Source organism: Sturnus vulgaris, chromosome 14 (genome assembly GCF_052056855.1).
Source record: "Sturnus vulgaris isolate bStuVul1 chromosome 14, bStuVul1.hap1, whole genome shotgun sequence".
NCBI classification, from domain to species: domain Eukaryota; kingdom Metazoa; phylum Chordata; class Aves; order Passeriformes; family Sturnidae; genus Sturnus; species Sturnus vulgaris.
In genome coordinates this window covers 9,694,480-9,920,290 of record NC_142256.1, presented here as the reverse complement: position 1 = coordinate 9,920,290, position 225,811 = coordinate 9,694,480, and the positions used below count along the sequence as shown (strand labels likewise).

Genomic DNA, 225,811 nt, shown 5'->3' with positions numbered 1-225,811 from the left:
CTGCAGCAGGAGCTGGGACAGAGCTGCTGCCACCATCCCCCAGCCTTGTGGAGCCACCACCATGGTGCCACATCCATTGACACCCTGAGAGCTGTGGTACCTGCTCCTGATTCCTGTTCCATCACCCCAGGCAGCTGGATAACCCCAAATTCCCAGGAATGACCTCACTGTGTGTGCAGAGCAGCCGTGCAGGAATCCCCAGCCAGGACCTAGAGGCTACAGCACCAAGTGAAGCCGAGAAGATTTATAGCCAAGATGGGCCAAAAAGGGGGTTGGAAATAATCCCCAAGCCCAAATGGAGCAGCACTGGGAGCTGGGAATCTGGACCCCTTCTCCAGCCCCATGGTGGCCATCACCTCACCTTCAGCACCAGCAGCACCCAGCAACCCTGGGCCCTAAGGTGGCATCTGGGGAGGGAGTTATGCCAAGAGCAGGAGGATGTGGTGCCCTTTTCCTCCTGGGAAAAATTCAGCTCCAATGGAGAATTTTTCTGGAAACACACCTGCACAGGGGGATGTGCACAGCTCAGGTCAGTGGCACAGGGCTTGGCAGGGACACAGGTGGTACCTTGGGAACATCCATGCTGTGTGTCTGTCCCCACCAACATCCACATACCATGGACAGAAGGGAAGTTTTCCTCCTTTCGAAGTGTCTGGAATGTGTCTGGAGGGGCTCAGGCCAAAGGAGAGGTACAAACCTGTGTCCACTCACCCCCCAGCTTCTTCCAGAGGTCCAGAGCCAGGGACAACTCCAGGTCCTCTCCCACCACCATGGGTTGCTGGTCCTGCACTGGTGACGTGTCTTTGTGTGCCCACAGCCCCACTGGATCATCTTCCAAGAATTGTGTAATCACTTCCTAAGCCATTATGATTCCTGGGCTCCATTTGGGCAATGAGTTACATGGTTTAATTACTCATTGTGTGAAATATGTTCGTTTTGCATCTGCCACTCTGTAATTTCATTTGGGGCCTCTTTGTTTGCTTTGTGTCCCCATACAAGAGCCACCGACCCCTATTCACTGTCCCTGTGCCGCTGCAGCAGGGAATACAAATCCCTCCTCCTTTTCCCCCCCATCTGTCAATTCTTTGCAAGACAAAAAGGGTAATTTGTTTAATTGTTGCTGATATAATGTCCTGAAAGTCTCCTTTCCCCTCCAACAGTTAATTACACTTGTTAATTATTTTAATTATTCCCAGGGTAATTCTGTAGGTATAGAGGAGCACAGGAGTAAACACAGAGCAGGGAAGTCGGGGTTTACTCCAAGATCTCTGTTGATAGCCAGTCTGTAACCACATGGGTGGTGAAACCTGGATTTAGAACTTTCTCTTGGCAGTATGGAAGGATTTATAGGAAGAGAAGGCAGATCCTGCAGGATTGCCCTCGGATGAGGCCTGGAGAGGTGACTCTGGCCTTTCTCTCCCGGCAGAGCCAGCTCAAAATGGAACCACGACGTGGGGAAGTACTTCTGGTCAGCACCTCCGTGATGGTGGATTTATAAGAAGGAAGAAACCAAACCAAGCAAATTTCCAGCCCGCTGGAAAGCTGAGGCTCAGCCTGAGGCTCAGGGACAGCCCAGCTCCAACTCCAGCCGTGTTCCGAGGGGAGCAGCAGCCCCGGATCTGTGACACAGCAAAGCTCGTTTGTGGTCCCACAGAGCAGCCTCTGCCAGCGCCCCCGGAGCCAGGGTGAAACCCGAGAGCTGCCGCAATCCAAACCTTCTCCACAGCTCCTTTTATCTTCCTGGGGGGAAAACAAACAGCGCAGAAGCCGGAGCTTTGCGGCTGGGATGTCGCACATCTGGTTTGAGCTCCAAGAAATGCACTTCCACCCCCTCCCCGAATTGTTCATGTTAAACAAACAAAACCCGGACGATTTTGTGAGATTTTGGCTCTGGGATAACTTTGGAGCGGCTTTGACAGAATTCCAGGCTTGTGCTTTGCTTGATCCGCAGTGGAAGCAGCACACCTCGCTCGCCGGGAGGGAGGCACTTCCAAAGGGGAGCAGCCGTGCCCTGGAACTCCCTTACTGGGAATGCTGCCGAGAGTGGGAGGGGGGAGTGGTCTTGACCACTGTGTTTAGGTTTCAATCCAGCATTTTTCCCTGTGTTATTTATGCTTCCTCCCCTGCCCCCTCTTTAAGAACGTCTGGGATTGTTTAAGATGTGTCCAATTGTATTAAGTTGCCTTTGAGAGCTTTATGGTGTCAATTGGATTCCCACTCTTAGGAACAGAGCTTTCAAATTTGCCGTTTTTCCCTTTGCTGTCACATCAGCACCAACTTCCTTTCAGTGCTTTCAGGTGTTACCTCAGCCTGAAGTTCATGCTAATTCCTGGACATCACTTCCATTGGACACAGTTCCAGTGATTCCCTGGTTGGTGCTGCAGAAGGAAAGGAGTGTCATTCCTCTGGGATCCTCTCCCACTGGCCCCTCCCTGTCATCTTCCAGCAGAGGTGGATAAATCAGGGGAGATCATGGAATAACAGAGGGGTTTGGGTGGGAATGGACCTTAAAGCTCATCCCACCCCCTGCCATGGGCAGGGACACCTTCCACTAGCCCAGGTTGCTCCAAGCCCAGTCCAGCCTGACCTTGGACACTTCCAGGGACAAGGCAGCCACAGCTTCTCTGGGAATAGATGAAAAGTGTGAATGAAGGGGGTGGGAGCAGTTCTGATCCTCTCCCCATCCCCTCCTTGTCTCACCCTAGCCCAATTCCAATCACACCCCTTCCAAAGGAGGGGACAATGGTCACACGAGTCACCAGTGACATCTGTCCCCTTGTCCATGCTCACTTGTGTCCACCTCCAGCTCCTCCGGGCGCTGGGACGTTCTCTGGAAGCCACGTTGACATTGTTCTTCCAAGGACAGAGGCTCCTCGAAAGCTGCCCAGCGCCAGGCCCGGGGTGTTCCCGGCTCCTGGAGCCCATCCAGGGCATCAAGTTTCAGAGCAGGGGCTCCCGGCAGCTGCTCGGGAAAGGAGCGGCACCACTGTGACAGTCAGAGGGAGGAGCCATCGTTTCCATTGCAGGGATTCAATTTTCTTTCTCCTTCATCAGATTAACACCAGTGTTACTCCATTAACTGCCAGGGAGCTGCTCTTGATCTGAGAATCAGATCTGTTGGAGTGTCACAGAATCCCACACTGGTTTGGGTTGGAAGAGACCCCAAATGTCCTCTGTTTCTGCCCCCTGCCATGGGCAGGGACCCCTTCCACTATCCCAGGTTGCTCCAAGGGCTGTCCAACCTGGCCTTGGACACTTCCAGGGATCCAAGGGCAGCCACAGCTTCTCTGGGCCCCTTCTTCCAAGGCCTCACCACCCTCATGGGGAAGAATTTCTTTCTTTCCCAATTTCCAATCTAAATCTATCCTCCTTCATCTTAAAGCTATCCCCCCTTGTCCTGTCCCTCCATCCCTTGTTCAAAGTCCCTCTCCAGCTCTCCTGGAGCCTCTTCAGGCACTGGAAGGGGCTCTGAGCTCTCCCCAGAGCTTTTGATCCCCAGCTGAACACCCCTAGCACTCCCAACCTGGCTCCAGAGCAGCGAGCAAAGGTAGGTGTGGGATGAACCTGCAAAACCCTTCCTTTTATGTGCTTGGAGGGGTTGTTTTGTTTTATTTTCCCTCATTTCCCCTTTTCTTAACATCCCAAGGGCCTCACTGTGATTTCCATCTGCTGAAGCAGCTGTGCCTTTTCCCTCTCAATCCTCCTGTGCTGCTCCAGCACGTTGCTGATGGTGGAGACCAGGATGCAATCTGGAGGTGCCTCCTCTGATTTCCCCATCCCTCCCAGGACAGTGACCAGTGTTTTCACAGTGGTTTTCAGTGGGTTTATTGTTCTGAGCAAACAAAAGCAAATGCTTGCCCAGTTCTGTTGAAGATCCTGTGTGAGGACGCTGTGTGAGGACACTGTGCTGCTCTGGGAGCCTGCACCAAAAGATGGATCATGGAATTCCAGGAGCATTTAGATTGGAAAAGCCCTCCAAGTTCATTGAGTCCAACTGTTCCCCCAGCACTGGCAAAGCCACTACTGGCCATGTCCCAAAGTGCCACATCCACAGTTAAATTCCCCCAGGGATGCGACTCCAGCCTGTACCAGGGCTGGACAACCCTTTTTTCCCTAATTTCCAACCTAAACCTCCCCTGGTGCAACCTGAGGCTGTCTCCTCTCATCCTGCCAGGCTGAGTGGACACGTCACCCTGGCAGGGTGTTGCCAACATTGCTCAAATCTCTTCCCATGACATCACCTCGGAGCCATCACTGCCTTCACACTCCTGAAACTCTTCACCTTTGCGTCTTCGAGGTCCCCAGTTGTTATGATGAATAATGATAATCAGATCCTGCAATCTGTGCATCTTTCCTAACCAGCATCAGAGCCAGTAACACCCAGAACACAGAGAACAGCCAGCCAAGGACCCTGGGGAAGGCACTTTCTCCACAAATTCCAAATTAACCTGGAAGTAGGTTGACTCAACAGTTTGAAACCTCTCCTTTTCAGACAAAATAAGCCAAGCTTGGGAGCTGCCATGGAGCTGGCCTTGGATTCAGTGTCTAGACACCAGGACAGCCGTGGAGGAGGGTTTGGCACAAACCAGACAATCCATTCAGTTGTGCAACTCTCTCAATACCCCATGGCTCCGAAAAGTTATGAATTTGAGCAAAATGTTCTTGGGCAATTTTCTGTACTTATTTGAAAGAGGAATTTGATTAGAACAATAGTTATAGAACTAAGAACAACTCCCACCCTGGCACTCAAAAAAGAAATAACCAAAACCAAACACTCAGTTGTATGTTCTGTGTAACAACCTCTGGACTCAGATGGAGAGACACAACTTGGGATGAGAGTGACCTCATTCCAAAGCCTCTTTGTACCTCGGCAGATGGATGGATCCTGTGCTAAGAAAATATCAACTCTATTCAGTGTCTGCTGCTTAAATCACAATGCCTGAGACACTCAGTGACTGGAGGCTAGAGCCAAAGGGAGATGGTCCCATGCCACCAGGGCTGGGAGAAGGGGCTTCACCTTCCTGCAGGACAGAATTCCTGTTCAAAACCCTTTTGGAGAAACCATGGGGGTAGGAAATAAAAAATATTTGCAATATGCATTTTCTCCCTGGAGCAGTACAGGCCCATTGGGATTTCTCACCGATGGCTAAACTCAGGGAATCATGGAATCCTGGAATGATTTGGGAAAGAAGGAAACTTAGGGATCATCTAATCCACTCCTGCCACGGCAGGGACACCTTCCATTGTCCCAGGCTGCTCCAAGCCCCATCCAAACCTGGCCTTGGACACTGCCAGGGATCCAGGGACAGCCACAGCTTCTCTGGGCACCCTGTGCCAGGGTTTTATCACCCTCACAGGAAGGAATTCCTTCCCAATATCCCATCTAACCCTGCTCTCTGTTTAAAACCATTTCCCTTTTCCTGTCACTATGTGCCTGTATAAAAGGTCCCTCTCCCTCCTTTTTACAGACCCCCTTAGGCACTGGAAGGGGCTCCAGGGTCTCCCAGAGCCTTCTCTTTTCCAGGCTGAACACCTCCAGCTCTTCCAGCCTGTCTTTGTAGAGTGGAAATTCAGTGAATCATTTTCAGATGCCAGTCAGGATGACATTTGAACTATTGTTGGATCATGTTCCAAATGGGATGTTCAGTCCCCCTGGTTTTATTCACATCTCAGCACACTTCCACCAGGCACAGGGAACCCAGTTACTGCTCCATCAGTTTTCACTGGAGGAGAGACCAGAGCATGCCCCAAAATCTCTGCTGGATTAAGGGAATACACTGTCAAGCAAAGGCCCCTCAGCACTGCCTCACCTTCACTGCTGAGGAAACTGGAGCCCTGTTAACCCCGAGCATTTGTACAGAACAACAGGTGGAACAGCAGGAATAAAAACCCTCAGTGCCTCAGGCCTGGAAAATGAAATCCATATTTAAACATCCTCTAGTGGCTCTGGGGGACTGATCCTGAACCCCACTGAATCCAAGACACTCTCACTGAGATGCTGTTTGGGGTTTGGACACAAAACATTCAAGCTCCTGGAACTTCCCATTGCTGGGCTGAGGAACAGTTTATTGGGAGAGAGGTTTCTGCATTGCAGACATTTTTCTTCTTATTAAATATATCCTGTAGTTGGTCATGGATGTGAAGAGACTTTCTATAAAAGCAGGTTGATAAAATTGCACAAAAAAGCTGAAACAACAGAACTGGGACTTAACCCCAGTTCACTGGTCTGGCCCAGTTCTTTTCCAGAGTAAGGGGGCCTGGATTAATGGGAAGTCACACAACTGAGGCAGAGAAGGGCTCGAGCCCCAGCCAAAAGCCCAAAGCTCTCCAGCTCCATGGGCTCTCTCTCTCTCTTCCACTGCAGCTCTCCTGGAATTTGGGAGCTTTCCAGCAGCACAAGCAACAAACCACAATCAGCTTTTGAGGAGTCTTTTTTATTAAGATAAATCCAGCAAAATTCCTAACAGTGGGTACATACAACCAACCTGCCCTTTTTGAAAAGAAATGTTTGTATTTCATTTAAAAACAGGATTACACTTTTATTTATTTATTTTTCTTTTTTTTTTTCAAAACTGACAAAATAAAATTACATTTGGGAAACAACAGATTTCCAGCTCTTAGGTTTTTTCATGAAAATAGCTCACCTTCTTTATAAAAGCAACCCACAGAACCACTGGAATGTTTCACACGGTTATTTGTTTTGAGACCTCCCCACTTTAAGAAACCATACAACACATACAAGGGAAAAATTAAAATCTGAAGTCTGTAAGCATGACTTACACAAAAAGGGACACACTGACAGAAGTCAAAAGCTACCACCACTTATTCTTTCCATGTACCATACAAACTATTACAATCACAAAATTTAAAAACAATGACTTTTTTTTTGTTGTTTTGTTTGTTAGGGATTTAATTCCCAAGTAACCGAGATGAAGATGTTCCATAATTAAATTCATGCTAAAAAAACCTGCATTTATAAAATAGTTGATAAAAATATTCCTCTCTGTTAACAATACAGCATGGAGGTACGGATACCAAATGATGGAGATATAGGGCAGGGTTAACATTACTCGGACTTGGCTTCCTTATCATCAGATGCTTCAGCAGCTGGTGCCTAGAAAAGGGATTGGGAAGAATAGAAATATTATTGGTAATGCTAATGGGATTCCAATCTAACCAGCATCATAAAGAGACCAGTTTGTTAACACAGACATGGACAAGGCTTTGTGTGGATAGACAGGCGTGCACAGAAAATATCGACACAACAATGGGCTGATAATTCTTAAAATAAAAGCACAGGAGTATTAATTAGCGAGGTAATTGTGGGATAAGTGCCTGCAGAGAGGCAGAGTTGGAATGTATTTTAATTAGGTTCAATGATAATGTTAGGGGAAGTTCAAGCCCTCATCATGGGGCAGTGGAAGAATTACACATCAACCACAATCCTGCTCTGTCTAAACTTTGGGGAATCACTTCTCACCTTTCTCTATAAAAATGTGCTTTTACTTTTCAAGTCAACACATCAGGCCTGCAAAGCTCCCTCAAAGTCCCTCTGAAGCACATTAGCCATGCAGTGCTTTAACCAAGCAGCTCCTGCTCTTGTTTTAGAAATGAAATAAAGGACCCTGGGCTGGATGGCGACACTCAACCCATGAAGAGACACCCCTGTCAGTGACAGAACACAACGGGCTGGGCTGTGCCACGGGCAGAGAGAGCCCTGAGCAAACACTGCTTCAGTATCAGCAAGGAATCTGCTGGGACAATCCAGCAGCAGAGGATGGAGCCTGCAGCTGCACCTAGCAAAAAGCAGCTGAGCTAAGGAGCTGCCACAAGGACCTGTGAGGAGAGGCTGCAGGTAAGAAACAAGACTGAGCCTACTTTGCAGATCTCCTGTTGAATTGTTCTGAGGCAAATAATTGTTTTAAAGAATTGTGTAGAACTCAAAACCAGATTTGTGGCCCAGCACCAACTCGTGCTGAGCAGCAGAGGAAGCCAGCAGTCCCGAGGGGATGTGCCAGGTCAGCCCAGGGCTGCAGGGTGATGATGTCCCTGGGCTCCACTGTTCCCCACACCTTGGGCACTGCTGTGGGTTAGCCCTGAGAGGGACCAGGGCCAGCAGACAGCACCTGTGGAAGGGCTCCAGCACAGAAGCCGTTCCTGCAGGCTCTCCCCGGGCAGGTACCACAGCTGCTGTGTCCTCATAGTGTGGCAGTGACCCCCCCCCCCAACCCTCTGGAGCCCAGCAGAGCTCCTGCAGCTGTAATTCCAGCACATCTGGCTCTGCTCCCAGCTTTAGTGGAGCTAAAGTACCTCATTAGTTTTGGTATCTCCATTTTCAGAGTGGTTTTCTTCTTTAGCATCCTCTTGTTTAGTTTCCTCTTTGCCTTTGGCTCCTTTCTTCCCTTTTGTTGCTGCCTTTTTGTCCTCCTTTTTATCATTTGCTGCTTTTTCTTTCTGTTAAGAAAACAGACAATGATATGTTAGATCCTAATTTCCACCTTGTACATCAGCATGTTCTCAACTCCAAAACTCTCTGCACAACCTCCTTCCACCCCCAAACTTCCTATTGACAAAGATGAGATCAAAGTTTCACAGGAGAAGTGTTTTCCTTCTGTTTCTCCTGAATGTGCTACAGGGAACTGCAGAATAAAAAAGAAGCCATGGCTGGGGTTAAAAGAATTCTTATTTTAAATAGGCATTCAATTAAATTAGCTAAAAAATGTTGAACTGGCCTGTACTTCTGCCCTGCTGCTGAAAGGCAGCCACAGAATAAAACCAATATGTGCAAACACCAGAATACTTCAGATGTGCTGTTAATGCCTATTTAGAAAAGTGTAACAAAGCTGTAGGCAAAGGACTTTCCCCCATGCCTGCCAGAAATATTCCTTGTGATAATAAACCACTTCCATGCCAGAAAAACTGGGGGCTCAACAACATCACTTTGCTAACCACAAGAGAGTTGCATTTATTATTTAAGTGCAGATTCTTATATGTGGCTCTGGCTAAATCAAAACAAAACCCAAAACTCAATGCTTCTGTAGTAATAACTTTCCATAGGCAAGGTCAGATCCTGACCCAAATACCTGACCCTCATTAGTTTCCTTTCCAAGGATGTTCCTCTTGCTGCCAATAAGTAACAGCACTGGCTCAGCCCCTTGCTTGATTAACCTACTTCCCACAGAGGAACCAGAAACTCTGCAAGATCTACTCACAGCTGAGTGAGGATAAATAAAAATTACTGCATATACATTCATCTACTCAGGAGATTTGTCTCAGTGACTACAAGTTACCAAAAGGTTACAAAAAGTTTACTTTCTTGCTTCAATCCCTCAGTTATTAATGCACAAAGTTAATTCACCTTAAAAATGAGCAGCGAAGGGCAAACTCAATGTTAAGGGGTAAAGTCACCTGATTCTTCAATTATTAAAAATTCACCAAAATTAACAGCAAATCCTCCAATAAGGCAGAAAATTTAAGGTGAGGTCAGGACATTCAGTGAGTGAGGGTCTCTTTCCTCTCTAACTTCTCACTCCTCAGTCTGAGGGATTTCATCCCACCTGGAAAACTCCTACAAGTGAGAGCCAAGTCTTGGGAATAGCCAGTTATCCTGGTGCTGTTTGGCACTGAGATTTAGAATTGCAATTGTAATGGCACTGCTTATCTGTTCCCTTATCCCACAAGAAAACCCCACAGCAAAGTATTAACAGCTAAAACCAATTTTCTGTGCTGGAAAAGTCCCTCTTCAGAAAACACTGGAGGAGAATCCAGGGAAACTGACTTCCATGGCTGGACTGAGTGGAGAGAAAAGGTCCCACAGGACACAACAGGTCCTCAGCTACAGCATTGTGTTCATTCTCCTCAGTAATTTTGATTCAATAATCAGGTCCTGAATTTTACAAGTGACAAAATTCCTTTGCCAGCTCCGTGTTTTTCAATATTGCAAAGTTTAACAGGTGGAATCTATTCTGACACACAGGAAACCACTCCAGGATCCTGAAGGCTGACAAGTAAAGCACTTGGGGCAGACACTAATTAAAAATGCCTCCACAATTCTTACTCCATCACCCTTTGCACAGGTGTTGATGCAGCTTGAGGAGCTCTGGAGAGCCAAAAATACAGCTGAAGTGCCCTGGCTTCAAACAGCACCTCAGGAGCAGGAGGAGCAACATTCCCAAGTCCAGTTGGGGACAATTCCCAAGGCACAGCTCCCAGGGGATCCCTGCATGATCCCAAAGGGAGACCACACCACCCAGTGATGCACTGGGGGCCCAAACAAAGCTTTGCCAGTCCCTTACAGACCTTAACTCCTGCCTCCCTGTTCCTACAACTTTTCACCTTCACTTAATGCAGCTTTAGTGTTTAAACCCCGTGATGTTCCCATAAAAATAAAAAAGAGCAAACTTGGGAAGAAGCCCAAATACAGCAGCGTGGCTCATCCACTGCTGCCCTGGCCTGTGTGCCACCAGCAGCTGGCTCTGCTCTGCCTGGGGCACCAGCCACCAGAGGGAAGTGCAGAGTGCCCAGTGCTCCATCCAGCCAGGAATGTGGTCTACAACTCCAGCTGCAGGGCCAAGAGGGAACGGGAAAACCTCGATCTGCCCAGCACTGAGATTACAGAGCTGAGCCCAAAATGACACGTGGGGCTCTCTCTCCTTTCCACAGCATCTCTGCTGCTCCACACAGAGGATGTGGAGGGAAACAGTTCCCTCACCTGGAAGTCTGCTGGGCCATAGGCAATTGCAAATTCCTTTCCAAAGGAAAAGAAAAAAGCTCCTGGTTCCCAGCCCCTCATCCCCCTCTGCAACCAAAGCATCTCTTCCCCCTGTGCTTTGCCCACCTCATCATCCCAAACCACAAGGAAAATGGAACAGGTTAAAAACAATCACTGAAGTTTTGTTGCTGGAGTTTATTGTTTTTGTTTTTTTTTAAGCTGCAAAATCCTAAATGTTTACAGAAAAATCTAACAGAAAAGAACTGCAAACTGATGGCTGGGAAAGCTGGTAAGAACGAGATGGAAAGAAATCCCTCATGGATTGCAGAACTGCCCCCTTTGAAATTTCAAACTGTTGCTCCAAACTAAAAAAGAGCTTTAAATAGTTTGTTTTTTAATTATACTGTCAGACATGCCAATGTGTTTGACATTTCCAAAAATACCCAGCTGAAGGGGTCTCTAGGACTCTGAGTGATTAAAATGTGATAAACTGATAACTAACTGCAGAGAGGGCCTCAGAATAGAAATATAGTAAAAAACTGTAATGAAAAGCACGATTTTCTATGCCTCCTCTAATTGAGTCTCTGATCTCTATTCCAAGCATCATTTTCCCAACAATGCATTATATGAAACTTCAGAATGGTCTTGTAAAACAGCAGCAAAGCCTCACCACAAGGGATTTCAAATCTGCTCAGTTTACCACATTCCTTCAGTAGAAATTGGATAAAATTATGTCATTCCCATTCTTTTAGCTCGCATAATTCCATCTTAAAGCTTTCAGGATAATTATGAATAAGCAATGTGGTTAATTGTGGGGGGTTTATCCCTGTAAATACCTCGAGAAGGAAAATATAACTTCAGTTCAAGACCCTTACCTTAGGTGCTGCCTTTTTGGGCTTTGGCTCCGGTTTGGGTGGAGCAGGTTTCTGCAAAAAACACAAGAAACAAGTCAGGTGAATACCAGAAACAAATATTTGTATTTCTATGAGCATTATGATGGTAACTTTTGAATATTTTTTGTTGCAAAACATCAACGGGCAAATTACCAAGCTAAGGAGAGAGCAAGTGATTTACAGAGCCATGAGCATTGGTATGGAGATGTCCTACAGGGAACAAATCCATCCTGACACCATGTTCCTTAACTCTGGATGCTTGTGCCCAGATAGAATGTGCACTAACACAGAGTTGTAACTCATGAGAGAAGCCTGAGATGTGGGGATGTTCAGGGAATGGAAACACGGAATGGGAATTGTAAATATTGCAATACTCTAAGTGTGCCTTTTCCAATTCTGGGGGAAAAACCCCAATAATTTATTTTTTAACTATCTCCATCCCAAGTGATAAAATATTAAAAGACAAATACTCACAGCAGATAGTCTGGCTGACCTTCTCTTTGGCTGCATAAGGAAAGACAGATATATCATTAAAATTCAGAGAGCACATAAAGCACAGCTTTCTCATAACTACCACCCAAAATAACATGGCATCATGAAACCCCATAGAAATCCTAAGATTTATGAAATTATGGGCATTACGGAGAGGGCCTTGATGATTCCCCATCCCTGGGAGTGTCCAAGGCCAGGCTGGACGGGGCTTGGAGCACTCTGGGATGGTGGAAGGTGTCCCTGCCCATGGCAGGGGTGGCACTGGATGAGTTTAGGATCCTTCCAACCCAAACCATGCTGTGATTCCATGCTCCTTGTAGGTCCAGCTCAGGGTTTTCTGTGATTTCCTAGAAGTGCACCTTTGCTCAGCAGTTCTCTGCTGCCATCACTTCACTCTGCTGGTGTGGTAAGGGATGAAGTTTCTTTACTTGCAGGGGTTGTTCCCACTAGAACCTGTCCCTCACCTTAGCCCAGGGGAGCTGCTGGACCCCCAGCACCACCTCATGGGGGTCACCTGCCACCTCAGGGGACAGTGATGGCCCCGAGCACCCCAAAACAGGCCACCCCAGGGGTTGAACACCCCTCATGAACTGCGTGGGCTTCCTAATTTCTGCAGAACCCCACAGGAATTCTTGGAGTGGGGACCACACACAACTCCTACCTCCTCCTTTGCCTCGCCTTCAGCTGGAGCCTGCAAGGAAAGCGAGACACTGAGGTGAGAAGGCAGCACCATCCCCTTTAACTACACCTGAGCCCTGAGGCGAGCCGGGAGTGGGGGGAGGCTCACAGGGCCCCCCAACACCACCCGCAGCAATGGCGGCCTCCCCCCATCCCCGCCGCCTCACGGACTACAACTCCCACAATGCACCGCGGCCGCCACCTCTACGTCATCACGTCGAGTTCGAAAAGTTCCCGCCAATTTCCCCTCACACAACAAGGTCGCCGCGGGCCCCGCAAGGACAATGAGGGACAACCGGGAACGCGGCGATCGCGCCCGCCCGAGGGGTTTCAACTCGCTCCAGGCCCCCGGTGGCCCCGTCCGGGGCCACCGGGGGCCTGGAGCGGGTCGAAACCCCTCGGGCGGGCGCCTCGGTGGTTGAGGGGCGACCGCGTCCCTGCCCCGCCCCCCCAGCCCGCGCTGTGAGGGGAGGGGGGGTGCGCCCCATATTCCCGCTGCCCCAAAGTTCTCGACTACGGTGATAAATCCCTTTTCCCCGCTTTCCTTGAAGGCCAGTTTCAAATTCTGCGCCGCCTAATGGCCCCAAATTACCATTGCACAACCATCTGGTATGACAAGAAGTGGGAGGCAAAAAAAAAAAAAAAAAAAAAAAAAAAAAAAAAAAAAAAAAAAGAGAACAAAGGCAAACGCAGGAGAAAGAGGCGACGTTTAAAAGCGAATCCAGCCGGGAATGGCGCGATGGGGATTAAAACGCTGGCGGAGGTGGGTGGGGGGGTCTGGGGGGGTCGTGGCGCAGGTTTTGGGGGGGTTTTGCTGCCCCGCGTTCTCCACAGGGGCAGCACAGCACTATGGCTGTTTGTAATCCAGCATGGAGACACTGCTGCTCCAGCCTTCTCCTCCTTCCCAAACAAAACAGCCCAAAAGTGAACTCGCCGCGCTGCCCTGCCCGCCCCGAGCCCTCTCCCTCCGCTCCCCGCTCCGCTCTAGGGCATACACCAAAAATTTAAAATGCAAAAAAAGAGAAACCAACCAAAAAACCCAAAAAACTCCACACACACACGCGCGCGCGCGCTAATTTTTTTTTTTTTTTTACAGCTAAATTTCCGCGATTGCCGCTTTAATCTCTCCCCCTTTGCTCCCAATCTGCCTTCCCTCGTTTTTTAATTATTTTTTTTTCGTACTTACCTTTCTTTTGGGCATAGTTGCACCTTAATAGTTGATTGCAAAACCTAATAGAGATAAGATATCGAAAAATAAATGGAAGCGGCGAAAAACTGTTCCGACCGTCCTGCAAAAAAAAAAAAAGAAAAAAATAGACAGGAAAAAAAACCAAAAATAAAAAAGAAGATGTTTAAGGGACCAAGAGTTAATTGCGGCAGAAACTGAACAAAAAAAAAAAAATCCCCCCCTCTTTATTGCAAACAGTAAAATACACCAACACGCAACCAAACTGCATGAATGGGGAGCGCGAGATGGGCCCGGCCGCTGAGTGACGGCCGCAACGGCCAATGGGGGCGCGGGGAGCGGCGCGGGGGCGGGGCGTGGGCGGGGCCGCCGTAGCGCGAGCGCCGCGCGCTTTCCGCGTGTGCGCGGCCCGGAGCGCGGCCCCGGCGCCGCCGCCTCCGCCCGCTCCGCCGCGGGGCCCCGCGCCGCCCGCCGCCCCCGGGCCCCTGCCCCCCGCGGGCCGCCACACAAACTTCCCACAAAAGTTCCCGCAGGCCGCAGGAACACAACATGGCCGCCTCGGCCCCGCGGCCTGCGGGAGCGCGGCCGCCGCCGCCGCCTCCCGGCCCTGCGGTACCTGTTGGAAAGGGCCGTGGCCCGCCCGTGGCCTCGGCCGGCGGAGGGAGGGGGCTGCGGCCTTTGTCCGGCCCGACCCCGCGCGGGCTCAGCGGGCGGTTTAACTCCCCGGGATTGTCGGAGCAGTTGGGGCTCGGACCGGCCTCTGGGGCTGTTGCACCTCGGCTGGCGCCGTTGAGGTTGGCCCCGGAGCGGGGCCTGCGAGCCTGAGGTTGTTCGCAAGGTGAAGTCTCAGATTTCGGCATGGATTAAGGAAAATCGGCTCTCGTTTCCATCATAGCTGCAATATCTGGCACTGTTTCCACCATCTATTTTATGTATTTCCGAAGGGAAAGCACAAGGTGTATTAATACCACCTTCAGGACCAAAGCACTTTGCACTAAGACTTGAAGCAGGAGCCGCTGCTTTGAGGTGTTCCTGCCCAAAACCAGGACAACTCTTTCTAAAACCTACAATGGAGTCTGCAATCTTCCTAGAAAGCCAGTTCCAGCACCCAACTGGCCTTAACCCCCCAAAGCTTTCCCCAGCATCTACACTGTACTTTGGTTGTGAATTTCGGCATCTTTGTGCTGTGTCCAGCAGATCCAAAAAACGATTAATGAGAATCAAATTCCAATAACATTTTGCAGACCATGTCGTTTCACGTAATATTATCATTTTCTCCCTAAAACTTCGTTTTTCTAGACTAAACAAATTCTTGGGAGGCCTCATGATCTGATAGGCCATATTTTCTAAACTTTTTGTCAATTCTCAGGCTCCTCTGGGCTCCACTTCACATTCCTGCCCAGGTCTGTACCCAGTAATCAGGTTAATTAGGTAACAGATCTGAGCGTGGCATTTGCAGAGTCAGCAGCAGCATCACCATGTTGGTTCAGACTCCTCCTGATCCCCTGTAATCCCCGGATCCCTTTCAGTGCTGCTCCCTGAACAGCTGTTCCCCCGTTCTTGACAAATTCATGGTGACTTTTTGATTTGTCACTTTTTACGTCACCTCCCTCTCCAAGGGCCGAGATGTCAATAGTTTATTATCTTCCTGCACTTTGCAGTTAAGCTGAACAATTTTCCTTCCACGGAGCCACCCTTCTCCCCCTTCCTCCAGTCAATGTTGATCCATCAATGCCATGATTATTTTGTTAAAACACACTAATTATTTAAGGATGGCTCTGACTGGCCTCCTGAATCATGGGAAAGACATTTTCCAGCCTCAGTATAACCATGTAACCAAATACAATCACACCTCCTGTGTTAATCAAGATTTTAAATAGTGTTTCCAGTAGTTTTCTCCAGCTTCTGAATTAAATATGGCCTGAAACACATTTTAAGAACTCTTGGTCTCCGAGTTCTCAATTACCATCAAGGTTTGTGCTTGACTTGCCTCAGGACGTTTTTCCTGTGTCCCTGCAGTTACTCTTTCACCCTTTCTATATTCTGGGAGAAGTCTTTGTGGAAGAGAAAGAGGAATTTATTGAAGGGTCTGCCAACATCTTCTGAACAACTTGCATGACCAACAGTTTGGATCAAAATGTGCAAGTGAAGCCCAGATTTAAAATTCACAACTGATTTTTGCATTATATTTGCTCTGCTTTCTTTTTCACCTTTACATTTTCTCAAACACTTTTATTTAAAAAAAAAATCATGAAACCATAAACTGACCTAAATAATGACTAGTGAGAAGATGATTTCCCTCTAAAGAGACAGGATAAGCTGCTGTAAGATGCTGCTATGCTACAAGTATAAATGGCTGTAACTATGCAGGAGATTACAGACCTGGTTGTAGCCAGGAGAATAAGTTTATTCTGAAGCATTAGTTTGTAACATGTGACTTTTTGGATGTTTTTGCCCAAACTGGCATTTTTTATTCAGTACAAAATCACCTAAAACTGAATTTATGCACCATCTCAAATCAAAGCAACGAATCAGAAATTAATGTTTTTGTGTGCCACTGTTTCAATGAAAAATTCCATGCTAAAATTTGAATTCTCTTTCTATAAGGAGTCGTTGACTCCAGAGGTAAAACCATCCAGTCTGCAAACAGAAACATCAAACCAAAAGTGACCAGCACAGGATGGTCAGTCTCAAAGCCCACACTGAAATTACAGAGTGGTGCTCAAATGCTGAGGAATGGTTTGAAAATTGGGAATATCCTGCAGAGGAGCAGGGCCTGCTCCTGATATCAGAGATCTGTTGCACTTCAGGAATGTTTTCCTGGACCACCTTCTTGAACTGAAGTAGACCAGGACATTCCTGAATAAAGGCAGAACAGACCTAAGTCGTTCTTGGGTGATTGACTTCTCACCTTCCTGGAACAGGCAGTCAGATACCTGTTCCTTTCTCATTCCTTTGTGCTAAAATTCATGGGGTTTGGAACGTTAGGAGAGTCCTTTCCACACATTCTGCTCTCAGCCTGGTTCATTTAACTGTGCAAGAACCCCACAGTCACAAGTTCAGAGGAAGGGAAATTAGGATTCTGTGTGTGTCATAGTCATGGCATATATGACCAGTAATACTAATACATATTTTTGTGACAAAATACCACGAAACACATTTTTGTGTTCTGTACCTGGTGTTTAAAGTGTCCCTCTGCCTTATTTTATATAACTTTTGGGATGAGCGGATTATTGATCTACAGAAGAGGTTTGTGCTTGGTTAATTTTATAGTTTGTCCTGGGTGATTCTGTGGTTTGTCCTGGGTAAAAATTGATTTATGTGTCAAATTCAGTATTGATTGCAATAAAACATTTAGAGCTTATTAATTTGGGAAGATGAGGATGAAGAATTTAAGATTCTCACTGAGTCTGTTTATCTGTGCTTCAGTAAAACCTTTGGCTTAGCTACAGCTTCTTACCTGGTCCCCAGTAGTGAAGGGGGTGACTACATGCTCCAGAATTGTATTAAACATAAAACACAGGTAAGAGGATACAAGAATGACTTCCAGGAAGCTTCAGGCATCTATCCCAAAGCAGGAGCTCACACTGGAGTTGTCTGGACTCCCTTGATAGTCAACAGAAAAGTGCTGACACCTTTGGGAGCTGGTGCACTCCATTCTAGGACAGATGTTCAGTCAGGCATTCTAAACCAGAAAATGTATTTCCTAATCTAACACAAAGGAGATTATTCACAGGTTTGGTGCATAAAAAGAAATGGAAATGTCTATTTCCACTTACAACACACTAGCACAGGGTGCCCAGAGAAGCTGTGGCTTCCCTTGGATCCCTGGAAGTGTCCAAGGCCAGGCTGGACAGCCCTTGGAGCAGCCTGGGATAGTGGAAGGTGTCCCTGCCCATGGCATGGGGTGGAACTGTAGGAGCTTGAAGGTTTCTTCCAACCCAAACCATCCTGAGATTCTCTGAGATACCAGCTTTTCAGCCCCAATAACAGGAATAGTCATTCTGTTAATGCTTTTTAAGGACACTTTGCTCCACTGGGCCTTCAAGCCTGAAAGGCAGAAGACACAACCCTGAAATCTCCAACAGCCTTGTCTGGCTCCCTCTGACCCAGGACTGGGCTGGACAGAACACGTTTTGTGTTCTGAACACTAAACCCTGCCTTTCTCAAGCCCATCCTCTGAGAAACCTGCAGTTCCCACTGGCTGTGAGCTCAGAGCCAGCTGGAAGGAAGGAAATGGGGCTGCAAATCAGCACCTGCTGCCTGCCAGAAGGTGTTGGGGGTTTTTACATACTTGGAGATGGCCCCTTGCATTCACAGTCTTGGACTTTGCAGAAGCCTCAGGGTCTCCTAGGACTGAGTCAGCTTTGGTCAAAGGGTCTGCTCACAGACTTGATCACCCCCAAATCCTCTGGGAATCTTCAAATGGCTTCTAGGGAGACTTCTAGTAAAATACATTCAAAATCAGTGCTAAAGGTAGGATGGTTTGTGAAACTGCTGAGCTTTCTCGGTCACAGCCCTCTCAGTTGCTGAGTCTCCCTGGGAATGGACTGTAAAAGCTGGGAGCACCAGCCGTGTCCTGAGGCTGTGTGTGGAAGCAGTTTTCCCCTCTCCAGGGGTGCAGGGAGGACCATCTGGCAATGGTTAGGTTGTTATTATTCGCTGTGTCCATTGCTTCTACCCCAACCTGGTGCTTTGGCGTGAGACAGATCCTCAGGCGAGCTTGTGAGTTCCTGTCTGGGAACTCCCCACCCTCCTCCACAAACACAGGCAAAAAACTCACTGGGGTTTTCTGCCCCAATTTTGTTTTTTCTGCATGTTCCTATTAGTCCTCCATGGCAGACTGGTATTAGAAATTATCTTTCAGGCCTCCTGCTCCTGCCAAGAGTGAAAAATGACTTATTGTGAGTTTGAATTTCTTTGTAAGTCGTATGTCAAACTGTTTTTTACACAATTATCTTTATGTTTCGCTTCATAGAATCACAGAATCCCAGGAAGGGACCTTAAAGCTCATCTCATTCCACCCCCTGCCACAGCAGCAACACATTCCACTATCCCAGGTTGCTCCACGTCCTGTCCAACCGGGCCTTGGACACTCCCAGGGATGGGGCAGCCACAGCTTCTCTGGGAACTGTGCCAGGGCCTCACAACCCTTACAGTTTCTTCCTAATAGCTAATCTAGATCTACTCTCCGTCTCTGTCAGTGGGAAGCTGTTACTCCTCGGATGTATGTGCAGTCTAGCAGCTCAGTATTCCTTTCCTTGGATACTCCAGGGAACTTAGAGCCCTTCAGGAGCAGGCACAGGACTTTCCAGAGCCCAGGCTGGCTGCTGGCTCAGGGCTGGGAGGATGGATGGCCAGTCTGGAGCACACGGAAAAGCAGGGATTAAACGCTATGTGAGGAGCTGTGTGTGGCCAACCCCACTCTGGATGGGGGATTGTCTTCAAAACAGGGAAGTGGTGGAGTCAGCATCCTGAAAGGGTCAAAAATTGTGTAGATGTGACACTTGGGGAGATGGGTTAGTGGTGGCTTTGGCAGTGCTGCGTGAATGGTTAGATCCATAGTCTAGGAGGGCTTTTCCGAACTAAATAATTCCAGGGTTCTTTGAAAGCACTGCTGACCCCCATCTCCCAAGGCACCAGCGCGCACGTCCCCAGGCCTCCAATGTGCCACAGAGCCCCAGGGAACTCCCTCCTCCCTTTCTTCCTCCACCTCTTCCTCCACCTCCTCCTCCTCCTCTCGGGCCGAGGGGAGCGGGCCCGGCCCTGGCCGCGGTCCCGCCGAGCGCCAGCAGGGGGCGCGCCCCGGCAGCCACCGCGGGGCCTGGGGAGGCTGAGCCAGGCCTGGAGAGGCTGAGTCGGGCCTAGGGGGGCTGAGCTGGGCCTGGGGGACTGAGCCGAGTCTGAAGGGACTGAGCCGGGTCTGGGGGAACTGAGTGGGGCCTGAGGGACTGAGTCGAGTCTGAGGGGGCTGAGCTGGATCTGGGGGAACTGAGCTGAGTCTGGGGCAACTGAGCTGGGCTTGAGGGGCTCAGCTGGGCCTGGGGGAATGAGCCGAGTCTGAGGGGGCTGAGCTGGGCTTGGGGGGCTGAGCGGGGCCTGGGGGACTGAGCCGGATCTGAGGGGGCTGAGCCAGGCCTGGGGCCTGAGCCGGCTCTAGGAGGCTGAGCCGGGACGGGCGGGTCTGGGGGTGCTGTGCTGGGACGGGCGATTTTACCAGAATTACACGTAAATCAAAGAAACCCGGCCTTACTGATTTTCCAGATGAGGAAGATCTCTTGGACTTCCCCACCTGCTCCCACGAGTGTTTGGAGAAGGGGAGCAGTTTCCACCTCCATGGGATGCAGCAGGACACGCTCCGAGTCATGGTTTCCCTTTGGCTCCAGTTACTGCCAGGCTGGGACTGGGAATGAGGCATGGATTTCTGATTTCCTGTTGAGAGCACTGAGCTGATGTCCCTTGTCCATCACACCTTCTCCATTTCACACAGATCCTGATCATCTCCTCTGGCACAGCCTCATGTTACTCACAGGTGGATTCTGGATTAATTTCTCTCAGTGGTTACAAAGCAGCTGTGGAGCATGTTCTTCTTTTAGACAAGAGGGAATTTGCAGTTGATTACTGCAGTATCTCTCATAGTGAGATTCTCTTGCAGTTCTGCTTTAGAACTCCATCCTTGCCTGTGCTCTAAGGAAAAAGCAAGAGGATCGTTGCCATCATATTTTACCATGAAATCCCAGGATGACTCTGGGATGGCCAATCCCTTGGGCTACCCTTTGGGCAGAACCTAAAATGTGGTCATTTTGCTTTAGGTTTTGGTCTACTTTGAAAAAGTAGACACAGCTTCTCAAATGTGTAACAGTGAAAACAAAAACAACACCGTGAATTTTACAGGAGTAGCATGGGAATAGAAAACATCACATGTTCCCACCAATAAAGTAGAAAATTTACTTTTATGAGTCAAGAAAGCCAAGTTGTGTCAACGATACCTGATTCGTGTACTGTTCTTAACTTAATAAATCTCATTTCATGAAGATAAAATGCCTCCTAGAGTGCACTTTGGAGAGTAATGATGATAGCAGCGTTTTTAGAAGGCAGGAGGACAAGGTGCAGCTCGCTCCAGGTGAATCTCACCTCTGAGGAGCTGATTCCAGGTCTCCAAGGAGAGGAGAGCTGGCAGCCAGCCTGGAGCATGACAGGAGAGCCCAAAGTTCAAGTGACCCTCCCTCTCCCATTCTCCACCTGCATTTTTTCCTTCTTTCTGATAAGCTGTGGTTTCTCCCTCCTGTGTTCCTTGCCATGAATCAGGTTACACGCTGGAGCCAACAGGAATTCCCGGGGTGTTTCTCAAGCAGCTGTGAAGGGGCTGCACAAAAACAACTGAAGAAACATTCCTTGAAGAATTTTAATCTCCTGGATTTAACTAGGTTTGTTTTAAACAGATTAAAAAGTACACCATTTATTTTATTAAATTTTGAAATTCCTTGAACAAGGGAATTTTTATGGCATACCATCATCCTCAATAAATTTTGGTTTATTGCTTTTTCAAACATACTTAAAACTCATGACTGCTTCAAAGATTCAGATAAGTATTATAAGTATCAAACTGAGGCATGTCCTCCTCAGAACAGTTTTCTTTCCTTTACTGTTGGCAAATTATAATAAAGCACATATATATTACTTAAATACTTTTTAATTCAATGGGTTTTTTAAAGATTTTTTTTTTGTTAGAAACACTAATAATTTGAAACAGGAAAGGTTGTTTGGAAAACTCATTTCAGAAATATCTTTTTTGCCAAGAGCAGAACAAACATCTTGCTTTCATCTTAGCTTGTAGGTGTAAAATTGCAGCTTCCTGTGCTTAACACTGTACATATTTTCCATTTGCTGCGTACCTGCTATCAGAATAGATAATATATATATATGAGGTAATAGTTGGATTACCAGAGGCAAGTGGGAGACAGGTGCTGGATATAAATTTCCTTCAATAGCATGTCACCATGACTTTTAACAATTAAAAATGTGGGGGATTTTATGTCTTTTTTTTTGTGTGTGTAAGATACTTTACAATAACCACAGGAACGCTAAGAACTCCACTGGATGCCACCTGTCCTTTGGCATGAGCTGGCACATCACTTGGGCAGTACCCTCCACGCTGGAATAGATTTTAAAAGGAAATTCCAAATTCTAAACACCATTTCCCAAAACCAGCCACCCACCCTTGACTTCTGGTGCCCCAGATGGAAGTGAGCGGCCAAGGCTCGGGGCTGGCCGTGCCGCCGCTGCCCGGCCGGGGCAGGGCCATGGCGGCTGCAGGGCAGCCGGTAACGGCGGAGCCCAGCACGGGGCCATCGCTCCTGGGGACCCGGCTGTGAGGGGAGCAGCCATGAGGGGACCCGGCCGTGAGGGGACCCGGCCGTGAAGGGAGTGGCCGTGATGGGACCCGGCTGTGAGGGGACTCGGCTATGAGGGCAGCGGCCATGAGGGGAGCTGGTACTGAGGGGAACCGGCCGCTACCATGGCGACCCCCCACGCTTGGCTCCTTTCCTCTCTCTGTCTCCCGCCCCGGTGTTCCCTCGTTCTTTCCGCCGCTCTCACCGCCGCCCTGAAGCGGCCGCCCCGCCCGAGCCCCCGCGTTCCCTCGGTGCGGCCCCGCCGCCATGGCTCCCCCGCCCCCTCCCCCGCACGTCTCGCGCGGCTCGTCGAGCTCCTCCTCTCCCCTTTCTTTCTTCTTTTTTTTAATTTTTTTCTTTTTAACATTTTTTTCCCCTTTCTTTTTTTACCATTTATTTATTTAATTAATTTTTAAAAAAAACCATTTTCCGCCCTTCCGGGCTCGGGCGGTGGCAGCTGCTGAGCGAGGCGGAGCGAGCGCTCCCGCCGCCTCCCCGCGCCCGCCCTCCCGCTTCAGCCCCAGCCCGCGCCCGAGCCGCCCTCACACACCCACAGCCCGCCCGGCTCCGCATCCCGCCGCTCCCAGCATGGTCATCAAGGTCTACATCGCTTCTTCCTCCGGCTCCACGGCGGTAAGCGGCGCCCGGGGGAAACTTGTGCCGGGCGAGGGACGCGGGGGGCGGCCGGGCAGCGTGGGGAGAGGCCGGGGCAGCCGCGGTCCCCTCACGGCGCCCGGCGCTGTGCGGGCGGTGCTGCGGCTGCCGCCGACGGAAAGCGGCATTTCCTCGATGATCTCGCACCCCTCGCTCTATGCTGGGAAGGCAGAGCCACCACTGTTTGGTTTTTTTTTTGTTGTTGTTCATGAAGTTCAATTCTAAATGTATCGTCCGTCATTTGGTTTTGATGAGTTTATTCCTCGTTGAGTGTGGCGGGCGTGTGTGTGGCCGCTGTCCCAGTAGCCTCTGGTTCTTGCCCTGTTGGGAATACTGGATTTCGCTTTTCCTGGCCCCAATGTGTTGTAGGCAGAGCCTGGACTGTGTTTTTCAAAGGGAAAACTAAGAGATACACAGAAATAGCGGGATTTGTGCCTAGGTTCAGGTGTCACTCTGTATCCTCAGGATCATCTGGTTTCTGTTTGATCCATGTGGGAGATGCTCCGAGCCTGAAATCCGGGGGATTTCGTTGCACTTGGTATGGATGTGTTAGAACTACAAAATGCCAGGGACTCAGAAAATGCCAGCTACTGCAGTTAATGATCAGTGACTTTTACTGTGAGCAGATAAAGAGTCTGAGCTGTGGCTGTCTGATGACCTTTTCCTGACACTGTTCGTGCTTCAGGTCCCCAAACTTTGGGAGGACAGTGATGTACAGAAGATAAAAACAATCCCTCGATGCATTCTCCTTCTTTGCTTGAGTGCAGCTACTGGTCTATGGGCTTCAGCAGATCAAATACCAGTCGGTAAGCTCGGGGTGATGGGCTGCAGATGGCACAGCAGCCTGTGCCTCAGGTGTCCCTGCTGTCCCTCCCTTCCCGGGTCATTTTTGTTAAACTTGATGCCAGCGCTAACAGTGGTGGTGCTGGTGGTGAAAAGCAGAGCATTATTTCATGCTGATCTGGGGAAGGTCTTGAAACCCTGAGTAGTTCATTCATAAAATGGATCCAGAGGGATTTCTCTGGGTTCGCACAGAATGATCATCTGGAAGGAAAGCAGCAGATTGGAAAAGTAACCCTTTCTTTCTAATGCAGCTGTTAATAGGTTTCAAGTTGACTGCTTCAGTTGCTATAGATTTTTATCAGCGCCCTCTTCATGGCACCTATTGATTCTGTCTGTCTGGTGATACTGAGCTCTAGGGGTGCAAGCACAGATCACAATCCCAACTGTGTTTTTTTGGTTTTAAATTAAGTTTTTAATTATTAGCTGAGCGGTTTTTTTCCAGTGCTGCCTGGTCCTTGTGTGGGTTGTACATGTTACAAAGCTCCAGTCTGACTAACTGCTGCCTTTCAGGCTCCTTTGTGCATCCCTGCCTGTGGAATTTGAATGTAGCGTTGGTGTAGTCTGTTTTTTGGGGAATTCGAGCGTAATGTGCACATAATTGCCAGTTTTATGACGTGTATATTTATATACACTCATACACTCATGCCTGTGTCTAAAGCTGGAGCAGCTCAAAGGATCTTGTGGTAATGAGCAAGACTTGCACATTCTTAGATTCCTGCATACAGTGAGGGTGTTTCTGTTGGCAGGACCAGCCCAGCACCTCACTGGGTGATGTTTTCTTTTCAGTATAAGAATTTTAATCGATGTTTCAACCTAAAGTAAGACAGAGAGGCACCTCTTTGCAGGGAATGGGAATGAGTTGTTTCTATGGCTCTTAAAACCATGAGTTGGTGAGACAGGCTTTGCTTGGAGGACCAGAGAAGCCTTTCTGGATGCTGAATTTGAAATAACCCACTCCAGGAATGGAAAATCCACATCAGAGAAGATTGCTACAGAGAGATGGAACAGAGACAAGGCTGTTTGCAGCAAAGTGACTGAACTGGGTAACATCAGCCTGGGAAGGGCTCTCACTCCTGCTAAGTCATCTTTTTACTGTAGTGATACCCAGCACTGTGTTATTTTGGGTTTTAAAAGGCTAATTTGCCTGAGTAGAAGCAAACCAGAAATAAATATCAAATCTCCTCCTTCCTGCCCCATTTCTGTAAGCTGAAGAAGCTTTTGTGAGACTGGAAAGTGTCTCCCACTGAAGGGAAAAGGGTTGAGGTTGCTTCACACCTCACACCCTGGGGCTGTGAGTCTTGGAGGCTGCCCAAATTTTGTGGTCTATTATTGGCAAAGTCCTGCTTTGTTATATGGTATAATTTGCCACATCACAGTGTATAAAATGTTTCCCCAAGGCACTTTTCTGTATAATGTTTATATTCAGTATGATGTATCTGTTAGGAAAAAACGCTGTGTGAAGCTCATGTCTAAGCAAAGACGTTTTATGAGTGTGTTTCAAGGGATTTCTGGAAAGTATGATGTTGACATCTTGTCTGGCCTTCTCTTTGAATTTCACTCCATAATGTGATAGTTCCAGCACCAGTTTCCTGCTGTGTTTGAAAGTCTTGCTTGGGAAGTGGCCCCTTGTCTTTAATCTTCCTCACTGTGGATGCTGTGCTGGCGAGTTGTGGGCTGGGCAGGGATGCACGGGGCTTGTGATTACAAAGATGAGGTGAGGACATGGGAATGTGCACATGGAGCTGCTGTCCAGGAGCCTTCCTGCATGGCAGACAGTCCAAGTGAGCAGTGTTCCTCAGCCTGGAACAGAAATGAGACACAAATGCCACATTTGGAAGTGTGAGAGCTTTGCAGGAGCAGGGACTGTGCTGGCTGTGAGAGGAGTTTCACTGCACCCTCCCATTCAAAACCTTCAGGAGGTGAACAGAAGAGAGGCCTCGCAGTCATGAGACTCTTGCTCCTGGTAGAAAAGGATACAAGGAGGGAAGAAGCTGAATGGCACAAATCCAGTGTGTTATTTTCTCCACAGGATTTTGGTGTTTTGTTGATTTTGGGGCAAGAGGTTGTCCAGCACCAGAATCCCTTTCTTCCTGAAGGCAGCTGGATTGCCCATTTTACTGATCTCTTGTGGAAGGGAACCAGCTGCTTAAATTCTTCTTGGTCTTACAAGTGTGCATTTGTTGCCAGCAACTGCACAGACTTTGAGAGAATTGTATTGGTTCGTCCAACACCCCCCTGCAGTTCCAGGGGTATGGCTGAAACTGGAGGCTGTGGCTGTGGAACTGAAGTGCCAGCACTGGATGTGGATGTGGGCTGAGCTCTGCCCTGTGCCACTGCCAGTGCTGTGGGCTGTGGCAACTGCCACACCAAGTGTCTGGTGTCCAGATGCTCCCTGGAGCCAAGTGCTCCATTTTTGTGATCTGCATCCACATTTCCATCTCTCCCAGCTCTGCTCTCCTCCCTTGTTTTGATGGCTGCATGAGTGGTTTTCTTTCCTTGCCTCCTACTGCGCCTGCAGACACGGCAGAAAGAGGAGATGATCTCTCAGAGTCCTGTGTTACAAAGACCTGCTGCTGTTTAGGGATGGTTTTAGAGAGGAAAAGAAATTTTATTTCATTTTTCATTCATGAAATTAAAGATGTGAGGGGCTCATATTTTTTTTAATTGTCCTCTTGCTTGGGGAAGAATCTAGATCTTCTCCTCCCAACCTCACAGGAAATGAAGAGGAAAGGAACCTATGGTCTGGAGAATGAGCATTTGCTTACAACTACTCTTCTTTCTTCCGACTAAGGCACCAGAGAATTTGCTGGTGCTACTGGAGATATATAAGCAGTGGAAAATGCTTCCTGGAGCATTCCAGGGAAGGAGAGTTCTGGAGAAGAGCTGGGAGTGATAAGAGCCTGTGTAACCACCAGCTCTTGTCCCTGTTCAACAGCTGAGGGCTGGCGAGGCTGCTTCATCCTTCTGAAGATTGAATCCCAGGGAAGTAATACATGGAGAGATAGAGACTGTATAAAAAATTTGTGGTTTGCATTTAAATCCCCCAAAGGCCTTTTTTCTCAGATGGTCACAGTAAATGCAAATAATGTCACCCTTACAGAGAATGAGCAGAGTCTGTGTGCTTTGTGTTTGTGTTGTTTGGCTGCTGTGAGGTTTCATGGAATCAGAGAATCGTTCAGGTTGGAAAAGTCGTCAAAGCTTATGGAGTCCGACGGCTTTGCCGTGACAGGAGGTGGCTCTGGGGGGACATGCAGCCACAGCAGGGTGGCTCTGTGCATGCAGTCCTTATCAGTGTGCATCACAAGTGTCCCTTGTTGTGCTGCCACGTTCAGGGTTCGCAGCGTGCTGTCCCAGCCCGGATGTCTGTGGTCGCGTTTGTTGCTGCGGAAGCCCCGAGCAGCAGCAGCAGCCTGGCAGGAGCAGCTCGTGAACTTCCCTGGGCTGCCTGGCAGGGCAGTTTGTGTGGAAAGAACACACTGATACGAGTCTTTGGTAAGAAGTCTTGTACTGTGGTGCAAGTTTAAGTAAATGCACATATTATGAGGAAATAAGCTGCATCTGTAGTTAAAAAACAATCTCTTGGTGTATGTGTGTTTTTGTGATACTCAGCTCGTGCAGTTTATACACCATGGGGGAAAACCGACTTGTTAAGCTAGGTACTGATTTTTAAACCCCTCTCTTGTGGAAACATAATACATATGAAGGACTTTTTTGGTTACCCAGTGCTCACCAAACAGAGTTTCTCTCAATAAAATAAAATGGTAGGAGTTCTGAGTTAGAGCTTTTGGGATGAAAGACAAATCCGTAATGTGGCTCAAGTTCAGATGTGTTCCATCTGCCTCCTGGGTTGTTTTTTGTAAAGTCATTCTTCCAAACTCGAGATAAGTCAAATATTTTTCTTAAAATACTGCATTCAAAATCTTAATGGAGACAGAGATTAAGTTGGCTGCAGTTGTTACAATAGTTTTAATATATCAAAATAAAAAACATTCTACTGTGCTTAACTATAACCAGTTTCTGACAGCAGGAGAAAGATGGAAAATTCTACTTACAGTTAAGGGCAGGAAAGGCTTTTTGCTGAGAATTTTTCTAGGTTGTATATGAGGTAGGACAGTGTTTATTCCGAGGTGGTGCATCAGGATTATGTCTGTGCTTGGGGAGAAGAGGCAGATTTTGGGGAGAGGCTGGATTCTGTCAGCTTGTGCTGGCTTTGCCTTGAACCCTGAACTACAGCACGCTCTAAGACAGGATGCACACAGCGTCATGTCAGGGCTAAGCACTTGTGGGTTTTAAATAAATGTTTATAGAGTTGAGCACAGAACTTTCCTTGTCCTGGGGCGTTAAAGTTACACTCACAAAATTCCTATAGAAGTCAGCGAATTGGCATCTGCGTTAACGAGCAGAGGGTGCCAAGACTTGAGTCTCTGCAAGGTTATTCTTACTCCTTCCAGGAAAGGAGGAATTGGGGAGAGGGAGACAAAGGGGACTACACCAACATTGACATAATTCAGCTGTTCAAGGGCAAAACAGAATTGAAGTATTCCCCCTCTATGACAAAAACAAGAGCTACGGATGCATCGTTGCCATAGCCGAAGGGAGGTGAGCTCTGCCTGTTCCTTGTGCTCCCCAGCCTTGGAAACACCAGTCTCACTTCCTGGCACTGACTGGAGAGCTGGAAACCTGAACCAAATGTACATTTTATATCAATATTCTGCTATTCAGGAAGGTTGTGCTCAAATGTGAAAATTCAGTGCTAATGCCATTTGTTTAATCCTGGCTGTACACAGGGGAGACTTTCAGTTTATGATTAAATGTAAATGCTTTTGTTGGTCAGATATTTAATCGAGCCTAAAAGAACTTTAATTATAATGCCTATCTACTGTTGTTTGTCCCAGAAAAAAAAAGCCTCCATCCAGGAGCACGTCCTTCCTGGGACAGCAATTCCAGGTCAATGTTAAGGCCATATTCTAACACTGAAAGGCAGCTGAGTGAGACTGAGCTTTAAAGCACCAGAAAAAAATGTGAAGGGTCAGCATCCAACTGGCCTGACTGAGGTTCGTGCTCTCAGGATACAGCTGAAGTTGTTTTCACATCCTGACTTACAGCTCCTTCCTGGACTTGGTTTCCCCTGTGAGACGTGGATGTGGTGATTTATTTCTTTAATTAATGATCTGAAGTTCAGTTTTTCTGGGGCTGTTTCCACGCATGAATCAGCCTCTCTAGAAATTCTAAAGGCGCTCAAGTGTAAAATTTTAACTACTACCTGTTGTTTGATTGCTGGAGTGTTGCAGTGAAGAGAGGAGCCAAAGGCAGCTGTGGGTTGGAAAAGGATCCCAGGGAAATCAGGAGCTGTGAGCCATCTTCCGGTGCTGCACAAATGGATTTTATTCTTCACTGGGCTCTGTCCCAGCAAATGCATGCACAGAGACACAGGGAGGAGAATCAGTGCAGTGTCAGAGCAGAAAGCTGTGCCTCACACCTGAGCTACCTGGAGCATTGGAGGGAGGGTGATCCATAATATTGAATCCCTGCACTTCTGGAAAGTTTTGGACAAGCATTAGCTAGGTTAAAAATCTTTTTTTTTTTTCAGAAAGAAGCTAAGCTGCTGTGGGATAAGAGAAAAGGATTATTTATTTTCTTTTTGGCTTATGTAGTTGATTGCACATCAGTTACGGAAAGCAGATAGCAATCAAGATTTGGAAATACACAGGCAGCTTTTACAATCTGCAGAAATGGCCAGGAGTTTCCCACAGAGATCTGTGCTGCACTCTAAGCAAACAGTGCAAGAACAACCTGCTGTTGCTGTCCCGGCTGGAAAACTGGGAAGAAACAATGGTTGTCCTGTGCAAGAATGGGGTTTAAACTCTGCTAAAATACTGTTTAGCAGAGAAGTCTTGGAGCCATACTAGGTAATTCAACAAAAATACCATATTCATGGCCATGGAAAGCAAACTGAATGTCAGGGAGGTTAAGGATGGGACAGGGCAGAAGATAACAGCCCACTGTATAAATGTGTGGTGAGTCTGTCTTTAGTAGACTGGATTTGTTGTCTTTAAATGATATAAGGAAGTGAGAAAAGGAAGAAAGTAGGGTGAGGTGATCACTGTAGGAGGAACAACCAAATAAGGCAGAATTTGTGGATAATAAGGTGGAAGCTGTGGCTGCCCCATCCCTGGAAGTCTCCAAGGTCAAGTTTGACGGGGCTTGGAGCAACCTGGAGTAGTGGAAGGTGTCCCTGCCCATGGCTGGGGGTGGGACTTGCAATGTTCCTTCCAACCCAAACCATTCCATGATTCTGTGGATTCTGCAGTTGAGAAAGAAAGAGCTGGAAAAGTCTGAAATGTGATAACATCACGTCAGGCATTGGAGAACAAACTGGAAGGGATTATTAATAACTTTTCTTAATGGAATGACAGGGGAGAGCAAGTGAAAGTGGCAGGTTCAGAGCAATGAAATGCTTTGTTTGACAACACAGATTTCAGGGAGGAACTCCCTGCCAGAGGACGTGGTGTACAGCAGAAAATACATAGGCTCAGGAAGCAGTGAGACAAATTAAGGGGAAAAGTCTATTAAGAGCTGTTAAACATTACTACTACACCTCTGACTCAAAACTGTGAATTACTGCAGCCTGGGAAGAAAGCTGGATGTGGTGTAGCTCTTTGTGCTCGGTCTGTTGGTGTGATCTTCACTGGGATCTGTGACCAGTGGAGACAGGAGACTGGGCTAGACAAGTGTTGGACCCAACCCAGTAAAGCTTTCTTCTCTTCTTGAATGAAATTGGCTCTGCTCCCAAAATTATGTTAACAGTTTGCATTAAAAAAAAAATTAAGACCATGTTGTCCTGGAAAATGTTTGGTGGAAAATAATGTATATGTGTGTGTTTGGGATATGTTGGGTTGGTGTCTCAGCATTTCTTACATACGAAACAAGTATGTGGTGATTCAAGACCAGCATCATTGTGTAGATGCTGACACTCTGCATGTTTGGTCCATGTTTAGGGTAGGTGATCAGACACCTCTCCTGCCTTAGGCACAGCTCAAAGTCAACTGGAAAAGCCTGATGGAAACAGCAAACACAAAGCCTCTGGGAAAAATAATGACAGTTTTCACATAAACCCATGTTTTTGTGGGAATACTCATTGCCAGGCAGGTTTAAACAGCACATCTGTATTCACCTCATGGGATCAACCTCTGGCTGTGCTTATATCACTGGGAATTCTGCCATGGACTACAGCAGGACAAGATTTGATTCCTTAGGAAACACTTAATGCTGCTTATCCAAGACATTCCTGTGCACATGTTGCAAATGTATTTGGCCAGAGCAGCAGCTGCAGAACAACTGGCAGAGCAGGAAAGGAGCAGAATAACTCCGTGAATGAATGAAAATATATCCCAAAACATTTTCACTGCATATGGTTAGAAATGAAGTTCAAGTGAAGCTGATTTATGGCTAGTAGATGTTTGGTGTCTTTTTTTTTCCCTAGGCAGGAAATACAGTATATGTGAATAGAAATATAAAGGAGAAGGTTTGCAAATTTCCTTGCTAGTGCCCCGGTAATCCTGATTAAGAACTGGAAATTCCACCCTGTAATGCAGATAAACAAGTCTCTTGGTTCTGGTAGCTCAGTCCATGGAACCTTTGTGACTGAGCAATCTTCTTCCAAATTTCTGTTCCCTTCCATCATATTAAAATGTACCAGGAGGTCCCTGTGAGAGCCTCCCTTCACCTGCAGAGGTCTGGGGTTTGTTGTGCATGCTGTGGAAAGATCAAAGTAAATCCATTACATAAACTTGGGAAATGTTCCCCTCAGAACCTGACACCTGGATGAACTGAGGAGCAGCTGGACAGACAGCTCCATCTTCCATGGAACGATTTGGGACCCAAGCTGGCAGCTTGGAAGGTTGGGAGAGCCATCACCTCCCCCTGCCAGCCATCAGCATTAGGCTGAGGCTGAGGAACAGCAGGGGAATGAAGCCATTTTGGCTGCTTGCCCAGGCCTGGAGAACTCCATCCTACAGCAAATAAACAGCTGGGGACTTAAACTTTGAAAAAATAAAATGCAGTGTGTATTTATCTTAGTTTCTGATTGGGGTAAGCAGATGCTGGCTTGCACTGAGGCAGAAGGAAGCTTGTGGTTTAGAGAAAAAAAAAGGCAGATACCATGATGACAAGAGGGATCTATAAAACTTTAAAAAGACAGTGGGGAGTTGTAAAGTGATTCCAGGTTGTGGCTCCAAGGCATGGGCAGAATCCAAATTAGTGCTCCTGCCCTGGGGTGAAGGTGGCACTTCCCTGTGGGCTGTGGGGATGCAGTGGGTGAGAGCAGCCTGGTGATGGGAAATGCTCCATTTTGTTAATTCCTCCAAGAATCACTTCAGGATGTCTCCTGAGCAGTCCTGAGAGCAAACCCCAGGCATTGGCCTTCCTGCCTATGGCAGAGCTTGGCCAACTCCTGTATTGTTTCAGCTGCACAAAGTGTTAGAAACTGCAGTGTGGCCAGATCTTGTGAGAACAATTTATCTCTCCCACTTACAGACACAGTTTTTAGACAATATTTTGTCCAAGCAACATAGAGAAGGATCTGGGGCCTTCAGGATGATTCACACTTGAAATGTTACCCAGGGCAATTAATTACTGGGTCAGAAAACGGCTCCCCATACGGGCTGTGCTCTGCTGAATCTTTCCTCTCCAGGAAGCTTTTGGGATGCTGTTCTGTACCGAGACAGCCTGGCTCTACTTGGAAAGAGGAAGAAAATTTTTATTTAATCCATGGCTTTTTCTCTTCTTCTGTTGAAGAAGAAAGCTTTGTTCTCTTCAAAAAATTACTTGGTTTAGTTTTAGAACAGCAGTCAGCAAAGTCTCTTTGTTAACTAAGATCTGTGGTATATGAATTCTTCAAAGATAAATAGTAATACACATCTGAAGCACCTGGATCCCTGAGGCCACGTTATATTTCTTCTGAAAGTAGTCTTTTATTTAAAGAATAAATGCCTGGCAATATAAAGGCAGTGAAACAGCAATTAATGCTGTAAACTTTTACTCCTGTTGGTTAATTTAGCCTCTGTGTGCTAAACCATACAGGAAATAAACTTTGCTTTTATTGCAAACCACAGGGGCCTCGTGCAGAGCTGTCTGTGCTTTTAACTCCTTTCCTAACCACAGTTCAGCTTGTCACACAAGCACAACCAAACCTGTTTTCCCTCTGCTGTGCAGGGCTCCTCATCACCAGCAGAAATCCACAGCTTCTGAAAAATAATTACAGCAGCAGCTGTTTCAATAAAGCCCCCAAACTGCAGCCCTGTGTGTGTTGTTATCTCAGGCTGCTGCCCTGGAAATGTTATTGGAGTGCTGGGCTGGTGTGGAGGGTGAAGTGTCAGGGGCACTGAGGTGGGACCTGGCTGTGTCAGCTCTTACAGGGTGGAGTTGCTGCCAGCACTGCTCAGACCCATCCTGGGATCTCTGTGAGGCTGAAGATAAAGGAGAAATAATTCTTCTGCCTTTCAGAAGGAGGCTGGCTGAAAAAAAACAGATTCAGAATCTGACAATGGAGGTGAGGTCCAGACTATCAGGACTTTTCAAAGCTTCCAGAGCAAGCAGTCAGGTGATGAGCAGCACCTTCAGGCCCTTACCCTGCTTTTCTCAGCCACATGGTAAATGTTTGAGTGTTTAGGAATATATCATGTGTCAGAGAGTTGTCTGTATCTTGTGATACTGAGCTTCACTGTCTTGTTGGAGATCAGTTTTCTGTGTGGTAAATTGCTTTACAGTCCATGTGCAAAGCCTGTCTGTGGGGCTGGGCTGTGGTGTATTGATACCGTTTGTAGAATCAGCCACAAATGATCCCTGAAAGTAAAGAAGCAGTGATTTGAAAAAATAGTTATTCCTGATGACTGAGAGCTCAGGAAAGGGAGCTCTGAGAGATGAAAATAGTTCAAAGAGTCTCTGACAGAGGTAGCTTGGACTTAAGGACTTTTTTTTTCTTCCACATAGCAGAAGTTCCCCTTTTGTGACTCGAGTAAGAGAGTCCAGTGAGCTGCTGAGGCTGTGGAGAGCCCAGGAATACACAGAAGAGCTGCCTGAGGGGTGGGAATGCTCCCAGGCCCTGCCACTCAGCCCTGTGCTGTTCAGGAGTTGTTGTTTTGGTGCTGGGCTTTGGGAGGAGTGGATCTGTTTGTTTTTATTTAACCCAGCCCTGAGTTTGGATGCTGTGACAAGGCACATGGAGACTTCCAGGGAAACTCAGCCTGCCAAGCTCCATGTCTGCTGCAGAAAACAACTGTGTGTAATAAATGAAGAGTTCATATTCTGCTGCTGCTTATGCTTTGTCAGTGCATAACTGAGATAATGGAGTCTGTATTCTGCAGTAGGAAGCTTGCTCTCTGTTGGTTTTGGACCAGACAAGCAGTTTTCAGGCTTATAAAAGTCAAATGCCACAAGACTGACTTAGAAAATTGCCAAGGGTCAATTTATTTAGTATTGTAATGGTGGTGTTTTCCTTTGGATGATGACAATTCCAGATGCTGCAGTGTCAGTGGTGGTTAAACCTGTGGTTTGCCACACATCAGTGGTCACCTATCCTCACCTAAAGGAAAGTAAGAGGAAGCTTAGGTCTGGAAGCTTGATTTTGCAAGATATGTTTATTCTGGATAACTTCAGTAGTCATTAAAAAAAGTCCAAAAAATCATCCTGATATGTGAATATTTGTAAGTCCTTCCTGCTGCTGAGTGAAGCAAAAGCTTGTAGCAGGAATGGCCTGAGGGCATGGTTTGATTCCTGCTTTCAGTCCTTACTGCTGCTGGGACAGGAGTCCTGCCTGCCCTGGCTCATTTCTTTCCTTTGCTTGTGATGGGACAAGAATCCCCACGGAGCTGTGGGCTGGGCTGGGCCCCGGAGCAGCAGTGCTGTGTGACTGGGGGAGATTCCCGGCTCAGAGCTCCATGGAGCCCTGCCAAGGCATAGCCTGGCACCGACCTCTGCCCTCTGACCAGGGACAGCACCCCAGGGAACGGCTGGAGCTGTGTCACGGACGGTTCAGACTGGATGTTACAAAAAGATTCCTCATCCAGAGGGTGGTCAGGCTCTAGAACAGTGCCCCAGGGAATGGTCATGGACCCAGAGCTCCAGGACTGCTTGGACAGAGCTCTCAGGCACAGCATGGGATTGCTGGGGTTCCTTTGCAGGGCCAGGAGCTGGACTCTCGATGGTCCCTGAGGGTCTCTTCCAGCTCAGGATATTCTGTGAGTCTGTGATTCTGAGAAGTGGTGGATCCATGCTCAGGGCAGGCCGTTGGAGTTGGTGAAGGCCTCTTTCCATAGCCCTGGTTTATGCATGTTGAGTGTCCAGGGAAGGAGCTGTGCTTCCCTGAGCATCTCTCCCGGATAATCCCAGACCTGGCTGGGTGAGGTGAGTTTTGGGAGCAGCCTGTGCACAGCCCCTGCATGAGGATGGGCAGGCATTGGGTGTTGGAGGGGTCAGGCTGTAGGAGTTTGGAGTTGCTGCCAGGCAGTGCCCAGAGACTTCCCTGACACTCAGGCTGCTTCCCGTGCAAAGTTCATCCCTAATCAAACAGCTCCTGCTGGGGTTGTTTGCAGAGATCACGTGAAGGGAGGGGAGACTCCAGCTGCTGTCCCTGGAGCCCGGAATGAGCAGAGTGGAGTCACCACCCTCCATGTCTCCAATCAAACCTTCCTTGTGTGAGGGGACAAGTGTCAGTCTGACACCTCTCCAGATCTGGGACACCTCCCAGTGTTCAGCAATTGGAAGCTTCAGTTGCATTCACCGTTTTTCTGTGTTCAGGCTCTTGGGTTGTCTACCAAAAGTAGGCAGAGAGGTTTGGTGCCTTTGCTAGCACAAGCTCCAGTGCTGCCAGAACTTCTGGAACTTTAGGTTTTAACTTCTCCCTTGCCCAGCTGCTGGGCATCTTGTGTTCCATGTGCAAGGAAGTACAGTGTAAAAAGGCTTGCTGCCATCCCATGAGCAAACATCTCTGGTTTTTTGGCTGCTGATGGAATGAGATTTTAAATGTTAAAATCTTGCATTAAAATCCCTGCAAAAGGAAGTTTTGGCTGTGTGGGGTTTGTTTGCTTTTGAAATCCAGGCAAATAATCCCATTGGGCATTGCTGTCACTTTTCACAGAACTTTAAAAAAAGGAGAAAAGGAAGGAAAAATCCCAGAGAAACAGCAAGTCAGTGTCTGGATGCACACAGTGTCTGTGTTTGGGGAGGCAGTCTTTGAGCAGGCCATGATTGCTGTGGGGAAGAGCTTTGGCATATCCTGACTTGTGAATGACTTTGACTTGGCAGGAGTGACCCTCTGTGAACCTTTTACAGAATGAACAGAAGCATCTACGCAGAGAATAGAGGGATGTGTCATTTCTGGCTGTGGTGAGGACACAGATACCCTGACTAAAGGAGGGTGCATCTGATCCCCCAGAACACTCCCAGGAGTTTGTGCATCTCTAGTAGACTGAGCTGGGCTCTTGGGTAGAGCAATTGGATGCTGCCAGTGCAGTCAGGAGCCTGGACAGGCCAGGAAATGCTGAATGAGCAACTGAAAATGTGTTGGGGAGCAGCCAGGAAGGAGAAGAGTTGAAGGAGAATGCACTGTCACCCTTCTTTTCATGGAATCATGGAATATCCTGGGTTGGGAGGGACCCACAAGGATCAAGTCCAACTCCTGGCCTTGCACAGACACCCCAACAATCCCACCCTGTGCCTTGGAATGTTGTCCTAACACTCGTGGAGCTCTGGCAGCCTCGGGGCTGTGATCATTCCCTGGAGAGCCCTTTCAGTGCCCCACCATCTTTTCCTTGCAGTCAAAAAAAGACAAAGATTTACTACTGAATTCAGTGCTTCAGTAGGAAAAGAGGTGGGGTTTCAGCTGACAGAACCATTTTCATGTACTGGAACAAAAAGTGAAGTTTATTAAATGGTACTTTTAAACATAGGCTTCAGGTGTTGTTGATAAGATGTTCTGTGTTAGAATCCTGGTAACAGCACAATAGTCCTTGACAGGCAGGTGCTAAAGGATGAATGGATTCACCCCCACACTTCCCCAGTGCTTGGGTATCATTTGTTAGGAGCAGAATTTGCCTTAAGCTGTGATAATAACATTGATCCTTAAGGTGCCTTCATGGAAAGTAAACCTAAAACACATTAAAAAGTCATCAGGGCTTCGTTAGGCAGTGCTGCTGCTGCTGTGTGCCAGAAGCTGGGGAGATATAAATAAGGAAATGTTACTTGTCCTCCTACTTGACTAATGGGTAAAGGAATCTGCTTTTGGCCACTGCAGGAGGAAAGTAGCTAAACAGACGCTGGATGTTGCAGCAAGACAGTTCTGACCTATTTGTGGCCTTTTAGTATCTTGTTAGAATTTGACTGTAGTCGAGGTGTGGTGGGTTTGGCTGTACTGTGTGTCTGACACCAAATTAGTGACACTGAAAAGCTCTGCTGGAACACTGAACTCAAACCCTCCTTGCTGCAGCAAGAGAGAAAAGGTTTCTTATTTTTTCTCAATTAATTCCTTGAACTCCAGCAGCAAGTTGGCCGTGTGGCACTTAGGAACCTGCTCAGCTGTGCTGGGTTGTGCCAACCAGAGGGGCCAGGCCAGTGTTGCTGGCTGAACTTCCCACAGCAGCCCAAGGGAACTAAATGCCAAATCCCCCTGGAATTTTATTCTCTTTGCAGTCAGAGTAAATAAAAGTGAGTGGGAGTTGGGTCTCTAAGCACCCTTGGCTCCCTTGACAATCCTGATTCCCCAGGACTTTAGTACACGGAGGTGACATTCACTTTCTGTTTGGTTCTTCTGGTAGGAAAAAACTTGTTGTGTGCACAAAGATCTTTGGACTTGGGTGTTGTTGGTGTGGGATTTAACAAGTTTTTAGGCCTTGGATTGTTGAATGAATGCAGTTACAATGGCATTATAATCCATGAGAGAAGCTTTTATTTTTGTTCTCATGAATCAGCTTTTTCATTTATGTAACTTTCTATGGTTTCTGGAGCAAGTTGTGGTCTTGTTTTGGGAAATGCAGACTTTGTCCTTTGTTCCAGCTATATTTTTGGCTTGTGTTCCAAAATCTGGTCTGTGGGGTGGTACCTTATGCCAGGCTAAAGCCCTGTTGCAGACAGCCCATGTGTGCTGCCAGACGTGATGTAACCTCCAGGTTAAATTGCAAAACCCTTTTGTTAGCCTGGATTTCCCCCAGCTTCGCTCTTGAGTGGTGGTCCCTTTGCATCCTTTCACCTTTTCTTGCTTTTAAAAGGTGTCTTCCAAACCCACACATGAGCAGCAGGAATAATGTGGTTGTTGCTCTCAGTGGGAGCTGGATCCTGTTCCCTCCTGCCCCAGGTCTTGGGCTGGTGATGCTGACACAGCCCAGGGTCAGTGGGTACCTGGTGGTAAAAACCATTTCCAAATAAATCAATTTTAAGCTGTTGGGGTCTAACCACATCAAACCAGCGCTGCTGTGCAGGATTCATGTGGATATTGCCATGGGCTTTCTCAAAAAACCCTGCAGGGAGAGAGTCAGTACATATGGAGTCCATCTGGACACTGCTGAATTTCTGGAAAATGAAAAAAAGAACAGCACAAATCCAGTGTGAACTTTTCCAGTCTCCTGTGTTTGATTTGGGTCCTGTAAGTTCATGGTGGTTTTGCTGTGTTTGTCCTCAATCTCATTCCCTTCTGACCAGAATCCATCGGGAGAGACAACGATGGCACTACTCGTGTAATGCTCTGCTTAAAATAACCAGAACAAAGAAGTGCTTTGAGTTCTGGGATGATAATTACCCAGACCTAAAAATAAGCAGACGTTCTACCAGGCAGGGAGAAATAAAGAGTGAGACAGGAATTGCTGGGAGACACCTGGCAAAGCTCTGATCAAGCCAGGTCATTGCTGGAGTTGCCTGCAGGTTTCCCACCCTCTGACCACATTTACAGTGGCACCACCACAACTGGCACATTGGATTTTAAGCTAATACAGGGGGAAAAAAATTGGCTTATTCATACGAATAAAACCAATAAAACCACTCTAGACAAAAAAAACCCAGTTTCTGGAATATCAGAGTAAAAGCAAGGAAAACTGTGATGGAGGGCAGGACTGAGGCTGCTTGGAAGGGAGCCCTGCTGCCTGTGCTGGGGTGGGGAATGAGCTTAGGGGGCTGTCAGGAATGTGTGACATTTAAATCCATGGCTGAGCTGCTGGGCTGTTTAACTCCTACAAATTAGGCTGTAGTGGGAGGAGAAATTCTAATCATTTTGCAGCTCATTTGAAAGGATGAGTTTCTGTATTAGGGACTCCAGTGAGGAAGGCAAGGTAATTTGAGAAATTAGGTGAGACAGATAAAAACCAAACCAAAACACCCAATAGTTTGTACTCTAATTCCAAAAAGTGGCAGTGGATTGTGGCAGTGTGGCCACAGCTCAGTCCACAGGACACCCTGTGACAAGTCAATTTGTCTTGGCAGCACTTGGCATTCCTCATGCTGCCCATTCCTCCCAGGAAAATCACTTCCTGGGGGTTTCCACTTCGCTGCTGCTGGCTGCCAGTGGAGTTTGCTGAACATTTCTTGCACTGCACTTTTCCCATTCACTGCTTACATTTCAGCTTATCCATCATCTTCAGGAGACTCTGAAGCTTCTGGAGAACTGATGGCTACAAGTTTGGCCACAACCAAGTAGCATCACCTGGAGTTTGGAATTCACCTTCCTGCACAAAGCAGCTGCTCCTGGCATTTAAAGATTTGCTCCCACTAAGGATGAAGCAGTGTCTTTAAAACCATCATAGGCATACAGTACAACTGCTTTAAAGCTGTAGTTGCTTTTGCTTAGCTGGAACCCAGAAGGCTGGAATTGGAAATGGAAAAAAAATCCCCTTTTGAATGTGGTGGTGTCTTGAAACTGAATTGAGAAATGTGTAAGGTCAAATGTGTAAGATCTGCTCTAAGGTGTTGCTTCTCTGTTGTCCTGGTGGTGGATCCCAGCTGTGAGGTTGGGAGAGGCAGCTCAGGGCACACCAGGGGCTGGGGAGAATCACAGAACCGTGGAATTGTTCTGGTTGAAAAGACCTTTGAGATCATCGAGTCCCACCAACAACCCAGCCCCAGCCCCTTTAGTGTTCATCATTAAATCATGTCCTCAAGTGCCACATCCACACATTTTTCAAACACTTCAGGGAATGGTGAATCCACCACTTCTCTGGGGAGCCTGTTACTATATTTCATAACCATTTCCATGAAAAACTTTTTCCTAATTCCTAATCTAAATCTTACCTGGTACAACTTGAGGCCATTTCCTTTGTCCTAATGCTATAACCGATGATATAACAATGGCTGGGAACATCATAAGAAATATCTTTATAATTCTTTTAAATCCTCACAATAAAGCATGAGCCATTTAATCCATCGTTGGGAATGAAATTAATAGAATCTATGTTTTTCCCCTGTGTGGAGGCTGGGACACAGGAGGCACAGAAATGGTGGAGGAGCCCCGTGCCAAGGGCCAGGATGGCAGAGCCACAGTCAGCAAGTTTGTTGTTGGATCAAAACAGCAGCACTCAGACTGTAAACCTAATTTGAGTTCCAGTGGTCCATAAATAGATTTCCAAAACATGTCTATTGTCCAACAGGGGATTTATTTATAAACTGAAAAAATAACAAGACTGGAAAAAACCAACCCAAACCCCTTCTTGGCCAGCAGTGTGGACTGGACTGTGCTGTGTGTATGCCTGTGTACACCAAATGAGATAGAACTTCTGTGAAGTTCAGATCCAAAAAGTGTTTAAAATTAGTATTTCCCTGCAGTGGGGTGGTGCTGGGAGAAGTTGGCTCTTGAACAGTCAGCACAGTCCAGGGCTGGAGCTGAGGCTGGAATGCTGCCTGCTGACTGGACCCAGGTCCTGCAGCATCATCCCTGCCTTCTTTCTGCTTATTATCTTTTAGCTGAGGGGTTTTTTTGTTTGTTTGTTTGTTTGTTTTGTTTTTTGGGTTTTTTTAAATTTTTTTTTCCAGTGAGTAAAGATTTGGAAGAGAATTTAAAACGTTGCAGCATTTTCTGGAAAGTTTATTCCCACTTTGGGGTTAAAATTTTATTTTTGATGGATTGATTTGTTGGCAAACATCACCTATTTGTACTCTGGCAGCTTTGATGTGGTTTCTCTTGTGTTACTGACATCACTGATGGGAGTTAGATCTAAAAACAGTAAATTGAATTTCTGATGTGTACTCAAGTGAGGGACAATACTTGTTGCTAGTTCTACACTCATTTTTATAATGTTATTTGTGCTCATGCTCTGTTGAAAGCTTAATGTTTCATGATTGGGTTATAACTGTAAAAGAAGGGAATCTTGATATCCAGTGGATTTTGTTTTGCAAGATCACAGTGTGTGGTCAGATTTTGTTTAACCACCAATAACTTGCCATAAAGCTGTTTCTGTCATGGGACCAGACCCTGAAAGCCAGAACAAAGAGAAAATAGATTTATTTCATTAAATGTTCCTTTCAGTATTATCTTGGGAACACCAGCAAGAAATAAAATATCTCCACTCACCTTAGGAATTGTTTTTTCCCAAGTGTGTGTTGAGGCAGAGAACCCAGGATGTGTTTCTGTTTCTGGGGTTGGGGTGAAGACACCTGTGAGCTGGATGGGCTCTGAAAGGGCATCTTTGTTCCCAGGCAGGGCAGTGGGGAGCTCCAGAGGATGCAGCCCTTCCTCCTGGCAGTCCTGTCTTCACCTGCTCCCATCCTTCTGTCTCCATCCCAGCAGGATTTTCCCCTGATCTCTATCCATCCATTTTGCTCATTCCCTCCACTCCCACCCCCAGCCTCTTCCCTTCCTTACAGCTCTCTGTCCATCCCTATCTTTATTTCTCTGTTCTTGTGCTTTTGTGTCTCCATAAATCTCCTGCCCACCCGTGCTGGTCCCGAGGCTCAGGGCCCTGCTGGGCTCCCCAGCTCCTGCTCTGGCTCCAGGCACATTCCTGGCTCTCCGCTGCTGCTCTGGGCCCTGCACAGTGTGTCAGGAGCACTCGGAATAAACAGGGATTTTCGTGTTTGCCAACTGCAGTGAGCTGCCCTTCACGGGCCAGGATGGCCTCAGACATGACAGTTGTTTACATGGGCTGAGGTGCAGGGTCTGGGAAGGTGCTGGCTGCTGTCCCTGCCTGCCCAGGCAGCTGGGAGAGGTTTTCTGGGAAGCGGCTGCAGCGTTGACGGGCGCATCCTGAAGAAAAGCTCCTCGCTCCTTCCCAAACATGGGCAGCAGGAACCATCTCCAGGCTCTGTCCCGAGGAGAACGTGTGCCCTTTCAAGTAAGACAAAACACTCTGAAGCAGCAGCAGACGTCTCTTGCTCTATTTTTGGCCTTTCCCTCCCAGCACTATTCCACTGCCTGAGATTAATGGAAGTTTTCTAAATAAAATCCCATAAAATAACAGGGTCTGGCAGCTCGATGTCCCTGCTGCCCAGTGGTTGGTGCCGTGTTTCTCTGGAGCATTTACTGCTCTTGTGTAGGTGCTCATCACCGTGGCTGAGGAGCTGGGAGAAAACGTTGCTGCTTAATCTTCCAACTTTTTTTTGTCTGGCCAGAAAACAAGGGTTCCAGACTAATATTCCTCATGCATCAACACCTCCTTGCTTTTCTGTAGAGTTCTCTAGAGAATTACCTCCCTTGACTACAGACAGCCTGAGAGCAATAGAAACCAAACTTCATGCTTGCCTTACAATGGTGCCTTTTATAGCAGAAAAAAAATACATTTCCAGCTTTGCCAGCTCTTCAAAAACAAGCAGAGAGGGTTGTGATCACCCTTTGGAGCCACAGTCATCAGTTTGGGATGTGGTTGTACCTCCTGGTGCTGAAAAAACAACCCAGAGACTGTCCCACTGTGAGATGCTGGGAGGGTGTGAGGATGTGTGTATGGCTAAGACAATCTAATAGTCAAAATGATTAAAAAAAAAATAAAGTGACTTCTCAGGGGATCAAAATGTTAATTCCTGTCCAACTCCAAGCTCTTCTTTTACGTGGCAGATTGTACAGGTTAATGGTAGAGTGGGTAAACCTTGGTTTTCTCTAATTCCTTAATAATTCTGGGGCATCTCAAAGTGTGTTCTCACTAAGCAGTGGATTTTCTACAAGTTAAGGACTTGAGAGTAATAAAAATTACATGGATCTGAAATTTAGAGATTGTAGGAAATTTACATTTAGTACCAGGTCTTACTGACAGAAGAGTTTACAATTCCAAAGACCTTTCCCTTATTTTAGCCCTACAGAACAGTTTATGAAGGAAGTTCTCCCTTCCCAACAGAGAAAAGCTTCCCCTCCTTCTCCGGTGCTGTTAGAGGCAGGCAAAGAAACCTCTTACCCAGAGCTTTGAGTCTGCTGAGAATGTTTTTATACAGCCTCTACACTAATTATTTCCTCGGGGCGGTATTAACTCCTCCAGTTTGATTTATTTTTAGCCACAATGAAAATTAGCAATATCCTTCTGCTTCAGGATGCTCTCAGAGCGAGTCCAGCGGCTCCTGTGCTGACGTGGTCGGAGGAATGACATTGGCTTCTCAGCAGGCAGCTGGAGCTGGGAGCACATTTCCCTCTGCCGGGAGAGCGGGATCGGTCCCTTTGTGCTGCTCTGAGCTGGATGCGCCTCTCCCGAGCTCTGCTTGAGCCTTCCATGGATAGAGCAGCTCCAGACCGAGCCAGGGAGGGCTCGAACATTCCCTTTTGGATTTGCCGGGCTCTGTTCCCCAGCCCACCTCCTTTAGGGCAGCGCTCTCCTCATACTCCCTGCTGCTCCTGGCGCTCCCGGCGCTGCTGGATGCCCGTGCCTGCGGGGTTGGGTGCGGGGCTGTGCGAGCCGGGGCCCGGCTGGGTGCCCGTGGATGCGGGGCTGGGTGCCCGTGGGTGCGGGGCTGGGTGAGCCGGGGCCCGGCTGGGTGCCCGTGGATGTGGGGCTGGGTGAGCCGGGGCCCGGCTGGGTGCCCGTGGGTGCGGGGCTGTGCGAGCCGGGGCCCGGCTCCATATTTGGCTCCGGGCTGGCTGTCCCTGACCCCGGCAGGCCCGGGTTTGCCTGTGGCCGTATATGGAGCGGCTGCTCCGGGAGCTGCGGCTGACCTGAGTTAGCACCGGCAACATCTGTGTGAAACGCTGCTCCTGCGGCACTCAGCTCATTAGGGTAAAGCCAGACCTTTGCAGTGAAGGGGGTAATTTGAAGAAAACAAATTTCCTATTAAATTCCACTTTTTTATTGTTTGCTAGGACGTGCATGGTTATAATCTCCTTTGTGGTGGTAAAGTCACATAGAGGGAGAGCAGAGCATAAGCAGAACATCGCTGTGTCAAGAAGTCAGTAATTCATAATGACAGTAATAAAAACCTCCTTCCCTGTGCAGAGCCAGCACTGTGCTTGCCACACAGATCCCACTTTTCCCTTGGATGTTGTGTGAGTGCACAAGGACTGGTGGCATCAGGTGTGGGACCTCACTCAGCTTCCCTGGCATGAATTAGGATGGGGATGTGGGGTCACAGTTTTCCAGGGACTGTACCTGCCCTGCTGACACGCAGGACACAGCGGGAGAGGGGTTTTTGTGCAAAGAAGTGTGAAGCAAAAATGCTTGGTGAGGTCTCTTTTGTCACTGAGGTGGATAAATGCCTGGACTCTGAGAAGGAACAGGGGGTTCAGCCTGTGCTTCCAAGGGCTCAAGGGAGCAGTTTGTACCTCAAACGTTCCTCCAAGCAACTCCACTGAAAAAAAAAACACGTTCCCGTGAGTTAACTGTAAAATCTGACCAGCACAAGGGCCCTGCTCATGCCTCTGCTTTTGGGTTGGCACCTTTAAGGTACACAGTACACATTTGTGGAGGGACAGCATCTTTATACTTCAGCCTGTTCAGTTTTGTAGGAGCCAAGTCAAGGCTCAGCTCTGACTCTTCAGAAGATACTTTTTGATTCTAAGAATTTTCTTACCACTCCTGTTTTCAACCTGGTTTGCACCCCCTGGTTTCTGCATCGAATCCCAGAGTGGCATCAAAAATTATTTCACTGATTTTGTTTGCCTTATTCCCTTCCTCCCTCTTTTGTGACAGATTAAAAAGCAGCAGCAAGATGTGTTAGGCTTCTTGGAAGCCAACAAAATTGAGTTTGAGGAGAAGGACATCGCAGCTAACGAGGAGAACCGGAAATGGATGCGGGAGAACGTCCCTGAGGACAGCCGGCCAGCGAGCGGGAACCCCCTGCCCCCCCGGCTCTTCAACGACAGCCGCTACCTCGGGGTAAGGGCTGCTGCAGATCCCCGTGCTCATTCTCCTCAGCTCCAACTCCCCGTGCTCATCCTCCTCAGCTCCAACTCCCCTGTGCTCATCCCCCTCACCTCCAGCTCCCCGTGCTCATCCTCCTCACCTCCAGCTCCCTGTGCTCATCCCCTCAGCTCCAGCTCCCTGTGCTCATCCCCCTCACCTCCAGCTCCCCGTGCTCATCCTCCCTCAGCTCCAGCTCCCCGTGCTCATCCTCCTCACCTCCAGCTCCCTGTGCTCATCCTCCTCACCTCCAGCTCCCCTGTGCTCATCCTCCTCACCTCCAGCTCCCTGTGCTCATCCCCCTCATCCCAGCTCCCCTGTGCTCATCCCCTCAGCTCCAGCTCCCCGTGCTCATCCCCCTCACCTCCAGCTCCCTGTGCTCATCCCCCTCATCCCAGCTCCCTGTGCTCATCCCCCTCATCCCAGCTCCCCTGTGCTCATCCCCTTCAGCTCCAGCTCCCTGTGCTCATCCCCCCTCAGCTCCAGCTCCCTGTGCTCATCCCCCCTCAGCTCCAGCTCCCTGTGCTCATCCCCTCAGCTCCAGCTCTGTGCTCATCCCTCTCCCCTTCCTCTCTGCCATTGCCTGTGCTTCACTGTGGTGAGCAGCAAGGCAGGGCTTGCCCAGCTGCAGTTGCCCAAACTGGGAAGGCTGTAGGAGGTGTTAGACATTCCCCCTCATCTTGGGATCTTAGTAGTAATTGATTCTTGAATATTCCAGTCACACCATAGGAGAGATTAAAATATAGAACTCTTGATTTGGATCCTACCTTGCAGTACATACATAATTTTCTTTTCCTGTGGGTTTTTTTCCATTTTATGGCTCTGAAAGTTCCCAGGTTTTTTTAATCCTCATTTTCCCCATGATTGTGAACTAACACCTCACAGAAATCTGGCCCTTTTACACCAACTTTATGTTCTATAGCAAGTTCAGAGATCTGTTCTGCTCATGTGGGGTTTGTCAGTAGGTGTGTATCCCAGATCATAAGAATTGATGTCTGCCATGCTCGTAAATCAGTTTTCTGATCCTTCTTGGGATCAGCTCTGTGTGCTGCTTGCATAAGGAAAGCTGCTCTGGTTCACTTACTCCAGTGCCTTGGACAGATTAAAACTCGTGTTGCAAACACAAATCCTACTGTAATTATTTTAATGCTTGATCAAAAGTAAGTTGCCCTGCAGTACTTGTACTCAGCAGGCCATGCTTGAATGATTATTAGATTAACTGTTAGTTTTATTTTTAAAACTTAGTATCTTCTGAACAGAGCTCACAGTGTGCATTCCTCTTGATCCTTTTGAAGTCTGGTTCTGACCTGCACAGTCTGTAAGTCAAGACCTGCCAGTTCTGGACTTTTGTGAGACCAATCTTTGCCTACTGAAAGAAATTATTCTCAATGTGCCAAGAATTTTCCTTGCTTGTAATAGAAGCAGAACTTGAAATAATATCCACAGTGAGCTGTTGTGCCACTTGGCTCTCAAAATTTTACTGATTGGTTGTGACATGGAAAAAGGTTGGTTTGGAGAGACAAACATAAGGATCAGTAGTCATCTGAGAAGGGGGTGGTTACAAGGTTCTTGCTGTAGGTTTATTTCATCCCCAAAATTTTGCTTGATGTCACACTGAACTTTTGAAATTCAGTCAGTTTGTGTTGCTGGATTCGAGTTGCTACAGTTTAGCTTTCAGGAAGGTAAAAGTTAATTCTTTGCCTAGAATTTGAACCTCTTTCTGTCTTTATCTGATGCCTCTCAAGCATGAAGTTCCCTATTTGTTCCATCTGATGCAGCACAAGTGGCAGAGCAAAGAGCAAATTAGCCTTCCTGGCCCGTGCACAGCAGAGAGGCTGGAGCTGGAGATGCTGTGTGAGGTGGCATGAGCCCTGCTCCTCAGACCCAGGAATTCCTGTCCTGGGAGATGCTGCAGAGCAGCTCATGGGCTGTGCACCAGCAAGATAAACAATCCCTTTGTTATCAAGCAGCCCCAGTCCTGTCAACAGAAGAGCTTCAGGGAGGATTTAACATAATCACACACATTTTTATCAAACCAGCATGTGAATGCTGCGTGTGCAAATGGAGCAATAATTTGATATCCCTGAAGTCCAGGCAGCTGGAATCTTCTGCTCCCTGTACTTTGTTCTGTTCCAGCTGCAGCAGCCTCTCCTTAGAGCTGCCCCCCTCACTTGCTGTTCCTTAGGCTTTTGCCTCCCAGACAGTCAGGAATCGAAAGCAGTGTGCCCTAAACAGCTCTCCCTGACTCCAGCCTGAGACCGAGCTGCTGCCTGCCTTGGGCTTCCCAGCCAGGACTCCTGCATCCAAACATTGCCCAGAAAGGCTGGAGGAGGCTAGAAAAGTACATCAGTTAAAAATGGAGAGCAGGAAAGTCATTGGACTGATCCCTGCTGAGTTCAGAAGTCGGAGAAGTCAGAGTGAGGGAATTGTGTGGTAACTTGGACAACAGTGAGCTTGCACAAAACTTCTGGGTTCCTTTAGTTGGGGTTTGGCAACTGGTATTTCTTATTTATTTATTTATTTATTTATTACCTAAATTTTCCTGGGAAGTGGCTGTGTCTGTTTAGGGCAGTTGTAGTGCACTGTGAGTGTGCAGTGCCGTCCTGTTGCCTTCACCTGCACAGACTAATCCTTAGTGGGAAATGTGGTGGGAAAGGTGCACTGTCAGTGTAAAAGTTCCAGCTGAACTTCAGACAGATTTAAGAGCTGGAGTCCATAGCTGCACAATTGCCATCCCTGTCAGGAATCAGCAATGACATCTGGGTTTCTGATCACAAGGTCCAGGCTCAGCTGCTTCTGCAGGAGGAACATCCACACCAGACCAGTGACAACATCTGCCTTGTGTGGAGTCTGTCCTTTGGGAGTGGCTGGAGCACCTCACAGCAACATCTCCGGGGGCACAGAATGAATTCCTTTTCCAGCCAGAGCAGCTTGTGTGCTGTTAGTACTAATGCCATGTACCTGAGCTGAGGCTGGATTTTGCATTTGGCCACAGGAAGCAGTTTGCTTGGCGTGGGTTGGGTGACACCCCAAACTGAGTTGAGATTGTTTCTGATAGTTCACTCTGTCTTTTATTCCGTCTCCCTCCTGCCATGCTGAAGGACTACAATGCTTTCTTCGAGGCACGGGAGAACAACGCCGTGTACGCGTTCCTGGGCTTGACTGCACCCCCTGGGTCAAAGGTAGGTGAGCACCTCCTCACACTGAGCCTGTGGCTTTCACCTCCTCCTTCTCTGCTCAAACAGGATGTGCTGCATGTGCTGTCATTGCCCACATCGATCTCCCTGGGAGATACTCAGACTCCAGAGGCTCTCAGGCTTCAGTTTCAAAAGAGTAGTTAATATTTGCACTGAAGAATGCATTAGAAACCTAGTTGAAAAAATTATCCAGAATGAAAAAATGTTTTCAATTCAGTAAAAAAAAGTAATTAATTTGAACTTTTGTTGAGATTTTTTTAACTAGAAAATCCCTTGAAACTAGAGCCACTGTTTCTGAAATAACATGGTCTTGCTTTAGAGTAATTTTTTCTCCTGGCTTGTTATCCAAAGCTTATTTTCCTTTGCCAATTATGAACTGGGCTGCTGCTTTGCGGATGCAATGGGCTGGAATTCTCCTTTTGATTTTGATAGGATAAGACAAGCCTGCTTTATACGTTTCACTTGACAGCAGCAGGATCCTCCAGGTCACTTCCAGCTTTCCTGTTCCAATGGATAAACACACCGCTCCCTTTCAGCTTTACTCATGTACGAGTCGAAGGTCGTGCTGTGCACGTCACTAAGAGACCTAATTTTAAAGGTGGATGGTGACCCATGAGCAGTGAGCACTGTGGGGCAGACTGAAGCAGTTTTGGGAGCCAGATTTCCAGCAATAGCTCCACTGGGAATGGTGTGATGAGGAAAAACTGCCTCGTGCAGAGCTGCACAGAGCAGAGCCTGGGATCTGCACCCCAGCGTTACCTCTGCTGGCCTCAGACCAGCTGCACACAGCACCACAGTCCTGGTCAAGTTCCTTGGAACACCTGCACTGCACTGCTCAGCAGAGTGTGCAGGATGGAGCCAAGGAACCAGGAAGCAATCCTGAGACTCTGGGATGCAGGAGAGCTTGTGCCTTTCCCTGGGGAAGTGCAGTGGTACCAGAGAGCAGCTGCTGCCATAACAAATCAGGTCACCTGTCTCAGTAACGTTGGGAACGTTGCTGCTTCCCAGACCTGCTGGCTGGCAGGAGCTCTGCTTCTGTCCTAAGGGATGCTCCAATTCTGTCCTCACCTAAGGAAAAGGTGAATTTTGAACAGGAGGGATAGAACACAGCTGTACTCCTCTGAATTTTCACATTGTGTTGGGCTGATGACAGTAAATAACCTTTGCAGAAGTGACCCTGTACCCCCTGACTTTGGGAATCCCTCCCACAATTAGGATGTCCAGTCAAGTCAGTTGTGGGCTGCTGAGGAAGGTACACAGATTTGTAGATGCTGAAATTGATATTTCCAGCATAGCTGTGTGCAGCTTGGATATAATGCTGTAGGGAATGACATGGTAACTACAGAAAATGGCAGGAGGCTGGGAGCAGCCTTGACTGGAAGCTCTATTCAATGCCATTGGGAGAGATTTGGGAAGTTATTTGACTCTGAACACAAAGGTTTGATATTAATACTAAACAGGGTTGGCTCAGAAGTGAGCATGGTAAATTCAAATAACTACTTTCTGAGTCATGGTGGTTTGGTTTGTTCTTTGGGTCTACAAACTCTGGAAAAGGCTGGCCTTTTAGGTTATCTTAAATATCTCTACTTCATGCAATGTGGGTGGATTTTAAAGGGAGAGGATTTTGTGAATTAAAAGCTATGTTTAATATTTCTTTATTAAGGATTTAAGGACTGAGAGGATGCTCAGTGAGGGGCCTTGCAGGAGAAATAAGGAAAAGTATGAAAGAGGGAGAGTGTCAAGTCTGGAAAGCTGAGCCTCTCCCAGATAACTTGCAGGCCCACGCCCAAGGAAATGGAGTTTGATCTCCAAGAATAATAGGTTAGCAGGTTACTTGTACCAACCTTCTTGGGCATGAGAGAAATACCAGGAATCCTCTCCAGCTTCCCACTTCCTGTTCTGAAGAGAAGTACTTTGTCTTGAAATAAAAAAAAAAATCAAATCAGTGAGGTGTCACCATTGCAGTGTCCTGGGCTGGTTAAGGGAGTTATTACAAAGCCAAGGGAACCTTCTCCTCTTTCTTACCATTCAAAGAACCACTTGTCTTTTAGAGAATATCAAACACTGATTTTTTCCAGGCTTTGTAGCTCTTCTTGATCTTCCTTTCACTGCTCACCTGCCGAGATGTCCTCGCACGAGGCCTGCGGGTGCACGGTGACATTGGAGCCCTGGTGACATCCCGGCCCCGCTCTCTGACCCGTGACAGGCCAGCAGAGCAGAGAGCAGAGCACGGGCCAGGAGCATGGCAGCTCCAAGCCTGGCTCTTCCCACGCCCCGAGTTCAAAGGCAGGATGAGGGCAGTTAGCCAGGAAAACCAGAGTGAGCCACCACGTCCAAGATACGGGAGCTACGCGTGGGACTTCCTGCCCTGCAGGCTGGGGTCACCCACTGTGTCTCCTAAAAACATCCTACAGACTTCTTGGAAATGCCCTCTTAGTCCTTTCTCCTCATGTGTTTTGTTTGTTTAGCAATGCTGGCTCATGGTAACAATGATATTGAATCTGGTATCTTGAGTATTTCTACGTAGTCACAAAAGCAAATGACTCCAACATATCTTGGCAGATGTTGAACTTTGTCCTTTCAAATAAACCAGGCTGTTCCCACTGAGGGCACTGGGAATTCATCTCTCATTCATCTTCTTGTAGGTCATGGTGCTGCTAGCAGGTAATTAAATTAATTTGCAGTGAAAAGTACACTTGGAAAAACCAAAAGGAAAATTCTTCTGTTGCCATTCTGTTCCCATTTGTGATCACCTTACAAAGGCTGAAAGAAGATTGAAAAATGCAGGTTATTGTTTTATAGTGTTCCTTCTCAAACATACTGAGAAATTACTAATGTGTAATTATCTTTTGCTGTTTCAGGAAGCTGAAGCACTGGCCAAGCAGCAAGCATGAATTTCATCTGCCTTAAATGTCTGTAAAGGGAATTTCCACAGCTTTTTATAAAATAGTCCAACTGTCTCTGCTTCAAGAAATGTAGATGTGATTTCTAACATTTGATTGGTGCTTGCAGCATTCACTGTCCGTAACACAAATTGAACACAGGATGGAAATGGGAATTTCAGGGTAAGGGAGCAGGAGCAGGCTCTGATGGAAGCCGAAGCAATCAGACATGAATGAGTTACATTTAGTTTAAACTGTCCTGGCAATTCGTCCATTTTGTGTAAACTTAAAGAAACTATTTTAGTACTAAGAATGCAGATGGGTTTTACCTAGAGATCCAACTATTTAAACTATGGAAAACAGCATCTAAAACCTCGTCAGATACTAATTTAGTGCCTGAGTTGCCTCAAAAATGTTACTGAGTTACACAGTAAATTTTCAGTGTCTTTCCTGGTTTCAGATGAATTTGTAGGTGGTACTGTGTAGTTTAACCATTGTAGTCACTTTGGAAAGTTGTGTTTGTCTTCTGTAGAATGGATATTTAAGGTTTGTATTGTTACACACTGTACAGGTGATAAAACCCCCAACAAACCCCACGTATTTCTCATTTAAGTGATCTGTGTGGGCTCTTTGGACAAAAAGGGCAAAGGACACAGGTCCCTCACAGCTGCCTAAGCACGAGCGATGACACATCTGGGGCAAGATTCAATGTTGCAAACAAGCCAAACCAGCCAGAAATGGCCTTTCCTTACCTGTGTAAGGGTGAAAGCCTTTAATGTATTTCTCTACAAAAATACCAGTTCACACTGCTTAGAGCATTAAACATCTCACTGCATGTTCAAGTAGCCATTAGGTTCATACAGTATTTTTTCAAATGAAAAATAAATGTTTGAATAGCAAAAGTTATTGTAATTAAGCAAGAGTTTGTTTTTTTTTTTAAGGTTTAAAAACTTCACTTCCATTCTTATTGCCATATCATAAATCTATTACAGGAATTGCAAATCTCTCTGTGTCTCGTGCAGGTGAATTTACCACGTGCAATATTAACCTGTGTGTTCTCCCAGTGCTTATGAAGGAGCCTGTAATTCCTGGCCATATTTTAGTTCCTGATTTACCATTTTGGGAGCCTGGGAAGCAGTTGGAAGCTTGTGCTTACAAAAGCATCACGAGGCAGAGAGATGGATGGATGGATGGATGCTGCCTTACCTTAAAGATTGACACACACACAACTGTGCTTTTTTATTAAAAGCTTTTATCAGGAATTACTGCAATTCTGTGAAATTTAAGACCTTTTGGGGATGGAAGTTTGGTTATGTTTTAAATCCAGCATCAGATTTTTGTTGTTCACTATGATTTCATCTTTCTGAGTGAGGTGGTTTTTATTTCTTAATATTGGCCGAATCTTTCTCTGTGTCTAAATTCCTGCTCAAGTTTTTGGGAACTGTGGAATACTAAGTGAAGTGTGGTGAGGAAAGTGGGATTTGACACATAAGTCTCTGTACCCACACCAGTTCGCTGTGCTTCCTGTGCAAGTTTGGTGAATTACAGCCATTATTTTGGAGAAGCTATAATTAAAAGTTGCTGCCAAATTCTGTCAGTTCAGTGACCCAAAACATTCTGAAACGAGGTCAATCCCTGTCTCAACGGTCAAGAAAATTGCCAAGTTTAAGAAAGCAAAGTCACTGCCCTCGTCTGTCCCCCCCTTGCCATATGGGAGCATTCAAACTGTATCAGCATTCCTAAGGCAGCTCTGGTGAGCCAGGCTGAATTATTCCTTTGTCCGGGGAACAAGGCACCGACACAAACTGAAAATACCGAAAATCTCTTTGTTGTGCGTGTAAAACTTGAGTTTTTTGATGCAGATCTCTTGCATGACTTTAGGAGTGCCAGGAATCTGTTACCTCTGTGCTGGTTTTCTGTTTCCATGGGTGCAAGAACTGAATTTGTTCTTTTCTTTCTTTTTTTTTTTCCTATGTAGAAAGCAGGCATTGAGGATTTAACCTGTATGTTAACCATTCCTGTATCATTCCAATAAAGTTGTTTTAGAACACCTTCTCACTCCATGACTTGTTGGCATGTTTTAGTCACAGTTTGAAGTTGAAAAGAAGTGAAAGTCTCAGATGAAAATACTGCTTTGTAAGAGTTCAGGATTTATACAAGGTGAACATCAGGGATCTGTTGCTTCAGGTGAAGTCTGCTGGGTTGGATCTCTCACCTGTTGCAGCTAATGGGATTTAATTACTAAATGTGATTTAATTTAGGGTACACCTACCCAAAATAGTGTGTCAAGGTTTGGGTTATTTCCCTCATCATCCTGCTTTCCCACTCATTCCCCAGGGCAGGGACAGGTCGGAAGTGGCTGGGACACAGCAGCTCCTCCTCACACTCAGAGCTGACCCAGCGCTCCCCTGCTCATTTACAAACTGTAATTAATTAGCTTTATGCTGCTCACAGCAGGGAGCTGTGCTGTTTTCTATTTGTGTTGCCACAGGGCAGTGCAGGATAAATTTTAAACTAAAATTTCACTTACACCTTCCCTGTTTGCCAGGTAGATCAGCAGGTACCTCCTTCCTGCTTCACGTGCTGAGGTTCTGCACCACCTGTAGAGTTACAGAAATGACATTCTCTGCTTCTGCAACTCAGAAAAATCACTCCTTTCCTTGTTTTTTTTTTTATTTAAAAGTCTTAAAAACCCAGTTGTTACTCATTAATGTAAAGCTCAATGAAAATAGTTTCCCAAAATCTTTATAAACCAAGCTACACACGTGCGTGCAATGTGTGACAACTTTCCCTGCACCAGATTGCTCAGATCCTAATCCCACAGCACAAATAAATCATTCCTAAATCTTTTACTGAATTTCCTGCAGAAATATTCTGGGATTTATCCATATTTTGTGATCTTGGTAGAGTGTTTTAGATTGAAAGGTTCATTGTGACAGTTTTGATGTTATTAAAAATTTCGGACTGTATTGGTAAACTTGCGGAAATGCAAAAGGATTTCAAAAGTTGAGGTGACAAAGTAGAAATTGCTGGATTACTACAGGTAAGCACAGCAGTGAGTACTGAGTATGCAAAATACATGTATTTAATGAAAAATACATATATTTAGTACAAAAAAATGTGTTGTATTTATGAAGTATCAGACTTGGCCCTGTATATCTTGTAACATTCATATATAGTAATTAATGTATATTAAATGTATATACAATTACGCATATTACTGCATATATATATTTTTAAATGTTGATACACATACACAATGTAGCAATGTGTAATTCTTATATACTACAATTCCTGATAGTAATTCCTTCTCTCACAGGTTGGTTTATTGAAGATAACATCAGGAACTTTGCCGTTTCTTCATTTTAATTTGCTCAGTATTTCAAAATCCTTAACAGAAGGAAACCAGCACATCATTAATCCAATGTCAGCAGCACTGTAATTCTCATGTGGCCTCAGTTCTTTGCTGAACCCTTTCTCAGCACGCAGAGCAGGTTATTTTGTGTTTACACGGGGAGAAGAGGCTCACACACACATTTTATAACCAGAAGTGCCCGAGTCCCCCCCGCCCCGCTGTGAGGGGCCGCAATGGCGCCGGGCCCTGCAGCTCCGCCGCCACGCGCCGTTGCTGCGGCAACCAGCGACCACTCAGCGGCCGAGGCGGGCCCGTTCTGCCTTTCTATTGGGTAATACAGCTGTCAATCATCGCTAAACCCCGCCCCTCCGCTACTTAAACCACGGCTGAGCGTGTGGTGGGGCTGTGCGTGAGGCGTTCCTGTGAAAGCGGAGCGGTGTTCTGGTGAAATTCCCTTTGGAATGGAAAACAAAGCTCCCGCAACAGCTGTGCTTACGAAAAAACCTCCAACATAAAACCTTTCAAACCAATTTTTATTTATTTCATGTTTATGTGCGTGCAAAGTACACACAGCCTGTGCTGAAAGGACTTTACATGCAGCCATAGTTCATATACTATCATTCAGTGTGGCAGTATCTGTTTTCTCCGTATATGAATACTATATGAGTAATTTTGCCTCTTTTTTCAAAATATCAGTTCTATATTCTGACATCCTTGCTTTGCTGTTTCTCCTAACTGCAGTCTGTGCTGTGGTTCCATCTCATTCTGATTTTATTTTTGTAAATAAAAGGCAATTCCTTTTCGGTGAGATCTCATTGAGAGAATACATTGATTTCCTTGGATATTGGTGAATTTAAGACCTGAATCCCAGGCTGGTTTGGGTTGGAAGGGCTATTAAAGCTCATCTCATCCCACCCCCGCCATGGGCAGACACACCTTCCATAGATCAGGTTGCTGGATTTGAAATGGAAGTTGATTTGCTTTTAATCGCTCCACACAAATTACCTGACTTGATTTCTTCCTCTCTCTCTCTCTGTTACTTTTGTGTTTTGTTGAAACAGCTGCACAAAAATCCCAGCTGCAGCTGGCACTAATTGCGAGCTTGGTGAGGTTTAAAACTGCTCTGAATTTGATCTGTCCTGGTTCCTGCCCACCAAGACTGTGGGCAGTGACTCTGCTGGAGTCCCAGCCACACTTTCTGTGCAGAAATTGCTCATATAAGGTGATTAAAAATCAGGTAATTTTGAACAGCTTTTAAATATTAAATTAGTTCTATATGAATTTGGTGGGAATAAAAATAGCTTTCATTTTGCCTCCATAAAAACTGAAGTTTTTCATGAAATGCAGGAGGAAGAGAGGGAAGAGAAGTAATTTTACAGACTTCATTGAACCTATATGGCCAGAATTACTCCAAACCTAATTTCTAAGGCACAACATCATTTCCCACTGACAGGGGGCAGGGTTAGACGGGATATTAGGAAGAAATTCTTCCCTGTGAGGATGGGAAGGCCCTGGCACAGGATGCCCAGGGAAACTGTGGCTGCCCCTGGATCCCTGGAAGTGTCCCAGGCCAGGTTGGACATTGAGGCTTGGAACAACTTGGGAAGTGGAAGCTGTCCCTGCCCATGGCACTGGATGATAATTTCTCTTGCTCCTGTCATTAAACAGTGTCTTTTTGGAATCTTTTGTCTTGTACTTAGATGAGGCTCAGCTTCTGCTTCATTGGGGGTTTTTATCTTCTGAGAAAAAGGAAATTTAGAACAGGCATCAACAGGAAACTCTTGAGACTATCTGTGGGCTGGCTCCTGTGCTGAGGGGAGGGGTGGCTCCGTGCATGGGCTCGGCTTCAGCTTGAAGAGGACACCAAAAACCACCATGGGGGCACCTGGGACGTGCCACAGGTAATTTTTGATCCCCTGAAGAGCAGATTTGGTCAATGAGCAACACAATTGTGCAGAGCTGTCCATTTGCTGCTGTTGCTTTCAGATTGGCATAGTGTCCTGTTTGCATGTCACAGAGACAGGGTATTTCATCAAAATCCGGGTGAAAGGAAGTTGCCAACTTCTTTCCCATCAGTGGCACATCACAAGACTCTAAATTTAGCTGCGTGTTTCCAAAGGGGAAGTGCTGTAACCCCACAGGTCAGCTGAGCAGCACCGAGCTCCACCAGTGGAAGTGTTGGTGGAATTCGGTTCCGATTTCTCTCTGCCCAGCACAGCCCTGACCCTGCGCTCCTTGCCGTACCCTGTTCTGGCTGTCAGCAGCTCCTCGGCATCACACTGTGGTCAGAAACATCTCAATTCATTTTCAAACATCCTCTTTTAGACGTAGCCCTCTCTTTGTGTTCAAAAAGCGTGCCCTCTCCCAGCGGGATCACTTCTGTTTTATGAGTTAAAACTCCGGGGAATTGCATCATGAGTGCGTCAGGCTTTTTCTGCACAGGCAGCGGTGAGGAAAGGGTGTAAAGGGTGTGGAACCATCTGCCCCCTCCCTGCAGCTGTAGCAGGAGAGCTCCGAGCTCAGGGAAATCTACCTTGGATCTGGCTGGGCTTGGTAAGTTGGGTTTTTTGTGCCTTTTTCTTTTTCCTTATGCTTTGTTCCTGAGCACAGAAACCAGTTACTTTGTTTGGAGGAGACCAGTTTTTCCAAGATTACCATATTTTAGCTCTTCATGAGCCCTTTCAAAGCCATAAACCAAAACTTATTAGCAGGTAAGGAGCTGGGTACTCTGAGGTCCTCCAGCCCGGGGTAAGGACCTGGTTACCCATGTCCTACAAGGCACAGAGCACTCCAAATTCCATGGACCTTTAGCAAGATTTAGACTGCCAATTCTTCTTTCTTTGGAAATTGGTTTATCAAGTCCCTTAAGTGCTTAAGAAAGTGTTGCCCTGCTTTTTGCATATGTAAATGAGTGTAGATAACCAGGTCTGCTGCCTTTCTTGCCTGCTTTGGCCTCAAAATTCCAGTGTTCCTTTCAGCTTCAGAGAGGGAACTGTGCCACAAAAATAAAGAACCCCACAAAAAAAAAATAAAAAAACCAAACAGTTGTGCTGTGGTAATGTGTAAATTCTGGGGGAAAGTTGAAAATTTCCATCTCTCAAATAACTGAAGTCTTAGAATATCTCCTGGAAGGAGCTCTTGGATTGAAAAGTGACCCAGTGTAGGGAGTTTCAAATATACCAGCATGCAGGGGCATGGTGAAAAATATTGAGCCACAAACACACTTTGGGTGTGCAGATACTTCAGTTTTGCAGAGATTTAAAGGATGTTTGACAAACTGAATTATTTTCTTATGTTTATGTTTCCCATTTCTCTCTAAGAGCAGTGGTTCAGGTCAGACTCTTAATGTGAAGATTCCCATTGATTTTAACAGTAGGTAAATTGGAAAGGGATGATAAGGAATCACTATGTGTAATAAATTATTTTGAGACACCTCTTCACTACTGGGAAAGGCAAATTAACTATATCTTTTGAGTTCATCATTAAGAGAGACTCTAAACACATTTGATCTGCATTTTGAATACAGTTTTATTACATTTGCAGAACTCTTGGTTTCTTTTCAAGTTCCTTGGTACCTCACAGGAGTGCTCAAGTCAGAAATACCTCTAAAAATGAATATAGTCTTTATTTCCTTTCTATATCACCTCTTTAGCTTTTGGATATGGTTGTCTTGCAATGGAAAACATTGATTAATTAGTGATGGTATTGATACAGACAAGTAAAATGATTCTGCTGATTTTTACAGCTTATAAAGTACAATCTGTCTTAAATAGCCACGATGCAGGAGAGACCTGGGAGCAGAAGGGATGTTTCAGATGAAGCAGCTCATTAAAGCCCTTCCTGTATCTTCAGAATGATTTTTGTGGACAGGGTAAAGAGGAAAAGCATGCAATTTAATGTTTGCTAAAAATAAATGCTTGAGCGAGAAAGGAGAATTACTATCTGTGAGAAGAGAACTGTTAATTAGTAATAACACCACCAATAATAATAATAATAATAATAATAATAATAAAATTAATCTATAATAGTTGTTGTTATATTATGCCTTTCTTTCTGTCCCAGGGCCCCATGGAACTCTGGTGATCCCTGTTGCTCACACTTGTCACCATGCTGGCAGAAGGAATCCTAACGAGGTTCATCTATAAAGAAAGCTATCATCAAGATAAGCCTCGCAAATCTCCTGCATCCCAAAAGGCTAAAGAGGGAATCTGGAGACAGAAACTTGTAGACTTCCCAAAAATTAAAGGCTTTGCTGATGGATGTGAGAAGCGGGAGGAGCTCTCTGCCAGAAGCAGCAAAGTGGAAGCCGGGAGCAGCCCCCGGTGGGGATCCATAGAAAAGGAACCTGCAGAAGATGAGGAAATGCTGGTTAAAGGAACTGCATCCCCAGCTTTACATATCCCCAGGAGAGGAGGAAGCCTAGACCAGGTGGATTTGTACAGATCCTGGCCGTGCAACAGCATTTACCAGAACTATCCTGACCTGCAGATCGGGGGGGACCGCGTGGGGGGCCACACGTGTGACTCGGGCTGTGTCCTGGACCATGTGTGTGATGACCTCCCTGATGGCCCCGTCCTGCTCTCCATAGACATTCCCCTGGGGCAGTCCCCTCTGTGTGAGCATCCTGAAAAGCCCAGTGGGATGTCCCTGCCTGGAGATGAAGCTGGAGAAAGGAGCCTCGTGCTCAGTGAGGAGCCCCTCTCCAACTCCGCGCTCAACAAATACATGGAAGCCAAAGTGGCAGAGCTCTACAAACAGTTTTTTGAAGAAAGCCTGGCCAGGTGTGGCTCCATAACAAACCTCCTCAGCTGCAGCTGGATAAGGAACAGCGTGGACCAGATCAGTGTTCAGATCTCCCAGGAGCAGAACATAGAAACCTCCAAAGCCAGAGGAGCCCTCTTGCACTCGTTGGCTTTGTTCAGCTCCCGCCACACTCCCAACAGGCACAGCTCCGAGTTCAGCACCCCAAACCTCCAAATCTCCAACAAAGGGAGTGCAAAATGGAGCTGCAGGACAGAATTCACATCCTGACTGAGCTGCTCAGCTCGGGAGAGGGTTGGGATTGGGGTACCAATGTTTCACTCTAAGGATTAGGTTGGGAAATGGAAACGTTTGCACACTACACTTGTTCTAGTTAATATTTTAAGTCTTAAAACCCCTTTGGTAGCAGGGGAAGTAAAGGTCGCTGTTTTCTGTTTTCTAATGGAGAATTTGAAATTAATTTCTCTTCAAAATATTGGTTAATCATGTTTTTATAATATATAATCATAGAACTGTTAAAGTTGGAAATGACCACTAAGATCATCAAGTCCAACCATCAACCCAGCATCACTAAGTCATGTCCTCAAGTGCCACATCCACACATAAAAGCATCAATAATCTGCAGAGTCAGCAAGCAAAGGTGACTGCAGCATTCCTGAAAAAATAATGCAAGATTCCTGCATTGTCATTGGGAAATTGAAATGTAGATTTTTGTATGGAAATACTGTTGTTTAGCTCTCAAACACATTTTCTCTCCTTGCTCTTGCTTCTCAGCAAATATTTCAGCTGGAAATTATTCATTATGTTACCACTGTAAAATGATAGATGAATTGGACTGTTTCCTGCTCTGCAGAAGTTTTTTTCTAATATAGTTTTTTGTTGGGTATTTTTGCTTATGGTTGGTTTTTTGTTTGTTTGTTTGTTTGTTTGTTTGAATCTTTATTTCTTGGACATTTCTTAAAATCATCTGTAAACTCAAAGAAAACATCAGCAAGATTGAGAAAAAAGCTGCTCCTGAGAGAAAAGTGATCTGAGTGGGCAATGTAAGGACTTTTTTTTTCCTGATTAAAATGGCAAGGAAAGATAATTCCTAAAAAGGAAATAAATTAATAGAATCAGACTCATACACATCCAAGACCTAACTGGTCATTGCCTGATCCAAAATTCCCACTGACCTTGGTGCAAGGAATATAAACAATACTGAATCTCATCCTTGCTTTCTAGGAGCACGAGAGGAAAAGGATGATTTGCTACCCTATGCATTGCCCTAATTCCATGTGTATTCCATTAATCTCCTTCTCAGCATTCAAAATCAAGCCAGGAGTCCCTTGGAAGAGGCCAAATGACTTCATTAAATTCCGGAGGAGCCCAAGGTGGGCAGAGCTCTCCAGATTTCCTTGGAGGAGGTGCAGAGAACAATTTAACCGAGGGTGAGAGGGGGAATATTCCAGAGGGCAGCAGTAGCCAAAGGGTTTTTGTAATTATCCATTGCAAGAAGGGCTCTGTGCCATTTGTGCTGCCCTGCCCCAGCCCTTGCTTCCCTCTGGGATCTATTTATAGCCCAAGCCAAAGTCTGGAAAGAAGTTAATTGTACGAGGTTCTTCCTCAGGAAATGAGGAAGTCGGAGGTTAAACCTGAGCTCCAGACTCTGCGGGTTTTGTGTGAGGAATGCGTTGGAGGAGCCCCTCCCTGCTCTGCTGCTCACCTCAGCCCCAGCCCCAGGGATCAAATCAATGGATCAGCAATGGGACAATCCCTGCTGGATCTGCTCCATCCCCAGGGCAGAAATGGAGTGCCAGAGGAGAAAACACAGAAATAATGAGAGTTCAGCAAAACCTGAGGGAGCTGTGTTCATCCCATCCCTTCTCAGGACTTGTTTCAGAGCTCGTTTTTAAATTAATTGTATTAAATATGTAGACAATTTTCGCTGGAATTAAAATAAAACCACATAACAGCAGTGTTTTGAAGAAAATGGATAATTTAGACACCCCAATGATGTGTGTTTTAACAGCACAAATGGAGGTGCAGGTAAATGCACGTTGTTAATGTAAAGCACGTTTTATTTTGTTATTGATTGTATGTAGTTTTGCCCATGGAAAAATATTGTCCATGTGTTTTCCCCCAGCATTTGTTGAACTGGTTTAATCCACAATTTAAGTAACTTCTCAAAATTAATTTCTCTCTGTAGGAAGAACTATGTTGTTCCAGAATACATTTTAGGGGCAAAATCTGTTAATTTCTAAAAAGAGGAGACAAATACAGTTATTACTAACTTAATACTATTTTAATTCAATTTTACTTTAATTGACATGTTGCAATTCATGACCTGCTTTGGATTTATTTCTATTTGGAAGATGCTAAATCCCATTACAAGTTTGAGTAAAACTCCATCAGCTGCACTGGAGCTGTGCCCGTTTTCTCTAGGAGGAAAAATGCCTCAGTGAACTCAAATTCCACGGGGAAAATCCCTGGAAAGGTGCTTTTCCAGCCTGCTGAAGGGCAGCAGCTGGATTTCATTACAAAGGAAAGCAGTGCCATATTTTACAAGGCAGACATCCATGGCCACATTCTGCCTGGAGTTGATTTTTATCCACATGCCAGAAAATCTGGTGTTGGAGGAGAAATACTGGCAGGGAATTTTTACCTTCATATCCAGCTCTCATTCTGTGTTCCCACAGAGGAATATTCACCAGGTCCTGGGACCCAGACCCTGTAGGAAGTTGGAATCTTTGGTTAAATTTCCCCAATTAATCCTGTAGTCAGGATGTTCCCCAGCCTGCCCCAGTTGTGGGAATTAAGCCCCTCTAGAAGGTGACTTCATCTGCCTGGAGGATAATTAGGATTTTTACACATTAACAATTTTTCTGAGATTTATTAAATAGTCATATGGTGATATCTAGTGGTGGTTTCCTTTAGTACCTTCCAGGTAAGGATTTCCAGAGCTTTACAACCATTTTGCAATGAAATCTCAAAGTACATCTTTCTCTGGAGGGAGGATTATTTCCCATAAAAAGGATGCCCAGGTGTGCAGAACAACAACTTCCATCAATTAATGTTCTATTCTAGCTAAAATCGAGCAGGACTTAAAACCTGGAAGGCTAAACCCTTCTCTTTGGAATTAAAAATTCTGACTGACAATCAGAAAAATCTCAAATACTAAATATCTGTATTTTTCATTCATCTCTCTTTTAATCAGGAAAAAAGCCATTTGCTTGTTAAACAAATTAAACTAAATCTGAGTGGCTTATTTTCCCCCCAGAATGTAAAATATTTAATGGGCTGAAATCTGCTTTGTAGCAGAGTGTTCTTTCTTGGTCTCTCTTGCTTTTGCATGGCAAAACTGATTTTTTCTCTGTTTTGTTCCTGTTTTACACATAGATTTCAAAAATTCAGATATTTGTTTATAATTAACCTCATTTTCTTTACCAGAATATCCTCACCATTTAATCCTTGCCTGCTTTTCCTTTGAGTTAATTTATTTGTGATAATCCCATAAATCTGCTGGGGATATAAATCACTTGTGAGGGTCAGTGGTCATTTGGTAAATGAGTGTTGAGGTGCTAATGAACCTTCCACTCCCACATCCACCATCCTGGGGGGAAATAAAAAGGTTTAGTATGGAGCTGTGAATCCCAGGGGGTTGAAGACTTTCCCTTTTCCATGCTGCTCCATGTAGGGATTGTGGATATTCTCATTCTCTTATGGGCTGTGCTCTTGGGAAGGCAAAAAATCTGAAGGAATATTTGGTGCACTGGGGAAGATTTGTGCATGAAGCTGAATTATTGAAAGTTGTACAAAATCTCTTGGGAATCCTGTGTGGTCTATGTCCATCAAGGCTTTGTTTTCCTCGGGTGCTCCTTTGGGGCTCTCTTTGGAGGAGAAAATTTGTTGCTATTTTTACAGCCTTTTAAACTGCAGTGCCTTGGGGACAATGTGGCATCTCACTGCTTTTCCTGGGGCTTTATTTGGTGGTGTTTCCGATAGAAAGGTGAGCCAGGAGCTGAGGAGCTTCCCCTGGAGAGGGGAAACTGCAGGACCCTGAGGAGCTGGGACTCCCAGGGGCTTTGTGTGTCCCAGCACTGCTGCGTCTCCTCGAGGCTAAGTGGGAGCAGCATCTTTCCTAAATGCAGCTCTGGTTGGGTACAGCTGAAATGTGGGCTCTGTGGAACTCTCTGGGAATATCAGCTCTGTTAGGGAGCCAGGCTGGGAGAGGTGGGGGGCTCTGGAGAGAGCTCAGAGCCCCTTCCAGTGCCTGAAGGGACTCCAGGAGAGCTGGAGAGGGACAAGGACAAGGGGGAATGGCTTCCCGTGCCAGAGGGCAGGGTTAGATGGGATATTGGGAAGGAATTCCTGGCTGTGAGGGTGGTACAACCCTGGCACAGGGTGCCCAGAGAAGCTGTGGCTGCTCCATCCCTGGAGGTGTCCAAGGCCAGGCTGGATGGGGCTATGGAAGATATCCCTGCCCATGGCAGGGGCTGGCACTGGATGATTTTGGAGATCCCTTCCAGCCCAAACCAATCTGTCATGCCATGACATTTTTACCTTTCCTTCCTTTCTCCCCCTGCTGCTGCAGGCAGTGTTTTCCTGCTCTCACTCCTGTGTTGGGACACAGAGGCTTTGCTTTCCTGGGCTCTGGTTTGCTATTTAGGGACCAAGGCTCCCCCTCAAAAAAAGTTTCTAATTTTGTGCAATAATACCATTTCTTAATCTGCTGTGTTGCTTTTTTTGTTCTCATTCCCCATCTGTAGTGATTGCACACTTCTGCTTTCCATTGCCAAATTGCTAAGGCCCACGGACCGTTGATTCCCTTTCTCTATTGCTCAACTGAACAAAGTTGATATTTCAATAATTAGTTACTAATCTGAGAGGTAACAAAAGCTAACAAAGATGAGTGAGAGAACAACCCAGACCTGCTGTCGCTTTTTAATTTATTTTATTTTAAGCTGTGTTGGTTCTCTGTTTCAAATGAGTGAGATTTATGATGGTAATGGAATAGGGAACAGAACTGGAGGCGAGTTTCCTGAAAATCTTTGTCTTGAAGTTTTAAACTACCAAATTTTGTTCCTCTTTTTTGGTAGTAGAATTATAAAATAACCCTTTCCTAGAATAGAAAGCAAATACATTCCTGTTACACATGTTAAATTTATACAAATCAGAATGTGAAATGCTGTGTGTGGATATTGGTGCTGGGAAAGGCCACGGGCTCAGCTCCCTTTCCCTTTGCTGCCCAGGCTCTGCTCCAGCTCTGCCATCAAACAGCAAGGACACATCACAGGCACATGGCTTGGGGACACTTTTATTGAATATTTTTATATAACAATATATCGAATACTTTTATATAACACCCTTGGAAATAGCCACCTGCTTATGTGAAGAGAAAATAAAGGCAGTGTCCAGCAGCTTAAAAACTTCAGGGAAAGTGGATTTCTCCTGACAATGTGTGGGACCAGGGTGTGGTGTCCTGGGGGCAGCCAATAAATGGGAACTGATCTCCACACTGAGGTGAAATCCATGAATTAAATGTCCCAGATCTCACTAGTGAGGAGGCAGAATGTGCTCACACCTCTGCTGAGATGTTTTCTTTTAACGTGCTCCTTATCAATATCCCAGCTGCTCAATGTAGTTTTGTTCGAATTCTCCTTAAACTCGGATTTTTTGATTGGCATTACTGATGTTATATTAATCCTCAGCTTGCCTGGGCTCTGGGTGCCCACGAGGTTCCCCAGTTCCCTGCAGCACTAAGTTATTTTTCAGTGTCCCCATGGCCTGTGATGTGCTGACAGACCCCACGTGGTAGCTTGGGGTTTTCCAGGGTTTCCCATTCCTGCTGCCCACAATAACTGTGGGTGGGATCCTTCCCAGAAGAGGAAGTGGAACGAGTGGCTTGGAGGCTTTTAGGGTAAGCTGGAAAAAAAAAAAGTTCTAAAAAGGGCCTAGAAATATCTGTCCCAGAGGTCAGCACAGAGCACTGAAGGGTTTCCCTAGGGTAATAATCCACCGTGGTACTTGTGAGGCTGCCTGTGGTCAGGAGGAGGTGGGTGTTTCCTGGAGAAAATCGTGCAGAAATGTCATGGTTTTATTTCAGGAGCCTGAATTTTGGTCACTGACATCACATCCCACAATAACTCTGCTCTTCTCCCAGTCTTCCTCGTTCCACCAGGAGCAAGGTGCCCATCAGCACAATTGTGGGATCAGAATCCAGCCTGGAGACTGAAAAATGAAGGAAAGAGCATTACATTAGGGGAAAAAATGAAAGCCTGTCCATAAACATCAGATCAAATGGTGCTCACATGAAAAAGTGGATCAATAATATCAATAGCCATTAGCAGAGGAACAGCACGAATTCTGTTATTATAGAACTTGGGAAAACCATTTTGTCTTTGGCTTTTGGCTTATTCATAGCTAATATATAACAAACTTGGTGGTCTTAGAGGTCTTTTCCAACCTTAATGATCTTATAAGGTAGCTTTCTTTGAAAAACAGAGCATATTTTAAAATTATCCTCCCTATTGACCTTCCTCAAATTCTGTCCTAGCTCAATTGTTTTTTTTTTTTTATTGCCATTATTAAATAAATACAGATTCTACACACAAAGCCAATTTCCAGGAAGCTGTTGAACTCCCCACTGCAAGGTTTTTTCCCCCTCCAAGATGCCAACATTTCGTTTTTGGCTTAAGGGAAGTGTAGGTGAGCATTAACTTTTTTGCTTTTTTTTTTTTTTTTTTTGGTGGGAATAGCAAAAGGCAGAATGGATCATTTGGGGATGGAGGGGAATGTGAGGAGGTTGGCAGAACTCCTTTTCCATGCTGCCAAATGGAACAAATCCTCAAACCCTTAACTTTAACACCCAATATTTCAACAGAAAGAGGAATATATGATGGCTTGGGATGTGAGCCCAGGCTCAGAGCTGCTTCTATTGCTCTTCCTCTGGCTAAATAATTTCTTAATTACTTCTTAATTGCTGTTAAGAGCACTGTTCTCCCTTCTTCAGAGTAATGAGTGATTTCCTGTTAGATATTAGGAAGAAATTCCTCCCTGTGAGGGTGGTGTGGCCCTGGCACAGGTTTTCCAGAGAAGCTGTGGCTGTCCTGGAAGTGTCCAAGGGATGGAGCTTGGAGCAACCTGGGATAAGTGGGAGGTGTCCCATGGATGGGGATTGGAAGGGGATGAGCTTTAAGGTCCCTTCCAACCCAAACATTGTCTGATTCTATAAAAAATAGAATGGTAAAGCAGAAGGAAGTCACTCCTCGAGGGTATCACGTATTCCAAAATGTGGAACCTTGGGATGAGGAGCAGGGAGCTCACGTGGTGCTGAGGCACAGGGTCTGTCTGGGCTCCCACAGCTCAGAATTGGGTCACCAGTCTGGCACTGGAACTCGATTTTGGTGTCACTTTGGCGGCTGAAGGGAACAACTGGGCCATCGATCCAGCCCCGGGCCCTGCATTTTAATTACCATTGTTCTCTGGGCTAAATTCCTGCCTCTTGAAACATCAGCAGCCTAAATGAAGCTTCACAATGGAGGAATTTGACCCAATACATTTTTTTCTCCACTGTTTTATTAAAATCTGTTAAACACTGTTGCAACTACCTTTATTTTCCCATTTTTCCAACTGTTCTGAGCAACTCGGTTTTTGATGCTGTTTTCAAGAGAGATGAAGTGAACTGTTCCTGTTAATCTTTTTTATAGGAAGCTTTTAGCAATTGTAGGACTTTATTTGTCCCACACAGGTGCCCTCTGTTCCTGCAGCTCTGTATTTAGCCCAGCAAACTGGATGATTTGCTTGTTTTACCAAATGAAAACTGATTTCCAGTAATGTTTGTGTTGTGTTCTTCGTGTGGGCACTGCAGAAATCCAGGGAAGCCTCCTGTGTGATGGAGCTGTTTTGGGATGGGGTTTTCTATGGGACCTGTTCTGTCAAGTCTGTCTGTTCTAACAGCAGTGAAGGTTATTTTTTCTCCCTCCTAGAGAGGTTTATGAGGGACTGGGAGCCAAAACACATCAAGAGCTGGGACTAAAGTGTGAGTTATACCATTGGTCTGAGGGCACACGAGGAAGCAGCCACAGGAGGAGCCCCTGTTTGGGCATGTGGCACCAAAAAAGCCCCACTCTACAGTGGGATCTCCTGGCTGGAAACTGATGGACCAGAAACTGATGGATCAGGGAGGGAAGCCAGCCTGAGGTGCAGCATTTGCTCCTCCCTTTGCAGCCTCCCCCACGAGCACCAGTGTGTCCAGCAGCACTTCCAGCCATTCACCCTCCACTGCAGGAGCAGCCAGCAGCTTCCAGGGACATGGAGAGCCAGGGACACAGAGCTGCAGCTGTCCTGGCTGGGTCCTGCCTCTCCTGCATCCTCCAAGCCCCCCGGGTGGGAGCCCTGCAGGAGCTGCAGCTGGAGGATGCAATCCTGGAGAACATCAGCTGGGCTGCCGAGGATGCCCAGGGCAACGACACCTCAGAGCACCCCTTCTTCTCCCTGGATTACCAGCACGTCCAGGTCCCCTTTGAAATCACACTCTGGATCATGCTGGCATCCCTGGCCAAGATAGGTGAGGCCTCCTGAGAGGATGAGGAGGGACAGGGAATCTCTATGGGGGTGGTGTGGGCAGGGGTGGCCCCTGCCAAACCCTTGGAATTCATGCACCGTGTGCCAGAGCTGGAAAACAAGTTGCATTTCAGATTGGAAATGATGGTTTTCCATCTAGAAATTCACACCTGGGAGTGCTGTTGCTTTTAGAAAGAAGAATATTGGGTTTGCAGGAGGTGGAATTTGATTTAACTGCAGGACAAAAAAAGGTGTGAGTTCACCTTGATTCCACTCTGTGCAGGTGGTCCACTGACATCTTCATCTTAAAATGAAGGTTCCTTATTCTTCTAAAAGTGCCCTGTGTCTGGCCAAGGAAAATTCCATCTATGGCCAGGGTGTGACACAGCCTAAAATAAAATCTCTGTGCATTAATTGTCTGTGCAAAGTCATCTCAGAAAGATTTAAGTTATGCAAAGTACCTGATCTTTACATCTTTTCCTCTGAAAAACTGGGCGCACAAAAGTGAAAATTATATAAAAATATTTTTCCCCAGGATTTGTCTTAAATGCTGTTAAATTACCAGTATAAAACTTATTTTACAGCATTTTTTCTTGTATTTCATTTCCTCAGAATGGAGAAGTCTCTAAGATTTGGTTTGATCAGAATTTTTCAGATGGGAAGGGTCTTTTTATCTGACTAATTTCATGTTACATAATGAGACCTTAATTCTAGTCACATGCATGAAAACAACAATGATCAGAGATTAAAAAAAAAATTAAATTAAATTAATTAATAAAATTTTAAAAAAATATTTGTTTCAATTACTTTTTCTTTTAATAGCTCACCTTGTAGTGGTTGTTCTGATGTTGGACATTACACAAGACAGGCTTGATTGGACATTTTTTAGTTTTAAATGCTAATGATTAAATACTATTAAAAGTGGACCTGTTTATAATTAATGGGAAAGCTTCTTGTGATTTTAAAAAAAAATTTTATAGAATCTGTTTTGTGTTTAAAATTAGACATTGCTATTTCTGTTAGTGCTGAAGATGGACTGCTGACTAGATGACATAATTAATAATTCCAAATGCTATTTTATTTATGCAGATTATTACTTTTTATTTATTACCTCCATATATCTCTCTAACCTTATGCTATGGTGAAATGAGGTCTGAAGTGACAGTAATTTGAGAAAATTTGGTATTTTCAGTAACTTTTAGATTTTCTGCCCAAATTCTGAGCAGCCTCACCCTCTGTGAAGGGCGTGAATTTATTTGTGCTAGTCTGAGGTGTAACCTGCTGCCAGTGGGAGTGTGGCAGGGTTTGAGAGTTTGGGTTGATAGCACCAATTCTTTCTCCGTGTGCCCTCCAGGCTTCCATCTCTACAACAAGCTGCCTTCTGTCGTTCCCGAGAGCTGCTTGCTGATATTTGTGGGACTCATCATGGGGGGAATCATCTATGGATTGAACGATAGGTCACCACCAGTGATGGACAGTGACATCTTTTTCCTCTACCTGCTGCCCCCCATCGTGCTGGACGCCGGCTACTTCATGCCCAGCCGCCCTTTCTTCGAGAACATCGGCACCATCCTGCTCTACGCCGTGGTGGGAACCATCTGGAATGTTTTTGGGATTGGCTTTTCCCTGTATGGGATCTGCCAGGTGAAAGCCTTCAGGCTGCAGGACGTGTCCCTGCTGCACAACCTCCTGTTTGGCAGCCTCATCGCTGCCGTGGACCCCGTGGCTGTGCTGGCTGTGTTTGAGGAGATCCACGTCAATGAGAAGCTGCACATCCTGGTTTTTGGGGAATCGCTCCTCAACGATGCTGTGACCGTGGTAAGGACCAGCCTGAACTGGGCTATTGAAGCTGCAGAGGATGGTGATGGAGTGATGGGATGGGAGATCTCAGCCTGCAGAAAAGGAGGCTCAGGGAAGGGTTTGTTTCCCTCTACAGCTCCTTGAAATGAGGCTGTAGCCAGGTGGGGGTCGGTCTTTTCTCCCGGGGAACAAGTGACAGAATGAGAGAAAATAGTCTCAAGTGTCACCAGGGGAGGTTTAAATTGGCTATCAGGGAAAATTTCTTCCTGGAAAAGGCAGTCAAGCTTTGGCACAGGCTGCCCAGGGAAGTGGTGGAATCACCACAGCTGCAAGTGTTTAAAAACCGTGTGGATGTGGCACTTGGGGACATGGTTTGGTGGTGAACATGGCAGTGCTTGGACTTGATGATTTTGGAAGCCTTTTCCAACCTCAATGATTCTGTGATTTGTTGAGAGAAAAGGCATCAACAGCTCCTTCTAGCAGAGGACTTCTGGTCCAATTCTCTGGCCTGAGGTCCTGGGCAGCATTCAGGTGAACTTAGAAATCTTCAGGTTTCTCTTTTACTCCGTGTCTGGGGACAGAAATGTCTGAGGGCCACAGCAGTCCCCTGATGGGATCCAGACCTCCTGGGCAGGAGGTGACACTGCAGTGGCAGAAATCCCAGCAGTGTATTTGGTGTCATGACCACATCTGGTGAACATTTAACAGCTGTTTCCCCTCTTTCCTTCCCCCCAAGGTGCTCTACAAACTCTTCCGCTCTTTCTGTGAGATGCCAACCATCAAAAGCGTGGATGTTTTCGCTGGAGTGGGGAAATTCTTCGTGGTTGGGCTGGGGGGAGTTTTAGTGGGGCTGAGTTTTGGGTTCACTGCTGCCTTCACCACACGTTTCACCAAGGACATCCGTGTCATCGAGCCCCTCTTCGTGTTCCTGTACAGTTACCTGTCCTACCTCACTGCTGAGATGTTCCACCTCTCCGGCATCGTGGCGTAAGTGAGGCCTGGCACCTCCTCCCTCCAGGAAAACTTCCTGCCTGTATTCACTGAAAAAAATACCCCAAAACGTTTTAGAATTTGGAAATCTGTGTCTGACAAGGAGCAGGGCCCTCTCCAAGCATCACTCTGTTTCCCAAATTGCACATCGGTGGCTGGTGTAGGATTTGTGTAGATTATTGAGAAACGTTTGTTTGAGCTCTGTGGTTTTTTGTTTGGAAAGCCTGGATGTTCCAACAGTGAGATGTCTGGTAGGCTTGGCAGAGCCAGAAGAAGTTTTTTAGCTTATTTTGTTATTTTCCACATGGCCCAGTCAAAACCAACATGGGAAGAGTTACGAGGAGGATTTAGTCAGCTCCTTGGAAAGGTTTGGTCTGGGTTTGCAGCACTTCTGTCCTCACATCCCCTTCCCCATCTGCATGTCCTGCCTGGCAGCCCTTGGTGTGACAGAGCAGTGAGTGATGGGACAGGAACTGAAGCCTGAAATATTCCTGCTTTTTGGGAGCAGAGGATTCTAATGGGAACCTCTGCTTTGGAGATCCTGACTTGGCTCCAGAAGCTCAGGCACAGCTCGTGCCTGGCCTCGGCTGTCAATCAACAGCTCTGTCTCCAGTAACACTGGGAATGTGCTGGCCAATTCCAGACAAAGCTGTCAGAGATCATTCAGTTAATTTAATTTTCTTTTAACTGGGTAGATCTTTCAATAAAACCAATAATTTTGGGCCAAATCCTTTAGATTTAAGAGACTAATTAAGCTTTGTACTTAACTTGTCAGACATCTCACTGTCAGAGCAGATGCTGAGATTAAAATAGCCAGAAAGACCCCAATATTCACCAAAATCTCACTGTAGAAAGCAGAGAGAGAGGAAAACCAGAGGGATCCAGCCCTCCTGGATTCTGTGGGATGGTACCTATGGAGTGAGGTTCTGTACCCAAACTGAGCCAGCTGCTTCTGAGGACCACAACCCTTTAATATTCCCCCAAAGACACCAACATGCCCCTACCCTGCATCAGTGGCTGCAGTGTAAACAACCGTGCAGCTGATGAGAATGAGGATAAAAAGCAAATAAAAAAATGAAGTGGGCTCCCAGCTCAGCACAGAAGTATCTGGGAGATCTATTTTAAAACTAATGATGTTGCTTGGGATATAAACCATTCCTACGTCTTGCAGATTTTGTTTCCTCAGCTGGTTAATAAGAGCAATATTTGAGTGTTACTGAAAACAATTCCAGCTCTGGGAATAGGTAGGAAAAGCCTATTTATAGGAATGCAAGACAGAGCAGTGAAATAAATATGCTGCATAATCATCGTGGAGCAGAAAACATTCAATCCTAATGGTGTCTCCTTCTATCAATCACAATCTGCTGTACCCATTATGGAACCCATTTGCTGTTCTTTTGAATAATACATTTTTTTCTAAAGCAAAACAATGGCAAAGGCAGCTGATTCCTACACTGTGCCCTTCTAATTGCCAAATTATAAATGCCTCTCTTATAGATCTGGAGTTCAAACAATTCATTCTGTTGTGGCCAGGGAATACTGTATTATAAGAAGCAGCTTTTGGCAGTTTGTTTCTTTGAAAAATAATTTGATTGCCAAAAAAATCAATTCTACATAGTCCAAAAAATATAAAAAATCTGAATACAGCTCAGTCTGTGAAACTGTTCCGTAAATGGTTTTTAGTTTGATTTTTTTTTTCCTTTCTTATTCTCTTTTTTTCCCCCTGCCCCTTGCCCTGGTGGTAATGTCCATCTTTAGCCTGGACAAGTTTATTCCCTTTCTGTGACCCTGCTGTGATCCCATGTCCATTCTCCAGTAAGCATTCCCAAACCACAGCTCTGGAAGTTACTTGCCCATAAGTACTTGGATTTTTTGTATTTTTACTGTAACTCTATTCCCCACTATTTATTGAGGCAGACACAGAAACTGAAGAATTTATTATTTTTTTTCAGTCTGTGGTTCCAGTTTCTGTTGCTCTTTCTGGCAAAGCAGGTCAGATCTAAAAAGGATAAATCAAACCAGATCTGTATTAGAATATTTTTATGTACTGGTACATTTTCTTAGGAGATGAAAGATGTGAACTCAAATATTTGGTGAAATAGGGATTTGAATCTTGGTCTCCTGCTGCTGGATAACAGAGGATCCCATTCCTCAGCAAAAGCTGCATGACTTTCCCAGTTCTGACCTTTCCTATCCTCTGCTTTTGCCACCAATCCTCTCCCTAAAGCCCAGTTTTAAATTCAAACAGACTCAAATATCTGTGTCTTCAAAATAATGTGAAATGTTAGTGAAATTCTGGGGTTAAACAGAGTATTTTCAGTGCAAAGCAGTAATTGCCTGGCAGTTCTCTGAGCAGCTCTGAGTTGATAGTTCTGGGTGAGCCACCCCCTCTCTCAACACCTTTGTTTGGGTCACTTACCTGTCCTGGTCACAGCAGGTGTGGCCAGGTCACACCCAGAGCCAGGGACAAGCCCAGGATCTGCTTCCCTGTTGGCTTTTCTGTGATCCAGCATTGTGATGTTCTCTATGGAAGCAGTTTTCAGTGCAAAAAAAATATGGATGGCCTTACCAAATGGCACTGGAAGTCAGATCTTGGAAATTTAAAGCCCTTTTTCTATTTCTGCTGCAATATTTAAAACAAAAAATGTTTTGGTCCAGATTAAAATATTAAAAAAATGGAGCTTCAGTGCTTTGAGCACTCAATTGTTTTGATCTCCTAGGATTGCTGGCCTGAAAATGTATTGATTTGAAAAGCTGATGAATTAGGATAATGCCATGTTCTCTGGAACTTGAAGAGCCAATTACCCATGAAAAATTGCCAGGCAATTGCAAGGTCAGAGTTCAGCAAAGTTAAAGAACTGGAAATGGTGTGTGAGGATGGGAAGAGTTGGGTGTTAGTTGGAGGTGTTGCTTTGTGCTCTGATAAAATGCAACAGGTGATTAATTGTTCATCTGTTAAAATCCAGATTTGGACATTTTGGGCAACTTATAAAGTATTTTATTATCCTAGTGGTCCTGATTCTCTTAGCTTGATGTAGGAAGCAAATCATCCCTCAGTGCAACGTCTGCAAACACCAAGACTTGATGAAACCCACTTTTTTCATTCCTGATGTGTCCATTTTCCGTGTCGAAGTAGAAAAACATATTGTTTCTTTTCCACTGCTTGTCTCCCACTTGCTCAGCATCATTTCCTGTGCCATGGGCATGAAGCGTTATGTGGAGGCCAACATCTCCCTCAAGTCCCACACCACAGTCAAATACTTCATGAAGATGTGGAGCAGCGTGAGCGACACCCTCATCTTCATCTTCCTCGGGGTTTCCACCATCGGAGAAAACCACGAGTGGAACTGGCCCTACATTTGCTTCACGGTTATTTTCTGTCTCGTTTGGAGGGCACTTGGTAGGGGAAATTGGAGATCTTGGTTTTTCGTGTGTGTTGTTGTTTGTGGGAGTGAGGAATGAGGAATGAGGTGAGGGGGTGCTCTGCCCTTCCGTCAGCCTTTCCTGCTCTCTCTGCAGGGTGATTGTTCCAGATGGGAATGCAGGGACTGGACTGGGACATCCCAGCCAATGCTTCCTGCTCCTCCATCTCACTCAATTCCAAATCTTGCATTTTGCTGCAGTTCCCTGCTCTGTGCACTCCCTGGTGCTGCACAGAAGCTCTCATGAGATGGGTTTTATCAATGTCTCTTTTTTTGTCATGGTCTTCCTTTACCCATGATCTCCTCTTCTATTTCAGTGTTTTTTAGTCCCTTGGTATTCTCCCAACAGAGGGAATCTGTAGGTGCACACCTTGGGGTGAGAGATCCATGAATTACCTCTGACCCCATATTCTGAATTAGGGCAGTTTAAGGGATTTAATTCATTAATTCATAACAAGCTCGTGCACAGCAGCATCCTTCACTGGGAAACTGGAGGAACATTCCAGTAGCTGTCCTGGGTAGGTGGGATTTGGGTCCCAAACTGTGATCTAGACTGTCCAGGTGGCCTTTTGTTATCTCCATGGATGGAGAGTCTACAGCATCCCTGGAAAACCTATCAGGGTGTGTGACCAACCTCACAGCTTGGTGATAATGAGGAGCAAGGCAGGAAAATACTCTCCTGATAACTGATCTCTGCAGTTTTTTTAGCCACAATTACGATGAAAACTCAAGTCCTGGTTCCAGAATTCCCTGGGATCCCATTTTCATGCATTGGAAATGACCAGAAAAAAATAGTTGTGCTGTGTTTCCATTCTCCTCAGTTGCATTTTGTGCTGACTCCTTGCTGGGAAAGGCTGGACCTCCATTCCTCTTACACAGTTTGGCACCTAATGAGTGCAGAGTGCCTCAGTTATGGGTATATTTATATATAATAACAATATTTGTGAAAATAACAGCACGCATTTTTGGCAAAGAATTCGAGAGCTTAAAAACATTCAACAGGATTTATGTTTACAAACCAGTGAGTCAAGCACTGAACTCGAATTTGACAGACACTTCAAGAAATTGTTTAAATAGGTTAGGCCATGATTAGCAAGGCAAAGCAGAATTGGATTTATTAGCTGTTAGGACATGCCAAAGTTTGTTTTAATAACTGTGCACCATACTTAGAAATGTGTTCATTAGTCAGTTTTTTTGTACATTCAAATGTTTTATTCCCATTAAGTGGTTTCTCTTAAACTATTTGCTCAGATAATAGGAGTTCTCTGTGAGTTTGATTTTTAAATTTTTTTTTTAGTTCAAAAATTCTTCATTGCAAGATATAATAACATAACAATGCTACAAAAGCACCCCAAAAATCCTCCCTAAGCACAGCCCTTCTGAGAGCAGCTTAAATTATGCAGCACATTATTAGGGAAAGGGCTCAGGCTGCAGCCACCCTTTTCCAGTCAAAATCTACCTGGAATTAAATAAGAACACACAAAATAAGAACACTCAGAAATTGTCTGCGTGGTCCTGAAGATGTTCCTGTCCTGCAGCACCTTCCTGGGAAGCTGGGAGGGTGACAGCTGGGAAGGGGCTGCACCAAGCCAGACTGGGAAACTCCTGCCTGGAGGAGATTAGACCTTGGCCTGCTCAGAGCCACCCAGCAGCTCTGGGATTAATTAATAATTAATTAATAATTGGGTAGTGAGGAAAATTTCTTCATGGAAAGGGCTGCCCAGGGCAGTGGTGGAGACAACAGCCCTGGAAGTGTCCAAAAAACGTGTGAGTGTGGAACTTGGGAACATGGGTTAGTGGTGGCCTTGGCAGGGCTGCAGGAATGCTTGGAGGATGATCCTGGGGGGCTTTTCCAATTGTAACAATTCCAGGATTCTGGAGGTGCTTGAGGCACTGATCCAGAAAAGGGAGGTGTTCCCACACTTCCTTGCAGGAATTTGGGATTTCTGGGTGGGCAGTGCTGGGACTGGTGTGTGAACTGTACCCCAGTCCTTCACAGAACACTCTCAGTGCTTTAAATGTTTGAGAGATGATTCTGCTGAAACCTGGGGAATTCCTTTGGTATGAGGAAGATCCTCTAAAAAGGAAAATAGAGCCCTTGCAGGGCAGCACTGGGGCTCTGCTGATATCCAAACCCTGGGGAGATTTCCTCCTGCTCTTTCCCGAGGTATCTGCAGGAGAAAATACATTCTGCTCAGAATGATTAATTGTATGTCATCTCTTGGAGCAAACTGGCCTTGAATTAGTTTAGGGAATGCTAATAATAATTTATGAGGAAGGATTAAATTAAGACAAAGGCCAGGATATCAGCTCAAGTAAATTTTGTTCCTTTAAATCATCAGCACTGCCTGAGCTGTAGAGTAGGGGTGGATATGATCTGAGGGAGGCTTTGTTTTATTTATTTTTTAAGTTGCAAAGAACCTTGACAGCCAAGTGCTTCCCATCTGCTGGTCTGGGCACCAGTTCTGCAGAGCTCCAGAGATGGGGAAGGTGTCACAAGGTTCAGTTAACTGAGTTCCCTATTCCCAGTCATCCCCAGCTTTTTGTTTTCTTCAAACTCCTCCAATATACAGTCAAAGTTCAGCTATTTTTAGCTGGAGGTGTGTGGGAAGATGTTTGATATGTACATAATAAATGCACTGTTTTTATTTCTTTTACAAACACCCTCTAGAAAAGCAACAGTGCTGTGGCTCCAGCTAATTCCTAACAAAAGTCAGCAATGGGTGGTGCCATCAGTTCTCAAAATGGTTGTTAATCTTTGGGAAATGGGATGTTTATCACATCCATTGGTATTAAAATCACTGCCTACTGATTTAAGGCCTGACTTTTTGTACCTTTCTGCATCTGTTTGTGCATTTGCAAATGGTTGTAAATCACAGCAATAGCTGTCACCTCACATGGCCTTCAATTTGTACAGTATAAATCTGAGGGAAAGAAATAACATTAACACTGGTGGAATAGAGCTACTTATCCAAGCTACTGCTTGGAAACTTCAGCAAATAGGAGGGCAATTTGTGGCTGAGTTGTTGCTGATGATTTGTAACCTCAGCAATTCAGTCATTTGTTATCATCAATTAGAATAAACCAATTAATATTTCAGGACTGTAGCCAGTCAATCTTTGTAATCCCTCAAATTAGAAATATGTTGGGGATTAGGTTTTATCTGGACAAAGCAAATTTCAACCTGCTAGACCCGACTGGAAGAAAAATTCTCCAGTGGCATATTGGAAATATCCCCCCTTGTGCCCTGGCTAGCTCCCTGTAGTTGGTGTTTACCAATTCTCTGATGTTTTACTGGAAAATGTAAGACTGAGTTTTCTCTAATTGTTCTGTTTGACTGATGTGCCTCAATTTACCTTCCTGCTTTTCAGGGGTTCTTGTGCTGACTTTCTTTGTGAACAGATTCCATGTGAACACCATCACCAGTAAGGACCAGTTCATCATTGCCTATGGGGGGCTCCGAGGGGCCATTTGCTTCTCTTTGGTTTTCCTGCTGCCTGACTTCCACAGGAAAAAGCTCTTCATTGCAGCCACAACTGTTGTCATCCTCTTCACCGTGTTCATCCAGGTAAAACCAGAACTGGGCACACACTGGGGATTCGGTTCCTCTCCCTCATGCTGGGGCTGTAAGTTCTGGTGCTCCAACACTGAGTTTTAAGGAATTGTGGTGCTCAGTAGGAGCAGCAGCTCCCAGCATTGCTGTGACATCTAGTGGTAAAACCACTCCTGCAGCTTTTTGTGGGATGAGGGGCTGGGATGTCTCTCTGCTCTTCTCTGACCAGCAGCAAGTCTCTAAGAGCTTCTCTAAAATACAGCTTTAGTTCACCTGGCAAACACTGCCACGTTTGAAGGAGGATGTGATGGAAAAATTGGGGTTGTCTGGTGCTGAAGTGAGCAATGATGTCCTCTTGCTCTTTATCCCAAAAAGTGAAGAGTGGGTCTCCATAGGACTGAAGAGAGTGGGATGTGGAGGTCAGGGAAAGATCTCGTGTAGAAAAACTCCCTTGTGAGCAGCTGGCCGAGGACACGAGGTCCATGTGGAGCTGCTGAGCAGGAGCCACCCTCGTCCTGCCCTCGGATGGAGGGAACAGAGGAATTTCTGGGCTTTTGGGAGATGGTGGCTCGTAGCTGAGCATCACCCTCAGAACAAATCCCTCCTGCTTTCCCTGACAACCCCTCAGGTGGGTGTGGAGCACTTGGACAATGCGGAGGTTTGCTGTTGATTTTGCTTCCCCACATCCACCTAAATCCTCATCCTGAGCTGGAAGAGTGGTGGAGGAGGGATCAGAGTGTGCTGTGCTATGGGATCGGGGTGGGACTGGGCACAGCATCGGCCTGAGAGGAGAGAGCAGGGGCCAGGCCAGGGAGGGGGAATGTGTTTAGGTGAAGCTTGACAAGCTTTAAGATGCAAATGTGGGTGAGAAATTGAAAAGCCGCGGTCCCCAGGCACGTCCGCTCATGCAGAGCCGCTCTTGAGCCAACACAAAGGTTGTTCTAAGGCAGCAGCTCCAGCTTGGGGAAATCCTTCCCGGGGCTGGGAAAAGAGCTTTTGTGTAACCTCAAAGCTCAGCTGGTGATGTCATGCCCGTGCAAAAGGGTGAGAGTTAAACAGGGTCCCCATGTGGCCAAAGAGACCCCCTGACCCTCATCCGTTCAGGGGAACATTGAGGAGCAGAGGGGCTCCAGGGACCTCCACGACAACAGGGAGAGGAAAAAAACCCCGAAAAATTACTTAAAACCTGAGGTAGGGAGATATTGCTGGAGCTCAGCACAGAAAAGGTGAGTAAATGTAGCAGAACCTTCAAAAAGCTGGGTTTGTAAATCAAATTTGTGGTGCTGCTGCCAGGCACATCGATGGATGCATTATTGGGGGGGGAATATTTTTACCATCCCAGCATCATTCTGTGTGTGGAAATGCCAAGAGAAATACTGGCTGTGAAACAACTTCTCTTCATAGTGGACATTTTTGTTCTTGTTTTATGCCAAATGTTTTCTATATATTCACAGTGACCTCAATATTGACTTGATGGGGAGTGTCTGTGTCAAAGTAGGACAGAAACGAAGGCAGAGGTGATTTGGGCCCTTTTATCAGCAAAGCATCTTGTCAGAACTCAAACCTTCCACATCCTATAATTCCATTGGAAATCCTGCCCCTGCTGGCTGGAAACCCTTGTGCCACAGAGGAATGACCACCCATGGCTCTATCAGTGCATTCCACAAGCCAGGAAACTCCTCTCTTTTGGCCTTCCTAACCCAAGGCTCTTCCCACAACGAGCCTGGTTAATCATTTTGAGGAGGTTGGCTGAGCCATTGTCAAGTCCTCAGTGCCTCCCAGCAGGCTGGATATATGCCATGTGGACCAGGAAGTTCTCCAGGGAGCTCTCTGGGCTTAGCTGGAATGTCACAAACCCCCCACATTGTTCTCCTTCTTGGTGTGGTTTTAAAATCAAATACTGTTGGAAGTTCACTCACTCAACCTACTGGCCCCTGACCTCTGCCATGAAGTTCTGAGCAAATGTAATAATTGTGAAGGGGGGAGGTTGGTTGATGCCTGCACTGTCCCACTGGGTTTCTGGAGGTGGAAAATGTTGTGTGAGCTGTGGCAGAGCTGTCAGACACTCCCTGGGAAGAGTTATCCCTGGTGGGTGGAGGAGCAGCACGGGGGACCTGCAGGTGTGCTGTGAAATGATGTGTGGCCTGGAATGACACATGGGATTCCCATAACAATCCCAAATGCTGCTTTAAAATGGAAACAACTGTGACTGATTATCTAGGAAGGCAAGAGGCCAAATTGCACAGTGCCTACTTAATTTTTTGTAATATCTGTTATTTTGGAATTTGTGAGTTCTGTGTTATTGACTCCGAATAGCGACACATTTTTTATTGCTATTAGCTATTAAAATGACACATTAATTGTTTCTGCAATTAAAAATGTGTTCAGTTCTCCTCCGTGCCAGCATTTGTGACATTCAGAAGTCATAAACATCAACTACTCCATCATTTTTGCTGTAAACATGTCCTAGAGAAGTCATTTCATCCAGGAGCCGGACTAAGAAACACCACAGCAGCATTTTAGTTCTCTCACGAGGCTTAAAGGATATTAAAACTTTTCCCTTGACCCTTCCCACCAGGTGGATGCTTTGATTAGGAAACTTAGCCAGTGGCTGGCCATCAAAGATCGCTGGGGTAATGGTGTGTGACACACGGTGCTTAAGGAGTGAGCAGACAATTGCTGGCAGAGGCTCCGTGCTGAGAAATCTCAAGGATTATCCTCACTTCAGGCATTTGAACTTGGATTGTTTCAAGCCCCTTTCCATCTGGGAGGCCACGAGCAACAGCAGACCACAGGCTTGACCTTGGAATTATTGGTTGGCTTTTTGTGGTCTCAGAGAGGCTGGAGGAGGCCAGCAGAGGTTTCCTCCCCAAATCCTCCGTGAGCTCCCATTGACAGATTCCTACCAGGAGCAAACAAAGTGTTTGGGGTACACCTGGGAGAACAATTTCTGGTCCTGTTGACGTTTTGCAGGTTTTAACCTGCCAGGAAAGCAGGGCAGGTGGGAGAGGCTGCTCAAACACCAGAACAAGGTCGCTGTGGCTCAGCCCCACGCTGGTGGCTTTTGTTGCAGTGCAGGAAAATGGGGTGTGAGGAAAAGCTGATTTTTGTGTCGGTGGTTCCTTTGCAGGGAATGACCATCCGGCCCCTCGTTGACCTGCTGGCTGTCAAGAGGAAAAGGGAGAGTGCTCCCACCGTGGGAGAGCAGATCCACATTCGGGTAAGTGCAGCAGCCCTCAGCACACAGCCAGAGCTTTGTGATACCTTCTGGAATGTGTGTGTCTCCAGGGACCCTGCAGATCTGCAGTTTTACCCAGTTCCTCTGCAGGTCAGCCCCTTTCCATGTTGGAAGTCCTATTCAGGTTCTTAACCATGGGTTATTTTTGTATTGGAAGAGCAGCCATCAATCAGGCTGATGTAACATCAGGTAGTGCACAAACATGAGAGAAAAAAATGATTTCTTGCCCAAAACTTTAAGCTCTGACCTAACTCCAATTTCTCTAGGCTCTGGAACGAGAGAAAGAAAGAAAATGAGGATTGGTTGCTTTCAGGATTAGGAAACTCCGTGTGTTCTCCAGTCCCAGCACTACCAGTGGTTTGGATATTTTTGCAAAAAAATGAGGAAAGGGAGGATAAGGTTGGTGCTATATTGGAGGGAACCTCTGAAGTGCACCATCCTTGGAATTATTCAAGGCCAGGCTGGATGGGGATTGGAGCCACTTGGGATAGTGGAAGGACTCCCTGCCCATGGCAGGGGTGAGGTGAGATGAGATGAGATGAGATGAGATGAGATGAGATGAGATGAGATGAGATGTAAGGTCCCGTCCAACCCCAACCATTCTGTGATTCTACATCCATAACCCAAAGGTAGGATTTCATTTTGTGTTCTCACCACCCAAATGTTGGAGTTTGTAGTCATAGAGGACTTCAGCTCCATGAGATCAGTTGCTCTCCCACTCAGCTGAGCCTTTGCATTTGCATCTGCATTAAGTGGAAAATTAATATATTTCTGAATCTAATTGTTCAGTCCCAGCCACATTTCTGTGGATATAGCTCCTTCAGGAATATTATTGTCATTGTCTTCTTTAGCAATAAAGCCATTGGGGCTGAGGACATTTGTAAAACCTGTTTGGCATCCTCACAATGGGGTTGGACTGCAGGGCTTTGTCTGAGGTTAACACAACAGCTCAGGAGGCTGAGGAGCCTTTTCCAGTCATGAACAGAAAAGACTTTGTTCTTTTGTTAGGGTGTGAATGGTAAATCATCTCAGAAACGTGTTTATTAGGAGATGTGAGCTGAAAATGCAACAATTAAGTTGAGAAGGTAAAAAATGCAGATAGTTGGAAATCAGGGATGCAGAAGCCAGAAGGAGTTTTCTTCCTCAAATTTATTTTGCCATCTGGAGAGCTGAGATATTCTTGCTCGCAGGAGCAATGATCTGAGTGTGTGAGTGTGATTCCAGAGAATCAGAGTAGTTTGGGTTGGAAGGAACCTTAAAACTCATCTCATTCCACCCCCTGCCATGGGCAGGGACACCTTCCCTTATCCCAGCTTCCTCCAAGCCCAGTCCAGCCTGGCCTGGGACACTCCCAGGGATGGGACACTTCAGTGCTTCCCTCCAGTGTCGTGTTTGTGGAACACACAGCTGCCAACAGCCATGTGAGGGCACTAAACCCACACCAGGCTGAGCCAGCTGCTCTGAAACTTTTCTGTCTCTGACCCCCCCAAAAAGATAGTTTAAAAAAAAATTAGAGCTATAGGAAGTTGGAGGGGCAGCAGAGCACAGCCCTCTCTCAATTTAGAGATGCCACTAGGAGGGAAAGCAATTTGGGAAATTACAGGGATTTAATTTTTAGGTGGAATACCCAACAAGGCTGGGATTTTTCATATAATTTTAAACAATAATAGTGTATTTATATAAAGTATAATATGCTGATTTCATTTAGAGGGAAATATCTAGGAGAAGGCAGTATTTACTACTCAAGATTAACATTTTTGTGTTACCTACATTTATACCCTGAAGATACTGATTTCCTTAGACAAATTGTCTTCAAAAACCCCAAAATAAGCTTTTCCTGCTGGTCAAGACCCAGAGGGCAGAAGATGGGAGCCACCAGCCCTCCTGTACCTATCCCAGAGAGCACATTCACGGCCCTCAGCATTTATTCTCTGCTTGCCCACATTTGAAAAAAAAAAACCAAACACTCATTGTGCTCCAGCACCAATGGATGAGTGGATAGAGAATTATCCCAGTGCTTCTCTCCTTGTTTCCCAGCTCCATCTCCTGAGCTGGAAGCATTTTCTGTTGTTTGTGTGGCTCTTGCTGTTTGCTGCCCGGGTTCATCAGGTATGCAAGTGATGTAAAGTGAAATCCTCTCTCCTCTTTAGTTCTTGGATCATTTGCTGGCTGGCATTGAAGATATATCTGGACACTGGGGACAGTATTACTGGAAAGACAAGTAAGGATTTGTCAAAATACAACTGTGTACACGTGTAGGAAAGAAGAAGAGGTTGGTTTCTATTCCCAAAGTTTCTGCTGTGGGCAGCTGGGTCTTGTTCATCCTCGTGGCACAAGGGAGGTGACAGAGGGGCAACTTTACCTTGTCCAAGGGGACACACCAAGTTTTCAGAGCACTTCCCTGCTAGCAGACACCTCTTGTGCATCACCCTAAAAAAAGATCCTTTCTCCTCTCCCGTTGTGTTTGTCCCTTCTGGCCCAAAGAAATCTGCTGGAAGTGCCATGGCCGTGACACACAGGCTGTGCACAGTTAACGTTAAAGAGCTGAGTTTGCAGCACTGCTTGTTGTGGACTGAAATTCCAGAGGATCTCTGCAGATTCCTGTAGCAAAGTGTTGAATTTTCACTGAATTCTGGGAGTTTGTACATTTTAAAGTTTAAAAAAATGCATCAGGATTTAAATAAAAATTATAAATACTATAAAATATGCTAAAAAAAGACAATCTGTTCCTTGGTGGTCCAGACAGAGATGCAGCTGGTAGAGATTTTTAGGAATGCCTATGCTTGGAAGTGCCACTAGAGGGTATGGGAGTCACTGCTGCTGAGGAGCATCCTGGCTCCTTGAGAGCAGATCTTAGAGAGATTGATGATCTCAGAGGTCTTTTCCAACCTAAGTCATTCAACGATTTGAGCAGAAAAGAAGAGGAAACGGCTCAAGAGGGAATCTGGAAGTGTTTAAATCTGTGGCTGCTGCATGTGCTTGTAGCACTTCTGGAAGAGTTCATGATGTATCTGGCACTTTTTTGTTGTATTTAGTGAAGTTTTAATATTTTGACTCATACTGTAATGCAGAAATAATTAGGGACTGGCCTCTTGGACCATCGATTTCGGAGGAGGAGTTAATGGGATATAATGGAATTTAATGGAATATGGGGCAGCTGTGGGCTATGACCTTGCTGTTGCTCAGGTCTGTTGGTGCTGGGCAGTCAGAGGAGAGGCTAAACCCATCTGGTTTTGTTCTCCAACAGACTGGAATATTTCAACAGCAAATACCTGCAGAAGATCCTGCTCAGGGAGTACGACCAGCCCAAGTCCAGCATCGTGCTGCTCTACGAGAAGCTGGAGCGCAAACATGCCATGGAGCTGGCCCAGGCTGGGCAGCTGGGCCACGGCCCAGCCCACCCCTCCTTCCTGTGAGCAAAACCAGCTCAAACTCAGCAGCTGGGGGGCTAAAAATGATGGGCTGGATGAGCATCACCCAGCACTGATGGTGGCAGGTGGAGGGTCACCCGTGTCCCCGTGAGTTACTCTGAGGAAGAGGCTCCTGGCCAGTTTTGGATGGGGTTGCACTGTTAAATGTTGTGGGTGGCCACTTCAGACCTCACAGATGGTTGTGCTCTGCCACAGCTCCCCGTGGCTCTTTGTTTGATCCACCAGGGACAGCCCAGCTCTGATGCAAATGCCAAATTCCTGCTTTTCCTTGAGCTCCATCTGCAAGGATGAGCTGTTGGCCATGCTGGCTGTGGTGGGATCCCAAAGGGACACTGAGATTTGGGGATGCACTTCTTGTGCCTCTTCCAAAATAAGATGTTCTGCTTTCCTTTGCAGCAGCAGTGACAGGACTGTCATAACAGACCAAAAATTGGAGGACACTCTAAATCCTGCTGTCCTGGACAACATACAGGAAATATTGGCGAGGAACCTGTACCGGATCAGGAGGACGGTACAACTTCTCCCTCAATCCATATTTTAAGTGTCCAATAACACAAATTTCCTCGGTTATCCGAACAGCCTGAGCAGATGTTATGAATATTTCCATAATTACCCAGGATGTCTCTTTGTGAGCAGAGAATAGTTGGCTGTGTGGAGCCAGATCCAGTTTCCAAGTCAGTGGCACATTTCTGTTTGCTGCCTGACAGCTTTTGAAAGGTTCACCCAGTCAGCCTATAATTTCATGGAATATTTTCGGCATCGGTACCCGGCAGTGAAAAGGAGAAAGGAGGAGCACGTGGGACTTCAGGCTCTGGCTTAGCAGATCCAGCAGCAGCTCCTAGGGCAGAGCAGGGATGGGGTTATCCTCATGGTACGTTTTTTCCCATGGAAGAGAGGTGTGAGTGGGAATTAATCTGCAGAACTTTTAAATCCACCCAGCAGTTTTGCCATGGAACTGGCACCAGTGGTTAAAGGGCATAAACCCCACTTTGCTGTTTACAGAATCATGGGTCATGTCTGGGGTTTCACACAGCACCTGGGCCTGTGCATTGCAATTGCTGTTTGTAGGGAGACCTAGCCTTAAAATCCACCTAAGCCTTTGTTTTATGGGTACACCCAAACCACGGAGTCCTTAGGGGTGGGGCTGGTGTGGGCAGCTCAGCACAGAGGGATCAGCCTTCCCCACCTGGCCCTTTGGTGAGCTGAGGGAAGCAATGGGATAAGGCTGAGAAGAGACCCATGGACATGGGGAAGGGATGAAAAGCGGGCACAGCTCCAGTTTGTGCTCAGCCCTGCATTAATCCAGCCTAACCCCTTGTAGTGACAGAGAGACTTCAGCTTGGCTGGGTGGTGGCTTTTGAAGGAGGATTTATGGTTCCCATTGTTTGCATGATTTATATGGGAAGGAGAGGTTAATACAAAACTTTGGGGGCTGAAGCTGTGAAGGCACCTGGAGCAGAGTCACTGCACTCCTTCTGTCACCTGGACTACTCAGTCCTGTCATCCAGTGATTTCTTGGATGACTTTTGAGATTTTGGAGTCCCATCTCCCTTCTGTGGCTCTTTCCATCCCCACCTCTCCTAAATCAGTGTATGGGCAGGATGGCTGCAGGGGAGGAGGATCCTGCAGGGAGGGCAGGGATGCTCCCCTGTCGCTGTAAGGCTAGGGAGCAGAGAAAAAACACAGCAACACAGGCTTCATCCAGAAAGCAGAAGAAGCAGTTTACTGCAGGAGTAGGCACGTTTTTATAGACTGGTTCGCTGAACCAAGGATAGAATAAGCTCATTGGTCCAAGGAAGGCAACACTTCTTGTAAACACGCTTTTACCAAAACATCACCTTCCTCACACTCCTGTCCACACCACCAGGTGCTAAACTTCGTTATTAATTCTTCCCCTCCTGCCTTCCTTTGAGCAGCTTGGGAGAACTCAAATTGCTGTTTTCCCTGGCTCTCACCAGCATCCACACTCCCATGTGCTCTGTGTGTGCCTGCAGGGCCCCGCGTACAACAGGCACACCCTGCCCGGGGACAGCGAGCCCGCCGAGCGAGCCAAGGAGATCCTGATCCTGCGGCACAAGAGCCTGCTGCTGGAGCTGAGCGGCAGCGACACCTGCGGCTCCAGGAAGGAGGTAAGAGGGAGCACAGGTGAGCACAGGTGAGCAGAACCACGCCCAGGCTGCTTCCCCCCCCCCACAGCCTGCCTCTTGCTGGTGGTGTTCCCTTCAAAAGGCAAATCTTGATGCTTTAAATTACACTTTAAAAAAGGGGTCTCAACCCCAAATCGAGTTCCAATGAATAGGAAAAATAGCAAGGGAAGATCTCCCCAGCCCAGCTCCTGGCAAAGTGAGGAGCCATCCCCAGCACAGCCCCATTCAGTGCTTTGGGAACACAGACTGGGAAGGTTCTTTGCTGAGCAAATCTTACTGACTGGGCTTCACTCTGTGCATTCTGAGGTCTTGGTTTTCCCCTGGGAGATTTCAGCGAAGACAGAAGTTTGTCTCCCCCATTGTTAGTGGTCCAGAGGGACTGTAAATATTTGAAACTACTCCATGTTATTTTCCTCCAGCTCTTTTGAAGGAAGCATTTTTGTCCTCTTTCTTATTCCTTCTGGAGGTGAGTTTGTTGGTTTTAAACACATTTACTGGACAGGCTTGAAAGAAGTAAAATAGAGGGAAATTTTGCTTACCAAATTCCTGTAAGAAACAAAAATTTTTCCAGTTTACTACTGACATAGCTCTGTGGTGGTTTATGTTCTGAATCAGAGGAGGAACAGGGTTACTGCAACGTCTGGGCCTGATGAAGACTTTCTGCTTTAGGGAAATTGGTGAGAGACTCTGGGCCAACATTTAGCTGTGGAAAAAAACGTTTTCTAGGAATGATGCATGAGGAGCAGGCTTGGTCTTTTCAGTTCCTCCCATTCTTTGTAACTCTTTAGAGGAAAAGCATTTAACCCTTGTCATATTTTGCTCCTGAATGCCCAGGTCAGCAGCAGTGCAGAATCACAGAACATCCAGAGTTGGGTGGGATTGATGAGGATCATTGAGCCAACTCCTGGCCCTGCACAGAGCAGCCCCAAGAATCCCACCCTGTGCCTGAAAGTGTTGTCCAAATACTCTTTGAGCTCTGAAAGGGTTGGTGCTTGCAGTAATTGCTGAGCCATCCCTAAATTTCACTCACTTCTCTGAATTTTAGATTTTGATGGCTTGAGCTGGAGCACTGTCCAAGTGTGAGCTGTGATCTCTAATCTGAGCAGCCAAGCTCCATCACTGAGGAGAATAAAGTGACCTTTTAGAAAGAAATAAATTACCCTCCCCTATTTAGACAGTAATTTTCCATGACAGCACAAGAACTTGGGGGGTGCTGTGGACTTTTTCCCACTGCAATTTCCTTGTGGAAATGCCAATCGTGGAGGAGCTCACTGAGAACAGCAGCACCAAACGCTGCTGGTGCTCAGCTCTTCCTTCCCAGAAAGGTGTTCTGGCTCTTGCAAACAACTTAAAGGATTTAATTTGATCATTTACATGCTGATTGGTACTTACAATTCAGAATAGATAGGCAAGAACATGGCATGTTCCTGTAGAACATTTGGTATAATTAAACTTCAAAAGAGCAACATCAAACTCTGGCTGATTTTGAGCACGACGTTCCCTACTTTAAGGATATTTGATTGTTAACCCTTGTGCTCCTGCTTTCCCCTTCTCTGCTGCATTTGGTGGAAAATTCAGGAGCTTTGGGAAAGCTGTTTGTCCTGTTTCTTTGAGTGCTTGCAGCTGGGCTTTGGGGAAACAGAATAGTTTTTGGGGGAATTGCAAAAGAAACAGGATTCACTCTATGTCTGAACTGACTCGTGGATGATGGAAAATGTCCTCTGAAGGTGGGTAGTGCCCTGGGGATGATGGAAAATGCCAGTTTGATGCTAAATACTGAATGTTGTGTCATTGGAGCCACTTGTTGGTGCTGCTCACACCCCCTCACTGCAGCCTTGTGCCAGATGAGGGCCAGCAGATGTAAATCCCAGAATGGTTTGGGCTGGAAGGGACCATAAAGGTCATCCAGGTCCAACCCCCTGCCGTGGGCAGAGACACTTTCCACTAGACCAGAATGTCCTGTCCAAGCTGGGAGCTGATAGTGAATACTGGGAGCTGATCCCAGTGACACCTCTAAGGGCGGCTCCAACCCAAAAACCATCCCTCAGTGCCCCAAAAGACAAGCCAGGCCTATTTTGTGTCACCAGCAGCTTTTCTGCTAATTTCTAAGAATTTACTTGAAATTACCTCATTTACTGTGAATAGAAATAAAATCATGCCCCAAAGCAATGGGATAAGGCTCTAACAGAGCCCTGAAATATTAACACCCTATTAATTTTATATATATAATATTATATAATATTAAGGAGGGCGGGTGAATGCTCTTACTTTGTGCTGTAGGAGGACAGATTGCAGAATTTGTCAGCAGAAAGAAGGAACACTGTGCTGAAAAGTAGATTTTAGCCTATTATAAGCAGCTCAATACTTACCAGTTTTGGGGAAAAAAGGAGCTACTCATATTTCTTCCATGCCAAATTAAAAAGAAAATTATATTTTCCTGATTTTAAAAAACTATTAATGAAAAGTGTCGATAGTGTTAGAGATTTTTGTGATTGTCAGATATTCCATCTTTTGTAGTCAACTAAGGGTTTGGTCTTCCAGGTTTTGAGTCAGCAAGGAAAACTCGGATGCTGTTGCTCCCCTCCCTTTTTCTATTCTACATCTCACCACGAGATGGAAGTATTACAACTGTGTTTGCAAACCCAACTGGAAATCCAGGACAGGAAACAAACTTCCAGCAAAGGGCCACGAGACCCCTGTGGGGCTGGTGAAACTCCTGCAATTCCATTGCCAGTCTTGGAAAAAGCTTTGGTGATGCCTTGAGCATTAGAAGCTGAGGGAATAATTCAAAAATCCCTTTGGTTCAGTAGAAACCTGGTTTTTGTTTGGTGAGCGTCTGTTTTTCTTTTATAGTGAAGCTGCTGGGAGCTTTGCTGTTAAATGTGAAGCTGTTGTAGCTCAGTTAAACTCATATTTTATTATGGGCTGGTTGGTCTTTCCCCCCCCCAAACAAAACCCAGGGATGTGTGGGAGAACATCCTCGTGTGGCTTGGTGGCTTCACCAGGCTGGGGAGGAGCCGAGCTCACCCTGGCTGGACAATCCTTCTCCTTCCACGGGAGAAGGCAAAGCCCTCTCCAGCATGGACACAGCTCTGTGGCCAGCGCCAGGCTTCAGCCAGCAGGGATTTGGGATTGGAGTGGGATGATCTTTGAAGTCCCTTCCACCCCAGACCACTCTGTCACTCTGAGCCACCTCTGCTGGGTGGCTTTAGGAGCCTTAGGGGTCTCCTGCAATTGAGATGCTTTGCAGCAGGGAGAGGAGGATCTCGGAGCCTCCTCCAAGGAGAGTTTGGAGAGCAAGCGGTGAAAAAGCAGGAGAAGCAGCAAGAAAAGAACAATCCTCCTCCCTCTGGAGCAGGTTAAATGATTTACACCAGGCAGAAGGACCTTGGCAGGAGAACGAGGTGACTTCAGCTCTGAACCACAGCCCAGAGGATTAACTCCAAGACTATCTATTTCCAGCAGAAAGTTCTCCTTCCTCTGCCTAAGGACAAAATTCCTGCTGAAGGCTGCTGCTTCCTGGAGCTGTGCATCACTGCTGGCTCCGAGCTCTGGCCACATTTGGGGCTTGCCTTATTTCAGGCAGGGATCCAGCCCAGCCTGAGCTTGGCAGGGCGGATTCTGAGACCCAGGACAGTTTTTATTTACCACGGAGCACCCAGAAAATCCTTGCACCTGTAGCCAGGCAACTTGGTCCTCTTTTCTCCTGCCAAAACACGAGTGCACTCCCCCAGAAGGAGCTTATTTGGAGCTGCCTGTGAGCCATGTGCGTAAATGACACAGTGCCTTTGGTAATTATGTCGGAGCCCTTTCATGGAGCATGCTCTGAGAATCATTAAATGCCCCTGGGAATGGCTTTCCAGGGAGCCGGGCACTGCTGCTGGAGCTGGGCAGGCATTGTTATTAAAATGGTCAATAAAAGTGAGAACAAGGGATGGAGGGCAGCGGTCCTCGTTAGGGGAGGGAGGAGAACGAACCGAAACAAAACAGAAAACCAGGCTGGGAGGTGTCCAGAGTTATTTTGGCAGTCTGGGTTTCTGGACCGAGGTGCCAAATCACAGCTGCGTGAGAGACTTATTCCCAGTTTACAGAGGCACCGAACAATCCAGGCGGCTTTGTGCTACCTGATTTTTATTTTTTTCGTTCCTATTTTTTTTTGTCCTGGAGGGTGGAGATTAGCAGTGGAGTGAAAGGACAGGGAGCTCGTTAGTGCCAGCTCGTTACCTGCCTCCTTGGCCTGCAGCCAGCGTGGGGGAGCAGCCAAGGTGAGAAACATCCATATCCTGGGGACAGCTTTGCCTTCTGCACTCCCTGCCCCATTCTCCCAGCTCCAGGGCTCCCATCCTCTCTGCTGAACCATTCCTGGGCAGCTCAGACCCCTTCCAGAACTCAAAACGTAATTGCTGTGTTGTGCAATTTTAATTCTTTAAGCCTCTGACACTGGCTCAGTTTTATTTCTAAATTCTTGACAGTCCATAAAGAGCTTCCAGCTTGTTCAGAGAAGCTGTGGATGCCCCATCCCTGGAAGGGTTTTAGGCCAGTTTGGATGGAGCAGCTTGGTCCTGTGAGAGGTGTCCCCACCTACAGCACAGGGATTGGAATGGGATGATCTTTAAGGTCCCTTCCAATCCAGGCTATTCCATGATTCTGTGTTGTAGCAAATCAGCATCTGCAAATACTTCCTGCCATCTCTTCAGTCTGTTTTTAACAATCCTTCTTTTTGTTGTTGTTGCTTATTTTCACATGCCAAAAGTTAAACGATGGGGAGTGGTATCCTTAGGGATTGCAGAGGGTTGGTTCATGAGGCAGGAGTGTTGTGAGCAGGTTTCACAAGGCACTAAATTCCTTCTCTCCCCCAGTCCCAGAAGGAGGACTCGTGCTCGGCGCAGGGCGAGGCCCCCCCGCAGCCCAAGCTCTGCCGCTCCTTCACCGGTGAGTTTGGGGGGCTGGGGGTCATTCCCTGCCTCCCCTCCTCGCCCTCATCCCCCTGGAATGGCCCAGCAGGTGACAGGGAGGATGTGGGACAAAGTGGGGCTCCTTAAATGAGCCTCATGGGTGAGCAAGGAGAGCCGAGACCTTCCCAGCCCCAGTGCTTCCTCTCAGCCCAACCTGAGATTGGTGTGGATGGTTTGGGCCATCCCAAAGCCATCTAATCCAAGCCCTCTGCCACAAACAGGGACATGTCCAACTAGGTCAGGTTGTCTCATCCGATCTGGGATGTGGGTGTTTTAATCCACAGTTTACCAGGAATACTGCAGTTAGATTTTCCTGAAGAAAACCATGACTGTAATCAGGGAAAATGATATAAAACATTGTTTCTAGGTAAATTTTTTTCCACCCCAAGGAAAGCACGAGCACCATGGTCCCTGACATACAGTGGTGACAGAGCAGAAGGAGATTGTAACCCTTCTGTTGTGGTGGCATGTTCATCTCCATAAAAAAGTCCCTTAATGTGACAATATGACATTCCAGGTGCTCCAACAGGACACCTGCATTTTCCAGAGCTGGTTTAAGGTGGTCACCAATGTGAATTTTTGCTCTGCAAAGTTGCAGGTGAGGACTGACAAAAAAATGATGATGATATTGATCCAAATACTTTATGTATTTCAAAGTGGAAACCCAGGTTTAAATTACCTCTTTTGGCTTTGTCTTCCATGGAAACACTGATCTTTGCTGATCAGTGATCCTGTTTTAATTGGGAAATGATTCTTGGAGTGGAATATCTCATCCCCAAAGAGCACATGGCCACCTTGGTGTTTCTTTATTCCCGCTGAACCACAAAAATGGGTGGTTCCCATGGTGTTTTCTGTGGTGTTTCTCATGGTGTTTTCCATAGTGTTTGTTTCTCATGGTGTTTGTTTCCCATGATCTTTTCCTGGTGTTTCTTATGGTGTTTGTTTGTCATGGTGTTTTCCATAGTGTTTGTTTCTTATGGTGTTTGTTTCCCATGATGTTTTTCCTGGTGTTTCCCATGGTGTTTTTCCTGGTGTTTCCCATGATGTTTTTCCTGGTGTTTCTCATGGTGTTTGTTCCTCGTGGTGTTTTTCATGGTGTTTTCCATTATGTTTCCCATGGTGTTTTCCGTGGTGTTTCCATGGTGTTTTCATTGTGTTTTCCATGTTGTTTCCCGTGGTGTTTCTCATGGTGTTTGATTCCCATGGTGTTTGTTTCCCATGGTGTTTCCCATGTTGTTTCCCATGGTGTGTGCTTTTCATGGTGTTTCCCTTGGTGTTTGTTTTTCGTGGTGTTTGTTTTTCGTGGTGTTTCTCGTGGTGTTTGTTTTTCGTGGTGTTTGTTTCTCGTGGTGTTTCTCGTGGTGTTTCCCGTGGTGTTTCCCGTGGTGTTCCTCACGGTGTCTGTGTCTCCTCCCACAGTGGGGAACACGGAGAAGGTCCGGGAGGTGAAGGAGAGCCGATCCAAGTCCGTGTGTGCCATCCCACCCACCTGGGGCGCGACGAACGAGCCGAGTCTGGAGATGCACAAACACAAGGGCTGCTCTGGCTCCCCAGGAGGGCTCTGACTCCTTCAGGGAGCTCTGCTCAATGTGTAGATAATGTAAATAAGAAGCACATTGGAAAGGACAGCGTGGGCAGGGTGGAATTTCCAGAGTGGTTTGCGTGGAAAGTCGCTGTTACTGCCCAGCGCTAAACTTTTAGTGGGAACTGAGGGAAAAGATGCCCAGCTGAGCACCAGCAATGCCAGGGAATGGCTGAGGGGGCATTTCTAAGGAATTTCTAGGAAAAATTAACCTGTTCAGTCTGGGGAAATTGCTGATACTGCAAGGAAGGATGTTTTAATAAGGTGAGATATGAGATCTCATTAGTTTTCAGGGATAGGCTAAACAGCAGGGAACATTTGGGTTATAGGTTGGGAAAAACTTGATAATCTCAAAGCAGATTTTATTAGGGGATGGAGGAAAGAGCAGAAACAGCAACAGATTTCTTGTGCTCCTCAGGAACTGATGGATCCTGGCTATGACCATTGATCTCATGAAGCCCAAAGTTAAGTGACATAGTTAAGAAAGGGGTTGTGTCTTATGTGAGGGATTGTCCCACACCCAGTTCTGCTAGTGAAAAATTATTGCAGCTGAGTTAAATATGTTCTTACCGGTTTTAAAAAAATTAAGGAATGGTTCTCCTCAAAGTTAAAATGAGGAAGCTCCAAACCCTGTAGTGATACCAGGAGATGAGGGTGACAGCCCTTAAATAGATGGGAAAGGTTTCTGACATGGTTGGTTGGTTAGATTGATCCTGTAAAGATAATTTGGGATGCTCTGTGCTGCCATAGCTGGGCTTAGAGGGGTTTGGAAGTGCCAAGAGGGTGACCCAAACCCTGGCTGCTTCTCCCAGGAAAGGGGTGAGCCCTTTGCACAGCAGATGCAGGTAAACTCCAGGGATAACCTGAGGAAGACAGACAGCCCCAGCTTTGGGTAATTTTCTTTGAAATTCCAGGTAAGTTCAAGCTTTTGAATTCTTGTCCTTACTGAACCTGACAGGACAAGTTTTAGTTTTGTGTTGACATTTTTCTTTCTCTTCTCCTTCCTCTGATCCAAGAGTGTTTAATCTGAACAAGTGGCTCCTTTTGAAACAGCATTAAAAGAAACTGTAGGAATTCACAGACTCCTCTCCATTATATTTTTGGGCTCTCAGAACCAGTCCCCTGTGTGCAGAAACACTCCCTTAGGAGACCCCTGCATGATGCATTGGGGCTTTTATTTTAAATTAAAGGCACAGATTTGTGTGTATTTGCTTTGTAATGATCCAAGGCCTCATTTTCTTCTGAAAAAAACCCTTTATGGTGTCCTGGCATAAGCTGAAGTGGTTCGTGTTGACTTGAAGGTCACCTCATCACTGGAAATTCACTTCATTGCAAAAGAAAATTGGAGATTTTAGCAATAGATGTGTGTTTTAAGTGTGCATATACATATATGTACATATGCATTGATTTTAATATAGGCTCAGTGTCATCCTCAGTTAATTTATTACAATTTTGGTTTGTTTCTTAGTCTAATCCATGTGCATGGATTTGGCTGTACTTGGTTTAGAAAACAGCCCATCTTCAAGTATGTTGTGATATATGATACAATCGAAGACATTTATGAATATGTTGAAGTGTTCTGTGCTTCTGTTTCAATTAAACTCGCTGTGTTATGGGATCATCTCTGAGTTATTCCCTCCTTGCATCCTCAGCATGCTGCTGGTGACACCATCAGGAGCTGGGGACACTCAGGGGTGTCTCTGGTGTCATTCCAGGCAGATCCCCTTGGAGCAGCAGCTCCTACAATCCCAAGATCACGAGTGAGGAAAGTGATTGTAGCAAAGAAATAAAATTGGTGTTGTTGTTCATTGATGAAACCCATTGCGTACAAAGGAGAGGAAAAACCCCACTGAACCTGAAGGTCCTCAGCTCTCTGGGGTTGGAATGTCCCTGTTCACCTGCAGTTTTATGTCCTCAATGTTTTAAATTTCTCCTTAAATTCTGCACAGTAAATAGTCATAGGAGGATTTATGAAGGTGAGGAAATTAAATCAGTTTGCTTGTCAAGGAGTTTTTAATCAAAGATAGAAACTGTGATTGGCTAATTCTTGCTTGGGTTTTGTTTGGGGTTTTTGGCTCTTTTATTTTAGTTTTTATGCTTTTGCATCTAACTGTGTTATTTTTGCCCAAAATACCTGGGTGTCTGTACCATCTTTGTCTTGCATCCATCCTTGTCATCTTTGTACAGCATCCATCATTTTTCTGGGCATCAGGCACTTAAATAAGGAGTTTTTCCAATTGAGATTCCCATCAGTTCTCTGCAATATCATTATGGCTTATCAAGGACCTTTTTAAATGGTGGCTGTTTTAGCAGGGGTAGATTTCTTTATAATACTATTGTTGGTAACTGAAGTGGTTTGAAGAATGCCAGGAAATGGAATGGAAATTTTATCTGATGTGGGGAAAAAAAAGGTTAAAAAAAAATTTCCTTGCATTTTTTGGGAAATGGTGCATTTTAATCTCAATTCAGCAGGAGGGATATTTCCATGCCAGGATCTCCCAGCTTCTGGCAGTTCCAGAGGTCGCTGGCTGCAGGTTCCCATGCTCAGCCCCACATTCCCATGCTCAGGCATGGGATCCTTCCTGGATCCCAGCCCTTCATTCCCTTCCAGCCCCACTTTGAGTGCTGGGTCCATCAATACCTCTCTGCTGCATGAACAATTTGCTTGATCTGCAGAGATATTCCCAGCAGGACATTTTTCCCCAATGAGTCACTCTGCCCTAAATTTAACCTTCTGGATACTGTGGATTTTTTCTAAAAATTTCTTTACAAAATATAATAGCCCAGCTAAAGCTTTTATGAAGTATTTTCCAGTCACTTAGTGGCCAAGCCCTCTGACTAGTTTGTATTTCAGCCCAGAATACCTTTGATAATCTTTGCCAGTATCCAGTGTTGGTGGTCTTAAAATTCTACAACCGAGTGGAAAGCTGTTAAGTGCTCAGACTTCAGAGCATGCCTAATTAATTCTTTCCAGGGTTTTAGTCCTTTAAAAAGTGTTAAAAACACGGATTCAGTGTATCATTGAATATTGCATGGTTCTGTGGAAATAAATTGCATCAATTTGATTCTTTCAGGAGTTCAGAGAGTTTTTGCTCTGTGCTTACTCTGGAAGTTTACAGGAGACTGTGGAAAGTTCAGGTTAAAATGAGCAAAAGTTGTTAATGAGGGGGAGCAGCTCGATGGCAAAGTGAGAGCCCAAAAACCACATCAGAAAACTCTCTGCAAAGGCATCAATCAGCTGCATTTGAAAATCAGGCAAAATCTCCCCTGCACTCAGAACTCCAAAAGCATTTTCCTCATGTGAACTTGAGTATTTTTATTTTGAGCAGAAAACCACACTTGTGTTTATTTTATTTCACAACTGCTTAAGGAGATTATAATGACTTAATCCTGGAAAGGGTTTGCAGTGCTTGAGAAGCAGGTGAGGCAAATTTGAGCTTTTTTCTCTCCTGACATCAAGTCCTGGAGGGGATTCAGCCTCAGAAGAACCATTAAGGATCTTTCAACATCCAGGCTTATGTGCTTCTTCTGAGAGACGTGGAGACGGGAGAGATGAAAGAGGAGCATGAGATGGAGATGAACTGGAGATTATCATTGTAATGCAGAATTAAAGGGGCAAATGGCAGCACTGATATCTATTGCTCTCCCTTCCAGCACAGCTCAGACTGGGGGCTTGCTCTTTGTGAAACCATTGGGGATGTTGGTGGTTTTCCAAGGTAAAGCTGGCAGTGCTTGGGTGCTTTTGTTGTGGTCTGGTTGGCTTTGCTGTCCTTGGTGTCTTCTTGTTCTGAGGTTTGGGGAGAAAAGAGTGAAAGAAGGGACTTGAGAGAGATTCACTCACCTACCTAAGGAAACACCACATGGGATGTCTTTTGGAGCAGGGCAGATCACAGAACCATGGAATCATTTAGTTTGGAAAAGCCCCGTGGAGCTCAACCATTCCCCCAGCACTGCCAAGGCCACCACTGGCCTGTGTTCCCAAGTGCCACCTTCACAGAGCTTTGAAATCCCTCCAGGGATGGGAACTCCACCCCTGCCCTGAACTATTGCAGGATTTCACCACCCAGGATCGTCAGGCCAAGCTCCATTGAAGAAAAGTCTGCAGATCTCCAAAGGTAGCCCTGGAAACTCATCTCTTTATCAAATTCCAAGAAATCCTATGCTTTCTGCACAAGAGAGTGAAAATATGTTGATCTATCTACATAAAATGTAAATTTTTCTGTGAGCATGGATCAAACTACAGGAAATAACAACACAGACTGTACTGATGGAGTCTTTGATCAATTCAAAGGTAAAACACCCAATTCTGTGAAAAATCTGAGCTGACTTGCCCCAGCTCCTTGCTAGAGTATGTATGTTTTGGAGAGTCACAGTTTTGGTTTGAAAGCTTAAGGGAAAACATAAAATCCTCAAGGTCTATTAGGAATGAATAAAATGCTCAGGATGCAAGTTTCCTTTCCATCCACTGAAGTCCTGGAGCTGCCCATGCTGGCATTTGACCTCTGTGGATAAGAGGATGCTGAAGGCAGGTCCCTGCTGGCACCAGGGGAGGTAAGGGAAGAAAGGAGGGGCTGTTTTCCTTGGGAGGAAAATGGTATTTGTGTCTGCCTTGGCGTGGAATGTGGTGCTGGGTGGTTAATTCACCCCCCTGGCTCTGGTGGGGCATTCCAGAGATCCCAGCACAGACTCCAAAGGACAAATATCATCATTACCACTCTCTACAGGCTGTGGGAGAGACCACACAGGTTTCATTGTCCAGGAATTTTTTTTTGGATCCTAAAGGTGACGAGGATGTGCTGGGGGCTGTGACAAGGAATCACAGAATCATCCTGGAATCACAGGATGGTTTGGGCTGGAAGGGGCCTCAGAGATGATCCAGTTCCAAACCCTGCCACAGGCAAGGACACTTTCCACTGGACCAGGTTGCTCCAATCCCTGTCCAGCCTGTCTTTGAAAAGAAACACCTGTCAGGAGTGAGATTTCAGTGCCCAGAGACACATTTCAACCTTGGGAACTCAATTCCTGTTCCACAGGCTCAGAATTTGGAGGATGTTTGGCTGGGCACAAGGCATCCTGTGAAGAGCCAAGGCTGGGCACCAGCAATGTTCTGCCTCAGCCACACAGGGTTTTTCTGCCAGTGGGACCCAGAATTTCTGAGGACACTTCCAAATGGCAAACAGCACTAACTGAGGATGTGCAGTAGCACAAAAACAGCAATGCCAAATACAGCTGGCTCAAAACACACCCAGAAATGTGGAAGTGTGCATTAATCCCTTTTAAAAAACAAAAATACACAAGTGCCCACTTTGCATTTTAATTTTATGTAATTGCAGTGTGAGCTACAAAAAAAAATCCTCACTCCTGGTGTGCAAATCCTTATTTTCACCCAGCTCCTCTGAGCAGTGCCAAACTCCTATCAGTCATGTCCAGCTTTGAGGAGATCACAAGAAGAGATGGCAACCAATTGTCACTGTAACTTCAGCCAGGTTTAGCCAGGATTGTGATAGTTAAATGGCTGATTGGAATGGCACTAATTGATTATTTAAGTGATAGCTAAGTTGTACTTTTTATTTAATCAACCATTTTATGTTCACTAAAAAGAGCAGCAGTGACTGGGAGATTGGTGTGTTATTCAAAACTATGGAAAAACTATTCAAAACTATGGAAAAAGAGTGACTATGCTGGGATGAGGTGGGAAAGGGTAATTTGTGTAGGAATGGGATGAGTGGAGGTTTAGGGAAGGTCACAAGAACCTACATGAAAATCCCCAGCAGGAGCTGGGAGTGTTTCCAGTGGAATGGCAGGACGATGGGATGGGCAGGGTGTGTTTATTCCTGCAGAATCCCGGCTCTGTGGCTGAGTTGTGGCCCTGAGTGATGGTAAGTCTGCACCCTGTCCCAGCTCTCCTTTCTCCCTGTGGCTGTGAAGGGATTGCTCTGGATCCTGTGGAATTCCTCACATGCTCACAGTCAGGTTAAACCAGGACAGTGAGGGAGAGAGGTCTAATGTTATTTAACAGCTACCCCTGCAGTATTTAAGAAAGACAGTGCAGAGGATAAAATAAATTATTATGATTTAAATTCTGTTAGATAGAAGCACAACAGAAGATTGATAACATTCATCACTCTGTATGCCTCAATAAGAAGTGTAGTCAAAATTTTTCCCAATCCTCTCCAGGTTCCCCAACCAGTTTGCAGTTGCTTTGAGATACCCATATGTTCACAGGTAACTTTAAATATTAAATTGATTTGGAAATTAATTTGGCAACACGAATTCCCATAGGATAGGGATGTCAATATCATCACCTTCCTGCCTTGTTTAGAGCACGTCATGACTAAGGCTAAGGTTAGAAAATCAGAATTTGAGTTTTGACTGTAATTTAAATTTCTTCTCACAGCCTCTTGGCATGTCACAGGAATATAGTTATTGCCCTACAGAAATTATAATTTTCCTAGTCTGGCATCCCCTCCCTGGCAGTGATCTACAGCAGAAGCTCCAGCAGAAACAAAAAACATTAAGAAGCAAATGGCAGTGAAATTCCATGCAGGAACGTCCTTGCTCCCAGGAGACACTTCTCCCACAGCAGGCTGGCTGGGTGGGAGGGTATGGATCCATATAATCCACTTTTCTGTGGCAGGAGGGAGAACAACATTTACAAACAGCTGCAGGACATCCCCGCTGTGCCTGTGTGTGCTCCTGGCTGGATGCTCCATGGGGACCTGCCTGGTGCAAAGGTGTTGATTGCAACCCTTCCAAGAGGACTGGGATATTTAAGATCTCCCAGTGTTTTAATGTTTTTCTTGCACCCCTGGGGTTATTTTCTGTAAAAGCCACATCAGAGTTTTGCTCAGAGGAAGAAGGAGACGCGAATTCCAGCAGTGCCATTTGTGGGGACACAGTGAGAGGTGTCACCACCGTGGCTGAGGACACCAGGGGCTCCACGGTGTGGGGAAGACCTTTGAGTCCACCTCGGGGAAGGATTGGAATAACTCCCTGCTGTTCTGGGAATTCTGCATTTGTGACCCAGAGCCGTGTGTCCCCATGGATGGCTTGTGCTCTGCCTCAATAACTGCTTGTCACGACCCTTAATGCCACAGCTGCTCACTCACACCAGGTCATCTGCTTTTAATAGTCCTACTCCACCACCCACTGAAACTCACACCAGCCAGGGGATCATTATCCACATCCAAAAATAGCATTTCTCTGGCCCCGCTCTCCCAGAGCCCCGGGAAACTTGGGGGTTTTTCCTGCTTTTCTGATTCCCAGTTGTGCTGGTTTCGCCCCTGCTGCCCCATGAAGGCTGGAGCAGCCTCCCTGGCAGCTGGCATCCTCGGGGGCACCGGGGTGCTGCTCTTCCTCATCGCCTTTGGGACGGATTATTGGCTTCTGGCCACGGACACCTGCGGGGTCTTCGAGCATGGGAACAGCACTCTGAGCACCGGGGGGGTGAGCTCTGAAATCTTGTGCTTTCAAAGAACTTACCTAAATCATTTCAGATCTAAAATTTTGAAATCTGTGATAATATTAATGCTCAGTGAAAGTGACCTGTTAATGCAAAACGTCAGCCTGAGGTAAAACTTTCAGTTCTTTAAAATCCAACTCAGCTTTTCCATAATATTGAGCATTTTGACTGGAGTAAATTGTGTCTAGGAAACATTAAGACGGCACCTCTGTAATCTGGCAGATATGAACATTAGAGAATGAAAGGCAAAAATGTAAGAGCTTTAGTTGTTGACAGCATTTCCCTCTAAAGACAAAAGATATCTCCTGATATTTGCCATTAAAAGATTTCTCCCTGTGTAGTTTCTTCATTTAAAACTAGTTCATGTTTAAAAGTGTGGGGCTTGGCAATCACTTCCATCTGAAGCAATACAGCTGCAGCACAGACACCAAACAAAAGTGAACATCAGACACAGAGCAGACAGGTTCCTGTCCATCCATTCAGTGGCCTGCATTTCCTCAAAGTAAGATTTCTATAGGATTTTAGTTAGCAGGAAATGTAATTTTCAAGGGACAGCTTGCTCTTTTAATGCTAAGGGCTGGTGTTGCTCGTTTATGGATCCCTCAAGTTGGATTTTCTCTGCACTTGCTGTTGTCTAACTCTTCAATGAAATAACAACCAGATCAGTTCCTCGAGCCACCCACTCCCCCGAAATGTTTTTGTGCCAATCAATGTGTGGTTTCCATTACTAAATGACAGGAAGATCCTTGTTGTGTGCAGACTTTTTGTTACTTCAAAGTTCAATCCAATTAGGTTTGATTTTTTTTTTTTTTCCTGGTGCGGTGAGTCACCCTGGCTAAGCATCATGATGCCAGCAAGAAATATTTTTCCTTCATTTCAGAATCCCATAATCAAATGTAGGGCACTGTTTGCTTGAGTCATGGTTCCATATGACTTTCCCAACCAAAAAAAAAAAAAAAATATGATGGAAAAAATGCCTGGAGAGGTGAAACAGAAGACAGGGTCTTTAGTTTCAAGCAGCTCAGTAAAGCCTGGGGATGGCAGAGACAGAGAAGTGCCACTTGTTTTTTGTGCACTTGGGAAGTGACAGTGTTAATTGTTTCATGTTTTAGTTGTTTTTGAAAGTGGAGAGAGCAGAGATGATGCACTGCACGACACGAATAAGCATCTCAAACATTTCAGAGATGCTCTTGGCCAAGTGTTGGGGAGCCTGATGTTGAGGCAGTGACTTCAAAAGCACCAGGCAGAAATAGGAACTGCTCTTACTCTTCCCTCTGAGCTAGTTTATTTCTATTTTAAACACTGTTTCTATTATTTCTATTTCTGTTACTGGTTGTGGATAACAGGTTCTGTTTCTGCCTTCTCTGCCCCTTCTTAAACTGTCAAATCCTGTCCCTTACAGATAAGGATGGGCTGAGTATCTGGCAAACTCGGTGAAATGTGCTGTGGATGCACCAAGTCACAGCCACCAGCTGAGGAGGTTTCAGGGCTGAATGTTCCTCTTGTCATTGTCAGGATTTTATCCTGGAAGTGAAAGGAGGATCAGGTCAGAGCTCAGGAAGCTGCTATAACGTGATGCATAAAAACATCGAGTGAGGGAAGCAGAAAATCTCTGGGGAGAGCTCAGAGCCCCTCCCAGGAGAGCTGGAGAGGGATTGGGGACAAGGGACAAAGGCTTCCCTATTCCAGAGGGATACTGGAGAGAAATTCTTCCCTGTGAGGCCCTGGCACAGGGTGTCCAGAGAGGCTGTGGCTGCCCCATGATCCCTGGAAGTGTCCAAGGCCAGGTTGGACAGGGCTTGGAGCAACCTGGGCTAGTGGAAGGTGTCTCTGCCCATGGCACTGGATGGGCTTTAAGGTCTCTTCCCACCCAAACCTATTAACCTGTGACAGGATAAATACCTCTAGCACCTCCCTGCTGACTCCCATCTCCTTTGGTTCACAGGGCAGATTCCTCTATGGACATTCCCCATCCATCATAAAACTTAATTTTGTCAGAGTCCTGTCTCCTTTACCAAACTGTGTGTGAAGAAGATAAAATTTTTAAGATAATTTTAATAATAAGATAGCAGGAAATAAGATAATAAGGTTTTGAGATAATTTTAATAAATCCTTTGGTAAATCTTCCATGAATGAATTTTGCAATGTAGTCCCTTCAGGAAAGACCAAAATCTTGTGCTTGCATGTCTCTTCTGGGGGATGGAGGAAAGTGTTCGAGAAGTAGAAAACATCCAGAAGGCCCAGCTGCCTGAAATTCCCATCCAGCTCTGGCCAGCAGGGTTTGAGGTGGTGAATGGTTTGTGCAGGTCTGCAGGACAGTTTGTTATCAGAACTGTGACATGGCAGAAAACCAAGGACAGCAGCTCCTCCGTGTTCCCCAAAACCCTCCAAAACTGACTCAAAAAGCAACGGAAAAGAAAAAATTAAATCAATGTCTAAGCAAAGCATACACTCTTGGTACCATGATCTTTCATTGCTCCCCAGGCTGGAACTCCGACAGAGGCTGGGAAGGAGATGCTCACGTTCCACCACGAGGGTTTCTTCTGGAGGTGCTGGTTCTTTGGGGAGGGCCACCCCGAGTCCATCTGGACCTTCTGGTACAGTGAGTACAATCCAGCACTCTGTGTCCACAGCCTTCCCTCACAGCTGAATGGCAAACAAACAGAAAGTGCTCCCCTCCTGGGGATGCTAAGACAGTTTTTATTTCATTCTTGTTGTTCTCATCTTCTGTCAAAAGCAAACCTGGCTCACTCTTTTTGTGCCCTTTCTGTGCTCATGATTTGATTTGGGTTTTGCTCTCAGAGAGCTTTTCACAGAAATGTGGCCACCTCTTGAGGCCATTTAATTTTTCACCTATAAAATTATGTGAAGTGGGGGCTTCCATCACCCTTCCTTCCTCCCCTCCCTCCCAACACCTCTTGATGTTTGTGTCCAGCAAAGTTCTGTAAACATGATCCCGTGCCCTTCCTGGCATTGCTCTTCTGTCCCTGTTTTCTGCCTTCCAGGTGCTCAGCATTCCCAGATCCCACTGCTTTCAGCACGTTCATGGTGTCCCTGGGTGCTCAGGACACCATGGAAAGCCATTTTATTTTCAGATCTCACCATTTTGTACTTTTTAAGATCATTGAAATTACACTTGAGAACAAACAGAGAGGGATGCAAAATCCTTTATTTTTTGGAAAGCATATTCACTCTTCAAAAACAAATTGAAGGAAAGGGTGTCACCTGTTCTGTGACACTGCTTGGTGGCCTTGGTGCAGTGAAGGGTTGGCCAAGTGAACCAGCAGGAATTCCTGCTGGTGCTCCCAGCAGGAATAGGGAAATATTGAGACCACACCAGGCACAACCCCTACAATTCCACAATAGGATTTGGGATAAAACCCCCCCAGATTTTAAATAAGTTCTGCAAAGGCTTTGAACACCACAAAAAATCCTTGGCCCTGTGCCCTTGATGGAAGATGCTCCTGTGGCTGAGGAGCAGCACAATCACCTCGAGGCCACTTCCCTGCAAATAATGCAGGTTCCCACACTGAATTTACTCTGCAGTGATTAAAATTTCAAATGACTTCGCTGTCCCCCAGCCCCTGACCTGTTTCCTGTAAAATCTTGCAGGAATTCTTCCTGCCACAATTCAACTGAACAATGGGAGGTTTTTCACACGGGAAATTTGTGATAATAAAGGACAGGCTTGAGACAGGGAGTTTGCTACTAAATTACATTATATGGAAATACATAATATAATTTTACCTGAAGTAAAATGAGTCACTCTGATAACTGGCAAATTTTTTGCTACTTCTTTAGGTATTTATTATAATAGGATTGATCATGGCAAATTAATTTGCTGCTCTTGTGGATGTAATAATTAATTCAATAGGTATTCCATAGTCAATTTAGCATGAACTAATGTCCACCTATTATAAAGTGCTCCTTTGAGCTGGGGAACATATTTAAATAAGTGGCCAACCATTAATTAATTCATTTAACATTCATTCTATTACTGTTAATCATGATAAGCCTCAGTGGTATTAATATTGATGGGCCACTTCCATTCTAATTGTGCTTTTCCTCCTCACCAGCTGGAGGTCTTGGAAGTACCTTGTTCTGGTACCCAAATATTTTGACCCTTCCAGGTGGTCAGGCACATTCTCTGGAGAAAAACAGCAATGAGAATATTGACACTGACTTCAGTTGTTCCATCTTTCATGATTTTTGTGCACCTCACACTCAGGTTATGAAGATGACAAGGTGTGCAAGAAGCAGTCTCAGATCCTCTGATCTCTCCCCTCTTTCATAGTTCTTATTTTTAATTTTAATTTTAATTTTAATTTTTATTTTTATTTATTTTTTTATTTTTTTATTTTTCTCTCTAACCCAGATTGATTATCTTTTTTTCCTCCCCAGACTTCTGAGGGTTTTGCACAACAGCACATCACCATCTCAGTACTGTAACTAACTGTAACAGGAAAAAGCAAACAGGGGTTTAATTCTTCTTTTTCTTCATCTTCTCCAGCCAGCCAAGCACACCCCAAGTTCTGCATGCATGGCTACCTCTTCCCCATGCCCATTGCTGTGGGACCTTTCCCCCATCCCTCCTATGACACCACTGCAGGTGAGTTTCTTTCCTTCTCCCCCAGCAGCTCCTTTCCCAAGGGATCAGGCAGGGATTTGGGATGTGTGTGAGCACTGTGGTTCTCCTGTTGTAAATTCACACGGCCAAGCCAGGCCCAGAGCTTTGGAGAGCTCCTTCACATCCTTGGTTGGCTGCCCCAGGCACTTATTGAGGGGTTATTTTGTCTCCTTTCTGCTGGGATGGGCTGTGCTCCCTCCCAATGGGTGCTCAGGAGGATAAATCCATTCTCTCCCATCTCCCCTCCCATTGGGAAGAGCTGGAGCCAGACAACCCAAACCCAGCCCAAGAATCTGGTTTCCTGGGATAAATCAGGTGCTGATCTGTTGCAAGACAAAATAAACAAACACTGGAAAATTGGTTAAAGACCAAATTGTTAGAAAATCCACCTAAGTGACTGGCTTATTTTTAAAGCACTGAACACTAAGCAGTTGGAGAGCTCCCTTTCAACTGGGTCTCTTTTTATTTATGTTTCTCTATATTTTCCGAGTTCTTTAATGAATCAGCTGCTGTTAGGAATTTTAATTTGCGAAATTGGTGGCAGCAGTTAGAATTAATTCAATGATCTTTTTTGAAATGAATTGATTTCTTTAAATAGTGTGCATCAGTCTGCCTTGCCTCCAGGGATGCAGGGGCAGACGTTCTGCACAAACAAACATCTTGACCTTTTCCTTAGCCTTTAGTAGTACCTTTTTTTTTTTTTTTTTTTTTTTTTTTTTTAAGTTTTTATTTTATTATTTTTTTTCCTACGAAAAATTAATTAAAAATAAAAATATTGCCAGTAGGAGCATGTGAGGGAGGGAAGCTCGTTTCTTTGGCTGTGCTGTGCAGAATTCCTGCCCGGGGAATGCTCCGTGGTGTCAGATGGATACGAGGGACCTGTGGAGGGAGGAGGAGGAGGAGGATGTGCAGCAAACACCCGGGATAAATAAGCAGTGGGATTGTTTCTGCTTGGGAGAGACGGGCACAGCGTCCAGGATCTGGATGATCCCGCTGATAAACACATGCACTATTTTTTCCGTGCTAAATAAAGGGCGCTGGTGGCATCTGTCCCTGCCTGTCAGCCCGGGCTGTGGAGCCCTCCCCAGCTGCCTCCCAGATGTGTCCCCTGGGACACTCCCGGCACCACTCGATATTCCCAGAGGTTCTTTTCCAACCCTCGTGGTTCTGTCAAGGTGCTGGGGAGGGGGGGCTGCACAGGCTCTGCCTGTCCCCATCACCTCTGGGGACATGGGGGTGGCTCAGCCTCCACAATTTGGGCACGGGGAGCACCGGGCTCCTCCTCCTCTGCCCCAATCCTCTGCAAAACCCTCTTGGGAGCAGCCACTTCTGTGGTTAACTCCCTTTTCTTCCCGACCAGCCCATCCTCATTTGCAGCCGCTGACAAAACAGGAGGCTGTCCAAGGAGAGGGGTCCTGCAGCTATTACCTGCTCCAGAGATAATTCTGCCTTATCTGCATCCTCTTAGGCTCCCTGAGAGAAACGGGTGACGGGAGGTTAAACATGAAAATGAATTCTGTGGTTTTGGAGAGTTCAAGATACTTATCTCTCCCTAAGTGGCTCTCCTGACAAAATGGTTTCAAATGAGGAAAACGCATCTTCTCTGTATCATTTTTCTTTCAAGTGTGAATCATTTCAGCACTACCCACTTGCTCATGCTCAGCTTAAATTGAACTGGAGCTTCTGGAAAATGAGTGGCAGGGCGAGATGTGGTGGTCCAAGGGATGGGATAAATCAGGGGATGGGGAGCAGAGGGTCTCTGCTGGAAGACCTCTACCTTTGGATGAGGCTTATGGCAGTGTCTGCAAGACACTTGGCTACTGGGAGGCTTAAATTAGTGGGCTACATCCCATCCTGCTCCATCTGCTGGGATGTGATGGACCAAGCTTGCTCAGCTCTGCCTGGGGTGAAGTATGAAGTCACAGCCAAGCCCCCAAATTCCTTGGAGGGAGAGGCAGCTGCTCCCCTGCCCCGTCCCCTTTCCCAGAGTCAAACAAGGCCATTAATGGGGGACCTCATGAGCTCCTGTTTTCCCTGCAGTCCTGCTACCAAACACTGCTTTTATTTTAAACCAGGAGCCTGGCACCTTCCCGAAGTGTTAATTAAAGTGGAACAAAGCTGTGGTCTGAATCCACCTCTCCAAATTTTGCTTTCCTTTCTTGCCAAGCTTTTCCAACCTCCTCCAGCACAGCCAAGAGCCGTGTCCTTTCCTCCCACCCCTTTTTTTTTTGTGTGCTTCCCTGGCAAACCTTCCCAACCCTTTGGCCTCATTCCAGTGCCATTCTGTAGGGCATGACATTCCCCCTGAACCCGTGGCTGTTCCAGGTGCCCTGGCAAAGCTGGAGCCTCAGCTCTGCCTGGCACAGCAGCATCACAAGTTGTTTTTCCTCTTGCTAAAGCAGGAGTTAAACATGGCATCGTTAAGAAAAAGATTTCTGAGGTTGAAGAAAGCCTCTCTCCCTCTCCTGTCACTGTCTTTGCTCCTGTTGCAGTGTACAGAGGATTTTGGACAGCATTCATCCTGCTGGCCGTGGCTGCTGGGCTCGTGGGGGGATTCCTGCTGGTGTGTGGGGTCCCCTTCTCCAGCCCCCACTCCTACAAAGTTGGGGGAGGATTCCTGCTGCTCTCAGGTGAGGGGACACGGCTGGGGCAGGGTGGCTCTGGAATGAGGACAGGTGGGGCTGAAGTTCTGCCACAGGAGATGGGGCTCTGGTGTAAATTATTCCCCACTGGAATTAAACCCCTGGGAGCTCTGAGCAGCCTGGTCCAGTGGAAGATGTCCCTTTAAGGCCCCAAACCATTCTGGGATTCTGGGATTCTGGGATTCTGGGATTCTGGGATTCTGGGATTCTGTGCTCAGCCAGGCTTTAGCAAGATAGTCCTTAGTCCTAGCAAGGCTGAGATTTTTGAAAATCACTTTGTTTTTACTATTCCTCTATGCAACCCTTTTATTTCAGTAAAGCCTGCAGGTGTGTTAAGCCTGAGTAGCATCAGCCCAGCTCAGTTCCCCAAAGTCAGGCTTTGCATTTGGGCTGCTCCTGCCTCTGCTGTTAGCTTTGATAGAGCTGGAAACCCACGGAGTGATGAAAGGCAAACCTGATGATCCAAAATGGGAGGGCTGGCTTAAGGAGACCTGAAAAGATGAAACGATGGCACTGCAGGAAAATGAATTAAAAATAGGCATTTATTCATTTTTCCCACTGCTGTTACCAATGATTCCACTGAATTATCACTTGGGCTTTTTCCTTTTCTGTATTTGAGAGGAATAACTGGCTTCAGTAGTAGAAATACTTGATTTATACCAGTGACTCAAACTCAGAAAAAAGCTCTTTTATGACTCAAGCAGCCACAGGCTGGAGCTCAGTTGAGCTGCGCCAAGTGAAGAACTTTGTAATGGAATCAGGCCTTTCTCTGAAAAACCACTGCTTAATTGCAGATCCTTCACCACCTCCTGCTTCATCATATCTGGCATAAATTACACAAGACGCTGTCTTTGTTCTCAGTTTATGGTTTAAGTGAGCCCAAATTTGGGGGGGCTGCAAACATTAGTGATAATATTTAACAAGAAAGGTCCTGACATTGACCCATGGCCACATGTACACAAGTTTTAAGTTCCTCCAAGGGTGGTCATTCTACCCCTGCCCTGGGCAGCCTGTGACAGAGATGGACAATGCTTTCCATGAAGAAATTCCTGCTGGTGTCCAGCCTGAGCCCACCCTGGCCCAGCCTGAGGCTGTTCCCTCTCCTCTGTCCCTGTTCCCTGGGACCCCCCTGGCTGTCCCCTCCTGTCAGGGAGTTGTGCAGAGCCACAAGGTCCCCCCTGATCCCCCTTTTCTCCAGGCTGAGCCCCTTCCCAGCTCCCTCAGCCCCTCCTGGTTCTCCAGCCCTTTCCCAGCTCTGTTCCCTTCCCTGGACTCGCTCCAGCCCCTCCTTGTCCCTCTTGTCCTGAGGGTCCCAGAGCTGCCCCCAGCACTGGGGGTGTCCCTGCCCTCCCTCATCCCCCTGGACACCATTCCCGATCCAAGCCAGGTGCCTTTGGCTCCTTGCTCACCTGGGCACCCCCGGGCTCATGTCCAGCTGCTGGCACCAGCACTCCCTGGGCCTTCTCCACAAACAGATTCCCAGCCATGCTACCCCAGACCTGTAGTTTTCCATGGGGTTGTTGTGATCCCAGAATGGATAATAACCCAAGGGATGTACCAGGGCAGGAAGCTTTCCCTTCCCATCTGTAGTCCAGGCTCCCAGGAGGCAGCAGATGTCCCTGAGGAGTGTGTCCAGCCTGCACATTGGGCAGAAATAGCACAGAAAAGGATGCCGAGTAATACTCAACTGTCTTCTTTTTTTTTTTTTTTTCTTCTTTTCTCATTTTTCTTTTCTCATTGTTTTTCCACTTTATTTGACTATTCCTTGATTAAAAGGCTGGGGCTTCGAATGTGACACTTTTTAGAAGAGCTGATTATGCATCACATAAACCTCTTGGCATTAGACAAAGATGCTGCTGTTAAAATTGAAGTTTGTATTAATGCAGCTTCAATCTGAACAGCAATCATTGTTATTAACAGTCATTCGAGGGAACGAGTTCATCTGGAAGACACTTCCTACTATATTTTCCATTCAAATGATAGCAGAAGGATTCAATGTATTTTCCAGCAAAGTTTCCTTAGTGATCCTTTTATTCGGGGGGTTTTATCCTGATCCCAGACCTCTGGATCCTGCTTGGCCCTGGCTTCTGCATGGATTTGGGTTGCATCCCTCCATGGTTATTTTCTCATTATCTCTTCTAAAAATATTTTGCATAATTGCACTAAGCATTAGGAACAATGGATTTAACACAGCCTCAAGTCCCCAGCCATCCTTTCCCTTCAGAGAGCAGGATGTGCAGGGATGATGCAGGAGAAAGAGCCTCTTGTCTTCTAATCATGGCCTGCAGGTCAGTGTTAATTAACCTCCCCTGCAGAAAGGATCTCTCCTTGAGGAAGTGTGAAAAAGCTGGCAATCTGCAGAGTGGGAATGTGGCCTGGCAGTCGGAATGGGAGATGGAGCACCACGAGTGCAGGATGGAACCCTTCACCAGCAGCTTTGCTCTGCCCACCACCTCCCTGCTTTTGGGAGAAGTCCTGGTTATTCATTGCAAAATGACATCACTTTTTCCACCAAAAGGCTCTAAAGACACGACTGGTGCAAATGCATTCCCAGATATTTATGGATGGCCAGCGTGGCACAGTCCAGAGGAGGGCTGTGTGTCCATCTGTCCTGGGGGAATCCAGTGCTGAAGGGTGAGGATTGTTATGGCTCAGCTGCATCCCTCTGGACTTCCCTCTGAGATGCCTTTTATCTCCTGCACATTCCAGAGGGCAAATCTGGCTGTGCCAGCTCCCATACCCAATGGACTTCTCTGGGAGGTGTTTCTGGGAGCCCTTCCAAAGCATTGGAGCTGTTTCTCTGGATTTCCTCCACTGGGTGACTGGAAAGAGCTGGAGCCCATCTGACATTTGCTGGTGCTGCCTTTGCACATCCACAGCCCCAGCTGAGCAGTTTTCCCTGCCAGCCTTCTCCCAAAAGCACCTGGAATACACGAGCCAAGAGCCAGTGTGCTGCTTTCCCCCCAGCATTTGCCATTTCAAAATGAACTTCAGCACTTCCAAGGGGTGGCAGATCCTGCCTGGTGCCTGATTGTCCCTTTGTTTCAGTAGTCAGAGGTTGGTGAATTGTCATCACAGTGTCACCAAGAGGGTTGGGTGAGCTCTGTGCTGCTGAGACAACTTTGCTCGTGGCCCTTCATTTATTCCTACCTCGTGCTCCTCAGGTTTCTTTTCCTTTGGGCATTTTAGAGACCAAGCTTAGAAGTGCAGCACTGATACAGGTTGCCCAAAGAGGCTGTGGATGCCCCATCCCTGGAACCACGTTGGATAGGCCTTGGAGCAACCTGGGGTGATGGGTCACCTCCCTGCCCATGGTGGGACCAACCTGTTCTTCAGCATGACCCAGCAGCACGGAAAAAAGGGCAGATTTCCCAGCCCCGTGAGTTCAAGTGCTGGATTTTTTTTTTTGCCCAGATTCTGCTTCCCAAATGGAACAGCTCCACTTTGGCAGTCTCAGCTCCCCACGTGCAGTGAAGGCTGGCAGTTATGGAAGGGCAGCTGAAGGTCACCCCTCCATTTCCTCGTTATTAACATCCTTAAGAGGCAACGAGTGAGAGAGAAAAACGAGTCAAAGTTCATTATTCTCCTAATTAGCAGATTACACAAAAGTTCAGTAGCTTCCCCAGAATAAGAGTTAAAGATTGAGTTCACTCACCTGTCCCCACAATTAGCAGCTATAAAGGTGTCACAAGGAAATAAAGTGAGAGAAAGGAAAAGCTCTACTTCAATTTGCCCACACAGAAGATGCAGCTCTGCTGGGAGAGGGGGATGGAGCTCCAGGCTCCCGGATCTGCAGCTCACAAAGGAGACAGATTTAATACCCCACTGCAATTTTCTGGCAATTAGCCCCTCCCCAGAAGATGCCATTGACCTCATCAGCCTGGAGATGGAGTTTCACAGTTAATTTTTCCCAGTACCATCCTAATGAACAGAGGCAAAGGGGGAGAAGGAGGCAAGGAAAGGAAAGGAAAGGGATCACTCGGGGAATTTTCCAGTGGAGAAAGCACAGGGATGCTGAGAGGAGCACGGGGATGAGGTTTGATGAGGTCTCCACGTACCCAAACCCAAACTCTGTGTCTTGGGCGTGGGTGCCAATGCCTGTGTCATGTTTAGGACAGAAAACTACTTTTTTCAGTTTTTTATTTTGCTGCCCAAAGCAGGAAAGAATCTGTGTCTCTACATCCAAAGCTGGCAGAAACAAAGATCATTTTCTGCTGTGTCCAACACTAAAAGCCCCAGAAAGGAGGGGGGAAAGTGAAACCTGTTCAACAGATGAAAAATCCCAAATAAAACAGCATTTCAAAACAAAAATGCCCAACACTTTGGTAATAAGGGAGTGAAACATCCTGATTTTCTCATGATGAAGAGGCTGCTAATGGCTGTGTGCCAAATTTTAGGCAGGTTCAGGTACACTTGGGATTGCTCCAAACGAGCGTTTCTGGCTGAGCAGATTTGGGTGAGCTGCCTTTCTTGAGCTCTCTCCATCCTTTGGCTGCACCTGCCCTTCTGATTTTCTCTCCCCACCGAGGGCATGGTGTAAATCCCAGGGATTCTTCATCACTCAGCTGTAATTATTCCAGGGAAGAAGGCTACTTGCTTCACATATTCTTGTCATTTGCCCAGAGTGTGAAAACGTTCTTAATTTAGATGCCATGGCCATGCCATCACCTCCAGTACCTGTTTAATAATAAATCCTTCCGTGCCAAGACCTGGAGCTTCTCCTGAGGCCAGAGGAGGGACAAATTCCCATTCCTCATCTCTTGCAGAAGTTGGGGATGGTGCCACCCACACATGGGACTTCCCACACCCTCCTCAGCAAGAACTGGAAGGTTTTGATCTGATTACTTCAAAAAATGAGACTTAGGCCGTCTAAATTGTCCTGGGAGAAATCAACAAGGAATTCCTGGTTATTTAAAACAAAATTCCAAAGTACTTTTCCATACCCACGTTCTCTGTCCCACAGGGGCTGCGTTTTCATTTGCGTCTCTTACTGTAGGTATTATAAGTTAATGAAATAGAAATTGATCTTTAAAGGAGCACTTTTCAAGGTTCAGTTGCTATCTAATTAATTTAATTTTAAATTACATCAGTAATAAAGACTTAATTGCCTTCTTATCAATACATTGTATTTTGTAAAGGACATGCGGCTATTTGAACACGCCATCGCTTTCTTATAGTAGAATAATTGGTATTTTAAGCATACAACTATCATGGTAAGTGTAAAATATTTATTTGTGCACTTAATTTCAAGTGGTATCAAAACCTCAATGAACATGCAAATGTTCCAGCAGCTGCTGTTTAACTCCTTGCCTGCCTCTCCAGGAAAAACAAGGACTCCTCCATGTCAGGAAGAATGGCTGGAATATCAGTGTGGGGTGATATAAAGAATATTTGTATGGCTGCACCAATCTCTGATTGATAAGATTGCATCTTTTTAGGGCATGGGAGACAGTTTAGTAAATGTGACAGCTTAGGGTGGGGAACTGCAACTTCTGTCTCATTCCTAGTGGGGACTTTGAAGCCTCTTATCTTCATGTGAGTCTTATTTTTGTCTCTGAGATGTTTTTATAACCATTATAAACAGAATCACAGTAAAACATGGATGTGTTTTCTCTGACTGAAGATTCAGTAACTTCCCTAAGCAGATAAATCAACATCAAGCTTTACACCTTTCCATTCCTTAGCACAGGAGCTGGATTTTGGAGTGTATAAGCTGCCAGGAAGAATAATTAAATACACCACAACTACCTTTGATTTAAAAATGGCAAGGGGAGAAATTAAATCGTGCAGAAGCCACAACACATCCACAGAACTGTGTGGTAACTTGTCAACTAAATTAATTTCGAGCAGTTCACTTCAACCATAAAAATAATATAAGCTGTGATGTATTTCTTTCATATAAGTGTGTGTGTGTATATCTGTGTGTTATACAGCACCATTTAAAAATAGCAGCTTCTACCTGTGAAGTAGCAAAATCAGATGTTTCTGAACTGCTTTCAGACCTGTCATCACACTGTCACTATTTAGCTTTAATAGATGTTGAGTTTAAAATGCACCATAGAAATATGTATTTTTTAATGATACACAGTAAATGAGATTTGGGCCACTCTGATTTTTGTCATCTGCTTCCAGCCTCATGGCATAAGCTGTTTATTATTCGTATTATTCTGGTATTTAGTGGCCCATCTAAGATTAATATCTCATGGCTGTGTGCCTTTCCCACCCCATCCTGTGCTGGCCCTGCAGCTCTGCTGGCTCTGGGGGTGGCAGTGCCAGAATTTTGCCATCAGCATGATTTATCATGGCATTTATCATCTTTGCATTCCTGGTGGGGATTGGCTGTGACACTGCTTGGAAGGGTAGATACAAAAAAGGAAGAAGTAAGTTTTGGTTTCTCCACATTAATATCGGAGAAATTAAAAGTGAAAAAGGTGAAACATGCCACCTTTGAGAGAGGAATGTTGGGAACATCAGCCCTGCTCTGGTGGCTTTTCCATGGCTTTATCCTGCTGCAGCAGAGCCTTCAGAAGTGCTGGTGGTCAAAGCACAAGGTGTCAGAGGTAGGAGCTGACCACTGTGGTGTGGGGCTCTCCCATGGCCTCAGCTCCCACAGGAACCTGCAGAGCAACAATTCTGCAACACAAAGCTTTGATGCAGAGCACGGATGAGCAGCTCTTGTGATCTTCCCTCACCTTTATTCCCGTATTTCCCGCACGGACAGTAACTCAGTTTTGTCTCTCTTCCCAGGAGGTTTGTTTCTCCTGCTGGTGTTTCTCTTTGTGATGTGGAAGGAGTTTGCAGCTGACTTCCAGAAGTACATCCTTCTGGAGAGGAGTGAGAGGTGCCTGGATGATGTCCCTGTGCACGTTTACTACGGCTGGTCCTTCATGTTCGCCGCCGCTGGCGTGCCCCTGGTGCTGCTCTCTGGACTCCTCTTCTTCCTGGTGGGCAGAGACATTATGGATTCCCTGCAGTAAAAGGAACGTGGAGAAGGCTTTGGGAAAATTGGTGATGCTCTTTGTAACGAAACACACCCAAGTTTTGAGGGCTTGATCGTTTTTGTAGCTCTAATTGTCGGGGTAGGTCACACTCACTCTGGTGGGGAGGCAGGGATGGAGCACCGAGCATCCACAGAATCCCAGGAGGGTTTGGGTTGGAAGGGACCTTAAAACCCATCCAGTTCCACCCCCTGCCATGGACAGGGACACCTTCCACTATCCCAGGTTGCTCCAAGCCCCATCCAACCTGTCTTTGGACACTTCCAGGGATGAGGCAGCCACAGCTTCTCTGGGTACCCTCTGCCACCCTCCCCACCCTCACAGCCAGGAATTCCTTCCCAATATCCCATCTATCCCTGCCCTCTGGCAGTGGGATCCATTCCCTGTGTCCTGTCCCTCCATCCCTTGTCCCAAGTCCCTCTCCAGCTCTCCTGGAGCCCCTTTAGGCCCTGGAAGGGGCTCTGAGCTCTCCCTGGCTCCTTCTCCAGGTGAGCACCCCCAGCTCTCCCAGCAGAGCAGAGGTGTCCGACCACTGCCCACCCCAAACCAGTCCCTGAACATCCAGCTCAGCCTTTTTCCACTTTGGAGATATTTCAGCACCTTGGTGGGGTTTGCACTGCTTTTCTCTGCAGCCCAAGGGAAAGCAGCTCTCTGTCAGCACAGCTCCACATCCATATTCAGCAGAGCTGGAGTTTTACAGCATTCCCAGCATCCTGGTTTCTTGTAAAAGGAAATCGAATCTGGCTGCAACGGTGCAAGCTATAATGTCTATTTCTAAAAAGCAATTAAGGATGATTTTTTTTTTCTTAGCATGCTCTAATTGACGTCAAAGGACAACCATTTTAATGGGATGTCGGGAAACATGGGAAACTTTTTTCTTCCTTAAAAGCCCCGATTCTGAAGATACAAATGTACCTGTTTCTAACCTAACTTTCAATAAGTGAATAAACCAATTTCTGTGGCTTGAAACATAACATGAATTAATTAGCATTTCTTTACAGCAATGCTTCACTCTGCATTTAATATTTTCTCTGGATGCAGTTTTGTGGGGATTCCCAACCCAAAAACTGAAAAGTGATCCCAGTTGAGGGAAAAGGAGGGGGGACAATAGCATGATGTTGTGATATCACCTTGGGTTGTGCCTGTGCCCCATCAGTTCTTCAAGTGGCAATTTCTGACTATAAATTTGTTTTGAATAATTTTTGTCATTACTCTGAATTGAATATTTTCCCTGGACACAATCTGGGGAAGTTTCTCTGCCTAAAACCTGAATGATGGTGGGAGCTGGAGGAAGGAGAGTGCACTGGCATTTTTTTTTTGCTTTGTTTTGGTTGGCCCTTCCAGGCAGCTCAGCTGGGACCTTGTACACAGACACCTCACAAGAGTCAGATTCAAAAAGATAAATTATATAACATTTAAATACATCTAAATTCTTGCAATCAGGTGATTGACTGACGTGGCAGTGACCCTACAAAGAGCAATCACCTCCTGATTCTCCACCAAACTATCCGGGCACTGGGGGTGAAATAATTTGTCCTGAATATGCAGAGGTTTGTAGAGACACTTGAGAAATGACAAAGATTTGATCTTGTCGTGTGTTTTTCGGGCTGGAGCGTGGTGCTTTGAAGTAGTTTGTTGGGTCCTCGCTTGCTGAGCTCATTTGCATAAATTTTAAATCAAACTTCTCAAAAATGCGCCGTTCTCGTGGATGTCAGAGTTTGTGCTCGACTCACATCTCCCAAGCTTTATGTCACACTATTGACTCAGTGCAGTTAATTAATAATGGAATGTAAATCTCTGCTAGGAAGCGCTGAAGATTGTTGGCAGTGTAAAAATGTTTGTTAATGCTCTTCCTACAATATTATTCAAGTCTGGCGTTTCTTTCCTTTCGGAGCAAGTTCTAATTATTCTTTTACAAGATTCATGGCATACACAGAGTGAGAAATTGTAATTCCCCCATGTAAAGATTAGTTCTTTCATATGAATAACAGGCTTGGGCTACAGTTCTTAAGCAATATCCACACTGTTTTCCCTTAATAGAACTTTTGTTTGAATAGAATTGGGATGTGCAGGTAAAAATCGTGGTTTTTTTCCCAGTGAATGGATGTTTGATGACATTCCCAAATACACAGAGATTTTAGTGTTTTATTTGGCCAGTCTAAACTGTGTTTTTTTTCCTGATTCTCCTTGGGTTATGCCTGTTCCCCATCAGTTCTTCAAGGGATAATTTCTCACTATAAATTCCCTTTGAATATTTTTTGTCATTTAATTATCTATTCAATGTGGAGATGAACACTTATGGTCACAAAGAATAAAAGTATATAATCCAGGAGCAGAAGAGGTCAAGATTTACAGTCACTTGCCTTTCACTGATCCCATAAAACAATCCAAGCATGCAGAAATGATGATCCCATAAGAGACACCAGGGCAGAAGAATGAGAATGCAGCAAGAAATCCATCAGACTTATTGATATCTGTGAAGCTGAGGATCCCTGAAGTTGTGAATATAGAAGTGAGTTTTATATTATAGAATGAAATATTTATTAACTTTCTCCATCTGTTCTTTAAAAAATTTAGTTTAATGTCATCAAGGCATTTATGGAATACATTTAGCTTAATCATGCATTCATGCCTTAGGGAGTAAAGCATCCCTGGAGACTTGCTCTTTCTGGATCAGCTCTAGAACAAGCAATAGTTTAAAATTCCATCATTCTTTGGGAACAAATCACGTGGCTTTAAGTCCTTCTTGAACAGAGGGCGTTTTATCTTAAATATCTGGTATTGAGCACATCCAGTTGCTGTCTGGTATTGAGCTGTTGGGTAACCTCATCAAATCCCCGGATTTCCCACAGGTTTGGAAAATCTCTCAATATTAGAAATATATCTGACAGTCACAACAATAAGAAATACGAAATTGTAGAGTTGCATAATTAAGCAATTAACTCCTTCATTAAAATTCCATGTTTATTGCCAGCACAGGGCCAAACACATCATTTTGGTGGATTAAAGAGTCCAATTCCTTTGCTCTCAAGTTTCTCGTGGCAAGTATAACTCAAGCAGACAGAAATTTGCTGTGAGAGTCATCATTTCCGTAGGAGAAATTTCAAAAAAAGGAACTCATGGGCTCAGTGGTAGAGCTGGAAATTGCAGAAACCACGGTTGCTTTCATCTGTTGAATGTGAAGTTTGATGAAAGGATATTATAGAGTAGTGACAAGGACCTAATTCTGATCCAAGTTTTGTCATTATAAATCATGAGTAATTCCGAAGGCTGCAGCAGACCCTTATCACTGCTAAACATCTGTAAGTCAGATCAGAACCGGGACTAATAAATACATTCAAAATGCATAATTAAAACAGTGATTTCACATCACTCTGATGAATTTTAGTCAAGGATTTCTTCAAGGATGCTTTTCTCACATTAGCATTTGATGTTAGTAAGCAATGAATAATTCCATTTTTTCTTTCCAACATCTGGGACACTTCCTGCTTTATTTGCTACTTACTGAGCACTCTGCAGGAAATATTAATGAATCCTGGGTGTTGAAACAGGGGCCCTGTGGATTGTGCTCAGGAGGCAGCCTTATGTAGGAGAGGTGTCTTGAGATGAAGAGTTTGGTTTTGGTGAAAGATGTTGGCAGATTTGCCAAACCTGAGGGAGACACAGGGGTTTGGGGAGGTTACCCAAAAGTCCCTCTAGAAACTTCTTTCATGGACCTCCTCCCTGAGCTCTTCCCTCATACCTTAGAGACAATTAATAATAAAAGTCTTTCCCCTTGGCCAGATCGGCTCTTTTTGCAATGATTCTGAAAGCCAACACCTGAGGATGCCCCAAGGGAAGGTGTTTGGGTCCACCTCAGCCAAGGAGAGATGGCCCAGGGGACCAGCCCATCCTGGGAGCATCACTGCCCTACCCAGCTGCCTCCTCACATCTCCAGGGGAAACAACCTGGAGCTTTTTCTCTTTTTTGGGAAACCGTGAAGTTCTGTGTTTGAAGAGCTCTGCTGGCCCTTCAGAGGAAACCTGAGCTGAGCACCAGGAGAGCTTCCAAAGGAGGAATTAAAATCCTTCTGCCTTAGTGTGAAGTGACTTTGATAGTTCAGCATCCGACCAGGGGGGTGAGAAAACCCTCTGCCATGGAAAACAGGTAAATTGGAACTTGCCCAACTTCATTCCATCTGGGTGTGGAGCAGCCCCTCTGGGATTTATTACAAACCTTTCCACTTTCTCTTCTTTTGTCTAGAAAAATTCATCTCATCTGTCCAAGTCATGTTTTGACTTTGGTTGGACACATTCCTTGGCTCCTGTAACAAAATGTGAGTGTGCAGGACCAGGATCCCCACTGGAGCTGCTCCTCTAAGATCCCTGCATGATCCAGGCATTGCTGGTGACCCCTTGTCCCCAAAGCCTGATGGAAGAGGGAAGTGCTGGGGTGTTCCATCCCTGTGGAAGATGCCCAGGGCTCCTTTCCTGCAGCAGCCCCATCCTGCTGGCTCAGCACCTCCCCAAGTGCCCCTTGTCCCTCAGACAGCACCAGGGGAAGGCTGGGGGGGAGAGGGCACAGATGTGGTGCAGCAAATGAAGGCACAAAGCAAATTAAAATAAATGGGGAGAGGGGAGCAGGCTCCACGGCCGGAGCACGGGGCTCTGCATTAGGGCAGGATTAAACTGGATCAGGCAGAGCCCCCTTTACAAGAGTGCACAGCACCTCAATCCCACAATCAATAAGCTGTACATGCTGCAGCACAAAGAGCTCTTATCTGCAGCACCACTTTGAATTTAGTGAATTTATTTAATCCCTGATGCCTGCAGAGCATCAGTCCTGTCTTCTGGGTTAATTTATTTATTCCGGTGATGTATTTTTAGTCTTTCAAGTCCTTGACATTTGAGAAGCAGACTTTTTTTCTCCCCCCTCGTTTCCTAAAAAACATCTGAATTGGAAAAAAATTATTTACAGAAAAGTATTTTTTTTTCCTAATTCATTCCCCACTTTTCCTTTTGGGAGCCAAGAGAAATACAATATCAATACTAATAACCATAAATGGAATGGATTGGAAAGGCTCCTTTTCCCCCTGCTTGGCAGAGCCTGTTTCTAAATCAATGCTGGACATTCACTGATCTTCTCTCTTCCTTCTCATCTTTTTTTTTTTTCTTTTTTTTTTTTTCCTACAAGCATTCTCTCCTCCTCTTTAGTTTAAAAAACTAAAAATCACCTATTTTTGAGATATAGCCAAGATTCTGTGCTGCATTCAGTTTGAAAATTGTCAGGAGGGCAAGTGATGCTCTTATCTCCTGGAACTTGATATTTCCAGGTGGATCAGATGAACCCTTGGCTCAACCCAAAAGAATCAGTGAGTTAAAGAGTGGGACTGCTGTTAAAAAGAAATACCACAGGAAAAAATAGTCCCATAGGTTTTAAGCTTTTGGTTATGGAAAAGTAGATTGAAGCTTTATAAAATTCAAGATCTTCAAAGAAGGAAAAAGCCTCACCTGGCCTTGGCTGAGCCAAGGATGGCTCCAGGAAAGCTGGAAAAATTAAAAATAAAATTAAATAAAATAAAGTAGCATGAAGGACAATTGTTTGGAAATCAGAGGGTTTATTCTATATTCCTTATCTATTTATTTTCTCTATCCATTACTCAATATTTCCTTGTCTTTGCATTAAGAGAAGCAACAAACACTGAGGAGAAAGAGCCTCTCCTAGAACAGGGACTCTGCAAAAATATATTACATGTCGTCAAAAATAACTCTGCAAAGTCACAGAACGTAATTGTTTTTCCATTTCAGATGGAAGAACTTTTTTCTGGTCTTTTTTTCTATTTAAATGTCAGTCCATGAGAGAAGATACTCAGTCAACCATCAGCACTCAAATAACATTGGCTGAACTTGCTGAATTAAGATTTTAATATTAATTAAACCTCATTTGTTACAAGCTGGAATAATTGCAGTGCGTGGTGAACAAAAGTGTGTGCCTCTTGTTCTGAAAACAGAAGCATCAACTTTTGGGCATTCCTGCCCCCCAAAAAGAAAGGAAATGGAACAATTTAAACAAATCATCCTCAAAATTAGTCCTGCTGGGTGTTGAGGTGGAGATTTTGCATCAGCCCCCCTGAAATACAGGCAGAGGTTTTGCCTCTCGAATCACAAGCAAGGTCATTACACGAGTTCAATAATTAGCTCCAAAATCCAGCCATTAATCAAATTTATTGCAAGGCTCTTGCATCACATCCCCAAAATAAGCTCGGGGGGTTGTACCAGGTGCCCTGTGGGGATGAGCATCCTCAGCCCCTTGCTCCTGTTTTTTTTGGTGGCATTATTTCCTCTAAAGGGAATCCTGGTGCTGGGAGAGTGAATGAATTCTAAAGGCACTAAAAAAAAAAAATATTTTGGTCCCTCTGAAGGTCAGATAATTTCATTTTCAGGATGGTGCTGATGAAGGCTGGAAGCCTCTTAGAGATGTTCTCAAGGTGGTTTTCCCTTCAATTTTGCTCTGCAAGTGAAGATCCCGTCCCTGTTTTCCCACCCGCCTTGTGAAACCCCCGTTATCCGAACCCAAACACAGGCACACACACTTCACACATTAAATATCTGTAAAATAACTGGTGTTCTCTGAGGAGAGACTCTTCCTGTGCCACAAACACTTCAAAGGCTTCAAAGCAGAGGTGCCTGCAGCGAGGGCTGAAGCTGAGAGCACAAGTGCCCGTTTCAGCTGACACCAGAGGTTTCAGGCTCTTAGGGCATAAAGCATTTTTCACTCTGTTTAAATTAATTTAATTGGAAAAAAAAAATTGAAGGAGAAATCACTCAAGACATTTTTGAAGGTGGGTTGCTTTTTTTTTTTGTGTGTGTGCGTGCGTGTGATTTTTTTTTTTAAAGTGGAAAAGGGTGTTTTGAGATTAAACCTGCCTTTAAGTAGATATTTTTTAAATGAAAATATCTTCAGTGTTTAAGGAGGGACTGCAGACCTTGTGTTTGCAGCCATCTTAGAGGGCTGTTTTTGCTTTCTCTTGCTTTGCTGTTTCTCAAAGGATGTTCCAGCTCCAGGGTGAGCAGCAGCTCCAGGCTTTCCTTCTGCTGCCCCTTCTCAGAGTTAATGCATTGGTTCTGCAGGCAAAAAAAAAAAAAAAAAAAGAGACATTTTTAGTATTCCAGAAGCCAAAAGGCTGTGTGCTGGATGGAGGGATTTGCTGTACATCCCAGGCAGGAGATGCAAATCCAGTTTTATGCTGGGAATGCAGCACCCTGTGCCCAGCACCTCCTGCACTCGTGCCCAGGGAAGGGTGACAGGGAGAGAACATTCTGCTTTTATTTTTTTACATTTTTTTTTTCCAAATGAAAATGCCAAAAGAGTGGAAATACCTTGGTTTTGATAGTCATGGCATGGGAATCTTCTTAAATTTTGGAATTTATTTATTTAGCTGCTCACTCAGAGGCAGCCCCTGCACTCTCAATACTTCAGCAAAGCACACACCAGGTTTGGGAGCATCTTCTGGTGCTTGCTGGTGTTTCCAGTTTGTTGCAAGAATGTGAGTGGGGTTTGGATGCTTTGTAGTGGGTCAAAAATCTCTTTAGGATACATGGATGCTCGAGGAGCTGAGGCAGGGCAGAGGATTCCCTGGACTAGCCAAAAGTAGCTCTTAAAAGATAGAGATGGTTTATGCCATCTCATGAATTTAAAATAAAAATGTATCTCATATATATATAAATATATATATATATAAATAAAAATATACATGAATGCATGGATATAGATACATACACACACATATATACATACATATATATATATAAATGTATTGATTTAAATAAAAATACAGTCATTAATACAATGAGAATAATTTAAATGTTGTGGAAATGAGTGTGAGTGCAAGTACCTCCCTGACCCAGTCCAGGGCTGCATTCCATGATATCCAGCAGAGAGAAATGGGGATTTTAGCCCAGCTTTCCTGCTTTTCCCCACCTGCCCAGCCCCACATTCCCTGTGATTCCCCTTTTCAGTCCCAACCCTTGGTTAGGGAAAATCACAGGGGCATCACGGTTGCATTGATTTAATTGATTGAGAGCTCCAGGCTCTGCCCAGAACCTCAGCTCCACTCCCAGGCAGTGCTAATCAGAGCCAAAGATAACAGCAGAAGGAATGAAAAGATTTCTTCCCCAGGACTCCAAAGTGCCTGTGGAAAAGAGGAAATTATGACAATGTGTTTTCTCTCTTGCCCTGGGTTTGCCAGCGGGTGCCCAGCGCAGCCTCCGAGGGTCCCTCTGGATCAGCTTGGCTGCAAGGAGGCTGCTGGAGCTCCAGTAGGAGCAGCCAGGCTGCCGTGGGTTTGGGATTTTATCCACCAGATTTTATTATTTTTTATCCAGCTCTACTGTGGAAAATCACAGCTGGGTCTCCAGCCAAGGCAGTGACTGAAATTAGCAGCAAAGACATAAAACCTCATGGTTTAGGGGACTTTGTTCTTTACTTTAACAAAACTTGAGCGTTTCCCAGTGTGTGATGATGACATTATGCATTACAAATGGATATCCAAGATAAATGGACCCATAAAATTAGGGGAAAGCAGGGCTGCTGCAGCAAGCCTTGATAACACCCTGAATAATTCACCCTCTTGCAGCAGCTCCTCAGCCCAGAGCCACCAACCTCCCCAAAGGGTCCCTGTTTCCACCCCATTAATGAGTGAGGCACAGATGGGGTTTGTGCCTTCTAAAATCAAATCAGAATAAAGAATCTCCTTTTGCTCCCTCCTTGCTGAGGTGTCCTGAGGTGCATTCCGAGTTTGGGCCGAAAATAAATCATTATCTCGGAGCTGCTTAATGCTGCTTCATCTTGGCTTGGGCCAGGAGGGCACAGCCTCAGCTCCACCTTCTGCAGGGGCTGTTCTGGGGTGAGGAAGTACACCAGGAATTTTCAGAGAATACAGAATTCCATTCTGTCGTGGAATCATTTAGGTTGGGAAAACCCTCTGAGGTCTTTGTGACCAACCATCTTCCAGCACTGCCAGGGCCACCACTACCCCATGTCCCCAAAAGCCACATCCACGTGGATTTTGAACCCCTCCAGGGATGGGGACTCCAGTTCCAAAGTCTCTCCCTACATCTTTTAGACACAACCAAAGCAGAGCTGAGAATGGTCAAGGGCAGTTTGGCCATCACTTCTCCAATGGGAATGGAAGGGATGGGGAGCTGCCCTTAGGACAGGGAATTTGGGAGCAGCCTAAATGGAAACAGATTCTGTGCCCTTCTTTACCTGAATGTGCTTCTGCCCTAAATGAAATTCAGGAGTAAAACTCAGAGCAAAAGCTGAATCACGCTCGCTTAATTTAGCAGTGAAATCACAGGCAAGGCACTACAGTACCTGCTGAAGGGTGCAGTGATTTCTAATTATGGATTATGCAGCTAATCAGTACCAATCAACATTTTATGATCTTGACTTAATATTTAATATAATGTTAATTATAATTGCTTTTGCCACAAACTGTGTCAAATCCTAGGCGTGATTTCCCCTCCCGGCGTTCCTTGCAGCGCTGGGTGGGCTCTGGGATGGGGGCTGAGCATCCCTTCCCAAAATCCCACCCAGCAGCACAGACCCACCTCCCTGCTCCCTCTGCCTTGAGTTGTGATGCTAATTAAGTGCTGGTGAGTCTCAGCGTTATTAGAATGGAGTTTTTATCTCACACAAGTACCTTCCAGCTACAAACAGGGGAAGTTCATTTAATTAAAAATAGTTTTAGTGTAAGTTAATGTGAACACAGTTCAATTACTCTGAAATATGTTTAATTTTTATATTCATTTTTGTCTTTCAACGTCTACCAAGAGGCTGCAGAAAAAAAACCCCCAAAAACTCAAACTAACATCAGATAATCCAGATGATGCTTTGAGGCCATTTCCCTGTATTTAGACATGGCCAAAATGTCATTACAAACAGGAGCAGGAATGTGTAACAATGGCAAAGTCACATTCACGGCACCGTTCCTGTGATTGTTTATTGAGCATCCTCAGGGTTTCTGTCCTTAAGTGCCTTTGTGCCTTTTCAAAGTGCTTTTTCCAGCTCTCACCTGATGTCTGTGCATGACAACTCCAAAGTCCTCAGCTCTGCTGTGCACAAACCACCCGGGACCACCTTCACAGGCCTGGCGGTTTTTGATCTAATTTAAACTTTATTTTAAAAAAGAAATCTAAAAAAAGTAAAACCAAAGGAAATCTAGAAAGTTTAAGGATGTAATTACCACTCAGTTAGGCAAATTTTTAATATCCTAAATGCTCTGTGTGAATATCAGCAGGATGCTGCTGGCCCACACACCTCATTTAATTCACCTGCATATTCCCTAAATCCATTTCCAGCTGGAAATGGGATCTGGTCCCCCACCTCATCTTGTCCTGGGGCATGAGCTGGGGTTTCCTCTTGCAATTAAAAATTTATCGACTACTGCTTAAACCCAGGCACGTTTGATGCCTTTTTTGGCTTTCATAGCATTCAGTGGAGCTACAGCCCAGTGTCAGCAGCTGGAGCTGCTGGTTTTGCTCCTCCAGCACTGCCAGGGGCTGCACAGGAAAGTGAAAGAGTCCTGGGAATTAGCAGGAATGGGGACAAAAGGGGACACGAGCACATGAGCTATTTTGGGGCTGCAGCCCCCAAAAATCAGCTGCTGGGATGTTCCATCCAAATCCCAGAGCTGGCACATCCTGGTGGGGTTCAGCACTGACCAAGAAGCTCTTGGAAGTTTTCGTTGAATCTTTATGGCATAAAAGCCCCTGGAAGAAAATCTGTCTTTAAAAAAATAAAATAAAATAAGGAAAACAAGTAACCCCAGGCTGGTTCCTGCAGGGACAGACACTCCTCAGCCCAGTGGCTCTGGTGGGTGAAATCCTTCCTCTCCATCCCTCCCAAAGCCTTTCACATGAGTTTGACCTCCCTAATTTAGGAAAACAAAGCACCAGATAGGAGAGAAGGTCCTTCGAGTTAATAACAAAGCCCATTGACTTTCAAATGCAATCTTGGTGGGTTTTTTTAATACAAATCTGTTGTGTTGCATCTTGCTTCCTTTCTCTCAACACCCATTAACTTCAGGGAATATTACCATAAAGGAAATTAATTCCACCCCCACAAACACATGGAAACTCCTCCCATCAGGGTACTTTAGCATCACTTAGGTGCTGATGGGAAGTGATTATCCCACCTAACACCTCTGGTGGCACTACAGCAGGTGAAGTCCTTCCATCCATTAAAGTTCCTATAACCTCTTGTTATATGTGAAATTACATGGGAATTCCTATTCCCACGAAAGATTAATTCAAGCCTGTAATTCTGGTATGAGCTGAATGAGGGGGAGGTCAGGCAGGAATTTCTCCCATGCACAGCCCCTTACTCTTCAATAAGAATTAAGTTCCCAGAAGGACTCAGAAGCCCAGCCCAACTTCTCCTTTGGCAAAGGGATATTTATCAAAACCCAATTCTTCTGCCTGTACAGCAGAGACTTAAAATATCCATGTAAACCCCTGTTCAAGAGCTGGAGCCCAGCCTGGTGACCTGCTGGGGTGGCATGTTTGTAATGCCATGGGTAATAATTCCTGAGACTGAGTGGACAATTTAGGGAGAGAAGATCTTTTCTCCCTTGAGGAATACCCAAATCCAGCCTTCCCTGCTCATTGAAAAGACTTGGACTGGATGACCTTCAAAAGGTCCTTTCCAGCTCAAACTATTCCATGATTCTACATTCCCAGAATGAATTTTTAAAGCCATATGGAGTGGTTGTGCCATCACCCACCTTTCCAACCCCATCAAGAGAAGCTCTGCACCGAGAGGTGGAGGAAGGGGCTTTATGTGAGGAGCTCTAAGGGGTTCATCTGTCTGCTGGAATCTGGCAATTAGCAGAGAGGGCTAATGAACTTCAGGGACAAACAGCTGAGTGTCCCAACATCTCCTCCCTCAAACAGCTGCTGTGAGGAAGGTGGGCTCTGAGACCACCACCATGTGGGAAGGATCACATTTTTTATTTATTTCTGCAGCGTGAGAAGTGAAGGGGAAGGTTGTAACCAACTCAGAAATATCTCCACACACAGCCCCTTGTGCATGTGTTTAATAGAAAACAGAGGCATTGGAGGAGACCACCAAGCTCCAAGCTCAGTTTTTGCCACCTTCCCTGCGTGCTGGTGGTGAGGGAATGTGCAGTGCCTGTGATAAAGGCGGCGGTGGGGTAGAACCATCAGTGCTACCTAAAAGCAAATGAAACTGGCATAAATAATTGTGCTGTAGAAAGCCTTTCTGTTGCACCTTGCCTATCACTGACAATTTACATATCTTAGGAAAACCTTTGTCAGCTTCTGTCATTTCTGCACTATTATGTGCCTTTCTGGATAATTACCAGTTAATGTGAAAAAGCAGATGGAAAAAACCTTGAAATTTCTGATAGAGAATCCTCAAACCTCTCCCCTTATCTGTGCACAGCAGCTTCCTGATTTCAAAAGAAGTTTGAAAACCTTTGTTAAAAATGTCCCTGATTCCCAGTTTGAATGAACCAAATGACATTCAGCTAAAATTATTCAGCTTTTTCCACAATTAAATTCCATTATCGTGAACCGCCAAAGTAAAATGGAAGGTCTCTTAACTAATGTGTCGGTTGTTTGCTTGTATTTTTCGTGGTGTGTATTGTATAAAGCTGTGTGAAGTAGAAGGAGGATAAACAATAACTGTAATTTTGCATCAATGAGTGGGGCATTTTTAGACCCTTTATTATAGGAACGCACCAGGGTTGGTGGGTTTTCTCTCTTCTTTATTTCCCCCTTCTTCTTTTTTTTTTTCCTTCCTGTTATTTTATTTATTCCTTTTCCTGAAAAACCCACTGAGACTGATTGGATATTTCACAAGACTTAAGGAGCAGTGTCAGGTTGGTTTTTAGCATCAGGAATGATTTTTTTTTTATGCATACCATAAGAGCTCAGCATTGAGCAAGAACACACTTCTCCTGTCCCTCTAATGAAGAGGCAGTGTAGCAGTACACAGAGGAAATAATTTCATTAAAAAAAAAAAATCCACATGCAAGGGAATTGTCCTTGTGCTGTCTCAGTTGGTTTTCCCCTTGTTCTTCTGCAAGACTTAAAATTAAGCTGCCCATGAGAAAGGCAGCAAAGTTAATCACAGAATCCTGGAGTGGGTTGGAAGGAACTAAAATATCCTCTCATTCCAGCAGGGACACCTTCCACTAGACCAGGTTGCTCCAAGTGTGGTTTGCTCCTGTGCAGGATGGGGTAAAGCAAAAATAACCTCTAAAGCCAAGGAGCAGCTGAGCCTGCTGTGCTGCCCAGCTCTGAACTCCACAGGGAAGTTATTTCTGTGAGCTTTCAGTCAAAAAAAAGAGAGAAACTTTCTGAACACTGATGACAGGGATTTATGGGGGAATTTTCTGTACAAAATGCTTATAACAGGTTTAATTTTGCTCTGCAAAGCCAAGCCTCATTCAAGGTCTGTGGGTAACATCCCCGTGCAGATGTGCTCTGCAATCACAGAATCATCATTTCAGTTTGATAAGACCCTTAAAATCCTCCATTCTGCCCAGCAGGATTTTTCTAAGCACTGAAGGCTTCAGGCCCTTTGGGCAAATGCACTTTTGCTGAGCCAGCCCTGCCCTGGAGCTCAAACCCAGCTGGAGGATGAGGAGGTTTGGGAGCGGGCAGGGGAGAGCAGGGAGAAGTCAACGTGGCACTGCAAGGGCAGGGTAAGAGCAGTGGGACAGTGAGGAGCCAAAAGGACAGTGAGGAGCAAAAAGGAGAGTGAGGAATAAAAAGGAGAGTGAGGAGCCATAAGGACAGTGAGGAGCAAAAAGGAGAGTGAGGAGTAAAAAGGGCAGTGAGGAGCCATAAGGACAGTGAGGAGTTAAAAGGACAGTGAGGAATAAAAAGGAGAGTGAGGAGCCACAAGGACAGTGAGGAGCCACAAGGACAGTGATGTTCCTGCTGGGACACCTCTCCCAGGAGAACCAGGAGCCCCCATGAGCAGCTCCCTGCAGCACAGGCAGGTTTGCAGTCACCCCAATCCCACTGCAGAGGGGTCTCTCCTTTGCTTTGGTGAATAGAAATACACCCAAATACCATCGTGTGACCCCATTTCCCTTCAGCTGCTTAAACAAAACCCACAAAAGCTCCCTCCACATTGGGTGATCTGCTCTGAAAACAGATTTACCAGCAGATACCTCGTGGTTCCTCACTGGAGTCTGGGATCTGCTCAGTTGAAGCTGTGAGTGTCTATGTCACAAAAAAAAAAATAAAAAAAAAAAATAATTCCTTTAGATATAGAGGGAATGAAAGCAAGGTCGTGTTGGTGAGGATCCCTGTGAAGGGAGCTGAAGGATCTGGCTATCAGGATGTTGTATCACAGCTCCCCACACTGAGGCTGCTTCTCGCCGTGGTTGCCCCGCTGGTTTGTGTTGATGCTGCTTCTCTTCCTCGCTGGCATTTAACATCCACATCCCCAGAGAGTGACATTTCAGAGCCTGATTAAAATCATTGTCTTTCATGGCAGAGAAAGTTTGTTCTTCAAAGTAAAGAAGATAAAAAAAAAATGCTGTTGCAAACAGTGCTAAAAACCAGATGAATAAAAACAACCAAAAAAGGGTTTAATTCCATTATTTTCAATTAGCTCTTTAATTTGATTTAAGTCATTTGCGCTTGTTGCTTGTTTTACATCTCTTATTGTCCAGCATTTTATTTCACACATCTAACAGTATTAAATCAAACTGTTTTCTAGTCTTTGCCTTCTTTTGAAGCCTCTTGAAAGTCGAAGGCAGAATTAAAAAAACAGATATTAAAAACGAACTTTCATCTCTCTGCAGGTTATTTGTAATCAGACCTTTCTCATCAAGGGCTTGTTTCATATGTGTTTGGGATCTGGGAATTATTAAAAATGCCAATCCATCTTGTGAAAAATATTGCCCAGGCTTCAGTGTTTTGAAACTTGTGTGTGCATCATGTGTGAATTCATCAGCAGCAGTGGAGACTTGATGCTCCTGCTTGCAGATACTCACACACAGCAATGGCTCAGTAAGGATCCTACTTCATGTAGCAAATTCCTGTTTATTCACCCTTGGTTCTGTATGGCTGGTGGTCTTAATAATAAATTATAAAATAATTTATTATTAAAGGGACGATGTTACTTCCCCGTTGCAAATTTTCAAATCTCATTGTGTATTTTGGTGAATCCCATCACAGTCCCACATCTGAGTTACTTTCTCATGTCAACTTGCTGGTAACCAGCAAAAAAAATTAAATTAATTATGAAAATTAAAATTAAAATTTAATTAATTAAAAAATAAGTAGTTAGGTCTGATGTCAGTTACCACTTAGACCTTTTATTTCCTTCAGATCCTCTTTTGTCATGATTTTTGCCATCTTTCTCCATATATCCTACTCACTTTTATTATCTCATGTCTACACACTGTATGCATGAAAATAACACATTTTGTAGGTGGTAGAAAGGCAGTTCCTTCTAAAGAAGTGAATGTAGGAGAGTTAAGCCAAGCTGAGACTTTCCTGAATGAAAGTATATGAAATGCAATTATAAAATTCCCTTTTCCAGAAACTCTTTCTTACCTTCTCTCTCCATTCCATTGCACCAAGGGAAAGCCTCAACAGCAAATGAGGCCACATGTTGATTGTCCCACACCACATTGTAAGGAATTACCACTGCCATTAGGACTGATTCTGAAAACATCAAATAATCTGGATGGAGAGCACTGATGGAAGAGCCACACCTGCTGAAGCTCCACCTTCTATACCATCAGATTTTACCCAAATGCCCACAAAAAATATTTAAATACTTCAAGTTTTCACCATGTTGACACAGGCATAGTGGAAGGTAGAATGAGGAAAGCTGGTTATGGACTGCCCCTGGACAAGCACAGCAGAGTGCTGGGTGGAAAATTGCAATTCCTCTTCCTTGGAAATCAGCATTGGGATTCATGTCTTGAGAATAAGAAAGTGTCCAGTGTGGTGTTAAAGTTTTCCAGGTTTAAAAAAAATATTAAATTTTATTTTGAAAAATTATTTAAAGTTAAAAAAAATAAAAAAATATCACAGAATCGATTCTCTGTCACAAGATGGAGGCACATCCCTGCTGGGCTTGAAGTCAGGGAGAAGGTCAGGCATGAACTCTCTCTTTGATGGAGACATCCAAAAATCGGAGGTGAAGCTCCCTGGGAGCAGGCAGAGGAGGTGATTTCTCCTCGTGTGTGTCTCTCAGGGTGGGTGGACATCCCTGAACAAAGGAGAAACCTTTCAAAGCTGAGCCATCTTTATCTCAAAGGCAGCATTCCCTCTTTGATCTCCCGATGAATCAGGCTGGTTTTGTGCTCCTCAACTCCTCCCTAAACAGCACCTTCCTCCAAATAGGAAAAGCCTGAATAGATGGAAGGCTTGGGTGTTTTAAGAATCACTTTTCCTTTCCAAGAGCAAAACTGGATGTTTCATGTGGTGGGAAGGAACCCTCACATGCTCACCTCCAGACCTTGGAATTCTCCCAGATCCAACAACTGAATTTCTGCAGGTGCTTTTTGCCATGATGGGAGGAACTGAACCCGTCAGAGGATGGGGAGACTTGGTGTGCTCTCGCTGTGGGTGTGCCAAAATTAATTCCACCACGAGCAACACATTGGTGTCACCCTCTTCCAAGACATCCCTGTCCTTCTGTTTCATTCCTGCTCCATCCATAAAAGGGCCCTGATTAAAAGCGTGGCCTGTTGTTTGATGAACCAGGAATCCGTGCATCCTGTAATTTTCCTTCCTTCATCCTCTTTCCCTGAGTTTCTCTGTCATATTCAGTAAAGTCTCTTTTATTGAACATCTGTTTGGTGCATAGCAAGCTTATCCAAACTCGGCAGGAAAGCACCTTTACTCCAAAATAAATTAAAACAATGTATGTGCCTCTGGCCAACAGATCATGGGATGGGAGTCATGAATGTACATTTGTGGATATTTGATGGGAAGTTTATCATTTAAACGATGAAAATACAGTACTTCAACATATGGATCATTCTCAGCTACTCTCTTTCTTTTCCAGTTGAAGAATCATTGTGCATTTAGAGGAATTAGACAAAATTAAGAATTTAAACTGGTCTGCTTGTAAAAGCTATTACTAAAGGGTGGAAATGCAAAAGCAAATGCAGGGGTGGAGTTTGACTTTGAGATATATGTGGATTAAACTGGTTTAGTTTTAGGTGGTGCAAACAAAGAGCAAAACATAATGAATTAGCAAAGAGGGAATTAAAAAGCTAAATAAAGACTTAAAATAGAAATTAAAGTACATAAAACCCCTCTGCAAGGATGGTAGTGACCAAATAAAGCTGGGAACTCAACATTTTTGTCTTCTCTGCTGTTTTATCCTGATTAACAAGATGGGTCCAGTGTGGTGGTCTGCAGTAGACCTTTCCTACAGCTCTGAAATGATTTTTTCCCCTTTTCATACAATATCCATGATGATTTCCATAATGAGAAACGTTTTCTGCCCTGGAGAGCTGTGCTAGCCAGGGAGTCCTTCCCCTGCTCTCAAAACCATATCCTAATTCCTGAGGCAATTGAGCAGCAGAAAACTCTTAACACAATTATCAGGAAATAAAATCAAGAATGTTGAACTCCAAAAGGAGCCTTGGTGTAATCAAGGCGTTCAAGATGATGCTGCAGTTTGATTTCCAGGTATAAAGACACCTTTTGGTATCTGACAGTGTGAAAAAGGTCTCCACATCTGGCCAGTTCGTGCATCGTGGCCTTGGCACCCCAAACCCACACTACAAAATGAGTTTTAAAGCACACACAACTAAAATTCCCCTGAGAGCACAGTATGTTTTCTTGCCTGAATTTTCTGCTGTCCACACTGTACAGACATTGAATCCAGACTGAAACTGTTCAATAAAATGTATTTTCAGAATTAATTTGCCAACATTCCTCGCAAAAAACTTCGAGATCTCTAAACTACATTTTACAGCTGCTTTTAGAATAGAAATTATCACCTTGAGTTCAATTAGTGAACTTAGTCCATTTAAGAAGCAAGAGCACGTGTAGTAAAGTATAAATATATATTTATATATAAAAGTGTAAATTCAACTGCTGCCATGGACAGAAAGGTCACAGCACAACAGGCTCAGAAAATCACACAGGAATGGATCTGCTGATGACAAAAAGCCAATATCAGAAACAGAAGTGAAAAATAGACTGTATTGCATTTCTCCAGTTAACGTGCAATAATGTCTAAAAGACAGTACATCAAGTAAGAATTTTGCTATTTTTACACCCCTCTTCAGCCCAGTTGCCCCTCTCCATGGCTGTCCAGCCCAGCAGGTGCCCATGGCTGTGGGAAGATGAGCTGGGAAGGCCCAGCACTTCCATCCAGGTGGGGATTTCAATGACTCAGGGTTTTTTTGCAGCAAAACAAGAGTTTTTACCACCAAAGCAGTACAACCTCAGGCCACATTTCATTAATATTTCACTGCAGATCTGTGCCTGGCCCTGGGACCATGGAAAGCTGCCTCTCTGGCAGGGCTTTTCCATTGGATTTGTTGTCAGAGGCATGGAAAAGCTACTACCAGCCTTTTAAAGCAAACTGAGAGTCTGAAATCACTTGCTGGAGCAATCTCACCTCTGAGGGGCAGACACTTAACAATCTATTATGTCCTAATTAAGTTTGGCCATGTTTACACTGCTTGATGATGATGCATAAAGATTAATTTACCTTCCAGCCCTGCTGCCAGAACGTACTGCCACAGAACCCCATTAAAAATGGAAATAGCAGTGAAGCCTCCAATTATTTTATAACACCCTAAGTCTACCAGAATTCATCATTTTATGTGCTGTTACTTTGATTTATTGGTTTATCATCTATTGAGGTAGTAGCAGTTATCACAAGTCATTCTATATATATTTTAAATGTGGTGGTATCATTTCCTATGGAGAAACAACCCCCCAGAACACCTTATTTACAGTTTGCCAATTTAAGGAGGACAAAGAAAGCCATTTAATTGCTTTTGAATAAAAAAAATCTTACAGAGCCATATCTAAAATTGGGTTCCTCTGACTGTCATTGGAGTTTAGAATTAAACAAGCCTGAGCTCTTCAGTGTGACCCTGATGAAATTAAGTGCAATCAGGATGAAGGCAGTACCACGATTATACAGGTTGAGCTTTACACTTTGATTTTCTTGAAATATTGATTAGGGATGTGAATATGAATTAAAGATCTTGGCTCTGTTTCAGCAGAAGACTGAAATTTGCAATGAGATCTTGAGCACATTCACTTTCTCCTCACTTTGACAGGTTCTGGAGTTTGTAAGTTGTGCATTGGGTCACTTGTTCACCCAGGAGCTGTGGCCAGAAGAGGTGATGGTCACATCATTCTGCCAGGGGCTCCTGATGGAAGAAGTGCTGTTCCAGAGGAATCCTTCAGCCTGGAGCTGAACAAAAAGTTCACCTTGCTGTAATGACACAGCTGGCAAGATTTTATTTGTGTTTGAGTTTTCCAAGTAGTGAGAGAAACTTCTCATGGCAGAGGCTGCCCCTTCCTCCCACAGGGTCTGGAGCTCTTTTTTTTTGTGCTCTGGGACATCTCATCAAGGTCTGGCAGGGTTTAGCTGAAAGCCCTGGAAGCCAGGGCAGGATGGAGGCTGAGGACCTTTTTCACCATCCCAAGAGGAGCAGGATTTTCTCCCTTATATATCCAGTTGCCTAAAGTTGCCTGAAACACCTTCAAAATTCCTTGAGACAAAGAGGCAGTGCCAAGTCTGGTACCATAGTGCTGTCACCTCAGTGATAGTGATGAACATTCCCAGGAGTCATGGTCACCAAAGCTGTGCCAAACCTTCAGAGGGATTAAATCAAGGGCAAGAATCCTTAGGGAAAAGGAGCATAATTAGCTCATAAATTTTATTTCTCGATGGTTATTCCCTTCCACTCTCATCCTCCATGTGACAGCACTTGTGCTTCCTCCTCCTCTGACTTCCTACACATCATTCATGGGTTGCTTCACTTATTTTTACTGACTTGCCCCCATTTTTAGCCTGGCGATGCCAGCAGGAGATTTCAGAACAGGTCAGGTTATTTAACAAGCAAACATCCTAACAAACAGCCCGTGTTTCCACACATCCTTGCTGGTTTATGGGGTCATGCACAGCAGTACATGGCCAATAAACCTCTTGACCATTTGTCACAGGTTTTATGAGCCGGTGCTTGGCTGGCTCAGATGCATCTTCCCAGGGCCAGTGGCTCAGAGAGCTCCAGGCATCATTTATCCACCATGGGCAGCACTCAGCACCTCACCACAAGCTGGAAACCATGGAAGTGACCTCTTCTTACCCAGTCCTTGCTTTTTTCCCCAGGAAGGCAAAGTCTTGGCTGCCCATTGAGGGTGAGAAGGCACCCAGGGCATTCCACAGGATGGAAACCTGCCTGATCCCAAGCTCCTGTAGCACCTCTGGGGAAATATTGGTGGGATCATCCCAGCCCACATCTGTCTGCACCTTCCTACAAGGGCTGGGATCGTGGTGCCACATCCCTGCCCAGTGATTACAACTGGGACCTGTCACTACATAACGAGTGGGGCAATGGAGGAAACATGAAATACCATCCATGCTATGCACAGTGGGAAATAAATCCAAGGTGAAATAGTAAATCTCTGAGGAGTTACAGAAATCCAGATAGATATCCTGGTGGAGGTGCATTTATTGTGAAGTGCTACAAGGTTTTTCTCTTATCTCTAATTTTATAGATCTGTGCAGCTGCAGCAGTCCTTGGATAGGGCACATATTTGAAAATACTATAAATTTCACCTCCTATTTATTCCAGATTCATTGGCACTCTCTGTCTTTACTATCTCCTGGTATTTTATGCCTCAGTACTTGGAGAAAAAATGCTTTGTTTGCACTAGATGTAATATGGAAACTCTCTCTGACATTTAAACTTTAGTATCAGTTTGCCTACAGTGTTAATATCACTGAAACTGCTTATATGGATTAAATTGCCTACAGTATATAATGCCAAAATATGAACACAGCACATTTACTGATTTAAGCCCTTGAAAGAATTATTACCATTAAAATATTTAAGGTCACCTTTACAAATGCAATAAATCAGGAGGATGTCAAACAGAGAGCATTTAAAGCTCCTGGTCTGGAGTAGCCCAGTGGGAAAATGATGGTTGATTCATTGTCGTGTGCAGACAGGGGTCTGGGTTTTGTCACACGCTTTTAGGGGACAGCCTTGGGGCTCACACCTTTTTGGGGTACAACCTGGGGGCTCACACCCCTCTGGGTGTGGAGGAATAAGGGGACAGAGCTCAGTTCTCACCCAAATTCTGTCGCTGTTTCATCAACTCCCTGCCCCGTTCCACAGGAGGAAAGAGCAGCAAAACCTCATTTCTGTCACTGAAGCCAGACACAGCAGCTCGTGTGCCCTCGGGAGGCAGAACTGATGAGTAAGAAGATGCCATTTTCATGCAGTCACTTTTCTGCACAGAACAGCCTATTCATGCTATGGGTCCGGTTCTGCAAAAACCCTTATTGAGGTCAACACAATTTACTGATAATTGAAGTCAGAGGAAAGTTTTGCTTCAGTGGGAACTGGCAAATCAAGCCTATCAGACAATTCTTTAAAAAAAAAAAAAAAAACATCCTTCATTATGCTTTCATCTTAAACATTAGGATTCAGCAAATTTCCCAAGAACAACCACTGTGTAAAACTTTAATCTTTTGAGAATGGATTGGGACTGTAATTGCAAAACTCAACATCCTCCTCCTGTACTGCATTCCCTGTCTCCAAATGTCAGCATTTACTAGCAAGATAAATGGGGGATAAATTTGCATGTGGTTATTACTCATACTTTCATTTGTTTCCAGGTGACTGTTTTTAATGTTTAGCACAAACCCTCTATCTACAGTGGCCCATCATAATTTAGAGCATGAGGAGACAGACTAATGTTCATCACCATTGCCTGGGAAAAGTACAGGAGGATGGATAAAATCCTACTGAAGTGGGATGGTTTTCCCAAAGGGTCTTTCAGAGAAGATATTTTTTTTTTTGTTCTGGTGATTAGAAGACACTTGATTTAGTAAAATGCTTTTAAATGTAGGTAACCTGGTGCTTCCTCACAAACTTGAGGCTTTTTAAAAGCACATCATTTGTTTTCTGCATCTTCGAAGAGGCTGATTTGGGGAGCACTGTTCCCAGAAACTCCAACTGCACCCAGGGCAACCAAGCAACAACACTTGTGCCTTTCTTTCCCGTTTTCTCACAGAAAGAGCCTGAATTTCCTAAAAAAACCCCACTACTAACCCTAAAGAAACGCTGCTGTCACGGGCCAAGAACGAGCAGCTCCCAAGCCTGAGCAGATGCTTTGCCTAAGGAGGAGAAATGGAGCCTGACCCTGGACTTTGGACTGCTCCATCCGTGAGATTTAACAGTTGGGTAACACATTTGATAATTGAGCGTGTTAATATTTTGCAGGAGAGACTGACAAGCAGATTGTTGTCAAATCAAGGCTCCGTCAGGCTGCGGATATTGAAGTTGGCAGAGCCCAATAATTTACGACTTTCTCCTTCAGCTTCTCATAATTTACTTCCCAGCCATTGAAGGGAAACCTGCAGCCAAAGAAAATTGATGGACTCATCATGCAGACATGACACTCCTGAAACCTCAAATTGTTATTTTATACACATGGTGCAAAGAGGAATGATCAGTGGGAACTGGAAATTCTTCATTTACAGGAATCCTGGAGAAGCTGCACCAGATCTTTCTGCTCTCCCACTTCCCTGGGACTCGCTGGTATATTCCAAATAATTTCTGTTTAATATTTTCCTCTACCCAGTGACCTAATAATAGTGAAACCACTGACTCTAAGCTATTATTTTATATTGGTACAGGGTCTTAGGCCCAAGTGGCTGATATTTTGCTAAAAACAAGACCCAAAGTCACCCCAACTCAGCCCAACTCCTGCTGTGTGATCTCACCAAATGGAACAACCCAGCTGCTCATTTTCAATCTCAGGTTTATGTTTATTACTAAAGTCATGCCTTGACAAAGTTTTTGGGAGTTTCTCCTTGCACATCATAACCCCTGGCTGGTCTCCATCAGCCATGTATACATGGCAGTAATTTCCTTTCCAGTGCCATAATGCACACATAATACACACACAATCATGGGAACACAAAGTTTAAAAATTCCTCCATTCCTTCCAGAGAAAATAGAAAATCAAGAATTCTAGCAGGTATTTGTGGTCTTTAGAAACTTGTTGAAATGGGGTCTTTTACAAGTTTGCCATATTTTAGCTGTGCTGTTCACTCATTGGATCTGTGATAAAATTATAATTTTTTTCTTGGGCCTTTTCATCCCTAGTAAAAGTGCTGTAGGATAAAATGCACAGCTCATGCCACAGAAGAGAAGAAACATTCTTCTGGTCCAAACACACAAGGCAGCAGAAAAAATAAAACAAAAGCCACTTTTCTGAAAATGCAGAATCACTCCCAGTCTGACCTCACAACCTCCTACCCACTGTATGTTGTAAAAACAAAAGGAGGAGTTTGGAAATAACACAGACACTTGGCAATAATAGATATTTAACCCCTGTTTCACCAAGCAGATTTCATTTTACTGCATTTGCACCAACAGCCAAACTGAATCTGGCCAACTCAAACTTATAACAATGCACATTTAAAACATATTTTTAACCATCATAGCACGGCTCTGCACATCCCCCAAAATCACACCATGTAAATAAACACTATCCTGTATTTTTGCAGCATTTCAAATGGAAGAAAAATATTCTTCTTTCTTTTTTTAAGTTTTCAGAGATCAACTGAGGTGAACCTGCTTGAAAAACATGGTAAGCTTCAAATCAAATATCACAGCTCTAAGAAATCCATTAACCATTCACATCTAAACCTCAGCCTTCCACGCTTCACCCTATAATGCACATTGTTGTCAATTTTTGTCTTATTTACCCCCTGCTAATAGCTGGGCTCAATTCCAAGAAACTTAAGACAATTGTGGAGAGATGCAGATCTAACATTCTTCAAGTTGACAGCCAATAGTTCTGAGCATTTAATTCCCGAAGCGGAAGAATCTCCAAATCCTGCTTTTGTAATTCACCCGGGAAAACACATCAGAGCCAAACTGTGTCTGTGCAGCCTGAGTAAAAATGCTTTTGTTTGATCCGAGTTGTATCTTTCTTGGCAGATTTGTAGGGATTGATCCTGGCTGACTGGGGCATTTTAATAGGAAGCTGAGCACTCCTGATGAATTATCACTGTATTGAAACCATCAGCATCTCTCCTCAGCACAGCTGAGGTAAAGGTTCATCCCTTTACCCTCGTTAAAGTTTAAGCAGCTCTGCCAAATTCCACCAGACCTGGCATGTGTGACGTGACTAATGACTCCTCTAAACCTGGAGTCAAAAGCTTCCAGTGGGAAATGCTCCATTTTTATGTATTTGTATATTTATGTATATCTATATGTGCCCCCGAGCAGTGGCACAGGAAGAAATAAATGAATGAATGAATGAATGAATAAATAAATAAATAACATTATTCCATTTGCTCAGGTTGGAAATTTAAGCAGCCAAACACAACTCTGAAAGTTGTACCATGTTTCTGCATGGATTTGATAAGGGATTTATTCTTAAAGCAGAAAACACGAAGGGTCAAGAACCTCCCTCCTCCCTTTAAGGAGATAACACCAATGAACAGCCCCAAAACATTTGCTCAGATCCTCAGGCCCACGGTGCAAAAACACATCCTGGGGCTGAGCTTCAGCCAGTGGGGATCAGGTGGGTTTGCCTGAACCTCATCTTCCTTCTCTCCTGATCTGTCTACTCCTGGTGTAGCTCTTGAGCCACCTATTCTGGTTCAATGTCATTTAAATGGAATTATTCATCTTTCTTCCCCAGGCTGATTAGACTTAGGAGTACCTAAACATTGTGGAAAATGCCACCACACTATCTGTGAAAACACCACCACATTGTTTGCCTTTTCATTCTTCAGCTTGTTTTTAAGCAATACTGACTTTATATCCCCTTGCAAATCTCCCTGTGTTTACGCCTCCAGGCTATGCTGAAGTCCCAGATTTTTTTTTTCCCTCTGTGATACAACTAAAACATGCTCTTCTCTGTTCATCCATCAGCCAACCATCAGCATTTTATGTCTCCACAGGACCCCTCTGGACCCCCAGATGCCACCCAGGCCCATCTGCTGCTCACAGCCAGAGCAGGTTGCTGAGGATCTGGTCCAGTCAAGCTCTGAACTTTTCTACCTCACCCAGTTCAGTGCTGGGATGCCAATAGTTTCAAGAAACCTATTTTCTCCATTCATCCCAAAAACCCTACACATGTAGGAGGAGTGACTGGATTCTTCTTTAAATCCAGCTGTGAAATTTTCCTTCCTTGGCACGGCCACAGAATGATTTGACGTGGGTCAAATTTATCATGTGTAGGCAATTAATTGGTATTTTCTTGTACAATGCTAATTACATCCCAGTCTTTCATCCTGCATTGGAGTTTGCTGTCATGAAGCACTAGCACAGATCCATCCCAGGCCACAGCTAAACATCCACGGGTGGTCATACAGAAGAATAATTAATCACCCCATTTTGCAAGTGAGTCATTTACTGCTGACACAGGTTTTCATCCAAATCCTGCCATTCTGGGACACTCCATATCAGCAGCTGGAGGCTTTGACTGGCATTTTCTTTATTTCAGTATCATGAGCTGTATTAATTTTGTGTGCTTTGCTCCTTGTACAGTTCAGTATCTGGAGGGATTGGACAGGGTTTTTCCCTGTGTTTGTGCAGGTCCACCCTTGTCTGGGACACAGAGGTTTAGTGTCTCCTGGAGGAGCCCCAAACTCCAACTTCCATTCCTACCCTACTGTAAAAATAAACTATTTGGAAAATCTACCTAAAATAGGTAAAGATTCTCCAATGAAATATTCAGGAGCCTACAAAACGCTTTGCTTTTACTGGAAACAAATGTTTTACTTTGCCTTATAATGAAATCAAACCTTTGGTCAGGGGGAGAAGAAAATCAGGATAAATCCTTTCTAGAGCAGAATATGCCCTATCATGTTTATCCATGAGAAACTTGCCCTTTGCAGGAGACCTTGTCTTCAACAGCTCCTGACTCCTGCTGACTGCACAGCTTGGAAAAGGGTGTACAAAAAATTAATATATTGTTGAAAAGCCGCCAGCTGGATGCCTTGTCCACCTCTGGGAATCCCTTCCTTTGATGAAAAATAAATATTTACAGTTAAATAAAACCTTGAATGATTTTGGAATAGTTCTTTCAAACAGCAGTGCTACTGTACAGTGTGAAAAGACTCAAAAAAACCCCAGTTGGTTCATTTTTTAACTTCAAAGTTTGATGGATACACTCTAAATCCAAGGTAAAGTACATTTAGGCCAAAAGGTTTGAAAGGTGATCTCTGATCTTAGTGTGGTTCTCCATCATCAGTTCATAAAAATGCTTGGCAAGGTGTTCAGTATCTGTGGGTCTGTTCCTTTCCAGGTAACTTTATGGAGCTGATCCCGTCCCCTGTAAAATCATCAGGGAATTGGGCACCACCTTTACTGCAAATTTTGAGAGAGAAAGGGCTGAAAGTTTCAAACCAGGGCAAATCAGCACTGTTCTGTTAAAGTCAGCATTTGGAGTCTGTCCATGGCTATTTGGGATTTGTCAAATAAACTCTTCATTTCCTTGAGAAATGCCAGGGCTTCAGAACTAAAAGAAAATAAACCTGATTTCTGCTGAAAACCAGCATTTGCCAAAGTAATTTCTCAAATCCAGTATTGCGAGGTGCAAAGATATTTAAGCATCATCAATTATGCCTTGACTTATGTTATACCATGGAAAATATCAGCCATCCAATTGATATTAATATCTCAATTTAACAAAATACACTGTTGAAAGAGTGGTTAAATTTGCCCTTCAGCTCTAGGTATGATGGCACAAAAATCAAGAAGATTAACTTCTCTATAAACATCTCATTTAAGATCTTAAACCCCTCAATAAACCTGACAGCAATGAATAGCTTTTGGTGTCTTTCAGTAGCTCATGAGACAAAAGAGCCAATACAACATTTCCCAAACTCACTGTGCTGAGTGAATGAGCAGGATGTCCCTTGGCACTGGTGACAAAAAATGTGAAAGACTTTCTGCCACCACGGGGAAGTGACCCAAGGAATCAGGTGCCCCATAAGAAGTGCCATTTCTACTATTTGCCCCCAAATCAGCTCTATCAAGAGTATATTTTTATGGATCTTGCTGACCACAGCATGTTTGTGGTGGTTGGGTATCTGTTCCCATCAAAAAATACTTAAAATTAAGACAGCATTTCTCTCTCAGAAAATAATTGGTAAAATTGGAAATATTTCTTCCCATAATGGCCAGGCTGCCCCTCCTTATCTCAGGGTAGTGTATTGTCCTGGCAGAATCATTATTAAATAAAGCTTGGGGATGAACCATGAGGAAAAGGTCAAGTTTCAGCTCCTGGAGATTTGGAGGACTTACCCATTTCTTACTTTTGGTTTAAGCAGTGGAGATTTTATAGAGGTGGTTCCTGAACAGCATTTATGGAACTCAGAAAGGTCATCAGACTTGGTGGGTGTATGGATTGTGAATTAATTGCCAGTTTGAAGAATTTATGGAGCTCCTGCCCAGGAAGAGAACCAGGCTGTGGGAACAATGGCTATTTATGGGATCTCCAGCAGAACTGGATCTGCCAGGAACGCTGACCAAAGGGGTGAGGCCCTGGTTTGGCTCTCTCTCCTCTCCCAGCATCAGGGAATTTGTGCCTCTCTGTTGGACACTGGGGGCCATCACCTCAAGCACAGTGCCCATCATCCTGGTGATGCCACCCAGATGTAATCCTTATTACCACGGAATATCTCCTCATTTGATGACATTTGTTAAGTGCTTTCCATGGAATGTGAAAACACCACTCTGTCAGCACTTGATCTGGGATGAGGACAGCACAGCAGTCTTGGAGCAGCTCTGATGTCCCACTTGTGTACCCGTGGCAGGGGACAGCGTGGGTGGGCTTTGTCCTCAGCCTCACACTTGTCACACCTCAGTGTCACCCTCAGGCTGCACGGGGGACAGGGATCAACTCACCACCACCAACACCTGGCAGCAGAATAACAAACACTAAGTGGTTTCAGCTGGTATTTTTCAGCTGAAGGAGTGAAAGGGGAGAGCTGACCACTGACTTGTTATGTCAACATGCCATGACAGCAGTGTCTGTCCAGGACAGAGCCCTGCAGGTGACAAACAGCTTCCCTGGAAAACACCAGCTGGGAATCTCGTCCACAACACTCGTGGTTTAGGTTTCTTTCCATCCATCCTTACATGCTGGCAGTTTAAGCCCTCAGGGATTTGGTGTATTTTTTTCTCCTCAGGTTCAAACAACCAGATTAAACACATGTAAACTAATTGACAATTCCCATTCAGGTTAGTATGTATTGCATGTGTATTCATGTATGTACAATGTGTAATATAAACGTGTGTGCACTGGAGACAAAAGCCACTTGCAAAATCAACGTGGAGTTCAATGGTCTCTTGCACACAAAAAAAGAAATTTCCTGAAACAACACATCTGAAATACCCTTACAGATGTTTCTCTGCATTACCAAAAAAAAACCCCATCCCCTGAGCTAAAATGAAAATTGATTTTGAAAAAAAAAAGCTGAAGGATATGAGTGGATCATCATAATTGGATCAACATGCTCCAAAAGCTTCAGGCTACTTCAACTTCATTTCTTAGCTGACAGCTTTCTTTTGGAATTCTTCAAACCAAACACAAATGGTTTGATTGCAATATGTGAAACATTTGACCATCATATCCTTGACAGTCAATCTGCTGCAGGGGAGATTTGATAACTGTTGTCAAATTCATAACAGCCAGTCTAATCCAGGAACCAACAAAAAAACACAGGAGCTGCTTCCACAAAACCAGAGATGATATTAATGTAAAATGACACCATTTACAGGGAAAATATAGGAAAAGGCTGTATTGGGTCGTTTCCAAATAATGTTGCAACCACATGAACTGATCTTACTGGTTCTTAACTGGTAAATACAAATTAGAGCTGTTTAAAATCCACTTGGTTTTCTGTTCAAGTGTCACATGAGAAATGAAAGCAGCAAGATCAAATCCCTCAAACTGAGCCTGTGTTAATTTATGGACAGCATCGTCTGGGGAGATTAGAGCTGGATTGTTCCTTCCCAAAAAAAGATGTTGCAGGGTAGATGTCGGGGCAATTGGCAAATTTCCACATCTTACAGCATGAAATGGATGAAAAATAAACGGGAAAACCACTATAAAAAGAAAAAAAAGGCAATAGAATTAAATCTAATGGTACCTTCTCTGTTTGTTTCTATGCCAGGCAAAAGTGAAAACTGCAGCACTAATTGGCAGAAAAGAATTGAAGGATATCATGGATGAACTAATTACTGGATGTCAATATTGTATTAAACATTGAGTCAGAGGAGTTTTAATAAGTACATGCCTTCTAAAGTTGAAGCTGCAAGATCTTTATCAAAATTTTATGGAGGATTTAATTCACAGTCCTGGATTTTAGGAGAAAATATCCTTGATTCTCACTGTAGCTATGCAGGGTTAGGGAGGATGACGAGTCAGGAGCTCATCTCCAGCAAGTAAAGATTAATTTTAACAGCAAACCCCTTTTCCCTGACAGATCTCAAGCTCTCAGGATCCGTCAGAGCCAGTTTTAGGGAGGTGATAACTGTCAAACAAATCCCTCTCTGCAGGGAGGTTTCCAACACTTGACTTTCCCAACACTGCTAAGGCATGGGACTGATCCCATTCTCCAGGACAGTGACTGAGCTCCCAAGCCTTGTCCTTGCACTTTGCTCCTTTCCCTCTTTTCCATATCCACAATAAACACATTTACTCCAGAGTTTTCCTTTGCACGATTATCCCTCAGCAGTAGTTTGGGGATTTTTTTTTCCCCCCATTCTTTTATCTGTTTCTGTCTTGGAAAACTCAGGAAGCAAAAGGGATAAAGTTTAACGACTGTTCACAGTTCAGTGTCCTGCAAAATTACAGAAACATCTGGAAGTTGTTTTTTCTTCAGGATGACTTTTAACTGGCTAAATGATCTCATCTGGAGAGCTGGGCAGGCTGGTGGAGGATGGAGAGCAAGAGTTGCTCCCTCCTACCTGAAATGCACCACAAATCACATTCCAAGAGATTTTCTAGCTCCCTAAATCCTCTGGATTCTTTTCTACCATTTAGGAACAGCCTTCATTAAACAGCTATAAAAGTAAATTAAGAGAAAGCAATAACATCTGATTAGAGCCAAGAAAAAAATCAATTGCTCAGCATGAACAACTAAGTAATAGCAAAATATTCCAGACACTTCCAAAAGAGGAGTTTTAGCATAAAAAAACTTTGCTCGTGGGGAAAAGAGCTGTTATGTGAGCTGGAATTTTAACAACTAGGATTAATAAATCTGCATTCTTTAATTCCTTCTCTAGCTCTAACAGCCAAGAATTTTCATTTCTAATAGGAAAGCGCTGTGGTGCAACATTACCCAGTTTGTTTCTCCTCATCCCATTTTTTGGGAAGTCACCTGTGAGGAAAGGATGTGTTTGTTTCCTGTTGGAGTTGTACAGGTGTTGGGCAGACCCAGCAGGACAAACCTGCAGAGGATCCAGCACCGTGACCAGACTCTTACAGGTGGAAATTTGGGAATGACAAACATCAATATCACTAAATTGTGACATTCTTTGGGAGTTTCAGCCATGAATATCAGCCAAGATAAAGGATGGTAAGGAAAAACATTATAAAAACTGTTTTTGTTGAGAAAGATGCCTATAATTTATTTTAGAGAGTATACTATTTATGTAGCTAAATATATATATAAAATAGTCACATTTTTGTCTTCAAGTAACATTTAAAAGCAGAAAAATTTGGACTGGAGTATTAAGCATTTGGGGATGCATTTATGACACTGCTATTTTTGATATGATAATACTGAGTAATAATTTTATTTAGGGAGTAAAAATACTTGTGGGAGGAGCCAATTTTTTCCTTACACCACTGAGCCAGGAGGCAATCCAAGTCTAGTATTTTCATAATCCATCTTCATCTGCTCTCCTGGATTTTTTTTCTCTCTTTTCCAATACTCCTGTTAGCACAACTTTCCCTCTCTGTCGAGTTCCCTCACTCTTTGCTCGAGTTGCCATGGAATCAAAACAGCACTTACAGGCTTGTCTGCACGTGTTGGGAACCCATTTGATGGCCATTGCAGGAGACACGTTTTCAGGTGGAATAACTTGGGAATTCTGGATGCATGGAGACAACAGAATTACTCTGCTGCACCAGTTATTCTTCCCAGATGGCGCTGGAAAGGAGGCTGGGCTGTTTGTGCTGGGGAAAGGAATTTTCTTCCTAAGCAGAAGTGATGGCTGTGTGAGCAGCCCCAGCCTGGCCCATGTGCAGCACACATGGCCCCAGCACCTGGAAGCTGTTAGAGCTCGGGAGGATGAGGATGGAGACTCCAGGGAGCAGCTGCCACAGAACCTGCATCAGTTTCCTGATAAACGGAGAGCACCGAAGGCTACCTGGAGGAAACCTCAAATTCAGGAGAGCAAATGAAAAGCAGAGATTGTTCTCCCCTGGAAAACTTCCTGAGGGAAAGTGCTGTGGCTGGGTGAGCTTGGCCTTTGGAACAAGAAATGGTGAATTTGGGTGGGTTCAGCCTTTGCAGGCTTGGGCTGTAGATGAAGCAGCTCATTTGCATTTCAAAGCTGGCCTATATTCTGCTGATTGAGAGTAAATAATGCACCATAAATATGTATTCCCTGCTCCGAGGTAACAGCACATCACAGCAAGAGAGCTTTTCTGGGATGGCTTCAACTGCTCCGGGTGGTTTTCCCCTGGTTTGTTGGAGACATCCCAGTGTCCAGCCAGGTGTGAGAGCACCTGCCTGGAGCAGCCAGATGTGCCAGGTGGCAGCAGGGACAGCTGCTGGGCGCCACCAGCATCTGCATGCAGGAAGCACCTAGAATTATTAAGGTTGAAAGGACTCCAAAGTCATCAAATCCAGCCCCCAGTGAATCCCATCCCCACTAAACCTCATCAGGAAGTTGTGCCACATGAAGTGTCCACTCATTTTTTGAGCACCTCCAGGCACAGGAACTCCAGTACTGCCCTGCCTAGCCCCTTCCAATCTTGCAGTGAAGAAACTTTTCCTAATATCCAGCCTGAACCTCCCCTGGCCATTTTTCCTTATCCTTTGTTGTCCCTTGTCCCCTGGGAGCAGAGCCTGATGCCCACATGGCTGCACCCTCCTGGCAGGAGCTGTGAAGAGTGAGAAAATTCCTCCTGAGCCTCCTTTCCTCCAGAGCAAACTCTTCTAGCTCCCTCAGCTGATCCCCACAGGACTGATGTTCCAGACCCTTTGCCACCTCCATTCCCTTCTCTGGACACAAGATTCCCAATTCCCCAAAGCCCAGCTTAGGACTGTTCTCTCAGCAATGGCATAAATGGATGATTATTTATCCAGAACAATTTATCACTTGCATTCTGATGAAAATTAATGAATTTGATGAAAAACTCTGCTATGAAATTAATGTTGCTAAATCCCAGATATAAAATATAGACCTTGAGAATCCATGATTAAAAAGCTGTGAGGTCTCTTTATTTTTGGGGCCTAACAAAGACACACAGTTATCTATATTTCTCCCAGCTTCAGATAGTTCTCCTCCTACTCAAAATGTAAAATTGATTTGTTGCATTGGGAAATAAACAATAAAAAATGATGCTTATCTTAGTTCGGTGATATGGCCACGATAAAAATTAATTGGTCACCAAAAATTAGCATTCAAAGCATGGAACACTCAGTATGACAAAGAGAAGGCTGCTAAAACATCCACCAAAAATGTAGATTTGGAAATCTTGTTCTAGAAATGCAGTCCAGGTTCTCCAAGGTGTCACTGAGGTGATGGAGATGGATGGGAGCTCAGGAATCACAAACTTTGGGCAGGGATTTAACAAAAGGACTTCAGGTATGAACAGAACGGGGTGGATTTTTTGTTTAACCTGTTTTTTCCTCATGTCAGAAAGGGCTTTGGGTCATTAGGATGTTTCAGAACATGGCACAGACTCCTCTTCCCTTCTGTTCTCAACCCTCAGAAGAAATTTGGTCCCTGCAGCTCCCCCGCTCAGTGTATATATTTAAATATATAAATATATATATATGAAATATCCAGAAGAAAAAGTCAGAAAAATTGTCATGATGAAATGAGGGACATGAAGGCAAATAAAATAATTCCTCTGAAATATTAATACAGAATATGATTATACCCATGTAGACTTTTTTCCCTCCAAAACTAAACCAATATTTAAATCTTATGTAAAACATCCACAGTTTTGGATTTTATGAACTAAAAACAGACATTATTTGAGGGGTAAAATAAAAAAAAAAAAAAGAGGGAAATATCCAGAGACTGGTGTAGACTTTGACCAATCCTGCAGCCCTTGAGGGAAATTATTACAATAGACATCAAAGATCTTTCCCTCCAATTACACTTAAAGTGTGTTACAATGTGTTCTGTAAACATGGGGAGAACATCCTGTGTCCTTAAATAACAAATAGACTTTTGAAGTCAAGAAAATTTAAGATCTCCAGAGAAAGCTGTGGTGGCTCCAGAGGAGTTCGTGCCTTGCAGAAGGACTCAGGGACATTCCACGTGGGACTACCACAAGAATAGCTCAGTTTTGGGAGAGGGAAGGGACTGACTAAAAACCATCTCAGTGGAAAACGATGGACAGTTGTGTATTAGCCTGAAGTAGGTTTTATAATCCAGCATCACTTGTTATGGAATGTGAACAAAAACAAAGGCACAGAAAATAAGGACAGGATAATCCCAGCTGGGTCTCTTGAAACGACGAGAAAAAGAAACTAGATCCTGGGGAAAAAAAAAAAAATAAATTCTGCGAAATGTTCAGGCACATGAATAATTGCAATTAAAGCCAGAAAAGGCATCAACCACACTGAATCTCTGAGACCAATCTCCACTGGGACAGACTGGTGTAGACTCAGCAGCCACCATGGGAATTCTTTCCCTATCCATAGATGTTGTGGGGTTTTATTCTTAAAAGTCAGAGGAAGTTAGAAATAACAGATTTCAGGAGAAAACCCCTTATAAATCAAGAACTCCTCCCAAGTAACTTTCTGTCTCTTAAACCCATAAATTGATTATTCTTCCTTATCTGTAGGGCTCACTCACCCACCCTGCACCCAGCTCATCCATCCCCACCTCCAGGGCCATTCCCACAGGGAGACACCAGAGTTTCATTTCAGGGGAGGAAGGATCTGCTCCTCCAGGAGAGAAGCCCAGGGGGAGTTAAAGCCATGGAAAGCAGTGGGAGACCTGCCTGTGCCAGCTGGGAGGGCTGGGGGAGCTGGAAGCTGCTGCCAAGTGGGAATAGTTGAAAGAGCTGATGAATCTGAATGGATTTGCCCGTAGGAGCAGCCATGAATAAATTGGGGTGAATTCAGGGGTGTGCTGATGTCTGTGAGCCTGACAAGGTGATTGTGGCCGAGTCACCCTTTGCCACCAGCCCAGAGCCCTCAGGCTGAATTTTGGTCTTTCCAATGAATTCAGTGCTGGACTTTAAAAATTTGAAGTACCAGTATCTGAATCCTACATTGTTGCACTCCAACAGCAGCTCAGCAACCCCAGTTTTATTTATTAACCTTTTCCAATTACTAATTTTGCAAGCTTGTGACAACATAGTTGAGGTTGTAATTACTCTCTTAGGGTATTAAGGAAAGATTATCCAAAATTTGGTCTCATTCTTAAATATATCCATTAAAATTAATATAACAGATCATTAATTAATATGTATTACTAATACAAAGCAAACAAGTTAATCCTTCCACCTTGAGCCTGACTTTCACCCACATATATATTCCTAAATAACTATTTTTTCATTTAAATCTTGTAATTTAAACCTTTTAACCCTCTTGCTCATCCACAAACCATACAGCAAAGCTTTGTTGCAATGACCCAGTGTGAGGAACAACAGATTTTTGATCCAGGAACACTGCAAAAACATACACACATATATGTAGATGCACACACACAAAAATAGGTAAAATTGAAGGGAAAAAAGAGAGAAGAAAAATTATGGATTGGAACCAAGCCACCAGTGCTGGGACCCATCAGAATTCACTGCCTCTGCCTTGTTCCACTCCCCAATGTCCCTGCTCTCCTCCTGCCACACAGCTGGGAATAAAAACTTTGACTGAGTGATACTTTTCAAATGCTCAGAAGAGTAATGATGAGAATGGAATTCAGAAATCTGCAAATCTGGACCGTGCAGAGTTTTTTATTTATTTCTCTTTCCCCCACCACTTTCCTCCCCATACAGGAGATTTAATTGGGTGAGAAGATTAATGATTGCAAAGATAGAGAGACACACAATATATATTATGGTTTTACAGATGTGCTTCTTTGGCACTTATTTTACTAAGAATTTCCAAATCCACTTTAACCTAAATTAAGAATTCCCTAATCCAGATTAGTGCTGAAAAGCAAAAGCAGCCTCGAGCTGCAATTTGAGAGGTAATTTTGCCAAAGTAAAGGCCCCACTGCACTGAGAGAGCAAAGTAAAGGGCTTCCCTGGAAATGAGAAAGGATTAGGCCCATGGAAAAGTATTGCTATAGCAACAAAATAATTCATGGGAATATGGATAACAAAGCCAGAGCCCCGGAGATGGAAGAGGCTTTAATCACATCCTGCTCCCCTTGGTACCAACACCCGGAATGAAACCTGCTCCGTTTGTGGGTTTGGTTTTGAGCTCATTTTATCAGCACCAATGGGCAGCCTTCAGCCTCTGACAGTGACAGAACATCCAGGCTGAAAGGAGGAGGAGTGACAGAACATCCAGGATGAAGGGAGGAGGAACAGCCACAGAATCCCTGCTCCGATGGGAGCCTCGGCTGGGCCAAGTTTGTGTGGATGTCTCACAACCAGCCCCACTCATTCCCCGGGCAGGATTGTGAGTGTGGTGTGCCCAACCCTCCATCCCACCCAGCAGAAACCCTCCCGAATTGGCAGGCAGCTCTTTCCCAGCGTGTTTTGCTAATTGGAAGTTCCAACAGGACTCTGCAGTCCCAGCTCTTCCCTCTCCACAGCCGTGCAGGAAGAGCTTTCTGCATCTTCCTCTGGATGATGGCTTTAAAAGTTAGCAAAATTTATTATCAGCACCATTTATCCTTTCAGGCTGTAAAAAGCTGCCAGTGAAACCCCCCCAAAAGGCTTAATGCATTACCAAAGCACTAATTTTATTCTTCATTATTCCCCCAAACCTGCATTCAGAGCTGGAGCTCCTGCTCTGCAGAGAGCTCCTGGTTAATGTATTTCTGTGTGTAGATCCTTGACAGAGACCATTTTTCTTGCCTCTCAGGTGGCTCGTAGAGCGAGATTTATGTCCATTATGCATAAATTCCTTGCAATATTGCTCCAGCATAATCAGCAGAAAATCTGAGCCAGCACCCACAGCAGCCACAAAACACCACCAGAGACAGCTGAACTCGGGCCACTTCCCTCAAGTCCCAGGGACTCTGTCCCTGTTGAAATCAGAGGCCGATTTTGTCCCTGATGAGTCTAAGGGACCACAAGGGTCCCCTTGTCACGCTGACACCCAGCACTGTCCTCGTGTGGCCTCAATGCAAATGTCAAATCAGATGGGACAGCCCAGCTTAGATACTAAGCCAGGTTTAGATACTAAACCTTTCATTAGATCTGACCCTGATTTTCTGTAACTAAACATAACAATTTAAAACCATTTAAAATCACTTTGCATCCCTAAAGCAATGCCAGCATCCTTCTCTCTGGTTTATCTTTTTGTACATCCCCAAACCTGAACACATGAAGACCCTCAAGCCTCAAATCACCCAAATCCTTCAGTTTCATTCTTAGTTTGGGTAGGAAGGGACCTTAAAGATCATAAATCTCTTACCCTTAATTAGGGCTAATATAAACAATTACTAATTATATTTATCTATCTGACATATCCTGGTTTCATCAGTGATTTCATCCTGCAAGAGGCAAAGGCTCATCAGTGTTAACAAACTGCAGCCAAGCCTTTGGTACCCAAGCTGGGGGTTCAGGAGATATTCCTGATTTGCACTGCAGCAAAGAAAAATTGTATTCAAATTGGTCTGGGCTCTTAGAGAAGTTTTTTGGATTATTTCTCAGCAACGCTGCCACGACATCCTTATAGACATCCTTGGTTTTGCTGAGTGCAAAGGACATAATTTAAAAGAGATTAATTAGTTTTGGGCAATGGGAAATCATCACAATGTAAATAATTGCTGGGGTAAAGAGGATTCTTTGCTACCCCTCGGGGAGAGGCTGCAACAGCCCATGAAGGAATTGTTGAGAGGGATGAGATGAACTGCACCTAACTTGGGCCAGCTAAAAATTGGGCACTGACGTCCCAAGGGATGATGTAGTGCCTCTAATGAACACCCTCCCCCAGAACATGACTCATGCCAGCTCTCAGCTGACTGTGAGGAAGCCTCAGCCTAAATTTTGGATTATTGAAATTGGTGAAATGAATCTCTGTGTCCCCGAAGTAAAACGAGATCTTTGAGAGCTGTACTTGAGTTCTCACACAAAACCAGCCGAGTCATTCAAACTACACGGGCTGCCTTTCAATTCCTGCAATTCCCACTCGTGCCTCTTGGAAGACCATCCTTTATATTTTGATTGAATTTATTGATTTATATTTATTTATTAGACTTCTTTTCTTCCCAGTCTCTCAGATCAATATCAGGTCAACAGTGGCACAGAATGATTATCATGCCTGCCTGGCCACTAAACAGGGGGAAATTCCCACTGCTCTTGTTACTGGAAAAACAGAAAACACAAACTAGCCTGAAAGTCCACAAAGGCATCAAATTAAACCGGAAACTCAAAATTCATCACGATGAGTTATATTGAAATGCTGTATCATGGCAATTAAACACTTCTGGTTTTCCATTTCAGCAAAAATTGAAATAAAAGCCTGGTGTTCCACCTGATTTTCTTCTTTGCTCTCAACTCCGGGGTCCCCATCCCTGCCCTTGCCCTGTGGCTGCATCCGTGACCAGCAGAGCAGCCAGCAGCACCTCTGGAAGAGCATCTCTGCCCAGCAGGCAGCAGCAGCCACCCCCAAAATTCCGAGGGTGCTGCAGAGGAGGGGGACGGGCACCCAGTGTCACCACTGTCACCACTGCCAGGCTGGGGACAAAGACAAAACCACCTCCATCCTTCATCCACGCAGCAAAACCACATCGCCTTAGAGTTCAGCCTCCTCCTCGCCCTGAGGGGAGGCAGGAAGTAAATTTCTTCCGGAAAACGTTATTAAAATATAACCCGTAAGCTGCATTTTCCGCGGGCACACCGGGGCTGTGTCCCCAACAAGCTGCAGCACCTTTATCCCGATCCAGCGCTCCGGGAGCCTCCCGTGGCAGGGAAAGGGGGGGGCTCATCCTCGTCGCGAGCCCCTAGAGGGAGACATGACCCCGATTTTGGGAGGAGGCTCTCCCGGGATGCAGGCGCGGAAGAGGAGGGATGCTCGGGCAGGGATGCGGGCTGAGCTCCCGGAGGAAGCGCGGGATGCGCTGCCCCATCCGGGATGCAGGAGCAGCCCAGGGATGCTGGAGGGGATGGATGCTGCCAAGAGCAGCTCCCAGCGCACCTGGGGACGTGGCAGCTCCAACTTCTCCCTCCGGGAAAACCTTCCGTGTGCCTCTTTTTCAGCTCGGGGCATGATGACCCTCTTTATCTCCTTGTTCATGGCCACGGTCACACCCCAATTCCAAGGAAGAAAAATGGTTTTCAAACGCCACAAGAAGAGCAGGACTAGATTATCAGCACATTTGCATGGACAATAAAATATCACCGGCTCTCCAAGATAAACTATATGGAAGATTAGTCTGAACTGCCAATTTCTTAAAATGTTTCTCATTTCTTGGTTATGGCTATTTTTTGCAAATTTCCCTTTCAGAAATCACATTTCTTTCAAATCAGCTCGTTGCCCTAGGGTTGTTGACCTTTATTTCGCCCATCTGGAAAACAAATGAAGCAGGAAGGATAACAATATGAGATCCTAATCAGAAGTGCTGTTTGTTTTTTTGGAAGCTTGATTTCAAACTTATATATTTCCCCCTAAAGGCACTGCCAGCAATACACTGGATAACCCTGCTGCAAGGAAAACCAGCAGCTTGGCCAAAAGTCTTTGTGGGCATCTTATCAGTGGTGAAATGAAGACCAAAAAAAGCCAAATTATCAGTAAAAATGAACACAGATGTAGCTGCAACAGCAGAGCTCAAGGGCCAGGTGAGGAGCCTTTATGTAAAGACTTGTCAGCCCAGATTTGACTAAAAAAGTTTAACCTCAGGTTAAAGAGGTAAGGATAAAACAAATTATTACTGCTAATTTTGGTCAAAAATATTTATAAACTGAGTTATGAAAAATAAGTATTCATCAGGAGGGGTTCATTGAGGTGTCTGGGCCAAAGGGAAGAGGAAAAGCAGCTGAACACCAAGACAAACTAGTTTTGGGTTTTCTCACCAAGCAATGCCATCTCCCAGGATGAGGATGCAGATGAACAGAACAATTTGTTAGAATGGAAGAGGAATTTGTTAATTTGGAGGATCCAATTCCCATCGTTCTAACTGGGGAATTTCTGAGTTCACTCATGCTGGAAATAAACCAGATTTGGGGGAATGATAGCAAGGCTTTAAATTTTTTATTATTAGAAATCTGTGGGCAGCAAAATCAATAGTTTTTAGGCAGCTCTGTTAAAAAGGGAATAATACATTTCAGTGCTCATTAAATGCTATTCTTTTCTCAACAACCTCATTGTTTTTCTCACCACTACCTGCCACCCAGGTATTGAATTAGCCTTAAACTCAGCCCAGTGTTGGGCTCCTTGGTCCCTGAAGGTCTCAGCTCAGGATATTCTCTGATTCTGTGATTCTAAAACTCTGCAAAGCTTTGTAGAAAATCATCACAAAAACTCAGTTGGTCTTTAAGGTGCCTTCCAACCCAAACCAGCCCGTGATTCTGAAATTCCATGAAAACCTCTTGCTGCAGACCCATGAAAGACCTGTGGCTGAGGAAATGCTGCCTGACCAGAGATGGAGAGAGGTGGGATGTTTAAAGAGAATAAAATTGAACCAAGGAGAAGAATTTGGGGAAAGCAGCAGCAGCAGCTGCCAGCTGAGGCAGAGCCAATTTGGTGGCACTGATGGAGACCTGTCCTGAGCCCAAACCCTGCAGCTCCAGGAGCTGAGCCTTTCCATGTGCAGCTCCTATCCTGCTCCCAGCCTCCAGAGACCATTCGTGGATAATAAATTGTATAAATGGTGCTTGTGACCCCCAAATTCCGGGGGAATCATCTGTGTCCCCTCTACAAACACCAGCCGTGAGCACAAGGGCTGCTGGAGCAGAGTCTCCTCTGAAGGACAGACTCCTTGTATCCCATAATAGCAGATTCCATTTAAAAATAGCAAATGATAGTCAGAGGAATAATAAAAACTAGAAAATCATCCAAAACCCCAGCAATACATCAAAGCCAGTTTAATAGCCCTTAATACTGTCACTGACACAGCTCCTGTGCTTGCAGGGCTGGATGATGGAATGGGCAGAGGTTCCCGGGTTTGGAGCCATTTCACCCTAAAACTTTGTTGCTTCCTGCATGTAAATTATAGATAATGGTTCTGCTGACAAGAGGTTGCACTTAGCTGTCTCTGCTACGAGGTAAAATTGGAAGAAAATACCTGGTTAAAGAACTTTTCTCATTCTTTCCCCTTGGAAAAAAAAAAGAAAAAAAGAAAAAAAAAACAAACAAAAAAACCCCAACACCAAGATGCAAAGAGTTAATTGCATAGGGTTTCTTCTATTTCCTGGCTGGCTACTGAGCCAGAAACAGAACTGAAGGCTTCAGGATACTCGGAGAAGAAATGTGATTTGATGTAGTAGGGGCAATCCCATGCTTATCAAATCATCTTGCTTGCCTGTAAAGCTAAGCTCCAATTTATGGTGTTTTATGAAGCCCTAGATTGAGCTAAGGCTATAAAAATTGGGACTTAATATTCAGGAATAAAAATGCAGGGAGTACCACTGAAGTGACTTTTTTTTTTTTTTTTTAAGTACTCGCATCCTGCTCACATTAAACATAACCAGGGAGTGTGACAATAATGGGATGCTGTCCACAGAGAGAAGACAAACAGCCCAGGTCTGTGATTCCCAAGCCACAGGAACTCGCTGCTCTGCATGGATTAAGGCAGAATGTTGGCTCATACACCAGAACAATGGCTAATAAACCACCCTGCTTCACATAGCCCTTAGCAAGCTTATTCTTATTTTTAAGAAAAAGCTTTTTTTCCCCTCTGAGAAAGCTTAGAAAAGTCTCTCAAACATCTGCCCACCAGATAAGCTTTTTCTTCTAGTGACCAAATGCCCAGAAATAAGCTGAACATTTGTGTGCAGCTGTTTGGGGAGCAGCCCTTTCATTTGCTCACCTGAGGAAAAGGATGAGATTCCCTTTTTATGTGCATGAAAAAGGAAAAGAAGAGAGATGGGGAATTTCTAATCCGTCCCTGCACTCTCCAGAGCCACCACTGCATCTGACACACTTTGCCACTGCCTTCCCTCACTGATCTTAGCACAGTCATTAGGGGGAACACCCATCTACTTAAATTACATTTTAAGACTTATGATACCTGTTTCATGTTAGATCTCTATTGAGCAAGCCTTTAAACACTCACCTCACTTCCAAAGGCGTTCCTGTGATTTAACAGCTGCCTAAATTATTGCTGTGCAGAGATAAGGTTATTTACACATTTATATTAAGTGCACAACTGATTTAATCTCCTAAATCCAGGTTGAAAATCCTCCAGAAAAAAAAATAAAAATATTAACCAAGACAGCAATTATACAAGAATTGGTTAAAGCATCACTTGATATTTTTTTTTTTTTTTGTACTTGGAGATTTTGGGATCTAATTAAGCAGCAGGACTGATGTGCTCAGCTCTGTCCTGCTGGCTTCCCAAAGGGATGCAAACCCTCCCTCGTTCGAGCGGTCCAGCCTTGGTGATGAAAGGATGCGCTAATGACGGGCGTGGGCACCACGCGGGCTGCAGGAACCGAGCACCGCAACACCTGAAGTCACTTTTCCTGTGATTTAAAGACAGGAAAATGCGCAGTCTCTTCAAATGTCTTAAGGATATGCATGGATAGGCTCTTTAGGAGCAGCCTGTGCCGGGAAGAAGTCGCTCCCCCAGCTGCTCATTAAAAGCCGCTTGCTGCAGGTTTTGAACAGATCTGTTGGCAAAGCAGTTCAAATGAGCACTTTAATTCTCTCCAGGCAGGGGAAAAAAAAATTTAAAAAAAAAAAAAAATCAGCTGGGGTTGCTGGGACCAGTAATTCAAACAGTTTAAACCAACCTGGGTGAGAGGAATTAGGAGCCTGAGCACACAGCCCTGGACCTGCAGGCTGGCAGAGTGGGGGTGACATCGGCTCATCCCACTGGATTTTCCCTCAGCTGGCACACAAACCATGTTCCCATTCCTGCCCCATCAATTTTTTTGTGTACTTAAATAAAAATACTTGCTGCAATAGAGGTCCAAAACCAGTCTTTGCATTATTTAAAGTTTTTTTCCTCATTAATATGAATTTCTGAATTTCTTTTTCTGCGGATTTTTTTTCTGAATGATGGGTTTCTACAATTTCTGCATTGCACCTGACTCAGAGGACACAGCACAGGGCTCAGGAGAAAGATCCTTTAGATCCAGTATCTCTGCCCATGACTATTTATGTGATCCCAGAAAACTGAATGGAGCCCTTGAAGCATCATCATGAACCTGCAAACGAATTCCCAGGTGACACTCCAGGGTACAAAGCCTGCCTGGCATTGCCATTCCCTGGAGGAATCCCTGGCTCTGCTCACGAGTTCCTTGGCACCAGGTTGGAATTCCACCTGTGGATGCAGGATCTGGGCATGGCAAGAGGTGTTTGAGGCCCAAGGTTACTTCTGACCATAGAAGGCATTAAGGAGATATCAAAGGTGCATTGTAGGCAATATTTTTGTTTCCTACAGTTTAAAATTCACAATATAGCTGCATAGTCAACATTTAAAATCCAGATTTTCTTCACACTCTCTCCATGCATGGGGGGAGGGGGGGGGTGGAATTCTAATCCATGCTGAGGCAGAAAAACAACTCACTAAAACACCATCTAAAACAGGAGGTTTGAACTCATTGAAACTCTATTATATGCTTGAGTAACTCCTGGAACAATAGAAAGCTGTGCATGGTTATGCAGGCAGGCAGAAATATTCCATGCAGATGTTGTCCTTACTGCCACTCCTGGAGTCCCATCCCTGGACACCATCGTCCCTACAATTGTCCCTTTGAGGTGGTCACACCAGGAGAAGATGGCAATGCTGCATCTCTAAGCCAGGTACTGATGTTTCTTTATGGTATCTATAGGATCTCCATTCATCTCAGCTCTCCTTTAAAAAATAATAAATATGTGGCTGTCAGGGTTTCAGGGAAAAGGTTTAAAATAAGGACCTTTAAGGACGTGCCATAAAAGACAAGTAATTGGCTTTTTGTTTTTATCAGGGGACACCTGGCTGATCATATCCAAGCTCTTGGTGCTGGGGAATTGTTAAAAGAGTAATGTTGGAAAGGCAAATGAGCAAAGGGAAAACCACCAGTAATAATGTCCCTAAAGTCCCAAGCAAATTTACATGGGTGTTTTTGGAGAGGTCACAACTCTTCCATGATTCAGTTTCTATTTAGCTGACACATTTGCAAGCCACACAAACCCCTGCCTGACCTCTCCATTGGACATGGAAGTGCCAATGGCACAAGGAATCAGACTCCCCAGCTCCCTCTGCTCCCCTGTCACCCCATACAGAGGGTGCCTGATGGTCACATCAGCAGTGTCACCCCCACAGTGACAACGGTGGGTGCATTGCTTTCCCTGGGTGCTTTCAGCCCATGGAAGGAGCCCAATGGAAACCCTGAGCATGGCACAGTGCCTGGGACACCTTGCTGTGGTTGCACCTTCCAAGAGAAAAAGCAGGACCTGCAAAGAGCAAAGCTGAGCACAGATCATGCTCAGGCTCTTCCCTCACCTCCTCCAGATGTGGCTCAGCTGGTTCTTCCCTTGGGTAGGAAACTCTGAGCAGGGAGGAGGCCCTGGCGTGGTTTTGGCTTTAATCTCATGTTTTATTTCCACAAAGGGATGAAATGCTGGCTTAGAGATGCAAGGGCTGAGCAGCATGAGGTCCATAACCAGCCCTGGTTCCACAAAACCTGCAGCTGCTCACTGAACCAGGCAAGCACCACCTCCATTCAGGTAGTCCATCACGTGAGAAACCCAAAGAGTTTATAGAAAAGATTGTCAAAGACCCCATCATTTTGCAGTTAGGATAATTAATAAGGTGTGCACAAAATCCAGGAATGTTTTACCACACGTTTGCAGCTGAATTGCATTATTGTTGTTATAATAAAAGAGAGCCACATGGTAACAGAGCACCAGGGACCCAGCCTGATGCAACTGTTAAACATCAATAGGAAACATCAAGTTTTCCTTTAAAATCAGTTTGGTTTTCAAGAGCTGTGACTTTTATTTCGTAGACTTTGTGAAAGAGCTTCTGTTTATAAAAATTATTGGGTAGTGTTGGCTGTCAGAAAACATAAACAGGCAATTAGAGCAATAAGAAGAATGATGGAATGAACTCCTCTGGCAGCCTCCTATCTGGAGCCGAGCAAGGCCCCAGTTCCATGAAAAATTAGGCATGTGCTTAAGTCCACAAGATCATCCAAGGAGCCTACAGGGACTACTCACACAATAAAGTGTGTGTGAGGGGCTTGTAAAAACTCAGAGATGTCTTGGGGAAACTGGATTGCAGGGACAGTCAGTGGTTCTGCTGGGGTGTGGCACTACCTAAAACTCATTTCAAGAAGTCTCCTGGAAGTGTTAAACATTCTGCACACAGTTTGGATTACCTTTAATGGATATAACCTGTCTGGTGACCACGGAAGGACTGTATAATTCTCTGTCTCTATTCCACATCCAGATTCTACACTGTGTTTTCCTGCTGAGTCTGAGTGCTGGAAATAGCTGGATCTGCCATGAAATAATAAGAACTTTTGGCCTTTGTAGTGACTATGAGCCTATGGACTGTGGAATTGTGTGGAGAACAGCACAGCAGTGGCAAGAGAAATGTGATTAAGTGCACAACATCACTCAATTATCCTTGTTTCTTCCACTCTACAAAAATCCATTGAAGCCAATTTCCTGCATGAAAACCTGACCATTGGTGTGCCTGAAAATGCTCCCAGTAGCTTTGCCCCAGATCTGCACATTGTCTCCTGCATGAGTTTCATTCTTAAAGTTATTCTGATGGACCCAAAGGAAGCAAAAAAAACTGCTAAAATGAATGTCTGTGATGCTTTTAATTTTTTTAAAATAAACTTGGGGATGACTGGGCAGGACCAACACAGGTGGCACTCTGGATGCCTTCCCCAAGATTACTTCCAAGGGATGCTTTTCCTGATCTCATTCCCAGACACTGAGGTTGTTGCAGGGAATTGGGGGAGCTGAACCAGATTGCTGGGTGGATTATTCTGAAACAGCTGCTCCTGAATAGTTCTCACAGTGGGGAAATGTTCTGGAGGAAACTTCTCAGCAATTGCTGAAAAATTGGGCAAAACCAATCAACAGAGGAATATATGCTGTCAAAAAGAATGTCCTTTCTTCCTCCTGCTCCAAAAAAATGCATGAAGCCAGACCAGATCTTCTCCTGGCACAATTCCCCCAGAGCCAGGACAATTATCCCTACTGGCACCTTGTGTTGTGGGCTTTGTCTGAGTGCAGGGCAGCACTGAGACCTGACAGTAAGAGCCACTCTTTGCTCCAGTGGCTTCTTAGTAACTTGGAGCACTGAAGAGCCACCTCTGAGACAGCTGGACCTGCGAGGGAGACAAATCTGTGGGGACGGACTCTGCACGACCTTTGCCAGCCAGGAGTGGGCTGACTCCTGCCACCCTGCTCCTTCCCACCCCTCTGTGCTCTTTTATACCCAAACTTCACCTAAACTGGGTTCATCCCTTTCTGTTAAACCCAGCAGCGCCTAGAGCCTGCCCTTAGGAAGGGTGCAAGTCAGGCGGTGAGGAATCACACAAACTCTGCTCATCCCTCACCTCCCTTGCCGAGCGCAGAGAGCACGGACAGTGTCAGCTCAAACACACAATTAGTCCCCCTCTAGCACGAGCAGCTCCAACTGTAACATCATGCCAGCCGTGATTAAGAGTGATACAGCACATCATCATTGTCAACACTATTCAACCAATGTAAACCTTAGTTAGAAATGTACTTGTCAGAGAAAAATGCGCCTTTGATTTCTATTACACTTTCCCCAGTAATTGCTGTCATCAGTGGCAGGTTATTATTACAGTTGAATAGAGTTTCAGTAATTACTTTTGCACAGATTCTAACAGCTTTTAGATTGAATGATATTCTGACAGTTTGAATACTCTTGACAACAATTACCTTTTTCCTGGTTAACACTGATTCAGGAAAATTAAAAATTAAATCTGTTCAGAGGAAACACTTATGTATGGCACTAGTAAGTGGGCTGATACAAAAATGTGTAAATTACAGAATGACTTAGAATAAAAAGTTCTTTTGCTCTTCCTCTTATGCTTTTTAAAAAATCAGCACTTAGGGTACATGCAGTTCATGCTGGTTAGATTACCAGTAAATGATGTGAAATGATTTAAAGCACTTCTAAATCCACTTCCTACTGATCAGCTTGAAATGAAGAAAACACTATTATGGAGGAAGCCTTGTTGCTCCCACCCTAATTTTTGTCTTTAGTAACAGTCAGATAATGGTTTTTGGCTTTCAGACCATTATTGTTAATCTCACATCATCAGATTATTTTAAAAAAACAACAAACAAGCAAACTGCTTTACAGTGGTAGCCTAGAAAAAAAAAGACAAACCAGCATGTTTGTTATTCCTGAAAAATTTATCTAATATTGTAGGGGTCATAACTCAAAAGGCTTGATTAAAAAGAAGTCTCCTGCACAGAGCCCTCCAATTTAATTTTGACGGGATAACTGGCCTTGTGGATAAGAGAGACTGAGTTGATGTGATACATCTTCTTATTAGTAAGCTTCCTGATACTGTTCCACATGACATTCTTATAATAAAACAAGAAAATATGGTCTAGAACTAGATAAAATTGCCATGAGGTGGAGGGAACAATTGGCTGAAAAACTGCTTTCAAGGAGTAGCTATCAATGGTTCACTGTCAAAGCAGGAGGAAGCTTCAGGTGAGATTCCTCAGGGATCTGTCCTTGCTCCAGCTCTGTTCAATATTTTCATAATGACTCAGTTAAAGGGAAAAGAGATTACATTTATAAAATTTGCAATGTTGAGGAGCTGCGATGGTGGGAACCCTTGGGAGGTCTGGATCAAAATCTGAAAAGATATTAACAGTTTGGAGTGATGGCCTGAAATTAAGATGAAATTCAATAAAGCCAAGTGTAAAATGTTACACTTAGAGAGGAGGAATCAGATGCAAATGGGAAATTGCCAGTAAGGGAACTCCATTACACATTCAAATTTATAGTGGCCTACGAGCTCCACATCAAACAAAGGAGTAAAACTGCTCCAGAAAAGGTGATTTCAGGGATTTGTTAACAGGAGCATCCTACATAAGAGCACTGTGGTAATTCTCCCACCATCACTGAGCTGGGATGCTGTGCCCTGTCCTGAGCTCATGGCTTTTAAAAAAGGTGCAAAGAAACTGGAAATAATTTAACAAAGTCCAGCTGGGAGCAGCAAAAAAGCAGTGAGGGATGAAGTCAGACTTGTGGAAATACAGAATCATGGAATGGTTTGTGATGGGAGGGAGGATAAATCCCATCCCAGCCATGGGCAGGGACACCTTCCACTGTCCCAGGATGCTCCAAGCCCTGTCCAACCTGGCCTTGGACACTTCCAGGGATCCAGGAGCAGCCACAGCTTCTCTGGGCACCCTGTGCCAGGGTTTTGCCACCCTCACAGGGAAGAATTCCTTGCCAATATCCCATCTACACCTCCCTTCCTCCAGCTTAAAGCCTTTCCCTCTGTTTTGCTGCCCTGCTATGGAGTCTGTTGCAAAGCTGTGATTGAGCCTTTAGTTTTTGACACCACTTCCCACCTCTGATCTACTTGTGTATTAAAATATCATCGTCCTTTTTTTTTCTCCTGAACATTAGAATTATAGATATAGTTTATTGTTATACTTTCCATAGAGCCTTCTCTTTTTATTAGCATTGTACAATCTGTACAAAAGCAAAATTTAGTCCTTTCAGGGAGCTGAAAGGAAGCAATCGTTTACATGACAAATCCAACATTATCATATGTAAACCTCATTTACTATGTAATGTCTTCCTGTTTCCAGTTCATTAATTGAATGAAACCTATTTTCACATTCTGGTAGGCAGCAGGATTCTCCAACTAACAGAAATAGTGCTTTTAGAGAAAAAAAAATAAATGTAATGCTAGGAAATATTTCACTTACTGGCTGGTCCAAAGCTATATGGGTTTCTGAAAAATAAAATTATTTTCTATATATTTCTCAAAAATAAAAATAATGGGATTTACCCAAGCCAGGTTTGTTCAGTAAATTTGGATGGAGAGCTGCCTGGTAAAATACCACTCTTTAACCTTCATTGTGTATTGAAATTACACTTGTGACACCCAACCATACTCCTAAAAATACACTCAGATAAACACAACACTTTGGAGATTCAAGACTCATGGTTATAATGGAAAGATGCTGACAAATATTTTGTTGCATTCCCTCCCAAAGAAGTCTACAGCCCTGAAACAGCAATGGCAATAAAGCTCCTCACAGCTTCCAGGCCTTTAAAAACATAATTATTTTTGGACTACTTGGGTAGTCCAAAGGAAAAAAATAAAACCAAGCCAAAAAATACCCAACTGGAAGGAGACTTGTTAAAACCAACTATAGCTCAGCATTTGCATCAATGTGGCATGAAAGCTAAGAAAACACTGGTGATGTTTTAAAAAATGGTGGCATTTTCTATGGCACAAAATAAAGCAGCATCACCAGCACATCATGCTCAGGCAAACCAGAGAGACAGAAAAAGAATGAAATTATGAAGAACAAATCCCAGCCCATAAGAGAAAGCCCTGGGCTGGATCCTGGGATTTTGGACACTCTGGTACCACAGCTTCATCTGCATAAAGTGAACAAGCCAAACAAATCTGATATTAAAATGAGAAAATTTGGCAATTTAAAATTGCCAATTCCAGTCCTTTTCTTTTTGACCTCAATCCAAAGTCTTTCTAAGCCAAAGAAAAGACAAGCTCACAATTAGTGACTATGACCAGTTAATGGGTCTGTTCTGAACAAGCTTTTAAATAAAACAATAAGCAAGCCTGGGAAAAAGCAACTTACTGGGCTATCTGAGGCCAATTTCTTTTAAGCACAGGTCACATTATTTTAAAATAAATTCCTTTTAGCAATTGTTCCATCAGGATTATGTCAGTCCAAAGGGAATAGACCCAAAACCTCCTGTTGCCAAATAACTTCATCTTGGTGCATCTGTAACTCTATTTTCTCCAAACAAAAACTAGTTCATAATATGGGTGGATTTGTTGTTTTTCTGAACAAAATTGTTCCCTGGCAACTTCAAAGGCAAATAACATACAGGAAAAAAAAAAAAAAAACAAACCACAAACAAAAACCTCCAATGTTCAGTTGCAAAGCTTGATAAAAAGTCCATGGAGCCATAACAAGTGAACAGCTTGGTAAGAAAATCAAAGTGCAGCTGACTGGAAGGAAAAAAAACAAGAAACAGACAACTCCAAAAGGTTTCTGAACAACCAGGTTGCCTAACAACATGGCAGAGATGAAAACATAATGAAGTAAAATATTCCCAAAAATGTAGCTCCTGACACCCCTCTTGCTACCTCCTTGCCTCATCAGAATTCAAACCAGAGCTACAATTCCAGAAGTATTTTCAGTTCCATGCCCACCAAACAAAACAGCAAGCTGATGAACAGGGATGGTGGGAGCATCCTTAGCTCAGCCTCCCAAACCCCAGGGGGGACCAGCAGAGCCCCACACTCACCTGGCTGTGCCCAGCAGAGCTCCCTTCCTCCCTCTCCTGCTCCCATCCACTGCCACTTCCCTCTCCCCCTTCCCGCAGCCGACCAAAACCAGGAATTCTCCCAGGTGCTGGCCACGATATGTGGAATAAACAGGCAGAAGTGAGCAGTGAAAATCCCAACGAGCCCCAGTTATCCCCCAGGATTCCTGAGTGGTAAAATCACGGTTGGAGGGAAGGCAGGACGTGTGCTGATGGCTTTGTTTTGCCATCCAGCGTGCCAGGAGTGTCTGATTAACAGTTTTCCATCCCTATTCAGGCATCTTTGTTCGGAGTAGGTCTTTGCTCTTTTAGATCCTGGTCCAAAGCCTTTCAAGGGAAATTGAAAAGTCTCCCATTGATGAGAAGGGGGTGCGCCCTTGCTAATTGTTCCTTTCACATCAGAGTGAAAACAAATTCTTCAGCTTCCATTTGAAACCCATGAAGTTCAATCCCTTGATATATTGGACCCTTATTTTAAGGAGGCTGGAGAGGAGAGGAGAGGAGGGGAGGGGAAGGGAGGACAAAGCCCAGGACTGAGGGCTGTGTGCAGGCTCCAAGGACATGCACTGCACAGCCCATGCTGGGACACATCTCAGGCCTTGATTCTGCTTTCCAGAAAGACTCCAAGTGTTTTAGAGCTCACAAGTTCATGAAATGCTGTATTTAAAGTTCTCATTGCTCACCAGAAAACCTGAGATCAGAAAGCCACTCTGATGCTCCCCAGTTGTTGCTCTCTGGGAATAATTTCTCCTCAGGAAGAAAGTTTTAGTTTGCTCTCCTTGCAAAGTGAGATGTCATCTCTGGTTAGGTAAAGGTGTGGATGGAGAAAAGTGTAAAAAAGTGTCCAGAGTACAGGACATTTGATTTGGGCCATCTCAGTGCCAAAAAGATACTGAGAAATCAAAGATTCTCAGACCAAGAAATGTGGCTGATGAATGGAAATGAAAATTCTGAGGGAAATCAAAAGTTAAGCATGCACTTGTCAGATAATGGAATTTTACAAACAGCTTAAACATAAATCAACAAATCATAATTAATGGAATTATTTAGAAAGCCGAGCTTAACTGGGCACATAGGTGATGTTATCTCCCAGCATGGGAAAACTAGAAGAGGTCCATGATGGTATAACTAAAGGTTGCTTTTAAAACAACCCTTTGCTTTGGGAAGGAGATGAACTGGATGGAATTGTTCAGCTATAGGTTAAAAAGAAAACCCTGTAAACATAATGACATAATAAATACAGATCTATAAAAAGAGGGAAGCAGCAGTAGCACATGGCTGATGATCTGGGAATCCAGGAGAGAGCCTGGTCAGCCAAAGGATTCCCCAAGCTCTGTGTTGGAAGATGAATATATAAAGTGCAATATAACCTGGAAGAACACCTTTCAAAAACTGTCTTCTTACAATGAAATAATTTTTCTTCCCTCCACAAAGAAGGATTTCACCCTGGAGTTGTTTCTAAAAGACAGTAAAACATAACAGATGAATGTTGCCTTGCATAAGGAACACACACATGCATTTAAATCACTTATATTTTACTTTTTTATGATGCAATTGCGAATTGTGTTATTTTGCATTTGTAATTAGAGGTTGAAACAGATGGCAGAGGCTTGGTTTAAAGGGATGTGCTGGATGGATCAGGTCTCCTGCCCCACTGAGGGCTGAGCATGGAAACTCTTCCACAAGCTGGTCAAAGAGCAAAGTGCTTCCTGCACATCAAAGAATATTGGAAAGGACCACATTGGATTTTCTAGAAGGTGATTAAGTAATGGGGAATTTTTTTTTTTCCCCAAAGTGCTCTTAGAGCACTCCTGGTACTGTGCTCTGATTTTGGCTGTTGGGGTAGGTGACATTCGACCCTTCAACAAAAGCAGCAGGATTTTGGTGCAACCTCCAAAGGAGAAAAAGACCCAAATGTCTTTTCCAAAGACCCTTTCTCCAAAGGAGAAAAGCTTAAAGAACTCTTTGAGAAAACCCTCGGAGGAGCAGTGACTGCAGGAACATGGGAACGCGTGAGTGTGCAGCACCAGCCATTAATGCAGGGATGGCAGGTGGATTTTCCAGCTCCTTTTCCTCAAGGAACAAAGCTGTGGGTACAAGGAGATTCATCATTCCTTTCCCATCATATGCAATTTGAGAGAAAACCACTTTATTCCATAAATATTCCACCCTGGGTGAACCCTGGAGCTGGGACTCAGGGTTACTCCTCAAAGCACAGAAATCTTTTGCCGACTTTGGATGAGTCCAATTTGAGTTCTTAAATTCCAGCTGAGCTGCCCACCAGTGACTCTTCCCTTGAGCAGGATTTCCCAAGGTTTGAGATTCCTTGCTCGAGGCTGAGACAATTTTCCCTGACCAAAGAAGAGAAACCTTTTCCCCACAACACATCCTCAGTGACTGAGACTGCTGAATTATCACCAATGAAATCAATATTCAATATTCATTTATAAATTTGTAGAGATGCTTCCATTAGACATAACCTATTTTCCAAGTCTGAGACTAAGGTTAGACCTAAATTCCATCAATTTACTGATTGCTCATCTTTTACCAAAAATGGAGCAAATTCTTTAAGTGCACATATACCCTACCAAAAATAAATATCATGGACTTTTAAGAATCAGGGTATTCATAAAGCAGCCCCAAGGTGGTATCTAGAGCTACAACCCTCAGGGATCCAGCCAAGGATCCTTTCACCCACAAAAATCCAAATCCATAAGCTCCAAATCAGCATTTTAAACCATTGCAGAGCCTAGATCACTATGGGAATATGGAAAAGTCATGCTGATATTATATGGTTTATATATGTAAATTATATGGTATATATACATATATATGTATGATAACATCAATATTATCTACACTACTAGGCTGTTACCATAATTGTTTTTAATTTTTTAATGATATTTTAAAATATTTTTCAATTTGACTTTTTTTTCATACTAGCAGAGCAATATTTACTGAATGCCCAGAGTGAAAAAGGCACCTCTAGCTTCTGCTTTATCATTTAGTTTGGTTTCTCTGCATCTTTTATAAATACAAAAAAAAATCTGAAGTAAACAGGTCGTAAAATCCCCTATAAATATTATCTGTTTACTATCTTTGGGGATGGGCATGGACAAAGAAATTGAACCAGAACGCTGTAAGAACAAATTTTCTTTGGGGAATTCATTCACATCTGTTCCTGCACGACAACAGGAGGAACAGAAATTATTGAGAAAAAAAGACAGAAAAGAAAGGAAATGTAACTTTCAAAAGTAAAAATGGCTTCCTCTGATCTTTAGCTGATGGTTCTGATGAGTTTTTTATTCTGCCTGACCTGATTAGCCCAATGCTAATAAAGAGCTAATGAAGAAGAAAAGACTTATCCTGAAAGTTAACTCCTTTCTGGAAAGGAGATGGATGGGTTTCTGAAAAGAGGGATAGCTGGAAAATTCACTTGTGTGTTCTTTTGTTTCCAAATTTTAATGCATCCCCTTTCAAAAGGGCTTCTGGTCATGAAATTCAGTAAACCTTTAATTTAATTCATTTAAATTTTAACAAATTAACAGACTGTCGATAGGCTATCATAATTAAACAGTAAATTATGTACAAAAGAGAAGAAATACCCTTTTCCCTTTATCTCAGAGGGGACCTGGCACTGCCCTCAGTGCTGTGGGGGAAAGGGGCACTGGGACCTGCAGGAGCCTCCCCATCCCTCGTGGGAAGTGGGCCTGGAGAAGAATGAGATGGGCTGGATTATTCTGTTTGCACCCCAAGCATCCCTTCAACCCTCCCTTTGGAATTTCCACCAATGTTGCCAACATCAGATCCCTCCTCCAAAGCCATGGACAAAGATTGGACTCTGCATCTGTGCCTTCAACACACCACACTGTAAATATAGCATAAAAACAGTATAAATACAGTGTAAATACAGTGTAAATACAGTATACACACAGTATACACACAGTACAAATACAGTATATTAGTGGTAAAAAAATTACAGAGACTCCTTGGATTGACAAGCAAATGCACCAAAGTATGAAATTCAAATTAATACTGTAATGCCTTTTATAATTTGTAATTAATCTATGCTGCATCGACCTAAATATTTTTTCTGTTTGTGCAAGAACAGGCCTGGGCCAGAACCAAAGGAAATGACTGGGAACTGGTTTTGACCAATATTTAACTCCAATCATAGTATTTAGTAAAGAAATATATATATTCATATATATATATGTATGGATAAAGGCACCCAGAAATTATATAAGGATTTTTATAATAAAACGGTTTTATAAATTTATCTGATTTTTCTCTTTCTGGTCTTTCTGCAGTGGAAAATGGTGATGTAATTCTGTGCTGAAGAAAAAACAAGCTCTATTAAACAGACAAAGATCATAAAGTCTATTTTGCTTGAATTTCCACAGCTTCAGTGCACACAACTGAAGGCCTGGCAAGTACTGAATTCTTTCAAGAACGATTTATTTCAAAGTTACAAGGCTGATGAAGGTTTTAGAGTTACAAATTCCTGTTTTTCTTGGAGCAACATCTTTAAAGATATGCAAAGAGGGATTTCTCAGCACTATTCAGAAACGAGTCTCAAGTGATTTGCCACTTTGGAGTACAGAGATTGTTTTCTAATTCAAGCAAACATTTTGAAAAAAAAAAAAAAGCAGAAAAGGATGTGAGAAAATGCTCATTAGGAAAACAACAGCGAGAATCTCAGTAGAAATGTTTAACCAACTTACCTGATTTCACAGTTGTGCTTTTAGGTCCTGGAGCAGGAGCAATGCAGATTTTTTTATGTAAGGAGAAATGCAAAAGTCACCAATGAAAAAATGAGGTTGTCAAGGGTTTGGAAAAGGCTTGGAGCAAAACCCTAACCAAAGGTCCACTAAAACCATATTCCCAAGCTGAACTTACTGCTGGACCTTAAATTATTACATGTTCTTTTTCTTTTTTTTCTTTTTTGAGGTGCTATTTTGGGTGCAGCATGCTTTGAAAATATGTAGGCTACCCTCACACAAACAGATATTTGGAACAGAACTATTTCCATAATAGATGGACATTTTCACAGGAAACATATGATAGATGGATGCAGAGATCTGAATTCTCTGGTTTGCTGATAGAAGAGCTCTGTGCTATGCACAGAAAATTCCCTCTGTGTGGGTAATGTATATTTGACTTCACCTTTTGCATATTGATCACTCCCTGACTTGCAAATCCTGAACCATGTGCAAGTGTGCGTAATATGAATAACTTTATTCCAAACTTGCATGTCTGAAGCCATATGTTCACTGAAATCTGAGCATAAATCTACTAAAATTTACTGTCCTACACTGCAGATCAATAAACCCTACAGTATTTCAGGAGGGCTGGATGTATATTATGTTTGATGGCTTTGAAGATGCATATTTCCAGCTATAATTATTTACATATAAGGTCCAGGACCAGGAGATAACCTTCAGCTTTGGTAACATTAACACTTGCAAATAATCATCACTACTCTATCACTCTCACACCCCATAATCTGCTAACATATGTCTACATTTTCTATGTGTTTATGTAGTACTTTATATGGAAATGTTTCATTACTGCCCGCAGCAACATGTGGCATTTCTTCAAGAACATTTCAGCACCTTTTAACATGGTTTCTTCAAACGTCTCTCTAATTGTGAGGATTTCATTCTGCAAATGTTATCACTGCTCAAGCAGATCAATTTTCTTAACTGCTTAATATGCATGCTCTAGGCATTTCCACAAAAATGCAAAATATACAGTACGGAATTAATATAAATAAACTACTACCAGGCTATTATGGAGCAGATTTAAGGCAGCAGGGTTGGAGATAACTCCATTTCCAGACTTGCAAGTCTTCTTATTGTAGCAACACACGTCATCTAAAATTTTTGTTTGAGATATAAAACAATTTTTTTCCAATTATTTATTATACTACCATTTTCTCTAAACCAAATTATGATATTCTTACTTACCAACACAGTGACTGCTGGTGCAGAGAGGGCTTATGGTGGAAATTTCTGCCACAATTCCAGATTTTCTGAACTTTGGCTGATTGTGCTCATATTTCTGGCTGGTCAAGCATCTTTTAAAGCTGCACAAAACCCATTTGGGTGGAGAGACCTCCAGGCAAGTCCAGATGTGGAGAAGAAAGTGGCATCTCACTAATGCAAAGGCTGGTGGCTGCCACTGATGCTTTTATGTTGCATCCAGACAACACTTCAGCCTTCCAAAAATCAGGGACCTGAAGCTGTCCAGGATGAAGGCCAAGCTTCTCTCAGTCAAGAGCAGGACTAGACTAAATTTGAAAGAACTAAAAGCAGGTGAGACCAATCCAAACCCCATTATTTGGTTGTAAACCTCAGGAAACCATTGCTGGAATGTGTCCTTCCAGCGTCCTGTTCATATTCCATCCAGGTCTTTACAGTTTGGTTTGATACTGGGGCAAGACAGGATTCATGGTGTCCTCTGGATTTTTACATCACTGCCCTCACCCTGGAGGTTCATCAATGCTGATGTTCCTGTGGGTGATGGAACAATTAATCCAATTACATAAACAATTTTAAGAAGAAGAGCCTGGTAGAAGAGCATAGCAGTTCCAGACCCGAATTTCCATCCCAGCCCTTTCCCCTGCCCTGCCTCCCCTTGCCCTGTGCACATTCTCCCACCCCTTGGCAAACCCCACAGAAATTTCCTCTTTAAATAACAGAACAGAGCAATCCCTCTGAGAGGAACAAGCTGATTTCTTCAGGAAGGTCCAGGGAAGATTTTTTTGAAGCTGGAAGAAATGCAGTTTCCCTGCTGTGAGGTTTGGTACGATGCTGCTGGAGGGATGAGTCATTGTTTCTTTCATATATATCATCAGAGTACCTATAACTGTCTCTCATCTAAATGTTAATTGTATCCAACAGAATGACTTTAAATGAATACTCTGTCAATAACACTGTTATTAATGTTCCTTGATAGGCATGGTTGGAATATTTTGTAAGATTAGTCTAATATTTCCTACAGAATCTGCTTCATGTGTTGTGTTATTGCGTCTACTTTGGATCAAAACCTGCTTGTAAAGCCTTGGGTGGCTTTTTTTTACTCTCCTCTCAAGAATTCCCATATCAGTAAGTTTTGATAGGAACTATTTGACTACAGGCATAGCAGTAATCTGGACCACAAGCATAAGTTTAGGTGTTAAATTGATATTTTCTGATTGCTCAGCAGGGCGTTTTATTGCCTTCACCCTGTGCAGCTGGCACCGCAGGAGTTGATGGCATTAACGGGGACAGAGTTAAGCTTGGTTTAGCCATGTGAATATTTTGATTTATGCCAGCTCCACCTCTGCCTCTCCAAGCGACCACGACAGGAATAATTTGGCAGCAATTCCTCGCTGTTGGCCGCTCACCTGCCGGAGACCAGGCGGGGCAGAGAGGAGAGCCCAGGTGTTCGACTGGAAAAGGAGGCAGAACAGCTTTTCCTTGGTGCCCCAGGTGTATCCCCGGCTGGAGGCAGAGGAGCAGCAGCAGTGCCAGGAACACCTGAGCAACAGGTGGGAGCCTTTGATGGAGCTGCTTTGCCAGCAAACCCTCGGCAAGTTTAAAGCACTCCCAGCCCACTTTGTTTGTAAAGAGCAAATAACTGATCCAAAGGCTGAAAGCCTCTGGGTTTGTTTTTTGTTGTTTTTTTTTTTTTTTTTTTTTTTATTCTTCCCCCCTAGTCTCATCTCCTTTTTCTCTCCTCCTGCTGTTCCTTCAGATTTAGGCCTTTTGTTTCTTCTCCTCCAGACATCTGTCCTCCGCCTGGGCTGCTGTTCCAAGAACAGATATCCCACCTCAGGTCCAGCCCACTTTGATAGTTCACAATGAGACACCAAAGCTGGAATAAACACATAGCTGAGGTGGGGGGGGGGGGGGGGGGGGGCAGAAAAAAGAAAAAGTTAAATCCCTACTTGAAAACCTGTTTTGTGTTTTCTTATTTCTTAAAGTTATTTTTAAGTGTTTAAACCAGACCAATTATAGTCAGAAACTACTTCACTTAATCCATTCCTTTATCTCCTGGGAAAAATCACCAAAGCAATTCTCAAAATGTTTAAATCCCACAGTGTGCATAAAAGCAGCAAGTAAATCTGCTCCTTCCCAGGCAAACCTTAAGGATTTCACTGACATCTTTAATTAAACCAGCAAATAGGTCGGTTTCTCTTGTGTTCTGACCAACACACTGTCAACAAGGAGGGGAAAGAAACTGAAAAGGAGGATTTGTACTGAAAAACAGCACCAGAAACATTTGTATAATCATGATCATGGTCTGGAACAGGAATGTAATCAGGAATTATTAAACATTATCAGCTACTTCCTGGCAACATATTGCTTGGATAACACTCCTGCAACTACAGGAGAGTTAGTTATGAAATAATTAAACTGCAAAATTGGAAATAGAATGAAAAAAAAGCAAACTCGAAATGCATGAAGCTGTGCAGAAGAGAAGCATGTTTATGTGTGTGAATTTATAAAGACAGATTTAATTCCAAAAGGGAGAATTGTGCAGTTGTTATTAGATCAGTAATAAGCACAGATGGCTGCAAAGGAACCATTCCCCAACCCATCCTGCCATCTCTACCCTGCAGCACTCGTGGAGGAGAAGGAAATACAAGAGTAGGGAGCAGCAGAACTGGGAATTCAGTGTTTTTAAATTTCGAAGACTGAGTCTACATCGTCGTGTGTTATTCATTATCAGTAACATTCCTGGCAAATTCACCCAACACAGATTTTGAGACACGATTGTCTAAGCTCCTTTCAGAAGTGAGACCTGATGCCACCGGGCTGCTCATCACAATCTTCTGTCGATATCAGCCCCTCACAGATATTTTTCTTTTCCTGCAGGAGGAAACTGATGTTCCCAAGGATGAAAAGGTTGCACGCAAAAGCAGGATCCAAAAATCCTGCTCTCAGCTCTGTGGAAGAAGGATTTATGATGCTCAACTAGCAAAGATAGCAATTAGCTGGAATACTCAAGAGCAGAGAGCTTGACAATCTGATGAGTTATTCTTTTGAACTGGGGCAGCAACTCATGCATAAATTTCCTTGTAAACAATTATTACAGAAATGCACTGTAAACACAATTAATCATCTCAAGGTGTTATCTCTAGGTATTTTCCCCACAGATTATGTGCCACTTGCTCAATAAATCAAATTTTAACATAAAGACATCAATAGCTGGTATTATTAATATTCCCATTCAGCCAAACATGGTTGGGTAGAAGCTAACAAGCTTTGATTACATTTCGAAAACACAGAAAGTATTACAGAAAATGGGAAAAAGATGTGAATTGTGAAACTTTGAATGAAAATAGGATTAAAGAGGAGACATATGAATCAGAACATTGGTTCAGATAAAATACGAGTACTTTGTAATTTAAAATGCATTTTCACTGATATGAATTGGAAATAGTACAGTACGTCTTGTTAATAGGAATATTAAGTTTTACATCATCTTAGATAGGTTCTTCTTATGAAACAGTATTTACAAGAGCCTTACAATAATAGGCTGCCTAATATTTCCATATGATTTCTTCTTGTGATATACACCAAGCACATTTTCATCCCTTGTTCATAATTTTCAGCTGGGGGTTGGAGTAGCCAGCAAAGGGAATGAAAACATCTCACTCCATTTCATCTCCCACAGCCCACAGAGCACTAAACAACCTCCACTCCAGATTTATTTGAAACCCACCCTTTCAGACAACCCCTTTTGGGGATTGTCCTATGGACTTTGGCAGAGTTGAGAAGATGTGGTTCAGAAGAGTGAGGGTACCAAGGGGGAAAGTCTGATGGGGTGATGGGGAAAGGAAAGAGGAGTGGAGGAACACAAGAGGAGCAGGATGCTGGAGAGGACCAAGAAGCATCACTCCAGCCTGTCAGCTTTGAATAGTTTGCAGCATAAGGAAGATAGAAGAGGCACAGAAATGGAAGAGACACAGAAAATAGACACTGGAGGGGCTCACAAAATTACCCACAGGGATTTTTCACAGGAAAGGGGACAGGAGCAGCTACCAAAGGGGTTTGAAAGTCAGAGGGAAGAGAAAGCATCAACATATGCAGTTTCTGCTCAGTTATTCCTACTTATCTCCCAGTCAACATAATTATTCCTGTTTACAAAAGAACGACGTTTGCTGAGGCTTCTGCTGCTCTGCCCCATGGCTCGTGCAGCTGGTGACACAAACACGTCAGCCCAGTCAAACAGGTGACTTTGGGAGAAGGGCACTCGTGCTCCCTGGTTTCCACGGATGGGAATGAGCTCTGAACTATCCCCCGGGGAAGGCCACAGGTGATACCTGAGAGCAGATCCCCTGGCAGAGATCATGGCTTTCACACTGTGGGGAAGAGGGAAAGCAGAATTTGCATCTCCTCAGGTTCCTCTGCTGATGGTCCTTTGTTAGTCCCCAGTGGTTCTGCAATCTTCAGGTCCACCAAAAGTGGGGAGTCAGGACAGTAGGTGGGGGAGCAATTCTCTTTTTCCACTTCTCAACATCTAACCTGATGCAATCTTTCCTCAGATCTCCCTATATGTGGAATCAAGACCACAGGGGATGGATACAGAGATTTCAAAGCCTTTTCATACCAGTCTGCTTTATTTCTTCATGTTCATTCATATAATTTGGCAGCCTCCTGCCTGTCTGTGGTGACGATCTTCAAGATTTTAAGAAGTTTGTTCACCTCTTCTCTGCAAGAAGCTTCCTGTTTTATGATCATGATGCAAGGTATTCATTTTCTATTCACTTCCTGAGCAGGATGATGGAAAGTGGCCAACAGACAAATCACACTAAAATATTGACCTAATGGTCCCCGAGATTTTTAAACTGACACTATTCACCGAGGGCAGGAATAACGAATGTATTGCATGTAGAGAGATTTATTGATTGATATGGGCAGCAAAATAGCACTGCTCAATAATTATTTCAAAGATCAGGATGTCACCTTGGTATATTACTCCTGGGTTGTTGCCAATTTTTGTTACTGTCCACTCCTGGTATGTGTACAGCCCTGAAGATAACTTGGTGTCTGCAAAACTCTCGCTTGCAAATGCAAGTGAAAATCAATTAAAAGCACGAGCACATCTGTGTGGGTGCAGAAAAGGGCCATGTTTGGAGACATTTGTCCCTTTATGTCAGGGATAGTCCTTACACAGCAAACTTCATCTCACCCAGCACTGGAGAGTGGAAGGGAGGCAGCTGAGAGCCCATAAAACACGAACAAAGGGGAGCAAATCTACGTGATGAGCCACCTCAATTCACCTTAGTAAGTTCTCATGGTGCTGCTCTCTGGCATTGCTGATGTGCTGCACACCATCAGCACTGAGTGGCTCAGATGAGTTTTCTGCTTATCAATGGCTTCTTTTTCTTTCCGTGTCTGGCAAATTTCTAATAGTGGCTGATTTCCTGTATGCAGATCCCATTTATGGTTTGTAGCACTGTATTATGATGAATTTACACTATCAATGAACATTGCTGAAGGGCCTCATTAACTTGTGCAGGCGGTGAATTTGTATTTTTCAAAATGCCACTCTTTCTCTAAAGAAATCTCGCTGACAGTGGCAGTCAAGTACTTGACTGGTTAATAAGGCAGCTCAAAGGAAACAGCTTCACTTCACTGAGAGTTTTTGTCCTTGTTTAATTTCTCCTCCTTTCTCGACAGGTTTGGAGGATGTGCGAAGATAATATATTTCAGTTTTTAATCTCGCAGTCCTGCTGACTACGATGATATAAACAAAAGCAGAAACACAGAAAATTATAGAGATACACTTAAAACAGAACCGGTAATAAAAAACCTGGGGTTCTGGCAGAGATTTCGCTCAGGCACTTCTCTACTTGGCATAATTAGGAAGTTTCTTCAAATCCTGCTAAATCCCAGCTCCGTTTTTCCATGCCTGCAAAGTGAACAAGATAATCATGCCCATAATGCGGGGCCTAAAAACCTGAAGGCATCAGCACCCAGCCCTCCAGACAGACTGCAACCTGCAAACAGTTCAAAAGCAAGCTTGTCAGACTGGCTGCGACATATGGAGCTCCAACGAGAGTATTTCCAGATATAGGAAATACCAAGCATTCTGTAAACAGAGTCGTTGGGAGTAGTTTTTTTGCAGGGATATTTTTACGACTGGTAAGTTGCAAGAATCTGTTCACAATATCTGCGCTCTCGGTTACCACCTGTGTTTTTCTCAGCAGAACGTGGGTAACATGCAGGCTTTATGATAACAATGTTGGTTTTTTTTTGTTTTTTTTTTTTTAAATCCAGCACTGTGTCTTCCAATACAGCCTCAAAGCTTTGTGGAACCTTCAGGGAGTACGTGGAAATCTTGTTCTTTGAATATGACAATATTTAGCTCTCGGAGATCTTTAAACGTAGCTAAATGTTCACAAAGGCTGTTGTAGGAGGGGGATCTTTGGGGCCCGGGGTTTTAGGAAGAATTTTGGGCACTGAGGTTGGCAGAACTTGGCCAGGGCAGCCCGGGGGAAGAAGTTTTTACAACAAGGGTGGTGAAACACTGGCACAGATTGTCTGGAGAGGTGGGGGATGCTCCATCCCTGAGAACATCCAAGGTCAGGTTTGGTGCAGCTTGGAGGAACATGATGTGGTTGGAGATGTCTCTGCTCAAGGCAGGGGGTTGGATCACAGAACCTTTAAAGGTCTTTTTTCAAGGTTCCTTCCAACTCAAACCATTCCATGACTGAGGCCACAATTTCCCCTGCAGGATCCCAGGGACTCAAGAGCCACTCCTGCATCATCCTGCTCATCTCGCTCACTGTGGTCTGTGCTGTAGGAGGGTGGAAATGGGATATCCCAAATATTTTAGGTATGGCTAGAAAGGCTGGGCCAGGTCAAAAAGACGTGCAGGAACCAGGGCTGACCCTGCAGAAGAGATGTGCTCAGTGTTGCCTGTGCCATATGGGCAGCAGGAACCACAAACTGTGAGGTCAAGCCTGGGAAATGGCAGCAACAGGCGAGACAAAAATGCATTTTCATTCAGTCTTGGGATCCAAATCCTAACACAGAGCGAGTATTTTCACTCTTTCTTTTAAACATACATGAACACATATATAACAAATATGTCTCTCTCCATACACACATTCCCATATAGATGGAGGTGAAATAAATCTGTAAAACATGAGAAATGACATCCACAAAGGTACATTTTTAGTAACATAGAAGAGAAGTGATTGACAGAACAAAGCATATGGAAACGAAGAAGAATCTAACCCACATTTAGATCTAAGAAAAAAATATTTGCCTGAAGGGAAAATATTAATTAGTTTGTCTACATGCAAGATAAAAGTCTGGAAGACATATCCATCAAAAGGCAGCAGAATAAACAGCAAAATGGAAATTATTTGTAAATTGACAGTAAACTTGGCAAACATTGAGGGGGTAAACAAGTTATTTGGCATGCAAAGCACTCAGAAATCACAGCCTCTGTCAGGAGGCATCTGTGCATATATTCACTTATTTGACAGAAATTAACATTTTGCAGAAATCTTTGTTGCATGCTAAAGATTTCTTCACCCTCCTTAATTATTTTAATTGCTGCTTCAAAAATGTTCCATATAAACATGAAAAAAGACATTAAAATCCACCAAGTCCAGTCCCACGTTATCAATAACACACAGTCCCTCTGTACAGGAGTTCAACACAAAACCTACAGGGACAGAAAATATTGACAGAAAAGAGCCACATTTGTTTCTTCTCGATTGAAATTTAAGAATCATGTGAAGACTTTCTCAGCGTCCTTTCAGCATCGTGAAAGGCTTCCAAAACAAAACACTGTCTCACAAACAAATTAATCCAACTGCTGAGAGGCCCAGGGTTAAGGAGATTCTTGTTTTCCCATTATTTGGGGGAAAATGCACGTTTGTGTGCCCATAATTCAGGTGGAAACTGGAAGGGAATGTGCCATAACAAACTCTAATGGTGGGCACTTTTATTCAAGAATAATGCAAATTAATCTACACTTCAGATATTCCCTTTCTCCCCTGCAGGGTGGGTGATGGTGAAGTCATCACAAGAATTGGATTCTGGTTGTTTGAGGAAAAGATGGATGGAAAAGATGGATGGAAAAGATGGATAATGTGAAGGTGTCAGGCTCAGAGGAGTCCTGAAACTACCCCTGAGGTCAACAGAGCCACAGGAGACCATTAATTGCACCAAGAAAGCACCAGAAGAAGGACAAAATCCTTGAATTTGGGTTGTCCTACAGGAATGGGGACTTGAGCCAAGTTCCATCAGCCTCCTTCAGCAAAACCAGGCTCTGCTGTGGATGCACAGGCTTTGCCACAGGTGTTCTGGTGGCAGGACAAGGAGTTTTAGCTTGTTTTCTACTGAAAAAAGAACTGATTCCCCAAATTACACCAGATTTCCTAAGTATGGCAGTGGTACTACACTGCTAATTATAGCCAGGGATTTATGCAAGAAGCTACATTACAAATTCAATGTAAAAATAGGTTTTTCGAATAGAATCTGAATAATTTTTTTTTCCTTCAAAATGTAGATCCACATATTGCACATGACCCTCCCCAAGTGTAAATTCACACAGTTCCAGCAGCAGTTTGATATCAGATGAAGATGTAACCCTTAAAACACAAAATAATTCTCTTTATAACATTGGAGCCATAACAAAATCCACCAACAATTTTGCAAAACTGGGGAGGTCCAAACAAAAATCACAACTTGATAACAAGAGCTGGCCCTTGATGCACTGGCTCCTTCTCCCAGTGTCACTGATTTTTGCCATGCCAGCCCAGTTTGATTAAAACAGCAAAAGCAGGAAGAGTTCATTCAAACACACCCCAGCACTGAAGGAAATCTCATGTGAGCCCAGATTAAAACCCAACCAAAAAAAAAGAAAAAACCAACAAAAAACCAAACAAATCAAATCGTTCAACTTTGCCAAATCTGAGACTGTTTGTTCCCTTTCATTAAAATGAAAACCAAGTCAAATACTCCACTTCCTCCAGGAATCCATTTCCAGGTCAGCTTCCAAAGCCAAAATGTCTTTTTTTCTTGCATTATTTTTACATTGGATTGTAACATCAGAGCAATTTGAGCAGTTGTCAGGCTGGATGCTGGTGATTCCAGGCATTCACAGCCACGCCAGGGCTGTGGTTGCTGCAACTGGAACAACAGCAAAGCCTTGGAAAGGTCTCAAAAATGCCTTTGCAACTTTTGATATCTATCTGTGATATTTGGAAACACAATATTTGTAGGAAGAAGTCCAGAAATACATCACAACAAAATGAAATCAATGGGAAATAAATAATAAGCCAAAAATTGTTTGTATTACCAGGACAACTCTGTAAATACTGAGTTGTAACAAGTTTCCACTGAGTCTCTGGGTTTTGAGCATAAAATTTCTGGAGGTTCAGTGCCTTTAACAGGCAGGAATTTGTAATGGGATTTTGGGAAGGAGTTTAGCAGGCTTTGGGGGAAACTCCACATGGATTTGAACATGCAGGCAGCTGTAGAACCCTGGGAAGAGTAGTGACAGCAAACACTCACCCCAGATATTCTTTGCCCAAAAAACAAGTCCAGTGTTAATCCACAGAATCACAAAGGTTGGAAATCCCTTCAGGATCATGGAGTGCAGCCACTGATCCACCCCTGCCCCATGTCCCTAAACACCAAATCCAGGTGGGTTTTGAACATTCCCAGGGATGGGGACCCCACCACTGCCCCAGGCAGCTGTGCCAGGGGCTGAAAACCCTTTTTGTGGAGTTTTATATCCAACCTGACCTGCCCTGTCCCTGTTCCCTGGGAGCAGAGCCCGACCCGGGGCTGTCCCCTCCTGTCAGGGAGTTGTGCAGAGCCACAAGTTCCCCCTGATCCCCCTTTTCTCCAGGCTGAGCCCCTTTCCCAGCTCCCTCAGCCCCTCCTGGTGCTCCAGACTTTGCCCCAGCAATGTTGCCTTTCTCTGGACACACTCCAGCAAATTTACCCATTTTATCCAAGAAGTTCCTTTCTCCAGCTCCTGACCATGAGCCATTGCTGCTTTCAAAGCAAAACCTCAGGATTTTCTCATCTTCAGAGACTGGAATTGTAGATCAGAGACGTGTCCAGTGAGCTCAGGGGAAATCCAACCTTGTATCTCTGCTGGGAGATGAGCAAAGCAGGAGCAATTCTCTATGAGAATTTCCTAAAGCAAACCTGTATTTGTTAAGTTTTTAAAATAGCTGGAGGCAACAGCAGGCAAGGCAAGGTACTGAAAGTATCCCTCAGAAATTCCAAGCTCCCAGCAGCAGGAAAGCTCCTGCCCATCTGAGGGAACACCCATCTTTACTCTGACAGGTCTAGGTCTCCTTTTAACAGTTCACAATTATACCATCTGCTATAAACAACCATTTCATCTGCTATAAACAACCATTTCATCTTCTATAAACAACCATTTCAGCTTCCCAGGGGGTGGGTTAGGACCTTCTGCCCTCACCTGGGACTGGTTTTCTCCTGCTGTTCATGCTGAGGTTCCACAGCACCACCACAAAGCAAAGCCCAGGGATGTCACCAGGCTTAGGAGTTGTTTGGGATCATTTTTTACTAAAAAGTTTGAATGTATAATGAAAGTTCGGTGTGATTTCTCTGCATTTAGAAGGAAATGGATTTAAAATGTTCTCCAGATTTTCCTTTTCTTGCAGGAAAGAAATCTGAATAATTAATTTATTAATTAGATAGACATGAGGGTGTGTTTTACCCTACGAATTTTGCCCTGGCTGTTACCTGCTGCTTCTCTCCCAGCCCTGCATGGCTGTAACTCCACCCACCCAATTCCAGCCATTTCAGAGGAAAGGTGCAACTTTTAATATCTCCTGCAGCACTAGCAGTTACCACTTTTTTTTTGTGAAATTCTGAGCTGACAGCTCTTTGCCCCAGATATTTAACTCCAGGAAGTATAAAACACCACTGGTAATCCAAGCTCCTACCTAAGCTGAACGTCTAGGCATAAAATAATTAAATTGGTTCTTTCCAAACCTTTATTTTATATAAGTTATAGTCTTTCTCTCCTTTCTGTGGTGCTCTAAAGGCAGAGAGGTGAGGTTTGCAAGGACTTTTGTAAGCTGGAGCAGCCTGGCTGGAAGGAGAGGGACAAGCTCCAGGCACCCTCTAAATAATTTATAAATCTGTTGACCACTCCAAGTTGTGCCATGTGTTATTTAGATACCTTACTCTTACTCAAATGTATAATTCCCCTCTCTGTCAGCTCTCAAGTCCTCCTGTGCCCCAAAGCTTGTGCATTTTTTCCACCCCTAGCAGCCACTCTAAGGAAAGATCTTCCCTCACCCTGCAGATTTGGCTCTTGAGAACAATGTGGGTTTCCAAATGTCACCTGCCCCCGGTCACATTTAGACCTTGGCTGTTTTACAGGGCAAGCCCGAGTTGTGAGGAATATCCCCTGCAAAGGGGCTGCTGTAACTGCTCTGTGCAGAAAATAAATGCATAAAAAACAGGAACACTATCGAATATATAATGGCTTATAACAGATTATGGTTTTCTTTTCCTTAGCAAAAATATCTTCAATTCAGAAGGGAAATATTTCTATTAGTGTTTATCCTTTAAACACGGCCAAGGAAAATATTTGGAGAGAAGAAATCTCTTGAAGACACCACAGTTCTTTTGTATCTTTAGTTTTCAGCCCGTCACTCACATTGTTTCTCCTCAGTCAGCTCAACAGACTAATTCTATTTAATCCTTTTCTTTTTATATGTAAAATGATACAGTTTAATGCTCCACAGTTTAATATCTGTGAAGTTTTATCTTTATTTGTTTGGGAAATTTGAGTCAGATACTCACCTACTGTAATTTCCCAAGAACAAACAAATGAAAAAGGGCAGTCCATTTTCATGCAAATCCAGCCAGCTGTTTAGCTCGGCCTGCCCTTGCCTTCTGATGTGAGGATCTGCATAAAAACCAAAGTGGAGATATGATAAAATATAAAAGGCTGACAATAACATGCAAATCGAAATCAGTCATTGGAAAACTGTGGACTCATTGTCATCAAAAGAATTAGGTGGCAGAACAAAACAAAAGAGCCCGGCTGATAAAAGTAACTATGGCACGATGGCTTTAAAATCTACAGATTTCTTATACCACAAAGAAAATTGAAATTAAACACCTCTCTAGACTGCCTGCTTTTAATCTTTTCCTTCTGAGCTGCTTCCTGACATATTCTCTGTTAACTTTTTATCAAAGGTCATTTATAATCATATTTCAGAGATAAAATAAAAATAAAATTGCATTTATTTCCAAAGTTTTAATCAAGTTCCCAGCAAAAAAAAAAAAAATAAAAAAGGCAACAAACCCCAACTACAATAAGCTGCTGAACTCTAAGAATTGTAGTCCAGACACACTAAAATATTTACAGAAAATATTAGTGGCCCCTTATGCTTCAAACCTAGAAGTTTTGGGCATAATTTTGCTGTCATTTAGATTTAGAGTTAAATCTGATGATGAATTTTGGGTATTTTTGAGGCCACACAGAACAACAGCAAATCCCTGAGTTCTGAGATCCCATGAGGCAAAGATGGTTCCAGAGGGTGTCTTGCAAGGGTTAGTTTTTATATATGAGAATATCCTCACATTTACAAAGCTGAGAGAGTATTTCAGTGATTTCTTAGAGGAATTTTCTGAAAATCTTCAACAAAGTATTCAACTTGGTTTAAAGTTTTCTCACTAAACTTGTTCCTTTCTCAGAGAAGAAACATGGATTTCCAATGCAACATATTTTTCATTCCAGAGGAATAAAAACAGTTCCCCAAAAATTCCAAGATATTTTCATAACTAGGCCACCCTAAGAACAGAAATTCAAGAATTTCACTCTGAAGTTGAACACGAAATAAATTTTGCTTTTGCTTTCCTTTGTGTGGATATTTAATTTCTATTGATGGGGTAGGGGTTTTCTTTTAGAGGCAACATCGAGAATTTGGTTGTACAAAGAGAGCTAAAAATAAGAGATTTAAAAGTGTGTTAAAAGGCAATTTCTCAATTCAGGTGGATACATCCTTATCGTAAAAACTGAGCTAAAAATCTAAAAATTGCTATTTCCACATACTGAAATGCTCAGTAGTTGGGAAATGCTGGAACTAAAGGTCCCTCTGCAGCTCTATTTTGGCCCTTGCCTGTCTTCACCATGATGTGGTTGTTAATTACTTGCTCACACACAGCTTTTCTTTTTTTTTTTTTTTTCCAGAGAAACCCAGACTCATAAGTGCCCAGGAATGACTTTGCATGAAAATAAATCAATATTTTTATTTTGCTGCTGTCTGTAGTTGGTGGAAACAGAGTAAATAATGGAATTGTAGAATGTGTTGGGTTGGAAGAGACCTTAAAGCCCATCCAGTGCCACCCCTGCCATGGCAGGGACACCTTCCACTGTCCCAGGCTGCTCCAAGCCCTGTCCAACCTGGTCTTGGACACTGCCAGGGACCAGTGACCTCACAGTCAAGATTTCCTTTCTGTGAATGAACAGGTGAATGCAGCCAGAAAGAGAAAAAAACAATTTACTGGTGCTTTGGAAATGTCTTTTATCTCAGTGCCTGATTATGAACGTGTAAAATGGAGCCAAGCCTCTCTGAAAGGAGGAGATTCCTCTCTACTCCTAGAGAAACAATTAGCAAAAATCTGTTCTTTGAAAAAAGCCCAGGGGAGAGGCTCAGGGGAGAAGTCCAAAATTTGGGCAGTGTTTGGGAAACAACAGGCCATGAGCATGAGAAATCCACACTTGCTGAAAGAGGAGGAGAAACCATTCTGAGGGATCATGGAATCAATAAGGTTGGAAAAAACCTTTGAGATCCTCAAGTCCAACCATGAACCCAGCAACCCCAGCATGGTCACCACTCACCCATGTCCTCAAGGGCCACATCCACAGCTTTTGGACAATTCCATAACTCCACCTCTTCCCTGGTTCCCTGTTCTAATGCTTTACACCTAAGAAATTTTTCCTAATATCCAGTCTAAACTTTTCCTTGTGACATTTGAGGCTGTTTGCTCTCATGCTGTCAATTGTCACCTGGGAGCAGAGCCCGACCTCCCTGTTCCACCCTCCTGTCAGGGAGCTACAGATCCATAAGGTCTCCCTTGAACCTCCTTTTCTCCAGGCTGAACAACCCAACACATTTTAGTGCACAGCACAGAAAAAAAAAAAAAAGACATATAAATATGTAAAAATATAAAAAATGCGTCTGTAATAGCATTTTCTGACTTTCCAGTCCTTAACTTCCCAACCTTTGCATTCCATTGCTCTCTTTCAAACGCAATTCCCCAAACAACAAACCAGCCAAGCCTGAAAAGTGTTCAGCCTGCAGGACCAGACGACCTTCCTTCACTTCATCAGCAAAGCTGGGACCTCCAGACTTGTTCTGCCACCTCCTGTGCCCGAGCTCCCCGCGCACTCTGTGACAGCGAACAGCTTTTTGTCCGTCCCCCGCCGCTCCAGACATGGAAAACACACAATTTGCCGGCGTTTGCACAAACATTCAGCACCGAGAAAATAATGCTCGGTTGGGTGGGGTTTGTGCTGTCCCTGAATGAGCAGGAGGTGACCCCAGAGCAGAGGGAGAAGTGTTCCCTCCTCGGCTGCTCCGGTGTGGCCGCACCAGGGATGCTCCGTATGGGCGTCGCATCCGCGCTCGGATCTGAGAGGAGACGGATCAGCCTCGGTGCAGATGGACTCAGAAAGTGCAAACAGATTTTTAACATGCCTATAAGCTGGGGCACAGGAGGGTTTTTTGACAAGAACAAAAAAAAAAAAAAATAGAAAAAAAAAAAAAAAAAAAAAAAAAAAAAAAAAAAAAAAAAAAAAGCGTCAAGTAATGGAGTACCTGCTCCAAGCCTGGAGGAACTGGAGCTGCTCGGGAAAATTATTATAATTTTGAAGACTGTGAAAGAACATGCATTCCCACAATCTCTTTAAAAAAAAAAAAAAAAAAAAAAAAAAAAAAAAAAGGGAGGAAAAATCTTACTCGTTTTTAGTAAAAAGATTCTAAAAAACTGTTCAACTCACAGCTGGCACAGAAAATATCACCTCCAACATTTGAAGCCTGCCAAAACTCCAGGCAGATTCCAGCGGGGAGTTAAACGTGGAGTGCTGGGCAGCTGACCCAGCACGGAGCCTGTCACTGCTGCAGAGGAGATGCTTCAGGAGCAGGGAGATAAGAGGGAGTGGGAATTTATGAAGGTGAATTGTTCCCAGCCCTGGTGTGATATCTCTGGCCAGCTCATTTTGATTAGGACTGAATGCCAGGATCCTCGTCCCTCAGGGAGGAAAATCCCCCTGGTGAGGGTTATCCCAGGAGGTGATGGGGAAGGGTGATCACGGTGCCCATGGAAGCAGAGCCCTCAGGCAGGGTGGAAATCAGCTCAGAGGACAAGGAAGAGGCTCTGAGCTCTCCCTGGAGCCTTCTCCTCTCCAGGTGAGCACCCCCAGCTCTCCCAACCTGGCTCCAGAGGGGCTCCAGCCCTTGGAGCAGCTCTGTGGCCTCCTCCACATCCTTCTGCTGTTGGACCCAGGGCTGGGGCAGCTCTGCAGGTGGGGTCTCACCTGAGGGGGGCAGAGGGGCAGAATCCCCCCCTTCCTGCTGCCCATGCTGAGGAGGAGCTCAGGACACGGGGGGGTTTCTGGGATCTGTGGAGCTTCACATCCACCACCACCCCCCAGTCCTTCTCCTCAGGGCTGCTCTCCATCCATCCATCCATCCATCCATCCATCCATCCATCCATCCATCCTTCCATCCTTCCATCCATCCATCCATCCATCCATCCATCCATCCATCCATCCATCCATCCTTCCATCCATCCATCCATCCATCCATCCATCCATCCATCCATCCATCCATCCTTCCATCCATCCATCCATCCATCCATCCATCCATCCATCCATCCATCCATCCATCCATCCTTCCATCCATCCATCCATCCATCCATCCATCCATCCATTCCCCATCCATCCAGGATTTGTGCTTGGGATTGCCCTGACCCAGGGCAGCACCTTGAGCTCCATGGTGTGATGCTTTGGAGATGCCAGGCACGGTGGAGGGAAGGATATCCTTCCTTCCTTCCTTCCTTCCTGAGGATCCTGGAGGATCAGCTCCGACCTAAGCACCCCCATCTCCTCTTCTCTGACTGGTTTATCTTTGTCACATTTATGGAAGATTCCCCATTGTTTCAGCCAGCCAATGATTTTGCTGGAGTAAGAGCAAACATCACTTTTATTGAGCACAATTATCATTGAAATCTGTTGCCTAAACCAGGATTTCAGGAATCATGACTCATGCTTCAGGAAATAATGAAATTAGCTCCAAAGTCAGAAGATTTTAACAAAAATAAGTGATGGAGTCTTTTCTTTTTTTTTTTTTTTTAAACTCTTAGTTTATAAAACACAAGGTAATTTAAAAGCAATGGACTAGCAACTCACTTTTCCTTTTTTTTCCATGGAAACAGGAATTCCCAGCCCACTGTTGCAGCTCAGCAAAGAGAGTTTTAAACAGCCAGTGGTGTGGGTTGTTGTAATGCCCCCAAATGTGAGCCCTGAACTTGGTGCAAACCAATTCTCATGTCCTTGTGCACTTATCCAAACCAAGCCAGGCACCCAAAACCTCTCCAGTTATTCCCAATACCTTTGGTGACACATGGGGGTTCTTCAGTGCCACAGGAGCATCATGAGGACTCGAGCAGACCAAAACATTTCAAAAGCAGCACGAGATGACACAAATGCTCAGCCCTGAAAATAAGTCATTTGAGCAATAAGTACATTTTTCTTGTCGTTGAGAACAACATGAAAGTTTTGTGTCAGTTCTTATCCTCCGGATGTGTTCCTAATGTTGTCATCGATAGCAGCACTTAGTATTATACCATTTTAATAGAAAAAAAAATATTCAACTCCTATTTTGAACTTTTTAATCTTTCCCTATGTGCCAGAAAGTAGAATAACTAAAGCTTATCTATTTATGCCTGTGCCTAAATCTTCAATGCATATATAAATTTAAATCTCATTACACTATAACACACTGCTTTAGAAATACGGATACATTTTAAGAGTCTGCTACACATTTTTATCAAACAGAGGGACTTAATTTTTATTTTTCTTCCACATAAAGCCAGCGAAATCCTGCATGTTAATACTTCAAGAAAATAAACTTGTGTAAAGATTTGCCTATCCAAAGTACAGTATAATTTAAATTTAAATCCCTCAGAAACCCAAAGCACTGTGTTTATAATATGAGAACAGCGGGCAGTCATGCCCTTGACTGGAGGGCATGTCAGCCAGTCCTCTCCTTCCCTGCAAAACCATCAGGCTGGCAGTAGTGACAGATGAACAGCTTACCATTAATTTCTCCTCTTTCATGCCTTCAATCCAAATGGTGCATATTCTCCACAGGGAGGCATCAAGGTCTTTGCCTTTATTTCTCTTGCATACTCGCACTGACTTATAAATCAAGTGCAGATAAGAAGAGAGGGCAAATATCAATCTTTTTTTTTTTTTTTTTTTCCTGGCCAGTGCCCACTGGCACAAAACTGAGCTTTGACTGAAAGGTTCTTCAAATCTTTCTGTGATTCATAGGCAAGGGAGTGCTCGGCGAGGACAAAACAACAAAGGAAATTTGAGAGAGAGGATTTGTATATCTTGGCTTATAAATTAGAAGGCTCCTCTCCATGATGTTTAAATATGGGTTCCCAAAAAAAAAAAAAAAAAAAAAAAAGAAAAAAAAAAGAAAAGTGAAGCTAAGTTGTTATTACTTTATTGAAAAAATCTTAGTGGAATATAAAGCAGGCAGTAGCTGGAGCAGCTCTAATCAGCATGTGGTGTTTTCCCCAAACAGGCTGAATTTTGGGGGGGCATCTCTTTGCCACTGAAGCAATTCAATTCTTCAAAACAAAGTGTCTTTTGCTGTTACTTTGCAGCGTTAATGATTAGGTTTTGTCTCTCTATAAAAAGGAAAAAAATGTAAGAAATCCTATTTCAATTTAAAATACAAAGAGCCAGATCTACATCCCGTGCAAACCAGTGGAGCTCCACGGGTTCCTGTGCAGCTCTGCTGATTGACAGTCAGTGGAAAATTGTCCCCCAGTGTTTTTTAAGTTCAGTGGTTTATTAACAATATTTTCTTTGAAGCTGCTGCTGCATCTTTCAAAGTTCAAAGGAAAAGCATTTTTATATATTGTTTAAACCAAGTTTCAAAAATCATCTTAGTTTGCTGTGAGTTGGGGTGTTCATTAGAGACTTAGATGCTAATTCTGGAACCAACCTGCCAATGCAATGAGGGACCTGGGTCTTCCTCCTCTGGCTCTCTTATTTTCTTTTGGTGCAATACTAGAAGAATTTGCTATTCAGTTGCAATAAATTGATCTTGCATTTAAAACATATATTAAATCATTGGTGTGAGTGATGCAACATTATTAGATGTCAAGGAAAAAATCTATATTATGATAGTTGTTGACAAATGATAATATTATTTTCCAGCTAAGCATGAGGTGTTAATGCTGCTAAATGGCTGCAAATGTTGATGTTAAAGGCTGCCTGCTGGCCATTTCCAGGTGACATATCTGGGGATTTGGGGCTATTTCATTTTCCAGCCTTTTTTAAGGCTTCAGGCCCCATCCATAAATTACAGCTGATGACAAAAGTGGAAGCTAACAGTGGCAAAATTAGGCCCACAGGCAAAATAATTATATATACAGCCTTTAGCAGTGAGGGAGAAAGCCATCAATCAGCCCCCAATTATTCACTAGTTAATCAGCTCTGCCCTTCCTTTATTGAAGGGTTACAGTGTAATTAAGTTGGCAGCATCCTTTTAATTCATCAAACATACAACACATGGCGGTGTTTGCTGCAATCAGGGGACAGCACCTTTGTGTGCCTGACCTCGCACTGCTGCAGGAGAGGGGGAAAACTTCAGGGGGAAGAGAGACAATTTCTGGGAGAGCAGAGCAGCCCCCAGCCCTGCAGGGTGGGCAGGGCTTGGCCAGCACGTGGGGAACTCGTGCCTACACCTAGGAGTAAACCTGGTGGGGAAAACCCAGGGCAGAGAACTTGTGGTTAATGGGGTTGGTCACTCATCACCCAGGGCAGGGGGGTCCAGACCATGGCACTGATGGATAAAACACCCTGGTGCCTCTTCCCTGCTCTGATGAGGAGAGCCAAGCATCCCTCTGGGATCCCTGGATCCATGGGGGACTGACCAGTCAGTCTCCTCTTCCAGGCCAACAGAGCAAACAGCCAATGGATTCATTACTCCATTAAATATTTTTTATGGGAACCACATTTCAGGGAACCACAAAAGCAGTTTTTTGAAGGCAGCACCAGGTTTGTATCCTCTCTCAAATTAGTGACACTGGATTTTGGTGTTACACAGCAGATTGGTATTTTCAGTGGCTTTTTGCCAGTAAGGAAGTATTTGGACATTGATTTTTATCTCACCATTAATGGAAATGACTCAAAATCCTGCACCTTCCTCTCTTTACTAAATTTTAACCTGTGGATGCCCTCAATGGCTCTATCTTTGTATGTAAACCCCAGTAATGCCATTTATTGTGGGTGTCATTTCCTTCTTATATTTACCTGACCATAAATCTGCTTTCCTGCCACATATACTTCCTGCTCACAGCATCCTTGGAGAGGTTGAACGTCCTAAGTGTCCTTCCTACCTTGCAGAATAGGCACAGAATTATTTATTCATAAACAAGCTCCGTGTTTCTAACCTGCTTGTAATAATGAAGTTTTATACAATCATCAGCTCTACCGATGATTCAGGCAAACAAACCCAAACCCCTCAACATCTGCACGTGCTGGGACTCTCAATGTTCAGAAGCTTTGGCTTTTGGACAAAAATCTTTCTTGCTCTCATATGAAAAGTAAAAGGTCATTGTCCTTCTGGACACTTTTGAATGGTTGTTTTATCTCATTCAATTGGATTGAAGACATTGGGATTTTCTCATTATTTACTAAATAGCTTTCCTGAAGACAGGAATTAAAATGATATTTCATTCTGGTTTTGTGGGTTTGGGGTGTTTTTCTTTGGAGGAGAATCACAGACACACACACACACACACACACACACACACACACACAGGAATTATAGATCTACCCATAAATCTCCAAGATACCAAGAGCAAAGTCTTGGCCAGATCTGGCCAACAGCTCCCACATCTCCAGCAGTGATCCCCCCTGGACCTTGCCCTGTCTGTCTGCCATTATCTGGAGTCTCACCAGAGTGTTTGACACCATCTGTGCTACTCTCCCTTTCAGCACTTTTGCCCCACCAGACACCCCAAAATCCAGCAATTTCACAGAGTTCCACGTTCTCTGGGATGGGGAGCTCAGAACAAGAGAGGAAGGGCTGAAGATGGAAATGTTGGCCCTCCTGGCCAGGAGCTGGTGTCATCTCATTAACAACACACACTCCCCCAACACCTCGGGGCCCCTGATGTTCTGAAGCCCCTTTGGCTCTTCCAAGCACTCAATATCCATCTGGACAGCTGTCCTAGTCTAGGAATGAGCTTGGTGTGCCAGATCCCATGGGAGAAGACCTCTCACCAACAGCCACAAACAGATTTCCCATTCCAATCTCCACTTTCCTCCCAGGACTGGAACCTGAACTGAGCCACTCAGCATCAACACCAGCCACCCAAGAACCTGCCCCAGCAAAGAAATTTGTGTTAAATAACAGTTCTGTTCTTGCTGAACACACCAGGATTTGCCTATTTATTTGTCTGCTGGTTGTACTCACACATCTCTTTACTCTTGGGGGATTTTTTTTTCATGACAGAAGCTTGGGCTGCACAATTTAGATCCTGCATTATCTCAATGTCAATAAGTATCATCTTCTCCTAAAGAAAACACGTGCCATATTGCAAGTCAACCTCAGTCATAACTCAACACAATCATGTCATAATATAATTTTATACAATGAGATTGTATCTGTTGTTATTGAGGGTCATTGAATTCCGTCTGTCAGGGTGGTGTTATTGAATAGGTTCAAGTAATAGTTTGTGCTGATTATCAGAAAATATGTTTAAAACTGTCACTCTGTTTATATCTTTCAGGGTTGCATTTGAATTATGCAGATAAACGGGATCAAGAGGTGTAATGCAGCAAAGAACAATTCTTGATAGGAGCTGCAGAATTAAGTTTATATCAAATTTTCTGAGAAAAAAAGGGACTTCGTACATGCTGGTTCTGCTTAAAATGTAAAAGACTGAGTATAAAAAAAGCACATTTAGATTTCTTGGTGTTAAGCCTAAAGTGCATTCTTAGATGACAAACAATAACAACAACAAAAAATCTTAAGTATGCACATGAGCAAGAAGAGTATTAATATGATTTTAAAAAAAATTATCCCAACACAGCAGGTCAAGAAGGTCAGGGAAAACACTTTTTGTGGTCAAGATTCATATTAAAAAGCTTTCAGCTGCAATTTAAAGTCCTTCAATAAAAAAAAATTCCTAACAGTGAGTAAGAATGTAAACCACATCATATTTTTTTCTTAACTACCTAATTTTGCCATTTTAATATACAATTTAAAATTCATTGCTTCTTGGTTAATTACATAAATTATCCACTTGAAAAAAAAAAGACAATCCAGTGTGTCTACTGGAGCTGAACACAACAGCCCTGGTTGCAATTGTATATTTTTGAAATTTGAATAATTTGAATAATGTTTTGTTCTCACATATTTTCCATTGCAAATATTTTAGTCATGTTCCTATGAACGTGCTCATTTTTTCATGGACCGTTTTTAAGTAAGAAGATAATGAACCAAGGAAACACAGATTATGTGGGAATTTATTCTCTTGGTGATTTGGCTTAGATTATAGTGAGGTATAACCAGAAGAAGCACCAGCACTGCCACTGGGCTTCTAGCAGAGACTGAACTTTGGTTAAACTCACAATTTTTCTGTAGCTGGTGAGAAGAACACTCTTTTGCCCAGAGGATTTTGGAAGAGTCCTCCCTAACTGCTGTTTTTTAATGCTAACTTTTCCTAAAAATAAAGTTATGCATTACATTGCTTAGAGAAGTTAAAAATAAAATATGAAAGTTCAGTCATATTCAGGTTTTATATAATCAAGAATAGATCTTACTTAAGGTCTCTGTCTGGATATTCATATTTCCTTATGCAGAACATCAGAGGGATTCAACTGCACTTACTCATAATTCTCAAGGTAACTTTGGAACTAAATACATTTTCTGGGGTAGAGATATTGGGGGTAGAGTGGAATTAGAGGACAAGATTCCTTGGAGCCAAATTCATGACTCCTCTCTCCTCACATTTCAGCCACCTATCAGTAGCCTAAAACAGAGACTTTTTTTTAATAGTTGTGAAAAAAACCCCATTTGATCAATCTGGAAATTGAATATTTGGAATAACCTCTGAGCAGGAACAAGCACCGAAATTCTTGCTTTTGCATAGACAAAAAAATCTACTTTAAACCTGACTTTCTAAACTGTACAACTTGAAATAATTGAGGAAAAATCAGCTTCCTTACAGAGAAATGAGAAAGGGAAAATCAGACTTAGATGTTGGAAAGGGATTCTTTGCTTTGGTTGGCACATGAGGTGGAAGGGGATCCTCAAGGCATGAAGGGGTTTTTTACAGAGCACAGTTTCCTACTTGGCCCATTGAAAAAAAAATCTCCTTTTTTTGTGATCTGTACCAAAGAATAGACTCCAGGAAATGCATTTGTGAAAGGATAAGAGCTACAATATCTGTGTGCCATGGGCACCTCGATGGCCCAAAGCCACACCATGCCATTCCAACGTGGCATGGACCAGACCTGGGAATATCAGACATCAGCAGAACAAGAGCAGACAATGAAAGGAGGCAGAAAACTTTGCATTCTTACCACATAAACTCCAAGGGGAATATTAAGTTGAAAAACAACATTTTATATGGAATGTTTGCACGGCTCTTGAGCGAGGATTTTTCTTTGCATTCACCCTGCAAGAGCATGGCTCAGCCTAATGCATTAGATTCATTTATTTTGTTGTGGAGCTAATGGGATGAAGATAAAGTGACTTCCAGGCAGAAAACCTTGTTAATCAAAACCAATTTGGGCCACTTGTACATGTTGTTCTGACTTCCTGAGTTGGAACATCCATTTTTTACCAGAAACGTACATGCCTGCAATGGAAAAATGACTGGAGCTTGTGTTTCATTTTTGGACAGCTACTTAGACTATGTAAATGTTTTTATCTGAGATATCACCTACAGACAGACTTTTCTTCCCTCAAACAAAAGCTCTTTATATTTGGGAAAGATCTCTTTCTACTTTAAAGGCTATTTCCAAGATGTGTTTGTGAGTGGATTCACTCCTTGATATATTTTGCAGAAGTCTGTGTAACTTGATGGCCTACTGGAAGCCAAATTCACATCCTGGAAAGAAGAAAATTGAGATAAAAATCTCCTAAGAGGTGTTTAAAACAGAATATGGATGTTTGTGATTCCTTAGTGATCAGTAGCTTGATGGTTTTAATATGTTATTTGAAGAAAATGGTGCCCCCATGGAAACAGGCACCAGAATGGAGTAAATGACCACTAAACATTTTAACCTCTTGCCATATTTTCCACAAATCATTAAGAACGTGTACCAAAATAAAAGGCACTGGAAGTGAAACAGTTAATATTAAAAGACAAAGCAACAATCACTAATGAAGCATTTGAATGTTTGTGAGTGAGAAGGAAATGTAAATTTACCAGGGACATTTATTAGCAGTAGAAGCAGAAAGGTGTTGAAATCTTGCATTTGTGTAAAAAATGCTTGACAGTAGCTCCCAGCACTAAATCTCTCCCCCCTTCTACACACCAGGGCCTGGATTTGCCTTAATTTCTCTTTACCCTGTTTCTTGGGAAGCAGAGAGGCTGTACTAAGGCAGACCAGTGTACAGCAACAGCAAATTTAACTCCTTTAAGCCTCCCTGTGCCCATTTCTTTGTAAATTCAGACAAACCACTGCTCAGACTGTCCAGGTTCAACTAGACACGAGTGAAGCTTTTTAGACCGGGGTTTAGGCTTCCATCTATTTATAGCTCCTCAATACCAGGTTAAAATCTCCCAGAAAAACTAAAAATCTGCTTGAAGAGGGAGTAAATTAAGTCAACAGAAAGTTTTGCGCAGTTTCAGATGAATTATTAAATCACCTTCTGCAGTGCACAGCAAGAAACCCAAAACTGCCCTTGGGATTTCAAACTCCAGTGAACTTGGTCAGTGCTCTGCATCCCTAACAAGCCTTGCAGTCAGACCAAGGGGCTTCTTTGTGGACCTTTTTTTATTCCACTCACCATCTGGTAAACACATCCCTTTTTATCCCACTTACTTTTGTTTGCATGGTCCATGTATTTCTTTATCTGTGTTTTCAGATGCTGTTAAACTCCCCTCGGTATTTGTGAAGAAAGTCTGGAAGTCAGTAACTCGGTATTCCCGAGGCAACCTGCAATAACAACCAGCTCAGGATTGCAAAGGATACTCAGTCAGGAAAGGGATTTCATTTCTAGTGGGCAATTGCAAACAACAAGGGAAATATTATTTTTTAAAATTAAGATAAATACCTTAATGGTGTACTATTAAAATAATGTGCCCAGTTTACACAGAGCTGAAAAAGAGAGGCTCCTATCAAATTTTTCCTCTTCAGGGATATGCTCTTGTTACCAGCACAGGAACATTAATCACACTGAGGCTGCCTGGTGGAGGCACTCTGTGAAAACAGTCCCTTTGTCCCCATCTGTCCAAAATCCCTTTTCCTCACACCCACCAACTTCCCTCCCTGCCACCTCCCAGCTCCTCCCCGATGGCCACTTCATTGTTGGGATTCAAGGAATGGGAGGAATCTTCCTTCTCTCCTGAACTGCAGTAATTTACATCAGCTCCAAACATCTGTACACATCTGTAAACGCCATGAAAATGCTGCTCCTGGACCCACCTCTGCCAGCCCAGCACAGTGCAAGAACTTCTCCAGAGCAAGGATTACAAGGCCAGTAAGTCATGGAATGATTGAGGTTGGAAAAGACCTTTGAGATCAGTGAGTCCAACCTGTGACCCGACACCACCCTGTGACCCAGACCATGGCACTCAGTGCCACATCCAGCCTTTCCTTAAACATTCCAGGGATGGGGACTCACCTGCCTCCCTGGGCAGCCCCCTCCTATGCCAAATCACCCTTTCTGTGAAGAATTTCTTCCAACTGTCCAACTTAAACCTCCTCTGGGACCAGGTTGGACCAGACAGAGAAAAAATCCAGAGGCAGACCCAGGAATTGCATTTCCGTGTGGAGCTGCAGGTTGACCTCGGGCACGGAGCGATGTAGAGCCGGTGCTGTGGGTGATGTGCCACCACCAGGAGCAGACACAGGTTTGTGGGTCAACATCCTGACACAGAACTGCCATGGCAGAGCCTGTCACACACTTGTAGAGCTCTCATTTAGCAGGTGGGGTAGCAAAGAATACAAATAACGAGCACTGAAAGCAACAGTCCTGTCCTCTGTTCTGCAGGTCACGTTACTTCTCTGCCCTACGCAAGGCAATGAGAAAATAATGACATGCAATATAGTTAAAAGTGAATGCTTCATCCTTTTGTTGTTTATCAGTTAACAAAATGACATTATAGAGATGCTTTATGTATTTATTGAAGGGCTGGGAACATCTATCAAAGCTCATTTTAGCTATTGTTAACGCCATCAGACTTGTTCTCTTCTGCCACGAGCTGGAGCAGGACTGTCAGCGAGAGATGACTGATATAGGCAAATGATTTTGCATCATTTGAGATACATACAGAAATATAATCATACCCAAGGTCAAACATTAGAGAAAGGTTGGGCATTTGGGGCAATGAAAGCAATGCTGTCAGATATTGAAATCTCAGCAGGAGATTCAGCTCCATTAAAACTGAATACACAATTACTTTCAGCTTGCTACTTTCCATGCATGTATAACTAGTTTGTTCATCTTGGTGCCCCCTGCCTTACGCAGAAAAGGTAAGATTTGAATATTTGGGGGAATGGGGATGGTACTTCTTTCACAGGAGTGATAAAATGACTTTATAACACCCATGCAACTAGTGCATCACTTCAACAATTAATCAGCCTGGAAGAACAGACCTCAGTGATAGAAAGAACTGGCTCTGCCCAGGTATCTTGGAATTCTCCACAAGTATTTGAATTTATGTGAGTGGCCTTCCAGAGGATGCTCCTTTGGTGGCCAGGAAAGGAACACTGAGGTGCCTGCCAAGCAATGCTGATGGAATAGCAAAAGGAAGAAAGAGCCAAAGGAAAGAAACGACAGAAAAAATGGATGAAGGATCAGCTGGAAAATGAATTGTAAGTAGATATTAAAAACAGCAAAAGAGAAAGGTGGTGGGAAGGGCTCCACTCAGATTGGGAATTGCACAGGGAGGAGCTGCTGGAGTTACTGGTGTTTTGAAATTCAGCTGTTTCCAAAAACTTCATGGTTACCCATAAACTGTGCAGGAAAGAGAGAAACTCCACATGCACTTGGCTACTTGTGCTACTCACTGCCACTTAATGCAGCCCTGAGGAGACACTTCCAGCCTGGGAGATGCCCCACCAGCTTCAAATAACAAATATTTATTTTAAAAAAATCATCTTTTTAAGGGATGTTCTATCCAAATCTGAACTTTTCTTCCGAGACAGCACTGGCTCAAGTATCATTCAGGTATGTCAGGCTCTGAGATCAGTGACAGAATGCTGTTTTGGGATCTCAGGATCAGGCTAAAGTGATAAATCCTCTGATCTAGCCCCAGAAATTAAATAATTCTTGTAATGTTGGGGAGATTTTGCAGTTGTATGTGGTTTTTTAATTATGAACAGTCTGCAATGAACCTCAAAAAGTAACAATATCAAAGTTTTGAATTTTATGGAAAACCCAACACCCTGATAATTTTCAACTTACATTTCCACATTATTAATGTTTTGAAATTTCATCTAAGATTGAATTATATGGTTATAAACTTCCTTGTATTGTCCTCATCAATTTATCTTATCTGTGTCCCTCATAGCATCATTTCCTGATCTGTTTAGGGTTATGAGTACCCATGTGATGTGTAAGGCCAGGAACATATAAATAATTGCATTTACTCTCTGATTTTGGCACAGTATCATGCAGAGTTCTTGTAAATTAATTTCTGATATTACACTCCAAATTTTTAATTCACACAGAATTTTAAGGAGTAAACACTAGTAATAAATAATATGGATTAATACTGAATAGTTTTGCTATTTATTGAAGTTGCAATAAATAAAAAATATCCATGCTGTGCCCTTCAACTCTTTGAGTATGATGAGTAGTAAGAGGCTGATTTACATTACCAGCTCCAAATACCAAGGAATTGTTGGGAATATAATTTCCCCTTCCCTCTTAACACATTGGTTCTCTGCTTGCTAAGACTGCAAGGCAGTGACTGAATATATAAAAAAAATTTAAAACTTTAAAATGTGGGATAAATGGGAAATACTGTTTTATTTTCAAAATTTCTACCTATGCAGGCTTTTATCTCCTTGCAGTTTTGGATCACCAGGATCCATCACAGCTGCACCCTGGCACACAGGGAATGCATCACTTATCCAGTAATTTTGAATTTCCCACACTTTTCACATCAGCCTCCCCCAGAGAGCATCTCTGGGCTCGAGGTTCCCCAGACATCACCTGTCCCAGGTGTTCTCTCTGGGGTCTGGGGTGTGAAGGTTGAGCTGCCCTCTCACCCCACTGCAAACCCTCCTCACGCTGACCCAGTGTTTCTTTCTGAACGTATTATTACAAGGTACAAAATTAACCATCCTGTCCAATTCTGCCCTTTAAAGGCAAAAATACATTGTTGTGCAACCTGTCCTGGAAGAACAAACCCTCCTGGCCATGTCCCCCCAGCAGCAGCACAGAGGAACTGGGGCACACTCACCTCCCTCGATTCCAGGCAGAGTCTCCAGCCATGGCTCCTCCATCCCCTTCTCTCTTTGGGAAGCCTCTTGAGATAAAATGAAACAACAATGAAAGTATTAAATTCTTTGAGGTTGTCCTGTTCCCTGGGGACCTGAGTCACGTGTGTAAACGTGTACATGTGTGTGCACACACGTGTGCAGGAGAGGGATCACCCAAAGCATTGGTAGAGCAGCCTCTTGCTATTTTTAATTTTATTTTTTCCTGCTCCACATGTCCATGGTGTGTAACACATCTCAATGGTCTTTGAAGTTCCCATGCTTTCAAGGTCTCACATCTGTCATGCTATCAGTATCCTGCCACAGATGAAAAGAATATAATTATGGATTTAGTGTAATCATTGATTTCTGGGCTCCAAACCATTCAAAGAAAGGTCACGAGTCCACATGGCTGCCCCTTAGGAAAAGGATTTGCATACGACTATTTTATTTAGCTGAAGACACCCCCAATTAAATGTAGACTCTTTTTTTTTTTTTCGGGCTCTGCACCTGAGGCAACTGGAAGAAGATGGATCAATCTCTCCCTGTGCCAACTGCGCCTCGTTTGCCGCTCCCACCTGGCAGAGGCGGCAGCGGTGACTTTTCCCTTTTCCCTTTTCTCTTTTCCCTTTTCCCTCTCTTTCAGGAGGCAGCAGCATCTCCCTTTGGAGGAGTGCCACAGCAAGACGTGGAGGACGTGCATGTGAGGAGCTGCACTTTTGGGCAGGTGCCAGCAGATTGTGCCTGGAGCAGGGGAGCTGCTGTCAGCCCTTCCAGCGTTTAAGTTACTGCAGCTCCGCGAGAGCCGCAGTGCAGATGTAAAGACATAATTTTGCCCACAGTGTTTGGATTAGCAGTAAATCTACTAATCCAACACAATATCCAAGGGGGCATGGCTGGATCTATGGGTTCATAAATTCACACCACTCCTTTTATTATTCCGGGCCCCAGATGGTTTCAAATGGGCACGGGCATAATGAGATCTTGGAAGACATTATTATATTCTTAGGTCAAAATTCTCAGTCCAATCTCTTTTATCAGGCTCAGAGCCTTTGTGTCCCTGAAGTGCTAATACTTTATGCTGATTGACTATGCAGGCGTCGGTGGGAGTTCACATTATTTTTGATACAATTATTATTGACAGCAAAAAACTCCACCAAAAAGAGAAAAATCCCATTTTTATTACTTACGGTGTCACATTGCCCGGAATATACAATGCCTGAGACCTTCATTATGGTTATGTTTTCATAACAAAACAGATGAGAGGGGAAAAAGAGGGCAGGATAAAAGTATTATTTTAGTAACGGGAAGACAAAGTATGAGCTTGATCATAAAGACCAGTGAGCTTTATAAATGCATCTTTGAACTGAGAGAGGCTTTTTTTTTTTTTTTTTTTTTTTTAAATAAATGGTTCTTTGAACCTGGTGGTTGTAAGGAAGTGAAACAGAGCAAACTTTGAAAAGTGTGCTTGTCTGAGGCTCCTAACACCATATCTGGCTGAGAGTACAGGTGGCCAAGCACAGAAAGTTCCTGCCAATTTCTAAAGTTACACTTTTATCCACTAAACAAGCATCCTGATCCGGGTTACCAAACAGGGCACTCAACAGGAGCCTCCAAGTGCATGTATTAAATATCACTTATTCCACAGCCTGGGCCATCCAGCCTAGTAAAGCTTGATCTAATACTGTTTCACCCTTTTCCTGTGCTCGCTGGATTTTGGGTAATAGACCTTCCCAGGAGACTGCTCTCAGAAAGTGTCTTCAGTAGAAGAGTTGATGCACATGCTTCTGTTTTAAAAAGCACATGTTCAGCACATTTCACTTTTGTGAAATGGAATATGGTTTAAGTTTGTTTCAATAAAAAAAAAGGGGATTCTGCTGGAAGGACTTATGTCAAAGTGCAAAAGGTTTTGTACACAATGAACAGATTTTTTTTTCTTGAGGGCCAAAGAGGAGACACTAAAACGAAATCTCCCTGCCACAAAAGCAGTTGCTGTTTTACACACAGAGAATCTACAAGGCAGCTTGTTATGAATTCTCCATCTTTGTATTTATTTTGGATTAGACTGATTTAATCTAAGAATCACATCAAGAAAACCAGACCTTGTCTTTAATGAGAAACTTAATATGTATTCACAGTAAACACTCTAAATGTCAAAGTTTAATGGACAGTATTCAGAGGCCATTATTATAGTAACATGCTTTTATATCAGCATGGCTGATGAAGAGCAATTCTTTTAAAGACACTCTTAAAAAAAAAGATCAATAAAAACTTTAAATAATAACGATAAAACCCCCTTACAGTGCATCTTAATCCAAGGGAAGGACAGTAACAAACCCCTAAATAACCAGGAGATCCAAAATCAAGCCTTGGCAATGACTCTCAGCCTCATAAAAACGGTGAGTTGCACAACTGCAGTGCCCTGTACCAGTGAGAAATATGAGCAGAACAAATTGATATTCTTGTCCCCTGAGTTCATGCCTAAACCCACGTCAGCATCAACCTCCCCGAGCTCAGCTCTTCCCTCCTCCAGGTCCTTCTCACCCAAAGAACATCCCCACGTCACAGGACACAGACAAATGCACCCCCAGGAGTCACTTGTGCAGCATTTAAAAGTTCTGCACAGCAGAACTTGCCAGAGGAATCTTGTTCTCTGTATAAAAATGTCCCGAGTCTCCCATCTTATTAACAGGAGCCTCTTCCCCAAATTCCAAGTCTTCCAGCACGCCTTCTCCATCCCACTTTCCTGGCAGTGTGGGATGGAGAGCTCAACCCAGCAGGCACAGAGTGCTGCCATCACTTTAGCTTGATTTTGATGATTAAAAACAGGATCAAAATCTGCTTTTTTTCCTCCCATAACTCCCTGCAAGGTTTGATCCACCCTTGGTACAAACACATCCAAGGTGTCCTGCATTTCCAAACACATTTGGTGTCATTATATCACATTTTATTTACAGATCTACAGTGGACACTTAGACCTTCTCAACAGTATTTAAGGAATGTTCTTATAAAGATCCTGCACATATTCCAGCATGATTATTGCTCACTGAAACAGAGGGTGGGAAAGCCCTGGAATGCCTGAGTGAAGATTTCTCTTGATCTGGAAGAAACTGCTTCATACCTCAGTCCCAAAATTGAAGGCAGTGACATTGTGACGTTTATCAGAAAGAAGGAAGCCTGTTCAAGCAGGCTGAGTTTTTATTTGCAGCCATGGATACATCCACCAATTTATAGATAATTTTATTTAATTGCATTTAGAATCAATTAAAGCAGTTCATTTATATGGAACGATGTAGCAACCAAAAGCTGCTGCTTACTCATTCTCTACGCTGAGAAATTTTCCCTTCGGCAGTGGGGCTGAACTTTAAAAGGAAATGATAATACTTACATTCATGCAAACTCAGAAAGGCACCAAAATAATTCCTTTTCAAACAGATTTAGAGAGATCAAAACCTCTGGTTTATGTGGATTCAGTCTCTGTAACCAACTAACAAGATGCCATGTTATTTTTATCTGGGCATGCAGAAAATACAGAAATGGGGGAAAGCAGAGAATTTCTTTATCCAAGTGTTGTTACTGTATGGAGTCCCTTAAGGAAAATGAGCAATTATTGCATATTTATTTAATTTGCTGAGTAATAACAGTGTATGTGCTGTTTCACTTTGGTTACATCCCTGCTCCACTCTGAGCTGCTGACAAGGGAGAAAACCTCACAGACAACCCACAGTCATGGAATTTCCAGAATTATCCTGAAATGATTCTTAGAGAACAGCAAAAGGTACAAATATTAATTGGTTCTGATTTATTTTGCTCCACAGCGTGCATCTCTGTTGCTTTTTTGCCAGCTGCTGATAAAGGATGGAATTCTTTGGCAAACAGCAGTGGAAGAGCACAAAACCAGCTCTGTGCACAGGACCTGGTTCCCTGCTAATCCCACTCAAATCAGATCCATCTCAACTGAGTTTGCACTGCGAGGTGCCCAGGAAGAGATGAGCTCCATGCACTGCACATGGAAATGAAGAAAGTGGCAGCCCTAAAAGTCTGTAATTGTTACCCCCCAGCCAGAGCTGACACCTGAAGGGAGGCACCATGGATCTGCTGGGCACCCCTCGAGCTCTCCACTCACATCTTTGAAGCAACAGCAGAAATGCCAATTATCTATTAAAAATAGTTTTAAATATATATATATATATATATATATAAAAGGATAATAATCCTTCAATGAGGCACATTTTTGCCACGTTGTGCTTGTGAAATCCTTGAATCTTCCTGCAGAACACTCGCCAGCCAAAGACTGACAATGCTTGGAAACAGTCAGGATTGGCCTCCTAAAAGTTGTTGCCCTCTTTTTGTCCTTTGGAAAGGACTTCCTGGCTACTGCTCTGAAAGGAATTTTTAAAAAAGGCATTGATTGATCACAAAACAGAAATCTGTGAAATCCACAAGATGTGCAAAAGCAAACAAACCCATAAAATTTACTACTGCGTTTTAGTGTCTGGATCCAAATAAAAAGATGACATAAAAAGATGGCACTTGATGACATAGCATTTGTAAAGGTGCTAAGAGAAGCTGCAGTGGCATCCTCAACATTAAATAAATCCAGGCAAAATTCTCCAAATAAACTTAAAATATTCCTTAGCAGTTATCCTCTCAAATTGAAAATTTGTGTTTTTCTGATTGGCTTTAATTGCCTTGATTGGGAAAAATAATCCAGAAGTGATTGTCCTTCACCTCTCCATTTATTTTTATTCCCAGAAGAAGCCAAAGGATGCACTTTGGACATCTTGGAGGCATGGGAACATCTCAGAAACCTGAACAGCCCTTGCTCTTCTCCCTTGTGCTTGGGGACACATGGAGTGTCCCTGAAGCCAAAAATGGGAAGGACAATCCCTGTCTTTGCAACTCTTGCTGGGATATTTTGAATTTCTGAGGATCAGCTTCTCAGTTTAACGATGTTAAAAACATGATGAGAGAGATCCATGTCTACCATGTCTGCTCTCTGAGCAGTCAGAACTGAAAGTAGCAGGAATCTGGGGTTTTTTTTGTATTTAATATGCTATGCCACATCCTCTGCTCGGCTTTAGATCACAGAGATTACAGGATTATCCCTCTCCCAAACTTTGAATCATCTTCTCACGTGTGATATTGTTAAAATTATTTTCTGGATATTGTTAAAATTGTTTTCTGGCCTCTTTTCAAACGGTGGCTGCTGAATGATCTGCTCTGAATTCTAAATAAAGTGGAGCTTTAAATATCCCGTGCTCCGTGCTTGGAGCATTCAGCTTTGGAATGTGCCAATTCCACATGCTCAGGGAAAAAAAAGTCCTTTTAATTAGCAGGTGAGTCTATAAAGTCAAAGCTGTTGTAACCTCTGTGTAAGAGGGAGTTTTGCTGAGTGCTCCAAACTCTCTGAGAGCATCACAAACACCAGGTGTGATAAAGGGGAGCACAAGAAATTGGCTCTGGTTTTGTTTCTGGGATCTATTGCTACGTGGCACAAGAAATGGATGGGAGGTTTTCAACCCAAACACTGAGATTATCCAAAGCTCCCTGATGCACCTGGAAACAAAGCAGCAAAGTGAGAGATGCCTCATACAACACCCAAAAGGAAAGGACTGGAAAGCAGATTTTCTGATGAAAAAGGTGGATAAAACAGTGGATAATTGAAGTCAATTTGAATCTAGATTTTCTCATGAGAATTGCCATTTTATCCACGGGAATGAAGATGGGTGAACAAGAATTTTTTTGGCTGGTTATGTTTGGATTTTTTGGGGGTTTATTTTATGTTTCTTGGTTGGTTGGTTTGTTGGGTTTTTTTTCCCTTGGATTCCAGCAGAGATGATTGGCATCTTCTTTAAAAAAATAGTATTTTTTCCATGATTTCACATTGCAGTTTTTCTTGCTTTAGCCACAAACTGCTCAGGCAAGAAAAAGTAGCACCAAAACCCTTTTCAGCCTGAGCAACTAAAAATAATCCATCCCTATTCAGCAAAACCTGAAGTTTTGAGATGCTCTGATTTAGAGAGCTGTTCCCTTTCCCAGGTAACCTCCACCAGGACACAGCAATAGCAAAATTCCTGGCCCAGGATTTTGCCTGGAACACTGAGGAATCTTTAGGGATTTTTCTCTGGCCAAATTTTTCCCAAAACCATGGAGCTGCCATAGGTTCAAAACAACCTCCATTACCAGAATTTGAGTAAATTCTGATTTTACTGCTAATGTTTTTCAGGAGGACAAAGAATTAAACCAATTTTTATGCATATGGACATAGGGAAACTTCATGAGCCAAATTCTCCCATGTCACCTGACAATTTGAGTATTTCACCACTTCATTGGACTACAGGACATCCAGATTTTCCAGTCCAGCTCTTTTAGTGCTCCAAGACTGAGTAAGAGGATCCCTACCCTCAACTCCCCACATTCCAGATGTGGTGGGGGGTGGTTCACATCTGGATGATTTAACCATTATACTCCAAAATGAATAATCCAGCCTAAAGCTTTGCCATGCCAAGAACCTGCAATTGTCTCTTGAAACCAAAGGTTTAATCACTGAGATCCAGCAATTCATGTGTCTTCATTTATTCCTGACATATATATGCATATCTGACTTGTAAAATTTACTGGGTGGCTAAATGGGATTCAGTTGTTTATAAAGAATGAAGTTTTCCCTTGAGAGTTTCCTACAAGTGCCTCGTTGCTTTGGAATTATTTTTATTTCTTGCCTTTTTTTTTTTACTTTTTTTTTTTTTTACTTGCTAAAAGACTAAGCATTATCTACTAATAACATGAAGATGCAGAAAAGAAAAGGTCAATTTAATTGGAGCTACTATTTCCTGGGGTTTAAAAGGAAAATGTTGAAGCTAAGATGACATTGACAAATTGCTACTATTTATTTAAATTGTGTAATGCAATCTACCAGTAGTTCTATAATCTGCATGTTTGAAGCAGTTGACCCGTCCAACTAATGCAAACAAATTAGCCTCCTGGGTCCTCCCTAGATCCTATAAGCCATTAAATATCCTAATCTAACATCATTTAATACACAAACTCTCTTAGTTAAAGTGTTACGGTGAATATGTGTTATAAAAATTACAATATACCGAGGTCTAAGCTCACCGAAGCCCAGGTCAGCAAATTTGTCTTTTCTGTCACTCATCCCATTATTTATTGATTGATTTTATTATTTCTTGATTATTTAACCACAACAGGGACACATTTTGGGTTTCCCTGTGACTCCCCTCCCCATAATTTCATTGCCATGGGGTTCATTCCATCAGAAGTCCAGTGCTGGCTTAAATGTTTCAAGTTCAAGAGTTCCTACCACAAATATATTGCATAAATTTCATCCCAATCAATAAATTGGTCTCAGGGAAGTGTTTGCATATTAAATGTTCCTAAGGAAATTAAGGCTCTATTATGCCCATGATACACAGGCTACCAACAATTCTGCTTTTCCCCTTGATTTATAGAAATGCCAATGCCGAGACTTCTCAATTCATGCAAATAAACTCACCTGAAGGGAATGGGATTGTTTGTCTCAGTAAAAAATGAATAAACCCCGGTGTAATTAGTAAAGCAATAATTCCCCCCAGGAACTCAATTCTGGTGCTTTGTGAAGAGGGAAAATTGCCTGCTCTCCATTATGATAAATACACCAATAGAAACCCACATAATTATTATTTTATCATGCTCAGAGGTCTGTTTATGGAATTTATCCATGGGTAAAGTCCACCTCGGGCAGGGGCAAAACCAAGAGACATCTGAGGGCTGCCACATCCTCCCCTTGATTTCCCTTGCCCTTGGATCAGTCCTTTAAAGATCAGGGAGTCAATCACGTTTCATAAGAGCAAGGAGATAGATAAAGGCAGCATGGAATGATTAAATCAATCAGTAAAGTAATAGTCCCATAACCAAAGGAAAGTCAATAGGTGATATATCACTGACAGCCTATGAAGTCATTATAGGAGCTTATGGGACTGAGTCACACAATTAATTGCCAAAGAAGGATCTCGTGGTTGCAGTAAAAAAGTGTATTTTTAGCATATTGATACAAGGAAGCTGATCCTTTCCATGGACTTTTCTGGAAGATAACTAAGCAACAACGAAAATAACCCCACGAAACTGAATCCCCTCAAATTACCAAACCATGTGGAAGAAGCTTTTTCCAAGCTGTTACTAAACTTCCTTCTTACAGAATATGTTTTAGGTGAAAAAAGAGACCTTATAAATTTTATAAGGAACAAGCTAAACCTGTTTTTCACAATGAAAAGAAATGGATGGGATCAAGGACCACCTATAGAAATTGCAAAAAACGAAGAGAAAAAAAAAAGAGATTCTGCAGAAATTTGGGCAATCTTGCTGCCAGAGCACAGATATTAATAGTTTCACGTGCCTGGTTGTGAAAAGCACAATGGGTTTGAAGAGCTCTCTGAAGAGATTTAATTTCAATGAATGTAAGAGCAAGAAGGAGCTGAGCAAAGTGCTCTGATTCAGAGCCTGTGACCTTTCTCAGCAGAGTCATCAACAACTGCTCCACTTCTTGTACTCACAAATACAGAAAATAAACCCCTGTTATTTTAAAACCTGCATCAATAAATTATAAAACCAAAGAGATTTAGGCAAATCCGATCACGAGACCCCAGTCTCTGCCTCCTGCTGCAGGTGTGATGATTTTACCTCAAAGGGGGTTGTTTTTTCACACAAAAATTACCACATATTTTCCTTTCTCTGAGGAGTAATTAAGTGACTCATGGATGAGATCTAGAAAATTGATACTTGTCAGAGGTAAAAACAATGATCAGTGGAAGAGGTAAGTTTATCATAGAATTGTGATTTTAGGCTTTTTTCACATTCCTTGCCTAGTTTGGAACTGTTCTGGTTCATAACAATCAGCTATTGTCAGCTGCTAATTATTAATTTCTCTTGGTTTAAGATCTTTTAAGCTGAAATGACATTGAAAGGCGGTTTGAAAGGTAAAGTCACTCAACCTTTTCTGAATTTTGGTTCTAAATCACGTTTTTTAATTGGACCAACTGGTGGTTCAACTTTCCTTTTCTATATCATATTGGAATACCCTGGACCTGTATTAAACATCCCATTACCTTGAGAAACCCAAATCACTTTGCAGGTTACTTCAACCCGAATTTAGGATTTACAGAGAAACGTTTACAGAGAAACAAATCTGCATTACCATGAATGATAACATATGAGGTATTTTAAATGAATAGTAATTAAAATTTAGTAGGATGATAATACGGTAATTAAATATCAATTGTTTGCGCAGGACCACTTATTGAGTTTAATAAGTATGTAAAAGATATTAATCTAGTTGTCATGCAATTACCTCATTGAGGGGGAGTGGGAATATGTGCGTGTGTGTGGGAAGAACAAATCATGAAATGCAAAATTCAGTTTTAAAGCTGCGTTAAGGTTATGACAGAACCAAACGAAGGAAAAGAAAAAATTAGTGAATTGCTCTTCCTTTTCTCGCTGTGGGACATTCAGGGAGGAGCAGTGGGGCGAGCTGTGGGCATTCAAAGGGCTGAGGAGGGGATGTGGACAGGGAGTAAAATCACTGGATCATGGAATGGGTTGGGAGGGACCTTAAATCCCATCCAATGCCACCCCCTGCCATGGGCAGGGACAGCTTTCACCAGACCAGAGTGCTCCAAGCCCTGGCCAAGCACAAGAAACCTTGGCCAACACAGCTCTCTGAAGGTTCCATTTTAAAAGAGCATCTGTGCATTTCTTATAACACCTGCACAATATCAGGTACCAACCACCACACCTAAACCCTCTCTTTTAGCACTCAAAAGAATTATTTGGGGTTCTACCTGCCAAGGGCTGATGTTGCACTCAGTGCCCGATATCTGTGAAGAAAATATTTGGCCATTTTCCTGGGATTTGCACATTAATGAGGTTTTCTGCAAGGTTATTGTGGCAATTGCACATGTCCTTATCAACCTCACCCCCCCCCCAAATCAAAATAGGCACTTTAGGGATTGTAATTCCCACCTGGCAGGATTTGAAACCAGAAGATGGGACAATCCCCACATTTTTCTTATAAATTACCCATCCTTCCTGCAGCAACTTTGGAAGCAGTGCCAATTTTTTTATAGCTCAGAGCAGTTATAAAATATTAACCATATCAGACTTGCTTTTTCCACAGCCCTGTGTGGAAAAAGGCAAGCTTTTTATGCTCCTGTGTTTACACAGACATTAGAAGCAGAGAAAGGTGGTTGGAAGTTTGAGTTCACTTCCCTGCTAACCAAGGAGAAAGGGCTTCACTTACATTTTAACCAGCAGGAATTTGACAAATCTGTTCACAAAAACTCAGAGATGAGAAGCCCTCACTTTCTGAGGAGAGTTGTCTTAATGTTTAACAACCCTTTTTTATCCAAAATCTTTGCTGCAAAGGAAGCTAATTCCTACTTTTCCTAAGCCCCACAGAGAGAAATAGATATTGACTTTTCTGCCAGCAAGCCCAGCTCCTTCAGCCCTGTCTCCAACCCACTTTTCTGAATCTTTCATCAGTTTTGGTCCTTCACAGAGCTCTGGTTCCTGCACAGCATCCTTAAAGAACTGTGCTTTAAAAGGGATCCTGCAGCACCCAGAGCCTCTCCTGCCCCCAGGCTTCAGAAAAACAGCAGAGGCAGCACGGAAAAATGTTTTAAGCACAAACAGAAATGAACATGAGCAGAGGCTTCGAGACAAATTACAGGGGACAGTGTTACCCTCCCTGCTCTGCTTTGTGAAGGTGCCCAGATTTAGGAGCCGAGGGCAGAGAATGGGCAGCAAAAAGTGTTTTCTTCTTTCAAACACAAGCTTTTAGGCTATCAGAAAGCTTAATATGGAGGGAAAGGAAGAAAAGATGAGTGAGGTAAAAATTAGGGTTGGGGGAAGAGAATGGCACCAGGTCTGTGTGAATAGCAGGGTGGGATCACAGCAGGGCAGTGATCTCTGGAGCCTCTCAAGGGAGCTTCTCTCAGCCTCTGTTTTATCCCTGCCAATCGTCCCTGCAGCCCTACTTCAACACATCCATGTTCTGAGCCTCTTTAATTAATTAAAAGGAGAAAATAATTAATGCAGCAACTCTTATTCTGGTTTAGGCCATCAGAGAGAGGGTGGGAAGGGAGGCAGGGGGGAAAATGCACCTGAAATTGAGCTCTTGGGTGATGCAAAGCTGCTGCAAACCCCATAAAGAGGTAACTCCAAACAATTTTAATATAGTTCTGCATCCCCCCAAGGCAGCTGCAGGATACTGGTGAGTCCAAGCCACAGAAACAGCCAAGCTGGAAACCTTTCTAGCAGAGAAAACACTCGTTCTAAATATTAGGAGCTTCTTTAAGCTCAAATATGCTGATGGGTCACATCATTTTTGCAGATCATACCAGTAGATATTGGGAAGACTTGCTGTGCCATATGTGCATCCTTCTTCTCTTTCAAAGCCATCAGTTGTCGAAGGGAAAAAATAAAGAGTTGTGTTTGGGGGAGAAAAAGCAATATGCACTGAAGCTCAAAAGCAGGCGCGCGTTTGAAGTGTCACTTTTGGTTTTTATCACCATTTTATCACCACTAAGGGAAAGTGCTCTGCAGCTCACAGAGCACTGCCTCATCCAATAACCCGTTCAGAGCAGGCTTTTTAGCCTGGTGATAGAAACAAACACAGGCAAAGGTAGAGGCAGATGATTAAATGGGCTGAAAATCCAGCCTGACACACTGGTACCAATTGAACAAAACCGGGGTCGGGGGAGAGGTACAAGAGCACGAACCAGAGCTTAAATTATCCAGCCTGAATTCCTGCTTTCCACAGCACACCACCAGCTCCTGGCACTGTATCACTTTGGTATCAGGTCTGTATTCTACAGACTGGGCAAAAATTCCCAGTTATGAGGGTGTAGATGAGTATTTCCACCACTCCAGGATTGTGCAGGAGCCAAAAAGGCTCGTCCAGCATCATCCCCACATGGGCAGTGCTATAAAATCCTGTTGTTGACTCAGACCACTGGGCCAATTCCCTGAAAGGATTTCTTAGGAGATGTTGCTCTCCAATATCTCTAAACCTACTTACAGATTTTTTTTTTTCCCTTCATTTGAAGATCACTGACCCGGTGCAAGAAAATATTTTCTCTCCATAGGAGGCAGACCTCTTCCCTTCCTGTGACTTTCAAACCACCAGAACTCTGAAGAGTTACTGTGCATCTTTTCCCACTCTCTCCAGCACCCAGTTCCTTACCCAGGCAGACCCCCTGATGCTTTCAAAACATAAATAAACACTGTATACATTCAAGCTCTCAATTTCCATTTATACCTGTATATGTTTTACAGATTTCCTTCCCAGCCCACTAAGAGTGTATTTTTGCCAACCTCTGTAAGGAGCAATCTTTAAGTCTCAGGATTCAAATGAACAAAACCCGATTTTTATCCTTGATTCTGCTGTTCTTTAATAATGGATCTGTGTGAAATTCTCACATACTTTCAGCAAATAAAGGCTCATTCCTAGATTTATCACAGAATAGCAGGAAGCTGACCTCCCAACTGCTCTGACCTGGACTTAGGAATGGTTTTTATTTCATTGCACAGATTTTGGGGGTTGTAGTTACACAGAACTGGGTGGGCCAGATCACTCTGGTTGTGACAAAAGGCTGGAACTTTGCTAGGCTGTTTTGGTGGCAGGCATTTGGACATTCTGTAAAACTAAGGACAGTGGTAGAGCTGTAAAAAGGTGAATTCCAAGATTTAAGGAGCAAATTTTCACTGGACTTGAAATCAAAGTGATGGAATCAAATCATGGACACATGACACATCCAAAAGAACCAGACTCCAGCCAGGCACCCAAACTGGGAGAATACAAAATCAGCTGGAAAGATTATTATTTGTCAAGGCATCACCATCTTTGGACCTTGGAAATGTCCTGCATTTCTGTGGGAATTTCCATGTATTATAATGAAGGGAAAAAAAAAAAAAACAAACTTAAAAGAGAGCTTCCAGGAAAACAAATTAAAATGTTGTGGTTGTTTTCTATTCTAGTGCCTCTCCCTCCCCAGGCCTCTGCCCACACAGCTTTTTATATAAAATATTATTGTCAGAATGCTCTGGAATGGTCATTACAGCTTCCTCTGGGGTCACAACAAAAACATTCTTAGAAATAAAGGGCTCAGAGCATTCCCAGGTGGACAGGGCTGGAACAGGAGCTGCAAGACTCGGTCTGGTGAGGAACCAAAGATCCTCCCTGAGCTGTAGGGATGGAGCTGCCATGAAATACTGGGATCCATGTGGCTCCTCCAGCTATTCCAAGCTGGCACAATCCCTTCTACATCATTCCTTACTCCCCAGTAACCAACAGCTCCTCACGGACCAGGCTAATCTTTCTTTTATTCACATTTACAAGATCTATAACAAACTCCAAAAAATTAAAAAGGGGCTGATCTTGCTTCCCCAATAGCAGTGCCTAAAGCAGCAGATGGACTGTGGCTGCAGTGTTTTAATATATTCATTATTTAGGCCATTAATTTCCTTTGCACTGAAAACATCTGGCTTCTGATGCTCAGGGGGAAAAACAACATGACCCAAAACTGGTTTTAACTACAGGTTCATCTTCTAGGAGGGCAGGTTAAATCACAACTGAGTAGAAAAAAGGACAGTTTTTTTTTGGAGAGGATGGAAGGAGGTAAGAATTTTTCGGTATAGCATCCTTGAAGTGATTTTTGTCAGGAAAGCTCACTGGATACAGTTTTCTAATTGCTGCCTGGAAAACCCACGGGAAGAGCTGCTTCTCCTTTTTCCTCGGGTGTTTCTCACAGGCAGAGCTGTACCAGTAACTAAAGCTGTGGAAAATCCCACACGGGGGCTCAGAGCATCCCCTGTCCCCAAAAACTCTGAAAAATCTCTCCCCTAAAGATTCCAGCCCCGACAGGGATTCCCACATTCCTGCTTCCCTTGGACCTTCCCCGCGACGCCAAATGTGGTTCTTGCAAAACCAGCAGCTCCTGCTCAAATGTGGGTTTTTAAAAAGAGAATTTTGTCGAGATTGCTGAGAAACTGGGGAGGGATTTCACACATCAGGGAAGGCAAATCTCACCTAGCAAGACAGAAAGGTGTGGCACAACAGCCTGGAAATGAAACAATATTATTCTACAAATAATCTCAAGACAAATGTTATTAAAACACAGCGAAACCAACTCTTTTCAGGCTCTGACACAGAAATTAATGATCTTATGGCAGTGCCCCATGTTAAGAGGAACTAAGGTTTAGTTGTTTAATAAACTAACAATCCCAGGGAAAAATTATTAACCTGTTTCCAGATTAGTATGATTTCTGAAACTCGGCAAATTTAATGGTCCCAAGTAGGAAAGACAGGAAAAGTGGAATTAAAGAAGAGTGAACTGTCCTGCTTCCTCCAGCTCCTCATCTCCCTCACTCACCCCCCCAATCAGAAACATGCCAAGATTTTCTGTGTTCTCATGCCAGGATGAGCTTTCTAAAAATTACTTTTTTGACTTTTTAACCTCTCAAATGACAGGGGTTGCACAGGTCTGTAGACAAATCAGAATTTCAGAGCCAATGTGTGCTTTTTGCACACAAATTCATCTTTCATGGGGTGGAAACAAACCTTTGAAGAGAAGGTTACAACTCCAGCCACATGCTCTGTGTTGAGGACCTTATTTAGAAACCACCTTCACCCACCAGGTTTGGAGAGAAGGGCTCCTAAAGTTTAACTAAAAATAAACCACAGCTTTATATTCCTGGTTTTGCAACTTTTTTATCTTTATAGAAAATACTTGCTCATTAAACAGCAGGAAAAAAAATCCAGATAAGCCAAACTGTATTTCCAACCTATCATTTTGCAATGAGTTGTCCTCTCTCTGTGCCTGAAAGCTTCCAAACAAGGAATGTGAAAAGGTTCTCAAGTGTTTGTGGTTACAGATGAGCTTATTTTTAAGCTCCTCACAAAATGAGAAAACTCCACTAGCCTGTAAAATAATTATTCCTGCAAGAAGGTGGATTATGCATAAGAAAGATTTCAAAGCTTAGATTTTATTCTAAGAAAATACAGCTTTAAATCTGAAGCTGCTCTTCAGCATCACCCCAACATTGGTGCTGGCCTGAACAAATAATTCTAGGAATTTCCTGCCCAAAACGTTTTACCTTTAAATTATTGGAAATTAAATTCATGATGACAAATTGAGAGAACACGAAACAGATGATGATGTCCTGCTAAAAGCAGAGGGAGAACTTAAAGAACACCTTCTTCTGCAGTGATAGCCTTTAAAATCTGTCATAAAAAGAGCTGTAATTTTAGAATTTCAGATTGCCAGGTTACTCCTCACCAGAAATCTGATGTCCTCAGAATTCAGCTGTGACTGGGACAAAGACACCTCTCCAAGAATTCAGTGTACAGCAATGAAACAGTCAACAATGCTGCACTAATGCAAGGGAGAAGCAGCTCTCATTAGATGACTATCTCTGCATGAATAATGCACTATTACCTGTTTGGGTTTAATTAAATGTAATACATAACATTTTCTTGTAATGACTATAGGTGTCCATACGCCTCTATTATATTTGAGTTCAATAATTCATTCATTTTCCTCCCGTCCCCTCATTTGGACAATTTATCATTTTGCCAGACTCCTAATGTTAGTCATTTATGAGAAAAGTTTTTACAGTATTTTCCAGGCTAGTTGGGATTATCACAGTCACTGCAGACCCTCAGCACTTCTGCAAACCTGCACTGGACACAGTAATTCTGAGTGAGTAACTGCATTCAGAAGGGAAATCAAAAAACATCCTGACATGATGAAAGGTTTTAGGAGGATTTAGCCTTGGATTACTCAATTCTTTTTTAAAGATGTGCATGTTGAAAATCCCTTTTTTTTTTCTATTTCCTCTTCCCAAAACACAGGGAGGAGAGGGGTGAAAAACCTTGCCAGGCCTGGGACAAAGAGTAACTCACACCTGAGCTGGAAGTTGGGATTTGCAGTAGATGAAGTTGAAGAATGCTGAAGTCAACAGCCCTGGAGGGGTTTAAAAGCTGCATAGATGTGACACTTGGGGACATGGGGCAGTGGTGGCCTTGGCAGTGCTGGGGGAGTGGTTAAATTCTATTATCTTTCAGGGTTTTCCTAAACAATTCTATGTTTTTTTAAAAGCATTCTTTTTCTCCTTTTATTCATGTATTTTTGGTGCATAGCCCACGTTAATGGATTCCACTCATTTTAGGTCTCTGGGCATTTGGAAATCTCAGACTCCTCGATTTGGAACCTCTCCAGAAGAGCTTTTTCCCTTTCTCAAGACTCACCTATTCCTTCAGAAGAGGTCCCTATATCCCTGGGCTCCTTGTACTCAGTAAAATCTGCTTTGTTTTGGGATCCCAGCTGCAGGTCTGACCCACCCCACCTGATTTTTGCAAAGCGAGGAGAATTGCACCTCCACACTCCTTCCCCAGCATCTGCAGATCTGATTTCCCTCTGTAAATAGATTATATCCAATATTTATAAAAAGATTAAGCTAATCTGACATTTAATTAATGGAAACGGCAATGTTTGACTTTTTATTTTAATAAGCAACACCCTTTGTTCCCACAGAAATCATTACTAGCGGTATGCTCAAAAAAAAAAAAAAAAAAAAAAAAAAAGAAGAAGAAAAAAAAGGCAGAAAGATTTAACAAAAGGTTCCATTAAATTAGAGAGCAATAAACAAACACAGCCAATTTATGCATCGGAGTCATTAAATGTGTATCCTCTCCACCACTCCCTTCACAGACACGACTTAGGGCTGCTGCAATGGATCTGCAGGGAGCTGTTACCTTAATTATAAAATGAAACACCTCTGCTAATGCAGTCTTGGAGCCTTGTTAGTTTACACCCCAGACATGTGGCTCCGAATGGGCTCCAAATGCTAATTCCAGGGATGCTCCGGAGCGCCCGGCGTTCCATGACCGAGCTCACTGGATTTTTTTTTTTTTTTCCCCCCTCCTCCCTCTTGCCCTTGGGGTGGAGATAAAACGCAGCAACTCTTTGGTCCAGCTCAGCATGGACTTGTGAATAGTTCATTCATGGGAGGCCATTTGGACAAGCAGCCTCTTTATCTGATTATCTGCCCTCATTGTTAGAGCCTGCCTCGATGTGATGAGCCTTGCAGGAAAAATTAAAGAAGATGTAAACAGTAAATGCAGACATTTTGCAACATAGCTAAAAATAAATTGCACTACAGGCAATTATGCAAGTTTTACTGGATACATTAAAAAGACATTAAATGCACAGCTGTTTTAAGTGTCTTTTAAGCTGATAAATTAACTGTCTAATAAATTGTAAGATTTGTCAGCTAATAATGCTATTTTATCTGCTTTAACATATGCCTTCCTAGTTCATGAAGCATTATTGTAAGTGCCAAAAGGAGATAATGTGCATTTTACAGTGTTATGTCTTAAGTGGAATGGATCATTGGCCATGAAGAAGTGTGTTAATAAATCTCCTAGGCTTTGTTAATTGCACTCAATGAAGTGTCACTGTTAAAACACAAAAGATGTGATAGAGAAAGCTGAACATAATGTCTTTCAGTTTTACAATTAACAGTTCACTAGGCAAATCGACCAAAAAGACCATAATTTGTTGAAGCCTTATTAACTTACATTTTCCTAGTCAAGGTCATAATTGTGAATGGCTCAAAGCTATCTTTTAATGCTCATCAAGAAGAGTAACCTTGCTGGAGAGAATGAACTTTTCCATCTCTCAACAGCACTTATCCCTTGCTTTGCAGGTAGCAGATAAATAAAGATGAACTTTGCTGTACACCCCCAATGAGCAGCACTCCTGAGCTGGAAACACAACTTCAACCAGCTTTCCTCCACAGCAAACAGAAAAAGTGACAAAAAATTAAAAAAAAAAATGTTTTTGAGGAAGTGCATAAAGCCATCAGAGCTGTTGTCATGCAGAAAGACTACTCTTAATTTTAATTTGAAGAATTACTCATCAAGATTTGAGGCTTTTCCCCTGGAAACCGAACCCAGCACAAAAGACAAAAAACAAATAACCCAACACACTTCACAAACAATTATCAAAATCAAATACAATCACTAAATACCCTTCATGAAGAAGAGCTATTTCCATAATTCTTATTAAATATTGATTATTGAACATGTTAACACTTGTCAACATCTCATCAGACTGGCACTGCTGGGCTTTGTTGCAAAATCTTTCCACTTCAGACCGTTTTGTGATAATGTAAAGTATTTTCTCCACCAGGGTAATCAGAGTAAATACCAATGATGATGCCTTGGCACACAAATACAGATATATGATCACCAGCTCCCTAATCCTCATGAAGCAATGAGAGCACATGATAGAACAATAATGACCAAGCATTAATTCAAGTCTGTCATTTCTTCCTAAAAGCCTCGAGATGCAGAACACGATGATGGTTTCATGGGAATCACCATGTATTTAAATCTCAGACTGCAAATGCCACCACTTTGAGCACTTTAAAGTGCTCAGCACTGGTGATTTGGTGACAGTTGTGACACTGTGATGCACAAGATGTTGGGATATACAAAAATACAGATTAATAAATCATCCCACCAGCATTAAAAATAACAAAAGGCACCCGATTTGCTGCTCTGAGGTCACAGGTTCCACCCTGAGGCACACAGGAGGTCAGAGCCTGTTTCTCCTGAGCTCAGTCCAGCCTGTGGCTGGACAAAGAGGGGTTTTCCCACTCCAGGACCAGGCTCCTTGCTGAAGGATCACGGGGTTGGAAGAGACCTCCAAGATCATGGAGTCCAACCCAGCCCTAACACCTCAACTAGACCATGGCACCCAGTGCCACATCCAGTCTGTTTTTAAACACATCCAGGGATGGTGACTCCACCACCTCCCCAGGCAGACCACTCCAGTACTTTATCACTCTTTCCATAAAAAACTTTTTCCTTATATCCAACCTATATCTCCCTTGGCACAGCTTGAGGCTGTGTCCTCGGGTTCTGTCAGTGCTCCAGGTTGTTTATCCTGGAGTAAGAGACCAACCCCACCTGGCCACAGCCACCTTTCAGGGAGTTGTGAGAGTGACAAGGTCACCCCTGAGTCTCCTTTTCTCCAGGACAAACAACCCCAGCTCCCTCAGCCATTCCTCACAGGGTTTGTGTTCCAAACCCTCACCAGCCTCGTTGCCTTTCCAGGATAGGTCATGGAAGAAGGCAGAAGTTGAACAGGATAGGCCTCATAGACAAATATGTCCAAAAAACACAATTTGGGATGAGTCTGAAAGACTGCACTGGCACAAGAATTACAGGGAAAGAACAGCCTTCAGAAAATAAAGATAATTCCTTCCCTTCCCATAAGGCCCTGCCTTAACAATAGGATTGTTTGAACAATCATAAAATCCAGGTATGGTTTAGGATGGAAAGGACCTCAAACTCATCCAGTGCAACCCCCTGCCACGGGCAGGGACACCTTTCACCATCCCAGAGTGCTCCAAGCCCTGTCCAACCTGGCCTTGGACACTGCCAGGCATGGGATGGACACTCAGCAATGTCCATGTTAGAGAACACCTACAGAAAAAAAATAGTTTTCGACTAATACATGTGAACATGCACCTGAGAAATTTCTCTGGAGGAAAGAACTCATCCAACCAACAAATCAACAAAATCACTTGTGTCCATTCCAAACTCCATAGCTAGAGGAGGGCAGAGATTCTCCTTCAAACTGTGCTGTGGATGGTTTTCATAATTTTCTATTAATTAATAGAATCAGTGGAAGAATTGTGCTAAAACTTAATTGAGAACAGTATCTGATATAAATAGAGAGGTGCATGTGCACATGTGGAGAGTGAAATATAAAGGTGCACACATAAATACATTTCCAACTCCCAGTTACCCCACAGCTGACAGAAGCAATTTCAAGAAATCATATCAAAACCACCAACACCAAGATAACAGAAAATAGCTGAAACACTGTATTTTATAAATAAAGAGATTTATGTTTGCACTAGAATAGCTCAGCTACATAAAGAGTAATAGCTACAGGAGCCATCCTGGGAAGCTGGGAGGCCTTTAAGGATTTGAACATCACTGTTGCAGCTGGCTTACTTTCTTCTTCACATGGATATCAACCAAAGGGCTGGGACAGGAGCACCTCAGGAATTCAGGGATGTGCTGTTCTGCTCTCAGTGGGATGCATCCCCTTGTAGCAGACTTGATATCACGCTCAGTCTCCTCCCTGCTCAGGTACAATCTTGTATTTGATCCATTAGGGACAGGCAGGGGGATGCTGTGCTCCCAAGCTACACCCAGACAATTCCCACTCCTCTTACAAGTCACTTTCTCATGGTTTTACGAATCAGAATGCTGAAGCCTGGTATTTGTCTTTGTGTGCTGTTTCTAGAAATGTGATTAGCAGAAATGCCCTGAAGGTTTAGGGTTTGATTTCCTGTGTAAATCACGCAGGCATATGCCCATCATGGAAAGAGCTGCAAACTTTGCTCAGTCTGGGGTTTCACACAGTGCTTTAAACCATCTAATCAGGGTGTACAGTCAGATTCCAACCTCTTTATGGTGAAACTGAGTCCAGTTTTGAGATCCTGGGTTTACTTTATGATGATGCAATTCGTTGAAGGGTAGGCTGTTCATTGACTGCTAGTGTGAAATCAGGTGAACAGAGCTGGTTTGGCCCTGGCAAATTGAGATCCCTTTAAATCTCAACACCAATTAATGCTTTGGGAATCCCAATGGGAAGGTCTCAGCCATCCCTCATCGACCCAAGCCCCACAAGCATCCTTCAAAAACGTACAGCACAAGTTTTGCAGATCGCAAAATTTCCAATGAAATGCGCAATAATTCCCTCCTCCAACACCAAAACATTTATCTTGAGTAGCATGATTTCCTGAGGGAATAATAAATTGCCATTATTTGGATTGAAGGAGCACAACCAGAGACATTTCCTGGGCCAGTCCCATGGCACCCTGGACTCTCCACTTGGGTGGGAAGGTCCCTGTGGATCCCTGGGAACGGAGCTGGCTCCCCAGCGTCGGGGACGCCCGGGCAAGAGCAAACAAAGACAACTTCAAGGTGCTCTGCTCTGCTTTTTGTTTTTTCTTTAAGTTGGGTTCAGCAGCTCTTAAAGACTTCTTAAATCACCTTGAATTTAATTTCTCTAAGCCACGTTTAAAGGGAAGAATTACCATCTGTCACAGTTGGTTAATCAGAATCAGCGCGCTCCATCTCACTCACTTTTTATTAAAAAATAACCCTTCAGCTACTAAACTTTCTGAGATCTTTTCCATGAAGATGTAAGCCATGCTTATCCCACAGGAGCTACTGACACCACTCACAGAAGTTAACCAACCCATGAACAAGCACTGGATGCTGGTTTATATAATGTCACCACATCATTTTTATTACCTATGCCTATAGCAGTGGCTTGTTTTTTGTTTTTTTTTATTTTATTTCTTTAGTCTCTAGTGAAGCTCAGGAAATATTAACATGATTCAGATATATGTCCATCCCATAAAGAGAGGGAAATTTCAGAAAGTGGAGTCACTGCAAAAATATTAAGATTGTAAAAATAAATGTTCTGCTGGTGTCGGTTTGAAAACAAAATACTCAAGGAAAAGCAGTAAAAAGAAAAGAAAATCCAACCCTGCTCGCTCCCAGATTAGTGGATGTGAATGAATCCAGAGAAATCTGAGCGTTGGCTTAACCAAGCATGGCTAAAGCTGGAACAGTAGCAAGAAAAGATTGCAATTTTCTCCAAACTGTGAACAAAAGGTCTGAACGGCTGCAAAAAGCAATGAATCCTCTTCATTCACCGAAACCAACTAAGTGGTAACAAATTGTGAGTTTCCAGTTGGAGACAATTGGGCAGGAATAATTGTGTGGGATGCTAAAGGCTGATTTAACCCTTTCTTCTCCCATTTCTGGGAGGTATCACAGGGAGAACAGTCCTGAGCACGCCCATACAACCAATTCACTCTCCCACAAAAAGTTCATCCTGCTGAGGGAGCAGGTTCCCACAGATAAAAGATGGATCTCAAGACAAATTAAGGCTATGTGAGGTCTGACCATGTTCTCCTGGTGGCAGGGAGAAGCTGTTATGGCTTAAGCAGTACCCAGCTGAGACAGAATAATAAATATAAATAAATAAATTGATGGAACAAATATAAATTTATAAAATAATACCTGTAATAAATAATAAATATAATAATAAATATTACATATATATATATGTATCATGGAAGAGCTGAAGTTTCTTAACCAAGCCCAGAGCACTGGAAGGAGCAATAGTGGCTGCAGCCTTTTCTTCCTCTAACATTTCAACCCTTCATTATTTAATTTAAGAGCAGCTTGGTGGGAAATGTAGTCCTTAAGCCAAAAATCCCCCAAACCAATAAAAAATTTGAAAAAATAAAAATTTACTCAGAGATGGCACAGTATGATTTCAAAATCTTTTGCTTCAAGTTATATTGAAACATTGGGGAATCCTACAAGTCTTTTGAGGTACTGTTGGATTCCACATTTCAAATGTTGCATTATCAGCTTCTAATAAAGGTTTAGGAAGGAGTACAGATAAGAGTTTTTTCAAGCACTTTTTTCTGAGTGATCTTTTTACAAGCTGATTGTTTCACATGCATTTATTTGAAAGCACATTTTGTTCTGACCCACTCTTTGCAGCCTCACAGAGAGGAAGAAATGGTAAAATTATTTGCAAATGAGAATCATCTTCACATCCAGAGAACAGGCAGAGTAGAAATTGCCAATTCCAACAGAAATTGCTCAGCATAGGCATGTAATTAAATTTCTCACTGAAACAAAAAGAAGCCCCACAACACCATTTAAAACAGGAGAGAAATGACCTTAAAACTTTGGCCTGGCTCAATTAAAACTGCAGGGGTTCTGAATTCCAGAATCTCTGAGACTGGAAATGTCCCAGCTGTGCCCAATGCCCACCTTGTCCCCAGCCCAGGGCACTGAGTGCCACCTCCAGGCCTTCCTTGGACACCAGGGATGGGGACTTCAAACCTCCCTGGGCAGTTCCAGTGTTTAACAACCTTTTCCATGAAAAAAATTCTCCTGGTGACCATCCTGAAGGCTTTGCTCAGTTTCATTTACTTATTTCTTTTTCTTCCATAATGTATCTCTCAACAGAACACTGGCACTGCTTCCCTCTCAAACTTGGGGAGAATTGCTTGATCTTGAATTTAAAGAGTCTATAAATCAGCATTGGTGCATTATTACACTGGGTGTAATAATAGAATCATTACAAGATAATTATATTGTCATAATATTATATTGTTATAACAGCAACATAGCAATGCTATAATAACATCATACTATATAATAACAAAATATATTTTAAGATTACACACTTTAGTAATAAAATAATTACAAGATTAAATGTTTGCAGTAAAAAAACCTCATTGAAACATCAACCTGCAAACCCTCCCTGCACAACTAAAAGCCCAGTTCTTCCCAAATTCCCATTTCTGGCACTATTACTTTCTTATCCTCCTGTAGTACAGACCCAGGTGTTATTCACACCTTCAGTTCACAGAGGTGATTTATTAGGAGCTCTACTGGAATGCACTTGCCAAGGGAGGATGGGGAATTTACCTTTTCCTGATTATGGCCCATTCTTTAAGAGCTCAGTAAATATTTTCCTCATCCCTTTAACACACATTTGAAGGATAAACAACCCAAAGGAGGGAAATCAGTCAGATATAAAAAAAAAAGGCCATGCAGGTTTCCATCAGTCTAAGTGTATATTTTGGCAACAAATAAAACAGATTGCAAGAATTGCCAAAAGACAAATGCACAGGTTTGAGGGAAATTTGTCTATTAGTCTGCTCAGAGTACAGGACAAGCAGCCTCCTCACTGAACTACAGGATATATATGTGCACATTCTATACATAAAGGGTTATAAATAATAGAAAAAAGGGATTTGCTGTTATTTTAGATGAGATAAAGGTGAACCCACCTTTGGTGTTTGTATAATCTCAGTATTTTAGCACTTAACAACTTTCTCTCTTGCAGATGTGTGAGCAGGGAAGCGAAGCCCAGCCCTGTCCACAGGGTGTGGATTGGGAAGATAAATCTGGGAGCACCTCACTGAGGGGCCCATGGACCAGGAAAAGGCATTTTCTTACCAAATATTGAAAAAAGGCCTTTTACACGTGCCCTCAGCCTCTTTTTCAAGCCAGCATTTGCACACACACTCACATGGAGAACAAACTCGCAGCTTCCACTCACCACCCAAACTCTTCCCATTTCAGAGACTTTGTTTCATAACAGAGATTAGCAGCAGTAAAACAAATTCTAACTAATCTTTGAATGATCTTAACCCCTTCTGAATCCTCCCTATAGGATTTATGCTCATTATTGTCCACCAATACTCCCCACAAAAGCCAAGCCTGCCTCCTTCACACCCTGGCTAGAGCAGCACTCCTGGTCTCTCATCCTCTTCTCAGCTTTTATCCAACTCTAACGTTTTTTTGGAAGCAAACAGTATTTTGGTCTAAAGATGGCAATTAGATGCAGATATTGGCATCATCTTTCTCTTTATATTATTTAAGAACAATAACCAATACCTTCATACTTGCTGTCAAAAAACTGTAGCAAGGGTTCAAAGTGGAGTTTTATGATTCCTTATTCATTCCATCAGAACCAGAAGATTTCTGGTGCAAGGAAGCAAGATCAAAGAACACCAAATCACCTGCTTGGTTGCAATCTCCATCAGAATTTTATTTCCTCAGAGCACAGGAAGACTTTATAACATCACAAAACCTTATGCACGGACCCTAATGAACATAACCCCGGAAACCTTACATGAAACCCTCTGTGTCACCCTGAAATAACAGCAGCAACATGTCCAAAATAAAAACTCAGGTTTAAACAGCAGTTCTTGACCCTTGGGTCTAAGCAGATGAGCAACATCCATCCGTCAACCACTCAGAATTGTTGTCATCCTCTACTCCTATGCTTTCCATAAATCCCTGCTGAATGCAATGGAGTTGTGCTGTTGGAAAGATAAACCTGGAGTAATCAGCACCCAAACCCGAGCACTCTCCAGCTCACCCCGTCCTCCTGCCCCACTTGCCCAAGATAATCTCCTCTCAATAGAGGGTTAACTTCATCGCGCAGGGTTAACAAAGCTCTTGTTACCTTCTGTGGGAATTTCAGCCCCAAAGTGTTTAGGGGCTTAAAAACCAGAAGGCAAACAAGCCTAACATTCAGCACAGAGCTTGTAGCAGCCAGCAGGATTTACCATGGGTATTAAGGAGATTGTGGCGTGCATATGCCAACGCCACTGCCCGCCGCCACCCCGCTGCTCCCACCGCCCCTGCAGCACCGCATCTCCCTTTGTTTCCGTCTCTTGCAAGGAAAAAAAAAAAACAAAAAAAAAAACAAAAAAAACCCCTTCCAGTTACTAAAATATCCCTCTCTCCCTCTCTAATTTTTTTTTTTTTTTTTGCTATATTAGGTTGACACATCGGTGTCAGAGCGAACCCTCCACTCTCCAGATGCTCCGCCCGCTCCCGCAGCCCGCGCTGCGGAGGGGAAGGTGGCAGCGAGCCAGCTGGAGCGCTCGTCCTGACAACATATTTTTGCAGATTATGCAAAAGCGGCAACATTTAGCTTTAGAGGAACATCACAGCTGTTCCCCTTCCCCTGTCAATCCCAGGCTCAGAGCCCGCAACAGGTTTCGCTTGGGAAGGGCCAAAAGTGGTCCCGGAGCGGCGCTTCCCGCAGGGGAAGGTGAGAGGATGCGGAGCCACCCTGCAAGGACAGAACCGGCTCTGCCAGCCAGCAGGGATAGCACAGCCTGCCAGGAAGGCACCAGAACAGAAAACTGATCTTTGTCATCACTTTAGGTGCTTGTGCCAGATTTGCTTCTTGATGAATTATTTAAAAAAAAAAAAAAAAAAAAAAAGAAAGAAATAAAGTATCAGGCAGGCTTCATTCATTCATAGTTGTGCAAATGCTCAGAGCTCACAAGGCTCCAGCTCTAATCCATGGAGCCTCTCGATAACAGAGGCACTTTCCTGGCTCTGGCCAAGCTCCCAAAGAGCACAGGAACACTCTGGAGACAGAAATCAGACTGAAACTCCCATTAACAGAGTCAGGATGACTCAACAATGAACATTTAAGAGGATATTTTAATTTTAAAACAGGAGTGAGCATTGTACTTGATGGTACACAAACTATTACAATGCTCCAGTCATCCATAACCAGTAAAACTCTCTGGTTCACCTCTCACTTTGGACCAAGTGCCTTCATATGGTGCTAAAACCAGATTTTTGCCCATCAGCAGGAGGCTCATCTACTTATTAATGCATTGCTCCTAACAGCAGTACATGATGGTTTTTCTAACATATTTCTAAAGGCCCATATGGGGAAAATAACTTGTGAAAAACTTGAATATTAAGCCCATAAATAAAATTAAACTTGACATCTTATTGCATGATAAACCAAATGGAGGTGACACTGAATGTGTAGGTGTGTTCAAAGGGAACAGAGATGCAGCAGAACAAGCTGCATTCAAAGTCTCAATATTTCTCCAAACACCCTTTAAAAAAAGCAAAAAATTTCTGCCCCAGCTTAAGACAGTTCCTACAGTAACTTTCCTCCCTGTACAGAGCCTACAGAGCTTCCTGTGCAGAAAGAAGAATTAGAGTCCCCACAAAACACCAAAAAAAGATCAAAATACTGTGAAAACTGCAGATCAAAGTGAGATCACAGCCTCAGTTTCCTCAGGTATAAACCTGTGTCTTCAGTGGGGCTTCACACCAGGAATTTATTTACACAAATTGGGGCAGAGGGACGTGGGGCTGGGTCCTGCTGTGGTCCCCCTGCTCAGCTCAGGCTCTCCAGCCATTCCTGCTGACACAGCTGAGCCTCCATTCCTCTCATTGATTATTTTTTATTGTCCATTAGTGCCATT

At 44.0% G+C, this 225,811-nt stretch overlaps 6 protein-coding genes across 9 annotated transcripts; 4 read left to right on the top strand and 2 right to left on the bottom strand.

Annotated features, from left to right (window-relative positions):
• Nucleotides 1-6,418: 6,418 nt before the first annotated feature.
• On the bottom strand, nt 6,419-14,264 carry HMGN5 (high mobility group nucleosome binding domain 5). 4 transcript variants are annotated; one of them, XM_088173111.1, is made up of 7 exons: nt 14,215-14,264; nt 13,961-14,063; nt 12,758-12,787; nt 12,079-12,108; nt 11,587-11,637; nt 8,311-8,454; nt 6,419-7,114 (listed from the first exon to the last, which is right to left on the bottom strand). In XM_088173111.1, the coding sequence occupies exons 2-7, from the start codon at nt 13,973-13,975 to the stop codon at nt 7,067-7,069; spliced, it is 318 nt and encodes a 105-aa protein (XP_088029237.1). In that variant the 5' UTR covers nt 13,976-14,063; nt 14,215-14,264; the 3' UTR covers nt 6,419-7,066. The 4 variants fall into 4 exon arrangements, with proteins under 4 accessions (XP_088029237.1, XP_088029238.1, XP_014743666.1 ...); XM_088173112.1 differs by having other exon boundaries at nt 13,961-14,004; nt 14,215-14,263; XM_014888180.2 differs by lacking the exon at nt 14,215-14,264 and having other exon boundaries at nt 13,961-14,087.
• Nucleotides 14,265-22,622: 8,358 nt separating this feature from the next.
• Nucleotides 22,623-53,271, top strand: SH3BGRL (SH3 domain binding glutamate rich protein like). Its single transcript, XM_014888205.2, has 4 exons — nt 22,623-22,986; nt 44,925-45,110; nt 48,236-48,316; nt 51,193-53,271. Exons 1-4 carry the CDS (start codon nt 22,942-22,944, stop codon nt 51,223-51,225), a joined length of 345 nt encoding a protein of 114 aa, XP_014743691.1. The 5' UTR covers nt 22,623-22,941; the 3' UTR covers nt 51,226-53,271.
• Nucleotides 53,272-57,029: 3,758 nt separating this feature from the next.
• Nucleotides 57,030-60,449, top strand: LOC106860386 (TLR adapter interacting with SLC15A4 on the lysosome-like). Its single transcript, XM_014888192.2, has 2 exons — nt 57,030-57,121; nt 58,631-60,449. Exon 2 carries the CDS (start codon nt 58,676-58,678, stop codon nt 59,597-59,599), a length of 924 nt encoding a protein of 307 aa, XP_014743678.2. The 5' UTR covers nt 57,030-57,121; nt 58,631-58,675; the 3' UTR covers nt 59,600-60,449.
• Nucleotides 60,450-67,621: 7,172 nt separating this feature from the next.
• Nucleotides 67,622-94,609, top strand: LOC106859064 (sodium/hydrogen exchanger 2-like). The gene is made up of 12 exons (XM_088173481.1): nt 67,622-67,877; nt 69,228-69,691; nt 70,410-70,660; nt 73,846-74,063; nt 77,457-77,653; nt 80,769-80,858; nt 83,027-83,097; nt 84,124-84,288; nt 84,704-84,818; nt 86,302-86,436; nt 91,314-91,386; nt 92,829-94,609. The coding sequence occupies exons 1-12, from the start codon at nt 67,622-67,624 to the stop codon at nt 92,972-92,974; spliced, it is 2,181 nt and encodes a 726-aa protein (XP_088029607.1). The 3' UTR covers nt 92,975-94,609.
• A 5,253-nt stretch (nt 94,610-99,862) lies between these two features.
• LOC106859143 (transmembrane protein 182-like) lies at nt 99,863-115,694 on the top strand. Its single transcript, XM_014886188.2, has 5 exons — nt 99,863-100,437; nt 102,938-103,055; nt 104,964-105,062; nt 107,573-107,710; nt 114,470-115,694. The coding sequence occupies exons 1-5, from the start codon at nt 100,285-100,287 to the stop codon at nt 114,697-114,699; spliced, it is 738 nt and encodes a 245-aa protein (XP_014741674.1). The 5' UTR covers nt 99,863-100,284; the 3' UTR covers nt 114,700-115,694.
• Nucleotides 102,538-184,811, bottom strand: LOC148222144 (uncharacterized). Its single transcript, XM_088173480.1, has 7 exons — nt 184,808-184,811; nt 164,930-165,114; nt 121,685-121,823; nt 120,210-120,245; nt 118,226-118,371; nt 117,080-117,212; nt 102,538-114,659 (listed from the first exon to the last, which is right to left on the bottom strand). Exons 1-6 carry the CDS (start codon nt 184,809-184,811, stop codon nt 117,087-117,089), a joined length of 636 nt encoding a protein of 211 aa, XP_088029606.1. The 3' UTR covers nt 102,538-114,659; nt 117,080-117,086.
• Nucleotides 184,812-225,811: the final 41,000 nt, after the last annotated feature.

Bases quoted from the DNA above. Each gene is read 5' to 3' on its own strand.
- SH3BGRL (XM_014888205.2), top strand. From the start codon at position 22,942: ATGGTCATCAAGGTCTACATCGCTTCTTCCTCCGGCTCCACGGCG. The intron at 22,987-44,924 runs GTAAGCGGCGCC...CTTTTGTGACAG, and splicing joins CTTCCTCCGGCTCCACGGCG to ATTAAAAAGCAGCAGCAAGA. The intron at 45,111-48,235 runs GTAAGGGCTGCT...GCCATGCTGAAG, and splicing joins ACGACAGCCGCTACCTCGGG to GACTACAATGCTTTCTTCGA.
- LOC106859143 (XM_014886188.2), top strand. From the start codon at position 100,285: ATGAAGGCTGGAGCAGCCTCCCTGGCAGCTGGCATCCTCGGGGGCACC. The intron at 105,063-107,572 runs GTGAGTTTCTTT...CTCCTGTTGCAG, and splicing joins CTCCTATGACACCACTGCAG to TGTACAGAGGATTTTGGACA. The intron at 107,711-114,469 runs GTGAGGGGACAC...CTCTCTTCCCAG, and splicing joins AGGATTCCTGCTGCTCTCAG to GAGGTTTGTTTCTCCTGCTG.
- LOC106859064 (XM_088173481.1), top strand. From the start codon at position 67,622: ATGGAGAGCCAGGGACACAGAGCTGCAGCTGTCCTGGCTGGGTCCTGC. The intron at 77,654-80,768 runs GTAAAACCAGAA...GTTCCTTTGCAG, and splicing joins TCTTCACCGTGTTCATCCAG to GGAATGACCATCCGGCCCCT. The intron at 80,859-83,026 runs GTAAGTGCAGCA...TCTCCTCTTTAG, and splicing joins GAGAGCAGATCCACATTCGG to TTCTTGGATCATTTGCTGGC.
- LOC148222144 (XM_088173480.1), bottom strand. The intron at 120,246-121,684 runs GTCTGCAGTCCC...TAATTTTTCCAG, and splicing joins AAGATGGCTGCAAACACAAG to CTTTCCTGGAGCCATCCTTG. The intron at 118,372-120,209 runs GTGAGGCTTTTT...TGTCTCCCTCAG, and splicing joins CTTGGCTCAGCCAAGGCCAG to GTTTGGCAAATCTGCCAACA.
- HMGN5 (XM_014888172.2), bottom strand. From the start codon at position 12,829: ATGGTGCTGCCTTCTCACCTCAGTGTCTCGCTTTCCTTGCAGGCTCCA. The intron at 8,455-11,586 runs GTAAGGGTCTTG...TTTTCTTAACAG, and splicing joins CCAAAAAGGCAGCACCTAAG to AAAGAAAAAGCAGCAAATGA. The intron at 7,115-8,310 runs GTACTTTAGCTC...TCCCTTTTCTAG, and splicing joins GAGATACCAAAACTAATGAG to GCACCAGCTGCTGAAGCATC.
- LOC106860386 (XM_014888192.2), top strand. From the start codon at position 58,676: ATGCTGGCAGAAGGAATCCTAACGAGGTTCATCTATAAAGAAAGCTAT.